Consider the following 214814-nt stretch of genomic DNA (forward strand, 5'->3'; position numbering starts at 1 on the left):
GATATTTGTATTCCTGTAGCTCCCAGATACTTGCAGAAGCATTTTGCCCCCTTCATGCTACTGCCCCAAAAGTGACCGTGGAAGGCCGTAGCCGTGCCAGCCACGTGTGGGTGGATGGGGCAGGGTTTTAGCTTTCGTAGGCCATACAAGGCAGCTCCTGTGAGCACAGAAAAGGGGGAGCAGCTTGCAGAGAGTCTACAAAAATGGATGTTGGCACAAGCGGAACATCGTATAGAACAATAGTGATTTTGTACTGCATCTCCAAAAGCACTCGATCACATCAGCCCCTGGCCCCGTTGCTACAGGCTCTGAACGCTACACCAGCTTTGTCTTCCGCCCAGCACGGCGCTGGAGCCTCACCCCACTCCTGTCTGCTCTTGGGAGCTAGAGGGAGAAACCCCTGCCAGGGCAGCATCTCCAGGAGGAATTAATCCCACCACCGGTGGGAAACCTGGTTCCTCAGGGAGTCCTCTCACCATCCAAACCCCCATCCACCCTCAGAGGGATTACAGCCAACCAGGAAGGTCCCTTCCCTGTGTTAAAAAACACACAAAAGCTAAATCAGGTGGTGAAAGACTGTAGGGAACCACATTTTTCTTGTTGTTCTTTTCCCCTCTTAGAGTGACCTTTGAAGATGAGACCACCTTAAACTCAAAGTGGTGGCAGCGCTTGGACGTCATCTGGCTCGCAGCGTTTCGGGTGGCAGGGCTGACCTCTTGCCGTGGAATTTCACCTAGTAATTTCTGCGGCAGGAAGAAATCCTCCGAGTGGGCTGTCTGGCTTCAGAAGTAAATTTAAGTGCCTGTGGCTTGACAAATAAACATTCTGAAAGCGCTTAATGACTCACAACCTTGCCTAAGAATAGCTGAACTTTGTAAGACTGAAATACATCGCGGAGAACGCTGCCTCTGACACTGCCTGAGCGTGGAGCTGGAGGACGCGGTGGGAGAAGGAGGGAGAGGCTGTGGCTGCACCCTGGCTGCATTCCTGCCGTCCCCTCCCGGCTCCTGGCAAGCCACATCTCGGAGGCTTTTCCAACCATCGTGTGCAACAGCCACCTCGGAGCTCTCCTCCACAAATTCACCTCGTCTGTTTTTAAACAAGTTACCGTGTTTCATTTATACATGCGGCAAAGTACTCCTCGTTTATCCTGTTTGTTTGAAAGCTCTGTTATTCTCTTGGATTAAAGAGGGGGGTCACGGAAGTTTTATGCATATACGTGTTACACTTCTCAGCACCTAACATTTCATAGAAGAGGGATTGTCTTCAAGTTATCAAGCGAGTAAAACCTCAGTCACTAAAAAACGGAATTGACTTTGATTCTGTTTGCTCAAAAGGTTTTTTTTTTGTAGTTGTTGCTTGCTTTTCTGGGGCACACTTGCAGAAGTGTGTGCTGTGAACTGCCACCGCTTCACTTCTTACCCCCCCCCGCACACTTTTTAGCGCTTTAATCTAACATCAGGGAACACAGACCAAAACACAAGTTCAGCTGAATGTCTGCAACCGCAAGAGCTTCCTGTAGGTGCCTAAAGTTTCGGTTGCAAAAGCCTCGTGGTTCTCATGAAGGTTCAGGGATTGTCATGGCTTTGGGGATGAGCCTACGGGACGGGTAATGGTTTAGCTGCGCCGTTCTAGGAGCAGCAGGAGAGGTGCCGTGCCTCGAAGGCCACGACTGCACAACAAAGGAGGTTTGTTGTTCAGGAACGGGAGAAGAAAATAACAGAGGTCATCTCCCGCCTCCGTCAGCCAGTGAAGCCAGAAAGAAAATCTTTCTGATATCATGGTCTCTCTTTTTTGGGCCCTGCCAAAATAACCTGAGCAGCAGGGGCAGGGGTTGTCCTCGTGGCATGAAGCCCAAAGGCTCCCCTAAGACTCACGCTTTTCCCTCAATTCCTTGAACCGTTGTTAAAATCGTCAGGAAATGCCTTCCTCTCGTTCAGCGCCCGAGCCCCTCACGCGGGAGCGAGGGCAGATGACCTTGTCTGTGCAGAGCCCCAGTCTCTCCTGAGCTGGATAACGGCAGATTTTATCCCTCCCGGTTTTACCAGGAGCCTGCGCACTGGGGAGGAGGACTTCGATCTGCCTGGCCCCACAGCCTCGAAAGGAACTGTCAGTACAGCAACTTGCTGCAACTGGGTAGGTGACGAGCACGTAAATCACATGGGGTAAGGCAGGCACACGACGAGGCTGAAAACTTAAAAACCTCAGATCGCATTTTCTTTATGTTTTCCACGCAGTCACATTGAGGTATGGGGGACCGATGTAAACCGGACTGCGCTGGACGGCTGAGCCGGAGAACTGCTGGCGTAAATACAAGTTCTGCAGCCACGGCCCGTCCCTGCTGATTTCCCCTTCCCGCCGCTTTTGATCTGCATCTGTGCAAACAGGACGAGCTAGAAAAGTACACATAAAGCATGAAAAAGATGGACCCGGCACAATACTGCAGTCATAAGAAAAAATTTAAAAAAAACACCCCAAAAAAAGTGGATTTCTGGCCTCCCACGGCAGCCGCTCCTTCTTGGCTCCCGCTGCCCCCCTCCCCGCCGCAGCCCATCCCCGCTGCCCCGGGCCCCCGCCCGGCCCCGCCCCGGGCACCGCCCCCGGGCACCGCCCGCCGGAGGCAACGGGGCCGCCGGCACCGCCGCGCTGAGCCCGCCGCCCTCCGCCGCTCCCAGGTACGGCCGCGCCGCGCAGGGCGGGGGGGGCGGCCGGGGCCGGGGCCGGGGGCAGCCCGGGAGGGGGCCGGCCCGCCGCGGGGGGCAGCGGATCCCGGCAGCCGGAGGGAGGAGGGGGACGGGACGGGACCGGGGATCGGCCGCCCCTCCCCCGTCCCCCTCCGCCGGGGGTTGCTCCGGAGAGACGCTGGGGGAATGCTCGCGGGATGCTCCGGGGGTACTGGGAGAGTGCGCCGGGGGATGCTCGGGGGTGCTTCGGAAGTGTTCGGAGGTGCTTGCGGGTGCTCCGGGGCTGCGCTGGAAGATGCTCTCGGGGGTGCCTCAAAGGGTGCTCCGGGGGTGCGCTGGAGGGTGCTCAGGGGGATGCTTTAGCAGTGCCCAGGGATGCTCCAGAGGGTGCTCCGGGGGGATACCTGGGAGTACTCTGAGGGGTGCTCTGGGGGTGCTCCGTAGCGTGCTCTGGGGGTGCTTAGAGGTGCCCGACCCCTCGGGTGGCTGCCTGGGGGCAGCACAGCCCTGACCGCCCCCGGGACGGGAGCATTTCCAGCGCACCTCGGTGTGGGACGGAGGCAGAGCCTGGCTGGGGAGCGGGGAGAGGGCAGGAAGGCTCCGAGCCCTGACAGGACCCCCGGGTGTCACCGTGTGAGGGCTGGGAAGGGCCCCCAGGCAATGTGGCGGAAGTCTCCAGGATCCCAGAGCAGCTAGAGCTGCATTTAGCCTCAAAGCCCAGCTGTAAAACCCTCCCCAGCCGCAAAGATGTGGTTCAGACAAACCCCAAGCCCAGCCTCCGTGGCCAAGCATAGTCACCAGTGCCTGCCTCCAGCCTTTCCCCATTTCCTTGCCGGCTTTCCAGCCGTCCGGACACAGAAAATTTGGCACCGTAACTCATTTCTGTCTCTAGCGAGGTTCATGCGCTGGTTCCCTGAGCCACATGTCCCGTGGGGCTTGGCCGTAGGTCTGGCCTGGCTACAGAGTGGGGCCAGGCTGAGCTCCGGGTTTCTGCATCCTCGGGGAGGCCAAGAGAGGCTCTGCTCCAGCAGCACGCTTGGCAGCGAGCGGAGGGACAGGCAGTGCCTCTCCCTCACAGGCAGCATCGCCTTTCCGTGGCAGCACCCGCTGCCAGGGCATTTCTGAGCAGCCCAACTCTGATGGGACCAGGAGTGCCCTGTACAAGCACTTTCGTCAGCTCCCGGTGTTCGGCTTGTGATTTCTCGCAGGCCTGAGGCAAAGACAGGCTCTGACTCCTCTCCAGGAGAAATCAGAGTGTGAACAGGGAGCTGCCACACCGGGGTGGACCATCGCCTGAGATCTGTGTAGAAGAGGCTGGATAGTCCGTGAGAAGATCGGTGGTGGCAGAAAGTGGGTTAAATAATCTCAAAGACGAGTCCAAGTAAGTTCAGGATGGAGGCAGTTGTGGCCTGGATGCTCTGGGTATGATGTTCACCATCCAGAGATGGAAGCGGGACTGGACTGTACAAGGTTATCTCATTTTCCTGACAGCTATGGGATGCCGGGAAGGGTTTCCTTTGTCCAGAGGCTAAACCAGAAATTGTTTTAGCTGCTTGGCCCAAATGACGGCAGTGAGCATCCGAAAACATTGCACATGCAGAGCGAGGATAGCGACCGCAGCAAAGGGCAGAGAGAAGGGTAAAAAATAACCAGCATTCACTTCATACCTGTTTTGCAGTCTTCCCAGTGTTTTGTGTTTGATTTGGGATGGCCATAATGGAAAAAGCTGATCTCTTAAGTGATTCCTGAAACGGGAAATCAGAGGAGGGAGCCCATACCTTTGGGTTTATGATTGATTATTTGTTGCTTTGACTGTAATATTTCAAAAATAAATATATGTGCCGAAATGACAGCCAGCCTGATGAACAGCGACCTGGCCGGGGAATCTGTGGTTGAGGAGGGATCAGTTAATGGATTTGTTAAAGTTATCCTGCAACTGGAAGATGAGATGGGGCAGAGCCTGTTGCTGCTGTGGGTGCTGTCGGTCTCCCGGTGCAGTTTCCAAACCACTTGTGAACAGGAAAACCAGGGCCACGTTCGGGTCCTTTCTGGAAAGTCTGGTTGTGGGGAAGGTTTTGTGCAGAAATCATCCCCCTTGTGCAGCGCTGGGGCTGTCCCGTTCCCGCAGGAGTGTCGCAAAGTCTCCCTTCCTCCTCAGCTAGCTGAAATAACCCCCCCCCCCATTTCTTTGCCGCCGAGCAGGAGTGCGACGTTGCTTCCTGTCAAACAGCCTCCACGTCCCTCGGCGTGGGCGCGTTTCGGGAGGGAGAGGTTTGGTCTCAAAACATCCTTCGCATCAGGAGCAGTTCTGGGATTCTGCGAGAGGACCGGTGTTAGAGGAATACAAGCTCATTCACACGCTCGTTGCCGATTCAGGTCCCTCCCCCTGCGGTTTTACAGCCGCCAAATATTCTGAAAATCACGTTTTTATCACCGACTGCTACGCATCGAATCTTGGGTCTTTTCAAGGAAGCTTTGGGAGCAGCACCAGGGATGAACGTGGCCTCATTTGTTAGATAAAAAAATAAATATTGTAAGTTATTGTATTTTCCATTCGGTGCCCCGTACGAGGGGGTTACGTGACTCTGCCTTGCTCAAGAGCACGCTGCTGGTGCTGGGGGAGAGCGCTGGGGAGGAACCGGCTGCAGAGTGCTCCTTCTTCAGCCGTATTTATTTTAGACCTCGGTGGAATTCACGTTTCCGGCGCTGTGCCTCTGGAAACCTCGAGTCCTGCACATCCCAGGGTTCAAACAGCACATGAAAAAGCAGTTATTGTCATTATTATGATAATATACTGCCAAAGCGGACAATTTGGTGGAGTGAGAAATGTGAAATACGCTGAAAACCCCCCCCACACACAGTGGTTCCTTCTTCCAAATGGGGTTATCTTCAATTCACCAGTGCAGCCAGTTCCTTTGTCCATCAGGGATGAACGCGAGTCTTGGCAGAAACGAGAAAGCCGAAAACACATCAGCAACGTGCAGCCTGAGCTTGGGCAAAAAACTGGAGGAAAGCCCCCATTTCCTAAACCTTCCCCATAACCCAGGTGCACGGGTGGGAAATGCGGCCACCGGCTGCAACACTCCCGGCGTCCAAGTGAAAATCACTGGCAGAGGAGGAAGGCGGCACGTCCATCCCCTCTGTGGTCCCGATCAACGTGAAAAGTGGTTTCAGGTGGCCTGAAAAATAAATATTTCTGTTTGAAGAGGTTTTCAAACCTGTCATGAGCGCGATCAGTTTGAGTCTTGTTGGCTCAGGCCAGAAATCGATATAAAATGGCCCCGTGTCTCCATGGGGGCTCCAGTGCTTGCCCAGGGAAGAGGTGAAAAATAGGCATGGAGAGAGCAGGGCTTTCCCAAAGACACCTGGAAGTCCCACTTTCAGTGAGAGAGGACCTGTGCTGATGATGGGACCTTTGCTGGGGTGAGACAGGACAGACACCGGCTCGCCAGTCGACTTTCACAACCACAAATGCACTTTTGGGAGATTTCTCAGGCTGGTGGGTTTAGGAGGCCCTGTTGGTGTGTGGGGATGGGCTTCTCCAGTTCCACAAACTCCGTTGTTTCATCCCTCGGTAAGCACCAAGGGGATCGGATGCGGCACAACACCCTTCCTTCCCTGCGCTGCCCCGTCCATCTCATGTCTCGGCAAGCAGCCAAGTAAGAGCAAGGTGGAAGAGCCTTTCCCAGTGAGCAGGAGCACCTTGGTTTGAGGGTTCCTCTCCACACCCAGCTTCCAAAAACACCCAAAGGATCCTGGTTTTCCTTAGGAAATGGAGATGTTTCCAGCCCAGCTTGGACTAAAGTTCAGGCTCTTGAGTGGGATGAATGCAGGAGCCCCAAGGATGCACCAAGCCCTGGCCAAGCCAAGGACAACCCCCTTGTCATAAGGTTGCTACCGGCTTCTTTGAGCGCATGGAAGTTACTCAGTGTCATGGCAGCAAAGCTTGAGATGGAAAACAGCATCTTGGAAGAGACCGGAAGCCAAAGGAGGGCTTCACTGGTCGTCCCCCCACCCAGACTTGTGGGATTGAGGCAAAAAGAGTACACATTAGAAATGAGGCACTTCGGATTTTTATCTGCCTTCTGACAGTGGAGCACTTCGGATTCATGGCTTCAGGTGGTTTTTCTGATCGCCTGGCTCTGGGAAAGGAGATTTTTAGGGAAAACACCGCAGTTCTCAAGACACGGGATAAACTAATGAGAACGAACCAAAGCTTTTATAAGACTGTGGCTGGAATGAGCTGAAGGTCAGTTGGAAAAGAGGTTATCGGAGGAGGGGATGAGTGTGATCGTTTTCCCTTCCCGGTGAGCCATAAAATGGAGAGAGTTTGGATATCTGATACCTCCAGGTCTCGTCCTGACCCGTCTCTAATGGAAATGCTGGCAGGAAGCTCACGACATCTATTAAACAGCAATAAGCAGCTTTAATAAAATCAGTATCCGCACAACTTTATTACTGCCATTTGAAAAGATGCCTGAAATGGCTGTTTAAGTACCGCCGGCTGCCGAGGGTTGCACACTTACACTGAAAGCAATCATCTCCTTTATTAAGTGGCACTGGGTTAATTATTCGGATTTCTCGCGAGCCCGCCGCTCTCTCAAACCCGGTGCGGCTCCGCATGCCTCCAGGATGTTTTCCATGCGAGCAGCCCCCGGCTCCAGCCCCATCCAGGCCCCTCCGCTGCTTTGTGTACAGAATTTTGCGGAGAGGATGATGGCTGGCGGAGGGTGGGAGGCCAGCCTGAACCTCTCCATCAGTGCGACCACAAGCTGATGGGTTGCAGAGGGAGCTCGTCCCTCTCGAGCACTTGCAAACTGCAGGCAGCAGCCGAAGGAGCTTCAGCTTGGGGTACGATAAAATGCTGGGGCCAGCGACACAGGGTACGCGTTGCCGTAAGCCATGTGCCAAAGACATTTGCTGGCCCTGGGATGGAGGGTGAATTTTAAGCAGGTATCTGGACTACGCGGCGTTTCACTTTCAGAGGGGTTTAAAGATTTATGTCCCTTTTCTCATCGTACCTTTTTACCTGCCGCCTCCACCGCCTCTGCTCTTACCATACAGCGACTGGTTTTGCATCCCCAAATCTAGTCCCGCTGCACTTCAGCACATGCAGTCGGGTAAGGCCAGCGCCGAGGGCAGCCCGCCCGGCAGGCACAGCACCGAGCCGTGCGTGGCTGCAGGGTGCGTGCCGGGCTGGGACGGATCCGGCTTGCCAGCTCCCCTTTCTGGATGCTGATGGGTTTATAGCAGCGGCTTTCTGGGGCTCAGGTATCAACAGGGCTCCTCCTCATTTTAATTTTGGGTCTGCTGCCTTCTGCCCCCCGCAACAGGCAGCCCAGCCCAGCCCAGCCCAGCATGTTCCCACACCCGCTCTGGTCCGAGCTGCCGTTTCCGAGGGATGCCGTGGGGCGCAGGGCTGCACCCAGGAGGGCAGCTGACGGGTTCCCGGGATGCAGATCTCCTACAGCAGAAACCCTGTTTGCTCTCACTTTGGGAAAAACCTCATGACAACTTTTTGCAGTGCAAACCAGGACTTTAAACTGCTTTTATTTTACTTATTTATTTAATCCCACCAAGTTTTCAAACTTCTTTTTTTCCTCCTGGAAGGAAACTCCTTCCCGTGCCTGTGCCAGCCGGCAGCCGATCACAGCCCACCGCCGCACGACGGAGATCCCACCCGTGTGGATGTCCCCAGCAGACTGGAAACGGGTTATTTTTGTTCCTTTGCAGTGAGAACAGAATTGAAAAATCTGTACAACAGCTATTCCCTGAGAGGCTATATTTATTCCTGGTATGTCCACTTGCAATAACAGCTCGGCTGGTTGTTGTGCAATCGAGCAGACCGCCTGGATGGAGCAGGTTCGGGTGTAACCCTTCGGGTACCGAGGGCGAGCTCCATCCGTGGGTCCGTGCGGGTCCGTGCGGCGGGGGCGAAGCCCAGACCTGCCCTCCTGCAGCGGTTCTGCTTGGGGAGAGGAGGGAAGGCAGCAGCTTTGCCCATCGGCCCTGCGAGCGTCCGAGAAGGCAGCGGCGGCCATGGCGGGGACGGGCAGGGACCGACGGGATGGCTTTTGAGCTGTTTCGTGGCCGTCTGTTTCCCATCACCCGCGGGAGCAGCCTGCAGAGCAGAACCCCCCTCCCCGACAGCTGCAGCGCGTAATGTAACGCAGCAGCAGTTGTAGGCCATGACGTCAGTCCTCGCGCTGGCGGGACGATCTCGGGCCGTGCCCAGGTGAAAGCCTTCCCCGTTTCCCACCCTGCCCTGTTGGGCAAAGCTATCGGAAGCCAGTCGTAGCTTCGTCAAGCACTGGCCCATAATTAATTAATTCACGTGTTTTGACTCCGTCTAATCACAGTTCCTAATTAAAAGCTTATTTAGCGGGACACAGACCTGAAGGCCTTCCTCAGGCGCACAGGGATGACATCTGGGAAAAACTGTAGGTCTTATGCGTGTAATTACAATAAGGAAATGCTCCAAACAAAAACTTCCTGCTGGATCTTTCCAGTGGCAAAACGAAACAATTTTTTTAGGCTGACTTTAAAATCAGCGCCATATAGAAATACGTATATTTTTCCATCGTGCTGCTTTGTATAGAGAACACGAGCAACAAACCCCTACAAACACGCGCAACTAAACCAGAAGAATGCGACAGAAAATATTTGGAGTAAACATTGAATAAGCCAACGTGCTCTTAAGTTCGTTTTGAACCCCCGAGCACAGTAATTGCTTGTGAAAGCAGAAAGCCGTCAACATGGAGTCACGGCCCTGCGTGGTGTGGGATGGGATGCGGAGCCGTGTGGGAAAGGTGGCATTTGCGGCATTTAACCGGCTGCTGAAACGAGGGGGTTATTTTTCATTCCTTGGGTCAGAAGTTAACCCGTCCGTGCCTTGGACAAACTGCTGCCGTTTCTGTACGCGTCCAGGCTATTTCACTTCCTGCAAAGGCAAAACTTTTCTGCTTTTCTTCAAACTTCGTCTGTTAAAGTTACGTTTAGTAGTTGCACGAGCGCGGTGGAGCCTGCGGGAGTGCCAGCAGCTCTGTTCTGCGGAGAGGAACGAAATGGGGTTTTTCCTGCTAACACGAGCATTTTGGTTGCGCTGGTTGTTAAAAGCGATGGGAAAGGTGCTGGTGCCACTCCACGATGCGAGTCCCTGGTGAAAGCCCCCGGGTCCCGGTGGGATGCCTCCGCTTCCCAGGATTTTCTTTCCCAGCCCCGGAAGAGGTTCAGATCCCGGCTGCGGGGAGCCGGGCAGCATCCGAACCCCTCTGCCTTGCAGAAGTTGTTGCCAGTTCAGCGCAGAGACTGGGGGGGTTTGTCGTGCCTGCCGCCAGCCGGGGGGGTGCAGCAATCCAGGGTGCCCCAAGGAACGCCAGCGCAGGGGCTCGGCACGGGCACGAATGCCCTGCCCAAAATCACACCGTGCCCGCGCAGCGAGCTGTGCCCTGCCTCGCCTGCCTGCAGTTTGAGGTTTGCGTTGATAACCCCGCTGCAAAGGGCTGGGGCGTTTTCTGGGGAGAGTCCCAGAGGCACCCGCAGGAGCGTGGGGTGGGGGTGGGGGGGCTGCCTGTCCCTTCTCGTGGTGTCCGGGGACACGGCACGGCACTGAGGGTCAGGCGGCCTCCGCCTTCGCCGCGGTTACGCACAGCCGCGTTCCCACCGTCCCCCCCGTCCTGTTCAGCATCTCCCGGGGACGGCGGATGGATGGACGCGACGTGAGGGGCCGGAGCGGCGGGGAGAAGGGTGAAGGGCCGAGGGGCTGTTTCTGCCCTGCGCGTGGGAACGGGACGTCGGCAGGATTAACGACGGACGTTGAGACCTTCTGCGGCTTCTACTAAAGATGCTGCTTTTGAATCGCGGCAGCCGCTTGCGTTTCCGTGGGAGAGGCGCTCAGCAGAATAACTAATGCGTTCCGCCTGGGAGGTGCAGCATGCGGAGGGCGAGCTCCGGCTGCAGCCTGCAGCATCAGGTACAATGAGAACCGTATCGTTAATAATTGACTGTCTTTTCAATAATCTTTCCTGATAAGGGAGGCAGCCCGGTGACAGCCCAAGCAGCACTTTTAGCGTTTTGTGTTTTATGGAGAAGATAGCTGTGCTGGGAGAAGTAACTCATTTTATACAGCGGGCTTGAACTGTCCGCAGAAAGGTCGTACGAGAGCGGTGGGCTGCTTTATTAGAAAATCAATCCCTCTTTTCTGCTTCTTGTTTTAAACTTGTATTTGCTTTCCGAGCAAGGTCACCGCTCAGCTGACCAACTTTTTAACAACTGGAAAAGGCATGTTTGCTGCTCCGAACCCTTCGCTGCCGGCTCTCGGCACGGGAAAAGATGCTTTTGAGGAAGGCAAGCGCTTCTGCTCCCCGATGGGCTTGTGGGTGGGAGCATGAGAAGGTAACACGACGAGATGCTTTTCTAACGATAGTTTTTCCTTTCCCCGTGAGGTGCTAAAGCCATTGCTGCAGTGCAGGAGAACATGACAGGCAGAGCTCAAAACCCGTTGTGTTACAGCTAATGAGACTGTGCTAACGCGCTGCTCAGCAGGGATGAATTATCTTCTTATTCATAGGCGCAGGGTTAAATGTTTCCAATTTAAAATTACTAGCAGGATGCTCTTGGAGAATGAAATTCATACATATTTGTCTTCGTGGTTGAGTGAATTTGTTCTTTGAATGCTGCTCTCCTTTCTGCTGGCTGGGGTGGATGGGGGAGCGGGCAGGCGCTTGCGTTGCCTGGCAAGTGGGACAGAGTAGAAGAGGGGTTAAATGGGACTGAAAAGAGTCAGTGTTTGAGACAGGGCTAGTTAAAAAGACAGTACATTGTCCCTGCAAATGGGAATAAAACCACTTCACTCCGTACTGTTGCCTTCTCGCATATTTGGCTTCTTAATTTCCATTTCTGTATATATTTATTCCTGCCTTGAGAAAAGCAACGTAATTCAAATCCGGATTAATCCTCCCCGCCGCCTTTCTGAGTAGTAAAGGTAAAAATCAACGGTGCTGTGCACGTGGTGATGTCGCCTGCCTGGAGAGGAAAATAAGTGTTCTTCAATTTTATTCAACAGCGGAAAACTCAGCAAATATAGAACCTGACAGAGGGTCAGCGTAACAGGTATGAGCAGGATGGAGACCCACCTAAAAGTACTGCCCTGCCCCAAATTGTGGGCCGGACCCATGGCATACGGGTACGCTGCTTCTAGCAGATTATTTCATTTTTTAATCTCATTTTTATTAGGGACAGGCACGGGGAACCCCCGTGGGGTCCAAGGAGCCACGGTTTTGGCTCAAAGCCATCCGCCCCATGCCCGAGCAGTCCGGGGGGAACATCAGCAAGCTGGTGGGGTACATTCAGCGTCCTTTTACGAGGCAATTTTGAAGTAGATTGATCAAAAGAGAAAAGTTGTAGTATCAATTTGGGCTACAGAGTTGGGTCATAAATGAACTGATTAGATGTAATTATCTAGATATTAAAAAGCTTCTTATTCACTGGCTTTCCCCCCACCCCTCTAAATAAATGACCTAGAAGAGTGAAATGGAGCTGGTTGGACTGTAGCTGGGATCCGTAATTGACTGTAATCAGAAAATTAAAAAAAAAAAAAAGCATTTGAGAAAGAGGTTAGCATTTGTTTTGGCACATGCTGTTTATTGGCAGGAGGAGGCAGAAGAAATCGCCCTTTATAGAAGAAGGGCAGTTAACCGGAGAGCACGTCAGGAGGCTGCTGGTCAAGGTGTCTCAGAAGCTCACGTGGCGTTGGGGGGGCATCAGCGTTGGCGTCCGGCAGCATGAGCATCCAGGAGGTACCAACCCTGGAGGCGCTTTTGAGAGTTTTGATGTTCTCCTTGGGTTGGGATCCTCCAGACTTCCCATCAGGGCTCTAAACTGACAATAAACTTGTCTACCTGAATGACGGAACTAATTGTTCCTTTAAAAGGTTTTGATCTTTCAGAGTATCTATCCTACGGTAACAATACAGCAGGATTTGGCTTTGTTTTCCTGTTGGTCTTGTAGTTAAACCACATCATTTCAGTGCTGCTAGAAGAAAATAAGAACAGCACCTCTATAGTCTATATATTCCTATCCATACCGCATATCCAGTTATCTTGTCATTGCCACGAGAAGAAAGATTAGTTACACAATGCAAAAAGAATTCCATGAGAAAAAGCGAATTTAGAAGCTGCAGAGTGGAGAAGACCAACAAGACGGAGCTTCTCCTGAGACTGTGAATGACGGTCTCGAGAACCAGTTCTGCTGGTGGATGCTGCAGAAGAGAAAATAGAAAGATGAAAACACCGGTGCTGGATAAGTACAGCGTCAGGTGAAGCGAGGGGTCAGGGTTGGCTGGAGCCCAGTCTTAGGGAGCTCTGGAAGTGTGGTCAAGTGCTAAAATCCTCACTTAGGTAAGATACTATAAGCAGAACAGGAGTTCAGACTCTGACGGTTTGATCGATGAGATGAATGTGAGCTGGATTCTGGAATAAACGGTCCTGGCCGTGTCCCCAGCTGCCTGGGGCTGGCTCGACGTAGGCTTTGTGCTCCTTGGTCCTACCCCTGAAAGTCTTGCATAGCTCAGGGATGTGCTGGAGAAGCAGGGATGGACTTCCAAGCTGGACCAAGAACCAGATTAGATACTTGAAGGAAAATCCTAAACAAATAACATACTTTCCAAGAAATCCCCACTTTTTCCCCCGGAGCAGGAATTAAAAGCCAGACCTTCTCACTCTGAGCAGTGTTGCCCTTCTCATGCAGGTCAGGAAGCCTCCTTCAGTCATGTCCAACTGCCTCAACCTCCTTCGCCCTTGCCAGCCTGTTCCCTGTGTTTTTCTAAAGGGCATGGAGGAGAGAAGCTTCACCCAGGAACTTGGTTGTTCCCAGCCTTAATCTCCTCTCACGCTCCAGGAAAGTCTCACCCATGTCCACAGGAGTGGAAAGAGCTGGAGGGCAATACAGACCAGGCTGGATGTCAAGTTCAAGATGTAGGCTGGGGTAGATCTCCAGCTGAAGATCCTGCCTGATATGAAAGCAATTTGTCTGTATCTTAGTGCAATTTGGGGAAGGTTCTTTATAACAGTATGGACGTGCTCTGAAATAATGGGTTTCATTTGAATAAGATTTAGCATAAATTTTGAATCTTTGGTTATTATGCATTAAAAAAAAAAAGTAACAAACCATTCATTTCTGTGTACAGTTTACATCCCTTGCTGTTTTCAGAGCTGTTATATTATGTTGGATATATCCAGCTTACAGGAGTCGATGAGGAGTCCTTGTGCCATCTATCTGAAGCCCAACAGAAATTATCCTAAGTATCTGTCTGTCCTCATTTGCAGGCAAACCCGTCTGTAATGCAGGGGATGTTTTATAAGACCCGACTACCTGGGACGTGCCTACGAAGTTGTTGCCGCTGGAAAAGGAGCTATTGATTTAAGCAGCTTGAAAGTGCCCGGCAGACCCCGTCGGGCTGCAGAGTATGGGAAGGAAGAGGGGGGTGGCCTGTGAAGGGGTGTAAGGCTTCAAGGAGAGATTAAGTTCAGATCATCGAGCTTTTTTTTTTATTTTTTAAAAGTATCTGTTTCTTTTTTTCAAGGGTGAAGTGACTCATCTGCCCTAGCTTGTCAGAGGATGTTTAACTGACAGCCCGATTAGACGGCACCATGGAGAAGACAGATGGTACGGAGGCTACGGGATGGTTGTTTGCTCATTTGTTTCTTGGGAAAAAACCAACCCCAACCAACCCCTGAAGTAATTTCCCTGCCAGAAATACTGAAAATGACCTGTTTTCTATAGAAACACAGTAGGGCCAGGAGATGAAAAATGCATCATTCAGGTATTACACAGCCTTCCTAAACCTACAGCGAAAACATGGTCACAGCTCTCAGTTCAGGACATATTTGTCCTCCTGTCCTTCGCAGGCAGGACAGACCTCTGCTCCCACCGGCCGGGCTTTGCTCTTGTGCCGTACTACCCTACGTGATGTTTGCCCTCTGTCGTTCCTCTGACTTTCACGTGCTGCTTCCCATCACAAAGGCGGCCGCATCTCGGTGATGCTCCGTGACGAGCGGCACCGAAAGCCGTGCCAAATTCTCCCGGTCCCCGCGCAGCTGCTGCCCAAGGACGGAGACGGAGGGAGCAGCCGTGAAACCTGGTTTCTCCTGGTCGAGCTGCTCCTCCTCGTCCCCACAGAGCACAGCTTCTTTGCTCAGAGGTGCAAAGCAGGGACTTGCATAAAGAAAAACGAGCGATGAGGCAGGAGTTTAACTATTTAGACCCTCGAGGCCGAAATCTGGGGGCTGTGAATTTTTGCAGGCTGGATCTGACTGTATGAAGTTGTATTAAACCAGGAGCATCGGGCTGCGCTGCTGGTGCCGCCCCGTTCGCCCGCGACGGCAGGGTGGGCAGAGTCGCACATTTCGTGGCGACGTTCCTCAATTAAAAGCCGTGCTCGGTGCCGCGCAGCCGGTCACCTTGGCAGGCACGTGTTTCGCATGGATGCGGCTGTGTGAAGCAGCTCCGGCTGGCGCTGTCCGGGTCCGGCCTCTGCCCGCTGCTGGATTCATCATTTTCAAGGAATAATTTGTTGACCTGGTGTTTGCAGATGAAACGATGCAGTGATTTTTCCTGCTTCGCATGCACGGCACTACTCACGCCACTGAGATGTTAAAACCGACCCAAAAGCCTTGACAAATGTAACTGTCGCAGATTGGTTCCACCTTCTGTTTTTGAGCTGGATTTATTGTACATCAGGCAGCTTTTTGTACTTACGCAGACGTGTAGCTCTGCCTGCAAAACCTGCTGTTTGCTTAATTGCCAATTAGAGCCATGATTTCAGCAAATTTTCGGCTTCCTCAGTGCAACAGTTACCCGATTCACCTCCGGAAAACCAGATCGGACCTTTGCTCGTGTTGCTGCGTCTCTGCGCAGCTTCGCCACAAGCCTCCACGATGCCAAACTGCAGCCCCCACCTGTCTGAAGCTGAGATGAAAAAAGCAGTAACATTTTTCCCCTGCTCTAAACATATTTTTTGTTTATTTTTTTATGTTGCCTTTGAAACTCAATCATCTTCTTTTTGTTTTCTCTTGGGTTGTTTCAGCAAACGGCCAACCACCCAAACCCGACGGGGAGAGGGAGCAGCCCCGCAGCCTCCCCTACTCTGTGGAGACGCCATACGGCTTTCACTTGGACCTGGATTTCCTGAAGTACGTGGATGACATCGAGAAAGGGAACACCATCAGACGGGTTCACATCCACCGGAAAGCCAAGCAGCCGAAATTCAGCACCCTGCCCCGAAACTTCAGCCTGCCTGAGAACGGCTCCCGTGGATGCACATCCGCTCCCAGCAAGAGCTGGACGGCGACCTGCTCCTTCCCCCAGCGAAAGGCGTCGCTGGGGGTGGAGGAGACCCCCCATCCCCTCCTGCCCAACGAGGCATTCTCGCCCACGGCCGACGAGCCGAGTTACCGGAGAAAAGCCCTTTTGGCGGAGACACGGCGGCAGGCGGAGCTGGGATGGCAGGAGGGTGAGCTCCGGGGGCGGCCGCAGCTACTGCGAGCCTCCAGCATGCCGGCCACGCTGCCGCCCAGCCAGCCCCCGCCAGGAGATGGACGGGTGTCCTCGCCCCTCCGGCCGCGTCCCCACCACTGCCACGACCAGAGCGGGTCCGAAAGCACGTTTCGCCCCATGCCACGTTCACCTGGCTCCGATGGTGTCATGTTAAATCTCCCCCGGGAGATGAGCGTGGAGCAAGGTGTCTCGTCGGGGCAGAAGGAGCATCCCGGCGGAGGCAGCCCGGGGCTGGTGCAGATGCAGCCCCCGTGGCAGAGCCAGCATCCAGCGGCGCCGCAGCTGCAGGTGGTGATGGAGAGCGGAGGCGAGGAGGGCGATGCCACCGATGCCAGCGGTCGCTCCACCTTGGTGGAGGGTGAGCCGGCATCACCGGCTGCCCTTCAGATCGCAGAGGAGAACACAAACCCTGGGGGAAGGGAGTTAAGTGTGAGTGAAATTGCTCCGAACGTGCTGAAGAAAGCTGAGGAGGGGAGTGGCCAGGCTGGAGAGAACAAAGAGAGCTGTGGTCCTCAGCCTCGGGATGCTGGAGAGCCCGGCGGGGTTGCCGCGCTGAGGCAGCAGATTGCCGCTCTGGAGGAGCAGCTGAGCAAGAAGAAAGCAGAGCTGGAGCAGATCAGGGCAGTGCTGGAGCAGCAGGATCATGAGATCAAGGAGAAGGAGAAAAGCATTAAGTTACTGGCCAGCTCCAAAGCTCAGCTGGAAGAGAAGCTGTGCCGGCAAAACACCACGGAGGCCAAGGTGCCGTCCAGGCAGAGCAGTGGGGCTCTGCAGTGCTACGACGCTGCGGTGAACACCGACGTCTCGCAGGTAACCGGGGCCAAGCAAGCCCATGATAAAGGCATCAACGTAAATATCCCGGTCTCCACCAAGTCCATAGGATGCAGCGTCCACAGAGCAGACAACGTGAACGTGCAGGCGATGGAGCTGGGCGCTCGGAGCGATCAGGGACTGGCAGACACTTGCACCGGACCCGGACGTTTTGGTGAAGCCGACAGTGAGGCTGGCCTTCATGCACCGTGCTTCACCCAGCTGAAGATTGATGAGCACCTCAGCGACGACAACCAAAATCACAGGAATAACTACGATACCCAGAGCCTCGCTGCTCACGCGGTGACTGCAGAAAGCTATCGAGGAACAAGAATTGGCTCAAGCACGGGAGGAAACAAGGCAGGCTTTGGCGAAGATAAACCTCGAGATGGGCTGGAAGAGGAAAGTCCCCCTGACCATGAGGATCTCCCTGCTGTTGACCCCATCGGCCAATACGTAAAAAAAATCCAGGAGCTTTTGCAGGAGCAGTGGCTGTGTTTGGAGCACGGCTACCCTGAGTTAGCGAGTGCTATTAAGCAGCCGGCCTCCAAGCTCAGCTCCATTCAGAACCAATTAGTTAATTCCTTAAACTCGTTGCTGTCTGCCTACTCTACGCACGGGCCCGCGGATAAGGAGAATTCGAACACGCACTATCAACAGTTGGGTAAATAATATTGCCATAGGCTTCAACATGTCCGGGCCAAATCTCTTCCCATTTATTCAAGTGTTGGGCAGGGGTGATGCAGCAGAGCTCGGTGGTATAATTAGTATCAGTCAGATCAGAAATAGCCCCTCCTAAACATGTACGAGAAAGGCGAAGCTCTGCACATCATAAGCTACGGGATCTTAAATTAAAACAGCAAGTAAAACCATGTAGGGGCTGATAAAGCTGTGCCTCAGTTATAGGCAGGATCAGCTTCCAAAAGTGGCCGTACTTGTGGCTATTCCATTAAATAACCACTTTTCTTAATCGGATTGGACAGTCTCAATTTGCAAGGACATGGGACTCATGCTTATCTGGGGTAAATCAGCATGAAGTTCACCAGAACCAAAACCAATTCAAGCTAACTGAGCAACTAGGCTGGGAAAAGACCTATCCCCACTCACAGCCATTCATCTAAATAATTTTAGCTTATATGAAGATAAGAATCCAAAACTGAAGGCTGCTTAGTCTCTGTTGGGGGGGGGGGCTTGCAAATAGATAAGTGATTTATTACTTATGAGCAATACGTGTGAGACTATTCAAACTCCGATGGACTCATCCATTTAGCATTATAGGAGATTTATATAGGAGATTTCCAATACATTAGTATTGAAAAAAATAAAAAAACATTATTATGAAAGTAAAACCTACTTGTATTCATAGGACACGTATATAATTCCCTTCTCTTTATATTCCCAGTCACTCAGAGATGTTTGAGACCCATATTTTAAAGGCAGCAGGGCAGGTTTGGGTTGCGGCCAGGTGCATCAAGAGTTTTGCGAGACATAAAAAGCATCTACTAAGATGAACTAAGATGCTTACGGTTATGATTTGTAGTTTGTTGCTAGAGGTTGGGAATAATCATTGATAATTATGGCACATCTGCTTAATTAATCTGTTGTTTTGTATTTTGCTAGAAATCTCTCCATCCACAAGTCTTAAATCTATCATGAAAAAGAAAGGTTATGGTTTCCATGCAGGAGGCAATGGGACCAAAAAGAATCTTCAGTTTGTTGGGGTAAATGGTGGGTAAGCATCCATTCAGAAGATAAAACTGCCTTTTAACATGTGATGTCCTCTGTATCGCTGAAGAAGTCATTCTTTTTTTCCCCCTCTTCTCCCCTCCAAACCTCTTGATTAAAAGGCCATTTGAAATGGAGCCTCTTTTCTCCCTTCTTTAATCCAGCACTGATAATCTGTAAGTAACCCTGTAGTAACGATGTTGGTGTTTTCAACGCAGCGAGGGATGCCCTGGGGATTGACACTCTCTGCACACCCATCTTTTGGGGCTTCATCCAAAACCCAGCTGGGTCCATGGGAAGATTCCCACTAACTTTGGTGGGTTTTGGAGGAGGTCAGCATTACCTGGGTGGGCACGCTGTCACTAACCTGCCTCCACGCTCCAGCAACAGCCAACAAAAGTTGGTTCAGGGACTGAGAAAAGACTATTTCAGTAAATAAGGAATTACCTGGGGGTGAAGGAGACCTGTGTTTTAGGTTGTGCTCCAACGCCCGGTTCCCTGTGTATCCAATATCTAGCAGTCTTTGGCCTTTGAGCTAACTAGATACAACAATGTGTACTGTAGGTGCGTCGCTAAGAGCAGCACTGGCACATCTTCTACCGATGAGTATGTGTGCTGTGCAGCTTTGTGTGCAAGTTTGGATGCTGGTTTCTGTCGACTTAATGCTTCTCTGACTTTCCAGCTGCATGGCTACTGCTGTTGGGTTCATCAGGTGTTACTTACTCTAGGTGTGTAGATCTTCTTCTACCAACAGTCGCTGAAATGGGTACAACTTGTAGTGAATAGGGGAATCTCGACTAGTTCGAGAAAAGTTTTGGGGTCCCTCAGAGTGAAACATTCTGTCTCAGGTGGAAGACGTTATTGTTATTAATACTATTGGACAACCAGAAGAGAGGTCTCTCTAGCAGAGCCGCTCTAATGGTGGACTCAGGTCTGGGCTGGAGCTGCAAACACAGTTTTTGTCTGGTGGTCTTCAAGGTTGCCAATGTGCTGCCTGTCCCACCTTGCCACAGGGTCTGTGTTTCTCACGGCTCCCCATCAGCGTGCCGGCAGCTCCCAGCAGGGAGGTGGCACGCAGCCCTTGCCTGGCCACGCCGGGACTTGTGTGATGGACATCCTTCCAAAAGAACCGAGTAGTCCCTGAAGTAACCTTGCCTGCTGCTAATTAACTGCTTCTATCACGCTCCTGCTGGCTTAAGAAGCAGAAAAAAAAAGACTAACCCCAAATTTGGCTGTGGCTTTATCCTTTTAACTTGCGTATCACTCCGGGCTTCATCCAAGGCCCACTGGAGTCAGCGGGTGTCTTCAATGAGTCTTAGGCCCTGTGGTTGCGGATGGGGAAGGAGTGAATAACATGTGGTGTCCTCAAATAGCTATGAAACGACTTCAAGTGAAGACACAAGTTGCGAAGACAGCCCATCAGACGGGGACACGGAGAGCGAGACGGAGAGAAGAGATGATGATTTGGAGCCCAAGCAGGCAAAAGAGGGAGGTGAAAGCGAGGGGGCTTCATCGGGGACCTCCTTGCAGGAGAGATGTGAAGATGATGACCTGCAGGAGCCATCAGCAGAAGCAGCACCTTGCACTCAGCACAAGGCTGACAGGTAACCAGAAAACCAGACACTGATCGTGCTTTCCATCACATTTCTGCAGCCTCGGGACGCACGGCACTGCATTCAGTGGCTCCCACAGAGCTGGGGTCGGAGCTTCATCTCCTCAGTGGAAACGCAGCCACTGACCTCTGCAGCCATGGGAAAAGGCTTTAAAGAGCTAAATATTTGTTGAGTTACTACAGAACCTAGTGGGGATTGATTCAGGCCCTATGTTTGACTGTGGAAAAGGCGGAGTGAGTCATGTTTGGTTAGAATTAGCTCATTTCTCCCCTCGCAAGTAAAGTTTCTAAGTGAAGTTCTTTGCAGATTCAGGAATAAGATTTCCCCACACACACTTTAAGGCTTCTTGTAACAGATGAAGTTGACCATACAGATGTGGGACTCTGGACTTAAACACCTATTTAAGTGCTTAACTTTGCACCTAAAATCTGGGTTGAATGGAACAACTTGTGCCCATAAAGTTAAGCACTTGAATAAGTGTTGAACGTATTCCAACCCAAGCTGCGTGATCTTCCTGCTTCGATACCTCCTGCAAGTTCTGTCTCATGATGGATTTACAAAAGTATTTTCCCTTTAGATGTAAACCGTCTGAAGATTTCCTTGCCAACTGCCAGCTACTCAGCAAGCACCTCTCAGAAATCAGGACCACAAGCAACAAGCATCTGGTACAGATAATTTTCAATGCCAGTCCAGACGCGGTTCCCACCCTTGGTTACGTTCGATGGATAAGATTATCCTGATGGCACGTTGCACGGTGTGCCTTACCACGCCACGGACGGCTTTGGGAGGAGAGGGGGACGAGATGACCTCTGAGTCAGTTTTAGAATAGCCAAAAAGAAAGGAAAAGGGGAAAAAAAAAAAGAAGATGAAGGCTTTCTCTGCTTACTCATTCAAGTTACCACAGGAAATTCCTTTCCCCCGTAAGTTATAGCAGTAATCCCAAACCCACACACTAAATATCAGCTGGGTGATGCCAGAACGCAGGACGAAGTGGTGCAGGGCGAGGAGTTGAGGCAGCGACCGGTTAGCAGGATGACTACCCCAGGAGTAACAGCGAGACCTTGCTGTTTGCAGCGGCACGTCCTGAGCACCGTCTGCCAGGAGTGGTTCCAGGTGTCGAGCCACAAGTCTTCCAACCCGGAGGTGGTTGCAGCATATCTCAAGGCGCTGGGGACCATCCAGCCCCAGCTCCTAGCAATGGTGGTGAACCTGGCCGACAGGAACGGCAACACGGCTCTTCACTACAGCATTTCCCACTCCAACTTCCCGATTGCAAAGCTTCTGCTGGACACAGGTAGGAACAGCCACTCTGCTCAGCCATGGCTTTTGGCGGGTATGGGTGTGGAAGTTACTTTATGTCGCTCTTGCCAACGGGGCATGGTCCCATAGGGAATGACCGCGGCAGGCAGAGCCAGGTAATGGAGATCCATCAACATTCCCAGACATGGCAAACAGTGAATGAGGTCCAGGGTCCTCCCAGGGAGTTCAGTCAGGAGCAAAAGGAGATGGGACAGACGTGGGTCTGGGGACCAACTACAGCCTACATGCAAGGGAGCCATCCAGACAAGCATGGGGCCAAGGTCCATCCAGAAGACAAGCCTGGGGTGAAGGTCCATCCAAGAGACAACTATAGGGCTAAAGTCCATCCACGAGACAAGTACAGGGCCAAGGTCCATCCAAGATAAAAGTGAGGAGGCCAATGTCCACCCAGGAGGCATGGTTGACCTGAAGACCAGCAGCCTTCCCCATAGCTCAGCTCCGGTCCCATGGGTGTGGGTGGAGGTTCCAGCTGAGGCTCATCAGGGACATTAAGGCTCATTAGTGCCCTCAGGGCCCTGACACATCTTGAGGGCTTTGCAATCTGATTTTGGAGAGGGCTCAGGATCCCTGTGGCCAAGGGATGCCTCTCACGGCCCCAGTCCAGGTGGGATGGGGTGGCTCCCCCAGCTTCTTGTAGCAGCAAATGCCACATCATGGCTCAGAGCTGGAGGATCAGCCCCCTGAGAACATAACAAACCCCACAGTGCTGCAGAAAAAACCCATTTTAAACTATTGAACTTTCAGCTCGCATTGCAAAGAAAGAAAAGTCTCCGCTGAGCTTGTACAGGGGAAAAATGCATGCGCGCTCAGCAAGAATAAAGGCACTTTGGCCTTTTCTCATGGGCCAGACAATCTGTTAAATGTTAGGGAAATGGCAGATTATCATACGCATCTATAACCCGATTGTTGCCGCAGGCAGGCAGGGAGCCGCGGCGGTTTGATCCCTCCTGCCGCTGAGTGCCCGAGGTGGCCGGGTCCCCGGGGCAAGGCTGGACCCGAGCCCTTGACCGTTGGACTCAGCTCGTTCCTTGTGGTGGAGCTGGAAATGGGCTCTTTGAGGTGAAAAGTGAGTGAAACGGGGCCAGCGTGGATTTACACCGCCAGTTGGGTGACGGTCGTCTTTTGCTGCAGGAGTTGTAGCAAACAGCCCACACACAGCTCCGCAACTGGCGTGTGCCCAAAGCTTTCATTATCCCCCGGCTTTTTTTTTGTTTTGTTACGGTCTTCAAAGTTAATTGAGTTGACCTCAGCAGTTGTAATTAACTGTAGCAATGCGTAGAACCAAATAGCCTTTAATGCTGCGCTCACAAGACTAGATATTTAACGCAGCTAAATCTCAATCCTGTACAATTATGGAAGCTCCTGTTTCTGGGCGTACAAGATGCTGCGTGTTTTATAATTCCCTCTTTGCTTTCCCGTTTGCTCGTCTCTCTCCGTCTGATCCATCACGGGGCTGAATCCCCGCACGGTGCGTGGCCCGCCAGGCGTCTGCCGCCTGGACCTGCAGAACCGCGCCGGCTACACGGCGGTGATGCTCACCCCGCTGGCGGCCGCCGAGACAGGCGAGGACATGGACGTGGTGATGAAGCTGCTGAAGGAGGGGGACGTCAACCTGCGAGCCGCCCAGGTATGTCCCCGTAGTTCTGCTGTTTCTTTGAAAAGCGAGCGTGGGGTCATGGCACGGCTGTGGGTGGAGGGCGGCCGGCCTGCAGTGGGTACTTATTTGTCAAAGGCATCTGAAAAGTGACTCCTGCTGAGCTCCTAGCCTCCTGTTTACGGCCATCGCCGTGTGATGTCAGTTTGGGCTGCAACATCGTCACGTCCCCATAGAGAGCTCGGGTTGGGGAGCGGGGATTTAATTCACAGTCCTCACGCTGCGTGTGCAGCACCAGGCTGAGACTCGGCAGCAGACGTTGGGTTGGAGCTGCTGTTTCCCAAGAGTTACGAAAGCAACCTCAGCTGAACTGCAGCGTGGCCGCCCACCAGCTCCCTGCGAAGGGACGTGAGACCTGGCTCAAATGAAGGGACAAAAGGAAGGCCAAAAATTTTGCAAAATAATTTGTGTTAGCTAAAAGAAGTTAAAGCCTGAAGAAGTGCTCGCAGGGAGGAGCGGTGCAGGGTGGACGCTGGGGTGCAGGATCTGGGTCAGGTTTGCCGGTGAGCAGTCGTTCATCAGAGACACACATTTTGGTCTCAGCGATGGCAGTGCCCTCACCCAGCTCTTCTTCCAAACAGTTGTAAAAGTTAGTCTGGACCTAAGTTAAACTGCCGAGGAGGGTTAGGGGGATCCGCCTTCGGGGGCAGCTAGGAGCGGGGCAGTTTGGCCACGGTGCTGCAAAGACCCTCCGCGTGGCTGTGGTGCAAGCGAGCAGGTATCTCCTGCAGTACCTGCTGAAGAGCCCCAGTGTCATTTAATGATAATATGAATTATTGTGATATATGTACTATGCGATAATAATACGCAATCTTATGCTATACGTGCAACGATACCATTCGTTATTACTGTTACATGTAACAGTCCGAATGAGCAGGGCGGTGGGCAAGGGGTGCTCAGCCTTTCCCTGTGCGGTTGCAGGGAGGTCAGACCGCCCTGATGCTGGGCGTCAGCCACGAGCGGGACGACATGGTGCGAGCCCTCCTCTCCTGCCAGGCCGATGTCAACCTGCAGGACGAGGAGGGGACGACGGCCCTGATGGTGGCCTGCCGGCAGGGCAACGCCGACATCGTCAGGCTCCTCTTGGCCCAGCCCGGCTGCCAGGTCGCGCTGACGGACAAGGTGAGGCGCCGGCGTCGCGCGCGGTCCTGCGCGCAACTTCACGTGCGCCGGGCGGGGAAAGCTCATGCGGGGTCATGCGTTAGAGGCAGCAGTCCCTGAGTGGTGGGTTTTAAGTGAAGAAGGACATAACATAAGCTCAACATGGCCCAGCAGCGTGCGCTTGCAGCCCAGAAAGCCACGTGTGTCCTGGGCTGCGTGTCCAGCAGTGTGACCAGCAGGTTGAGGGAGGGGAGTCTGCCCCTCTGCTCCCCTCTGGTGAGACCCCCCTGCAGTGCTGCGTCCAGCTCGGGGGTCCCCAGGACAGGAAGGACATGGAGCTGTTGGAGCGAGTCCAGAGGAGGCCGCGGAGATGATCCGAGGGCTGGAGCACCTCTGCTATGGAGCCAGGCTGAGAGAGTTGGGCTTGTTCAGCCTGGAGAAGAGAAGGCTGCGGGGAGACCTTAGAGCCCCTTCCAGTCCCTGCAGGGGCTCCAGGAAAGCTGGAGAGGGGCTGGTGACAAGGGCAGGGAGTGACAGGCCAAGGGGAATGGCCTGAAGCTGCAGGAGGGGAGATGGAGATGGGATGGGAGGCAGAAATCCTTCCCTGTGAGGGTGCTGAGGCCCTGGCACAGGGTGCCCCGAGAAGCTGTGGCTGCCCCTGGCTCCCTGGCAGTGTTGAAGGGTAGGTTGGATGGGGCTTTGGGCAACCTGGGCTAGTGGAGGGTGTCCCTGCCCATGGCAGGGGTGGCACTGGGTGGGCGGTGGGCTGTGAGGTCCCTTCCAACCCAAACCAGTCTGGGATTCTATAAGTACAATTTTGGTCTGCTTCCTAACCAGAGGACCACTTTTAGGAGAGTAGCCCTGGTTTCGGTGCTTGCTGCGCAGTGGATGGGGTGGCTGCAGCAGCATCCTGCATCGCAGCTGTAGCCTGGGCAGGAGCACCAACCTGGTGTAAACCTAAAGAAAAAGATGAATTCCTGGACCTGTGGAATCAGCAGAGCTTCGGCTCCAAGAAATTAACAGCAATTAACTCTCCCCTGAGAACGGATGCCTCTGGAAGGGGGGGCACGGGACAAGGCTGGGAGCAGCACGGCCGATTGATGGACACCTCCCACGTGGGCTCATGACGACGGGCCACGTGGCTGTGTTTATAGTTACGCAACTATTTTCTAATTAATTGAACCACAACTTGCCGTAGTCCCACGTGACTAAGACACGTGGGACTGCACCGGGACCAAGGGAAAGTACAGCCAGGATGTGTTTTGCGCGGTTGAGGTTAAGCCCCAAAACACCGTGGGGAGGTTCATGGGATGGTGACTCATTTTAAACGAGGGACGAGCTGCAGGGAAGGAGGTTTTGGGGGTCAATAGCCGGGTGCAAAGCTGCCCAGGCCAACTGCTCGCTGGAGAGCGGAGGAGAACTCCTCGCGGGCAGGTTGACAGCAGCCTCCCTTGGCGGTGGTGGGGCCAAGAAGCGGAGGCGGTTGAGGATGGAGCTGGGCTCATTACGGGGGAGGCCGGGGCGCGATGCAGGGCTTCGGGCGGTAACGTCTTCGCCTGCTCGCTCCCCGCAGGGCGGTAACTCGGCCCTGTCGCTGGCCCAGCGCGCTGCCCACGGGGACATCGCAGCGCTCCTGCGAGCCCACGCCGAGCAGAGCCCGTCCCTCTCTGCGTGACCGAGCGGGGAGAAGACACCAGGACGGGGAGCGGGGAACAAACAGCTCCTTCTTGTAACCGCGTGCCTCGGCAGCCAGAGCCACTATCGTGGCTTTCCATACACAGCGGGGGATGAACCCCGTCAGCTATCTGCGTACGTTCCCCGTGTCTAATTCTCCTCGTTAAGCCTGCTTACAGCCCCCTAATCCATGCACATAGCCACAAATGACTCCACGCTCTCCTATACGCTCCTCCTGGTATAGATTTGGCAGGTGTGACTGAAACGAAGGAGAAAAGCACATTAGAAAAGCAATACTTAGTCTTTTGTAACCTTAGATTACCGTTGTCCTTTTAATCGACTAAACTGTATCTCATTTAACTTGTAAGTTTGTGTCCTAATATTTATTATTAGCTCTTCTGTACGTAGTGGCAGGCAGTGATTATTCAGTATATGTAACAACAAACACAAGCTGGATGGATTATGTAAAGTATAAAATCCTATTTATATTTGCTTATGCGGGTCTGATGTAAGAATTAAAAATTAATGCTCTAGAAAAATATTTGAGTATACCAGACCCAAACACACAGACATTGTTTTGCCTGTATTTGGAATTACCATATGGCTCTTATTTTTTCTAATTAAGTTTGAGCTAACGGGGCAGCATAGCCCATTGACATGCACCGTGCATCAGCACACGCGATGCTCAGGCGCAGCAGGGCGGATCAGGTTATCCCAAGCACGGCACGAGAGGATCACAACAGATTCCCATCCCGGGATGCGTTAATGTTGTCCAAGATGTTTTATGGAGCGACTCTGCTGACAGATGTCTTTTGTGCAAACATCTGCTCTCCGCTTTCCCTCGTGCTCAACTTTCAGATGCCCAAACTATTCCCGTGTAAAGCCGTGCCGTGATTTAGCTGCCGGAGTCGGCCAGCGCCGGGGCCTCCCGCACCACGGGGTCTGTCCAGCATCACCTCAAATCATACATATGGCAGGGTTTTTCCCTGAAATCCCTGCACTGCTGACAAAGAGGGAGGAAAGGCTCAGGCCCCACTTTTCCAAACATCTTTATACCATCATTAAGTTGCTACGTACTGGGAAACGCTGTTTCATGAGGCAGTGCTGCATCAGGACCTGATGGATGCTCTCCATAGGCTGTGGTGGACCTGGATGCCATCACCAGTCGAGGGGGTGAGTAGGACAGCATCAGAAACCCAGATCTACTTGCCATCACTAAAAGCAAATCTCCCTAGTTAGCTAATGACTTTTTTTTTTTTTTGGTTTTTTTTTTTTTTTGTTATTAAGCAGAAGTTAATCCTGGACTGGTTTGGTTTCTTGTAAGTCAGTTCACATCACGATGAAGTCTCTCTTGAGCTCCTTTTTCCCTTCCCTCGTATTGCAGAGCCGCTGCCGAGAGCCCCTCTGCTCCCTGTGGAACACCTGATGCCTGGCAGCGAGGGGAGGACGAGCCCCTGCCCTCTGGTCGCCACTGAAATCTGCCCCTTTTCCTTTGCTTTCGTCACGTTTTCGGTCACAAGCATTTACCGTCTCAAATGTCTATCCACCTTTTTTTTTTTTTTTTTTAACTCTAGCCCAAAATGCAGTTACCTCCTTTTACGTATAAATAAACTCGAGTTAAACCTTTCCGTGCGGCGGCTCCTGTGCCTGTCCCCATGGCCGCGGTGCTCTCCCGGCGCGAGGCAGCAGGGCTGCTCTGATGGACAGACCGACCCCTGAAAGCAACCGGGTGGAGAGGGGGAGCCCGTGGTGCTGCACGTACGTACACATCATTAAATCCGTGGGTTCTGAGGTGTTTCTTCAGACCAGTGACCCCCCTCCCAGGAGGTCCTACGGCCCCGGATCACCACACAGATGTGATGGGGTGGGGTGGGGGTGGGGTGTTTTTTTTGCAGGAATCACCCCAGTTTGTGTTTCTGGGTGCTGAGCACTAGATGCTGAGCACCCACTGCGTCACCCCGGGCCCCAGCTGCAACCAAAAGAGCCGTAACGCCACTTGGTGACCGTTTTCACCCAGTTTTCTTCCCCGGCAGCTCTGGTGCCGCGCTTCTGGAGAGGAATTTCACTCTGACTCTCGCCGCTTCCCAGAGGGAGGTGAACTTTCCGGCTTCAACGTAATAAAAACGGGAGGTTGTCAGCTAAGGATCAGGCTGGCTTTGGGAAGCATCGGCCTCCTCCTGCCTGCGAGATCCCTCAGGATACGGAGCCCACCATAGTGCAGTTCAGGGACAGGGCACGTTATTTTGGGGACGTGCTGCAGCTCTGCGGCGAGGAAGGGCGGGCTTTGCTGCCTTCCCCTGCCTCCCTCCGCATCCCCCTTCTCCCTTGCGCAGCCCAGGCTGGTTAACTACGTCCCCAGAATGTTTATTTTCATTCCTTTGCCTCGTATTTCCTCTTTTCCCCTCAAACCATCTCTCCAGGGAGGAGCAACTCCCACGGGGTGACCCCCCCCACCCCCCGGTGCGGCCTCTCCTCTCTCGTGGACCCTGAGGGACCGTGGCCGGTTCGACGCTGCCCGCAGCATCTCCCAGTGCCCAGCATCCCGCTGTCGAAGCACCAGATCACACAAAACCAACAGAAAAATAATCTGCAGGCTCTCAGTGCCACGAAGCACCCGAGAGCCAGCCTTAATTTATACATTTTGATCTCACAGCAGAGATCAAACTAAATATAGGCGAGCAATAATACATCCCCAGTGCGAGCTCTATACAATACAAATGGAGACAATTAAGTCACAGCAAGGAAAGAAATTAATCTAACGATCTTTATGGGGTTACCATCTAGGAGCTGATTAGCTACGAAGGGAAAGAATGACGACAAACTCGGCTGAACGTGATTTTTCCACTCTCCTTATGGCCATTTCTAGCGTGTCCCTTTCTTTCGCTGCAAGGAGGGGAGCAGGGACTCCGACGGCCTCATCTGAAGCACCTCCATGGTCACGGGGAGCCACGTCGCTCTGCGTGGCCCTCAGCGTCTGTACTGGGACTGAAACCAAGGTGACCGCCAGGGATTCTCTGGTTTTCCCCTCCAATTTACTGATCACCTTCAGAGAAAGCCCTCCTCTGCCCGGACGTTGTCCCCCAACCCTCCCGCACGTGAGTCTGTCGGATGTCCCCAGGGATGCCGGGACTGCTGGTGGCAGAGCGGGGATGGGAAAGGGGGGACGGTGGTGCCAAAGGGGAGATGCCAGAGGAACAACAGCCAGCTCCACCCAAGGTCCATCCTGGGGAGAGGGGGACCCTGGATGCCTGGAAACATTCAAGGTCAGGTTGGACAGGGCTCTGAGCAACCTGGTGTAGCTGAAGATGTCCCTGCTCATCGCGGGGGTTGAACCACACGACCTCTAAAGTTCCCGTCCAACCCAAACCATGCTACGATTCCATGCCCCATGCCTGGAGACTTCATCCACGGCCAGCAGGCTCCAGCAACACTGATTTTGAAGCAACCGTACAAAAACACGGCGCGTGGCCGTGCAGGGGCCGTACTGGGGCACAGACCCCCGGGGGAGCGGAGCCCCCGGCCCCCCGGGGCTGTGCCTGTCCCTGCAGGGCATCGCTTTGCCCCCAGCCGTGCTCTGGCCAACCTCGCCGGCGCTGGACCCAGCCAGAGCCACGTGAGAGCCTCTCACCGCAGCCAGCTGCCTCCCCGCGCGGTTTGGGGTTGGGACCCACAGCAGCTACAACGCACAAGAGAAACAGCTGGCAACCCCCCCCCCCCCCAAATTGTTCCTCCCATCGCTTGCGAGCTGCCAAGGCACAGGAATGATGCCTCTCCGGGGGCACCGGGGTTGGAAGGCAATATCCAGAAATATTTTTTTTGGGGGGGGACACACATGGAGACATGGCCATGCTGTGCTGCCCCGGAGCAGGAGAGCCCCCACGGCCGCCCCCGTGCCGTCCTGACATCAGCCGTAAGATATGCGAGGAACGAAAACGCTCGGGCCGTGGCGAAATGTGCCGTCCCTGTGATCCGGCAGGCCCGGACAAAAGGCTGCCTTGTGCTCAGCGCCTGCGTCTGGGCGGGGGTGAAAACATCATGGGGCTCGTGCGAGGGGTGGTGGGCCCCCGGCCGGGAAAAGAAACGGCAGAGCAGGCTCCGTCCCTGCTGCAGGACGCAGATGGTTCCTCGGCATCGGCTTGAGACCGTATGAAGCAGAAAAGGGGATGAAATAATTACAGCGATTTGCTAACGATGTCCAGGCGAATGTTGTAGTTAGCGTTTGTTAAAGGTAAACTCATTTCTCGCCCTGTAAATACCACGTACCCTCAGCCCACGGCGCAGGGGAGGAACCTGCTCCCTCCGGCGGGGCTGGGAGCCCCGGGGGGACGTGGGCATGGGGAGAGCAGGGCAAGAAATGTCCATCGGCCTCTGACGTGGGGCCGCGGCCACGTTCAAAGCACAGGGAGAGAGCAGACCACCCCACACAGAGCCCCGTACGACTGGTGAGCACAACCTCCGTGGTTAATTAAATTAGCGGGCCATTCCCGGGCGGTGGGGACGTGCCTTGGCTCAGCTCCTTAGACATCTGCGGGCAGCTCCTGCCCGCTGCCTCCCCACGTGGGGTGAGGGCTGGGTGCTGGGACGAGCCTCCGGAGGCTGAACGCTGGGAGAGAAGCAAAGCCAATGACCGACAGCTTTCTCAGGTCCGAGTTGAAGCACGGGGTACAAAACACAATAAATTCTGCTTTCTCTTTCCTCCCCCGGTCTCGCCCGTGCAGGTGGCAGAGAAAATCAGCACCTCTCGGTTTATCACCCAGAAACCGCCCCATCAGCGGCTCTGATGGTGTCAGCTCAGTGACTAGCAGCAGAATTTAATATTCTCAGAAGAGACGGACATCTCGGCAGCAAAGGCAGATTTATTCGCTGCAGGGGAATGAGCTGCTGCGGGGGCAGCGTCGGGCACACCAACACCATCTCCGCTTCGGGGTCTGCGGGGCCGAGCTGGCCCCAGGCACCCCGTCCTGTCCCCAGGGCTTGGTGTGGAGGGGCCACCCAGCCCTGCTTTGGCCGGGGAGGGGGGTGGTTATCAGCAGGGGCGAGATGGGCCCGGATTTCATTTCCCGGAAATCTCCCGGCGTGGTACCCTTTTTGCAGGGGAGAAAGCCAGCTCAGGGGTTTGGGAGTTTGTCTTTCCCCCTTGGGGCTGAGCGGATGGAGCATCCTCAGATCGTCCCTGGGGCCAGCCCCTCCGGCAGGGCCACCAGGCCCGCTCTGAAGGAAGCAGAAATACAATATTTTGTCAATTGCTCCATCTAGTGCCATTTCAGCAGAAAAAGCAGCTGGAGCACACCACTTGGAGCCGGTGCAGCCGCCGCGGCTGGGACCCGCGCAGCTTTTCCTGGGTGGTGGCTGCAGCCGTTTGGTGAGGATGTGCCAGGTCCCCGTCCTGGTCCGGCACTGGTGACATCCATCAGCCGATGGCAGCCGCGTGCAAGGGGCTCGGGAAGGCTCTGCCTCCCCCATACGCTGCCAGCTGGGATGAAAAGGAGGGTAATAAAAGTACCAAGTGATTTCTTAATAGGTGAAAATACTCACAGGGAATATTATGTTTTCAAGGGCAGCCGTTTCCATGTAAGGGTTTATAGTCTCATTTTAAGAAAGATGAGAGAAATACGATAAATGAAGCAAAGGCTCTAGGTCGGCAAGGTAAGAGCGGGTTTCAGAAGTCTGGCAGGGGGGCTCCAGCCACCGAGGAGGTGAGGACCAGCTGCCAACAAATCACCGAAACCCTGGGGTCACCCAAAGACCCAGCACCACGCACCCCCAGCACGTGCGACCTGCGCGGTGGGATTGAAGAACACGCGGCCAGCACCAGCTCACGCTTTACCCTGCGCAGGGTAACACCACCACAGACAGCAACCGTCCCCCTTTGCTGCCCCGCTCCCCGATTTAACTAACAGCAATACTATAAAATGCTTGCCCACATAATAATAATTGGTCCAGTTTTAGCTGCTTCCCCCAGTGCAGGTTTTGGGGAGCATCAGGAGTCCTGCACCAAGTCCGGCTTCTCTGCCAGGAGCAGCAACACCCCAGCCAAGAAATAAACCTGTCCCCGACGGGCACGATCCCCCCGCGCTTTCCACTGGCTAAAGGTGTTTTCCAGGGAGCAGCGGCAGACACCGGGCCACTATTATCCTCGAGTAGAAATCCTGCAGAGAAACCGGGGCGGGAACTGCTGGGAACGCCAGCACGGGGGTCACCCGTAACCGGGGCTGCTTCAAGCCCGAGCACAGCTTGGAGCAAACAACATCGCTGCTGAGAAGTGATTTTTGGCACGTCCGTGCTGCAAAACACCATCTCCCATTGCACAAATCCTCCCCGTCTCATAACGGCGAGCACTAACGAAGGCTTCTGCTGAGCAGCGTCGCTGCCGGGGGATGCGTGAGCCCCCCAAACCCCGTGACGGGGCGTCCGCAGTGAGATTTGTGCTGAGTTTGCATTTTAGGAGCACCGCGGCACACAAGCGTCTAGAATGCCCTTTTTTTTCCTTGAATGGAAACAAGTCTGTAAAAAAGCGCACATGGCAGAGAGGGGAAAGGCGGGAAGGAGAGCGTTTTGCTGTTTAGGGGAATTTATTTGCAGCTCCTTTTCTGCTGCGCAGATAAACCAGAACCTGCAGCAAACAAGCTCCCAGAGCGCCAGGAGAAACCCGTCTTCTACACTTACGTGTATTTTCAACAGACGTCGCATCATACCTGCACATCAAAGTGTTAAAAAAGGAGGGGGGAAAGCTAAGAAAGGGCTTTATGAGACAGAAGAGGCTGTTCCCATTCAAAGCGCAAACAAGCAACCCTCCCAAAAAGTACATTTTCTGCAGGAAAAATGAGACCTTCGAGGACCTCCTCTCTTTTTTTGGGTTACCTCCTCCTTGTGGCAGCTCGCCGGTGAGTTTGTAAAAGCGACGGCAGCGTCGCGCCATTTCTGGAGAGAAAACCTGTTTCCTGGGACTGACGGAAAGGAAAAGCCGAGCTCAGCAGGTCTGCATCCTGCCCAGGGCATCCCAGATGGGAAGCGCAGCAGAATAACCCCATGTCAATGCGGGTTTAATTGGTACAATTACTTTGATTAGGATGTGATTTTTAATTTTAACCGACCAGTTACAGAGGCTCAGGACCTATAACAGGGGCTGCACTATCTGGAATAAAGAGGTTTTTTTATGCTGCCACTGTGAATTTTCCTTTTTGTGCAGGAATGGAGAATAAATTCAACAATTCAACACCCACCCCGCCCCAGACTTGCTCAAGCAGCAGAGACCTCGGAGCCCCCCGGACAAGGCTGGAGGCAAAGTCAAGGTGATCCTCGCTCCTTTTCTGTTTGGGATGCCGCAGAACACAGATCTCCGATTTGTCGCCATCCTAAAAGGCCCAGCTATCGCTGGATTGCGTGCGTTAGAGAACAAAATGTCCATCGCTGCTAAGAGGAAAAACAATGACCGTGACAGTGTTTAACCAGAATGTAAATACAGCTAAATTATAGATGTAGAAGTGTGAAACCGTGGAGAAAGATGATAATGGAATTATATATCAATGCTCGGCACAACTGTAAAAACTAATGTTTTATACATGTGTAACATTAAATTAATTCATTCCAGTTCTTTCAGGTGAAGGTACATTAACTGCTCCATCTCGACATAATCATATTACCTCAATAGCCTCTCTCTATGTCATACTTCCAGGGTGGTAATTGCCATTTGATTAATTACCGGGAATTTAGAGGCATTTTGATGCTTCCTGATGCAGCAGCGCAGTGCAAGAGCCCCCCCATCCCTCCCGGCTGACCCGCTGCCTGACCAGCCCACCCTCCACGGTGGCTGGACCCGGCGGGCGGTTCTGAAGCTCAGTGCCCGGCAGCGGGGGTCGTGCCCGGGCAGACTTTGTCCCCTGTCGTCCCCACGGCGGGGACAACATGCCTCACAGCACCTCAGTCCCAGCCTGTGGAAGAAACATTGGCGTAACTGGCCCTTTTCCTTGCAGAGTTAGCCAAGAAATGCAAACAGCCCCTGGTGATGCCAAGGGTGTCCTTGATGGTGTCACTGCAAACTGCAGGTTATTCCAGGTCTCCGCAGGTGACAAAGCTGATGGGGGGACAGTGAACAGCACATGGCCCCTCAAAAAGAAAAGGCTCTGACAGCTGAGTCCCCAAACCGAGCCAGGAGAACCCTTCCCACCGGTACATAGGCGTGAAACGGTGGCGGGTGGCGCCTCTGAAGGGTTGCAAGATGCCTACAGCACAGATGCTCCTCCTGCAAGCACGCTTCGTGTTGACTTTGATTACTCCTGGTACAACACTGGTCGCTCGGTGCCCTTCATCTTCATCCCTTTCTTCCTCTCCCCCGGCTTTGCTGCCTGTACCCCAGATCCTTGGTTTCTCAACAGAGCTGCTTTTGTTGGTGTTCCCCTGATTAAAAACTACTGACCAGGCCAGGGCCATCTAGGCGGGCGGCTGCAGCTTTTTGGCAGAGGACAGACGTGCAGGGGATGGCTCCCGTGACTGTCGCGCTCGGCAGCAATCCTGCTACCTGGATGCAGAGTCTCGGCCGGCTGTCGCCACAGTCGGCTGTCGCCGCAGCCTTCCATCACCCCTACAGCAACCACCGCTCCTGCTCCCCGAGAGGGGCAACCGTCAGCCCTACTTGGAACAGCAAACAGACATCTCATGGAATAGATTTTAACAGTGATTTAAATTAAAAAAAAAAAATTAAAAAAATGCACAACTACTTATGTAACTGAGCTTTATTTAGAATCTTTGAAGTCATAAAATGTCTCATTTTACTGATATACGTAAACATACAATCAGGAGGTTTAATTGCTTTTTCCCTTGCACAGAAATAAAGTTTTAAACAAACCAGAACACCTCAACCCAGACAAGCGTAATGCAAATTTAATTATCTAACTTGGTCCTGTACATACAGCACACGCTTCTCCGCATGGTCACTGGTTTATCAATTAGTTGCAATATAATTTTTGGCAGTAATACATTCAACACACAAAGTGCAAATTACAAGAAGCAGAAAATGTTCTCTCTCATTCTGAGCAATGAGAAGTGCAAAATATCTCAGCCCATAAATTCTATTCTTTATGTATATGAACAGTATGTGCATAATAGGCTAATAAATAGCCGCGTAAAACTTCATAGATTAAATGTGGCAACACCTTAAAGTAGGAACGCAATGGCTATAATAAAAACAGAATCAGACAGAGGAATTGTTACATTTTGTCCATAAATTCCATCCACGATTTCTGAGGGTACCTCTTCACATTTCACCTACCTGCCTTTAACTTCTGCATACCTTGGATACTTTTGCAACCAAAGGCAGTTTGTTAAAAATTCTCCAATTCGCTCCATCTGGACGTATTTCTGTGCGTCTGCAATCAAGGTTCCACTAACACTTCACTTGGCAAATCAAACGGTACAGCGGGAATCCACTGAAAACGTGAAGTCTCTTCCAGGCACTACGAACGGAACACCCACTAATGGTTCCAGCAGGCTAAACGCACTTTGTGATTACCTGAAGTTAAAGAAAACTTTGCAATGAAATAAGGAGAACCGTTTCGGTGAGAGCGAGTCACGGCTGGCTTCTTTCAGCGAGGTCACCTCGCTGCTGTACCTGCTCTTTTATGTCAACCGGGGGAACACCCGCTCCAGCTACACCACACTGAACAACAGCACCTCTACCACAAACCTTGTCCTACTCGGTTGTTGTACTACAGATTGTGAATCTTCTTTCCATTTAAGGCCAGGGATTTTTCACATAAAATGAGCGGCCAATTTTGACCCCCACCCCCTTTAATTTCTCCCAGCTACATCATCATTATAAATTATACCAAATAGTCCAAATCAGACTAGGCTGCTTCCTCTAAAACCCGACTGCTCCTCTGGATAGGAAGATTAAACCACGATGACTCGCATTGCCGTTAATCTGCCTGCCAAATTCATTTGCTAAATCGCTACGGCCGTGGTCACATAATCACTGCAGGAACGGCTGCGACACGTAACGAAGTTGCTAACTTTTGGCTTAACATTCCTGCATCCCACCTCCACCACGCAGAGCGGGACAGGCCTTGGGAACGCTCCTCGAGGGCTTCAGCACACACTCGCCTGGCTTAGCTTAAACCAAAAAAATAGACGGTTGCTTCAACTGAGCCGTCTGACTTGCCGGAGGAGGCTGAGGAACCCCCTTCTGCGTGCTCTGCCCTGGGGAGGACATCATCTTAAACTGCCGCAGCAGTCTTCTGCAGCGATCATCTCACCGCTGCCTGGTATTATTCGGTGTTATCCAAAATGGAACTCCAGCATCCCCCAGAGAGAAGCATCCTCTGTGATCCGTGAAAGCCTCTTCCTGCAGTATCTGATCCTGGGGAGAGCCTTGGAAACGTAAAACGGTTTCCTGGCTTGGATTAACTTCATCCAGCCTTAAAGACGGCGTGCAGAGGGACTGCTCGCCATCATTACTAGAATTACAGGATCACATTGCTGAAGCAAACTTTGTCTTCGTTAAAGTTTCAGGATGAACAATTATGCTGCAACTTGGCACAACAACAACTGCCTTTGTATGCAACATGCCTGGCGTATATCAGCACATTTCTTCTTCTTTAAAAATATAATTAGAATAGAATGAGATAGGTTGTTGTTGTTCATGCTGCCTAAATATCTGAAAAGGCTCAAACATTTTAAAAGCCTAAAAAAAAAAAAAAAAAATCAATTTCCCTCTCCCCTAGTTTATTTTTCATGCTAAAGGCTGCAAATTGACACATCACAGTAATTACCTCTGACTAACTTCCATAGACCTACCCAAAGAGATAAACATGAGAAGTTCACATTTGACTAGCAGACTTACTGTGCCGAGCACAAATAATTTCCCAGAGGAGAATTTGATATTTCATCATTTGGAACAGTGGTAATTTAATTACATTGCTAATGTTTTCTGGCATACTTGAAAGGACAATTAGCATAAGTAAATCATGAGTGAGATGACAAGTCACTCTGCATTTATTTCTGCTCATCAGATGAGATCAGTTGATGATCTAAATTCTCTTTTGTGTGTGAACTGATTGCAGGTTCAGCAGTTGTAACCAGGGTTCAGACTAGTGGGGATAAACTGATGTATTAAGTAAAATGGATATTGTTCTTTGAAGTTTCTTAATTAAACTTGTCCAGAGAAACCTCAAAAGCCACCAGGAGTAGGGGAGGGTGGGGAGAAGGGCTGATAAATGGGGACGGCTAAACGAAGCTCGAGATGCACGCTACCCTTCCCGGCAATGGGGTGAATACTGATTCGTTTTTGCCAGGGTTTGCTTTACAACCTGCTCAGGGCCGAGCAGTATTATTATAGCTCTACTGATGTTCTAAAATAATTGTATTTATCTCCGCAAGCGAAACGACATTCATGATAACACTGTTAATGTTACAGTTCCTTTCTGGCGCTTCAGAATAGCTACAGCTTGCTCGTGAGTGACACCGTCCAAAGCTTCCCCATTAACCGCTAAAATCTGATCGCCTCGCTTCAGTCTGCCGTCGTCCGCAGCTGCTCCCTGCAAACGGCAAAGGGATTCGTTAGCGGCTGGTAGCACGGAGCCCTCCCGTCTCTCCTAATGCTGATGGATGAAATGAGGAGGGATGCAGCACTGGAAAATCCCACCGTCACTGGGTGGGGAAATGGGGAACGACAGGGCTGAAGTCTCCCGGAGTGCTTCGACCATTGCCCGTCGCTCAGCCCCGCTTACCCAAACCCGTGAGGGCTGGGGCAGTGGGGGTGGGCCACACACCCCTGGGAAGAGAAGCGGCTCATCCCTGAAAAAACTGCAGTGTAAAGACTGGTTCTGGCTTTTAGGATTACGGAGAGGTTTGTTAAAGAAGCATTTAAACGTACTCTGCACCCAGTGCTGAGAAATGGGTTAAAATTCGGGAGGGAGAGGGACGCAGAGTTCACACAGCAGAACAGCCTGGGCACTGCCCCAAGCCCTGGATGGAGCTGGGCCCCACTGAAGGTCCCGAGAAGCTTCCACAGAGCTTTAGAAATGGCTGTTCTCCTCCAGAGGCCTCAGTGCAGCTCTTTTGTCTAAATGCTCAGCCCTGCCCTGCCCAGAGGTGTGCTCACGGTGTCCATTTCTCCTCCGTGGCCCCACCAGTGACTGCAGCATATTCCAGCTTCAATTTAGGGTTTCTCAGCCGTGCTTACATCTAGAAACTTGTAAATCTACGCATCAGTTTAAAGATACAATATCTTCCCATGTTAATAATTGAAAATTGTAAAAAGACCAGATATTTGTGGTCTAACCCCTGGAATTGCAGAAGCAGAGGAGACACGACTTCTACTCTACCTTCAGATGAAGTTTTCTTAATTATGTCATCTACCCTGCCAGAAGCGCTGACACGAGTGACAGCAAGTAGGCACAGGACAAAAAACTGTGTGTGACTGACTTCAAGGTTACTTTACATAAAATATTCCTAATTCCCACTGTTTTTCTTCCCCCCATTTCCAGAATTCCCTTTGCGTGGCCATGCCGAGCACATTGCCAGCGGGAGGATGGGTGCACCACGTTTCTTCCTCGGCCTCGGTGGAGAACGGAGAGGCATGAGAGAGAAGCTGGAAGCAAGGGAGAACAACTACAGCCAGGACCGATGTGTAAGCCAATTCATCATCAAGCCACAAGGTATGGAGTTTTCATCTTTTGGGATTTTTTCTGATTGAGGTGACTTTTTTCTCACAGGAGCTTATTGCTGGTTTTGCTGCTGAAGCTCAGTGACAAAGATACAGCACCTCTGCAACTGTCTCCTGTACAGTGGGAAAAGCGATGCCTCCATACCTCTTGGAGAGCTCTTTGAGATTTACAGATATAAAACTGCCTTATAAATATTTTAATGTATAAAAACAAGTTTCCCAAGTACACAGAGCAATTTTGCTGAGATAAAGCATCTTGTTTCAGCCATCAGTAATATGAAATATAAACTGAGAAGCCAGCTTAGGTCCACTTACTCACATCAGTGTACTTAGTACATTTTGCTTTCTACTACATAATAGATTATCCAAAGCAAAGCTTGGGTTTATTTTTAAAGATAATACAGAAAAAGGGAGAAAACAAAACAAAACCAAAAGATACCTTGGCAAATATAGTCTTGACATATATAGGCAGGTCTCCATGGGGACTTCCATACCCCCCTACAATACTAAATCCCAGTCCATCAGAGCCTTTCTCCAAAGTAATAATCTTAGGATGAGGTGCTCTGAAAACACAACAAATATCACTTAGAATAGCAATGTCTGTCTCTGGGGAATTTATGCAGAAGGAAGACTTACAGAGATATTTGTCTATCAAGAAGTTTTTCATACAGTCACAAACCACGACTCTTGCCCTTGCACTGAAACACACTCCTGCGCAGCCCGGAGTTCAAACGCTGTTCTGTGTACTTCAGCTCCTCACTTTGAAAATACTTGTTTTTAATAAGAACTCAACAAGAGCACTTATCTCTGATGCAGAAGCGAGACTCCCCTCATCTGCACTCGCTGCACGTACGGAAAGGAGAGTTTGCTTTCTTACCGGCCAAGCTGTCGTCTGTAGTCTGCTTAAGTGGCAACTGCAACAATTTCCTTACAGCATAATTTTATTTTATGACTTCAGAGGAACGAGTCTAATAGACAGGGTGCAGCCAGGAACACTTGTGTTTATAGTCTCAGCTTTAATGCAGACTCTTTGGACTGTTTTCTTTTTTTTTTTTTCCCTACATCCCTGTGCCTCGTTACCCCAGAGGCTGACTCCCGAGAGCCCCTCGCTGCCTGCATCACTTAGACCCTGAACTGCTCTTCAGGGGCTTTTACTGTCTACGTCGAGCAGAGGAAGATTTTTGGTGGAATTTAGACCACTCATAGCTATGTATCCATCTCAAATTTGAAAAAGTCATTCTACATATTTAGAAAGAATTATTGAGGACAAAAAGCTGTTTGGCATCTTCCACCTATGTAAAGGTGCAGCCTATGATGACTAATATCTCACCATTTATTTAGGACAGAACAAATGCATACGCCTACCTAATTCTGCTTCATATTTTCCACATCCAAATTTCCTTACTATTTTAATATGAAAAGAGAATACAAATCCTTTTGTGAAGTAAGCAATTCTCCTTTGAGAGCAGCAATAAAAACAGTATCTCACATTGTAAAACTAGAGAATGCAGCATAAATAGCTTAACTTTTATACCCAAAAACCCCTGAGGTAGGGCAGCAACTTGCATCTCAGCTTCTTAAAATAAATATAATGAAACAAAGAATGAAAATGAAGAGCATAACGAAGCTAATGAACCAAAATGAAGATCAAATGAATTTCAAAATGATAACTGGAATGCTATAAGCTGCCCTAAAAAGCACACAATGGAGAATGATGCATGGCCATGGGAGGGCTAGATCTCTACCTTCCATCACCATACAGAAGTGCTGCAAGTAGAAAATTTTTTTAATCAGACTTTTTCGAATTGTAAACTAAAAAGATTCAAAAGACAAAGAAAGTTCTGGGACATGTTTTGAAACACTTGTCTCTGCTATCAGGCTTTTTAACACCTCTTACTTTAGTCTGCCAACGACAAATTATTTCAAATTGCTACAATCCTAACTCCTTTCAGTCACGGAAGCCAGCAGACAAGGGCAGAACTATCATGTCAGCATAACATTAGGAAAGAAAGGAGAGATTTTTGTTTTTTTAAATGTCCAGAACTAGTGCTTGGAAACATTTTGTGCTTATTTACTCAAGCAATTTCTGTCACCAGGTAAAGACGGACATGAGTTTGTGTTCAGCCTAGAAAAGCTCATAGTTAACATTTTAAAGGTGATGGAAAGTTAGAGAGAAAAGCAGAGAGACCTCCTTCGTCAGCCTAGGCTTTTCCCTTGCATGGGGCATAGAAATCTACCTGAGTTCTGCAGACTAAGTACAAACTTACTCGGGATCTTCAGAAGGATGCTCGGAAGAAGAGTTAAGGTTGCATCCCACAGACATGCTCTCCAGCTGGGTAGCAATGGCACTGATGTTGGTATCAGCCACAACCTAAACAGAAGGATGCAATGAAGTACAATGTGTGTTCGCTTAATACCAAAGACATCTTGGCTAATTATGTACAAAAATAGCCAATATGTTAGGAAAAGAATCAGTCATTGATGTTTTTTTTCAAACAAATTTCAAATACAAGTCCTACTTTCTTAAATTTCCTACTAATTCAACACTTTCAAATAGTAGAAGTTACTAAAAGCCACCTTTCTGGAGGTTACATGCAAACTTTGCCCTGTAGCTTGCTCTTACCTTTACACAACTATCACTCAGATGCTGAGCAGAGGGGAACAGTCTTTCTGGATAATGCAGGTTACCTTGTCAAGGAAAAAGGTACGTCTCGGAGTCAACACAAGGCATCCAGGATTGGGCTTGAAAGTAAAGGTCTCCCAGGGAGAGCACCTTAGCAAAATATTGAGATCCAAGGGAATATTGGGCAAAGGCCCTGACACCTCAGATTGGTTGGTTTGCTGCATGGGCAGAAATCAATCCTTGGTTTCAACTTTTCTGCCATTTCCAGCACGTCCACTAAGGGCAACAAATGGGATTGTTAAACTTCCCAGTTCTGGCTCCTGTATAATTCTGAAACCATTGTGAATTACCACCACGCAGTAATTAATTGAGTTAGTGATATTTTGACAGGTTGTGGAGCAGGAAACTTGCTCTGGCTTTTTAAAGCAACCCTATCGATGTCGTATCGCTTAGTTACAAAGTCGACTATGGCCGCATTGAGAAAACAGCTACTCGCACGCCGAGGTCTGGGGTTTGCTGTTCACAGGGGTTTAGCCTCACAAGGATAAAAGCTTGCAGCTTGCAGGCCCAGTGGGATTTATTAAACACAAAGTGGCGATGCCCATTCTAGCTTTTTTTTTAACCTTTCGTTGCATGCTAGTTTTCTATTCTTTGCTTTTTTCCTGGAAAAAAAACCGAGGAAAGCACTCGTTTTGGATTTTGGGTTTTAAGTATTCACCGCTGAAAGGACATCAATTTCCTAACAACTACATGCCATGGTTATCCCCTAGCTCCATCTCCTTCGACGAGATATTCTTCTCTGCTTGACGTCTACTGTACAGCGCAGGAGTTCGGCTCAGAGACAGTCAGAAATACCCAGTACGTATATTTTCAATATTTCCTCTAGCTATCTATGGCCTTAGTTTATCAAAATTGACAGGTACTTTTTCCACTCCTTGCTGTGAACATGGCTTAAGAGAAACGTACCTTTTCAAAATAAAAAAAATCCATTATATAAATCCCCCATTTTAAATGAATGCTCACAATTCTTCCATAACAGTATTTCCCTCTTTCTAATCACTTGGAGCCAAGAGGGTGGCAGCATTTCCTAGGAAGGAAGATTAGTTCTCATGCAGATTTTGCATCCCAGGACTCAGGTTCTCTGGTGCCCTAAATGAAGGGGTCCGGCAGAGAAGATAGCAGCACCTGGCTCGGCCAGCAAAGACACCGTTAAGTTTTCCTCCCTGTTGCAGTAAGGGAAAGAGTGCCAGCCAGTATTTGTCATATTTGTTGTTAAATAAAATGAGGGCAAAATAAATCTATATTCAAAAATCTTCAGTTGGCAGTAAGAACGTATCAGAGTTCAACAACCTTGTAAAAAAGCTTCCCCTTATCTCATTACTACACCTGCAGAAAAGAAATTAAATTAAACCAAAGCATCAAAACAGCCGAAAGGGATGATTGTTCCCCCGAGACCCTAATCTCCCATTTGCAAACAGCATTTGCAAACTCCTTTACCATCCTTCCCAGGACATACTGATAATAAGCCTTTCCACACCACTGAATGCAATTATCTGACCTTTCAAAGCAGTTTGCCATGAAGTGGCCTAACCTGATAATAAATAGAATTACTTAATGACACATCAGTCATGATTATCACAGCGATAGGATTATTCCATTTAGATTGTTTTAATAATAATAATAATAATAAACCCCAGCAATCTGGTGATTGAGAAGTAGCTGTGATTAGCACCCAAGGTAACCGTATCGCCACGTTTATGGCAGAGGTTCTACGCTACTCCCTGCCGGTATTAAAATACAACATCCCACCTTCTCATAACAGATTTTTAATAGAGGAAAATAGACTCTATTCCATCAGAACAAACCTGTATCATCTGTAAAAAGTATTAGGTGCATTTTAAGCTAGACAGCAAAAATGTGGAAGAAAACCCGTCAACTGACAAACCCAAAGACATTTCTTGAAGAACTTCTTTGTTTATGTGAGCGACCAACTGACAGTGTGCTTCATCAGGAATATTTTTAAATACGTGCTGAGGTGGAAGACGCTGTATTACAGCTTTCAAGATTAGCAATTTTGGGTTCTGCAGCAAGCTTTCATTTTCTATTCAGGGAATACTGTTGACATGAAAAGTGAAATTACTCAACGTTAGTAACCATATGATAACTATAATTTAACAGAAAATCCTCAGCTGGTGTGTATCTGTGTATTTCCTTTGACTCCAATGGAACTACACAAATATACCATCTGCTCTGGAAGCGGCTCATCACTTACCAGGTCTGCAGTTCATGGACACACAAAACAAAGAATAAGCAAGTCTAAAACTAAGTTTATTATAATTTCATTTCCTTTTTTTTTTCCCCCTTCTTTTTTCCCTCCATTTTTTATAGTCACATTTGTGTTGTAACGCAAGCAAGAAGCTTGCAAAAATCTCTCAAGATGCGTTCCAATCCAATATGCTGTGATGATAAAGAAAATTAGAGTAGTTTTTAGTGGTACGTCTTAAGCTTGTTTTCCAATTGTTACAATAATTCTGCAAATGAGCAGTATTTTGAATTCTCTCTGGCAAGTATTTTTCCCATTTCTTTGTGTAAACATAAAAATAAACTAAAGATGAATATACTGGCAAGCAGCAATTAGAACCAAAGTGGCAGAACACGTCTTCCTTTTAGCTAGCATATAAACACGGCAGTGATAACACTGTTTTCTCTCTTGAGTGTTATTATTCATTACCTGTAGAATAATCAATTCTAGGCAGCACTGTCTTAATGATGATGCTATCATTTTTACTAAATGCTGTTAGTGTTTTTTTTCTTCTCCGCCTTTCAAGAACAAGGAAATTAACACTGTGGGCAGTTTGGTCACACTCTGGTTACGTGCATGTGCACATACACTTAATTTCTTGTTCCTAGTTAACTTCAAATTAAAAAAAAACCAGAAACAAAACTTGGAAGCTTGTTGATTTATCATGTGTAGCAACAAGTTATTTTGTTCTCTTTGTTACGCTTTTATATAATCATGCTCACAGCCTGTATGAGTGGCAATAAAGAATTTTTGAATGAAAATTATTTTGCGCTTTCATTCTGTGTAATTCCCATCAGCAAGCACCCTGCAATTCTGTGATGCCTTGTGCCAGTGATGCTTAGGGGATTTTTTTTTTCCTGAATGCCATTTATCTACCCTCATGCAGCTGCATGTTCAATTTATCACCATACCTGCAGGATAATGCTCCCATAAGCATTCTTTAGTAGATTAACCGCATCTGCATGAGACAGCCCATCCAAAGGTTGTCCATTAATACTGACAATCCGATCTCCAACCTAAAAGTACAACGGTAATGGAAAATTACTAGCATTAGGGAAAATTAAAATTAAGAATGCTTAAAATTCCTCGTGAACTTGGCACTGCACAGTCATGCTTCTCTTTTGCAGGATCTCTTTTGTGAGAATTCTGCATTGCTAGTGATCATTTACCATTCTTCAGAGCAAGTACAATAAGGATTTTTTTAAAAATAACAATGTGATCAGAGAAACAAAGACAGCTTGTATTTTACTATTTCCATTTGCAAGCAGAGAGAGTCAGATTTTCACTGCTGTCCTCCCATCCAGAAAGGATTCGTGTCCACACGTGCAGACAAGTTCATATTCTTACAGACTATGCACGCACGTGCTGAATGCAGTATAGGAAAGCAGGCACTTCTGATAATAATCTAATTAACCTAGATGATTTCTTCTTCTTACACATAAAAATGATCTTGACCCTGGCACTTAGGGCTATTGTGTAAATCTATTAGAGACACGGCATGAATGTAGAAGCGCATACTAACGAATCTCATGGGCCAAAGTGACCCTGTGTATCGACATAGTAAGTTCTTTTCAATACTAATGATTCCTTGAAACTCTCTCCAAAACTGGAGGCGTTCACCATGGTCAGTCCTGGAAACCCAGATATCCTGTTGGTCTGATATAAGGGCCTTACTTTGGCATTTCTTTGTAAGGGCCTTAAGATCAACCAACTAACTTCTGATCTGGTTTCTACCTCGTTTGAGCTCTAAATGATGCCCAGTCCACAGTCCCCGCAATGCCTGTGGTTTCCAGAGGGCCTGCTGCTGCCCTCCCTGGGTCTGGATGAACACACACATTCAAAGACCACCGCAAATGCATTTATGTTCTTTCTCTTAACGTCGCTTTTCCAATGTGGGCAACAATTGCCATTATCCCAAGATACATATCATTAAAAAGGGAAAAGAAGGGCAGGTTTAGGGTCTTTTGTTTTGCTTTTATATAAAAAGAAGCAGAGTAGTCTACGAGACATTAGCAGAGTGATGGCACGTACAGAAGTGCTTGAAGTTCCTTCTCTGTGGGACACATGGCAGAGGAAATAGGAAATATTGAGAGGACCCCTCTACTCACTCTAAGTCTTTGGGTACGTGCAGCCACCCCACTGGCTTGAATCATAGCAATGAAGATGGGGATATCTCCTAATGGACTTCCCTTCCCTCCTGCTATACTGATACCAAGTGCATCATTCGGTCCCTAAAACAAAGCAAAACAAAACAAAATTTGCAATTGGAGCAACTTGTAGGGCAATAACCGAGTCATTTGACTTATGCAACAGGGAGAAAATAGATAGGTTTGACAGACACGTGCATCCTCACACACGCAGGTCCCATTATACAGGCACACATCCCACAACCTATCGCAAACATAAATAATGCAATTTTACTTCTGAGAAACACTACAAAAATCAACAACTTCAGTTAAAGGTGTCAGCTTTTTGAATTGATAGAAAATAACTCACTGACCCTTGTTATCTCCACAGTCCTTGGGCCCATATCTGCTCCTACTAATAAAGAAACAAACAATTAGCTTCTGTAATTAAGAGATAATATAATTAAGAGATAACACTGTCAGGTGACAATGGTCCCTCGCTGCCTAGTCAGAGTTATCACCAAGCAGAAGCGGAGTCTTCCTGTGCCAAACCAGGCAGTGCTGCTCCCAAGAGGAGGATGGGATTTCTGTTTCACCCAGAGATGAATACGGATGTAATCACTCCAGCTGACGGATGCCACCGTGACGCCCGTTGTAGCATGGCCGCTGCTCACCAAAATTTATTGAATAGAAGCACTCTACCGGCCTGAAGAAAAGCCCTATTGTGCATTTCACTCAATTAAAGATTGGCTTATTATTCATAAATCACAGTGTCCCTAGCACAAAGGGTAGGGCACACGGCTGGTCTGAGACTGTTGAGGTTCCATTGATTTTCTCTTCTAATTTGTGCTGTATTAGTAAATAATAGACAGACAGGAAGTCTGGCTGGCATATATCTAGTCATAGGAGATTTAAAAGTACTCAAAACAGTTAAAAAAAAAAAAAAAAAAAGACGACCAAAAAAAGGACACTTCAAAGGAATCATTTGAACTGGGACTAAACAGCCTAAAAGCTGATGGTGTACTCAGGGCCTGGGCTCTGCTATGCCAACCCCTAATTCTATTGGCTTTAATTAAACTATTTGAAGAACCTTTTAGAAGGCAGGCAGAATTAGTCTCTTTCAAGAGTTAACGATTCTTAATAACACCTATCAGTATTTCTCACCGCCACGCGCGTGTGCTTGTGCAGATATCTGCAGTGAGTAGAGAAGGCAGGATCGCCAGGGTGCAGTGAGGTCCACAGGAGCGGGAAGCCCAGCTCCAGGGATGCCAAATCGGGGTACACAGACATGCATTCTCTGTGCTGCAGGGCCCTTCAAAACGGCACGAGGAAGGCTGTCCAAAAAGCCACACACCTCCTCCAGCGCACGCAATTGGCAGAAGAAACATCTTCTGCTTCTGCCCACGCTCAGACATGAGCAAAGGTTACCGACTTCTGACATGGGCCAACGCGCAGGCTCTCCGCAAGCTACTGCAGGTTGTAGATTTAGCAATTGCTAAATCTGAAAATTGCAAAGTGAGCATTGTGACTTTCTCATTACAAAATACTCCTTTATACACCAAAGAGCAACAAAGATATAAATGAAGTGGTGGCAGCTTTATTCCTTGAGAAAACTGTTTCTAATGTGAGAACCTTGCCTGTGCTAAGCCTCCGACAAGGGCGTCAGGGAATAGCGGGGCGCAGGAATTCTGCACTTAAAATAGAGGAGCCGCTACTCCACTGGTAGACATAAAAATAATGTCATCTGCTGGAAAGTGTTCGGGTTTTAAAATATCAGTCTTCTGGGAGCCTGAGTGGGAAAACCAGGTTCAAGTATTCAGCTTTGCTTTTAAACCAGCACAAATATAAAGCAAGTAACATGCAGCTACTCCGCCCAGATTATACCTGAGTTTCTCTGAGACGCATCTGCTGAAGATCTTTTTGCGCTGACAAAATTCTGTAAGGTAGAGAGGACTGGAGCAAGCGCAGGGTGGAAGTGGCTATGGACACTCTGTTGGCTTGCCTGAAGATAAAAATAAATCAAAACTCGTGAGTCAAACCCAAACGTTAACTTTAAACCAGTTCCTGCAACATACAGGCACAGCTGTGCTCTGTACCAACCAGACTGGAAATACCACATCGGCCACGCAAGTGCAACCCCCTCCAACTTCATTTCCAAAGGGGGAAGAACCTACCCGACCCCGTCCCCGAGCCGTAGGCACACCCGTAGCACTGCTCACAGTACCACACAACTGCACTTCTCTCCATGCACACCTAATGTGTAGGTTGTTCGGATCTGCTCTAGGGAGCATAAGGAAGCAGGATTAATCCCCTCCTTTGCTTATTCCCACTGTGTCTCTGAACCAGAGGAGAAGGGGAGATGATGGTTGCTGCTGAAGCTTGTGGGCATCTTCCCCATGAGGGAGCCAGCAGGACAGGTCTCAGCTCCTCTCCCGCAAGGTGGGGATAACAATCACACTCATCTTGCTACGCAGCAGTAACCTACAGGCTGTGTTATTTTAGCTGGATATATTGTCTGACTACAAGGTCCTGTAATTGTCCCTGCTCCTTTCATTTCACCAAGAACCTACTCTTATTTCCAGACTAACATGCCAGGTGACAAAAGGGAAAGCCTCCAAAGACAGCCGCTCGTGCACATTCCCAATCCTTGGCCGTCCCTTTCCAGCCCTCCTTTTCCCTGTCTCATATCTAGCTTTATCTTCTTCAGACTCTGCCCCTCGAGGAAACATCATTATCAATTTAGGAAATGTGTCTGAACAACAGGTTTCACCAAGGCCAGACCTTTTCAACTAAGCTGCCTTATACAAAACAAAGATCTGGTCTGTACTTCTCCATCCACAGCAGAGCTTTCTCCCGCTAAACGCATTAGGCGGTGAATCAAAAGCTCTGGCAGCATTTATCCTAACTGACCAGTGTGCAGCTGTCAGCGACGAACAACAGGCAGAGCACAATTTCCACCTCTAGTTGCCAGTTCATGGGTCAGTTAACATGATTTGCAATGCGCGTGAAAGAAATCACTGTCCTGCACCACGAGGCTTATATTTCTACTGTTAAAGGTATGCAGCGGACCAAGAAAAAAGCCAAGTGAGGACAAAAGTTCTGGATGCTCTTGGCCAGCAGCTTCTAAAACATCGCTCGCAGTTGTGCAAATCATTCAAGCTGATTTGCTGTATTAGCTGCCAATATTTTTATAGCTCTTGGAATGATTTTGCCGGGAAATATTTATTCAGTTTTCAAAATCACCAAGTCACTCAGGAGCAGCGAGATGAAGGCCCTCAAATGGCTCTGCATTAAGAACAGCAATTACAATTTCTTGTATTAAAAGAAATACAGAAATTACTAGGTGCCTGCAAAAGCCTCTTATGCTACAAAGAAAGGGAGATGACGTCGTTTGATCTGATTTTCTACCTAGAATCGTGTTAGATACTATGGTGTTTCGCTTCCCTTTCAGCTATGAGTTTTACACAGTAAAACTGGGTGGATAATTTTTAACCGCCACTTTTTGATTACATTGCTCTTGCTTAGGCTAGCTGTTGATACAACAACCAAAAGAAAGTAATAGTCAAGACTGCTGTCTTTACTTAATGCAATCAGGATCGTTTTCCTCTGGTCTTTCATTTTTCCTTGCCCACTGCATGCAGTGCAGATGTTTCTCCAATGGTTTTTAGTCATTATTTTTAAAGCTGCGCTTAGCCCAGCTGTTCTGCATGGCTATGGGCTCCTTAGCCCTTCCTGACACCGCACCCGCACAGACAGCAGGCTGGATCACTGCTGGCCTTTAGAAGTTAAGAAATCACACCACGTGACTATGATTTTGGCACCCTTTTCGGGTTGTTCATGCACAACATCAAGGACAAGCCTCCCCTCTTACCGACCTCCTTAAAAGCATTCCTGCTTTAACTTACATCCCCCCCCTAAGCCTCCTATGGCTCCTCCTCTCCATTTCCAAACCCGAGACCTTCTTTTAGCATTTGCGACGGCTGGATCCCACCGGTGTGCAGCCTTCCCTGCCCGCTTGCACATCAGCGTGCGAGGGAGGCGCGTGGGCGATGTCCCCGGGCTCCCAGACAGCTGCCCCTGGGCGGAGAGGGGGCAAAATACTCCAAAGCAATAGCACCACAGCTTGTCTCTCTCGGGGACACTGGCAACTTAAATATCATGGCAAAGCAGTCAGTCTTTGGAAGGAAAAATCCATTAAAAAAAAGTTTTCGAAGTCATCTTACCTGGCTTTTCTCCCTTGCAGTACTCAGACTTTAATACTAATGGTATCAGTGTCTGAGCTGATTCGGGGGCGCAGGGAGAGGGGAAAAGCCCTGCACTGATTGAAAAATGAATTGTTGTCCTCGCTTCAGGTAAAAAGCAAGTGAAGCAGGAAATTGCTCTGTGTTTTCTTTGAGAGCAAAGCAGCTCTCATGTGGTTCTGCCATAAGATAGGCAAAGATACAGTTCAGTTTCATTAACTCATTTTGATTGACAAAACAGCTGCGGAAAATACATTCAGCATTTTTTGCAGGTCTAAAAAATTTCTGGGCATCATCATTTGAGAAAGCTATTACATATTTTTGGTGTGTCTCAGGAAGACAAATACATTAACTAGCTCTTCTACTTAATCAGCATGAGACTTACTTTGCAGTTCAGCACAGAAAATTATTGCGATAAATTAGTTTGTTCCACACTCTCAGCAGTAAGCGTAAGCAGTAAGTATCTATGGAACGAGTGAGCTTCATACGCACGCCCTGTGCGCTGTTGCCCTGCCCTGCTCTTCACAGCTCCATTATATACGTATGAATTTGTCACTAACCTGACTGTTTGGGGATGTTTTCCGTGATAACCATGATCCAGCTCGCAGTCTTCCAAGTTCAAGATGCACTAGGCCTTGGGCACACTTGGAAACAAAAAACAAAAATGCAATGTACAGCATTTAAGTAGACATATAATATTTCATGCTCTCCTGGAAAGAATTATGTTTATATTCAGCACCACAACTCCGTGAAGAAAACCACAAGGACTGCTCAAAACATTAACATTTGTATTTAGACAATACAGAAAGTACCCGTCCCTGGATTTAGGTTTATCCCGAAGGTCCATCCCGGTTGCCGAGGTCAGTATGAATCTTCCTACTGGCAGACTGTAGATGGCCAATTACTCAGTACAAACAACAAAATCCCCCAACTCTTTAACAGACATTTGCCACAAACAATATTCCTGAAAAACACTTCAGAGAAAAAATGCTGCAGAAAAGGGTGAATTTAACACACGTGGATTCAACTTAATAATATACCCTCATACCACCGATTTCCAATTCTTAAATAGGTAAACTTTTGGCCAGGTACCAACCCTGAATGGAAAAAGCAAGGAAATAATTAGCCTTTCCCTTCAAGAATGGAAGGAATCACGCGCAGAAACACTAGTGGCGATAGCAGGGAAAAAGCCCTCGTCTCCAGATGCAGTTTGGAACAGAAATGGGTCTGCAGCATCACTCCCACCCGTCCTTTCCGGGCTGCCAGAGCTGGGAGCTGCACGGAGGGCTAACATCAGGCCATCCCTGCCCGCTCCTCCAACTCAAGAAGCCACGTGCTTTTTAGTGGAAAAAGGCGACTTCTCCCAGACTGTCCAACTTCAGAGTATAAAATCACTCCTGTAAGATGGAAAACTGCGCAGAAACAGATTTAAGCTGCTATTTTATAGGTGCAGGTTAGTGCACCAAAGCCAAAGGCATTTTATTTCAGTTCTGATTTGTATGACTCTCAGGTTTCAGAATATTTTTCTCATGTATGAAATACACTGTTGCATTTTCAAATAAGTGTCTTTGTTTTCCCACTTCATATCATCCCACTTCTAAACAGACCCGGAGAAGTGATTTTAAATCAATCTCCCAAAGTTATTTCAGAAGAAATTCCTGTCTCAGTATTCAGTTTGAGCTGTCCTGCGTATGTGCAAACAGCACTTCAGGATAATTACTTTGCACAGTGTCGGTAACTGCAATTCTAGGTCTTAAAATGTATTATGTACTCACCTTAAGTATAGTGGCAACAGTCTCTTGTGAGGCATTTCTCATATCCTCTCCATTTACAGACAAAATCTGATCTCCTTGAATTAATCTTCCATCTAGGTCTGCAGCTCCTCCTTTAACAATGTCAGAGATAAACACTCCACTTCCATTTCTAACAATGCAAGAAGCATATGGCTAATTACACAATCCAATATTCTTTGGGAGACCAATTTAGATTACTTGCATTTAAGAGACATTAAAAGAAACCTGTGAGCAGAGGAAGAACTAGTTTTACACTCAAATGGTTGAACGGGGTGTAAAAAACCTATGAGTTTTAAAACCAAGGCATGTTTTGCTATATTTAATGCTGTCTTTCCCCTTGAACCATTAGTTCTGACTGTATGATCCATAAAGATTCACGAAAAATACCACTTGTATGAATAAAAAGCCAAGGATCGGTCTAAGATGGACTTAAACTATCTCCTGATGTGCCTGACATGAATTATGCAGCCTCAGATATTTCTTTTTCTATATTCCCCCTAAAGGTTCAGCTCAGTTGCTTTTCTAGAAGCCTTGAGGCCCCCAAGAGAAATCTGCAGAAAGGACTTTTACAGTTTGCACATGAGTTATGTGGAAAAAAAATCCAGCTTTGTGGCTGCGAGAGCGGCAAGCCACGCAGACGAGGGGAACGTATTTATTTATCAGCTCCAGCCTCCCTCGCAGGGAAGGGACACGACACTTCACAACCTGAATTATATCTGGGTATCACTGACTTGACTTCTGAAATCGGGCTGCCTCCAAGGTGGAAATCCCCACAAGCAAAGCAGTTAGCAATAGTACAGAAAGTTTTGCACAGAAGCAAACGCGGGAAGGCTGGAGACTGCGATTACCATCTGTAGGGTAATTTACATAAGCTAAATTAATTACCCAACCCGCAATCTGCTCACAACACCTGGGTTAAACATCACCACTCTTATAAAAAAAACTGCTGTGGAAACTTTACTGACCATACGCAGTAAGGATAAGGACATGATGATTTGTAATTGAGCAAATAAATTTTTTGGGGGCAATACAGAAGAGCAACCATATGACTCTTACGCACCAACACTGAACGAGTGCTCGCCACTGTCATGCCGTAAATCTCTTCTAGTAATGAAAGATTAAATCTATTGGTGCTCTGGTTCGAATGATCTAATAGCAATGGTTTAGCAATACATCAGTAAAAAGTCACTTTTTATTAAGCAGCTGTTACCTACCCCTGTACCTCAGATTCTGCTCTGTACTCCCAGAACCGCTGTCTGTAGCATTGTGAGTCACTCTGATATCGTTCAGGATTTGGGTCTAACTCAGCCTCTTACCTTCCACTGACACTGGTCCCTTTGAACCCGAGTAGGAGCTAGATCTAACTGACAAATCCATTTTCAAAAGCATATCCTGGTATTTGGAAATAAGAAGGCTTCTCTCCCTGTTTTGAAAGCAGAAAAGTTGTGGCTAGGGCTTCCAAGCCCCGAGACGCGGCTGCGCTGAAGCCAGCGGAACAGCGAGCTCCCGGTTCTGCGTGCGCCCACTCGGCCACGCTCGCTCCGAGTGGGACACGGCTCCATGCTGGGAGCCCTCCTGGGCAGCAGCAGCCTTTGCTGCACAGCCGCGTCGCCCTTCTGCTAGAGGAGCCAGGACCACCGCCCCACGGCATCCTTGAAGGTATTTGGATACAAAATTCCGCTCCTTACTGAGCTTTTCCTTTATTTCATATTCCATTTAATGGCTACAGTTGTTCCTATGGCAAAAAGCAAAATATTTCTCGTTTGAAGTGCAGTCGGATCAGAGAGACACTCTTACCGTTTTCCAGCTATGCTGAGCCCTAGTCCTCGGCCTGTTTTCTTTTGTATATCTACATAGAAAATCTCTAAGTTTTCTTCATCTTTGTAGTGTGCTTCATCTCTATAAACAACCAACTGCACCTTCTGGGGCGTCTGTCTCAGCGCAGTGATAGCTTCTTCGTGGCTGGCATTCCGCAGATCGATCCCGTTCACCTGAAATAATCAGTGTTTTCTTTCCAAATGACATGTATAAATGATCTTTTCATCACGCCCTACCCTTGTGCGAGAGGACAAATTTGTCAAATTGACACCCCTTGGCACTCTAATTTAGTGCTCCCGTTTCCAGGGGGCCGAGCTCCTGGATCTCCTACTGAGCACGAGTTCGGCACTTTGTGCCACTGCCTGGAGTAAATCACGATCATCAAAATATTTTGGCTTGTAAGTTCTGCGGGTGTTCTTCCCTTCTTTTTAAATGCTGGAACCTCAAACAACGCTGCTTGCTTACAACTAGACACAGCGGGACGTGCTTCTTGGAGCTTCCCCTATCTCTTACTGCCCAGGTTCCTTCTCCCTCGGTTTTGCAACACCGCCCAGCCGAAGACGGAAGGAATCGGAGCCGTTAGGAAACGGCAATGGCAAAGCCCAGGCAGGCCGTATTAAATGGTTATTTTGCTTTGCTCCAATAGATGGCACACAAGACCGCTCCTGGAGCGCTCAATTACATTTCTCTTACGATAACCTGAAAATGTTTTAGTGTTTTAGTAATATCAGATAGAACAAGAAGTTCTGATTGAATGCTCAAGTATTAAAAAAACCTCTGTTGCAACTTGAAAGTTAATCTCCTAATTTTGCCAAGCCTGATCCACAGAAACCCTTTAAGGTGTTTGCCAATGTTCTGTTGACAAAATCATCTTTTATTTCTTAATACCAAAAAATACCAATGCTTAAATATTTTTGAAGTCTCTTTAGGAAGCAGCATGAACTGTAACTGAATAACAATAGAATGATAATCCACTTACATAACATAATGACTTTTAAGGCAATGAAAATATTTCTCAGTGTTTCTAGATATGCAAAGTTACAATCATACTTAATTTTACATTAAGATAATTAAGCCTAATCGATAGTAATTATATTCTTTTGTACTAACTCTGCACACATTTATTTATATACTGCATCGGTATTCTTTTCTCAACACAGGCATCTATGTGTGCTTTATCCTACTGATCTGAAACTCACTCAGAGTCATCTTTTTGATTCATTAGTACAGCTTTTAAAAGCTGAAACAACAACAATATTAGGGCACACAAACATTAGCACTTTCCTGTTTGGCTAGAGAAGAATTAATAAACCTTCCCCATTTTTATCCCCTAATTATTGTGCTCTGTTAATACACAGTTATTTATAAAATGAAAACAACATTCAGCTTTAACGCTAAAAAAAATATTTTCAATGCAAGAGCTGTAAAGACAACTCCCCAAGTACCCCTCGCTATTTTTCTAACCCTACACACCAAAGCCTTAATGGCCATGCTGGGAATTTGTCCTGATCTGACAGCGAGACGCTGCAAGCAGCTGCGCTGAACCCCTGCCTGACGCAAGTTTCATTTGCAGACCAACACTTCGTCCTTAACCCTTTCCCTCCTCCGTTTCCATGCTTGTCCACAGGGGGAAAAACCCAACCACTACATTTATTCACAGAAATAATTCTGGTTTTATGAACCGTGGCCTGAAGGAGCCGGCAGCTCTGCCAGCCACGCCGCCGGCGGGCACCGGGAGTTTTTCAGCAGGGATGCTCGCAGCGATGCTGCGGCCACCCTCGCCCTCTCGCCCCACGTTTGCCCAGCTCAGCACTTTGTTCGCAGGCAGAGATATCCAGAGATACCGGAGTGGCGGCGGTAGTGCAGGCCTCCGAATGAAAGATTAAACAGATGAATAATACTGAGCTATTGGACATGACAGCTGAACTATGTAATTCGAGAACTGCCTTGCTCAATTAAATTTAATATATTCTCAATTTGTACCTTCAGTTTACATGAATATATAAGGATATATGAATTTGTCAGGATGTTCTTAGTGACAGAAAAGAAGCTTCAAGTCCAGATCCTACTAATTGATCTCTCTTTCCCCTACAAGAACCCTACGCTGCATCAAATACAAGTACACACCACAAAGGTACAAGCAGATACACCGAGAGACTCGTTTACCTCCAGAATCTGATCGCCGGCCCAGAGCCTGCCATCCCGGGCTGCTGCCCCTTCTTCGTAAACTTCATGGATCACTATGGCATCCTGCGGGAAAGAAAGGGGTGCGTGAATCCTCCCTCCCAAACACCCCGCACGCCGGCAGCCACGACCCACACAGCCCACCGCTCCGCAGTGAAAAGACACAGCGCTCCAGGTCAGGATAAGCAAGACTGTAACACAGATTTATTTATTTTTGTTAATATTTTGAGATAAGAAAATTACTGCCGTAATTAAAATACAGACAGCCAGTAAAAAGGTAAAAAGGATTTTGTTCACCACTTTCAGGGTAGTCTTGTCTAGAGCTTCTTGGGCTTCCATCATTTTTATACATTGGCATCAGCAGTACGTGAACTCAGTGTGAACCGCTGTATTAATATCGTCTACTTTTTATGATATTATTTAAAACCAGATTCTTTGGAGCTATGAATATTTTTAGGGACTTGGCATAGGTCTCAGCTTTAAGCAAGAACTGAATGCCTTGTGGTAAATAGCGCTGGTTAAATCTGTAAGAAATGAAATCCAGAAGAAACGAACAATGGCAAATGTTAGTTTATTACTGAGGTTGGAAAATGTAGGCAGTGGCAGATGTAGCTTCAGGGAAGGTTTCAGTGATTTAATCTTATTGCCAGCAATAGATGTCCCCAAAGAAAAAGCATTACAAAGAACATACTGTTCTCTTGCTGGTGCTTTCCCTTTGCATTGTTCTGGTCTGTTTCCTTTTTTTTTTTTTTTTTTTTTCCTTTTTCTTTTTCCCCCTGAAACAAATAGGTGAACATCCTGCTGCAGCGCTTCAGCTGCGGTCCTGACGACTAGCAGGATGGGATGTGCTCCTGTCTCCAACGTCCCCAGCAAACACCCAGCCTCGGAACAGAACCGGCTTCACTACGAACTCCAAAATGGCTCTGGATAAATACCGGTGATTTTCAATTAGATACGTAGGTATCAGATAACCCGTTCTCAGGCAAATACACCCTCCAAAAATGCCACGGTTGTGACGTTCCTTCACCAGTTTGATGTACAAGTCAAAGAGGAGACTTTCCGCAGCGTTTGCAACAAAAGGCGGCGAGGTTAGCAGCGTGCGAGCCCCGCTGTGCACTGCCTTCCTGGAGCAGGAGCAGGAAATAGCTGCTGGGGTAGAACAAAGTACCATCGTGTTTTGAAAACACTGTTAGATACTACGTCTCTCATCACCAAGTTAACTCCCCCCGTGTTGCCTTGCCATCCTTTCCCAGCACGCATGGTGCACGTTGAACAGAAAGAAAACTCACATGCCCTTAAGCTAACGCTCTGATCAAGACAACATTGAGAGCATTATTCTCTTTCGTTCCCACTACACCTTATTTAATGACGTAGACTTGTATCTACAGCCGCTCCGCTGCTGCTGGAGCACAGCACCACTGTCACAAGCCTCCTCTTTGATACATACACACCAGTCACTGAAAAAACCCTGAAGGATTTTAATCACAAATGTATTACAGCTGATACAAGCGTCCCAGCTGGGGGAAAAAAAGATTTCAATCTGCATAAATGAAGGCAAAATACTATGAGCTGTGTACCAAGGTAATTAAGAAAATCAAAAGAATGGTTTGATTGAAGAAAAAAAAAAAAATATATATATATATACACACACACACACCACTGGCAACTGCAAGGTTTTCTTGAAATAACCGAAACAGCTATTACCAGCAGAACAGAGTCACACGTGCACGTCCACCTCGGCAGCACTGCCGAAATCCTCTGCTACCCGTCTTAGATCTTCTCTCAGTTGTGCGGTTTTGGTTGTTGTGGTTTTTTGTTTGGTTGGGTTTGCGGTGTTTTTGAGGGGGTTACCTTTGTTTTAAAAACGATCATGTAACTTTAAGTCAACACAGGAGACTTTTGCCTGGGTGAAAGCCAGGAGGGTGACAGTGAGGTATATTTTTTCACCTGAGGCTGATCACGGGTAACTTTGAGAAAAAGCTGAGTCTGTGGTTTAGAACTTCCATAGCACACTTCACTTTTACTTTTTTAAACACTTTACAAAGGAAGGCATTCAGAAGCGGCCAACGAGATAACACAAAATATTGGCCAGCTCGTTAAGACAGCATCATACAACTAGGATGCACCGGGGCAGGGGATGAACAGGGGGTTCAGTACCAAACCGGCAACGTGACCGCGTAACAGCAGACTGGGCACGTACACAAGATGGTCGAATCAAACTCTTTCAGACTGTAGTTAATCTGGTATTTCCTAACCTCTGAGCAAGGAGCTTTCAATCACATCTCTAAGTTTGTTTTCCATCTGCGGTTGCTTTAAAAATGGTCAACAAACTGGAGTTCCCAGTTTTTCCCAGTACTGCATTATTAAATGTAAAACTGCACATTCCTAAAGCTCAGATTCGGGAACCACCGAATGTTATCAGTTTGGATAATCTGCATCATCTATTTGAAAAGGCAACAATTCAGTATTACACTGGGGTTCCTGCATGTGTTAGAAGCCAGACCTAGAACTAAAAATACATATGGCATGAAAAGGTACATTCCTGGTCGGTCTGTGCCTACCCCGAAGAAGGAAACATCTCGCTGACCTGCCAAAGCACTGTTTTTCTTAACCAGATTTTTTGAGAGTAGTGTAGTTGAATCAGGCTTATCAAATCAATTAAAACTGGAATGAAGCAACGTGTCCACGATGTACTGCAAAGATTTTTTAAATAGTCCATAAGCATAAATACGAGAGTCTGACCTTCCTTAACTTATAAACTAGGACAGATATCTTTCCTCTGATACTTCTGGGATCAGCTCAAAGTACATTTAACCCAGAAATAATCTTTTTCCACTGCATCTAGCGGGATCTAGATAAGACACTGTTAGTTTTGATCATCCATGACAAATCACTAAAAACAAGCTACTGATGTTATTGAACATTTTTAATTGTATCAGTATTTTAAAAGACGGTCATGCAGTAATGAGATGTAACATCACACTCCAACCATCTAAGCAAGCCCTAGTGTGCAACGACTCTATCGACATGCTATGGATTTAAGCTGCAACACCCCTCTCAGTGCCTCAGGAGAAAAAAAACAAAAAAGGCCTTATAATGACTAAAACAATACAAAGCATTTATTTAAAGGATGGGTTTTGGTTACTGAATGTCTGCAGCTCCTGCTCACTAGCTTCAAATTCAGTTGCATGCCTGATATCTCTAGAAGTTAAGGCCTAACTTGTTCCAAATCAATCAATCAAGAGGGAGGAAGGGAAAGCAGGGTCAATACTCAGCTGGAGGTTGTGAATTCCTGGTGGCTCTGACAGATTTTCACTCCCATCCCTCCCCATCTCCTTTCACTACCGGTTTCATATAGACTATGGCACTCCATGATAGAGCTTGGCAGAGTCACAAAAACTGTTTGTGCAGAAGGGGGCAATAAAAACCACTCTCATATCAAGAACACGGTTGTTTAAAGAAAGATATCCAGCTGCTGAAAGCGCATACTTCATAAGGTTTACAAATCCATTCAACAAACTGGAGCTTTAATCTTTGTATATTTTGACAAAGAATATCTGGGACCATTATACAAATTGGGAATTAATGCAAAGTTGAACATTTCTTGTACAGGACGGAAGGATACAGAATACAAGCCAGGGCATATATAAACAGCATTTTTCTATGTTAAACAAAGTCCACGCTCGCAGGTGTAAAAACTTAGACTATCTGACCGTGCAAACACTGAAAGACAAAGTAGAAGGGAAGTTGTCTGCTACTGCTGAGATTGCCGTGCTGGGCTGAATAATGCTTGCACTGAAGGCTATTGAGGGGCCTGCAGCCCAGTGAAATGAAGGTGAATGCACTGATACTATCTATACTGCAGGGGGGGGGGGCGGGGGGGAATCATCTGCAGGCCAGAATAATTCCCAAACATGGCAAGAGCATACCTGGTTTGTATATGATGTGCACCAAATCTGTTAACAAGCAGTAACGCTTACCAAACCTGCCACGCAGTATATTAGATGGTGATTTGTACGGTTCAGATTCGAGCTGTGGGACAGCTACACCCCTCACTCTCGCTTTACCAGCGGAATACCACAGTCGTTGCACAGTCGTCTTGAGCAAAGGGAAGGCACACGAGTGACAGTTCTCACACTGACTCTACAAGACGTTTTGGCTGTGGAAGAAAAGGCAACGGCAGACAAGTAGAAGAGTTCATGGAGTTTATGGTCAACACCTTGATGAACAATGTTGGCGCAGAGTGAATGACTACTGAACAGCAAGGGCAAGACAACCTTGCAGAAGTTAGCACCCAATCTGAGAATCCACTTATGGAAAATACAACTTGTAAAACGTGCACAGCGTGATCTACATTGCATTGCCTTCTACCCAAGGGAGGGGGATAGCCCTGAACTCTCGGGGAATCGGACCTCAATTATCCCCCCAAGCTGTGGATATTTTTTCTGCTTGATTTATAACAACTCCAGAGACCCAGTAGGGGAAGAATATCAAACTCACCCATCAGCAGAGAGCACAAATAGAAATGTTAATGTTAAGACTTAAATTCGGAAGAATGACAGCTTAATCTTTGTATCTTAAATGTCAAGAACGGGTACGGCAGAGGCCCCAGGCAGTGACCGCATAGCACCGTCTTGATTGAGCCTTTGGGAGAAAGGTGGTAAAGTCAGCTTCCTATTCAGGAAAATCACTGACCAAGCGAACCTTAAAAGCCTACAGGACTATAAACAGTGGTGAGAAAGTCTCACAAGCTGTCTGGCTTTAGGCTTGGACTGCTCACACGTTTTCTGTAAGTTATTAGCTTCTGAGCAGCCTCTCTAGTGTTTCTTTTCTTCTCTGCAGCTGGTCTTCAGAAGGACAAGCAGCAGCTTTCAATGCAGGTGCCCCTTGCCACTGAAGATCAGATCCAGGCTGTTACTTGCAAATGCTGGGAGTAGTGGGCGAGAGAGTAAAAGGACACAAGACATGAAGGAGTCTCAAACATTAAGTGCTGTGGATATTTTGATGAAGTTCTATCATATGATAAAAGGTGGATCAGTATGCAGGAGGGGAGATTTCAAAAGAACCAGAGCAGAGAAATCCCCACATACCTGGTGTTGGCTGGATTTGACAAGGAAAAAGGTCTGAACTTTGGCGAAGAAACTTCTTGCATAGTACTAAATAGTCCTTATCTACTGCAGATAATTCACAGCAAGCTATTTCTTTAACTGAGCTAACATTAACTTTGTTTTTATAGAATTATAGAATCATTTATGTTGGAAAAGAACATTAAGATCATCAGGTCCAACTGTTAACCCAGCACTGCCAAGCCCGTCACCAAACCATGTCCCCAGGCACCACATCTCCATGGCTTTTAAATACCTCCAGGGATGGGGACTCCACCACTTCCCTGGGCAGCCTGTTCCAAGAATTGACAACCCTCTCAGTGAAGAAATTTTTCCTAATATCCAATCTAAACTTCCCTTGGCGCAACTTGAGGCCATTTCCTCTTGTCCTATCACTTGTTACTTGGGAGAAGAGACCGACCCCCACCTGGCTACAACCTCCTTTCAGGGAGTTGTAGAGAGCAATCAGATGTCCCCTCAGCCTCCTCTTCTCCAGGCTCAACATCTCCAGTTCCCTCAGTTGCTTCCCATCAGACTTGTTCTCCAGACCCTTCACCACTTTGTTGCCCCTCTCTGGACATGCTCCGGCACTGCAATGTCCTTCTTGTAGTGAGGGGCCCAAAACTGAACACAGAACTCGAGGTGCAGCCTCACCAGTGCCGAGTACAAGGGGACGGTCACTGCCCTGGTCCTGCTGGCCACACCATTTCTGGTATCAGCCAGGATGCTGTTGTTGGCCTTCTTGGCCACCTGGGCACACTGCTGGCTCATATTCAGCCAGCTGTTGACCAACACCACCAGGTCATTTTCTGCAGGACAGCTTTCCAGCCACTCCTCCCCAAGGCTGTAGCGGTGTGTGGGGCTGTTGTGACCCACGTGCAGGACCCAGGACTCAGCCGTGTTGAACCAACAGTCCATCTTTGCTGTTCTATTTCAGTCTGTGAGACCCTGCCATTATTTTGATAAGATCAAAGGCACTTCGCAGAAGTAAGGTGAACCACTACACATTGAAAACTGCAATAATAATTAGCACAGAATGACACTGGGTAAGGTATTTGGTCAGAAACGAGTTGTTTGAAAACCCCAGACCATGTTTTCCAAGATGTGCGTTTTAAGGTGGTAATCATTAAACAAAAAAATCCCCGAAACAGTCCTGAGAGAAGAAACCACATCCATAGTTCTGCCCTCCAGCTACAAGGCTCTCTACCATCAGAGCATTTGTTGCAGACCAAGGGAGCATTATATGAGGAAAAGGTACCTGTCCCCCAGAACAGGCACTTCTGAGCACACACGAGCAACGATGCTGAACGTCCACGCTAAAACACAGACACCAGATTGTTGGGAACCCACATGGCTGGGCTGGAAAGCAGGCAGGGCAAACTGTTGGAATTACATGAATTTTACATGCCTGTATCTCAGTCTGGTCTGTAGTTAGGGTGAATGAATCTTACCACTAACCATGATTATGTATCTGGTGTAGGAAATGAAGCTTTCTGCATGGATTAGAGTACTTTTCTGAGGAAGCAAAAAAGTACACAACATATAAAACAACACGCAGGAAAAGATGTTTTCTGATTCAGTTCACAAGCTGTGTTTTCCTAAGCTAATATCACAAATTTCCAACAAGTTTCCTAGATAGCTACAAATGTTATACTAAATTAGCATTTATTAAAAATAATAAAGCTACAAGGGTTTTTTTTGCTGACTGCAGGACTACAGACTTACCTCTTTCCCAGGGCAAGTAAAATATCATTAGTTATTTCCTTTTCAACTTTTATAATACTTTGTCCAGAGCAGTAAAATTGTCATTTCATTTTTACAGGCTGGTTCACAGATAAAGTAGAAATCAACTAGTTGCACAGTGTGTTTCGCTGAAGAATTAGCCCCATATAAGAACCTCTCAGTAGTTAAAATAAATCCAGCTGCTGGTTACTTGTAGGCAGAGGAAATTACAACAGTTATGATCTATGATCTTCCATTCGCAGATCTAAATGTAATCTAAAAGATAACGGTTCGGCAACAAAAGCTGAAGGTCAACTCCAAGCAAATCACTTGACTTCTTAACGGGGTTTATCTAATGCATCGTGCTGCATGTACCTCCTTCTAACACTCACATATTTCGCAATTGCTAGCATTCACAAACCATTAACAGGCCCCCAAAATCCTAAGCCAAACACTACTGTAATAAAACAGGCTATATAATGTAAAAATGTATTACCGTGTTAATGTAAAAATGCTTTACATTGCACGATACTGAAAAACTTCTCTACTCAGGGTCAAAACAAAAGGTCTGTTTCCCATTTAAGAACAAGCCCTTGCAAGAGATGGTGTTCACTTGCCAACTTTCATAAAAAAAGATTAATCCACAACATCAATATGAATATAATTTTTCATACTAAAATACAGATTTATTTTAAGGAAGTGGATAATATTTGTATTACATTTTATAGGCCCCTATAGTTACATCTGGTCCTTATTTATTTAAATTTTATTCAGCTTGCATAATATTTTTGCTTACAGTTATATTCTTTAAGATCAGAAAAGCTAAAACCTGAAAATTCAATAGCACTATTCATTAACATTCCTTCGGTCTGCAGTCATAGACATTTGCAAGCTCTCCTTTGATTCTGAAATAATAAAACTAAGGTAATAAGATGTTTAGTGTAAAAATATATGACTTAAGTCAGAATGATAGAAAGAGCTATGTTTCTATGAATCACATGCCAAAGCAAACCAGTTTTTCAAAAAGTATACATGCTCATTTTAGAGGGAATAATAAAACACAGAACTACATATTAAAATGTTAACTCTCTCACTCTCGTTATTTTATTAAATAAAAAAAAAATGAAAATTTACAGTGTACGGTGCATAACGCAGGTTATAAAGAATGCATGAGATCCCAAATGCAAGAGAGACAGGAAGCGAGAAGCCAGTGGTTACAGCTACCAGCAAGCAAGATACTCCCGAAGTCCATCCTGACGTGTCCTACTGCTCTTGTAGATTGTTAGCTTAAATTTTATGGTTGATTTACACTCCTGGAAGACACCAACTTCTTCAAGCAAGGCACTGCTACTCGAGCTAGCCGTACAGTCAGCTAAACCCTTGCCAAAGATCTATCAAATACATGATTTGCAAAACTTACTACTCTAATTCCCATTTGTGATAACTCATGTACAAAGCAGTGTGGTTTTTTCATGCTGTTGTAAGCTAATGTCCTTTTGGAATTATGATGAATTCACCAACTTCATTTTAACATTATCCAACCAAGAGTCAAAGTAATTCCTCACAATTTCAAGTTAACTGCATTTACCACTCTGTCATTAAATTGCCTTCTGTTTTATAAATGTGGGTGATGGTTAAGAAGTGATTGCATTTCTTTCCCTCCCAACCACAAATTTTTCCTCTACAATACCCAAGCCACAATTAAAAACTTAGGACTTCTATTACCATTTTTCATTCTATTGTTCCATTAATTGTGTGATATACTCAACAGGAACAGTATCTATAGCCAATATATTGCTGAAACCCTCCTGAGGCCAATATCTTGCTTTTCATTTGTAGCTACAAGGTAAGCATATTCCACTAAAAGAATTTCAGTTTTAGCTGTACTTGATGACTGTCTACAAAGTCGCTTAGATCTCAGCTGTCTGTAGCTGATGAAGTTATTTTTGCTTGAATCTAAATATGAGGTGGGAGGGAGGGAAGGAAGCTCAACCAAGGGAGAACCTGTTTGTTTAGTAGCGCAGAAGTCACATCAGTCCTCACATTTAGGCAGGTCCCCACTGCTGACTACAGCATGGCACAAAACAGAGATATCAGACTTGGCTTTGGTATTAGTAACAGCCTGCTCTTGGCAGCGTGGAGATCCTAGCAGGGTAATTAGCCCTCACAGCTCCAGGGGCAAACATCGGGTCTTGAACAGCTGCAATTTAAAGTCACAGTTTTCTTGATTATTCCCTTGCCCGTCCTTAACAGATGGGGTTTATGCAAGGTATGACTCACCTGGACTGACAGAATGAATCTAAATATTCTTCTGTCAAACTGCATCCCCACCATCACGAAGCTCCCCCTGCTCCGCTGCGAGCCAGAAAGCCTTCTGGGCTAACCGAGGTGATTAGAAAAGCTTTCTCCTCTCCAGCTCTGGCGTTACCAGCTCTCACACCAACTAGTATTAGCTGAGAGCAGGCATATTCTGTTACTTTTTGGAGCATTGCTAAAGTGTTCCAGTTCCCTGGCTTTGTGGATCACTTTATTTGACAGATGGAGTACCTTAAAGTTTGTTAATTGCCTTAAAAATGCTTTTTATTAAAGTCAGCTGAAAGCAAAAGTAAAAAAAAAAAAAATTTACCAAATTTAAAGTAGACAACCCAGTATAAAAATTCTGCATATGAGGTTTGTTGCCATTTTCAATAAAAAAGACACAAGATAAAGTATGCTTCTTTCCTTCCTTTCCGTGTAAGGTTCAGATAATGACTGCCTCCTAGCTCCTCTACCTCCAAAGAGCCTCTGGGTTACCGCTCCTGCAATCTTTTTTTCTTTTATATCATAGGTGCCTCTTCAGTACTTAACTGTGATTTCAAGCCCCAGCTGAGCCTCTTCGCTCTCCTCCCCTCCCAGGGTTTTCTAACTCTGCCTGGAGGGAACATCCCTGTACCAGCCTCCACCGGCCTCGAAACTGCTGAATCCCCTCCGGCACGTCTGAGCGTCTTAATCACCCAGGCAGCAAATACAGTCAATAACTACGAGTAATCAACTCAACCATTACTAAATTATTCAGCTGGAAGCAAAACAGTGCTCCCACCTACTAGGAAAATGTTTGTATCTTAGAGCAATGCTCTTTGCGTGTACTGCCAAGAATAAAATCCCTGTGAACTGACAGTCCTGTTTTATAGAAAATGGCTCATTGCAAGTCGCTAACTGGACAAGACATTGCAGCATTCACTCGCTCTGGGGTGATAACGGGGTTCTAATAATTTAACCCCACATGCCATCTGGAGGAGTACCAGGACAGCTTTTTTAAAATAATTCCTTGATGCCCTGTACTTAAGATGATTTAAGAAGAAAACCTCATAGAAACTTTCTGACAAAACAGTTTTAGAGGAAAAAGCCCATTACTTGAAACTAAATTATTTGCCTTGAACCAACTTAAGCAGAATGCAGTGAATCAAAAGGAGAATAACTGATGATAACTATAAATTTCCTAAATTTATAGTGAACAACTGGACTATCCGGTGCTGCCAGTCCTGTATCCTGCAGGGCCAGTTATCCGTACCCACATGGTCCCAGCCTGCGCGGCCTCGGGCCGGCCGGCCATGCCAGCACTGGCTTGCCGCCCTCAACGCTGAAGTCTGAAAGCTGCACTCCACGTCTCACCAAGAGTCACGGCTCGTCCAGGCTCAGAGCTGCCAGCCCAAGCATGAGTGTCCTGCCCGGCGCGTCGGGATTTCCAGCGCCCGTGGCGCTCAGAGCTGCACCGCAGGCGTTGCCCAAACAGGTCTGCTGCGTTCACGAATCCCGGGCGTCCCGCAGCTGGAGTGGTTCAGGTGCCCTGGGAGCGCCGGCAGCTGCCGAGTGACAATGACACCCCTGTCAGGTTTATGGCTGCTGTTAGCAGTGGTGGAGCTGACAAGCATTTATATACCATTCAGCAACCGGGGGGATGACGGTGTCCTGCGGAGCAGAAATAGAGCCTCAAACCTCATTTTGGGATGTTTCTGAAAACACTTTTTTGGTTGTTTTTTTTTTTTTTTTTAATTCTCACTCTGAGGTTACTTTTACAAGTTTGATTGGACTACAACAACAACAACAAAAAATCTTCTCACAAATTGAAAGCCCTGTACTTCAGCCAGCTCCACTCTGCAGTTTAATTGCTTTAGAGCAGAGGCCATGTGTTGTGTTCTCTCAGGGGTACAGGGGAAAGTGAAATGAAAGGCAGTGAAGAAAAAAATAAAAATAAAAAACAACTCTTAGAATAAAATGAAATAGGAGTGCTTAAGGGCTAGAGTAGTTTAAAGATCAACAACATGAAGGGAACTCTCAAGGACAGTCCTTCCTTCCTCGTGCCATTTCTACAAGCATGCCTTTCCAGCTGATGCTCTCCTGCTCCCCCAAGCACACAGCCACAGCCTGTGCTTATAATACATGCAACTTGAAAGGTTTTGCAAGTTTAACGGGATGGTCATCTTCTCAACAAAAAACATTTCACAGAGGTTAAGACATCACTTTCCAACCTCCTGAACAAATTAACCTCCCTGCTCACAGGCTGCATTTTTCAAGTTTCTACTTGGTGATTTCTGATGATAATCCTAAGGTTATGACTTGAAAGTTACACTCTATATTTCATTTTGAAGCAGTGTGTCCCTTTAGCAGTCTGCCAGATTTATTATTCCAAAAGCTGGGACTGCACATCATGTGTTTAAGAAAGATCCAAAATATTCTGCTGCACATCAGTGTTGCCTACCAGCACTCAGTTAAGCATTTTTAGATCAAGTGTGTTTTAATACGACGTAGATGAGGCCCTTACGCTCTTGTCATAGCCTCCTCACATTTGACAAGTTCTACTGAGGAGCAGCCTCTCCGTATCACCCGTGCTGATAAATTACTTCTGAGATCCTAGGAACTGGGGTTCATATCCTTCGTCGTTTCATGGGCACTTACACACCTGCGCAGGTACGAAATAAAGATACCTCAGTGGAAAAAGGAGGAAGAAACGGGTGTTCATGTCTTGCTTTCTCAGAGGACAAAACAGTAAATTAAAAAGTCTCTGGAGCTGTGCAGCACACAGACACTGGTCCCGCAGATTCACCCTATTCTGCCATGCCTTTCCCATCCCCAATGGAGCACGTTTCCGTGTTCCCGTCAGGGCATCTCATCTCTATCGTCTGTGCACGCCAGCTGAACTACCAGAGTACAAAAGACAGGATCCCTGTGTCATAACTGCAGAGACAGGCTACAATCAGTGCTACTCCCATTCTTTCTGACTTTGATCTGACAATTCCCATTTCAAAAACAGCTAAAAAACCAAACCCAAACTGCCGAAGCCTATTATAGCTTCATTTTAATTTCTCTACACTGCAGAAAAGAGAGGGTCTTGGATACGCAATTTCTGCTGCACAATGAGACCTTCAGAACTGATGAACTTCTACAGCTCATAAGCATCAGACATACATAACCAGTAAAGCCGTAAGTAAATTTATTTTGCCTTTTTTAAAAATACAAAAGATGTCCACCTATATAACTGAGTTAAAAACAAATGACAGAGAGCAAGATAAGATACATCACCCAGCTCCATGTACCTATTTTGTTACATTTCCTCTCTAGTCCACCAAACTCCAAGACAGAAACTTTCCTACAGTGTTGGGTACTATTTTCTTTTACTCCTCATTATGTTATGTGAGCTTCATTTCAACTCTTTAACAGAAGGTTTTCTGACTTCACAGCAAAAAAAGGAAGGCATCAAAATAATTTGGGGGAGATCAGTAGTACAAAGTAGTCAGAGCTATGACCATCTCACCAGCTAAAGACCCAACTCTGAGTTCCTGCTCTGAAGAGAAGGGTTTGTACACACCGTTTTGGATAAGCAAGTTATGGAGAATCCCGGAGAGGGTCTTGGCACATGGTAAGGGATCAGATTAGACTGTGGTCTCACAAAAGTGGCTTGTTTCCTATGAAACAACATGGCTTGCTACTGAATGAGCAGGTTCAGAAATAGGAAAAGAAAGAGGGAGTCATTTTTGTAGGTATTGTAATGCAGGGCTCAGAAATGTGGGAAGGTCAGAGCTCCCTCCCTTCATGAACTTCAATTACTCAATCACGTGCATAGATCTTTTAAAATAAATTCCTAGGAGGACACTTTAATGAATAAACTAATGAAAGTATAATACTTAACCAAAACCATTTACTCAAAGAATAAAATCCTTTGCATTTTTCTCATATGTTCTGTAAAACAGATATTTATAATTTTCATTTATTTATATTAAAATCTCATGAAAGACATGTACCAGATTGCGTCTGACAGTGCCATGTATTATTTCCAAATTCCTGTTAAATGAAAAAGCAGAGAGATGTCTAACGCTGAATTTCTTATTTGAATTTACTCGACACTGAGGAGCTTGACAAGAAAGGGACTGGGTAGAAAACCGCATGTGGCTAGACAGAGTGAAAACCATATAGGTTTGAGCCTTCAGCATAACTCAGACCTATCTCCATGCGAAACAGAGCAATTCATCCAAACTCTACAAAATCAGAAACTTGCATAAATGGGGCCAAAAGCTGAACCTTTTCCAATTTCAGCTTTAATACTGTAAAAGATACAGCCTTATTTTGCAAAACAAAACTTTCTTTTGTCCTCTCAACTTCCTTGGAGTTTTTTTTCCTTCTATTTTCCTGGTCTGGAACAGGATTACTACATTGCAACTGTCTGTAGCTGCTGACACAGCACTTCATTGCTTAATGATGCACCACCATGACATTTTTGGGAACAACTGCACATCACAGAGCAGCTCTATTGCCTTGAGTGTCTCTGCGGCAGGGGATTCACAAGAACCCAGTAAAGATACCTCTGCAACAGATCTGTGGACCGAAAGAACTGAATTTGACATTTAAAAAAACCAAACTGACATTCTGTTATACTGTAACATAGCATCACTTAAATGGAAAGTGGAGTGGACACAGCAATAGCAGAGGCAGGGAAGGGTTTAGCATAACTAACTTGCTGAGTTTGCACTTGCACTGATACATTTTAATTTAGCTGAAGATCATTTTTTAAAAAACAGCATAGCTGAGAGCAAGATTAAGCAAAAAGACACAGAAAGCAATAAGAGATTACCTTTGGTTTACCACTGTTCAGCAAGGGCTTTTGCTGCCAGGGAGATAAATCACAGTTTGTTTAAACAGCTACTAAGCATTTATGCTCTCAAGACAGAGGTGTTAACCTTGCTGAACTAGCTCTATTTCTGTGACATTAATTTCTAGTCCAATCATTCTGGTAACTTACCTGCTTGAAACTCTTGATTCACAATAGTTAAAAAAGAATACGTATTTGTAAACTCTGACCATAGCAGAAAGCACTACTGAAACGCAAATCTTTCAATTTAAACAGGAACAGAAAACAAGGGATCTGATAAAAGGCAAAATTATCAATTTGTTATTGGAGATTGAAGTCGCTGGTTTCTCCTTCCTGTACTCAACAATTCATTAAAGCAATTACAGATTAACGGCATCATTAGTTTCTATGTTTTCTTTCTTTGTCTCCCATTCTTTAACAGACACAGTAAATATGAGTTTAACAGAAACTCACCAGTGGAGTGTCTTTCCCCCCGACGATGCTGAGTCCTAGGCCTGACCGACCCTTAGATATCTCTATAGTCATCTCCTGGCCCGGAACTATAGGACATGTTGCTGGATCCACAGGCAATGACGGTGGAAAGACACCTAAGAACATGAAAAGGTAAAGAAATAAGTCACAGTATTCAATGAGAAAACAAAACCCATCAAAGGAATCGTACGAGAGCAACTAATTAAGCTTTGTGTTTTGCTCTTCACCGTTACCAAACTAAATCAAACTAGAAGAGTAGTCTGAGTCACTTCTGACGTCTCCAAATCAGAATGACTCTAGAGTTCTGGGAGTGAATGTTCAGCATAAATGTCCGGGAGGACATCTAATTCAGTTATAACCCAATCAATTCAGATCACGATGGCAAGGTGTACTCCATTCAGGACAGGTAAGGCCATGTTCCAGGACCATGGAATGGGCAGAATGTCCCCGAATGCCTTTCATTCTGTTTTAATTAAAAAGGGGAATGATGCCTTTGTATGTAAGAGTCAAGAAAAAATGAGCAAAGACACCTTCAAGCTCTAAAAAATTGTAAAATGAGACAAAAATACACTTCATAAAATAACTTAAAATAGGTTATTGGATTTTCAAAGAAAAAAATTTTGGCAAAAGTTAACTGGAAAAAAAAAAAAGAAGAATATCCATCCTGGGTTAGGGTATTAAATATACACCATATTAGTGGAAAAAATAACTGGTTCATACTATGGCTAGTGACTTCTGCCTCTGGAGAAAGATAAGTAGGGGCTGGCACCAGGGGTATCTCCTGTAAATTGACTGGTACTTTTGTGGAAGATTTGGATTGTTTGATCTGGTTGAGGACCTAAAAGCAAAGCAGAAGAAAAAGAGATCAGTTATCAATCACAGAAAGGCATGTTATGGGGACATAATCATTAGTTGTTGATTATTGTACCTTACTAAATCCACTGAGTCAACAGTAGGGAAACAAGCAATAAGCACAGATGAACTGAAAACATTCTCTTCATAAATAAGTGGAAAATCAGGATGACTGGATAAGTGTGCTTCCAGAAATGCTCACGAAGGAAGCAGGGACAGGACTTCACCTTTCTCAGCTGTGCCTCTCACACCAAATAACATGGGGATGTTGTTGTGCATTTGGATGTTATTTGGATTTTTTTTACTTTTAAACAGCAAAGTACATCCTTGACATTAGCCTGTGTGACTATTTCCGTATACTTAAAGAGAAGCAAGTAATTTTTTAAGTTTCCACCAAGAAAAGGATTTTAATGTCTCCCCAATTAACTCCTTCCCACTCAATCTTCAACTAGATCAAGCCCCAGAACTGTCCCCCCTTATTGGTTAACATACACACACATACATTTTCTGGGAGCTGCTCCTCCGTTTCCTGCTGATCTGCCACCACTGGTTTGTCAGCTTTACATTTCACATCCTAAAAAGTCAAAAAAAAAAAAAAAAGCAAGGTGTATTGAAAATGTCTCATTAGCTTAAATAAAATATCCTCCAAAACTCAACGTGATGGTTCTAGGCAAACACAGTGATATTTCTTCGTGTAAGTACATTCGTATCACAACACAAAGCTGAAGCCCAGAACTTGAAAGAGGAAAAGCTAGTATGAATACAGGGAATATCAAGAATTATTGAAACCACACCCAACGGCTTTGAAGGCATGCAATGTAAGGAAGGAATTTTTTGGGAGCAGATTATCATACGTGGTCTATATTGTTCCTGAGCGATATGAAGCTCTAAAGAAGGGAGTGCGTGCTCTGGGGCGAGCGGGACAGCAATTCCCCTCTGCGTGGAAACGCGCAGGTACCCTTGTGCCGAGGCTCTAGCACACAGGGAGCTGTAAGACCCTTTGGTGCCTACAGCAGGAAGGGGTTCAAAGTAGTCTGTGCTCTCCTTCCCCCTCCCTTTTTGGTAGCCCTCAGCAGCACTGAGTATGCTGCCAGCACTTAAATAAAGGAACCGCTTAAAATGCGTCATCCAGCCTCATTATAAATATCTCAAACAATGGCACTGCACTCACAGGCTCCAGTTGTATCCTCATTTCTTTCCATATCCTTGCAGTACACTAAAAAATATTTTCTTTTTCCTATTTCTACAGCTGCTTCCAGACAGTTACAGTGTCCTCCCCTTGTTAGTTCTTAGCCAAGCTTGGGCCACTTTGATCACAGTATTAGTTAATTATCTTACCCCATGTTAAAAAAACCTGATAAACAGCCTAGTTTTCAGAAAAGCTGAGTACCAACTTCAAAAGACAACAGAGATATTCTGCATCTCAAAAGAATTTCTAATTAAGATGACAATTCATACATTTAAAAAGCATTACGTAAATCAAATTTTAGGTAACCAAGCTTGAAAACACTGGCCTTGTTTCCTGGAGTTTTATTATGGTAAATCATGTCAAGGCCCACAGACTTTTTTTCCCCTGCATTTTTTTCTAAGCTTGCTGTAACTATACAACTGTAACTCTTAGCCAAATGGATAAGAAGAAAAAAGATAAAGTGGTGATCTCATTGTATTATCAGAGGTGTCAGGGGAGAAATGGGAAGACTGCTTTGTCATTTTATGAGACTCTTTTAATGAGCGATGAAAAATCATTTCATACTTCCCTTTTTCATTCTGATATGTGACTAAAATCTGAAACCTCGTCTTCCACATCAAATAAGCACCAAGCATCACCTTTAAATCTCTGTAATTTTCTCTATTTAACTCAGACTATGCTGGAGGTATCTGAACAAAATAAAAAGATTTCCAGCCCCTCATGCACTGAATTGTACACTCAGCATTTGTCATAAGCCTGTGACCCGACTGCTTTAATCTATTTCAATTCCCTCAAATGCACCCAAAGGTGTTTTTACAAAGCCCCTCCTCTTCGCCAATGTTTCAAGGACACGGTTTCTGTTTGTGGTAAAGACAGATTATTGTTCCAAGTTAAAATCTTTTAAGGAAAATGAATCCATTCTCACATACCAAGCATCAGTTTAATTATCCCAGTGGAGGACACTGAATTATGTACACACTCTGCCAGGACACCAATGATGCAAGATGCTTCAGAGCGCACACAATGACTGCTCGAGCCATTTTCACCTTTGTGAAGTTAAAAGTTTTGAGAACACCTCAAGGTCCTATATATCAATTCTTTTCCAATGACACCTTATGGGAAGCAAGATAGCTAGAGTCCTCAGCAAAGCGCGACTTTCTATCAGGCCACCTCAAACCTCAGCTAATAAGCATGCAGACTTTGCCTAACACTTCCATTGGCTCCAGTTCAGAAATAAAGTTTTCTTTCCCTCCCTCCCATCATCCAATTCTACAATGATGTCCATTATATAACTTTATACTTTTTTAAAGTGATGAAGTGACAACAAAAAGTATCTTGGGAGACACTGACAAATTTATCAGCAACGAATGAATAGAGGATGATGTGAATTTTTTATTACAGCTGTCACTTGGTGAGACATCCTGATCCTGCCCGTGCTTTCAGCTGTACATACTTGTGGAAGATCTCTGCTGATAAGCACATACTTTTTATTTACTCAGTGAACTTGATCTTACTTGTTGACTTTCACATTCCTGATTTCTCCTGACATAGGACTGAGAAATTCAATAACAACGGTGAAGTAGCATTAGGCTCTAGTAGCAACCATTGTGCTATGAAAAAACAAGGCACTGTTTTCTTTTGCCTCAATAGTCACTAACAGACTGCAGAGAAGTCTCTTTTCTTCAAAATAACGAGGTGTCTTGTGCTGTGCTGCAGTGTGAAATCTTAATGTCAATATGACTACAAACCCATTTCCTTCTGCTGAGAAGGGACTGATCACAACCATGAGTATCTACAAAAATAAGATACACTTAGAAATATTTGCCACGTAGTTTAAAATCCCGATTGAAAGAAAACTCTGACTTTATGAAACTGGCTTTTGCTGCTATTTTTCATCCATTTATGCCTCTAACCCAAGGGTTGGCGCAACTAGAGGCATTATGGAATGAGCAGTTGGATCTATAGGCATTCAAATAGTTTTCTAAACCCATCTCCTTACCCTTAACTTTTCAGTATCTATATTAATCTAATGGAAAAATCAGTGAGTCACCTCTAAGTAAATATCCCTTGAACCAAGGCAGGGCTACACAGCAGCCAGAGGAGTGACACGCTCGCTGCCTCGTGGTCTCACCAGTGACCCAGGCAGGTCGCTTCCCCTCTGTGCTGCAGTGGGGATAATAATACTGGCCTGCTGGATAAAGCATTTTGAATTCCAAAGATAAAAAGTAAATTGTAGCAGCCAGTTACATGAACAATTTAAGTGGAAAGATGAACGTGAACAATTTAAGTGGAAAGATGAGATAACTCAGTATGGAAGCGGGAAGGAAAAACTAAGTACTATACTGATGTTCTCCTCACCTAGAGACTCTCAACAAATCCATGCCTTTGTCTTCTCTTACCTTTCTGCCATTGTCCTGTTCCAGACAACTCCTACACCAACACTATCTTTTTCTTTTTTTTTTTTTTTCCACCTTTCGGTCTAAAATACTGTAACTTCTACCCTTTGGCTCCGCAGTTCCCTTCTTTCTTGCTTCAAGTTTGAAAAGAACTTGCCAATATATTCTGGGTTCCCTGTTGTTCCAGCAGCATCTTCCCTCGACACCTATCTTGGATTGCTGCAATTTTTTTTTTTCCCCATTAAATTCGCGCTTCCTCTAATATCTTTCAAAAAGCTGCACAGCACAATAGCCTACACCAAGAGTTCATTTTTGTACAATACATTTTATATATTTTTATCCACTTCAGCCTTTGAGCAATTTTTCACATTACCTTGTAATCCCTCAAAAGCTTCTTGCCACATTGAGCAAGAACAGCAAAAAACCAGGTGAATTACACCTGTAAATAAATACAATAAAACTCTGATTCATTTATATTCCAGCACATCAAAGGAGGATTCTGCACAAGGCTACCAAATACAAATAATCCAACGTTTTTGTAATCCATTAGGAACACAACCAATCCATATAACATGGGTGGTTAATTCTGATGCTTGAACTGCACATAACACTTCCCAACTCTTGGAGTTAATAGACTCATTAAATACTTACTAGCTATAGAACATTATGTATATTCAATTCATATTTTTTAAAAACCAGGACGTTCTTTGCAAAAGACACGATGGAGCAGAAAGAAGACATCTAAGAAAAAAATACCCAGAAACGTCAGGTTTCCTTAGCTGAGGACAGCACGCACAAACTGTGCACAGACTGTAAGCCTCAGCTGACGTGCTCCCTGAAAAAGGAGTAGGCTGTTGGACAAAAAGACTGTCTCAGCAAATTTTATGTACCTCAAGTTAGTCACTCTTCAGCATGGTTAGTAGTTTTCCATTAAACTTTTACATACAGTCCAAAAAAAGAGATTAGAGCTGCACCCTGAAGGACTTTCAGATTTCTGATAAAGCACAATCCCGACATATTAAACAACAAAAAACTCCATCTGTACCAATGAGAAGTTCAGTATTTATTACAGTGCACACTGACAGTACCACATTAAACCAGAAGTTATGGGCTTGATGTAGAAATTACTGAGAGTAACTCTATAGCTATGTTATTCAGGATGCAAGACTATATTATGATAATAGACATTTTGGCCTTAGAATTTATGAAGCTATGAATATAAATAAGAATATGATTTACAGACCACTTTTTTTTCTGAAGTTTGTCACACATGGATGGCAAGAGTGGAAACTCAAACCTCTCACTGAGAAAGAACTCGAGAGGGCCAAAATGCTACATAAAAACTCTTATCTCAAGATTTTAACAAATTATACTGAGTACTTAGTTCATTAAAACAGTCTATGACTGTAAAGCTAAGAGCTTGATTCTGCTCTTACACATACTGCATATTATTTGACAAATGTGTGCTGTAATACTCCAACACAAAGGCAGAGAGAAAACAAATTAAGCCAATGAGCCTCCATTTTCTAAGCTCTAATCATCATTAAATACCACTTTAAGTCACTTACAGCTTTGTTGGATTCCTCATCAGTCAAGCTTTTCATGACAACTTCCAAACTCGGATCTTCTTCACTGCTTGCAGGTTCAGTGCCACCATGATCCTGGCAGAAAGGAATGATAACACTTTTTAAACAGAGCTATGATCCGCCATAATAGCTAAAGAAAAAAAAAAATCAGGCAATTTTACCTTTTCTTTTGTTTTTCTAAACAAGTAGCAGCATGAAAAAGTAAAAAAATCCACAATTAACGCATCCTAATGCCAGGACACAAATAAGCGATACAAGTTTTGAAAGACAGACCTTGGTCTCCACTTGGCCAACCCAAAGTACCACAAGATAGTCCAATACTAGGACTTAGGTGCTTGGTCAGCTTCCAAGGCCAGACTAATTCCTATCAACTGTGAAAACTTTGAGTTTGTATTAAGAGGCCTTCTCCAGACTTCTGTCGGGACGGAGAGTCTCATGCGTGCTCAGGGCGTGAAAGGAAACCCAATTTCCTTCATACAGTCTGAACAGGTTGGTAAAAGCACGACTGAGTGCTGCACCCTGGAGGAACCTAAAGCTGAAGCTCTTCTGGTTAAAGCACATGGCCACCAAGCCCAGCAGGCTTAAGCCAACACTGGAGCACAATCCTCAACTTCAACTGCAAACAAAGCCTCAGGATTCAGGTACTTCTGCACGTCACTGTGAGAATACTGCAAATGACATTCAGTGACTGAGAGAACCAGCAGATGAAGGTAATGGCCCTAAAGACCTAAGTATTTTCACCAACATGTGCTCCAGAACTTTCTCCTGCATGAAGTTTTTCTCTTTCCATATAGGATTCCCAACAAAAATGGCCCTTGAAGCATAAAATAGCACTATACTAAGTAGAAAAGCTTGTCTGATCAGGATTTTCTGGTATTTTCTCTAGATAACAGGTAGCGTGTATTTAAGAAGCATATGCCTGCAAGAAGAATTATTTCTTTTCCACACCGACAATTAAACTTAAGATAGATAGGAAATGGCATCTTTTCAGAGAAAACGTTAAGTTAGAATTTAAAGGTTAGAGTATCACTAATTCCATTACTTGTAAAGTTTAACATGTTAATTCTCCTTCCTTTTTTTAAAGCAATCATGTCCTGAATCTGAAAAGATTTTTTATCTATTATTTTGATTACCTTTATTTTAAAATAGTTTTATTACACTTAAGCCTTTGATCCACATTTGGAATTGTTCCCTCTTGCAAAGCAAAATAGACTAGGTGCAACGAATCAAATTTCAAGATTTTCAGTCCTACAAGCCAAGTTATTTCAGAATTTCCATTAGACATTTTACATTTAAGTGCACAATGAGAATTATGCAAATGTCTCAACAGAAACTTGAGCATGTGAAGTACCTCTGCATTCGTACAGGGGCTCACTCTGTTCAGTACTGCAACGAAATAATCTCATTTAGCGGCTTTCTGATGAAACTTTTTAAAACAGATATTTTACAGTAATTAATTTTTAAAATATTTTGCTTCTGGTAGCTTGCCCACAGTATTACACCACAACATAGTCTCATCCTGTCCTGCAACTCCATGCAATGATGCAAGACCCTGGTTTAAGGCATATTTGCTGTTCATCACTATCCATATTAAAATACCTTAATGAAGATAAAGGGATAAGATGAAGAAATTAACACAACAGTACATGCTAACTATGACACCCCGATATTCTGTTACACTAGCCAGGCTACTGAATGGCATCTGACAAGTTTCAGGTACAGTGTAACACACAATGTTAAATATTTATTTGGTATTTCAAAGATATTTGAAAATATAACTTCAAGATATGATGCACAGTCAGTTTTATTTTGCTTTATTTAAAAGACAGGAACCACTGACAAAGGACAGCAATGTAAATTTCTATACAACAACACTATCATTTGGTTACATTTATTTTATAATAATAAAAAGATACTAGCTACAAGTAAAAATCTGCATTTACTTATAAAACAGACATAATGTAAATAGTAAAAGCTTGCCACTAATGCATGAAACTCAATCCACAAGCATCTACCTCTAAGGGCAAACATCACACATGATGCTGAGCGCTTTGGTTTCCACATGCTGGTAGAGTCTAATTACAGTCATTTGACCACAGCACAGAGTGTGCCTAAACAAGGCTTCGTGCTCCATCCTGAAGACACAGATATTAAACAAATACAGGTATTAAAGAGTCAACAAAAGCAAAAAGAATGTGGGTTCTGTAAATTGTAATGTGCAATCCACCAGCTGCACCTGGGGCATGCTGCTTTTATGGAGGAGAGAAGGAAAAACCAAAGCACTGTCCAAAATCGACTCAGATCCAAACAAAAACCGAGCAGCTCCTGCACTGTACAGCACTATGCCTGTATGGAAGTAGCCATCAGTGGTAATATAATCTGGAAAGCAATAGCAAGCATGCAAACAGGAGATTCATCCAGCGTTACCTAGCGTGGACCACTGCTGTGGGATCACAGTAATGCTTATTGAAATACCAGGAGTTCAACGCACATGAATTTATCAATTCAAGGCAAGATCAAACCCCAATTGAATTATAAAACATCTTTTGCTTTATTAGCTCAAATAGAAATAGAATTAAAAAGCAACAGCAAGGCTAACCATGTACTTTATCTAGAAAATTTAGTTACACCATATCAAGATGTCAAAATGATAACAGTGTGGTGACACTGCAGGGATTCACGGTGCACAAGAGAGCGAACAGTCTGCACTGGGGCTCAGATAGCAACTATAACAAAGGAAAACGTGGGTAACAGCACCAGACTAAGGAAGTTTTTGCATCGGAAGATTGTGCGTTACAACGCTGTGCACTAGAGCTCGCTGCTTAAACAGCCCTTGTCTGGTCTGACAGGGAGGAAATGAGCAGGAAGGAGAGAGCTCGATGCTGGGGCACGGGACAAAGTGGTGGACCAGGGTCTCAGTTAGTCTAGAGGGGCTCTTGGAATGCCAACCATGTAAACAGTGACCTCTATTACTGTAGCTAGTTGCTGGTGATCCCTTCTTCATTTTTAGATATGCTGATAAGAAAGTATTTGGGGGGAAAAGGAACTTAGAGGGTGAAGGGCTTTCCCCTGAAAAACACTCGTTTCTGTTCCATAGGAGGATATCCATGTTCCAGGTAAAGATCCTCACTGCAACTACTCTAACCAGCTGAAAAAGGTGCAGGATAGGAGATGGCAAGGTTTTCATTTGGAGACTTCTCTTCCTCCTGTGCAGCAATAATCTGTTTAATAGCTGTCCTTAATGCCATGCCAGCCCTTTCAGTAACGATGAGATCAATAAAGGAGACAGGGGAAAATATGCCTGTTAGGTCAAGTTCCGACCCAATGCATTTTATGATTCAGGGTTTAATTAGACAAGGTGCTCAAATTTATAATGTACTGCTAATTATGATTAATCTATCTAATTTAGCAATCCTTAATTAAAAAAAACAACCCATAAACCCTACCTCAATAGAAGAATGGGAGCTGGAAGGTAATGGAAAAGGAGTAACAGCCATCTGATTGACTGCATCTTCACTTCTGTAAAACAAACAAACAACAACATATTACACACTAAACCAAACTTTTACTTTTGAGTTGGTCTTGCCCATTAAGAAAACACTCTTACTAGCACAAAAAGTAACTGTTTCTTACCCCTACCAGAAGTTAGAGCTTAGAAAAGCACTTCATTTTTGCTTTTGTTCTTTGCTGGCAAACAGACTACATCCCTTCGTGGGACCACAGTAATTTCTTCTGAGACATACTGACATCACATTCTTTGGAAATCTAATTTTGTGTGGATTATCAGAGGATGCAGTTGGAGTTTAGGGTCCCTACACATCAGTAGATGTGCTAATACTTCGTTAGCCTCTTCTAATAGTGTCTACATTTGTAAACTGCTTGTTTATAGTTTAACATTCACATTACTGAAATATAATACCGGTTTTATTCAATAGATTGCTTTTTCTTTTTTGTTCATATTTGTGGTGGTCTTTTCTAAAAGATTCAATGTAAAAACTTGGCAGAATTTTTATAAAATGCAGGGAGAACAGATGAACATTGATTCCCCCTACATATAAAGTGCATTATTTTTCAAAGATGCTTATTATGTATGGCATCTTTTCTCTAGCCTCTTTAAAATGCAATCCTAAGTTGACATCTGATTACTTTAACTTTCAAAAGGCTTTTTTTTTAATTAAATAGCATTCTGCCTTGCTAATGTTTTTCCTCAACTGCCATTTAAAATTATTTGGCTTGCAGAATTAACTCTGCATTTTTTTGGCCTCTGTAAAACTGAACCAAGTAAAATACAACTTCAGTGATATTGTTTAAGGCAAATCTGAGGCAGATAAAAAAAAAAGACTCCAAATTTTGCTTCAAAAACCGTATTGATGCACCTCTTTATTTTTGGGGTGAACAACTCTGACAGAACACAGAAGCCAGGAACATGATGCAAACCCCATTTTGCTAAAGATTCAGTACTATCGCACAGCCTCTTCTCGCCAAAACGTGAGAGAGGAGGAGTCAGTAACACTGCTGCTTTGTGGACACGGATCTTGACGTGAAAGGATGTGACTGCTCATGCAGTGGGTCTTCTGGGCTTGATTTCTGGTCCTACGTACTACCTTCCAAGTTACTGTAACACAAGCAGAATTTTTTCCTCTTTAACTTCTGAAATAAAATATTAGACTAGTATGTGTTTAAAAAAATTTCGCAGAAGTGCCTGAAAGAAAAAAAGTCTCATTTTATCCCTCAAGAGTTAAACAAATGAAGCTAGCGTGTTCTGATCACGGAAAGACAACACTGGAAATCAACAGCTCTCAGCAGAGCTGCGTATGGGAAATTCAGTCACAGGCATTTGAAGTGATAAATCCTGCAGGCAAAGGTTGGTGAATTCATTTACTTATCTTCAACCAAACAGCCATCCAAGTCAAAGGAATTGGTTCTGTGCTGCTCATTTTTGTACTTGCTCCCAGCCTCTCCTCCTGGCCCTGCTCAAAGCCTTGCAAGAGTGAGAAGCCACGCTGAGATCAGAACCAGAGCGGCCCGTGATGCAGAAACACGCGTGCACAGGGCCAAGACAGGAATCCAAGGAATGCACAGAATCAAGCCCATGAATTTCAAAAGCGTTTCACAATTTCCAAGTGCATTTTACCTTGTAAGGTGCATTAGGCAAGGACATTTTTCCTCCTCTTATCTTCTTCTATCTAATTATGTTGCTTTTCTAACTTATAAGAATAAATCAGCAAACATAAGGTGTCTAAGAAACCTGGCAATTTTTACTTGACTGTAGAGATTTTTCGGACAATAGTTTATATGAAGCACAAACAGCATGAAAACTAACAACGCTTCTGTAGCGTACAATGCATGCTGCATACCTTGCAATTAGGAGCAAACGTGAAAATAACAAGGTTTGTATATTCTAAAAATTGCTAGGCAGAAGCTTCATGATCTGCATGACAAAGTGGAGTGTTATTAATTATACAAACTAGTTTCTACTTCATACATACACACAAAATGGGTTTTTTTTTCCCCTATCACTGGGCAAACATTTTTATGTAGGTTTAAATGGATGGCCATTTTTGTTCCAAGCAATAAAAAAACCCCACATACAGTAATTCCCTGGAAAAAAAATGCAAAAAATAAAAAACCAAGGTTACAAAGTGTCACAACTTGTAATCTCCCCCTGCTAGGACTCGTACATATTTAAATACTTTAATGCTGCTTCAAAGGAGAATGCTTCAAAGCAGAATCAAAGTGGGAACATATTTTAAAGTGACAGATCTAATAATAAATTGCTCTTTCTGCTCTCCACTTCCCTAAGTGTCCTCAACTAAAACATGAATTTATTTACAACTAAAAGGAGCAATCATTTTCTTTTGATGCCGGAGCAGACAGCTTAGAAGTCTGAACATCATATTCAAATTACAGTGACTGCAAATGAGCATTCAACATATTTGCCAATAGTTGCTACATAACCACCTCCGAGAAAGCTGTTCTCAGTTACCAGTGCTCAATATTGCTTGAGGTTAAGATGTCTAAACCCTTCACAGTCAAGACAGCTTCATACTCGCAGGGTCAATGCAACCTACAATGCAATTTATAGAGCAGGGAGGCTCAGATGCTCCCCCCTCCATTATCCGCAGAAATTATAAACATCCACCGCTCCGGTTCCAGCTCTCATACTGGTTTGGATAAGATGCTGGGATGGCAGCCCACCTCCTTGCTGAGCTCGTGCACCAGAGAGCTGTTTATATTTCATCAGTTACATATAAACTGAATAGGGAAGGAATTCAACACTCCTCCCACAAATACTTTTATTGCTTCTAACCTCTCAGGATAAGTTTCTGAGTGAAAATGGGAATTAGATCTGCTTGGAGGTTAGAGTGCCTATTGCTTGTATCAACATCTCTAACTATAGCTTGATACTGGAGAAACAAGAAGCTTCCCTCATCACAAAGGGTCACAGGAAGCAAGATCAAAACAATATGTAAGTGGCAAAGGCTCTTTAAACTTTAGAAAAGCTCATGCCCATTCAGATTTATTTGGTCAGATTGCCATACTTTACCACATTTTACTTGCTTTCTAGCCTAAATAGGACCCTTGGACATTCCCTGTCCTTTCTCACTGACCAAAGAGAAGAACTTCTGATGTTTTGCTCCATCTAAGAATTGCACCTCTGCTGAAGGGAGAGATGTGCAGCTTAAGCAAAGACAAATACAGCTATTATTGACTAATAATTAGCTACCATAAACACTTGGCACAAAAAAAGCCCTAAGAGAGCAATATGCAAATATAAATCTAAAGGGATTACTCATTCCAAGCTGCAGAAAGTAAGCCTAAAGGGAAGTCAAAGTTGTGTGCTGTAAGGCTTCAGCTAAGCTGCCCTGCAACACTGTGCTGCACTTATCAGAAAGCTGTCTCTGGCACTATGGAGAAATGTCACACACAGCTGGAATGGTGTATAAAGCATTCAGAAAGTTATCTTTCTAAAGACAATAACCAGAAGTCACAGCTTCAGCCAAATTCATGGGATTTTTTGCATTTGCTCATCAACCTCAGTCTTGTAATTCTTGAACTGAGATTCCCTACCTTCCTTTGAGGACATTTTCTGTTTTCCATTTCACTTACTCTTACATCTCTCAGGTTTGTGATGGTATAAGCTCACTGTCATGCCAAGAAAATCCTTGTTGAGCATGCTGAGTGAGATTCATCACCTGTCTAAAGCAGAGCATCTTGTCCAAGATAGCATCCAAACTTTGTCTATGATCAGTGCAAAATCAAGGCAAATCCAAACCAGATCCACTCAGAAGAGCAATTCATCCCAGCACCTAAATGACCTAATTTAGGATGGGATGAACTGAATTGTCTTTGGAGGTTCCTGACAACTGAGGTCCAGATGACCTCTAGATGTCTAAACTAAGGGAGATGAACCTCCTGCCAAACTATCTGCAACTACACACATCATCAACACTAAAAGATCATTTGACAACAGCTTTGTCAGGGTTTGTGGATGCTTTGAGGGAATACAAATTACATCAAGAATCAGGAGAAAAACCCAACAGCTTGTATGCAGTTGCATAGCATCTTAGTTGGAACAGATCTGGAGAGCAAGTGAATGAAGAACGTTTGCCCAGTAACCCCTTAGGACTCCCGCTGGTTGTGACACCAGGGCATAAAGTCCTGCAGATTATTGAAAACCTATGCTGCCCTCATCCTGTTTGTTTAAAAAAAAAAAAAAAAAAAAAAAAAGAAGAAGAAAAAAGAAAAAAAAGAAAAAAGAGAAAAAAAAGAAAAATTAGGTCAGGATCTCACATTTTCTCATCTTTGTTTTCCTCTAGATGTTCCTTTGGAATAGAAGAGCTGCAGGAAAGTTGCAGACTGAAAAGGCACACTGGATTTTTCCTTCAGCTGGGTCAAGGGAAGACATTTGTATTGTGCATCATCTTGAAAAATCTCTCCCATTAACAGCAAGAACAGTCTTGTTCTCCATTTCCGCTCCATCCACTCCTAACTATGTGAGAGCCAAATGCATACAGATATTTTAAATGAACAACTAATGTTCATATAAACTGCAGCTTAGGTCATCAAAGGTTTGAAAGAGCCCAAATTACTTAACTTCCTCAACCACGCACTTGTTCCCACATGTGTATGACAGCAAGGAGGAAACAGCTCTGAAGAAAACAGGAAAAAGTTCAAACTTGCACACACAGTGTCTGGCAAGAGCTTATTTTTAAAGCTTTCCCACATGAAAGAACCTAAGCAATCAAAGCAAGTAAAAACAGAGTTTATACTATTAAAATATGACCAATTATCTAAGTTAGAACAAACTTAAAGCAAAAATAATTTCTAAAGCATGACAGTATTTTAGACTCTGGCACACAACATACAGTGTTACTTATAGAGGCTCTAAAAGAAGAGCAAAGACCCAGTGATAACGTCACAGCAATGGAGAGCGTTAAACAGCACCGAGAACTGGCTGACCCAGCCACTGCCCGCAGACTATAAGGATCTCTCTCTCCTTTGCATGTCACCATAAATCGCAAGAGATTAGTCTTTACAATTACACCTAGAAATGGAAGGAGGGGTTAGGTGACAGAGATTTGTGGGCTTCACTGAGAAGCTACAATCCCATCACCAGAAAGCGATGATAACTGACTGAACAAATGACTGCAGTGTGGGAGGATGACCGGACAGCTAACAGATGGTATTTAAATAAGCAAAATCCCACCGCACTTTATTCTTAAAGCATTTCTCATGTTTCATCACAGCACAAGACAGTTTTCTTTTAAGGAATAAAGGTATACCAAAGAACAAATCACAGAACTGAACACAATGGGATGATGGTTTGAAATCAGTGGCATTCACTTTGATTCAAGCATTCAAACTATATTTGATCTGCTTATTATACCAACACTGAAGCACCGAAACAGATTAAAGGCAGTTAATTGAGCATGGAAAAAACAATGAATTTGCTGAATCATAAAATTCTCACTGTAAAAGAGCATTCCGATATAAACTGGATTTCCTACTACAGATGCAAAATCTAATTATATTGTTTTATTATGCACCTTAAAAGGATGGACTTACAATACATGAACAAAAACCACAGTGGATACAAAAACTGTTCTATTTTGGGAACTAGGGCACAGAGGCTCCTACAAGAAACAAGTCCCTTTCTCTGATTACTACCTGGCTAATTCCCGTTGTTGGAGACTCAGATCACGGATTTCAAAAGGCAACTAAGACCTTTACATACGCTATTGCCACTGACTTCCACTAGCGCTTCCTTCTACGCCTTGGAAAGCTGAAGTTAAATTTTTATTTATTTCTGATATTCAGAAATCAAAAAAGACAACTCGTATTTGCTGCGGTAGCTTGGAAGTTTCTGCAGCAGCTGTAAGACTTTGAGGTCAGATAAAACGCGACTGGATACTAATCAAAGGAAGCACTTGGACCAAGCCATTTCATCTCAGGAAAACCTTGCCGTGCTTGGGCAATTGGTTTGTTTGTTTGTTAAACCGGGTGAGCAGGTTAAATGCCTTCAAATTTGTTACTGTAGAAGGCTACAAAGCACAAGATGCACTGAATAATAATAAAAAAAAAGTAAAGTGACACTATAACTGCAAATCTTTTAGATGCTATTACAAGCTCATGTAATTAATGAGACCACTGGGAAACAGTGCTGTGTTAAGACCTAAATTTTGGAATCTGGCCAAAATCAACTGTTTTAAATAATCATCGTCAACTTAATTGAGGAAAGGATGCTTATAAATGAGAGTGAAAAGCCTTCAAATATAAGGGGATGTCTATGATTCTCACAACATTTACTGCACTATGTCTCATCAGCAAAAATTTCAGGAAAGGGTGGGAATGCAATTGTAACGCTACCTGGGTATAAAAAAAAAAAAAGTGTGAACAGATTTTTATAGCGCAGACAGTAAGTTAGGATTTTAGTAAAAAGTCAAAAAGGCTGAGAACACCTATTCTTTATTTTTTCTTTAAAAAAAAATATTGGTGCAACAAAATCTAAGTTCTTTAATGGTAGTTATTGCAGTTCTCACAGAAAGGCTTTTCTGTGCCCAGGAATTTCTGGGCTTCTTTCGTAACTGATTAAAGTTTATGGAAACATCCCCCTGCCCTGCACATGAACCAAAACACCAGAAATAGGAAAACCTTGATGCTGTTTCCTGCTTCAAAGTGAAAAGCAGCATGCTTATCGCTGAGCATCCTTCATCTGAGGAAAATAAGGCCTCAGGATATCAAAGAGGGCATTTTTTAGCCCAAGAGTCTCCCCAGTTTTGCTTTTCTGTCCTAGGTCAGCTCAGTCAGGCATGCAGGAACTTTTTAGGCTGCAGAATGACGCGTTTCTGGAAAATTATAACCTACTCGGGCCTTTCACTGGTGAAATTAGAATATTAATATCTCCATCCACATGAAGACCAAATCCATTTCTCTCATAACTCCTGCAGTACACGTTATTTTGTTACGGTGAGCTGTGGCCTCTTCTGACTGCGTGCTCCAGGATGTTTCGGCTACGTTATGCTATGAGCCTTCTATCTTTAAAAGAAGTTGCACAAGTAAGAGCGCTCAGGGGGAGAAAAGCAGCATTTCTGTTGCAACTGGCTCCTCCTCATTTTCAAAGCCTAACAAATGGAACGGTACCCTGCTCTTTCCACATCATTAGAGCCCAGAGGAACACATCTGAAATCAGCCAAGCAGCAAACCTACCAGGAGAGCAGAGTCTGCGACACTCAACGCTTTGTTCTCAGCTGGAAAGCTAGTGCACATGCATGTACGAGAGACGGATGGAGATTCAAGATGCCTGTTGCTGCTCTTGTTTACTACAGCTGGCACCACAATGCATTAAGTAGTGGCATTTCAATACCCTCATTTTATATTATGGTTTTAAAATAAGTTGAGAAAGCAAGAAAAAACTTTTTCTACCAAACTGCACCACGGACAAGACTCCTGGGACCAGCACAGTCTTTTGGTTTGTGTTTTCAGTCAATCACATCCATTGGTTTTGCAGTCTAAAGTGCAGGAATGGGAAGCACCAAGATAGAATGGGCTCATGGAACACAGTTTGCAAGAAAAAAGAAAGTTATTCTTGTTTCTCCTTAAAATTCACCTTTAAGAAAGACAGTCTAATTAGGCTTTGCTAAAATTTTGAAACACTTCTCTTCCTATGAGAAGTTGACCATACATCCAAAAAAAGGCAACATTAGTTTTCTCCTCGCGTTAGAGCCAGTAGTCTCGTTACTAACGACATTCTCTCAGTGGGAGAATTTCTTTTCATTGCTGTTTGAACGGCTGCTCGGGTCAAGCGAACAGACCCATCAGTTGTCAGTGTACTCTAACGCAAGGCCGAGAGCAGTGACAAGATGCGTGCTCTTGGGAAGGGTGAAGATAGAAGTTTACAACCTCAGAGGCAGCATTTAAAAATAGAAACTTTTTTTTTTTTAAACTTTAGAGACAGAAACAAGAATTATCTAATGGTATTTCCAATATCTATTGATTATCACCATTGAGACAACTTTTTGACTTGAAATCCACTTCTAGACAGACAATCTGAAAAGGGGAATTACGGTTAAGAACTTACGGGGCCTTTATGTCTTAAAGATGATACAAATTATGCACCCAGGGCAGCTGGAGCTAACACGCACCCTTCGTTGCAGCTCTGTGAAGTGCTCTGCAGCCAGCCGCAGTGCAGCAGGGCGGGTTGCAAGAACCCCACGCTCTCCGTGCTGCCTGCCGGCATTAAACCCAGCCCTGGGTTTTGGTTTCATAAGTTGTGGTTCTGCCTCTGGAGCTTCCAACCAGATACATTTTCCACATGCAATTAAGTAATAGTAAGTGAGTTGTTGTACATGACGTTTAATTTTCGATAGCTGGGGAAAGTAACACGGGAGCTGCAGGCAAGATCATTAATCTCCTCCAGATCCTCTGCGCTGCCAAGTATAGCAACTCATTCCTCACGGCGCTAATGCTGCTCTTCCATCATTTCTGTGTATGCTGTACCAGACAGAGCCATGCGAGTAAATGTACACATTTATATGCATTCACCCACAGATTATTACATTGTTCACAGGTAAGCTGCGTATGAGCAAAGAATATAAAACAATATCAAGTATGATGTATGTATTGGTGGGAAGACCGCATTCTAAAATGGCACGGGGATAAGTGCCCGATGAAAGTCAGAGCTGGAACAGATGCATTTATGAAATTCCAATATATTAAAGTGTGTATGAGTTCTGGGAAAGAGACAGCTTCTTTGCAGCCCTTCTGTCCAGGGTCGTAAGAGTAACACTTCCTGAACTACAAAGTGAATGCATGGAGGTGTCCTTAATTCACATACAAAGAGGAAACATTTTTGTGCTTGGAGTAAAAGAAAAGATGCCCACATGAAATTCTTTTCAGATGAAAGGTTGTTTTAGCATATTCCCTCCTGCAGAAGCCATTCCAGTGCTTCTTGTCAAAGTCAGGTTCCCCCTCTGTACAAATAAGCCCTAGCTCACTTTCTAAATCCTCTTTTGATGCCGTACAAAGCTATCCTTCACGCATCCACCCAGCCCATGCTCCACGTACTCCATCCACACTTGCCTGCTCCTCTCCGAGCAGCTCCCTCTCCAGCCCCAAGCCTCTGCACCATGTTCTCTCCCTCCTGGCAGTCTGGGTGAAGCAAGCTGCCCACCCCATCTGTGTGCTGGCAGAACCAACCTAAAGCACATTAAGTTGTGGGAGAAGCAGCTCTTATCAGGGTGCCCTTATCAGGTGTCCCAAGAGGGACAGCTCAGGTCTTCAGCAGACACCCCTAAAACAGGTATTCAATTGCATTAGATTTTTTTTTTTTAAACATCATTAAAGAGAACTCTTCAACTGTTCTGAGAAGAATATTCAAGGAAAAGGTTTAATTCACTTCAAAGAGGACTGAGCAAGTTCAGCATTTTCAAAACAGGTTAAATATGTAAACATGTAATGTAATAGGCTAAAGTACAAAGTGTTTTGATGAGAACTGTTCTTACCGTATGAAAACTAGCTTGACCTTTGATGGGGCAGTCTTAATGATTGCAGAAGCATTCTGATGACTTCTTCCATACAATATCTGATTGTTTATCTGTTAAAAGAAAATGAAGATTTTCATTTAAGTGGAGAAGTATGCATTGTTTTAATTTTTACCGCCAAGAGTTACAAATTCACTGTGGGATAGAGATAAGACTCAAAGAAAACGTGGTCCACAAAACATAAATGGCATAACTTTTGAGGTTTGAGAGACAGGAATACCAATGTTGCACATAGGAGACAGGCACTGCTCAGCTTGGCCTTGGACTGCCCCAGATTGTCATCCCTTCCTTCCCTCAGTCAACTACCAGAGGAGGATGGGGTGTAATCTGCAACTCAGCAGCAATAATTTAAACATTTCTCATTAGCTTTCTTATGATTCCTTCTGAAAGGATAAATCCTAATTTGACTTTAAGAACATCCTCCTCCTCATATTGATTCTATGATGGACCACAGAATTGCAGCCTAGGAATGGATTTTAAAATATTACATTTTCAACATCTTAGACTCCAATTTATCAAAGAAAAAATACTGTACTAATAGCAAAACATTCCAAGTTTTATTCTAGACCAATACAAAACAGAAACCAATGCAGAGCTAAATCAGTCTTATTAGTAAGCCACAAATGAGAGAAATCTTTTACACTTTTTCACAGATCCATAGAATGGATTTTAAGTATGTTCCCAGATTTTTGGAAAACAACTTGATCTGAGAAGAATCCTATAGACATGACAACAGCACAGATTGTGAGACAGACACTCCTATACCTTACCTACAGGCAACCAGCAGTTTAGGAAAACTTGCTGTGAAGATTGTGCTGACTCCCCAGTTTTGCCAAAGGAAACAGAACTGATAGCCATGGAGCCAAAGCACAATTTAAGGACATGCCACATCACTTCTGCTGGGACGGATCAAGCACTTAAGCACAGCAGCAGACACCAAGTACTTACTATGGACACTTTTGCTGCATGCAAGCAAGTGCTGCGGTTTTCAGAGGGCAATAGTTTGGCTTTAATACAGTATGTGCTTCAGGACTTGTCTTTCTGCAGGAACTAGAAGTCTTTTTCCCAGTTAGAGGAAATTGCCCTGAGTTTCTCAGGCTTCCCCTTTGTTAATGCCTCCTGCCTCAGAGGTATCCTAACAGGATGCTCACCTTTCAGCTCAGGCGTTGTACAAACTACAATCATGAAGATCACATGCAGAACATCAGGTAGGTAGGACTATCACAATAAATTTAAAGAAAGTAAAAGCAGAGCTGAGTATGATGGGGAAAAAACCCCACTAAGTCAAGAAGATTAACAAAACTCTTGAGCAGTTTCTTAGGTGTACCCTGATGATTTTCAGATTTAAAACTAAGCTGAAGCAAACACTCAGCAAGGTGGTGAAGGAAAGCATCCTCCCCTGCCAGTAGGGATCAGGACTACCAGACCTGCCTGCCTTCAACTTCGACAATTTAGACTGGAATAAGCGTCAAGACAACAAGGATCTGTGGAAGAACAATTATTTATCTACACCGGAATACCTCTAAACATAAACATGGAAACTAATTCAAAGGTACATTTAACATCTTGTATTTTGTCCAAAAATGAAGGCAAAACTTTAAAGATGAAGAAAAAAATAATAAATTGAAATTAATAGTATTTGGAGTCATGACGTTAGTTCAGGTTCACGGTTCGGCTCATCCTGTATCTTGCCATGTAAGCAAACATCAGAAGCTTCCAAGCGTGCAGAATAATCTGCTATTTAACCGTCAAAATTCTCACTCTAAGCACCCTGATTAATGTACCTCTCTGTAGATGGAGCGTTCATACACCCTTCCAAAGTGAGCAGCCAGCTTCATTTCAATACTGCAATTTTTTCTCCCACTCTTAATTTATAACATAGTATTTACATTCACATTTTGATATACCAATGCTGTTTAAAACAATAATGATAATGAAGCCCAGGAACAATTTACTAGTAATTATAGAAGAACTTTTTATTACTGAAAATGTTTGTATTGTATTTTGGTTTTGTGTTCTTAGAAGATTTTTCCATTCAAACAAGAAATAACTGGCCAAGTCTTACAGCCTTGTGTCATACAGAGTATTTGGCCATGCTGGCAACTTCACAATACTCCCATCTTCTTTTCAATGGGTCAAAACAATATGCAAGTTTATCAGTTAAATAAGGACAATGCAAGGAGAAGAATAAAACCCCTAACACTTGATTATTCATGAAGATTGAAGTGCAAACCATTTACCTACCAAGTTGCTTACTCTTCAAAGAGAAAGCCAAGAAACGTCTACGAGAGTCTGATACGATCAGCGCTGAGGAAATAGCATCACACCAACATTCACAGGGGTTTACTACGGTCCTGTCTGCAACCTGCATGGTTGCAAAGACAGGGCGAGAAGCAACATCCTAGGCCACGCTTTGTTAATCAAAGATATATCTAAAAATCTGGTTGCAAAAATGAATGCTCAGTTGCATTCTGGCTTCAAGCCGGACTTGAAACTTTCAACGAGTTTGTTGACTTAATTTCTCTAAGTTCAAAAATGAATTATTCACTGGAAATACTGCATGCTTTACAAATTGTTTGGATTTAGTTAAATTACCATCAATTTTTCTAAACAGCAGACTTAGATTAAAATTTATAGTCTTTACTCTGGCTAAATTAATCCTATTCACTAGATGTATCAAATAGTCCAAAATTTAATTAGCTGTGAGCTGGGTCTGTAAGTTATAATTATTTAATTACACCAAAATGAAAGGATAATCAAAGTAATATATCTCCACAAGGTTTTGGACTGTCCCATATAGTTATTACAGCCAGTATTAATTTTTCTTTTTTTTTCTTTTCTTTTTTTTTTAAAAAAAAGGTCACTTTCTTTTGCAATGTGAATTAATGTTCCGTTTGCTTCAGATACCACAGTGATGAGCAAAGCACTAAAGCCTACTCAAATAAAACAAAAAAGAGAACATCTAGGATTTCATAAGCAACACCATTTTAAATCTTTTCAAATTAAAGTAACACGTCAGATTAAACAAATAGTACTCTGGGAGTCAAAACCTATAAATCTGTGCTTTGCTTTTGTCATTAGAGATTAGAAAAGAAAAACAAAGCTTTGATTAAGCAAAAGAAATGAACTGATCGAAATCAACCTCAACTCTTCTTTAAATGTCTCTTCACGTAACTTCTTGGAATGAGAGGAGAGAAGAGAGAAAGATTAAAACATGCTACAGGTATGAGGTCAGGTCAGCACACAAGTTTAATCTTTAATATAACCCTACACTACTTTATGGCAGATTTTAATCACATATCCCAATTGTACTGTTGCCTCCACCTACAAAAGTTTTGTTTTACAGTTTCACACACTAAAGTAGCAGAAAGTACAAACTCACTGAAATCTGAACTCTTAATTTAAGAGAAAAGAATTTAAAGGATCCAAACTTTAATTTGCAGAAGAGAAACATTAGATATGGATATTAAAAAAAAAAAAAAAGTCTGTTTTTACTATGTGGCAGTAATGGAAATCCATAAAATTAGTATCATCTGATTTTTATGAAAAATAAAGTTAAATGATACCCCAAAGCTAGTAAAAGAACTGGCACAGCTTTCTATAATAATTATTTCTTTGTACCAATGCACTAGGTTCCTTCTAACCACAGGAATTGTAGCATTTTGAGATACAACCAGAGTCTCTGAAACAATGGGAAAAGTTTCACAAATTTTTGGATCAGTCAGATTATATAGACTGAAATCCCCAATACACCAAACCGCCAAATAATAAAGCAAGAGGAAAACACTGGAAAGGAAAATGGAATAATTAGAATGTGCATTATTCTTCCCTCACCAAAATTCTTTCCCAGCACACATTCAAACACAAAGTACATGAAAAAAGTATTTGTATCCTTCTATGAAAAGACCAAAAGGATGCTATCCCTCAACGTTACCTTCAGTAAATGAATCTGAGAACAAGAACAGAAACTCTGACTACTACGGTTAAATAGGAATTTAAATATATCACTACTGGAGTTATGACTCTTCTCATGTGAAAATCCCACTATCTCTCTACGTTCAAGTTACTGTCCCTTTTGAGGGATAGTGCCACTTGCCTAATCCAAAGTAACTGTTTTGAAACAGGAAAAACCAAAACAATCCCACCACAAATAAGCTGAGAATAAAACACCAGTCCCCTGCATTCTAAACCAGAAGTGGCATTGTGAATTCAGCTGGGTAGATCATTTACTTGGGCAAAATGCTGATGTATTTATTGTAGCATAACATATTTATCTAAGACACTTGAAATAAAATCACAATAAAAATACATTTAGCCCAAAAGCCCTCTGGCTTTGAGATATGACAGAAATGGCATTAAAAAAGGACAAAAAAAAAAGAAAAAATTGCTTCTCATGCGGCAGTCCAGAAGGGACAACAGGGAAACTTGTACACCGACTCTTTACTACGAAGACTAGCTTTTGCTCTTTCAAGAAGTGCTGTGGCCTCCTAGAGCAAAACATCCAAACGAGCCGTTTCCTTCCACCTCCTGCCCCATTTTCAGCAAGACAAGCAGGGACAGGAAGATGGCAGAAAATCCCAACATCAGTAATTTAGCATAACAGGGCTCCGTACAGCTTGGTTTATTAATAGAACGCAGTTGACTCTCTTACGGAGAGATGATAATAACAATAATAATAATAGGGTGGATTATTCAGCGTGAATAAAAGCTACCAAAAGGACAAACCCATGCAGAGCTCACGAGCAGCAGGGCTTAACAGCACAGGTACAGCACCACGTGAACGCGCTGCGGGCCATGCTGGGCACAATCAGCCGCAGGACTAAGCCCAAACTAATAAGATACGAAGCAGTGCAGACACCTGCACTAAAACAGCAAGAGTGCAAGGCAGGAGAACCACAGATGGTTTCTTTGCTTGGAACAAGAACAGAAAAGCAGAACTTGTGTTATGTAAAAATATATTCTTTTGTACAAGGACCAAATTGTGACCCAAGTAATTTTCCCCCATGCATGAAAGTAGGATGAAAGGACCTTCTCACTCAAAAAGCTGTTTTCTCCAGCAACACACTCATCCAAAATACATCTGATGATGTATTAAAAAAAATGATTACATGCAGGTTTATGTGACCTGCATTTCACTCAATGTATAGGCTGGATTGACTTTGAAAACGAGCCAGGATCGTGCCCCCAAAAGACTACTGTTGTTTAGAGAAGCTAAAAGTGAGATGATACGTCAGTAATTCAGTGACAGAAGATTTTAAGAATAAGGAGCTGAGGCAGTCTGGCAGCATCCCACATCCTTCAACGGAATCCAATCAAACTCCAGTTCAAAAGAAAAATGAAGAGGTAATATCTATCTATCTGTCCCCCCATCCCATTAACCTTATCCCCATCAGCAGCCACGGGGAATAGTCTGCACACACTGCAGCAGCATCCACTGTTTTAAAGGAGCCACACTGACCAACAGGATTCGCTGGGGCACCCCAGGACAGCGCAGAAATGCTAGAGGCTTCCTAAGATGTCAATCCCTTCTCCTACTGATACACTCTGGTATTCAAAACTGATGTGTAATCAAAGATGCAGATGCAAATATACTTAAAACATGCAGTTAGATGAGGGTTGAGGGTGGTCTATTTGCTGATGATCAGATGAGAATACTGGGGAAAATGACCTCAAATGTTTATGTGGTTGTTTTTCTACACAGTAACTAAATATTTGACCAGTGGGCAATGGCCAGCAGCTCAGTCTGCAGGTAGAGCAATTCAATACCTACACACAGTGAAGCACTACCCAAAGGAAGAGAAGTTAAGTTGCTACATCAGTAAAGACTGTCCATCCGGGTCTCTGAATGAGGGAAGGATACCATGGGAGAGATAAAACGCTTCTGTGATCGACAACCACGCTCACAGCCTTTAATTTTATGTCTTTAACTGGAGAAAACCAAACAATCTGGATTCTGTCATTTCTTCACTTCTGAACACTTGAGTTTGCCATTAATGCTCTTTTAATGTATTTTGTTGTAGAAGACACTGCAAGTAAAGCCAGTTGACCACCTTGCCCTCTGCATCACTGACATCAAAGTAGCATGAAGTCATATTGGAGATACTTGAAAGCTATCTGGACACAGTCCTGGGCAACTAGCTTGAGGTGGCCCTGCTTGGAGCAAGGGGGGGTTGACCAGATGACATCTGGAGCTCCCTTCCAGGCCCAACCATCCTGTGATATTCCTGCCACGGTGACCCGTATACTTCTTGGCTATAAGGATCCCTAATGGCTACTGAAAGAATTATTAAACCTAATGGTTATTGAAAAAAACCTGCCAGCGTAAATGCCCATTAGTTCCATTTCAATGCTATTCGCATAACACTGAAATGCTTTTAAAAGACAAAAAAACCCAGAGCTGTGAATAATTGACCACTGGTGTGAACATGAGACGTCCGTACATGACTAACGCACAACCCAATCCTTTGTAATACAGGATGTTTTGACACTGGATACATACTCACTGGGGACCAGAATGAGATCACCACATCCTTTCATATAAGTAATCGCACTTCTGCCCACTAGTGACACACCTTTAATTTGATTGCAAAGGTAAACAAGAGTGGTAGTTACTAAAGTCTCTTTGAACTTCAGTTTATTTGAAGTTTGGCATTTTTGAGATGTGAACATCACCTTCCTTCCACTGAAGAAAAAAAAAATCATTTTATCTCCAACTTGACAGGGAAAGGAAGTAGGGCAACACCACCACTACTTTGGAAAATGCTACTTGTAACACAGCTCATGCATGCAAATCCCAAGCCTTGAGATATACGTGATTAATCACAGATGGTGCATCTTACTACTAGCAACACTTAACATTAGATCAAACAAACACTGCAAGGAATAACTCACAAGGTATATTCAGTGGATCCTTCTTTAAGGGAAAGTATTGATACAAAAGGCTCTACCTTTCCTTTCCCAGGAGCCACCTGGTCTGTGATATACACAGAGGAAAACAGCACCCTAAGTCCTTTCAACTGGTATACACCCCAAATTCAACAATTTTATTTTTTTTACCATTAGAATTTGGCACCAGGGACAGAAAGAACATAAATTTGAAGGAGAAAGTAATTTTCCTACTCTACACCAGTACGGTATAGACCTTCATACCATTTATCACACTTAAAAAAAAAATAATAAACTTCAGATGGTGTTGCTATTATAGCAAAACAAGTCTTTCTTGTACTATGTGTATTGAAAACCCATAATTACAGAACTATTAGACAATGACAAATGCTTAGACAATTCTGAGTACTCCCAAGGTATCCCCAGGCAGTCAAATTGCTCTTTCTCAAGTCAAGAAACGTGAGAAAATAGGTGGTTCTCAGAGAGTTGCTGAAAGATCAAAAAATCACCACCCATGGAGAACAGTAGGTCAGCATATACCAGCTCTTCTTTCCAAAGGAAAGACCCTCAGGGATGCCTGATACTTTTAAACCACTAAAGCCATCATGACGTGGGGAACCACTGCAGGTACTGCAGTAAAGTGTCATTCTGAAACAGTTAAAAGTCAGATGAAGTGTAGGAAATCTGCATTTTCAATCTGAAGGTGAAACAAGGAGATGGGAGAAAAAGCAAAGACAAAATACTTCACTTGCTAACGAGCTCTCTTGCCTTGTGGGTGAACTTGTGCCAGACACAACTAAGGAAAATAAGTATTTTAAGTTACAACAGATCAAAACAGATTACAGCACAAAATTTATTTTCAGGATGCGGAATATCCCTGTCATCTGTAAAAACACATATGGTAGCTTTGAGGGGGGTTTGTTTTTTTTAATGTAAGGTGTGAATTTCCCTGTGAAACCACATATGCACTACAAGGATAGATTTACTGTCCCCTTCCTGCCTTTCAGCAGTCCCTCCCCAAGCATAGCTTGTGAACACGCTGAGAGCACAGACTTCACTGACAAGACATTAGTTTTCACAGGCCAATGATTTTTGTTTCACTGAAAACACATTTACCTGCCAAAGGCCAAGTTCTCAGTTGGCATAAATCAGTGCAGCTCCTTGCCTCAGCCACCTAATTCTATTTGCCGGCTTTATTTAAGGTTCAAACGATAGCTTCACATATGCCTCTCCCTCTCTCCATATGAACCCTGCTTAGTAGTTAAAGGAAACACTTACCTCCAGAAGTTCATCGCCAATATGCATCCTTCCATCTCGTCCCGCAGGTCCATCTGGATTGATACCAACTACAAAGATGCTCATACGAGAGCGGTCCTTGTTGCCAGCAAGACTCAGTCCGAGCCCATTTTTGTCTTTCTCAAGCTCAATAATGTGCAACTCTCCTGGTAGGTCTGCATATCTTTGCCTGATTTTTTCTAAAAAGATCAAACATAAAATGAGTTATAACATTAAATAACTTACATGCAGATGTTCAAGAACACATACAAATAAGCTAGAAATTGATGGCTTCTCAGCATTTACTCTTTGGTAACAGAGGTAACTCCAAAATACCATTTCGTGTGCCTGTATCATTCACACAGCAAAATGCAGCATCAGCTGCAAATACTATTCATGCTAAAACTGCACTCTTTTAATTATTTGTACAACAGCCTAGTTCTAAACCAAAAATTTTTTGAAAGGAGGGTAAACAAGGGAATTCCAGAGGCACCTCGATCTTACCGTACAAAAACTATCAATTTCAGGAAACTCTCATAAAGTTAGAACTCGTTAATTAACCACTGTGGGAAACTGAAATGCTTACGTTGCAAACATACCGTGAACTCACATCTCAAGGTAGAATCTTTTACTTTTGCTTCTTTCTGGTGACTCAGGAATATGCCTACCATGCTCTGCTTAACATAATGTGCTACTGTGCGGATGATTACTCAAAGCAGATGTCAGTGACAATGTATATGATTGATTACATTTTTAAATGCAGCCTCACTTGATATTAAGGTAGTTATTTGTCTTTCATCTACATTTCAACCCGTTCTGTGACAGAGTGCAATATACTTCCAAAGTTATTTGGAGCACATTGCACGTCTGTGGATGCTGACAGTTTAATCTGAATGTCTTTTCACCACTGGCATACAAACATCTATAACTACTGCTTGCAAGGGTCAATCACATCAAGGGTAATTTTTTTTTTCTGTCTGATTGTCCTTTGCAGATTTTAAAGCCAGCTTCATAACACCACCTGCATCCAACGCTTCAGCTGGGCCACACGTTAAAAAAAGCAAGTCAAAGTATTTTGCTGTGGCTGGATGTCACCTTTAGTACAGAGCCCAAGGTGAAAGAAACTGCTGCATTATGCATTAAGAAGAGAAATAAGAGATATTATATGTTCAACCATATCCCTGAGTCAGCAGCAGCAGCTAGATCAATATTAGCTACTACCATTCTACTGGGGAAGCATATTTTAATAGTACGATTTAACCACTGTAGTGAATGTTCCCATGACAACAAGGAAGAGGGGAAAGAGCTGGGGAAGGTGAGAGGGAAGCAACTAAAAGTGAATAAAAACTGCTGAGAAGACAGACAATGAAGTAGAGCTGTTCCTTCCACCGAAGGCTGCCAGGGTGATTCAGCCAAACTTGGGTCCACCCCGGCAGCTCTCCCTTTCCAAGGGTCCTTTCCGAGCAGTTTTTCCAGCTGCAGCAGCTCCTCATGCTTCAGCAGAGACCGCTGGGACAGGGGGAGCAGTCTCCTGTCTCCAACCCCAGATGCACCCAAAAAAATTACCTACACTCAGAGCAACACAGACAAGAACCAGCTCTCTCGTCACTGTATTTACAGGCTGGCATTTTCCTGCAGGGCTCAAAATCCCTGGTGGTCTGGAGCCTGAGCCTCAAATCCTGGGGCGTTTATTAAGGGTGAGATGTTATCCCTGGAAAGCTGTAAAGCCCTACAGAGGTCTGCACAAAATCAGAATATCATAAAAAATTAGAAACCTCACTTGTTACTATCAATTATATGCCAAAAATTCATATAACTGCATTAAATGGTAATCCATGTAGCTGCACAGTTCTTTAATACATTTCTTAACTAATGGGGTCAAAATGTAATTAGAGGTGTGATTTGCTACTTGAATTCAGAAAGTAGTATTTTTCTGCTTAGCATGCAGGATACCTCCTGCCGAAAAACTGCAAGTGAGGAAAGGTCTTGAAAACGGTGCTTCTGAAAGTACAGCAGATGCAAGCTGTAGATGCCCAAGCAGCCACACGTGTTTTGTTCACACCATCGAGGTTTAACATCCTTTTCCCATTAAGCAAAGTCCAGGCCTAAAGAGCACTAAAACATTTTCTGCCCACCACAATTAGACAAACAACTCATTACAGCGCAGCAAGTAGCTGCAGTGTATCCCAGCTGTAAGAATATTAAGAACAGGTCATCAGCAGAAAAGGGATTTCTTAGTGATTGCACTTTTGTGGATAAAGCAAAGAATCAGTGCTCTGGAGGGATGCTGACTGATCATTGCTCTGCCACAGTTCCTTCCATTGCTCATTTTACATGGACACCACGTCTCACTTTCAATCGCTAGGAGCAAAGCACACGTCTAAAGCACGTTTTTAGGAACTCGCAGTTGGACGCACAGAAAGAGGCAGAGGGGTGAGGAGAACACGCACGCACAGATGAAGCTGCACATCTTTGCAGACTGCTTCAAAACTCATTTCTCGCTTGTCAGTAAAACTACTTAAAATTCCCCAACACGGGCCTGATGCAGGAGCAGCTCTGCGACACTGTGCACATGGACACACAGCTCCAGCCTCTCTCTGCAGACAAGTACCTCTTGAGACTACCGGTGTCAGTAAGTCTGTAAACTTTGCAGTGCTTCCTCCTGCTTGGAGGAGCCCAAAATGAGTTTTCTCACATGGGAAAAATGTTAGCTGTGCAGAAGTACACTTATATTCCTGTTCCGTGCTGGGCTAAAATTAAAAGTTTTGGTTCTCCAAAAATTAGTAGTTAGGGCAATTGCCTGGGATGAGACAGAGCCCCACTGAAGTTTCTGGTCTACCTCTGTTGGGCCAGGACTGGAAACCTGGTGAGCTGATGCCTAGCTCAGCACTCCAGCTGTGTCAGTAATCCCCCACTGTGGGAACAATTCTTTGGGTAAAGAAAAATTTATCTGGGGAAAAAAACCAGAGACCAACTCCAGGGGTCATCAAGGTGCTTTAGTTGTTAAGAGGTGTTTGGGGGTTTTTTTGGTTTTGGTTCTGTTTTTTGGTTTGTGGTTGTTTTTTTTTTTAAAGGGTTTTCCCCACTGCATGTCTGTCTTTGAAAAAACCCATACTTGGAAGGAAAACTCTGTGTGGACTAAGCCCTGCACTGAATTATCACATTAATTTATGAAGCTACTATTTGAAATGGCTGAGGTGACCGGAGTGGTAAAATAGCAGAAGCCTACAGAGGAAACAACGAAGATGCTACGTGCTGAGCGCCACTTCCAGCCCGGCAGGAGGGCACCGTTATCGAGTGCAGCCAGAGAAGACGCGTGTGTACATGTTCACGCATGTAGAGACAAGCAGAGACACCCTTGCTTTTAAAATCAAGCCTCCCTTAGCAGGGCATGCTGTCTCCTTGCTGAACAACAGAAGGTTCTGGCTCTCGCAAGCCCCACCTCCTGCAATTAAACACGTCCAAGGGCTGTCCTCACCAGCCAGCCTTGCAGTGTAAATGATAACGCGCTATTCCCGGTGGTGTCCTTGCGTTACTCATCCGATCTGCATACAAATATCCTTTGGGCATCCAGCTGACTTCCTATAACGCTGTAATCATATTCTCAGTTTGCCTCTTAATAAGAATCTCATAAGATTATTTTAAACAAGTATTTACTGCTTAAACAAATGTGCATCTAAGGCATCTTCTTTTTAATGCCTTTTTCAGCTGTTTTTTCTCCCCTCCAGCTGGTATCACTTTTCAGTTCTCTGCCTAGCATTGGGGAGCCAGTTAGCATCTGCTTTTGCAAAGAATTCCATTATCTGCCTTCATTACCAGATACTTTACACAAGGCAATTGTAATTCTGTTGTTGCTGCATTACACATGGGACACAGCGTTTCTTGTTTTGGCACTACATGGAGTTGTTTCCACATTCGGTGACAATATGCCTATCACAACTTCTGCAAACATATCTCACCAACGATATCCAACTAGCTAAGGTTGCATCCAGTTTCTTTTAAAAATACTGTTCAGATGTGTCATGAACTAAAAGCACAAGTATACGCTTTAGTGATCACTCCTGTGATAATATTTCCCAGTTATATTAGCAGACAATTACATTTCAAAGGACACCCTGGAAATGCAAGACAACTGCTTTCAAACAATATACTATTATGCTGCTGCATATGTTTCCCTGCTTCAGCCGCTATTCCTATTATATTAAACAGAGAGATAAAAGAAATAAATGGGGCCAATATGGTCAGGATATTGGAGTTCACATGATCTAGCATTGCAACAAATATACAATTTATCTGCATGGAAAAAAAACAGACACCAGCTCTCAGGAAGGCAAAAGGGTCTTTAAATCACAAAGATATATAAAGCACTTGCAAAGGGCTGAGAAGCCTGTTTCCCAAAACTGCTGAAATCTCCTGTTAAATGAGCTGAAAAGGGAAGAGGTGTTTCTTTTGAAAATGGTGTCTCTGCATGATGCAAATTAGAGTCCATCTAGAAAGGTAAAAAGAGGAAAGAAAAAGCTCTGGATGACTCAGCTAGGTGGTTGGTTTTCATACCAAATGCTCAGTATTAAAACTGCCAAGGCAAAATACAGAGAAAAGAAAGGAGAAAAACCACCACAAAAGCAGATGACGGATGATATTTGTGTGTAGAAGGTGATACTGAGGATTTTACATCCCTCTTGCATTACCTCAGATAACTATTAGCAACATATGCTGGCTTTTGGAGACTTTGCTGTGGTCTCATTTATCAGCCTGCATTCATTTTTATGGTTTTAGCTACCATTTTTATCACGTAGCACATAACACGGTTCCAGTCTTAGCCTTTTCTGAGATTGCTCTGCTTGGACAGCAGTGCTGCAGCATCACAACTGCTGGTTTTCATTTAGTAATGATAGATATCAGAATGCAGCCAGCATCCACTACACAGAGCCAACCTTGCATATCAAACAACTAATTCCCTTCTTGATTTCACTATAAACATTAAAAAAAAATAATAATGTAGGAAGTCCCTTGAAAGCTAACCCTAGAGCTGTGAGGGCAGCACGTCTAATTTACTGATTACAATTTACAAGAACCTAAATAAGCATATTGAAGGGACCATAATTGAACAAATGGGGTTTAGAATTCTCCCACTTCTACTAATATAATAAGCTTATTGTTTTAATCTTCCCACTAGCTGTCTATTCAGCTCCAAGGAGGCAGATAGTTCTTCAAACCTTATCTCAAAAGTGATGCACTTGTCTGTTTTCATAAGCTTTAAACTGCTAAATAGAGAGAATTTCTGTAATGCTTTCTTAAATTCCATAAAATCATTCCTATTCTTCTCTCAGTGTTCAGCATGCATGAGAAAAATAGGGCAGTTGTATTCCAAACTGGCAAATCTAAATGGAAGAGCCAAAGATTGTCTTATGACCAGTCCCCGTCCTGCGGGTGGCGAGAGGAGAGGACCAAGTCTGCTGGGGCTCACATCCTTGTGAATGCTGTTATCTCCAAACCCGTGGGCAGGGAGTTATCCCTGCAGTGGGATGGGGCAGCTACGGGTTCCCCATCTGATCCAGATATTCAGCATCTCCTACAATCTCCCTTTGACAGCCACAGCGTCCCTTTGGTAACGCTTTGCTTCATGTACATCATTCGCAAGTCATTTCACAAAACTCAAGCAACGATTTTCAGAGAAAAACAAAACCCAACGTTTCTCATATTCTTTGGCACATCTCAACTAATGCTCCCACCTCAAGCCCAAGTCTGTCATATATAAGGAAGAAAAAACCAAAACCAAAACCTCCATGGCTGTATCTCTGTGAGATAAAGTATTATAACATTACTTTAAGAACATGAGGGAGAGAGCATGCACAAAGTGCCACACAGACAAAGCCTTCTCTAGATGAACAGCTGAAGCGTGGGCTTTCATCTTCTCACAAATACAACTCACCCAAGCCCAAGTGAAAAACAAGCATGCATTAAACTCTCATGAGACAATACTCTTACCCTAACTTGAAGACTGCCTCTTTTTTGTGCATGAAGGGTTCAGGCTATTATTTGGGATGTCAGCTGCTTCTCTTTAACTGCTCCCTTCAGCTCAGGCTCCCATTCTGTTTTGCTCCTCTCATGCCATGCACACGCTTGCAGCAGCTTCTCAGCTCACACAAGAAAACTTTCCTTCTCCAATGCTTTCCTTAATTCCACTTGTCCCTCATAGCACCCTTTCTACAGCAGAAGGTAAAAAATTCTGCTAGTGATTTTTAACTAACCCAGGAAGAAGGGTATAATGAGAGTCTCTACAATCCGCTTCAAGTACCATTTCATTTTGTTCCTGTGAGCAGATGACATTTAGAAACAGTTATCATTAATTTTTTCTTCCTATAATCAAGGAATCATCACACCCAAAGACAACACCAGAGAGAAAAGCGACATTTAGTCATGGCTAAAAACCAGGGTAACTGCAGTCCATAACATCAGGGAGCATCTCCAATGCTTGCACCATCTCACCTCAACATTTTGAACATTTTGAACAAATGGAGTTCTTGCCAATAATTTTTTCCTTATTTCAGTCCCAAAGCTTCGTTCTAAAGCTGCAGTTTATTACACAACATTTAAGTTCTCTGAGGAAGAGATATGTTTTTCTTTTATAATTAGATGACAAGGACATGATGAGGCTATTCATACCGACATTTATCTGAGATCTTTAACACTTTTAAACTGAGATTTAGTGAAAGTGTGGCAAGCAGAACGTCCTGATGCTAATAATTCCTGATTATAAGGGAATCTGCCCTCCCCTACAAACAATACTTCCGCTCATTTGCCTTTCAAATGATGCATTAACCTTCATCCCCTCATCAAAGCACTTGGGTTTCCTCAGAAGTGACCTCCTCTGGGTGCTGTGATCTCACAATCACTCACTCCGGTGGAGACTGATGCTGAGCTCAGAGCGCCTCCGCATCAGCGGATGCTCCTGCAGTCGTACGGGCTTTGGAGGAAAGGACCGGCAAAAGCTGCCCACGTCTTTCTTGCCTACTGCCCTGGACTGATAAACTGGTTGTTTCCTCTAGATAGGAGACACACCAAATGGGCGAGCTGTTAGAGCATCATACTGCCACTCGTTGATTAATTACAATCAAATAGCAACAAAGACATTTTTCTTTTGATAAAATCCCCTATGAGGATACAAATAGTTACGTGCAAAAATATATGACATCATGGTTGATGTCTGGGCCCACAAAAGGCCCAACCGAAGGCATTTTCAACTAATTACATCCTTAAAATGTGGGGTAGTCTCAAAAGACAGCTGCTGTAGACCTCAGTTTTAAGCCATTGAAAAGATAACTGAGGAAAATCCCATAAAAATACTCTCCTGTATAATATTGCAGTATATTACATTGTACCACACAGTTTAAGTCATCTAAGGCCAAAATACTGCAGTCTTCAGAGCTTCCCAGCCCACTTGCTGGTGATGGCACCGAGCAGCCGGAGAGAAGGCTCAGTTACCAGAGCTGCCAGGCTCCCGCACGCTGCACCTCCTGAGAGGAAAGCAGTCTTGCTCCTGCTCTGCTAAGACTCGCCTAACATAGTTCTCTGGGAAGCTAGGACATGTTAACAGCATTAGAAAATACTGATTTCCAGTGGCAAAGTCTCAAGGAAATTTGAAATAACTCTAAAGACACATTGCTTGCACTTCTGGCCTGCTGCATGGTGGCTATCACCTGGCATCAATGTGCCACAAGTGTCAGAGTGATCTGTAAGGATGCACGATGTGCACGCACAAAATCAGATTCCCAGATGCTATGACAGATGATGTTTTAATGACCCATTTTACAATGCAGTTTTGGAAAAACAAGTGTCATAACTGGGACAGAAATTTCTGTTCTAAGTTACTCTTTCTGATAGGAGCAGGTTTTGTGGTTTGCTCCTGCTCACATTTCTCTGCCAGGATCTAGAATCCATTGCCTATGTTTGTATTTGAAAGCTGCTCCTTCATTTGAGGGAAGAGCAAGGATGTCTAAGAATGAAGAAAGAATATTGGGGAACTCTAATCCATTGCTTTTCTGCTTGGTCTCAACACGAACAAATGAATATTGGGAACATTTAAATTCTTTCCCCCTTGACAGTAATACAGTGTAACTTGATCTGACAGTGTTTCATCTTTAAATAATGATATTCCCACAAAGCGACTGGCACAGCCATTATCTTGGAATCTTTCTGCACTGAGTCTAATTAAAGAGAATGGCATCAGACTATTGTCAAAAATGGAAAGTTTGTTACTTAACAAAGGCTTTTCCGGGCCCGAGCGCCAACTTTCCCAGTGATAAGTAATTGTGAAAGGCAGCACAGAAGACACCTCTCAGAAGCCAAGGTGAGGAGACATTTCTTGCGTAGTGATTCATTCTTAAGAACCTGTGATGAGAGCCTGAACCTCCTCCATCTAGAGGGAGATGGGATGAGAAAAGAGGGAGATCTTTGGTCTTAATAACAAAGACTTTTTGACCAGCAAACACAATCTGTACTGATGAGCCCAAAGATCTAAAGAAAAATCTTAAAGGAAGGTCTCCAGGGGAATTGCCACCATTTGTGAAAAGATGACAAAAAACTGTAAAGCTTCAAAAAAACCCCAAAAAACCAAACACAGTTGCACTAACAAGCCATAAAAATAAAAAAGACTAAGGACCTGGTTGTGAAAGAGGAGGCGAAGAGGAGGAAATGATACTGTGCAGGTGAGATAAGAGATGGTGGAGAGGAGACGGCAGGAAGGGTGTCCCAACCTACGGCGACTGCTCGCTCTGCCACGGCAGCGCAGCCTTGCAACGCAACACAGCTACGTAACATCGGTGTGACTTGACAAGGACTAAATTAAATTTCTGGATTAAAAAAAAAACCCACCACAGTAGTCTAAGTTTGTTTGTACTGCAATTTTTATATATGCTGTGACAATGATTAGTAAAGATTAAAGTTGGATGAGTCATCTGGGACTGTAAATATCCTCAGAGCTATGTTGGAAAATACAGAGCGAGTCTTAACAGCGAGAATAACCAGGGAAGATAGATCATGATCAGCTACTTTAGTTGTGATTTAATTCAACGGTGACCTTAATGATAAATTTTAATCCTGTTTGGTATTTTTAGGTTGTAGTTACTTTGCTAAAGGTGGATTGTAACTAGTTAGTTACTACAAAAATATGCCTAGCTGCGACAAAAGATTGTATTTACATTGTATGTTACTTCTTTAAGCCACCTATGGGGATAAAATGCTATGTAAGTATTTAAGGAAATATGAAATTTACTGTACATCTGTTGAAATGCTCAAGATTTATCACATATGTCAGATATTGTGAACAACATTTCTTCTACACTATATATTTTTCCTAACAATATATACTGTTTGTATTTGGACAGAAATTAGAATGCAATTAAAATATAAGCAACAGCTTCCTAATAAAAATATTGCATACGAAAATGCCAATTGTGATTAATATAAGAAAAATATTTTTATTAAAATGCTTTCATTTAAAACGGGAATATTAAACAAAAGCATTGTTATTCTCACAGTAGATAATGGAGGTTCTATGGTGATCAAAAACATTTTTAAACAGTCTAATTTCCACTTCGTCAAAGATTTCCTTTTGTCTGTCTTGGGGCCTTCACGAACACCTAGTTAACGATAAACGCTGTGCAGTGACCTCAGAGGAGGTTCTGCCATCACACCATGGCCACAAACACTTCCATAATTTTCCAACTGACAACTCTCAACTTCACACTCCTAGTTTTTATTCACAGACCAAAAAAGAAAAATATCCTTTTTCAGCTCTTAACAAGTTGTTCAAGTTTGATAAGCTATTTTCATTCCCACTGAATCAGTTGAATAAGCTGTAGAGAGAATAGGTCTTTGTTTCAGGCTGCTGAAGACAGTCAAAAGCTGGATTTTTACTACAGTCAGTTCTGGGTCCAGATTTCTTTCAATTCTCTGGGTGCACACATACTTCTCCTGAATAGTTTTTTCATTTAAATTATACTAATAGGTTAGAGCACGCTTAGATCTTTACATAGATTGCCATTTAAAATGTACAGTGCATGTTAAAGCAGAAATTGTTTGATTTAAATTAAGTGCAAATTCAATTTAAATAAAAAAGCAGCTTAATATTAGATGCATATCCAGCTTTTAGAGGACATAAGGTGATAGTGTGTAGTCCACTTACAGAACAGACCTGACCAGCCCCACAACACTGTTTACTATTATTTATCTCCTCTTATTTTATTTTTTTTTTTAATTTTAGGCAGCTATACAGAATCAGTACTTTGCTGCTAGGTTCACACTGCTTAGTCTTTCATTAAACTGATTACAGCTCCTCAAACACTTACAAACTATCTGATGACTTTCAGAATCCTCCGTGCTTTTGCACAGGATGCTGAAACCACGCCCTGTAATTCCCCAGAGCTGCCGAGAGGTCTGTCAGCTACCTGAAGACCATCCCCGCACTGCGTTTGGGGTGTTACAGATCTACCTCATCACTGCACACTTCTGGATATGAAGCCAAGAAGAAAAACATTAAATAAGAAGAACAGGGCCAGCCCACTTCACACCTCCCCCTATCATGCAAGGCTCCTACACAGCCAAGAAATTTCAAAAGAGTAAATTTGGGTTGGTTCTAGGTCCTGGGTTTTTGAGCTATCAAATTGCACTTGAGTAATTTTCAAGCTTTTTACAACATCAAGCAATGCTTAGAGGCTTTGTTTGTTTACGTATAAACCTGAGTTTCCCAATGTCATCACTCACCTTTGCTGAGGTAAAATGAAAAATGAAAATGAAAAATGACTGCAACACCTGGCAATGCTGCAGGCTTCCAATTTCTGTGCCTCAGAACAAAACAAATACATACCCATAATTTCATTTTAAAGCCTCTCCTATTAATAAAAAGCCAATAACAATTATTCTACTGTATTTTTCCATACCTTCAGCTAGGATGTGTATATTCCATTTATGATCTCTAATGTATTAATCATAGTACTACATGTAAAATAGGTACACAAGCTAACAGTACAGCCACCACTGGGCAACTGTTGGCTTCAAGTCCAAAAGAGACCTGCACCTTCATTACCGAGGTGGTGCCTTAGCTCAAGCTGTATTCGAAGTGAAAACCTTTTCCAGCCTTATGGAGGAGAGGATGAAAGAAAGGGACCCACAGCACAGCACTCTAGACCATGGGTTTAGCCCATGAGAAGTCCCATGTGAACCAGAGCTGAAGGTGAACGTCCTCCCTCCCTCCTCTGTTCAAGCCAGCTCGTGTGCTCCTCGGGCTCTTCTGTGAGCCTGTGCAGGTCACCAGCACACCCGAAAAACATGCCTCTTTAATGGTGGAGCAGTTTTCTGCTCAGTGAGTTGAACAGGCTGAGGAAGGGAAGAGCAACAAGCACCCAAGTGCCATAAACAACTTGAGGATGGTGGGAGCAGAGACAGGCAAACGGTGCTCCTCCTTTCAGCTCACAGTTAGAGGCTCTCATCTTGTGAAGCTTCAGCCTGAGAAATGACAGACTATTAGAGGAGGAAGACAAAGTAAACACTTCCCATATAGTTGAACAACTAAACCACAAACTTCCAGGCTGAAAACACACCAACTGATTAATGCTAATATCGCAAAACAGAAAGGCACCAACCAAATAAAGAATTGACTCAAATGTCTCTTCTTAAAATGAGAAAGCAAGGGTTTATTACTTGGAACCATTTTATATTGTCCTATATGATATAAAATGAAAATAAGTATGTACGCTGCGCTAATAAGAACACTGATTTTTCTGCCACTGAAAGTAACAGTCAGACAGCAATTCCTGCCTTTATACAGCCAACTGGCTTCTTCCTTTTCCATCAGGTGAGGCAGGGGGATCTGGACAGATGGATGGATAACAATTCCTCCCCACACAAAAATCCTCATTTAATATCACTGTGAAATCAGAAAACAGTTATATACTCTCCCTAGATAAGCCATACATCTTATTTAATCAGCTGTCTTGAGAGTCTATTCAAGGAGTTAATCAGGTTTATGCTGCACTTATGACATCATAAAACTTGATGGATTTGATTAAATAATATTTTGTATCAGAAATTCTATTCTGATTGGTTTTAGTCTCTCCAAAGGACAGAGTCTGGCAGATCTGTTTTCCACAAAGAGTAAAATAAAAGGATAAAGGGTCAGACACCTTTGCTTATACCACACTTCTAATACGAGGTGATGAGCAAGGCATTCATTTCTCTGCAGAAGGAAAATAAAATCACAAACAAGCGAACAGAGTATTTTAACTGATTTTTTTTTTAGCATCAAAATATGTTATTAGGTAAATAAATAGCTTCTCTTTTATGTATTTAATGAAATAAAGATATTAATGCATTAACCTTTGGGCATTTTTTAAATGAAGGCAATTATAATCAGGAAATTGATGATGTATGTGAACAGAGACTTGCAATATGTCAAGCACTCTCTCTTTTCCTTCTGGCAAAAGAAATCCATCTCCAAGGATTTATCCAAGAGGAAGAGCTAAACGGATAAACTCCACTATATTAAATACACTTATTTTTTCCACTCTGACTGGAGGAGGAAATCAACTAAGAGAAAGTTAAAAAACAAATGCTTGAGGGAAAAACAAGAGTGGGGTATGGTAGTTTTCACTGTAATTCTTTTGGGTTGATATTCAACTGATTTTTTTTCTCTTGTGGAATCTAGCCTTCAAAAGAGACGATTCAGATGCATGACTTGCTCCTCAGGAATAAACACTGTCTTTTAGGTAAGCTGGAACTCCATGGATCCTGCTTTTTATTTTATTTTTAAATTTAAATGGCCACCTAACCCCTAGAAACCGTGGCATGGTGCTCCAGAAGATTCAAGATGCTTTGTGTGTCTTACGACAGATGGCTAACCAAGACATCGGACAGACGATAACCAAGCCAGAAGAGACGCCAGGTCTTCCAAACTGCAGTCTGGGGGTTATGCTCCAGTGTTTATTAATTATATTTTAATCTCTTAATATAAATGAAGTTTAATTCTAATACAGTAAATAATTTTATTCTGTTTTCCTATAGGAACAAAGCTTAGGTAATCATACCCTGTGCAATCCAAGCTCCTGCCCCAAAACCTTTGAACTTGCTGGCCAATTTGAAGCAAATCTGATGGTAGACTAGGGGCCTCAAAGGTACTATAAAAGGTTCATGAAAATAGGCAGCCATGCAGAGGAGAGAAACCTGATAAATATCCTGACTGGGGGAAAAGCTTCGGTGTGAGATCACACTTTATTAAAGCGTTAAAGAATTCACATGAGAAAAAGCCCTTAGAAATGCTCCAGCCACAGGAAAAGCTTAAATCGGAGCTCACACCTTTCTTGACACCCAAGTCAGTCGAACGGGAGACACAAATCTGTAGGAATCCAACTTCATTAGCTGCAGTACTCACAGAAGTACTCGTTAAACTCTTCACAACTCTGCACTCAAGTCCCAGCTGGAGGCAGCACAGAGAGTACCCAACCGGTACCTCTGTCCTCCCCTCAAAACGTCTCTTCTGCATCTCCGAACAGAGTGCAGAAATCAGGCAAAAAGGAAAAGGGGAAGGTCTGCCAACACACGGCTATCAGGGGACGGGGAGGACGGGCCAGAGCAGATGTACCAACTGGCTGCTGTACAGACCCGTCCAGGGGCGCCGAAAGGGTTACCCCACTGGTTTGCTCCGATGCCAAGAGCCACCCGCTCGCGCCGCCAGCAGCTGCTGCGGGTCCTGCTCGTTCTGCCCTTCCGAGCCGGCGCTCTCCCTGACGCGTGTCACTGTGCAAGTCCTACTCATTTACAATGCCACAATATGCCTCCTGCACGCACAAAAGAATGACCACATCTTTCCATCCCCGAAAGGCTCCACTGAACTCCCCATTCCTCACAAAATCCCTTTCACCTCTTCCTTGGCCCTCACTCATAAGCTGCCTGTGCTCATCCTTGCATACAGCTCTACTTGCTCCCTCATCCATCACATCCCAGTCTCATCTCATTTTTTCCCCTTCCACTCTTTTCGCAGCCTTTCAGTGATATCTCACTACACACCACGCTGTCAGGCTGTTCACTTAATGGCTTTTTTCCCTTGAAAAACAGTATTTCAAAAATCACATCTTCCATACGTCTAACAACTCAATCCGGAAATGAGCTTTCGCTGTAAAATCACTGCACTGTCTATTTAAATACATTAATGACACACAACAAAATGATACTGTGTTAATACTCAAATAACCTGTCATATCCCTAAGAGAATAACAGGTTACAAAATGGAGGAAAGTGGAGCCAAACCTTATGGGGTTTAAGCCAGATTTTTTTTTTTTCCCCAAACACTTGAAAGAAATAAAGCTTCTGGTTCAGAAGACAGTTTGCATGAAGGTTTACAATTCAGTGCAGAAAAACGTCCAGATTTGAAGGTCTGAATTGCAGGTGAGCCTGGCGCGGGGAGCAGGAGGGTCCAGTGCCAAGGGAATCTTGTTCCTTCTCCTTCCCTGGGCATCCAGCCGCCCTGCCATGGCTGAGTGGCTCCCAGGACTGCGTTACAGAACATCATGGCTCTACCAGGGCAGACAATTTCAGGACCATTACACGCTGTAGTAGTACAGGCTACACTTTGCTTTAAGGTACAACAAATGCTGCTGCTTGCTGTTTATTCCCAGAGTACCTGGTGGGATGGAGACTTAGCAGCATAATATCTTTAAGAACCATTTGGATGGCATAATCCCTCTCTGCTCTCACAAGCACAACATAAAGAGCCATCACTTAGCTCCACATGCATGTGCACACACCCAAAAATGCCTTGTACCTACATAGTCTCTGGGATTTCCCTCTAAATTCCTCCCAGTTTAGGTATGTGGTTCAACTCTAAGTAACTGCACATTACAGATATGAGAACTTATATTCAATATCTTGTAATATTCCCAGGATCATCACACCATGGAAATGACAACTTCCCACATCACTTTATAGAGGACATGGTTGAGTATGCTACATAAGTTAAATATTCACAGGTCAAAAAATGCTCCTTAAGCTTATAGTTCTGGAATCACAGACAAAACATGTAATTATTCATGTATACATGATAGCTAATGCACTTGGTTTTCAGTTAAGGGATACGAAAAAACCCTCTGAAACTACCTAAAGCATTAAAAAAAAAAAATCCAAACCAACTGTTCAAAGCATTTGGCATCTACAGAACAATCACAGAACAGCATAACAAAGTCAAGGTTTACCCCTCCTGGCTTTGGACAACGTCCATAATCCACCTGTAGCTCTGTCACCTGACAGTAGTACACTCATCACCTGAGTAGGAATTCCCAAATTTAGCTTGCTCAGATACTGCTGTCGGGTCAGCAGTGGCTCCTGGCTCCGTGCTGGCCTGCCTGCATACATAAAGATATACCAAGACCAGGGTCCTCCTCCACACTGAAGCCTTGTCCTTCCCCCAGACCAAGACCCCAAACAGTCCCCTCACCTGTCCTATTCTCCTGTTGCACATTCTAACGCACAAACCCCATTACTCCACTTTGCTCCCCCTTCTCCCTTACCTTCTCAAAATGACTCCAGAAAACAATGCCAACATCAGCTGTGCTCCTGGATCTTGAATCACAGCTGGGGATCCTGACAGCGGCTGGTTCCCACACCACCAGTGGTGGGCAGGGGAAGGGCAGAGCTGGGAGCACCAAGATGCCACCGGTCAGTGGTTCCTGCCATGCCATCTGCCTGTTGAGAATGCTTTCCCATTCACCAAGGTAACCTGGATTAACAGTGTCTCGATGGAGGTGCTCACCCCTCGAGAGCACACGAGGGCCCGTGCAGAACGGCCACAATGGCTATGGGCTCTGCCCACGGACACAGCTCTCTGCAGAGAGGTACCAGCACAGCCCAGGGTCCTCACTTTTGGAGGGCTATGCTCCTCTGACCTCCTCTCCATCTCTACCCAGCACACGTGCACACACACGTGCACTTTTGACATTCGCAGCAGCAGAAATTTGCTGTTTCCTTCATGATCCTCAAAAGCTCAATGCTTTAATGTTTCCTCTAATAACTTTTTTGGGAAGCAGAGACAGGAAAGTACAAGCCGTGATCTCTAAGCACTGATAGAAGCAGACAGACATGCCCATCATTACATTAATAATAAAAGGCTCGTTATTACTTCTGGGGTAGCAGAACGAACTACCTGCCCTTTAGCCAGTCGCCACAACATCTCTTCTCATTTCAATATGGCAAAAATATTTTGAATTTGCTGACAAAACAGAGATGTTCATCTGATGCACACATCAGTCTTTTATACACACACACAAATATTTATGTATCTAGATCTCCTTCCTAATATCATTAGCTTTCAAGTAGTTTTCGATACGCATACAGTCACTACAAGGCATAAAGCAAATTTTTGTAGTCTGTCACAGTGTATTATAGTTGGCATGCCTACAGATAAGTATTCTGTATTGCTCTTTAAATGCCAGCTATCCTGATAACGAGCAATTACATACCTGCTCAAAGCAGAAGGTAAATTGATGACTAGCCCCTAAGCCACTACATTGAATAAGGGAGAATTGAGACTTAAGACTGAGGAGCAAAAAGAAAACTTCAACTTTCTCAAACAGTTAAAGAAGTTATTCTGGACAGCTGCCTCAATTACTGTAATACTGTGGAAAACTAGGTAACATCTGTAAAGAATAAAATTATTGTCATTTCACATTTTTACTTTCCCTTCTGTTAGAGGCTCACTTCCACGACATATTTGGAGCAGCTACTGTTTAAACCAAGCAGACCATTTTGGAACAGAGCTATTATGCAAATAATGTCTTCTGTATTCTAACTAAAAGCAATGCTGTGCTAGCCTGGACAAGACATGATGCACAGCAGAGTTTCTTTTAAATTTTTTTTTTTTTCTTTTTTTGTGCAGTGGAGCAACATCATTTACGATGGCAATGACAAAAGATAGCTTCCTATCTAAAAATCAGACGTTCAAGAATATAAGCACATAACCACCTTTTATGGGCTAGTGTTTGCCTTTCATTTATTTATTTAAATATTTACATCCCTTTTACATATTTCTAGATGCAAGTCATTGCAGTGATATTAAGCGCTCTTCAATGAGAGCAATATAAAGATCTACTCGTATTATCCTCCTTTGGCAAGTTTGTACAGTGATACCTGTGCATGCAGATTTATACCACAGACATTATCTTTTATCTGTAAGTTATATGAAATTACTTATCTGTAACACTTGAGTAAGATCAAAAGTCCCAAACAACATAAGCCACCTGCACCATGCCTTACACAATGTAATAACCTTAAAACATCGGATCACTCTATTTCATGCCTAGCATTTTAATGCTATTCTCTGGATACCTGGCTTGTGTTGGAAGAAAAGATCATACCTAAGAACAAATGCAATCTAAGGCAATATTTAAAGATTAGATTATCCTTCACTGCAAATAGCTCATTTGTTTACTATCACATTGCTTTATTCTTGTTTTGCCTCCTTATACCATGAAAATGCTGAATATTCAGTTTAGATTCCCAAGCAGCTTTTTATTTTAGTCTAAAAACATTTACCTAACACATTCTTAACAAGCAAAGTGAAGAGAAAATTCAGCCATCTGTCTCTACATTACAATAACAGTTATGGAAGAGTAGATTATTCTATATAGCAAGAAATTTAATGCAAGGAATTCTTATACTTTAAGCACTGCGAGCTCACGTCAGTTTTGTATATAAGAATGTTGAACAGCAACATACACAGAAACAATGATTTATAAGCAAACACAAGACAGAATATTTTAAAGATATTAAATGCATTCAATATTCCAATCATGCTGTATGTCCATGCTTCAAACTGAGAAAAAAAAAAAATTATCTGTGCTATTATTTTCCTATCTCCAGCACTTCACTAGTTCTAAATTATCACTAAAAATACTTAAAATGACTTGCTGGAAACAAACACAATATAGCAAGAGATCTGAATCCTTACCTGGGAAACCCCCTTGTACCATTGCTGTACCAGCATGTACTTCAAGATATCTGCATTCCTGACAAACATTCAATGCTGTAAGCAGCTCAAATCCTCATCATACACAGACTCAGTGCTTGTCTTTCTTCTGACGACCTTGGGCCTATTTTTCTGAGATTTTTCTCTCCTTAAGGGCAAACCGTCTGTCTGTTTCTATTATGAGATGCCATCAATTATATTAATTTCCAGCTACCCACAAGCTAACAGTTACATCTGCCAGCAGATGAAAGCTGCCTATGAAAGTATGCAGGGAGAAGCAGGTCCCTGGTTTCCCACATCTGACCCACTGATGCTCTACGGCTGCTGTTTGTGCACTGGCTTACTCTGCTAGCATTCGAATGACATCTCTATCCCCAAACACGAGTCACCTCAAACGGTTGTTTATATCGCCGTTAGCTGCAGGTACTATCGCGCTTAATGACCCACTGCATGGCAAAGTAGCAGTTAATCGATGTTATTTATCTAAGCTGCCTTTTCATGCAAGCTACAGGGGTTAAAAATTAATTTCTCTTAGTCAAATGGCTTCATTAAATGTGTTATTTTCCAATGCTGCAAATCTTGCAGTTTTCCCAACACTGATATGTGTTCATGGCATAGCGCTTGGTTGTGGGGTTTTTTTAATGTCAGAAAACAAAACCAATCTGTCATTATAAGCAGAGGAAAGATTCAAACTTCATCATAACTTGTATTTTGCTGAAACTCTAAACAAGCAGTTTTAGTTCTACTGCAATGAGTGCTGACTGAAACACTGAAAAGACTTAAAATCCCTCATTTAGTAATTAAAAAAAAAGCAAAGATAAAATCTCTCTCTAAATTTATAAACATACTTAGTTATTTTGGGAAGTCCCTACTCATTCTCTATTCCAAATGCTGCATTTAAAACAACTCAAAATACTCAGTTATTTTGTTAATACCATTAATTTATTCATTTTTAAAGTTCATTGTCCTTCCTTTAGAATATGTATCACAGCACACACAAAGCCATCTGTTCAGTGCATTATGTACAAGCACACAGTAAAAAGCACAAGAAGTCCCAGCTGCAATTTTACTATTAATTCATCAAAAATGTAATTTCCTTTTGCAATACTTCATCAGATGATGAGAACTGTGCATGGGATTCACAAATAGAGTGAAAAAACCCCAGCCTGATGGGATTTACAAATAGAGTGAAAAAAACCGAAAAACCAGCCCAATAACAAAAACCCAAACTAACCCACAACCGCAAACTACAATGACACCAACGTCGTAATCTATCCTCATGTGGCACAACAGCTTGCGAGTCTGCACAGCACGTACAGCCCTCCTGGATCTGATATTAGGGCTGGTTACAAAACTTACATATTTTAGCTAATTATGGGTCAAAATAAGAATGGGAGAAGATTAGCAGTACAGTCATATTAAATTGAGATTAACACAGCTAAAAATGAAAGTCAGTGCTCTATTCGTCTAATCCTAGCTCTTCCATGATCTTTGGAAATCCATCATACTAAATACACTTGTTACTATATTTAAGAAAATTAAACATTGCAATTATAATTTTTTCAAGATTTTATTTTCATAAAGCTTGAAGCGTTTTTCCAGGCTACATCTTATTCTTTGAACATCATCTCTATTTGCTGTTGATTGCAGTGACATCTATTGGAGAGGCAGTGTTTGGCTACACAAGCTGCCTCACCTGAAGATCAGTTTTTGAGTTCTACCACCCCCTCACACCCTCCCCCCCCCCCCAAATATTTAAATAAATTAAGACTTGCTTTTCCTTTGGTTTAGCACAGCTTCAGATAAAACAAACCCTAAACAGTCAGATTCTCAAGAAGTATATATTTATCAGTGGGTTTGTTTTTATTTAGTTATTGCTAATAATTCTGGCATTTTTCCAAAGTGACAATGATCATTCTCCCATCTTCACCCACAGCAGTACGCAGACACTTCCTGAGGTCATCATTTTGCACCTAAAGCACACCCCACGTACTTGACCATACCTTCTGCAAAGTCTCAACTGATGTCTCTTCCTTTTTTTTTCATCTTTTGTTTTTAATGAAAGCCACCATCCTCTCACAGGTGTGTACAGATATCATTGATCCAATGGAAGCAGCTAAGAACCGTAGGTGTGATGAGAGCACTCTGCTCGCATGCCCAACCGCTTTCTAACCCCAACCCAACCCTACCTAGACAACAGGTGTTGTCTGAACCAACCTACACACGTGTGCACTCACACACTCACCCCTCTTGCACCCTACACAGCCACAGATTTATCACAACGGGGAATGCAAAGTTGAAACACTAGAGAAGTTTTAAAACCTCTTGCTTTGGTAGAGAAACCACCATTCCTCAAAAAGCATTTTAGGAAGATAAATCATTATGCTTTCTTACAGCTTCATTGATTTCTACATTATCTAGAGAAAAAATAAAAGAAAGGGGGCATTATTATCCCCTTATTAGATACAGTTAAACATCCTTGCAGACAGGAAGTCTGAGCACAGCAGTATCTAGTCCATTATCTTAGCCACCTTTCACAAATTTTTTATTATTATCTATTTTTATCATTCTAAACTTATTTGAAACCAACCAGATCAATCTCAGTCAACTAACTAGACAAAAGATTTTACTAAAAAATAGTATATCAATTGAAATGAAAAATTCCAAATTCTTTCAACAGTTGTCTTTTTAGCTTTCTTCTAATGGTTTTTAAGGTCTTTCCTATCTAACTTATGATTGCTGCAACTCAGTCACAGAAGTATATCTAAATTGAACAGTTATGAATGCCCCAAGGAAAACCTTACAAAACATTTCATTACAAACTACTCTGCCCATCCATTTCCTCTGCTTCTTTTTACTACTAACCCCTCATTATAGCAATAAGCCACAACAGGGTGCACATTAGTCTATTAGCAGACTCTTAGCGCATACCTACAGCCATCCGCCACTAAAGGAAAACACACCAATGCCTATTGATGCAGTCTGTAGCACAGCTGCTTGCAAGTACAAATAGCCCCTTTGTATGCTCTCTCCTCCTTTTACTTGTTTTGATTAAAAAAAAAAAAAAATCCTATTCAAAACCTCATGGTTTTAAAGTTTGGGAAGCCTAAAAAAACCTCTTCTTGGAGACTGACCTCCTCTAAAATAACCTCTGCCATGGACAAGTGTTTCCAGTGTGGGGAGGAAAAAACTCCAAACTTGTGGCGTAACATTTTCAGGTCTGTAAGATGAAGCATTTGGAAGGCTCCTTTTGCAACAGGATGCACACGCTGCAAGTTTTACAAAACTATTTTAAAGCGTAAACTGAAAGCCTTAAAACAACGAAGTCAAAGCAAAGAGTAAACAAAAAACACATCCACAGGGTTAAAGTTGAATACTGATAAAGATTTGACAATATCACTAGAAGAAGAAATAAAACAAGAGGAAATACTAATTTCAACTTGCCTGCAAAGTCTAGCAAAAAACTCTCTAAGAACTTCAAAAAAAATATTGGAAGTAAATTAAACTGTAATATAAAGGAGAAGCAGATCTGAAATGAAGGGTCTTGGGTGCAAGACGACACATTTGGAAAAAAAAAAAAAAACACTTGGAACTTCCTTAAACTTCTTAAACCACAGGAACATGGAAGACAGCTGGAGTTTCTCTAAACCAAGAGCTACCTAGTAGTTCTATCCCCAATAAGGATTCACTCAATTTGGATTAAAAACAACCTTTGAAAAGAAAAGGCAAAACATCTACAAGAAATGAATGTTTGTTACCACAACTCAGCAATGAAAGCTACAGTTTCAGTGGTGGAAAAGCAGAAATAAAAGGGAGCATTGCCAAAAGGCAAGTGGATTTAGATCCCACAGGGGAAATTAAATCGATAGCAAAAGGTTATTCAGCCACTTTAAGGGGAAAACAGGCAAGCCATGGAGACGTAAGGCAGTATAGATGGGACAGAAAGGAAAGAAAAATTTTCGAAATATGGTAGGGAGACTAACAATGCTTTGCTTTAATTTTCAGTAGGGGGAATGACGAAGGACATGGAGACAAAAGATGGAAGCATGGGTCAAAAGAACTGACAAGCAAGGTGAAAAAATGTCAAGTGGAGCAAGTAAAGTACTTCTGGAGTATGAAAGAAATTGATGAGCAGGTTGGTGACACTGCAGTTGTATTAATAAGAATGCAATAAAATAAATCCTTAAGGAGCACAACCAGAGGACAGATTTAACAGCTGTCCCACCTCAAAATTCCCACTAAGGCCTTTCACGTTACTGGCCCAGATTAGAGAACTACAGGAAGCAAATGAAAGAAGGAGAGGCTTTGATGGGAATTTACCTGAGCTGACACCGCTTCTTCCTTTTAAGATACCTGATCTTCTAAATAAGGAAGACAATAAATCTAGTTCACCCATTCAGTAAGGCTCAGAAAATTATTAGTTAAGGTTACAAAAGCAGTAGAATTAGTAGGATAAGTGGGTAAGAGATCAATATGAAAATGCAAATGGACAGTGTTAGAAAGGCAAGTACGGGCCGGGACTGAGATTTCTGGGAAAGGTGCTGAAGAATCAGGACAGAAGTTACGAACATCAAGTAGTTCACAAAAACAATACTGTACTGGAATTTACAGAGAAAACATTGTTTGTCAAGTGATTACAGAAAAGACACTCTGTAAAAGCCCAGTCCACAGCTGCCAAGGTGCTTAATATCATTAAATACAGTTAGATCATTTCTAATGTGCTTTTTACTCCAAGGGTTGAGGTACAAACTTCGTTCAAGCTTCCTTAGTCTGGTTTTTATTTTAAGGAAACAGAATGAGGTGGGGAAGAATAAAATGGAAAATGCATATCTTGGTTTTCTAAGATTCATGGGAAAGATGGCTATTGCCAAACTTTCAACTTCAGTCAGTAAAAAGGGTCGAGATTCCTCTGAGTAGATCTGCCTGCTGCTGCCAAATCTGGTAGGACTGATGAATTTAATATCAGAAGTAGCTTTACCTTTTTAGCTATTAGACTCAGCTGGCAATATCATTAGGGATGGCAGAACAGCTAAAAATGACCAAGCCCATCAATAAGAAATTATTTCTGTGCAAAGTATTAACTTAGGGCCAGCAAGCACTCAGATTGAGGCATATTCTAATTAGATAACTCAGGTGTCAGGCTACTTATCAAATATATGCTTTAACTGGGAATTATAACTTTAAAAATGAGCTGTTTGCTACAACTGGAGGTTTACAGTGTTGGCTTGAAACCTCAAGATATATTCAATCCAACACCCACACAGTCTCCAGTCAAATCCTCCTTCTGACTACCACTCACCCCCCAAAAATACCGAAAAACCTTCTTGAGGTAACTATGTAGAATACTCCAAACTGATGAGATGACAAACTCAGCAAGGGAGAGTTCTGGAAAAATCTCGGCTGGTTCAAGAACTCGCAGCTTTCCCTTAAAGCCACAGAGGCAGAGCTGAGCACCCTGCTTCTGTGCCCCCATTACTGTATCCATGAGAACAACCTTCCAAAATCCTTCTTGTCTCCACCAAAACAGCCCTAAAAGTCACAAACCAACCAAACTCATTAATTATCTTGGTTTCAATGGCATGCCATTGCCAAGAAAATCAGCAAGAGCAGCTGGAAGAGCTTTCCCACCAGCAGGCCCCAATTTAGGAGCTTCCACTCTGAATGGGAGCCATGGTCACTTCAAGGTCAAAAGTTACAAAGGCATCTCTCTGCTTTGGCTTACCCATAACTAGGGCAAACAAAAAGCTCTCCAAGACAAAAGATGATGAGAAAAATTACTGTAGGGGAAAAAAAACCACCACAACCAAAACCCAACAAACCCAACCACCCCACAAAAACCCCACATGTATGCTGATTTGGCACAGGAGAGGGTAAAGAAAAAAATTAAAGGTAACTAATGCTAGAAAATAATTTAGGACTCCTTACTGCAATTTTAGTATTCCTAAATATTACTGGAAGACAAGCTATGGATAATAATATTCCATTTGACCAAAGTTGGAATTAACAAAACAGTGCGCTGGAATCTAAGTCACGCTGCTGGAAGCTCTCAAATTGCTCTGCATCCTACTCCATCTGTCTCTACTATTCTACAGAGTGTAAATCGTTATAATTCATTGCAAAACCCAGAACTGGACAATTGCAGAACATTTCCCATAAAAGGCGGTACAAAAAAAGGGGACTCTTGGTTTTTTTTTTTCAGTAGAGTACTGAAACAATGTCAGCAGATTTTTCTTTTTAAGGGAAAATATTTTGCTTTAACAGCATTGTCTGAATTCAGCTGCAGCTCTTCTGGACAAGGATTATGCACCAGTGGTTCTCAGCCTACGCCTGCTCAACTGCCACTGCAATTACAAGAGTAAAGCAGAACATCTGCCTTTCACTGCTGACATCACTGCCAAAGCAAGTCCTCTAGACATTGCTTAGACATTTTTAGACTGAAAATAAACAGAGCCCTTCCTACATCTCTTCAGAAGAGCTGAGCTACCGGAGCCTGGCTTGGGAGAGAAGATTCTCTAAGTTACAAATCAGGAGCCATTGGTAAGAACAAGTTTGATTAGATGCTACTGCCACATTGACCACTACTTCCCATAATGCAAGCAATAAACGGCAGATATGTTTATCACAATCTGATTGTGTTCCACAAATGTAATCTGATGTAATGATTGTGGCACTACTTACTCTCTGCACAAGCATCCTCATCCTCCTCTTCATCCACGTTAACTTCCTCTGCATGCAGTCTTTCAAGTGCTCTATAGGGAGGAGGCAATTTCATTGGAGGCGGAGCCCCATATTTTCTCTAGTGGATTCAAAGACAAATAGTTACATGTTTTGTAACCTCCATGCACAAGAAAAAAATAATCCTATTGTCTACTGCGCTGTATGCACATATACACAGCACTTAATTACAATGCTAAATTCTGTGGCATAGGCTTTGTATGCAAGAAATCAGAACAAGAAGTGACACCAAACATCAAAAAAAAAAAAGAAAATATAATTCTGTGTGCACATTTACTTGTTCACAAAATACTGGTGTATCATCATGAACATGAAAGTGTGAACATTAATCAAAGGTTAAAACTAAACATTAAATTACACCCCATTTCTCATTAGAGACTCAACAACAAAATTGTCTGGTACTGATAAAAGTCAAACTTTTAAATACAAAATAAGAACTAAATCTTCTTAGTGCATCTATGAATATTTAAACATATCAGTTCATCTATATTTTGGCTTAAATTTTAAAAAGATTTTGAATTATAACTTACAATAAAATTCTTTTACCTCACATAAATACAGGCAGCTCCTATAATGATGCATATAGCGGCGCATGGCAGGCATAAAGAATCGGCTCTGAATCTAATGAAAACAGGCGCTTGCTCGTCCGAGCAACTGTTTTTATAGCTTCAGGTAACTGGATTGTGCCTTAGTTTGCTACATGATTTCACTCAATTAGGTTCAACTGCATCCCCACTACTAATAGCAGGATGCACTTTAGAAAGGGAACGCTGAGTACAATATGCTATTAGAGCAACCAGAATGCCCGTAATTAATTTCTTCTATAGCTGGGAAATACGACTCAACACCCAAACATCAAACTCAGAATAAAATTTTTCACTGTGTACAATGAAAGCTGAACCTGCATATGGATTTCCAAAATCTTGAGCATAAATTTGGATAGAATAGTCTGATAGAATAAACTGCAATGCAAGCTACATAGAAAATTTCATGAGGTAAGATACACATCATCCCATCCATTTAAAAAACATTACAGCAAAGTGCTGCACTGAAGACAGCATAACAATAATAAATGAAATTAATTCAATCCAATAGTATTAAGAGTGCATAGTAAGAGAACTTGGAAACACGACAGCTGTTTCCCCAAGGTATACAATACACCAAATACGCCTCTCACTCTTCGCTTGACGCCAACACAGGTAGAACCATGCAAAATCCAGAAGATCCAGGAAGCATGAGAGGACTCATGTCCTACACTATCGAGCAGGTAAAGACAGAAAACTGCAGCCCCCTCCTTTCAGCTGCCTATGACAAATCAGTAGTATCACTATAATTTAGTAATAACTCATAGTCTAAATGTTGACCGTTTGGCTTTTTAAGACCTTAAACGCTTGTTAGAAAGTCTGTGTGAAACTACATGAGACACCTAAGCTCACCCAGCAGTTTGCTATGGCTCAGGACAAACTTCTCTTGTCCCTCCTGACCTGCTGAAAACCCAGGTGAGTAAATTGTGCCAGAATACTCCATTACACCCTGGTTTTGTATTAACACAGCTCTTTCCAGCACAGAGGCAAAACTGCAGTTTACATATTAACATTATTTTGCTGGTTGGCTGTCTGGCTTAGAATCATAAGATATCCTGAGTTGGAAGGGACCCATAAGGATCATTGAGTCCGACTCCAACTTCAGCTTGTCCACAAGAAGCTCAAATGTTTTAAGTGGTTTTATATAGATTACTTCAAGTGATCATTTTTTAAACAAATAGATCAATAGAGGAGGATAAACACCAACAAATCAGAGAAAACCTTCAGTATTGAAAAGATAATTCATCATACAGGAAAAGGCAGATTTTCCAGCTGAATGTGGCTGCTTTCAAACCAAACTCTTTTGTGACACTTTGAAGACTGGACTAGAAATATCATTGATTCCCCACAGGGACGCGGACTAGTAATCCACTAATAGCAACTCTTTCCAACTCAGAGATGCCCCTACCGTAGCACAGTATGACTGCTTTGTGAATCAATGTTCAAAGCTAAAAAGGAGCTACATATTTATGCACTGAAGCTCTTCTATATTCCACCCACCAGTTTACAGCACCAATAGATGAAAAAGGTTTGAAAAAAATTAGGCTCCCTCTTTAACCTCCGAACGCTATAGAATGCAACACGCTGGAGTCCTAGAGATTAAAGGCAGCAAGTTGCAAGAGGATGAGCGCTTTTGAGATTAGAAATACAGATAACGAAACCAAGAAAAGGAGATTGTAACTGCTTCATTATAAGTATTATCTGCGGGAATGAAAGCATGACTCCAACACCTTTCTTGTTTTTGGTTTTTTTTTTTTTTTTTAAATAACTGAGCCTCGTAGCTTCGGTATCTGACAGGATCTGAAAGGAATCTTACAAAAACTTCTGGAGGCAAGAGGGCCCTCTCAGTTATCCACCACACACCAGACTACTGAGCAGGATCAAATGAAAAGTTCATCATATTTGTAGTTGGCATGTTAAACTACACTGGGCAAAAGTTATTGTCTGCACTAATTCTGTCTCTGCTCCTCCAGTTCTGACACCCTCACAGTACCTGACCTACACTCAGTCAGCCAGCACAGTTCCCACAGGAAAATACCTAGGTCATTAGAGCAACGTGGCTAGGAATGAGAAATTAAATTTTTCCCTTATTGCAGTGATTAAAACAAATCCACTGGTTAAGACCAAACAGATTTTTTTTCTCTTTTAAATCTGCTGTGAAATTGCTTGAAAGTTAGTATGCAGTAATTGCTTCACAATTAGCTGGCCAGCTACAGATCACTCGGTCATTTCCTTGTTTTACACAGCAATGGGAAATGTAGGAGACTTAGCGGATTTAATTATTCTATAACATGATTTTACTGAATTTCAGCCAGCCTCACATTAAGGATATCATTTGTGTACATGTTATTATTTCTCTGTTTCTGCTGAACAGAAAGAATCAATTTGCCTCCACATGGAGCAAAGAAGGTACTTCCAGAGAGATGCCAGTGAAGAGCTGCAGTAAGTACAGGGTTTCAGCACCCAGGGGAGACCCACAGAACATTTATCAGAAACCTGCCTTGTGTTTGGCAGAAATTTGGCAAAAATTACTTGAATTAAAGATATTTCAACAAAACAATTCAAATTTCATTTCTTATCATAGAGCTATAATGCATGCTATTATACCCTTTCATTTCGTAAAACTTGGGTGTAGCATTGAATGAAATAAATACCTTTTCACTCTTATTTTCTTTGTCTGCATCCTGATCTTTGCTGACTTTGATTGCCTTAGGCTGTACGGCAGAAACCACCTGAAAAACAATGCATATATTACACACATTAGAAAGAGTGTTAGAGCCATAAAACAAACATCCAAAAGTTAGGTAATGTCAACAATAAAGCTACCCAGTGCACCCTTCATTTTGCCCCATGTAGAAGGGCATTGCAGCGCAGTCTTTAAATTACATTCTTTTACTGAATTTACAAAAGTTCTCTACTCTTTTTAGTGCTCACTGTTTGATGTCTAGCCCCATGTCTTCATTCAATTAAACTTTACTCTGGAGTCAACAATATGGATGTAGACCCTTGATACAGAGCTCAGTACGGACTCCCAAAGTGTCACTTCTTGGTTATTCACATAGAGACCAGTGTCCATGCACACAGACCCCTTATAAAAGGGGGCATAATATTCCTCCTTGCTGTTCTTTATTCTTTCAAGGGGAAATTTTCAGGGTATTTTGATTACAGCCGGTGGCAGGCACACAGTTGGAGCTCAAAGTAGGAAGTACTCAAAATGTGAGTAGGCAATGGGCCTTGTGTTGGGTCACATGATCAGGCCATATAAAAGGAAATGGCTACTCCTGGGCTCCTTTTCAGTCTCCTACTTGTCACAAAATGTAGTATATTTCCACTCCTCTGACAGTACCTTATTTTGGCGAATGGGAGTTGGCACTGCGCAGCAGTGCTGAAGGTCTGCGAATGTCCAGTTTCCTACAGCCTACAGTTCAAAGCAAAGTGACTCAAATGTCAAATCATCTGCCTTTCCCTGGATCTCTCTAGATTGACTAGGAAAGTAATTGTCAGAGATGCAGCTGGACAGCTGCTTGAATGCTCTGACAGGTTTTTTGGATCTTTTCTGTGAAAAAGCTGATAGAGAAAAGGAGCCGACTCAGTTACCATCGCTGCTTCAGCACCTTCCCAACATAGCTGGTGAAAGTCTTAATAGATTTTGAAAGACTCCCTGGAGCACTGGAAAAATAATGGACACAGTTGTGCCAGATTTGTCTACAGTTGTCAAAAAGTTCTCCACAGGTCTACTAATCCTCAAAAATTCCCAATTAACTTCTCAGATTATACCAAAAGTACATAGAACTCTTGGGGGTTTTGTGTGTACTTCAAGGCAGGCAGAACTGTATGCCTTTTCTTACTAAGGCATTATAAAGTTTCTTGCCTTGGCCGTGAAAATAAGGAGACACGTAAAATCTCTTGAAAATTAACCTGCTCCCAAATAACTACTTCAGGTCCTTTTGGTGACACATTTTACACAGAACTTCTAGTGTGAATCTGACTAATTTTAATTATACATTTGTTCATTTGGATAGCAGAGTATATTTTTAGATTAGGGAATATGAACAAATTAAAATATACAGGGCCAGACTCAATTACACAGGTGGGAGTACTGAATTAACACCTAGTCAACAGATTTACATCTACTCGATTTACATCGGAGAAGCAAGGTTTCAAATCAGGCCAGACAAGTAATCAATCAATCTTGTGGTCTATAAGAATGACCTCTGACAGAAAGGATGGACACAAGAATTGATGGAACTTGCTGAAAGGAATTGAGCCAAGTTTAAAAGAAGATGCATGTTACACACTTATTAAGTTTTGGAATAAAAATAGAAATAAACTTACTTTTGGTACGTTAGACAAACCCTGAACTACAAACACGACGGGATTTCCTGCGTTCTTGATAGCTTCTACTGCTTCTTCATGTGTGGCGTTTTGTAGGTCTATCCCAGAAACCTAACAAACAATGTTTATTTCTATTAGGTAGCTTGTCTTTGTCACAGAGTCATTATAAGAGATCACACACATTTGCAGAAGATTAGTGTACCTGAGGAAGGTACCAAAAGCAGTCAAGAGAAATGATTTGTAAAGTATGTTTTCATGACGCATTAAGGAAACGTATATTACTTAGTATTCTTAATTATAAGATGGCCATATGTTTCCCAAAGCAATTCTTCTAGAGAAAAACATAAGGAATAACATTGTCAGAGAGTGCTGGATATAATGGTAGGTATAGGACAACTCTTTCAGATTTTACCTATTTGTGTTTTTCAAAACATCACACACAACCCTAAAGCACATACAAGAATGGCGCTACCAGCTTGGGAACCCAGATTCAGAAGTAGTCATTTGGAGACAAATGAGTAAAAAAACCAAATCAACACAGAGCCAGAGATGAAAGCCAGGAATGGCATTCTCCCCCAAGGCACCTGCCCAAATCAGGGATTTACCCCAGACAGCAGTTAATCGGATGTTAACTACTCCAAATTCACACACACAGAATAACACCCCAAATTTCAGTATGAAGAGTCTATGTTCTTCTATCTATTATAACTTATGCTTCTATCTATTATAACTTAAAGGTATGCTATAACTTACTACTCATTTATATGGGAAGAGGGCACTTTTTTCACTTCCCCATCAGATACCAGGATCTATCTTTTCTTAAATATAGAGGAGAATGTTAAAAGAGCTCCATAGTCAGACCTTAAAAAAGAAAAGATGACACCAGGGGTTTCTTTTGGTTTTCAAAACACAGTGTCGTCAATACTTCATGGAGTGGTGGAAGTATTTCGTCCCTGTCTCCTCCCAAAGCTGTTTGAGTCAATCTTTGTTTCTTAGAATGAAAAGGTAGGTTTATCTGCATTTACCTCAAGTATTTTATCTCCAGTTTTTAAAGCCCTTGTTCTTCCTGCTGGGCTGTCTTCCAAAACTTGTTTGATAAAGATCCCTTTAAGTTCTTCTCCATTCTTCAGGCGCTTTATGACAGTGTGTCCACCAACAATACTGATTCCAAGAGACACATGAGGGTCTCTAAAGATCTCAACACTGAAAAAATACATGTGGTACTTTAACAGCTTGAAACAGTTTTTTTAAACTATAAATGCAAAGCCTTAGATAAATGTAAGCTTCTGATCTTTCAAGAAGATTTAATAGAGTAAAGGGATAAAGTCAGAAGCATAAGAATGCTCGCAACAGACTTGGCTTTTTACCCTGAGCAGACCTCACCCCACAAAAAGAACAAAACTCTGCTGCCAAGCCATGCCCACCAGGCATATGCTTTTATTTCAGCAAAAAATCAGGGTAAAACAGGCAGGTCTTCAAGTAAACACTCATCCTCTTTCAGTTTGAGCAAATTTTCTGGAAATGACAAACTCTAAGTGGCATGCTAGACAAATACTAAAACAAAGCATTTCATACAACTTTCTGAACACTGACTTCAGTGTATCAGATGCATTTGAATCAGCTTAAGCGGGAATTTTCTGATCATATTTTACTTAGAACCACAAAAACAATTCACCTAAAAATGTTAACAATACAACAAGGATGTGGCTAAAACTTGGCTTGGCAATTTGGAATCCTGCCATTACGTTTAGCAGAGAACCCATGGAAAAGGAGACAGCAGCACTATGTGCATTGTTCACACCTAATAGTTATTAAATGAGCAAGAACTTGTAGGTCATCCACAACGTAAACTTGCCAAGCTTTCCCGAGTCAGCTGTATAAATAGAAGGCATAATTCTGTTGAACATGTGTTAAAAATTCACTGTATCTGAGAAAGCCCAAGGTACACAAGTACCTTAAAGTTATTGGCAGAGGAGGGGAGGAAAAAAAAACAACCATGGGAACTAATCGGGCTCACAGAAGAAAAGACATAAGGTAAATGGGAAGAAATAATGCAATCATATGAACATACGTCCGTGGTGGTCCCCAGTGGCTGAAGTTTGGAGTTTCTTCTCCTTCTCCTTCTTCTCTCTCAGGTAATTCACTAATTGGGGGCAGAGGGAGGGGAGGAATAAAAAAAATTAAAAAGGCATCACCCATGCCAGGTCACAATTCTTTGCATATTTTATACCTGGCAGTGAGACAGCGACGCCTTCTCACACTGTCCAGTTTAAACCAAATGTGCAGAGTCAACAGACTAGACAGGAATTTTTGTATTTAGGTTTGAATGTACTTAAGGAATGCTCCAGAAATAAACATGATGGCCAGACCAAATTTATAAGCTGCTCTGTGATATACAAATCTGCACTGCATTTACTCGTTTGAAATGACTATTTAAGCAATTAACATTTACTTTCTGATAAATATGCTGTGATTCTTATAGCAGGATATAAACACGATAAAACCAGCCTAGCTGACCAGAAACCAGATCATGCTGCAACTGGGAGAACAGATCCTGTGTGTTCCATTAAACACTCCAGAACACAGTGTTAATTAAATTTTTATACTATATATGACTCACCTATTCACAGAATAGGAACAGAAGTATGGAACTGCAGGCACCCACAGAAAGGTTGAAACAATACTTCCTTGCACACATTTTCTGTAGATCCTGAGAGCTGTAAATGCTACTCTTAAAATGCAAAAAGGAAGTAGGATGTTGTGCTGGAGAAATAATCCCCTCACCTTATTGTTGAGCTGCTTTCCCTCTGGGGGAATATTACAGAGGAATTAGGGAAGTACTGAGTATTTGAATCAACAGGCCCCAAAAGCAGATCCACTACCCACTCACTGAAAACTGGTGGGGAAAGAATGGGACTCGTGACAGACGTGGCAAATACCTATGACCAGCACCAGCTCAAGCTTTCTCAGCACCGCTGGTAAGACTAAAATCTCCTGCAGAGCCCTGAGAGCCATGGCTGAACTGCTCTTCCCAAAGGTAAGAGAAAACTGGGAGGACAGATCTATGATAAAGACCAAAGGGGAGAGCTCCTTAAGCAGTAATGACCCATACTGCCAGTAAAGGCTACATCCCTCTCCTCCAGGCCACATCCATACTCCCCTCGCTGTGGAGTAAGCGAAGCAGGCAGCAGAGCCATTCGCACTTATCTGTCCCAGTACTCAGGGGAGGAAATGTGGGAAGTAAAGATTCAATAAGGTTGTACAGCAAAATTCAGGTCCTTGGGCAAAAGTCATAGAACCAGCCATCTATGTACGTCTTGCTGTTTCACACAGCTTTTAATGATTAGTCAGCTAAGTAAAGCAAGAAGACAATTAAGATCATTAATTGGAAATCTTCCAAAACCTGAAATCTTTCTCCATACCTGCATGATGCTGTTCTGGGCTGAGCTAAGGTGGTTACTCTCCTAGATTCTGGGTTCTTGGAAAAAACACAGTCTTCCCCTTTTAGTTCTTCCTTTTCAATAGCTTCCAGATCAACAGCAAGCCCAGGTCCTTTAGAGTCAATCCGAAGCTTTGTACCTGAAGAAGAAAAGGTGTAGATGTGAATTTTTGCTTCCTCGGTCCCTGCATCTACCAGTCATCACCCTTGGAAATAAACCCCTTAGCTCACCATGTTCCAAATGTGAATGTTGTGTGATGATCAAGAGACTTAGAGATACACAAAACTTAGTTTTGAAGGAAATTTAAACCACACTAAACACTTTCTTATAGCCCAGTCTTTGTGGAACTGAGACATGCTTAGGTACAACCGACATGACAGATGCTCCTCACAAAAACACATGATTAGAAATAAGGAATCCACCCTTTATGCAGGGAGAGTGGTGCAAAGCCCTGCTCCAGCATGGAACCCCATCACGCTGGGGAACACTGATGTCATTTTGGTGACATAAGTACCAACGTTAATTGAACCACCAGAGCCATCAGTCTGCCGCTGTAGCTTACGCAGCGTCTGCTGGACAAGATGCAGGTGACACAGAAAGGAAACAATGGAACCTCCTTTCTCCCAACCAGTGAGCGCTATCTCGGGCAGGTTGATAAGTTTATTTCCCTGATGACCTACCAAATTCTAACCATCCATCTCTGGCCATCTGACAAGGAGAAACTTTGCCCCTGAGCACTGATTACTAAGCCAAGACATGAGGCAATTAGCTACCATAGACTTCACTTGCAAATTTTGGTTGTGGTAAAGTTACCTCCAGAGCCTGTCACTATTTATTATTTTTTTTAAAAGTGCAAAACTTTATAAAATCAGCAAAAGCAACCGAGCCCAATTCCTGACAGAAGTTACAGGCGTGAGCTATTTTACTTATGCATGGAGTCCTACTGGGGACACAGCAGACAGTGATTCTCCACAGGCAGGACAAAGCTACAGCCACTTTCGATATCACTTGTGACAACTGTAGGTAGTTTTGGAGGAGGAAGCAAGATCATGAAGCTGAAACCTATTTATAGCCAGACTGCCTTGAGCCTGCAGAATTCTTTACTTGTATATTTTATCACTAGACAGAATTTGTGTTTTCATATAAAATATAAATTTGTAAATATGAAATTATAAGATAAAGAAAAACCTTCTCACAAACCTAAATCCATCTTGGTTTTTGCTCCTGAGAGGGCAGTTTCAGTATCAAATATATCTTTTTGGTAGCCACTGTGTGCTGTGGTTCCAGAAAACAGTAAACTTACACCAGCATTTTCTTCATACTTCGCAGAGGAGAAAAAAAGTAATTAGAGTTAGAAAGCAATGGTGTCAACTTATACAGGGGTATTTGACATGAACATTGATTTTTTACAGCAAACATTCACGTTTTCTCAACTACATTCATATTTATTCAGATAACTATGAAATACTAACTGCACTATATTAAGAGGAGGCATGAAAAATGTTATGTGCAATTGCAATATAAAGCAACTGTATCTTTCTACTTGCCTGTAATCCAGACAAGAAGTTCTTTGCTCTTGCTCATTTGTTGTTTTTAAGTAACAAATGTATAAATCTAATATTGTGCACTCTAGTATAAAACTGTCACTAGATGCTGCATTTTAGCCTGTTTATGTACACAGTGCACAAGGGGACAAGCCAAACAAAACCTGGTATTCTCTGTGGCTGTGATATTAAATCCTTTTCCACTTCAGTTTTTTCATATAAAAGCATACATCTTGGAAGCTGGTATGTGGAAGGCTGGTATTACCACTGTTTTGTTTGGCAAGTGAACACAGAAAAACTCAGAAGGAAAAAACAACTGTCAGAATCCTTGAGGAGGACATATAAATAAGAGTTTCGCAATTTACCTGAAGCTCTGTCTCCTCCTACTCCTTCACCCACCAGTATGCTTGTTACAATTGCTTTCACCATATCATTTTTCGCTCAGCTGCACTATCATCTGGCTCAAGGAATTCATTTGGATTAAAAATAATGAGGAAAGGAGGGAGCTCCTTTCACTGATATTGCTGCTGAAGCCTTTGGACTATTAAAACCAGGAACTGACATTCTGCTATTACTGACATGCACCATATTAGTACAACTTGCTAAAAGAACTGAGCCCACGAGTCAGAGATGGGAAAGACGACACTAGTACAGGATGCCTGTAAAATACACCAACCATAGCATGTATCTTGTTCGAGCAGTTAAATATACAGACACAGTAACCAAAAGAACCTTCCAAAATGTACAAAAGGATAGATGGTGTCTGTTAGAGGTACCCAGATCTCATCAAGTAATTAAAATACTAGAAAGACTCATTACAGAGCTTCAGTTTGGAATTTGCCTTGAGGTATGGGTCCCATGGTGAAGGTACAGCATTCCTCACCATTTGATCTTTATCGAATGGATATTCCAGTGACTGTTTTGGACTTCGGTTAACATTGGATCTTAAGTGTTGTATTTCCGTAGTCTCAAGTTGCTTTGCCCATCTTTCTGTATCGAGGTTCCTCTCTGAAGTTGCCTTCTGTCCACATGATCCATTGTATTTCAGGAAGTCTGAATTTTCTTCATCCTCCTCATCCACCAACATTTCCCGTTCTTCATCCATTTCTTCTGTTCTGGGTTTCAGAAATTCATGCATCTCCCAGGATTCCTTCTCATACTCATTATCATTTTGAGCCAGCTGAAATGACCTTCCCAAGTCCAAAATTGGTTCATCAACAAGTTCTTCCTTAAAAGGTGTTTCATCTCTGAAACCCTGCATAAAACGTTACAGGAATATAGATTTTACATTATGTTTCTTGCTAACTCTTTTAAAACTATGTTTTATGTTAGGCCCATATTAAAGGTACATCCTGATTTTTAAAGTGAAAATCTTCTACCTTTTGCATTTTTCTGAAGGAAAATGCACACTCTGACTTATGATTTCAACACCAAAAGCAGACATTGCAATCTTTTTTTAAAATATAAAGACATTGAAGTTGCACAGCTTAGATATTGCTGAATATCTATCCATTCAGAATAACCAATCTGGACTGAAGTTAGGGAATGGGAATTATTTAATAACACTAAAACACCTACAGGAAAAAGTATATATAAATCCAGTTGAAGTATCTCTGTGCTCCAGACTTATCTGCTATTGCTCCATGTGTGCATGTACATTTCTTACAACACCAACATCAGTTAAATAAAAAAAAAAAAACAGCCTGAAAGTTTGATTATGCAATTAAAAAAAACACCACAAAACCAAAGTCACGCTCATTTGTCCTTCCCTGACAATATTTTAACCTGGGGGATGACCCATATCCTCAAAAAAAAAAAAAGAGAAAAAAAGACATAACGGCCTGCTCATTATCTAATAGCCTTGCTGTTTTAAAGAGAAGAGTGCTCAACTTTCTACTGAATTCAAACCACAGAGCAAAACAAAAAAAAATCCCCAAACAACAAAACCAAAAGAAAAGGTATTAAAACCCTTTCAAAGATCATGCTCAGCAGTTCTTTTTCTGGGATTTGTCATGTATCTCCCCAATTTCTAGTGCTCCATGTTTCTCCCACACCAAAGGGGTGCCATTCATTGGCTTATGGAGTGAGTCTGCACGGGCGTCTCTGAAATTTTACGCCTCGCACCGCTACCAGAAAGCTTGCCACACGCAGAAAGCTCTTCCTCTCTTTTCTTTAGGCCACCAAATACGTGTGCCCGAACCCAACCATCAAGGCACCGACACCCCAAACACTGAAACCAATCTGCAGATTCAGGGATCCTCGATCAAAGTGTTTTGCCTTTTGCTTCCTGCCCCTTCCCAGACTCCCCAAGGTACTTCACCATTTCTGACCTTTAGTGTCAGAATCCTTTTTTATTAGGTTTGCACAAATGCAGAAGAAAAAATACTCAGACGCTGCCAAAATGTTCGCATAGTTGAAATGAGAGGCAGGAGAGAAAAGTAGAAACAGGCAAGAGAGTAACGAAACAATGCAATAATACTAGCTGGCATGAAAGCAGAACATTAGCAATCCAGAAATTAGCACATTTTTCATAAGCATTAAATGTTCCTTTAATGTATTTGACCTGTGTACCTCAATCTCAAAAAATACCCAGTCTGAAGAGATTCTAATTCTCTTCATCTTTACTTCATTTCATTCCACTTCACTTCTGCAGCATCATTCTCCAAACACTTCCGTAAGAGGCACCAACTTCACCGTTGTGTAAAACGGTTGACTTAGCTCAGAACCACACGACAATTTGTATCGCCACCTCCCGATAAGCACTTAGGTATGTATCATCACAGACTGCTGCACTGCAGCAGCAGGCGCTACCAATGGAGTAGGGAATACTGCAAACATGACAGTAAAGTCTACTGTTGTAGCATATAAAATCTTCAAGGTCGTGTCCCCCACCCTTTTTTTTTTTTTTTAAGTCAGTTTTGTCAGCGCTGTGCTAGTGCATAAGAGTGGAAACCATCACGACACACCACTCTTGGCTCTTGTACGAGCAGGTAAGATAATAAATACATGGAAATGTTATACTACTGCTCTAAGCTACTATCAACGCTGTCATACATAAGGTAAAACAAAATACGAGCAAATATCTCTGTGTGTATTTTGTACAAATTGATCATTCCAGTTTCTGTAGTCAGCAGGACTTTTAGATAAAATACTTTTTAAAAAAATAATGTTATTTTTATTTAGGAAGCAGAGAAACAACCTGAGCTGGCAGAGGACAGGAACCCTTCCTATGCACCCAGAAAACAACAAACTCCATTTTACATCATGAAAATCAGGAAACGTCATGTCCAAGCCAATTTCTACATAGTATACTTAAATCTACCCCATAATATTGCTCATTTTGGTGGTTCTAATATACAATTTTGGCATTAAAGATATATTTGTGTCCAGTGACAGGTAGACATGTTTAGCAATAGGAAAATCTAGAATTTATTTTTATTGCTGTGTTGCAGTTCTGGATGATCTTTTATGTCTTGTCTTTTCTGGTGTCAAGAGAACGCATTTACCAATGTGAATTAATACAAATTTGCAAAGCACTTGAGAACAGATGAAAATTTAAAAATATCCACATTTCTCTCACTCTACACAGGTCAATATTGCAATATTATTGCCTATTACTCTGGTATCCGAGTTTCTCACTAACTTTAGTGCTTCATCCTCCCACAATAAACAGAATTATTTCTCAGAAAATAAGAAAGAGGAGAATGGAGGAAGAAAGTAAAGAAATCACCCAAGACCACATAGGAAGTCCATGAAGAAGAACAGATGTCAAGCTTGCCTTATACACTGGACTACTTTTTTGTTTTGCTTCATTATAATAAAAAGTGTTCTGCTTCCATTCCTTATTTTCTTCACAAAGCTGAACCAACTACTTACAACTATAAATAACATAGCATTCCTATTTCATATCCAAGGTAACCTCAGATATTTTAATGACATGGTAAATTTGATAAAGCAGCCTGGGAACTGCACTGGTGAGTGCTATGCATATGCTTAGTGTTCACAATACAATTAGTATACAGTTAGCTGTTAGAGTCTCTTTCAGAGGCTGATACTTATCTGAAGGGCAAACTATTTTTTTTTTTCCTTTAAACATAATTTCCTTTTCATATAATCTTAAGGTGAACCAAAAGAGTAACCAAATACCTGTGGTGCTTCAAGTATTATTGAGAAATTTATATTATCTATTGGTTCTGGAGATCCAGGGCTGGTTTTAATGTTGCTGGAATCCACATAGTGCATGTTCTCCTCCTCTTTGCTTTCTCCCTAAGAAAGGCAATCAAAATGATGAGTCAGGAAAACAAAAACACCCCCACAGTTTTCAATAAACTAAAACGGAGAGGGAGAACCAGCCATTAGAGAAGAAATGGGAAAAAGTGACAGAATTATAAAAAAGGGAAGTCATAAATGGAAAGGATGAAGACAACAGCTTTTATTCTTTTAAGATGTTAGTACAGATACAGTAAAAAATAGAGAGATGTGTAAGAAAGACAAATACAAGGATATGAACAATGGAACATCACTTTTTAGAAAAGGAAAGAATGTATTTAACAGCCTTTCTACATTCCTATTTCACCACTCCTCTACCAGTTTGAATTACAAGCGCTTTCTATTAGATAGAGCTTTACTTTAATTAATTTTGCCTGGGTGCCCTTGATGAACAATACCGCAGTGTTCTCAAGTAAACTACTGTCTGTTCCAAAGCCCTGATTCTAGAAAAAGGAAATTCTACTTGAATTTACAGTCTTGACTTCAAACAGATTAAGTTTCTTTGATGTCAGTGGAGCTCAAGCAAGCACTTAGCAGTGTCTTAGAGGGAAATGGACTTCAGCATGTATTTAACTGATTTGCTGAGTTGCTTGAACCACGTTACACCTATGCATAGGGCCAGTGCGCGTAGCTTTGCCCAGACACATCTTCCGGTTCCATGTGGATGTTCTTTCAGGAGGCACTTGAGAATACTGGTTTTCCAGCCAGACCTCTCACACATTGAGCTGCCCATCCACCAACTATCCAGCATTTCTGGACATGTCAAGGTGTATGCAGAGCAACTTAGTTGCTTTCCACATGCATACATACTTCTACCCTGAATTTCCCACACACGCCCCAAAACCAGCAACCCAGTCTACACATGTCATAGAATCAAATAGAAAAAAGTTAAAATCAGTCCTTACCACCAAAGGCTTGCAGATTCCAAGAGAAACTGTACCTGGGGGCACCGATTTCAACACTTCCACTGCCTCTGCTAAAGTGGAGCTGTCCAAACATTTCTCATTTACAAACACCAAGCGGTCACCTGGTAAAAGCTCGCCCCCACGTTCAGCTACTCCACCTGCCACCAAAGAGCTGATCACAATGGCTGTTCTTGTTGGATCCAAGGGATCCTGGGGAAAAAAAAAAAAAGAAAAAAAAAGTCAACCCCCCCAGAAAGACGACATTTATTTTGAGTAGGTAAAGAGCACTTAAGCACATTCATCATCTAATGCTACAGAACTGAAGCTTGCCGAGATATTCAAAAGGACTGTCTGCTAATACTGCCAAGGCTTACAGTTTAGAAAAAGAAAGGTTTGCAGTAGGAAGATATTCCATCACTTGCCTAATCCATTAAGAAATCTGAAGATCTGAAAGCTAACTGATACCCTGCCTGCCCTCTTCTTACATACAGAGAAACAAATGGCCAGACCAACCTGCAAATAGAACAAGAAGGCTGGCACTTTTCCACAGGCCTCCATCCAGCCTGTTACGTGCTAATGTTACATAAAATAACCATTCTGCACGCCTTTTGAGAGCTTCATAGCAGTAAAACTGATGTTAAAAGAAATCATTGCAACATTAGAAATTTAATTAAAAATATTACTAAATTAAAATTAAAAACCAAACCCAAAACATTCAAGAAATACCAGTATAATTTGCTATAATACTGCAGGTGTTCCTGCTTTCTCAAATCTGCATGACGACTTCTAAAAGACATTTTCTCCACCCCTGAAGCTTCCTTAACAGAGAATACAGGGGACAGCAACAGAAGAGTAACTGAGGTTATTGCTGAAGACAAGGAACACTGTAGTGGTGTATACAGGGGAAGGTAAAGTAAAAAATATTATAGACATTGGATAGGCTGTAAACCAATGCAAAAATATTCACTTATTTTTTTTCTTAGTACTAGCCTTTGTGTTGTGTCATGTACCATTTCTATCATGCATTCAGCCATTTAAAAATTCATCCTCAATCCAACAAAAGGATCATAAGTTATTATATAGTGGCAGAAAGATACACAAACCAAATATATTGTGGGCTTGTTTGTTTGTTTCCTTGTTTGGTTTGTGGGTTGTTGGGGTTTTTTGTTTTTGTTTTAAGATTAGAATTAGCCTTTCTCTCCCTTGCAAAGGGCTCATAAGGCTCAGAAATGCTCCTTGTATGTACTGAGGCTTCAAATGCATAATCATGTACTATTTTTCCCTCAGGACTTGCATCTTATTCAGGGCACGGGAGAGATTAAAAAAAAAAGAGGGGGGGCAAAATTCAAATCACAAAGACCACCACAAATTCAGCACCTGAGTGTTAATTTGAAAACAGGAATGCTTTTTTAACTCTTTATTTTTATAGAGCTATACATTACTTTCCAAGTGAACATGTTTTTTAAGGTATGTGCAAACATATGAGGCAATGAATGTAATATCTGTAAAGGGCTGCAATTTGAGAACTGAAATTAGAGTTCAGCAGGAAGAGCCATGCTGAATTCCAGTAAACACATACTGCTAATAATTCTCTCCTGTTCTACTGCCTAATCCTGCCATTTTATAATCTTCCCAAACACTAGCTATCCGTATTGTACAGAAGAGGCTTTCTTTCAAGCATCACGTCTTGATAATCAAGCCCAGCAACCTCGCTCTGCTGTGCAATGGTGTTCTGCCTACTGAACCCGTGCCAGCGTGCTTGGGCTGTCCGGCTGCTTCTGCTCAAACCTGCCTCGCACAATGCCGAGGGGAAAGGCTTTCATTTGTTTCAAACAGCAAGCTATCCACGTTCTGAATATACTTTGGAAATTTTTAGAAACAAAATAAACCCAAAGGAAGTCCAAGAGAAGAATCCAAAGGATTCCAAGAGGTTAAAAAAAAAAGAGAGAGAAAAAAAAAAAAGAGGTTTTGCTTTAAGAAAGCGTTGAATTTTGAAAATGTAAAGTTATTGCTGCCCTTTGTGTAGAGTCAGCTTTGCCTGCCCTTGCCGACAAAACCACGTGCCTCACCATCCTGATGACAGCTGACCACAGAACAAACGCTCTGTTTGACACAGACTCCTGAAATGTTTTTAATTTGGGGGGTTTGCTCCAATGCAAAATAAAAATAACCTTTTGGACTTCTTTGCAAAACCAGGATCGTGTTGAGACAGCCATTTTTGAGCAAGTAAGGCACTGTTTCACATTAGGAAGGGCTTTGCTAATAGTACTAAACCAGCAAGTTTTCCTATCATGGGCTCATCTTGCCATGGCAAGCAAGGTTTATGCTGGTTCCCTAAATGGGTGAACGCTCTCTCAGCAGAACTACACCTCTGCTGACACAACAGCTTTTCTAATATGACTTTTGCTGGCTTAGCTATATTGATAAAAAAATGAACAAAACAAAACCGGCACTCATCCTTACTGATGCAGATAAGCTGACAAAAATTTGCGAGTGAATGACTGGCCCAGTAATTATGGCGCTGGCTGAGAATGTGGGAGAACCAGGTTCAAATCCCTGCTCTGTCTGATCCGAAGCTGCTCTTTTTTGGGTTCCAGATCAGAACCACTTAAGCAGGACATGGGAATCTCACCACTAGCTGCTCCTATGCAGATATTCAAGGTCAGTGGCCTAGTTACCACATTTCTGATGAGAAACAGTCCTGTTTCAACTTAAGTTTTCACCGAAATAAAACCATTTTGGCTACAATACCTCATCATGTTTTGGTAAAAGATAATTTACCTGAAAAAGTGTTCCAACAAGCTTTAATCCTCATGCTAAAAATGAAGATAGAGTTCCTGCAAACACAGGCAGTTCCTACACAGCAAAGTTTCAAGAACAGCATTGTTACCTTCGCTTCTTCGCAACATGCACGAGCATAAGCCACGTACTGGAACTGCTTCATGGAAATGTTAAAAAAGGGGCCCATATTAAAAACCGTTGATCGGGCAAACACAAAACAGGGGTTATAATTACACTGCTGTTTTCAAGCAGAGGGAGCTATTGTACAGGAAGAGAAGAGCAATATAAAGTACAGAGTGGCAGGGCTGAGGCAGTAACGGAGCAGTGCTGTAAAACCCTGAGTGGCTGTGAATCGCAATGCGATTGCCAGGAGGAATGCAACAAAAGCCGCACGTGAAGACACGAACCCGCTGAATTTCAAGGTGTAATCATTAATATGTATTCTCTATAATTTAATGTGAGGGTAATTGTAACTGTGGATTGCACCATGCTTTTCTTATCAAAACAAAAGGAATAATGTTTTTTTGAAACCTTGCCTTACGATTTACACTCAAAGCCAAATGCACCCGAAAGAACGACACTTGCTAAAACAAGGCAGCAAACACTGAATTCACATTCACATCTTGTAAACAGTGAGTGCAACTGGACCGCATGGGTTGTTGCCTTGTTTTAAAAAGAAAGCAGCGCTAGCACAGCAGGCTAAAAACCAGATTCCTACCTTCTATACTAACTGCAAAAGGCAACTTGACTCCCGCAGTGCCCTGATGGGCTTCGGGGCCACCTCCATGTTAACAGACCAGCCAGGGCTATTCAAGGTTACGGATCAGCACTAACTGCTACCGCACACCTACCTAAGGCTCTTGATTCATTTAACTTGGCTCACGTTAGGCCAGAGAATAGCGATTTTTAGTCACTAGCAGTCAGGACCAGATTTCAGCCTCTGCTTTAAAGTGAAAGGTTAATTTACTTGGATGAAGTTTACAGGCTGGGAAGCAACTCCCTCCCCAAACCCAGAGCTAAGATGTTGCTGTAACAACTCGTCCAGATTACAGAAGTGACTCAACCTCACCAGTTCAAAGAAATTATTACATGACTTTGCATTACAGCAGAGAGAGTGTGCACAGGACAGCCCCATGCAATTTGGTCATCTTAAAATGGGCATGAACCAGGCTCGGTACATTTAAAGAGGCACTTTTAACTTCGGTTTACTGAAGGATTCCTTTTCACAAATGAATCATTTATGAACAACAAGGAAATGAATCGGATTTCAAAGTAAGTCTATCAGGAGACAAACACCCTTCACTCACAAGTACTGACACAAATTATTTTTAAAAAAAGAATTACGTGTAAAAAGGTTTGCTGCTTGTATAAATGATGAAAGCTGCCCACTGCCGTGCACCAGCAGCTGCCCAGGATGCTGGCCTCCAGGTAACCCTTTGAGGAACTTGTACGTTGTAGCTGTTGTCTTTTCCTTTTCCTTTGTGCTCGAGCCAGCCATAAAGTATATGAACTTGTTTAAAATAGTCACAATTTATTCATACTTAGCACACCATATATTTAACTACATTGAACCATAGATTTTTTCCCTTCCCCCTACTGCTCCTCATCAAAATCCACAAATGTTTCCTGGAGTCCAGGTGTCAAATTTTTCTTCTTATTTTCAGAGCCTCATTTGTTCTGGATTCATTTAGCAGTGCAAAGAGTCAAGCAGGGGCCACTGCAGTTGCTGCCTCTGGGATCCCTGGATTCAGAGTGGTATGAAGTCTCTTAAAAACCTGAGCTCTGCTAAAACGTTAAGAGTCCCAGGAGCACTAAGTTAACAGAGTCCTACATGCAATGCTGCTGGAGCGTGTAACTGCATTGTGGCTTCAGGTGAGGGATTCAATCTTGCCACAAGCACCAAAGATTCACGCTCAGCTATCAGAGGTCCTTAGGAAGCAAAATCGGGAAGTATAACCAATACAGCTCACCTCTGGAAAATTGAAATGGGAACAACCGACTGACTCTTTCCCCATCCTGGCCAAAACGTGAGGTTTCTGCAGCAGCCAAGAGAGGGCACTCCAGGCCAGCCCAGCCATACAGGAGACGTTTCACGTCCAAGTCCGTCCCCATCTGTCCAGCCCAGAGCCTTCGCTACACGCAGAGGATGAGGAGCAGTCCCTCTCCGAGGCAGCAGGCTGTAGCTATGGCTCGATTGGATGTAAGGAGCTACCACGTTTTCTGGGGTTTTGTTTGTGTTTTTCTTTTTAAAAGCCTCATATGAAAACGTAAGACAAAGCTGCGGGTGACTGACATTTACTGTGCAAAGTCACTCTCGCTTAGTTAAAGGCTATATTAGTTTTGGCATTGCCTAAGATCTAAATTCAGCTAGCCTGACTTCCTAGAATATTTTAGCTTTCTTCAAGCAACAAACTGCCTGCTGCCGCAAAAGCACTCCTCTGAAAACACACATCAAAAATAGCATGGCAAAGGATCCCAAAAGAAACAGTTTGCAACTTTTTTCCTGTACCAATTTTGATTTATCTGAACAATTTTACAAGTGCCAATTTGTATACTGCAGGGTTTTGCGAGAGAGCCAAAACAAACACATGTTAGAGCTCAGAGGTCAGAGCAACCCAGCTTCATTACATTTTGCATGGGACCACTTCCAGGTCTAACATACAGATCCATATTTAAAACTCTCCAGTTTGCAAGTAAGATACCAGACTGAAAGACTCAAACACAATGCTGCAGCATACTGTACAAGGAACATACACTCATCAACAATGAAAAGGAGCAAATGCATTTTGTGTTCGTCATACTATTACGCAGAACAAAGGCAGAACTGAGCATGAAGTAGTTTACCTGTATGCTCAGTGTTGTGAAATTACTCAAAATACTCATCCATGCTCTCATTTCGTGAAGTGCCACTCGTTTCCTTTGCAGAGCCACCCTCCACATACACCAACAATGCCAAGGGGATGCAAGAGTCAAGAAGGATAAACAGCCTGCAGCCTTTTCAAAGGCACCAAGTACTTCCGAAGAGAGGAAGAGCCAGCTGTGAGTGAGGTCCAGCTCCCTCCTTAAGGTGGCCTCAATTTAGGATTGAGACTCAAGGTCCAAACCTTCTGTTCATTCACTCCAACATACTTACAGGAGTTGGCTAGAGGACCTGCCAAAGGTACTCTAAAGCCTGAATAAACATCCTTGCGAAAGCGCTCGACTAGTTTTTGTTAGATCCGCTGCATGGGCAATCAGATTGAAATTCAAAGCGTTTAAGATGCATTTCTGCATCTTCCACTCGTATTAGATTGCAGTCAGCAGGACTACTTGGGAAGAAGACTACCACCACACAGCCTCTGGCTGTACCAAAGAAATAAACTACAGGCTGATGTGTTGAAGTAATACAAACTTAAATACAGAATGGTATTCAAGGAGGAACGCTGAACTTTTCTGTGATGTAAGGCAAAGCACTGGAAATAAAACATAAGTATTTATTGATCTGCAGTGAGGGAATAAAGCAATGAATTTCAGAAGCTCTAGTGTGCAGCCAGCATTAATCAAAACTTCTGTTGTGGGAAATGTCAGCAAAGAAACAGGAATTCACAGAGAAAAAAAAAATCATAAACAAAACCTACAGAGCCACACCCAAAGGAGGAGCGAGAATGGCAAAATAAGAGTAGGTGGCACAATGGGTTTCCCACACTGGGCTTTCATCATCTGCGATCTGAAATCATATCAGTCTTCTACAGCAAGAATGAACACGGTGGCCAGCAATTACTCAAACCTGCGTAGGTCTGGCAGAGCTGGCAAGCAGCAGGCAGTCAGTGTTCATCTGCTGCGGAAGTGGGATATGCAGCAGATAGTTGGGACAAAAGTGCCTCCAGGGAATGATCAAAAGAAAAAGATCTTACACGCTCCTGCTATTCTCAAATAAAAAGATCAAAGATGGGCACTGACTATGGTAGTTTTGAAAGTGTCACTGTGCAGTGGACTCAGGTGCATGTCACTATCTTTTAATTTATCAAACTTCTCAATCAACCTAAGGTTTCATCCGCCTTTCATATTTGCCCTCAACAGAGCTAAAGTCACAGGGATTACATTCATTACTCTCTTAATATCTTACACTTTCAGACCTACTAGCTACAGAAAAAACACACTGAGTGCTGACTACAGGGAAAAGCCAGAGAGATAAGAAAAAAAAACCCACCCCTGAACTCATAAGGAAATGGAGGAAAGCCACTGTGTGATGAGATAAAGATGGGATAGAGATGTGTGGGAATAAAGGAAAAAAATACCAACGAGTCAAGGGAAAAGTTATAAATGGTATCACCTACATAACCTACAGTCAGTGGTCTTAATGCACATTCTGAACCTGCAGACAGTGACTTGGCCCAAAGAAGACTTCCAACAGTATGGATGGTGGAGAAGACAAAGGGGTAGGCAAAAATGTCGCAGGTAATTTTAAGGCCACTGCAAAATGCAGTGAGACCAGAGAGAAAAATTCCAAGTGCCACAGTACTATTGGGACTTGGGGAGCAGCATCTTCCAGAAGGGTGAGGTTTTAAGAAAACATAATACCTCATAACTTCCACGAGTTTTCAGAATTCTTCATGCTTATCCATCAGCACCTCAAATCTCATCGGTTCAGAACAACAGATTGGGAGCTGTCTGGGTTGAGCTTCTACACGCCCATGGCTCCACCATCTCCACATGCTCACTGAAAGACTAATGCAGCTTTCAGATAAGCAGTACTCATTTGTACAGTTTCCTTTAGTCTCGCCTACATTATCTTACCCTTGCTGAGATTTGCCAAGTGTTCAACAGAAAATCTAGCTACAGTTTTGTCCCTTTAAATTCTCGCCTTCGCTTGGAGGCAGAAGACATCTGTGGAATAATAATGAATTTCTTTGGTTTGGGGTTTTTTGTTTTTATTAAAAGCTATTCTTCCTAGCAGGAAATGAAAAAGAACAACCAGATTGGTAGAATTTGGGGGAATAGGGAAAATATTTCTAAAGGTTAATAATAATACTGCTTAGTATTTATTTCAAGGATATGTGACAAACCAAAGAAAAACAGATGTTCTCAGTAATGCTCCAGTTTCTCTGCAAACTCAGGTATTGTCTGAGCACTGGCTGTTGCAGCTCACAGAAACAGGAGGGCTGCTCCTAGAATACGCCACTCCACTCCGTACACGAGATTCCTTCCTAACTTCTCACTTAAAGACTCAGACTGATGACCCCCCCACGCCCAGCGTCGGGGCAGACCAAAGCCCTAACGTGCCTTTCTGCATCCAAGTTCTCCAGCTCCTCTACCTCAGCAAGCTCTTCCTGTGTATCTGTCTGTATCTCATGCTGAGATATACAGTCTCTTTGATTTCTTATTAAAGTGATTTCTGGTCACCCAATGCTTTTAGTACTGCTGCACTGAGGTTTTGGGAACCACTAATCATGAACACCCTCGAAACTTTACCAGGAATGTGCTCAGTTGCATTCAGCAGCTCTTCAGTCCTGAAAAGTAGTATTTATGCTGAACTCCAAGAGAATTTTTCAAAAAGCTACACTGAATTCAATTCATGACACACTATTAAGAATTATTTCACAAATGAAGCAGCTTAATATGATTTAAAGGATGCAGAACTTTCCCATAGGGGGAGAGAAGCAAATCCTCCGTGAGATGAGTACCAACACAGTTGGTACTGAGGCTACAGAACTTTGATGTTAATGAATGTGGATGGGTTGTAGAGATGGGAGAAAAGCTGCCTTTATCAGTTTTTCCAGTACCAAGCTGATAGCCATTGTAAAACTGCTTTTTAATACAGCTGTGCAGCTTTTGCCAGTACGCCACAGGTTTCCATCACATGATCAGGTGAAAATGTGCTTAACAAGGATGTGAATATGCTGCTTTGCTCATAACAAACTTATCAGAAGACAGACAAAGCTCAAATTATCACAAGAGGGCAAACGTTCAGCCGGCAACATGTCAAAGCATTCCGGCCTGCATCTCACTGTTGAACAGTCCAAGAAAGAAAAAAATATGATCTAGTTGAATGCCACCTTCTACAAATAAGAAGTCAGTTTGCTTTTTTGTAACTACATCTGGAGCCTGTTTGTTTGGGGCATAAAGAAAAGAGGAAAGATACTTGGAGACACTTAAATTGCTTCACTTCCTGCTGTGAATGACTATGCAGTGATTTTGTTATAAAAAAGAAAACAATTGTTTCCCATGCTCCCTGGGAGGACAAAACATAACCTGCTAAATGTGCAGCAAAAGAGACTTCAGTTCACCACTACGAAAAAAACCTGCTAATCATAGTAAAGATCAGCCCAGGAATAAGGTGGCTGGGGAGTCCCTATTCCTAGACTAAAGGGTAAGAACCCCTTAGGCACTGACCCAGGCTGACAAAGGCAGGCCCACTCATGCTGTTTCAGGTCTGCGTAACATGAAGCTCCTAATAGTGCTGAAATGCTGCTTCCACGGATGGGTAGATGCTTACACCCACGATGGCATGGACCACCTGGATGGAACAGGTGAGCCCATGAGCTCCTACAGCCCCACAGGTCTACAGGGTAGCAAAAGCAGCCGGGCACTGGGGACTTATCCTTCAGGCACAGACAGAGAGAAACAGCATCTCGCAGGCATTCCCAAGAGCTATCTAAAATGTCAACTCTCTCTATTCCAACCCTTGCCCTCTCCAGTTTCATGCACTTTAAAACAACTGCTTTAAAATACTCTGACTTCAAAGCTCCACAGTAAATTAAGCTCCACATAAAGTCCATTCAGCTTTTTGTTTAATTTGATAAAAGCTCATCAGACCATCCAAGTTACCTTCTGGTCAATATTGCCTCAAGAAATCTGCAATTCAGCTACCTGTGGTTTTTCCAATATTTCTGTAAAACATTACTGACAGAATCTGTTGGCTTGCATGCATCAGGTCTTTGGTAAACACTGTTTCAGGACCAAAGTACCTTTTACACTATTGTGATCTCTTCTTTTCCTCTAGAAGTCTTCATCTGGTGTGGGTTTTTGTTTTTCTTCTTGCTCTAACACTCTGGGATCACTGTCATTTTTATACAGCATTTCTCCCCTATTTTAACCTAATGACATACTATGCCCTCTTTTTAATGTCTAAGAAAAAGGATTGGTATCAATAACAATGGCTTAGCTCTTGACTTGCTGGCTAGGAGGTTTAGCTTCAGGCTAGACACAGTTACTGTTAAGCTGGATACTTTCACGTCTCTATTGACATAGAACAATAAATATGCTTACCACAGCCCCTTGCATCACAGATGATCCCAAAGCACTCTACAAACAGTGTACTGGGTCCCTCATTCACCATCAAAACATACTTGCCGCTAACTGTGCCAGCAACACTACATAAAAGTTAGCTAAGAAGTGAAAAAGAGAGCAACTTGTCCAAGTGAAATTACAAGGAAATTAAGGGAGGTAGAGTATATTACTTCATGGAGAAGTTGGCCAGAAGACCGAACAGCACACCTTTTTAATGGCCAAAAGGGCGGCAGGGTCCCTGTTCAAGACAGAATCGCCAGCAATGCACCACTGCTCCTCAGGTCTCTGCTGAGCAGGAAGCGTTATCAGCTGAAGAAAGCACACCACACGCAGAGCCGGTCAGCATGGCTGCTGCCGCCTCTCCGCTGCAGGCTTTTCATCTAAGCATTATCAAGAAAAAGCAATGCCTACCCTAAGAGCTTTGACAAGATCCCAACACAGTGGTGACAATAGAAAAATACACAAAAGATTTCAAGACCTCTTCAATGCTTCTTATTTAAATAAGCCATCAAACTGGAGGAAAAAAAAAATCCAGCAAAACCGATCGTTTCAAGACTACACAGGATCAGCCTCCCCATCCACCTCCCCTCTCGCCAAGCATTGACCTTGCTAGCAGAGCAGCAGTCTCAAAGATTTTACATTTCCTACCACATTATTACAAATTAGGACATTCAGCAAAGGGGAAAGTTTTTTTTTTATACATAGTGATCACAGGAAGCTGAACAGTATCCTATATAAATACAGTTCTGTTACAGCAAAGAGGGGAAGTCTACTCTATTTCTCTAATGGGATCCCAAAGTTTTAGGACCATGTGTACAGCCCTTCTAAGAGGACCCCATTAAAAACAGAAGGCGGCTCTGTTTTAAGCATTTAAATCTCTACAGACAGACAAAAGAAAACACAGGAGAAAGCAGAAATACTATTGATTATGCATAATTGGTATAATTAATTTGTAATTAGTTCATTAAAATATATAGGCATTGGAATTATGCTTGTACATTTCTGGGAATATCCTGCAAGTCACTTGGGATATGCTTATCATTTATTTGATAGATGAAACATTATTAGAAAGACAGCCCATTAAAAATTAATATACCAGAGTAATAATTTCTGGATCTCAGCATTCAGTTTTCTATGTACTCAGATTCCTATTCTACCTCACAAAGAGTTTTTATTAATACTGTTTTCAGAGCGTGACTTGGGAAGCACAGCATTTTAGACAACCAAGGCACAATATCCTTTACGCCAATTGTGCAATCAGTTGTGAGAAAACAAAATGACAAATACTATAAATTATATGCCACGAGAATATTCAGCACCACATCTAATTCTATAATCAAAATTAAGATGGAAAGGTAAAAAGCCTCGTGCTTCAAAACAAACACCAAACATGAATGGAAAGCAGTAGGAAGAAACTTCTACAGCCCCATAAGCAGCCCGGTCTCTAATTGCTTAGCATTCTTCCACTTCTGCAGCGCGTCTGGCATCGCTCACTGTCATAAATGAACATGTCTGTATGAGCAGGATTTCAGGGCTTCTTAACTACTGCAGATAACAGCCACCAGTCTCTCACAAGAAGTGACTGAAACGGGCTGGTATACACTGGTACTGCAGGAGCATTTCAAAGATGTTATCACAGCTTGATGCGTGGGGAACGTAAGAGGGAATAATAGTGCATCACCGTTTTTTTCCTGTAATGTTACTTCACTATTCCTACCGATCTTTCTGCAGTCCTACCAATACTTCTGAAGTGCCATTTCAACCAACTGCTACAGAAATAATTTGATCTTAAAAACCCAGAATACAGTCACATCACTTCCAAGTAACACCAAAGTTTCCTTAAACTTCTGTAACAGATAGAGTGAGTCAGTCCTTATGTGTGTAATTATGAGCACCATGAATAGGCCTTCTGCTCAGAATCACCTCCTTAAAAGTATTTTCCCGCCCACCCTACCTCCATCAACACTAATGGGGGCCTAGAAAGGTTGGTCTCTCACTGAGGCACCGATCCATGAAGCTGGGCCATGTGAATACCCATCTTCATTGGGGAAAAAAAAAAAAAAAAGTTAAAAATAATCATATGATTACTCAAAAAGAGCAACATCAACAGTGGTTACACAGTGCAGGTAGTGTCATTTGCCATTATAAGGCTTGAATCTTTCCTGTAAAGCATGTGCCTAAAAAAAACCCAAAAACCACCTTCCATTTTCTAAAGAAGGGTAAAATTGCAAAAAAGAAACATAGAAAACAGAGTTAGGTCTCCAGGTCCTTTAAGCCACAATTAAACACTTCACTGTAATTTTTGTGCATTTAAATTCTTAAATCTGCTTTAAGAATTTTGAACAGTCTCCCAGGAGCCACATACTTTCTTTTTTTTTCCCCCGCCTCCAATCTAGCATGGACAATTATTTATTTTCTTCACCCTGCACTCAAGAATGTGATGGATGTATTTACATAAACACACACAGTGTCACAGATATCTCTATATAAAAATTAATCTGCAGATGATGAAAAGTGTAAAAGATCTAAGAGGCAAATCCCAAACAAAAGAGCATACTTTATACATAAATATCTTGAAATTATAAAGATCTGAGATTAAGTGGTTTACTACTCATTTAGAATTGATTAGAATGTATTTAAATTTAGCTGAAAGTACCACAACATTGCTCATGTATTTGCATCTGCGAATAAGTAAATAAAAAGCCTGTTATTAAAGCCTTCATTAATTCTGATTATATGAGAACTTAAAAGCAAATCTGTGTATTACTGCTCTGTAAAGACTCCTAGCAACTCTACAGTAAAGCTGGCACTGCAACACAACATGTGTCAGCGAAAATGACTAACAGGATCTATTTTCAGTAATCTTAAATCACACTGGTAAAATATAGAATTAATGGTTTTGCATAATACTTCAAATATTTTTTTATTCTAATTCATTCCCAATTCACGCCTTATTGTATCAAAAATTGAATTTCATATCACTTGACATTTATGCACAACAGTTGAACACATTTTATTAAACCACAATGTTTAGGCAGTATTCAGATGTGATGTGTATATTATTATGAAAAGTGATCCAGCTATTTTATTTCCTTATAAATATGATGGATAGAGTTTTAAAAATATATCACATTGACTAGAAACATTAAGAACATTTCATTCTGACTACAGATTTTTAGAGTTACTATATATTTAATTGAAGCCAATATTTTTGAAAGAAGGATTAATTCATTTTAGTAGAATTTTCCCCCATTTTAAGACTTGTCTGTCAATTTCTAAGGAATTTAACAATTAAGTATATACTCTACCCCAAAATGGTTCTTCTTGGAGAAATCAAGTTTTAAACTATCAATGACTGGTGAAAGTCAACTTCCCCCCTGCCCTCCCTCTCCCCCTCCACCCCAAAAATTCTACCCGTATCTCTGGCACGGTTTAATAGTTTAAGCAGAGAAGCATAACTGGGAAAAAAAAATTAATTAGTTTCTTCAATCTCTATTCTTATACTAATAAATTAAATAAATGTATTAAAGCCAATTTGTGTTTACAGAAACCTGAGTTTGCGACACCGATTCTCCTGTCAGCCCTGACGTTCCCTTTTGACTGTGAAGGACTGTCCTGGTAAAGTTACCTCTGCAAACTCTACTGCTTATGGCTCAATACAAAGCTTGAGTGAATCTTTCCATGACTTGAGTGGCACCACAGATGGCAGACCAGCACCGGTGTATAGTTATAAATGCAAAGTGATTTGGGGCAGTGAAAGACTCACTAAATATGGCACATAGAAAATGAGGTTGCAATACCTAAGAAAGTTTGCTTGCTGCTCTCGCAGTTCAAAAGTCATTGCAAGTTAAAACAAAATAAAACAAAAACCAACCTCCCCCCAACATTTAGCCATTAAACTCAGAGTTATGAGGTGGAGTTTGATTAAAGATTTTGTACTTTATCACGTCTGATAATCAGACTGGTTTAGAACAAGCTCTACACTTTATAGAGTTGGCCTCAAAATAAATTACTTTTCCCTACACAGTTTCTAGGCCCAAGTGCCAAGTTGATTACCCAGTAATCGACATCACAAAACATTTTAAGGCACCGTAGAAGACAAAGGATCAAAGGAATTTTTAGTATTTAGTTATACAGAAAAGTATACCTGATAGTCTAAAATGCTGAATCCTAAACCATTTTTGTCTTTCTCCAGTTCAATAACCTTCACATCAGGAGACCATAACGCTAATTCCCCTTCTTCCTCCTCAAGATTAACATCTTCCTCGGGTTTCACCTGAAAAATAAAAGCTCTAGTTCACACACTTTTCTTTCAGTTCTTTACAAACATTATTCCTTCAATATTTTGATTATTAATGGCTCGTACAAGCCCTAAAATATGACCTTTTATGGAATTACAACTTCACTGAACATTACGCGTGCAGTTTTCTCCAGCTTGCTGCCTTGGATACTCCCCTGGAACTATGCCTACATGTTTTGAGAATCAGAGCCCAACCTGGCACATAAATACCCATGTATTAGCCAAATTAGTTGTTATATTACTAACCTGTTACATGTTGATGAACTTCAGCTGTCCCGTTAGATGCATAAAGGAAAAATAAATATCTTATCATAAAAGATTGAACCACAGACAGCTAATAGAAAGACCAGATCAGGCACATCTGATACTTGTGGTATTAAATATGCGAACAAAAAATTCTTATATTGCAATTATACAAATAGCATCTAATTGAAAAAGCAGTTTCTTTCACAATTTTTGTGCTAAGTATGAAAGAAAGAGGTATAGTTACCCAATTTTGTTGGGTAAGGACAGCTTCGTAAATACATCTTCCAAAAAGGCATCTTTTGTTGTCTAACTTAAAATGGTGTGTTTTAACATTACTGCTATTTTATTAATACAATCTTTATAAAGTATCAATGTATGATGTTCAAATCTTGTACCATTAACTTCACACTGATTTAATTTTATTTCTTTGGACAAATAGGCCTGTTACACTGAGCACTGTCATGAGGCAAAAGGAAGAAATTTGTCTTCCATGTGCTCTTTCTTGATACTTTTGAGAAAAGAAAGCAGAAACATTGTGAGATTGCGCTAAGGAGAAGGCAACCTTTGTTCCCTCAGTATCACCTTATGGCAAAGATGGGTAGCTGGCAGGATGCATATGGAAAATTTTCAGTAAAATGCAATGTCAAAAAAACCCACAGTGGAACAAGTTCTATTGCAACAGAAAGGGCCTTTTACAAAAAACATCCATGTTTCTTGTTTAATTCTCCACCTTAGAGGAAATTAGATCAGAAAATATCAGAAAAGTTGAGAAGTCAAGGTGTAAATACTTTTTATAAACAGGAACAACCATAACAAGTATCAAGGTTTAGTCTTTTAGTTTTCTGCAACAGAAAGAAACATTAAGTTTCATTTTTTTCCACTTCTATAAAAACCTACTCGGAACATGGAAGTAATCAGCTAATGGTGGCAAGGATGTGATTTAGTATAATTCAGAGCTCTCACTCACCTATTAAATGTAAGAATGACGAATGGGATGTACACAGTCAGCACGCTAGCTCGGTGATTTACCTATCTTGTATTTATAGTACAATGAAGTTTCTCATGACCAACCTGTATAAACTGTAGTAAAAGTAGCAGTGTTGCAAACATGAACTATCTCTCACTGAAACACCAGCTGTCCCTTACGAGCCCAAAGTGAATGGCAAAGGCAGCTTTATAAGACAATTTAATACAAAACTGTCTCATATAACTATATATTCTAGGAAATGTTATTTAAGACTGAAAAGTGGTCTGGATCAAACAGCAAAAGGAAAATAGTAACACTTGTTTTTAGAAAACTAAATCACTTTCTCAGAAATATATGCACTTTTTCAAAAAGTTATTGTCTTTTACACAACTGAACAACATAAGTAGTCCACCTTTTGTTCTGGAGGGGAAACTCCCACAGTGGGTTCATCCACAAGAGACTCACTGCCATCATCAAAAAGTCGCCGACAGCAAACCAATGTAAACGGGGGTGGCACTTCCTTTAGAAAAGTGATTGCCTCACGGCGTGATTTTCCGTATAGCTGAACTCCATTTACCTACACAGAAGGCGAAACATACGTCCACATGAAGATAATTAAAAGGATATCAACTAGATTCTTTCAGTAATTTTTTTTGCATACGTGTCTTTCTCCAGTTGAATGTGAAAGTCTAATTTTACTTAGGGATTCTGGCAAAGCTTGCATAGTTTTGTTAACATATGCTTCTGAAGTATACATGCAACACTGTAAGACTTAAGCTTCATCTGCAAGATCTTGTGACTACTGGCTGCTACATCATGTCTCCACTCACTTCAGCTTCCTCTAACTTTTTTCCTACTCACTGCTTTTCCTAGCCTAAATCTTTCCCAGGCCTGTTATTTCATTCTCACCTGTTTGTTTGTTGGGTTTTGTTGGGGTTTTTTTAGCATTAGGCTTACATGTTTGAATTGAAAAACATAAAAATTTAATTTTCAAAAATATTTTAAGAAAACACAGATTTTGAGCCCTAAGAAAAAAACTTGAAGTTAAAACTAGCACAACTTCGTCAGTTGTTTAAAGTGTAACAAAGCAGTTGAAACTAAAATAGATCCTACAGAAAACATGCAAGAATGTTTATACATTAAAAAAGAAACCAATTAGAGTAAACAATTAATCAGAAAACCCTGACAAGGGTCAAAGCTTACTATCCCATGAGCTTTAGATCCTGAGTGACAACAGAAGACCGTAAGGCCATTGTTAATGGATGTTTTAAACCACAGACTTAAAGAAAAAAACGTAGATAGATAATAATGCTGCCCTAAAAATGGGATACTGCAGTTGTACTTCCTCAGAAAAATAAAACTACAGTGATTCATCCTCTTTATGTATCTTATAACCTGCAACATCATGAGGGTACATCTATTTGCACCATAGTGGTATCCTGAAATATGAGGAAAGCAGAACTTCAGTAGGTGTCATAGATGCGAACAAACATCCAAAGTCACTGGAGCACAGGCACTGGTTTAGGAATCATAGAATGACAGACTGGTTTGGGTGGGAAGGGACCTCCCAGCCCATCCACTTCCAACCCCTGCCATGGGCAGGGACACCCTCCACTAGCCCAGGTTGCCCAAAGCCCCATCCAACCTGCCCTTCAACACTGCCAGGGAGCCAGGGGCAGCCACAGCTTCTCGGGGCACCCTGTGCCAGGGCCTCAGCACCCTCACAGGGAAGGATTTCTGCCTCACATCTCATCTCTATCTCCCCTCCTGCAGCTTCAGGCCATTCCCCTTGGCCTGTCACTCCCTGCCCTTGTCACCAGTCCCTCTCCAGCTTTCCTGGAGCCCCTGCAGGGACTGGAAGGGGCTCTAAGGTCTCCCCACAGCCTTCTCTTCTCCAGGCTGAACAAGCCCAACTCTCTCAGCCTGTCCTCATCGGAGAGGTGCTCCAGCCCTCAGATCATCTTTGTGGCCTCCTCTGGACTGAACTCAGAATCCAGTACACATCATTCACCCCACAACATGAGCCCAAGCACAGTAAGTGGGGATAATTGAAGATTCTCTTCAGTACTTCATACCCAAACTGCAATGCTAATGTAGATGAACCCACATTTGATCCTAGAAAATACAGTACGTGAATATACAAAATACACGTACACACCTCTGTACGTGTGTACTTGAGGCAAAGTCTCGCCATATACTTCTGAGATCTCCTTGTTCTTTAGGGGGACTCAATCTTGTGCAAAAGTACACAGCAATCTCACTTTAGCCACCATTTTCTTCCTGATCATCTCTAATTTTTGCCACGTTTGCCTTTGTGCTTTTTACAGTGTAAATATAGTTTATAGTGCTGGGAAACACGGAGTTCCTCTCACAGTATAACCCAGCCAAGGATAAAAATTCAGTGGTGTAACTGGCCTCCAACATGGTAAGATGAACTGCTATGGGTTTTTTCTGTAAGAATTACAGCAACTGCTGAGCTATCAGGCTAATCCATTAGTTAATTATTTAAGCAGAAGTATCTACGCGTAAGGATTTTTTAATGCATTGAGAGCGGCAGCGTGGTGGAAAGTTACCAGCACTTCTCAGCGTAATGTGATTGATGGAGAAGAGCTATTGCGCGCTCCCAAGCAGATTTGGGGACTTCCATTTTTCCTTTTGCAGCTGCCAGAAATCAGCGTCTAAACACACAAGGTGCCCGACACCCCATTCATTCCCCACAGCACTCTAGTTAGTTGCACCATCAAATAGAAGCGAGAAAAAAATTTTAACAAAACTAGGACACAAGGAAGCAATTTACTCCTAAAAAAGAACACAATGAAATAAGCTAAAATTGGGGGGGGGGGGGGGGGGCAGGAAGAATATACCATGCTTTCTATCATAATTCAAACACATCATTAAAAATAATCAACATTCAACCTCGCTATATATTAAAAAAAAAAAATTCCTTGCTGATTACTTTTTAATCCCAACTGTATCAGGCCCAGGTAGAGCTGCTTGTTTGGGGAATGGGGCTGTCACTTTTTCCATTGCAAACCCCTACTTAAGGGGATTTATAACTTGGCTGCGAAAACATACTCTGGGCTAAACTTGGCATATATAGCTTTAGCCCCGGAGCACATTTTTATTTTGTTGGGGTCTTTTTCCAGCCATAGAGTAGAAAAAAATTTATGCTCACTAGGTCTGGACATATCTGTGAACTTAATTGTAAGTACACAGTAATAAGTAAAACTGTTAAATACATACAATTAAAGTTTCCTAAGTCACTCTACAGCACTGCATTATTGCTTTTTGTATACAATTTTTTGTTTAGTGGCCAAGGAATTTAAACAACACTTCCAGCATTCCATTAATCCCTTCCTTTAGGAATCAAGATTTCCTCCATTAAGCAATAACTGAAGAAAATGTTCTAGGTCTTAGTGATATCAGTATGAATTTTTGATGCTAAGGGGTGAACAACAGGTAAAAGCAAGAGAGCTGTACGCCTAACAAATTAATCTTTCAGAAGGCCTAATTCTGTTCCGTTGATATCAATTAAATGTTCTTTGCATCCACTAAAAAAAAAGGTTGAAATCCAAAGTATTCCACAAAGAGCAGATATTCAATAGGAAATTAATGTCTTTTCACTTGCAGGCTGAGATACTGATAGATATACATACATACAGAAAACAGGTATTATTTCAATACTATCAAATAAATATTTTTCCTGACCAAATAGGTCTGGTGTGATTCTGATAACTTCAAAGCTGCCCCAATACCTCTTTATACATATTTAAACAAACTAATGTACTAGCTCATACACACAAATGTCTTTCCACATTCAACAAGCAAATTATAATACGTAACAGGAACCACTATTCCTGAGACTCTTGTAAATTTTTTAGGAGTGACAAATATTAAGAAAGATTATCCACCATAAATGCTAACACCAAATTGCTCAAAAGACTGAGCTAAAGGACTACATATACAAATAAATTCAACACAAATATTATCTCTGCCCTTACAACTCTTAATACTCATGTTAAAACATTTCAGAAAAAAACTCCATGAAGTCACTAAGAAGTCACAAGAATTTGACATTTTGTCCATAAAGGAGGAATGAAACAGTGAAGAAAATGAATGTGACTTCCAAAGCACCACTCTGCTTCCACAACCAACTCTTGAATACTACTATTGCGCACACTGAACACTACTATTGCATACACGGCAGCCAAACTAGAATTTAACGCAAGCATCTTTAAGGCAGCCAAGCAAACAGGAAATATATCCGTTCTATTTCAGGGGGTGGTGGTGTTGGTGTTTTCTTTTTTACCTCCAGAAGTTCATCCTCCAGTTGCAGAAGACCAAGTGTTGCAGCTGGACCATCTGAAGCAATTGATGATATATAATGATGTCCATCAAATGTGTCAAGCTCAACTCCTAATCTCAAAGTGTGGATGGGTAATAGCTGTCAAAAGATAAAGATATATACATTCTCAGCAATACTTACCTACCACAATATAAACACAGTTAGGATTCAGTAGCTCACCAAATTAAACTAAGCACATAGTAAGATGATTAAGTCTTCATACTGACATCATCTGCATTACAGCACAAGTCTCCATAATTTCTCTATACAAACTGTTTGTACCAATGAAAACAACCAATTTGCCCTTTGGGGGAAAAGGCAATTTGAACTGTGTTCTTAAATAAGGTTACCATATTGGAAAAAATGCCGAGAAAAGTACTACCTAAAGTCTATCCTACCTAAAAGGATAGGATAGACAACAAAACTTTCAACAAAACTGAAAGAAATTTCATAATCGCCATAAAAACTCATCACAAGATCAGCTGGCTAACTCCTTTAGGAGCTATGCTACTTTGAGGTAGGAAAAATATCCATGAAGCGTCCTCTGCAAATAGCTCATAATACCGACATCCATATTTCTGGAAGGTGAAATCACTGTTTTTCTGTTAGACTTTTCCCAGCAGGCCTCCTTATTTTGGATTTTTTCTCTAGGGAGCCTCCAACGATTAGTGTCTTAGGTCTGCTAATATTAGGAAGACTAGCATAAAACTGTTAACACTATTCAGACAAGACAGTAGAAATCATGGCAACTTGGGAAGGAGAGATGATCAGCAGTATCTGGTCCTTCAGTTTGGCCATCTTCTGACTTTTTATTACTTAAGTTGAAACACTGACTGTCCTTCTGGTTCCCAATCAATTATGGATATTCAAGTAAAAGGAGCAATCCATTGATCCTCAACGTTCCCTCACGCCCATGTCTGATTCTGAGTTTAAAGCCTTTCCTTGTGAGACATCCTCACAAGTACATAAATGCTTCACGTCCACAAACCTCTTTTGCACAATATTAACATACATATCTTGAAAATCTCTCAAAAGTCTCAGAAGACTGAAATTAATTTCAGCTCTGACCATTTCAATTAAACAGACCTCCCTCTCCCTGAGTCAGGATCACTATGACAAATTCCTCTGCAGGACAATGACATCGTTCAGCAGAGTTTCAAGCTTCGTTCCATTCCGTAGTGGCTTTCGACAACTGAATTTCAATGCAATTAAGTACCACAAAATTTGAAGCTTATATGCATGGTTTGAGTGTTGGGGGGTTTTTTGTTTGGGGGGTGTGTGTGGGTGTGTGTTAAAAGGTTCATTTGCCCGTGTTACAAACAGACACTGGACCAGTCCAGAAGATAAGCAGAATATTGGCAGCCTTTTTTGGGGGAAAAATCAGATAGAGCCACAAAGCCACTAAATTTCTGAAACACGTAAATCTGTAATTGTGTCATGCCCTCCTGGGATTACTCTGCCAACATATACCATGATGGAAACCATCATGTCAGTCATACCTTTGAGTACTTCTGGAGCTCTGAATCATCTGTAATGGGCATATCCACATTCACAACCTAAAAATTATACATCAAAACATTTTTCAATAGCAGGACAATAAAGACTTTACTGGAATGATGAATTCTGGCAAAAAAAATGATGAGCAAAATAAACTGTACTTAAACAAAGTCACACTGATGCAAAATAATTTTAAACAAATGTTAGAAAAATCTTTCAGACACGGAACATTTACAACTAGGAATGCGGTGATTATGCACTATTAGCAGACTCCAATATTATCCTATTCCTGAAGCCTGAGTGCCAATTTTAGTCAAGTTCAGTAATCCTGTATAAGCACAAAATGCCATTATGTCTGACACAAATACCCAAACTGACTTGCCAATCAGAATTTGAAAAGTACGCTAGCTTAAGTTATTACTTCAGGCCATAGTACAGCCATCTAACATCTAGACTAAATCATCATCTTCTGCAGCGTGTTTCTAACATGGCTTCAAATACATGAGTGTAATTATCAAATTTGAATGCAAAGTGGATTATTTAAGAAAAAATGGCAAGAAATCCCATTTTTTTATGTTAATAACTATGTTCACTACCAGTTTTCTTGTGATGTTCTTCCTTAACACTGTTCATTTGTAACCTTAGAAGGTTATTTACTCCAATTTTAAATGTAATAAGATGACATCTGTGGTGATCTATGGTCCAGGGATGGAACTTGGGACGCTGAAGTTGAATATGTTTGGGAGGATTTGGAAAATATATAGCCTTGCAAAAAATCAGGTAACTACAGGCTCCTCTGGAAATTTCTAGTTTAACAAAGTATCTACAAAACAATACTAAGCCTCGGCTTTTTCTTTTGCCTTAATTTTAAATACGGCTTCCAGCATCTTGTTTTCCAGTACGTAGGCTATTTTTCCCGATAGACAGAATCCATTTCATGTCCATTCAGTTGTAACTAAATGAATCTATGACTGATAACTCCTCAGCTTGACTGCTCACGCTTAGGTACCTGGCAACAAATCCCACACAGTCATACATCCCTGTACGGACTTCCAGGGTCTCTGTTTCAGCAGGATCTCAGCTCCTTCCATTGGTACCACAAAGGATCAGCAACACAAAAGCCATGAGTGACACCAAATCCTCTCTTCAAACAGCTATTTCCTCTGAAGAGAAATATTTCTGAGGGAATACTCAAACCTGTAGGCACCTTTAGGGTGAATTTCTGGGAGTGGAGTGTAGGAATGAGGATAGGGTGAAACAAGGACTGCGCTATCAGGCTGCAATCGAACTAAATGTTGTTATTGAACGCAGCCAAGCAGGACTAGAGGTAGGTACAGATGACAAGATCTGGAAGAACCGAAAAATTACTTTCAAAATGGGATGCCACAACAGTTTCCTTCTATTATTTAAAAGGACCAATCGTTAACATTTTCACTCCTGACATTTTACTGGCGGCAGCTAAAGAATAATTAGAAATGGACGGTTTCACAAACTAAGCAGGTTTTCGTCCTCTGTGGGAAGTGTGATAGTGCTAAGGGAAGTAATATCAGACTCTTGAAATGTAAGGATGGGAATACCAAGCAACTGAAGTGGGCAGCCAAACAGATTTATTGCATCATGTACATAATCTTACACGAACTTCAGATCTTAAAGGAGTGCTAATGGAAAGAAGAGAAGTGAGTTTCTCAAGGCAATTCTTAAAGCTACTTTAAATCTTCCAGCGAGTGACTGGAACGATGGCTACTCCAAGTAGTAAAAATAAGTGTCTCTAAATCAACTGGACAAGCATTGCAAAGACAAACAGGGCATTTTCTTGGTGGTGGTGAGAATTTTTTAAGTCTTCGGAAAGAACACTGGCTGGAGTCTTTTATCTGTACTCACTGGCTAACGCAGCCCTGAAAAGCAGTAGTGAATTACAATTTCAGTCAACTCCTTATGATGATTCATCAAAACAATCTTTTGCTTGGCAATTATTTAATATGAAGTGAAGAAATATCTAATAGACACTGGCACCACAAAGTTACACTACCGTAAATTACTTCCTATTTACCCAGCACGTTTGAAAATCATTCTTTCATTCCTCTAACAAAATTGGAAGATTCTTCGTGAAACACAGGAGCCTTATCCTGAGCTTATTTTTTCCCAGTGCACAATAAACCAAATAGATCATAAATGAAATCATAAAAATGCCACATATTTTAAGTGGCTGCTATGATGTAGATTTAAAAGGACAGTTGATTTTCTTAAATCATTGTTCCTGTCTAGTATCTGTATAACAATAGCATCTATATAAACAGAAGGAAAAAAAAAAAAAACCAAAACACCCAACAACTCATTACAACACTCCTGTATTTCAGCCTTGACATTACGGGAAACAAAATTTCATGTTACTGATCTGTTCCAAACACTAAAGTGTTCTATAAACAGACTGTAAAGCTAAGCTCACAGATCTGTAATTTAAAGAAATAACATACATGAATGTAGTTTATTGAAAGATAACATACCATAACTTCATATTCAGGTCCCAGCAGGTTTTCCCACTTGGATTTCAGCTCGTGCGCTGAAGGGAGCGGGACTCTTCCTAAATATGAAAGCGAATACTAAATTTACAAGCGTATTGTCCATTCAGAAGTATGTTTACTTCCAAATACTTCCATAAAAATTCAGTGTAAATAAAAGATTAGAGGGAATAATTCTAAAAAGGAAAGTGCATTAAGCTGAGTCTATCAAACAGTGCAAATCAAAAATGTCTTTCTTAGGAAAACAATGCAAAATGTCAGCTACTGCTAATGTGTGATTTATTCAACTGAGAAGCAGAAGAGGTGATGCTTGCATTGATGAGATGCGAGTTCTGTACTGTATAGTGCTGTAAATAAATCATTCTCCCAGGCTGCAAAACAAATTTCACATGACTTCATAATTTGTTGTTATAAAAATGCTTGCCACTCCAGGGAAGCATCATCTCCCACCAAAATGAACCCCCTTAAGAAGTAAAACACCTGACAAGATATTGCTGTTAGTGAGGGGCTGCGTCAGCACAATGCAGTCACAGACTTTATTTATACATTTGGCAGGTATAAAGGCTTGTCTAGTTTAATTAGGCCAGTAAGTAACATGAGCTTTAATATAAGCTCCAGTTCTAAACCAGTCTTCCGTGGGAACTTGGCTATCTTGACATTTATATCTTTTCAGCTTTCTTACTTATGCAACCAAGGCAGCATTACATTCATGTAAGACAATTTGACAGAGCTAGACAGCATAAAATGACTGGCTGCCCTGTATTTGACCTCATCCAGAAGCTCAGCGCACATATAAAGTTCCAAACTGAAGCAATGTTTAACTGGTAAGAATCAAGCTCTAAAGCAAATTCCATCTAGCAGCTACAGCAGCAAGCAGCAACTGGGGCCTGAATTACCAAAAACTGGTTTTTTTCTCCCTGAACGACTGTAATAGTTTGTCAGATGTCTAGACGAGGCACAGACCACTTAGTATTGCTGATGCGTCACACTGAAATTTAGAATGGCAATCACAACCTCACATTTTGCACACAAACTAGCGAGTAAAATACCTCGAGGGGGAAATTTTGAAGACACCAAGAGCAGCTCAGAGCCTACCTACTAGCAAAAGCCAACACAAACGGGATGTCAAGCTGCCTCTGCTTTCAACACCTTTGTAGACTGCAAAGATAAAACATGAGCTTTGCAATACAATCCTCATTACATCATTTTATAACTTTGAAGTTTCCACTCATTAAAAACAAAGATTTATGTTAACTTATACAATAACATAACCCATCACTGTATCTCTTTTGCTCACTTTCTGTCTGATCTGCACTGAAAACCCACATTCCTCAGAGCCTAACAACTGAGATTTCACTTGGAAATGTCCAGAGCATCTTTAACCTATAGGCTCAAGGAGCTACAGGTATTCAAGGATTCCAGCAATTCAGATTTTCTGTCACTAAAAGAAACTTGAGTTTGCAAATACAGCCCACAGCTCTCTCTGAAATAAATTATCTCCTTAAAAAAAAGGGAAGACAAATTGTCCTGACATTCTCAGCCATAAGTTAAGGGGTTCTTCCTCCACTGAAATTTCATTGAAGTTTCTAAGGAGAAGTTGTCTTCGTGAGCCTCCTTCTCAAGCACAGGATGAACATTATCTTTACTTCCCAACTGTAGCAAAACCAGAACACCCGTGCATTTTTCCATGCCTCCTATTTGCAGAAATACATAAAGACAGAAATTCTTTAGTCTCTTTTTCTGTTATTACAAAGTTACAGCAGGAACACACAGGACCTAAGCACCTGCAATCCCCTGGGCACCAAATACAGATTTTAAGGTTCACCAGGAGTAATGAATCTTTAAGGTCAAGCTCAAAGTTCAGTTCAGTAACTGTAAGCTGTGTTCGGTTGGCTGAATACAGATTTTTTTGCCGCTTCCAAAACACATTACCAAAATCTATGAGTTGTTCAGAGCAAGGTGCTGATGCATGTCTCCATTTGAAGTTTCCCCCTTTCTTTCTTTCAAACATGCTTTGAAGTCTTTGCTTGTAACTTCCTCAGAACTGTGGAAATGTTGGCTGGAGGGATTTGGATTAAATATATTCAATTCCAGTGGTATCACCCAATTCACTTAAAATGCTCCTTTTTCCCCAAACAGCTTTTTCCACATGGCAGCTAACAGGAAGTTTCTTTCTAGTCTCTCATCCAGCTGGATTTCTTTCTCATGACCTGAGATACATACTACCACATCTTCTATAATGCGCAAGGCCTCAGAAATGAAAATGTTTCCCAGGGACAGCTTTCATTAGCAACAGCTTTCAACATATTTAGTTTGTCCTTCTGCCTGCACTTCCACACAGTTTTTCATTTCCAATTAGCAAGCAGCAAGAATAAATCACAAGTGTATTGTAAAAATCATCTTTCCTGCTCAAAATTGCCGGCATCTTCAAAATTGGCATCTTTTCTTCTTGCAATTTCCTCCTAGTTTCACAAACTTACTATACAAGGATGTGTATTGTGCTCTAGCACACTTCATTAACGTACTACCTTTATCTGCCCTACTGTTGGATGTTTTTCCCCAGTCATCTTTAAGCGCCTGACTAGCATCATCATATCTTCAGGTTTTGAGTACTGCTGCAAGGCAAAAGAAAGCAGTTCTGCCCAGTCTGCAGTCTTGCAGATGCAGCTGTTAAGTTAATTGCCTCTAGCCTGCTAGCAGAAAGTTTCAGACCTCGTGCACATTGCATCCTAAACCATGTTGCCTTTGTAACAGAACAGCTTAAGCATGGTTTTGCCTGGCCAAAATTACTATTTAATACCTCTCCAGGAAACACAATTTAGTAAGAATTTCACACAACTAGGCTTAAAGGGAAGTCATACATATTTTATAAAACATACCTTTTGCATTAAACTTCTAAAAGCATTTCCAGAGTTTAGTCAGAGCCTTAAATTAGCAGTATTTATTTTAGCACCATTATAATGAAGTGCCCATCACCATGTCCAAAATAAGCACCTATCTTTGGAATTTAAACTTGGCTGTTAAATTCTATACCAAGGTGAAATTTTATACATCGTATTTCAGTATGAGTAAAATTTGCAACTAAGTATTTCAACTTTTTAACAAGACACACACACACACATTTTATAGTTGCATAAAGCTTTTGCAGAACCTTGTAACTTAAAGTGGTTTTTCACTACGAAAAAACCTCAGTTTAATCAAGCAATGATACTTGCTTACCACTGCATTAAATACTCCTGATTCATTAACAGTTTCAAAGCTGTGCCCATTGCATTATCCTGCTGGCCCAAGGACAGCACTGCTAAATGTTATCAAGGGCACTATCCAACTGCAAAGAAAGAGTTATCTTCAGTGTTTAAATTTTGGTATCCCAAGACACATTGTGCATACATCATCCTGGATTCTCCAGGGCAAGGGGAGCTTGGATACATAGGAGAATAGAAAAATCTTGTTGTACACTTGCTACCTGATACACTGGGGAATGCAGTGCAGATACACCACCCTGTCCCTGCAAGGAATCAGCATGGGTCCAACCAGCAGCTATGGATTCCAGGCAATGGATGCAAAGTCCTTGCCAGACCCAGGTGTATCTGCACCATACTCTACAGAGCTCCAAAGAAGGGGATTACGAGATTTGCACAATGCTAGCATTGAAGTGGAGCCGCTCATATACATACAACTTGGTTACAAAGTCCTTTTGAAACTAAGGGCTTTGGAGGGTTTACGGAGAGGCAGTGGATCCACATCAAAGCAGTTTGGGTCTGCTGTGAAAAGGGCTCAAAAATACAGTTTGATCCAAGCTGATTATCAGAACAGGGATCACTACGGCATATCTAGATAACACATCTTGAGACTAACAGAGTTTGTTAACCTCAAGCCAAGTAAAAGCAATTTTATTTCCCAGCATAAACTGATCCTGGCATTGATATACCATATTTGCACAGCACTAGGTATTAAGTAACAAATTCCTCAGTTCTCTTTGCATCAGGGCAGACATCTGCAGCCTGTGACACAAGATAACCCAATCACGAGTAGTCAGGAACTGACTACAGAGATACTGTTTGCTTCAGTAGAAAAAGAAAATACTTTATGAATAGGAAGTTCCACAGTAAAAGTGACACAGGACAGCATGTGTTGCTGTTTTCTAGCCTCTGTCATAGCGAGTGTAAGTCCTCCTGGTTCTTCTGCCCCTGAATACATCCTACTGCTAAATCCTTAAGTTATTCAGCCATTGTAACTACAAATCAATATATGCTTTTCCATTCATATAGCTAAAACAATGCTTTGATAACCTCACATCTCAGCTACTCAACTGGCTTCCTATTTCTGGGAACATGCAAAAGTCACAACAAAGCATGTCTGATTACAAGGCTTGGACAGAAAAGTAAAACAGAACAGAACATAGGAACTGCTACATTTCTCTCGTTTCCAGGTTGTCTTTAATACTGACAGATCTTCCACAATCATAGCAAAATTGTTATTCATTGACAGCCATAATTTAGAATCCTCTATTACATCTACATATCTTCGAAACTACAAGGCATAAGGATAATTTATGCTGACTTTAACACAAGCTGTAGAAATTCACCCAGAAGTTCCTGTAGAAGAGCCCAGAAATCCATAGGGGAATTGAAGCACTCCTTCTGGAAAGGCCTCCAACCTTGATTCAGAAGTCAGCTAAAAAACAAAGCAATCTGCGCCTTTGTGATCCGCCCCTATGTCCAATTGCCTTTGCTGTTAAAAACTCATCCCTGATTTGAACTCCTGTCCAGCTTCCGATTCCAGCTATCAGGTCTTCATGCCTATTACGCCTTTGCCAGGCCAGAGATTCTCCTCTACCTGCATAGGTGTGCAGTCAACAACTTCCAGTTCAGCTAGTAAGCTCAGGACAAGCAAGCCAGAAACTGCATGTCTAGAGGCTGAACTCTAGTTTCCAACAGTAGCACAGGAGGAAGCAGTATGCAGCAGTATTACTACCACAAGGTAAACGATTTGGGTCTGGGAACCAGCAGGCGGCAAGGAGAGGTTCATTGCCAAGTGGGGCATCTCACAGGAGGTGGACATAACTTGTGCTAGGCTTCCTACTTCTCTGGCACTCCAGGAAGTGTCAGTGATCAGGAGCACTATAAGCAGGACAAGTAAACAGGAGCGAGGCAGGTGGCAAATCAGGAACAGTTAATAGAGATTTCATAGAATCCCAGACTGGTCTGGGTTGGAAGGGATCTTAAAGCCCACCCAGTTCCAACCCCCTGCCATGGGCAGGGACACCCTCCACTAGCCCAGGTTGCCCAAAGCCCCATCCAACCTGGCCTTGAACACTGCCAGGGAGCCAGGGGCAGCCACAACTTCTCTGGGCAACCTGTGCCAGGGCCTCGCCACCCTCACACAAAGAATTTCTTCCTCAGATCTCATCTAAATCTGCCCTCCTTCAATTTAAAGTCACTACCCCTCATCCTATCACATCACGCCCTTGTAAAAAGTCCCTCTCCAGCTTTCCTGTAGCCCCTTTAGGTACTGGAAGGTGCTCTAAGGTCTCCCCAGAGCCTTCTCTTCTCCAGTTACTTGCCAAATAACTGACCAATCTGACTGCCAAAATAGCTATGTGGATGAAAGGTGTAATACAATTCAACTTTACCAAAGCTTTTGACACCTTTTACACGTGCATCCTTGTTTGGAAACTGAGGAAGCATGGGTTTGATGACTGCTAAATAGGCTGAAAACTAGATGAACCACTGGGATCAAAGACAGCATTAGCCAATGGCTTGACAGCCAGTTATGAGAGAAGGTCAATAGCTGCAGGGGCTAATATTATGCAGTATCTTCATCAGCAACCTCCGTGATGACACAGAATGTACTCTCAGCAAATCTGTGGACAGTGCGACATTTTGGGGATAGGGTGGGGTGGAAGAGTTGATCCAACAGGTAGAGCTTTACTTCAGAGGGACCTGAAGAAAAAGCATTACAGAGCAAAAGCTAAAGACGGAGTAAGCAACGACAGCCTACCAGTATTGAAAATGGATTAAAGACAATTCCAAAGACTCAGAAGAGACACTGCAAGATATTCTATCCACCTGTTTTATGTAGGCTCTGCTTCCTTTCATTTTGAAGATTATTTTTCTGTTCTTGGTTAGTGTCCACACCAGTTTCAGTCCCTACAGCTCCAGGGGACACAAAGGTTGGGACAGTTGGCTGCACTGTGAAAACAGATGAAAAAAAATAAAAAAATCTCTGTTTCTTTCCATTCCTCCTTAAATATCTCATTTTCTACAATGTGCCCTTACAAAAATCTAGGATTGTGTGGTATCTAGTCCTAATTGTTAAATTAGATAACTGTACATTGAGTGAAAAATAAAATTAGTTGCTAAAAAAGGATTACCTCTATCTGAAGGTCTTTCTGAAGAAATTGTAGAGGAAGGTTTCCTTCTAAGTAAGGTAAGGCGTACAGTCTGTCCTGTGTTACGCAACGCCTCTACCACTTCTTGGTTGGTATAATCCTGTATATTAACTCCATCAACCTAAACCAAGAAAATCGTATCATATAATAGTAATCACATTACATTCTTAGGCTGTACCATACTGTAAGCAACATCCACATTATTTTGTGCAGAAATTATAGGGTTATTCACCCAAGACAGTAGTATTTGCAAAACAATCTCATTAAATCAGTTACATTTCACTAACTAGATAATATTTTCAAAATGCATTTTAAAAGGAAACTCAACAGTAATTTCTTCTGTCTTCGTGGGGCAATCACAAAACAGAATTTACTAATCTGATATAGGGATGCACTGATTTCCTCCTACAATTTTTTTGTTTACAAGAGACAGCTTCAGGAGTATTGTGGATGAAGCTTCCCAGCAAGAGTATTCAACTTACAACTTGGCTCAGTTCATTATCACTGTTGGTTTTCTCATGGATTTCTAATGTGCCCCACACAAGCCTATACACATCACCATTTGTATAATCCACTCTGAACAGCCCAATTCTTACATTAATTCAGATGTTTTAATTTACACACAAAATACTCTGTTCACCTTACTGTTAGCTCATGCATCAATAGGGGCTTCTCCTGCAAAACTGCAGATAAAAGCACAAGGTTCTATCAATTTTTGCTCTCACAAAGGAGAAGCTGACTTTGGAAGGTCTGGCATAGCACACATTTTAAAAGTAATTTAAAATCATATCTCTATAAATATTATCTCTTAAAACAAAAAGACTGTGTAATTCATTCCTGCTTGTACTTTGAATGCAAAATTGGCTATTATTCAATTCACTGTTATTCAATGGGGTTTAATTTTTCTACACATAAAGCTTTGAGTTTTTAAACCTAAATTGTGACTATTAACATTTGATTGTATCCACACTGTGCTACACAGTCATTAAGGACCATAAACAGTGTGCCACATCTTGCAAAATCTTAACCATCCTCAAATCCCATTCAATTCAAATAGAAGCTAATGCTGCTCATCTTTACTTTGGGCCAAAAGCCAAGATTCTCCACTCTGAAACATTTTAATCCAAAAGCTTGCCTCTTTCATAGTTAACTACTATTTACTACTACTTTGCATATAAAATAATATTTTAACCACAGCAAGTTAAAACTAATTTCTGTTACAAATCTACCTAAACAAATACAAACCATCAAATTGTTTCCTCTGCAAAGCAGAGATTTAATTAATTTTAGAAAGTCTTTACTACATTTTTCTTTTAATGCTGAGATCTATAATAAAGTATTATTTCTACAACAGTATATAAGCAGACTATTTTACTTACAGCAACAATTTTGTCATGAACGTGAATTTGGCCATTATGGTCAGCAGCACTACCAGGTATTACATTTTTCACGAAAATCCCTGAAGGTTCTGTTGGCAGGGGGAGGGGAAGAAGAGAAACAAATCATTCTGCTAATCTAATTTGTTTCTTATTTAATTACAGCCTTTTTCACACACTACTACTGTCCACAAAGTTATAATTCTGTAAGCCACCATTTGCACGTTACCACTCACACAGCCTGATGTAGAACGACTGAGGATCTCTGATGGAAAAAACAGCCCCGACACAACCACCTGTACACTGACCTCAAAATTTTTTCTTTAAAATGGCTCACAAAAGGCCACTTCCTCCACGGATTCATCCTTGTGCTTACCCAGGCTTTAAACCACAATCACTTAAATCCACGCTGCATTTGATTTCAATAGGACTACCTAAGCTAAAAGTAAAGTATGTGCTTAAGTACTTTGATCAGGACTTCAATCATCTTCTTACAGCTAAAGAATTTAGTACTTTAAATCTTAATGAAAAATGACTTTTTTTTTAAGAAAAAAAAATGGAAACATGGAAATCAGAAAAGCTGTCCTTTGTCACGTTTGACATTTGATTACTAATTCTAACTTCTAATTAGAACAAGGAAATAAAAACAAAACAAAAAACAGTAAAAAACCAATCTTCAGCTGAAACAGTAACTCTTCCCTTCCACAAACTCCCGCAAAATATGAGATGCTGATCTTGAATTCTAGTGAATCTTGACACTTCATCGATCCTTTTCTGAACACTAACTTTCCTCAGACACCTGCCCAACATAGTTTGGCCGTGCTCAGCAAAACCCCTTTACCGGTGCTTCAGACCCACCTTTTCCCATTGCCTGGCACGTGCTCCTCCCCAGCCCAGTTCCCAGTGCGCGCTGCACGGACCGGCAACACGAGAGGATGTCCTGGGAATGAAGGGGGCCGGAGAGCACCCCCAGCTCCACCACATTCCCAGAATGCTTTCTTGAGTCCCACAAGCAAGGGGAGGGGATAAAAAGCACTACCCCTTTGTGTAAAACCAGATATTCAGTTGAGTCAATTTCTAAAGATTTGTAGAACCAATACTTGAAAGACGAGTTAACAGCTCTAATTTAAAGAGGATTGATTCCATGTCCCCATATCCTAGCACAGATATTTTAATCTGCTCCCAGAGTTTAGACACTGAAACAGGCATCTGCCGAAGACAAGTACATCGTCTTCAGAAGGTGGCATAGACATCACACACAGCTGAGATCCTCTGCACCTCTGGCCTGGCAGAGGGATACACTAGTTAATCTGACTGATCATCTCCACTCTCACACCTACAAGTCATTCAATAAACCAAAGCTGCACGTTGAGCTATTTTGTACATACCAAAGATGCCATTCAAAAGTTAATGCAAACTGAGGACATTCGATAGTCTGGTTTTGAAATTCTTCTTAAAATGTGCTAAATGAATTGTGTCATATATGTAATGCAGGGGTAAAATAAGGAACAGTGCAGACAAGAACCTGACTGTATTAGTCTGTATATGCAGGAACTGTCTGTTACAGTCTAACGTCTGCACAGTAACAACATAAGCATGTAAAATTCACAGTCCAGCAGTCAAGTTGGAATTCCTTTTTTAAGGTAATTACAACTCTTTAAACTTTTTTGTGGTTGAATTTCACTCTGCAGCAAGTTCTCCAAATATCTTCTTCAGAGATATTGTAGGCTACACTGTTTCAAAGAAGTGCTATCCTTCTTCCTCATAGTAAATAAGGGGTATTTGAGAAGTCCCTGTCCTAGACTTTACTAAATCCTGTAGAACTCACCTATATCACACGTGCCAGCATATCCAACAATTGTTATCCCCAGGCTTTGCCCATTATTTTTTATAAGTTCAACATCGTAAGTCTCAAAAAGGTTGGTATTATCCTATAAATAAAGCAAAAGACAGTAAAAAAATCTCATAGTTTCCCAGTACCATTACAATATTGCAGGTGATGATCTTCAGAAGTGAGCAGTGATTTTGATTTTCCTATTTTAGGAGGGATTACTTTTGCAAAAGAGATATACCCAAGATTTGCTGAAAATAAGATGCCACTCATCTTATTTTAGGGAATTCTTTCCTAATACTTTCTCCACATACTTGTCAGAAGTATAATATTTATATTTTATGGAAAACAAAGGTTTTCATTAGACTGCACGGGGGCCATTTCCCTTTGGATTCCACTGACGCTTGGTAACAACAAAGTTCCCAGTCGATCCCACAAGACAACAGGAACCCTGAATGCCCTCAGAATTTCTTCTCTCCCTTTCATACGTCGGTCCTGATAGACAGTGTCATGAACTCACTGGCCTGAGCTCTTTCTACTGGCCAGTTAAGAAGCAAAAAAGCCTGGTATAAATACAGAGTGTTATTACATCACACATTTCTGTCAGAAAAAGCGATGCTTATTTCTCTTTGTTATCCACCTACTGAGGAAGCGAGGGGCAGCAGGAAAGGGATCTCAAAACAAAAAGTTTCAATGCCCTGAAAGAAACCACATGTACACATAGGAGGCACATCAAAGCAGTTGCCTACTAAATGCAAATATGGGACACTAGGTGGGTGTTTGAGCTTATTGTTTCTTTTTATGCTAGATCCCAAACCACAAAACCATCCCAAAAGTTAATCTTATACACATCAGCTTAAGTTTCATACGCTCCTGTTCAGATTTGAATGCCACTAAACCACAAAGAGCACTGGAAGCCTCCAAGTTGTCTAAGGCAATGGGAAGCAAAAGACTCATTAGTTCACATTCAATGAGAATTACTTCTAAGACTTAACAGAGGAAGGGACAGTATTAATTTGTAAATGCTTTATTGTTTAACAATAAGACATCTTCTCATAACAAATAATACTTGAAAAACAGAAGTACATAACATGACCTGTTCTCTAAACCCTCCACTTTCTACAATCACAAAAAAACCCACAAAAGCCACTAGCTAAGATGACAATATGATCTGATCTTACACTGGAGAAGTGTATGGAAAAAAGTGCCCACAAAGCTGGCCTCAGTATGTCCCACTGTGCAACCACTCTACTCTGACAAGCAAAAATTAAAACTGCGAGACTGAATTCAAACAGGACACCCTAAAGATATTGGTGCTTCCAAGGAGAAAAACAATTAAGTGCATAGATCTGGGATTGCAAGGGATAAATTAAAATACATAAAGCTGTTTGTTTTCAGTAATCACATATGGCCCAGTGAGATGATCAGAGTAAAGTCCGTTAGTGATGAAATTAAGAGGGGTAGTGTCATTACCAACAGCAAAAAATGGATTGGGAACTTGGAAAATATTTCTTAAGAGAGTGAACAAAAGAGAAGTTTAATCATATGCTTGCCAAATATCAGCTTTGGAAAGACCTATATCAAAAGCAGGCCAAAGTTACAGCTGTACCTACTTCACTTTTCACTGAAACAGAAATCAACAGACAGCTCTCTCCTTTCTTATCACACACACCTCCCTCCACTAATCAACTCATTAAGCTCATTAAATGCCTTCCAACTCTCTTGCTCTGGAAGACACTGATGGAGATGAAGATAAGTTTTGATGCTCTGTCACTTATCTTCAGGAGAATGAATCAAAACAGTAAACAAGGCTAGAGCAACATCTGAAATGGAGCTGTGGCCTTGAAAGTCCTGTGACTTTGACAATCAAAAGCCCTTCATTGTCAGTGCTCTGGCTCTACAGAAATTTTCTCTAAGTAATGTTACCAGTAGAGTGCAAACCATCAGAAGTGGAGTCTGAAAGAATCAAAGTACAGAGTCCTAAATACAGTCAGCACAAGTAGGTTGCTAACATTGCTGTCACTATCTTGGAGAGTACAGATAATACGGCTGTTTTCTTGTGCCCATGCACAGATATAAGTAGTTTCAGTTATTCTCTACTGCAGAAAGTTTAAAGGAAATCAAATATTAATATAAAACTTAAAAAAACCACTAACCATATATTAAAAACGCCTTTCTGCTGGTTTGCCAAAAAGAAAAGGAAAATAATTTCTATTCCAAAGCTCACAGCTAGTGAAAATAATCAGAAACCAGAGAGAAATTAGATTATAGGAAAAAGTTCTGTTGTAAATGACACACAAACAGGAAGGTAGACCATTAAAATCATCATTAAATTAATAAATACATTCAAAAGTAGCCACTATTCTTGACTTCAGCAAATCTCTCAACATCAGAAAGAGAGGTTTCTTCAAATCTAAATATGAAGGCATTATTCAGTTAAGAAAACAATAGATGACATTCAGAAATAAATAGAAGAAACTGCAACATGATTGTTTTCCCCTCTAAACTACATAGCAGGAATAAGGACGACACTGGAAAGACATCCAGAAGGAGTAACATTGTAGAAAGGCTGCAGCATCTACAATGCTCAGGGTTGATTAGTGACAAACAGGCCCACCTTTGAGGTGGGGAAGAGAAAAAAAAATAATCTTACTTTGTAGAGGAAACAAAACTAGGACCATTGCATTTTTTCCTAATACGGGTCTTGGAAAATATGATACAGCCAGAAAAGAAGTGCTTCATAACAACGCTGATTCTCTAGGAAAGTCTTTTTGCAGAGCATTTGCAGACAAGCCCACTTTAGAAGACTCCAACCTTACGTACATAGATTACCCCCTCCCAGGTCTCTGCCACTCACGTTTCCTACTACACCAATCCCTCTTCTGAGATGAGCTTGAGAAGGACCCAAAATACTTTACTGACAGCTTCAGCCACAGTAACCTTCCAGAGAGATGCAAGACACAAAGCTAATGGCTGCCTTTGCAGTGACTATGCCCGGTGAGCGAAGAGGTGAGTTTGTAACAATACGACTGCTAGTCCAAACTTTAAAAATGGTGCTTCAAAGAAAATAACTCTCTTCACTCATATTCAAGAAACTAAACAAGACAGAAAAGGCTACTCAGATTCTACACCTAAATCTAAGCAGCACAGTAGTACCAGATGGTACACAAGCACAGCTTTGTTTATGTTTCGAGACCTACTGTACACTTAGTGTAGCATTTGTTGATTTTAATTACTCAAAACTGAAAAGAATGACTTCAAAAACAAGAGACTTTGATATGACCATGATAAGATTTGCTAAAACAAGTTTCAAAATTTTTAGATATATTTCCTATCACAGACAGTAGCATAGACTATGAAAACATTACACTTATGTTTCATAAAAAGATGATTGTGCTGAATAATTCTGGTGTGGCCACGGCGCTCTGGATTTCAGACTAGGGAAATTCACACTCAAGTTTTAAATCCACTTACAAATGATTGATTAGCAGAAATGTAATGAGCTAAGAAGGAGAAATAAAAGTACCATTTATCGATAACGTTTATAGTCTTGGTAATTAAATTACCCACTGAAATAAATTCTGTAAAGCTGGTCATTCCGATCCCAAGATTGCAGGTATTAATAACATACAGGAAAAAATGAAAAATTATAGAAGGCAGGGCTATAATAATGACCACTTAAATATATGCATATGCTATCTGGAAACTCAAAGGAGAAGCACTTTAGGTCTCAAGAACACTCTGTTCTCCTCCTCCTTTCTGATCACAAGCCACAAACATACTTGAAAATGTCGTAAGTAAACACCAGATACTTACATTTCCATTTTGAAAGGAAGGTAACGTAGTGACTGGCCAGCTCACAGGAGCTGGTGGAGTCTCCACAATTTCACACTTTGGGTCTCTTGCAACGATCATCCTAACAGAATTCCCACAGTTTCTCAGCACTTGGGCAACTTGTTCACTGGTCATTCCTTGTACATTGGTCCCCCCAATTTGTAAGATGTGATCTCCTGTCTGAAGCCTCCCATCCTTCAAACATAAATAAAATTGCAAAAAATGTTTCCAGTCTACACATAAAATATCTTTTCCGTTACAAAACTGAAACTGTGTACAGGCATCTTCATGGCCATGAGAGCCAATGCAAGAAAATGCCGTGGTGGTCAATTTTATGGCAACATAGTAAATAATTCAAGGAAGCGTTTGCACAACCATGCACCATTTTTTCCACAGTAGTTAACAGTGGTAAATCAACCTTTCCAAAACTGAGTAAGATAAACAAGGTGAACAGCACCATTCTTAAAAGAGTAGTACCTTTTCTCATTTAGGAGAAAACAGACAACAACAATGTTTTATAATCTCACAGGTTGTTACGTATTGCTGTTTCATAGAATACTCATCAAATAGGGGTTAGAATAAAGAGCACAGCATTTTGATTTAGGACTTTTTAGAGTTTTTCCTAATACTTTTACATTAGCCTGGCAATTCTTTCCTCATATGACTAGCTCCAACTCGATTGAGTAAATCCACCGAAGGTAACAAGACTCCACACAAACCATTTTTTACATGATAATTATGATTCATGACCTACATCATCATTTCTTTTATAAGTAAGCATTCATAGGACCAAATTCTCAGCTGGTATTGATCAGCCCAGCTCTACCACCTTAGGTACATTGATTTATACAGCAATCACAGTGGAGTTATTCCCAGAACTAACTCAAACTCATTTACAAACTCATCCAATTTTAACATGTATATGTGCTCATTATTTCACATGTTCTTAATGATGTCTCATTCAGCAGAGAATGATGTGGTGAGTTCTTAACTTACATGCTTCATTTGTAGCCAAAACACTTTATTCCTTACAGCAAAACAGGTGTTACACAATAATTAAAAAATACTCATTTATACATGACAGGTTCAGAGGGAGGCAGTCAGGCAAAAGCCAACATTTTCCAGTAAACCTCTCCGAATCTCCAGTTTTTGTTTCCATCCTATACTAAAGGAAGTAACTAGCCTCTCTCTTTTGCCTAATACTAGATCTTGTCTGCATGGGTTCCAGACCTCAAATATTATAGCTTGTCATCACCAAATTCACATTAAAAAATCCAAATCTGTTTTGCTATTGCACGTGTTCTACTCCTGAAATGTAGCAACACTTAGGACTAGGTCTTTAAAGATCAGCAATCAAAGGTTGCAAACTGTACCTGTGCAACTTGAAAAGCTATCAGTAACTTCAAAAGGCTTCGCATCAATCCTAAGTGTCTCCTTAAACTGGTCGGACTGTGAGGCAGGGATCAAAACCTCTTTAAAATGAAACCCACTAAAAATAGGACATCTTCAATCTATAAACTGAATCTTGCAACGCAATTACTTCAATAGGGCAGCTTCTCTTGCCTGACAATTCACTTGAAGAGTTTGTCCCTATAGGTGTTGCCAAATCTGCCAAATTCTACAGAGGATGTGCAAATCCATTAAGAGTATTTGTCCTACCTCAGTCTGACCAAAGGCTGGAAATATCAAAAGTATTGAAGATCTTAGAAGGTTACACAACTTTTTAGAATTTCTGCATGTTCAACAATGTTATAAAAGCCAAAGCACGCCTGAGAAACAAATTAATTCATATCAGGTGCTGACTTTTGCCTCAATCATACCTTCAACATATTTATTTATAAAGTATATGTTGGCATTCAGACTTTGATGCTATCAGCTTCCTTTTGTTTAAGTATATTAGTTTATTTTAAGACTGTCAAAACCAGTTAATTACTCTTTACAATCAAACAAGAAGTGACATAATATAACAAATTACCCGATCTGCTAATCCCCCAGGAACAATTGTTCTTACAACTACTCCACTCGACTTTCCTCCTACAATTCCAAACCCTAATCCCGAACCGTCGTTAATCAGCTCAACGTCTTCAATGTGGCCCCAGTGAATCTGCAATTAATAAAAACAGGAGATTTTCATTTCAGTCAATCTTTAATGTTTCTCACTTTCACATGTACCAGGAATTACGAGAATTAATCAAAGCAATTTTCTCCCTCTACCCCACATATTGCCGATCTGTTGGATTTTGTTCAGTCAGCTTCATTTCCTTATAAATACGCAGTGGGATTTCTCATCTGTTTTTAAACATACATTTTGTCCTTCACTTTCAGGATAACAGGATACTAGGAAAAAGCTTGACTAAGAAAAAACAATTTTAAGATTTTCTTGCCAAAAAGGAAAACTGCCTTTTTAGGTTCTCATAAATGAAGATCACTGCAAACAACAGAGAAAAACAGAGGGAAGGAGCTTGCACTGGCCTAGTTTTCACTTAGCATTGCCCAAATTCTTATTTCTGTTATTTCACTTACACACTCTAAACACCACCAGTATGCACTGAATTAATAGTGCAGTACAATATTCTGCCACACTGAATTGGAAGCATGTTTCTAAGCTATGCTGTACTGTGACCTTATGTTCTACAAGACAATCTGAAAATAACAAAGCTGTTAAGCAACCCAAACTCAGCCAATGTTTCTGTCAGATTAATATCTCATAGAAACAAAAATGGAGCAAAGTAGGCAGATTTAAGTCTTCTATGACTAAAGGATTTATTAGCATACTGAAAATCTTTGCCAAAGCCAGTTAAATATCATAAAAGAAGTTTAAAGACCCCCTGTAGAGATATATATTTGTATTTTATTTTGTTAGTCTGTTCAGTGCAGATCTTTCAATGAAAAAGCAGTTAAAATTTAATTCTTTAAAATTTTCAGTGCAATAAACAATATTGATTATCCACTAAAACCTTCAGATTTCACTAGCTCTGTAATAATCATGAGGGAAATAATTACTGAGAACAAGGCAAAGCACTTCTCTTAACCAGATTTTCATCAAAACCTACTACCATAATAAATTAAGATTCCAATATTGCAAACCCTGGATTTAGGTGTGCACTTCGACCAATTCAGTGAAGCCACCTGGACCATATAGTTTGAACACAGAGGGAAGTTCAGCCCTAGCTTGTTACATGTCCCGGTGACAATCTTCCCTTGTTCAAGACAACAAAAGGGTTCACCATCTATGAAATTTGCAGATTAAAAAAAACACATGATAAATAAACAGGGACTGAGAGGTTCTTTAACAGATACTTTTTGTTTGTTTTTAAAACAAAGACAAGGCTTTTTGTTTTGAGCAGTTTAAGTTTAAACTGGTTGGGATATTTCAAGCAGTGCTCATGATAGGTTATGTTTACAATCTTTTAAGATGTAATCAGAGCATCTTTAATTGCTAAGCACAAGTAGGTTTCAGCTGGGTATACTCGTAAAATGCTTTACCCAGCCTATGCTGAACGGACCCTGCTGCTAAGAATATGTTGATCTACTAAAGCTTCTAGCCCATAAAAACCCAGGATCTATTTTATAACAACTTCATGCAGCTTTGCAATGGAAGCCTTATACTTACTGCACGATCAGTCTAAATGAAATGCCATCACATATAAAATCTGATTAAAGAAGAAAATCCCTATATGTAAGTTTGCTAACACAAACACTTACAACCACAAAAAAATATCCAGCATAGTTCAAAAATCTGATTTTGACAGTATTACAACAACTCACAGTCTCAGGTGGATTTATATCACTTAATAAGACAGCCGAAGTTCTGCTGTTTCCTTGAACTGGCTCCCTAGCAACAACCAGATGTAGAGATCCTGTGGATTGCTGGAGGAGGGCAATAGCGTGCTGATGGGAAATGTTCTGATCCAATGGGGTGCAATTAATGGCCAGTATGTGGTCATTTTCCTTTAGTCTTTGATCCCTTAACAAAACATTAAAAGAAATTTTAAAATGCAGGATAGTGACTTCACAACAGGCTTGTGTAATTTAAATATGAACATGCAAAATACAGAGTTATGCAAGGTTAAATATTTTTATATATAAAAAAGTCTGCTTAGTAGACTGTCTTCACCAACATACAAACTACGTGCAATCCGCACTGTACTGAACTGCCCTGCCATATTTTCTTCCAATTTTATCACGGTACAGAAATTGGCTCAATATTTTCCCTTTGCTTCTGTTCAAAATTCAGTGAAATTCCTTCATCCTTTCTTGATGATATTGAATTACAGGGCAGAAAAAAATGATTTTTGTAGTTACACAATGAACTAGGAACTATTCTTCATTATGTTTAGCACTACATGATACTATTTCTAAGTACGCACAACTCAGGCTATGATCTTGTTTTGTATCATTATTTAATCTAAAGATGGATGAGCTGCATATTTATATTTTACTCAAAATTTACAGTATCAAACTTCAGACATCAAACTTTCTTCAAGCAATACACAGTTCAACTTATACCTTAAGATAATATAAATTTCACAGTTAATTCACCCCAGTGATGGATTTAGACTTATGACAAGAGAGAAACCATCACTCATCTCCTTTGTTCAATATTCATTCTGAGCACGAGACCAAACTGTTACACAGACAGACACTGCCTTCAAAGCTCTATAGGAATCCAAAAAGTCTCCAGGAGATCTTGTCTCAGAAGCAAAACGGGAAGCATGCTGGGGAAAATTTATAAACTCCGAAACAATGTAACTGCACATCTTAACTAACGCATTTTAAACTTCCTTTTTATCATGCGATGTTTAAGATGTTTCCCAGAAATCACTTTCTTCAAGCACTAACCATATTTTAGATTCTCTCATCAAAGAAAGTGAGCAGCAGGTCATCAAATCCTAAAGTGAGATATTCACCCTCCTTTGACATCCGGATCAGTCCATCTGTCTCCACTTTGAAAGAGCCTAATATGCTTTTCTTTAAGTGTTCTCTGGTGTGTTCTCTGTGGGCCCATAGCCATTATCATTCCAACCTCTCTCCACTCTTTTTGTCATCCTGTGTTGGCACTTCCTGACATGTGTTATTTAAAAAGTGACACCAATGACTTGAAATCTAGACACATTTTCTTGAACATAATTCCAAGCACTGCATTTGTCTCATGCCAACTCTTGTGGTTTTACAATCACATTTTATTTTTAAAGGATTGCTCTGTCTTTTGTTGTTGGGTGAAAACCCACAGACAATACGGGAAGAAACTGCCTGAAGCCTTGGTTCTATGATGACATCTGTGCAGGGATCTGTCAGGAGGACTGGATCTAAATTTACACAGAAAACAAACAGTAAAAACCCACTATAAATAGGGCATTGTCATAGGCACATAAATAAAGAAACAAGGGGGAAAAAAAAAATCTTTCAGGGACACAATGCATAAAAATTCAAACAGAGGCTAATTTTTATTTTCCTTGTACTCTTTTCTGAGTTTTCTTTTGTTTTTTAATCAGTACTCAAGATTCTCTTCAGTGAGTCACGATTTCTGGAAATTCCATTTATGAATGGCTCAGATATTTAAAACTCATCTAAAAATCTGATCCTCAAAACATGAGTCCATTTAATTGAAAAGCCAGAATTCAAGATACCACCACCAAAACATCCCACCAGATAACCTAGACAAACATGTTAGTCTGATAGAGTTTTCAATGTGAAAGTCATGATCTTTCCCTTCATGGAAATACTGCAATTTTCCAATACAATTATAAAGATCTCACCTGTCAGCTATGCTTCCTGGCTGGACTTCCTTGACAAAGATACCAACTTCTCCCAAGCTGTGATTTTTAAGGGCAACCACACTAAATCCAAGACCTCCAACAGAAGGCTTTTCAATCTTTATTGATTCTATTTGTCTCCCCTAATAACATAGAAAAAATTGATTTACTAATTTTTAATGCAATAGAATGAGCTAGTTTAAAAATTTATAAACACCAGGAGAATTATTCTCCTCCTAAGACTAAACAAAGGCAAAATACTGAATATGTTATTTCTATAAAAGCTCCTCCATTTATTATTTTTAATATAGCAGAGTATTGGATATGCAAGCACTCCAAGGTTCTGAAACCTCAGGGAATTTAAGAGCTGCTTTCACACTTCATTCACATTATGAGATGAATTCCAAACTGGATGAAAACTATGAACGAAGTGCTGTCTAGAGCAATATATTTGGGATTTCTGGAAATGCTGCATAGCTAAACTAAATTACTTGTCTTTTGGCTCCCCTTGCTTTTAATGCTGATTTTTAGGTGCATGTTCAAAAGATTGCAAGCTTTTAAATAAAGAAATTAATTTCCTTCCCCTCCCTGCAACTTCACACTTAATGCTAAAAAACTTTGCTTTTGTGACTGCCTGCTTTTCAGTTCTAATACAAAATTTCTGGGGTTGTTTACTGGGAATATTACTTAGAGAATACACTGCTATCACAGCTGTTTTATTCAAAATAATGTGCACTCTTTACTGCTAAATCTTTTATCTGATGAGTTAATGACACACTAATGAGAAGAGTTATGCTCAAAATATTACAGCTACATTAAGGTAGTCAATTAGCAACAGTTACTTAATACAGAAAGGCATGACTAACCAATTAAATTAATGGTTCAAAGTAACACAGAACAATACATTTGTGGTATAAATGCCAATCCCACATGGGTGGATGTCTGCACCTGTACAACTTGCATAAGCATCTGGTACATGCTACATCACATGTTAATGAAATCAGCATCTGTCTGGCAAAGTTAAGATATACTAAATGAAGAGTTAAATAAAATACTACATGCCAGTTCTTTTAATCATTTGCACTGTTCATATATTAACAAAGTTGGTACATCTCCAATTTTAAATGTACTTGCTAAAAAAAGTCTCTCCATCAAAACATGTTTCTGCAGAAAACGTCCATTTTCGATTAAGTGTCATCAAATACCAAAAAAGTTTTCTGGCAACTGAAATTTCTTTTCTACATTGCTGTGTTTAGTAGAAAGTAAGACAAAAAAATGGGAAAACAAACAACCAAAACCAAACACCCCCCCCACCCCCCCAACCACTTTCCATTGCTGACATTATCTTTCACGGGGAAAAGTTATCCTCGGCACTTCTACTCTCTTGCTGGCTAGGAGGCACCACACTCCCAGATACACAACAAAAGAGTACATTTGAAAATGTACTCCAAAAGCATGCCAGAAAAAGTTTGACATTAAAGGAAAATAAGTGTGGTTCACTAAACCTGTGAGCTTTACCTTTGCCATCTGTTGGATGATTGCGTTAAATTCAGTAACTCCCAGGTTTGGAGTGAAGGTAGGTGCTTTGGGTTCAGGTGAACTGCAAGGTGTATACACGCTCCCAGCAGCAACTGATTTGTCAGCAAACACTAGCAGCCCTCTCTTAGTAAAGTCAAAATCTACTGAACGGTCAGGAGGCATGTAATTGAGCTGTTGAACAAAGACGTAGAAAAACAATTAAAACAAGAGAGATTTCCACATATATCATCTTGTGTGAAGACTGCCAAAGAAGCAAGCATACATACGTTCATATATGCCTATTCACACGGATATACTCGCCTGTTTAAATTAGGCAATGTTAATATATAAGCTATAACCAAGCTACCATATCAAGTTGAAATTGTTTTTCAGAAGAAAAAGTTCCCTGAATGTTTTAGCTGTATTTCTACTCCATTCATTTTCTCCATTTCTTTCACGCTTCTTCCCTGCCCGTGCCCATTATTCTCTTTTTCACCCTGATATTCCAGAAACAGCACATGCAAAAGCACCAAACATTAAAGAGGCACTCAAGCACTGTTGCAACTGTCAGGCAAACCTAGACAATTTTGGCACAAGAATCCAAATTTTTAAGAGTCACTTAGCCACTTAGGAGCCAAAGGCCTGGTCTGTATTATCTCCTCCCCAGAGAGTGCCTAGGGTACAAATTCACTACCACTGAACATGCCACCACTGCTAGAACTTACAGTTCAATTTCTAGGCCTGACAGATAATGAAGAAATGCAGAAATATTCCCAGCACAACATAGTAAACTGAAAAACCTCATCCTGAATCAAACTGCTCATGAGGAACATGCTTAAGAAGAATTTCAAGAAAACCAAAATTTTTTAGACCTGAATTCTGACCATTCTGCATATAAAATCCATTATGCTGCAGTCACAAAGCATGATCTTAGATATACTTGCATTTTCATACATTTTTAACAGTTGCAGACATGCATCCAAGCTTTGGAAGGGAGGAACAGGAGCAGATAAGCACCTTTGTGAACATGGGAAGAAGGGAAAATGAACGACATAATCACTACCATGCCAGCCAGGCAGGAACACGTGTAATACATTTGGCAATGACAGTAAGGTGGCCTCATCCCCCCGACACCCACCCTCTGTATCTGCAGATGGGCAGGTGCAGTAACGGCAAAGACAGGGATCGCTGCTGCTTGGGATATGCCAAGTTAGTTCCTGGTTTTAAGTTTGCATGTCTGACTCTGCTAACTGCACGGTGAGACCTGTTCCTGCAGATGTGTCACTGATGCCTACGTCCACAAGATCTCAGTGTCGGTGTTATAAACCAATCCATGCAAGTTCCTTCCACTGCTGGAGCCAAGTCATTTTAAAGCTAGTTTGGGTATGTCTGCATCAGAGCTTGGCAAATCTTCAGGGGTGGGTTTCTAGATTCTGTTTCCCAAAACAGGTTAACTATTCTTGTAAAAGTCAGCAGGAACTAAGTGATGATGTCTTTTAAGGAGAAAAGATGCTGCCAGTTAGCTGATAAACAGTATTTAGCTTCTGTGAAAAACAAAGGATCCCAGCTCCAGCTGTGTTCAGAACTCAAAGTACTAGAGCTGATGTCTTTTGCAGATGCTTTTTTCCAATTGATGTGGTTCTCAATGCCTGCCCCTTCCGCATCCCTTTCAAAGCACGCTGCCCCGTGACCTGTTTGTTGCAATACCACTTCTCATTTCAGTAGTGACCGTGTAGATACTAGCTTGACCAAAAAAAAAAAAAAGGGACAATATCCACTCATACCAAGCTACAGCTTATTAATGAGAGCACCCTCATTAACACGTGCCTACGGACCCTGCTTTGAGTTACAAGTTCACTGTAATTATCATCACACCAACAACCGTAACTTTACACTCACTTGTTCCTTCAGTTGCTTGATGGATTGCTGGAGGGTCAGGATCTGGTTAAACAAAGGGCTCCTGAGTGTGTTACGCAAAGCAGTCAAGTTTTCATTATGTTGGGAATCCCTTTTCTCACGCAGTTTTGCTTGCAGACGATCAAGGATCTGCAGCACCTGCTGTTTATCTGCACCACAAAATAGTACATGTTAGGAACGGAGCTTCATTTCTCACTGCTTAACAAAAGTAATCACTTTCAGACTACATACCTGCAGCAGGATTTTCAGGCATGTTGAAGGGTATTTTTGGAATTACTCAGAATAATCTAGATGAGGTTTAAAAAAAATAAAAATCAAATTAATAAATTATATAACCAAGCAGAATGCTAACAGATTCACAGTCAATAAATGCAATAATAAAATACTAAGTTAACTATAACAAATTAAATAAAAAAATACTACTACCCCCTGTTGTTTACCCAAAGTATTCAACAAAGCTCTCAATATGGCTAGTTGCACTGCAACCTCAGCACATCCAAAAATCCTTCCTTGTTCTGTGTGCTTTTTCTTCACACACAGGAAGGAATATGAACAACTCTTTCAAATATGAGGAAAAATGCAGCTTATAAAAACAAACATTGGCCAAGGAAACTGAGACAGATACGTTCAATCAAAATATTTTTAATATGGACATTAAAATTGTGATCTTTTCATATATGCATAGAGTTAAAATCTTCCTATTATTTAGAAAATACTTTCTACCCAATTAATTACTTGTAGACAGTATTCTTATCACGATAGCTCAGCCTTGCTGCATGGCAATGTAGGTGAAACATCTCCCTGTAAAACAAAGAAGCTCCCTCCACTCACAAGACAGCATAGCATTATGGCCCAAAATTGGCCAAATCAATCCCTGTTCCAACACGTTCCTAAGGGAGGTCAGTTCTAATCACAGCCCTGGTGCTGAACAGGTGAAAGAAGCCCGTTCTTTTCTATGTGAGCTTGCTTTTCGCTTTTTGATGTACATGACAAGCTTTTAAGAAGCAGAATATCCTTTATCACGCTCCTCTACAATGCCACATAGAACAGGTCTCCAACTGGGGCTGAGGCCTAGATGGCAGCATAAAAACAGCAGACTTGCAATTAGCAGCGATGATAAATTTGTACCCTTACTTGCATGTTATTATGCTGATGTGGAGCCTGTCATTCTGAAATCTGTCAAGGCAGTTACACCAAAACATACACAAGAAACAAGATTTCTTCACTTAGCACAAGCTCCTCTGAAAGAAGTCAGCCATTTAATAGCACAATTTACATAATTTTAACTCTACACAGTATATAATCGTGTTATTTCAGAATAATATATTTGGAATTATTTTGGAACAGAAATAGCCATATCTTTCTATCTATATATTAAAAAAAGCTCTGTATTTACTTTTTTAATATTTCAATTCGAGAGTAGAAAGGGTCATATGCATCTGAATGTAATAGCAGGGTAAGCACATCCCAGGGCTCTCTCCCAGCAGGACCTCTGATCCTTTCAGCTCTGCCTCTGACACTGTCTATGCTCACACTGACAGTATCTTGAGTTCTGGAAGGACTGTTCTATTTAACGAAATAGTAACTATGCAGGTGAATAGCTTCTCTTCTGAGGAGTCACATTAAGTTGACTTACCTAATGAAAAAAAAAAGTGGAGGTGCGGCACAAACCACAATTTCAGATTTATGCACCCTTTACTGTATCTGAGCAGTTTTGGCTCCTGGAGGAATTCCTGCAGAACTCAGTGGGTTTGCGTGGTTTCCACCCAGTGCCAAGCAAAATGAGTCTTTTGCAACACTATTAACAGATTTAGGAGGTCATTTTAAATCATACTCATAGCAAGAGTTGAAGCAGCACACCCATACAACCCCTGAAAGATTTTCAGGAATGCATCTGAACTTTTGTAAGGGCTGCAGCTTTATTTTATTTTCCATTTGAAATAAAACACTTCTAAGAGCACGGCAGCCTTTGATTCTCTGCTGAGATCTGATTCTGAAGAACAGATCAAAATACAATTTCCTTATACATTCCTGAGTCTTCACCTAAACCAAAAAGACAAAACTTAACCTCCTTGACTAAAAATATTGCATGAATATTAACAAAACAGGACAAAGAATATGGAAATTTGTTCTTTCTTTCCAATTTAACTTCCCTCCTCTGTTTTTCTACTTCACATCAACAGTTCAAAGAGAAAAAAGTAACAAACTTAGAGCAAGCAAAGCAACATCAGAAAGGGATGCAAAATAACTCCTATGAGGAAAAGTGGTTTGAAACACCTTCAGACCAGCAGTAGGGTGAGGAAAAGATTAAACCCCAGAAAGAAATCCAGCATGGCAGGGAATAACGTCAACTTGACAACACCATGCCCATCTAATAGCTGAAGCCAAGAGGCTGGTCCAGCTCTCCAGCCCTCTTTCAGGCATTTTTTTCTTCCCTTTCCATCTGCGCTTGCACTCATTCATCTGATCCCACAGTGAGCTGGAGCAGAGAGCTAAACACACAGAAAAAACCTTCACATTTTGGTAGGGTGAGCTTTTTGCCCAGTTAGCTCTCAAGTGCCAGCACTGGCACGCACGAGGAGGATGAGACGTGCCAGGGAAGCAGGACCACACCTTGCAGCAGCAGCAAGCGGTTGCAGCAGCTCAGCTGCACTGGCAAAGTGCACCATGAGAAATAGCCTGCATCATTCAAAACCAGCCTCAAAGTGCCGCGCTGACAGTCCTCAAGATTAATCTTTTTTCCATTACAGCGGGCGTAACAATAGCAATTACGATGATGAGTACAGATCCAAGAAAGAAAAATTTACACAGAAAAATGTAGGTGAGAGAACTAGGCTCCATCTAGGCAGAAGTCTCCTGGAGAAGGAGGGGGGAAAAAAAACTAGAGAAAGTTTCAGCTTTCTGCTCGAGCTGCTCCAAAGCGTTGTTGCTAAGAGCCATTGCAGACCTCTCTGTGCCGGTGGACGCCGAAGTGGACCTCAGGTACAGTTCATATAACAGTTCAAGTTTACACAGCACTTTGGGATTCCTCGTGATCAAAGCTGGCCTCCAGCCAGCTTGCAATGGTTTTAATGATGTTGGGTTTTTTTTTTTTTGGTACAATATGTTAAAACCACCCTCAATGTTTCTTTGTTCTCCTTTCTTTCATAAAAAGAGTGGGGGGAAAGTGTGTTATATTTTAAAGTAAACAGCTCCTTCTGGTGTGAGGGGGTCCCTGAAAATATAAACTAATTTAAAAGTTTTCAAGTAACGTATAATTTAACTCCACGGACTATTGAGCTGTTTACATTTAGGGGTCCAAACAGCTTATCCTTAAACAATTTCCAAACACCAATGGTAAGTCCAAGCAGGGTGTCAACAGACAGTTGCTAAATTAGGAGACCCATTCCTAGGCAATAATTTTGAAGACTAATCCAAAACACTCTGGTTTGTCTTGTTAAAATCAGTTCACCCACTCTGCATTCAACTTCCTTAGCTCCATTCTCCGATTTCTACAGCCACTCCTTTACCTTACTGGTAGACAAAACTGGAAACCTCAGTTCAAAAAATGTATGTTACAACTCCCAATATAACTGTAAAATTATTGAGAAAAAAATGAATTTCAGAAAGTTTAGCCTTCTGGTTTTCTAACACCAGAAAAAAACCCCACACTCCAGCACAGCATGCATCTGGGTTTTTACTGTCTTCACTTTTGAGAGCTGAACTTAACGCATCATAGGGAGCGGGAAAGTTTCATAAGGTTTTGTACGAAATCCTAAGACTTGGATCTTCTTCAAAAGCGGACTAAGAAAAAAGGAATTCCCCCATGCTGATGCCAGCAGAGGTCATCAGAAGAGCTGAAAGGTTTAAGTCTTCCACTGCCATCAGCCCCCCACCAGACACCTGCCACTTGCACAGAGACACCGGGTGCTCAACCCTGGCACGTCCCAGAGCCAGACGGGAACAGGACCCCCCTGGCAGTGGCCTTGACAGACACCTGCCCTCCGCAAAGGGCTGCTGAACGACAAAAACAAGGGTTTTCCTGCTGGGGTCTGGAGGAGGACGTGGTTTAGCCAGCAGAGATTCTTCTGCCCATTTCTCCCCACCCACCTAACAACTACAACCGCTTCTGCCCTATGTCCTTCAACTTGGCCTCCAACAAGCTCTGTCCTTCCAGGAGACATGCCTGCAGGGAAAGTCCTGCCTCATGGGAGGCTCTCCCTGCTCAGCATGGGAGTTATCTTTTGGGACATATTAAACGCCACGAGTCCTTAATGCACAAATACTAACTCCTGCTATTTTTCAAAGGCTTCTAACATGGCCAAACTGAGCAGCCTGCCAGGGGAACAGCCAAAGGTACATCCCAATCCAAAGTCACCTTTCCGCACTAATGCGATTGTAATTTTTCCTGGCCCTGTTATCAGGAGTGACTGATATGGCGCGTATCGTCTTCCTCATCAGGGAGATCTCTGACTTGGAAAATTTCAGCCCAAAGAATTTAAAATTTGATAAAGACAAAAGAAAGGGAACACAGGATTTGTTAGTGTGATCTTAATCCTAAATTTTCATAATACAGCATCACCTGTAACTTCAGATATTAAAAATTATAATATTTACGTGCCATCAAATGACTATGTACTGTGAAAAAACACCACTATTCTAAAACATATTTTGCTGTCCTACATGTTATGCTCAGTTTTCCATCCTGGTAACGTACAGAAGAATTCAGTCTGACCACGCTTAGCGTGCACACACCTTTCAGATGAAACCACCAATATTGTAATGCTGCAATATTCATAAAAAGTGCTACAGAGCACGTGCTGACTGCTCCGGGCACTCAAAAGAAGAAAACTACCAAACAGTGCTGCGAGTACCTAAAGACCACGCATCTCCAGGGTAAAGCAGGTCAAAGCTAAATATTGTTAAACATTAAAAAAAACCTACTCCATGGGCAAACTGAGTGTGTCCAGTTGTTACATATGATTAGTGACCGCAAGATGAGGAAAGCAAAAAAAAACCAAACCAAAACAACTCAGCATCTGTGATTACCGGTCTTCATGCAGATCAAGAGGAGACTTACTCACTCTCAAGGCATGCTAACTTTTAACAAGCAGAACCTGAATTCCTGTGGACTTCAGCCTCTAGGGAAGTGCCAGTGTGGGTTCTCTGATGTCTAATAGAAGGGTGACCTCACGCTGAAGCTATTCTCTGCAGAGCAGTAACATGGTCTCAGAAACCTCACAAAGCTTGAGGAAAACTTGTTTCTGAAATCTAAATATTGTCATATTCTACTGAAATTAGCCAATAAACCCTAGAATTGCTATGATGACAATGTACATGATTAACAAATCACTTCATGGGGGATGAGAGTTGTTAGACCTGGAACCATACTGAATTTCTAAGCTTCAAAAATTTACAAGGAACGCAGAAGAACTGTTTTCTTATTAATCAACCCCTAAATAAAGAAAAAAACCTGCTTTGTTAAGAATCTCCAAATTGACAGGCACTGACAGAAAGAGTGGCAAACGGCGTGTTACCTCCCTAGCACCTCCTCTCCTCCTCACGACACAGCCTCTCGAAGCAATGGAAACTCTTTGCACAACAACATGGCACTAAGAGGACTCCTTCGCCCACCATCAGGAGCCATGCAGCTCTCCCTAGCCTTCACCGGGGGCATCTGGGAGCCGCCAAGGCCCCCGGTGCCTGAAACTTAAAGGGCTGTGAGGTGGGAGTCCCTGGCCAGCTCCAGGCTGGTATCCTGACCATGGAGGTGTTCACATCAAGATACAGGCCAGGCGCTGAAGAAGGGAGATGATAGGAAACCCTTCTCCCGAGGATTTACACCGCAGCCAAGAGCTAGCGCCGGGCAGAAGGTCGGTGTCTGAAGAAGGAATTTAAGTGCCCCAGAAGAGCCCTCACAACGAGCTGGCATACCTGCAGCGAGTCGCCCCCTCCCTAAAACCACACCCGCCGGCTACCGGGGCGTCGAGGCCGCCCCTCAGGGGCATGCCGGCCGGCGGAGAGCCGCCCCTCCGCCCTTCCCCAGCCCCACCGCCTTCGCTACCGACAGTCCGGCCCACGCCAGTGCTAGGGGCCCGGGACCGAGCCAGGCAGGGAGGAGGGGGGCAGCGGCGGACTCCCCTCAGCGCTGAGGGCGCTGCTGAGGCGAAGGGCCGCACGGCCGGGCCGCGGGCAGCCGCCGGGGTGGCGGGCGGCGCTCAGGGCAGCCGCCGTGGCGGGGCCGGGGGAAGGGGCCGGGGCGGGCGCGGGGCTCCCCGCCGCACGGTACCTGCGGGCGGGAGGCGGCGGCAGTCGGAGCGGCGCGATGGCCGCCGGCTCTCACCTGGGCGGAAGCGGGAAGCAGGGGCGAGCACGGCTCACCTGGAGCGCAGGAAGCCGGGGCGGCGCGGCTGGAGAGCCGCCTCCCGGGGGACGGCCGGGTCGTATCCCTGCGGCGGGGGCGGGAGCGGCCCGCAGACCGCGTCCAGGCAGGCACGTAGCGCCGGTACCCCTGGGCCGGGCCGGCAGGAGAAGCACCGCTCCCAGCAAGCACCCATTCCCGGCTCGGGGAAGGCCTGCACCTCCGGCTGAGCGGTGCATAGGAGCAGGGGTGAGCGCTCAGGCGTTAGGGAGAGAAGCGCAGGAGTGACCCGAGCGCGACTGGTAGCCCGAGAAGGGCAGGACCTGGCCCTCCCGTGAAGATGAGGCACCGGGGACGGAGCACAGGGGGCTGCAGGCAAAGGTCCGGGGCTGAAGCTTGTGAACGGGACGTTCAGTCTGGCCACAGGAACTAGCAAAGCTGCTCTGTGAAATGCTGAGCTTAAAAGCCAAGTCAGTTTTCAGATGATCCTGATCTACCAGTGTATTTAAAAATCGTAGGCCTAAAAGATGTAATATTGATATGGCCACCAAACGCCCCAGTGAGGGCAAAATGTAGGTGTAAACTTTGTAGAAAAGCTTTATTTGTACTCATTTGCAGTAAGCTGGTGTCCAAACAGGAATTCAGAGCCCTTCTGAACTCAAATTCCAGCCCCTACCACTTCCATGAAGGGAACAGCAAAAGCTGTAGGAGACTTGGATGGAGTTAAGGGATTGTAACTTCCCCCACAGAGCACCGAATCAGTGATGCACAACCAGCAACACGGAACCAGCACAGCTGCCGAAACACATCACGTTACCTGCAGCTTCCGAGAGATGTGGCACATTGCCTGGAATGGCTTGTGTGTGGGAGCTGTAGCTTCAGCCCCTGCAGGGGCATCTCAAGAGTACGGAATAAAAGCAAAGTTTTCAACAGGCACCATTGTAGTGGAAGTTAATTGTGGGATCTGTGGGTACTTTCTACCTCTGAAACTCATATGGTAGTCTGCTTTCAGAATTATTTTTATGATATATGGGTACACACACACAAAATGTCAGGTGAAACTCAAAAAAAATAATTTTTATTCTGCTACACTGTTTCACTAGCTCATTTACAACAGATCTTACACAACCCTGTTAATTACATAGGATAAGGACTATAAAAGGTTTGGAAATGAATTTCAGCTCATAACTTTGGATTGATTTCCCCTCTTCCTAGTGCCTGTTTTGTTTTACAAAGCAACAGCAGTTGCACTATGCAACATGCAAAGAACATACTATTTCATCCTCCTTTTTAAAAAAAAAAATCAGATTCCAAATGCCTAACTTCCCAGTGCTTACTCTCAATTTTAATTAATGTAGCGCTCGTGAGAAGTGACAATTTTCTTGACAGTGATGAACAGCAAGTCATGTATTTATCCATCCGAGAGATGCACTGCAGACAAAAAAGCCAAGCACTTTTCTCATCAGTGCACCTCAGTCTTGATCTCGGAGGGCTGAGTTCATTACGGAGCAGGTGCACTCTGGCCCCGGCCTTTCTCTTCCAGTTGCTGAAAGGAGTATCAATTTTCATTTGCATACTTTGCCTGCTGAACTCCACGCTGCCAATTTAGTTTACACAAATCTCCCAAAAAGCTGTTAGATGGCAATATTTCACATCACTGGCTGAGAGCAATTTGTCAGCCATCCACACATTTTAAATCCACGTTTTCACCAATTCTTTGAACATCAGGGACTGTGACAAACCTTTTATTGGTACTGACACTCGTATATAAGTCACCATTCATTCACCACAATAATGTCCAATAAACCCGAAGGACTTCCAGAAGGGCTGGGTAATAACATTCTTTTAAATACTATCTTGCAGCTGCTTTCAGCCTTTTTTGGTTTCTACATCCCTACTTGTTTTTCAGGATGTGCTTCTAGAGCAGATGTAAGCTTCAGACAGTAGTGCTGCCTTTCCTGGATATGTTTACCCAAACAGCCTCTCCAGCTCCTACAAACAGTCCAGGATCCCCAGCAGTTACTGACACCTTCAAAACCCAACATGAGAAAAAACATGAAATAACCCTCAAAGAATTGAGAAAAAGAAAAGGTTGGTCATCGCCACAAAATACCTTACAAAGAGCATATGCTGATGAAGATAAAAGTTACCTGCTCAGGCATTTAGTATGCACTTAAAAATTAAAAAGCATTTTTAACAATACAATCATAATTTTATGTGAAAACATAATAACAATTTCAAACTATTGCTTTAATCAGACTGCTGCGCCAGCAGACCAGGCCTGGCAGCCGGGGCCCTGCTCCAGCCCAGGTTTACACCATGGCTCAGGGGGCCACTGACAGGTGCAAGGGCCGCGGGGTGGCACAGACCACCCCTCTCACCTCTCCTGGGCTTTTTAAATTTCTTTTTAAAGTAGCCAGCAAACTCCAGACACCACTAGGGATATCCACACAGGTACCAACACCCAGATTTCACCGGTTTGGACAAAGTTATCACTTCGCTATTTGGAAGAGCAGGGAGGGCTCACCTTCCTCCACTCACCCGGCCTAGCCTGCTACCGCCCCCGGCATACCCCCGCCCGTTGCTCGGTTCAAGGCGCCGGGTAAGTCGCCTCCCCACAGTGCCAGTAGCCCCAGCTCCCCTCTGCTGCCGCCGCCCAGGAAGGCCGGTTAACACCTGCCCCACACCACCCGAGCGCCGAAACCGAGACAGAGCTCTTCGTAACCGACATCTTAAGTAAGGGCAGGTGGGCGCTGTCCCGCCAGGTGCTGGTGGCGGGTGCGGCCATCTTTACTCAGGGCACGAGCCCGCCACGGCTCTATGAACGCCATCTTGAGTAGGGGCACACTCTGCTCTCAGCGCTGCCCGTCAGCTGCCTCAGGAGCCATATTTGGTGAGGTCAACCCCACCACCACCACCCAAAACAAAAACCTCACACCAGCTCCCTCAGCAGCCTACGCACAACCCGCAGGGCTCCTACCCCGCCTCTCCCTGCAGGCAGGGCGGCCTCCCCCCGCAGCGGGGGCCGCTCCTCCCCGCGGCGCCACCGGGGTCGGCGAATCAGCTGACGGCGGCGGCGGCGGTTTCCATCATGGCCGCCCGGCCGGGGCGGCTGCCGGCGGGGCCGGGGCGGCGGAGAGGCGCGGCGGAGGCCCGGATCCTGCTTCTCCTCTGGTTCGCGGGTGCAGCTGTGGAGGGAGCGGCGGGCACGGAGCCGCCGCTCAAGTGCGACGAGCTGAGACTGGGGCAATATCCTGAGAACGGCCGGGGCCGTCGGCGGGCGGCGGGTGCTCGGTTGCTATGGCGATGGGGCCCGGGAGGGCGGAGGGGCCGGCGGCGCCTCGCCCCGGGCCCGGTTTGCTGAGGAGGGGGGCCGCTTGCCCAGCCGCCTCGGGTGGAGGGGAAGGGGGAGGCGGAGGGTGTGAGGTGCCTGACGCGGGGGGGGGGGAACCCCGAGGGTGTCTCCGGTGGAAGGAGCAGGAGAGGGAACGTCTGCAGCAGCGTAGGGTTATTTTGGGGGTGGTACAGCCTGTGCTTGTCTGCAGGTTTGGGGTGTCTCTGATTTTTAAAGAGAAAATCCCATGGGGTGACAGACCCCTCTCCTCCACCCCTCCACCTTCTTATTTGTTACAGGACACTCGAGTGAGACGCGGTGGCTTTGCGAAATGTTGAGTCTTCCTCCCCAGTCCGAAGGAGCAGGGCGCAGGTGTTACAGACTCTAGCTGCGAGGCTCCTGACTCTCCAAAGGCGTGCCAGGCCTTCCCCAGAAAATGTTTGTTGATGGTAGCTGGCAGTTATTGATGTAGCTGCAGATCAAAAGTGTCAGGAAAGCAAAGCTTGGAAAAGTTATCTTCATCTCCTGCTTTACTTGGCTGTGGGAGTTCAGACCTCTGGAAATAAGTTCCTGCTCAGGTTTTTTTCTATTCCAAATTTCTGGTGTTTTGGATGTTCATTTTTAGGTGTTCTTTAAATTTTCTATGTTCCTGTAGATTTACTCTTCTCAAACGTCTCAATTTGAAAGTAGCCTGATATTGAAATAAGGGAAGAAGACTAGATTAGGCGTGCTACCTTGTTGCCTTCAAATACAGAGGCCGTGACTGACAAATATTGTAGTTCCTTTAGGTATTGCTGACTGCAGCACTAATTAAACGTGGAGCTTATGCGATATATTGGTGTATTAAATTGGATTAGCAGATTTGCTGTATGGTAATGTGCTGCTCTTATTTTCAGGCATGGGTAGGAAGGAGAACTAACATCAAGGTGCATCTTAAATCCTCAGGGTTTAAAGAGAGTGGAATAAATTACTGTTAAACCTGTTGTAGTGTTCCATATGAAAAATGTTTTCCTCAATTACCTGAACATATATGTGCGATGAGCCTAAAATAGACAATAGTACACAAGAACCAATGAATTGTACAAATCACACAGCATATGGTAAGGATTTCTAACTTACAGCATATATTGACAGTAACTACATTTTCCAAAGAAGTGTTCAGTTTATGCATTTCTGTATCTGCTACATGAGCTTTATAAAACACTGGATTAGTAATATCATTAGTATGAAAGCCTAAACACTTGTGTGGATTGGATGCTTTAGTAAAAATGAATAAATACATTGTCTCTGATTGGTATATTTGTAAGTGAGGTTTCTGGTAAATCTCTTCAATGTATGTTATATCCTCTAGGCTCTGTCCTGCACTACTGTGATTAAAACAAACCATTCCTGTCATACTGATTTTGCATATACTCATTAGAAGAATTGACACGTGACAGAACAGCCTTCAAAATTTTCTATTGTTTTAAATTTCTTTTAAGGAAACATGGTGCCATCCATCCATCAGGAGTTTTTGGTGGCATGAGGCTCTGTTTTGAAAGCACTTAGATTTATTTTGAAGTTAAGTTCTGATGTACTTTGGAGTACAAGAGAAAAATGCTTAAATTGATCACTTGGTTTACTACATTTGTTTTCTGATGTTCTCAGGCATTGAAATAAATAGTCTCTGTGTTAGCTAATAGCACAACAGTTTTGCTTTATGTGCATACATGTTTAAAATATATCTGCATGCTTGTTGTCTTTCATATTTTGCTTAAATGCTTTCATATTTTGCATAAATGCTGAATAATTTTCTTCACTGGGATACTCAGGGATAGTGAAGGTGTTCCAAATCCTTTTAGAGACTGGATGAAAATATATCCAAAATGGATCCTTTTTTAAGTTACTCAGTCCTTTATGTCATCTTTGACATTGTGTCCCTGATTATTGTAATAATTGTCTCCACAGTATTTAAGTCACTTCCTTTTTCAGTATTATCTAAGTAATCAAAAGTTAATCTTCTGGATCGTGCTTGAAGCACTACTGTTTCTGAACAGCTTTCTGTGATCCATCACCCAAACAAACAGTTTAAGGCAAAGCGTCCAAGTAGTCTCATTGAGCAGCAGGTTTGGAGTCTTACTGGCACGACCTTGATGAGAAAATTGTGGCCTTTCCTATATCGGTATATTTTAACTGCTGTGGATTCCCTCTAAATAAAAAAAAAAAAAAAAGCATTGCTTTCTTTGCTTAATTATTTTTACAAGAATTGTCACAGATTAGGCACATTGATCAGCAGTATTCATGTAGGACTTTATAGCAGTTAAGTCCAGACATAACTCATATTTTTTGGCTGTTACTGATACTGACTGGCTGAAATGAATTAACTTCTTTTTTTTGTCCTTATGCAATATGGATAGATATTAAAAAAAAAATCAAAATCCTAGTCCTCTTGCCTGTGTGTATTATTGGAAAATCTGGAAAGAAATAATGAACCTGGCTTGCAGTTTTGTTGGAATGAGCCAACAGTACGCACAAGTACAGAAAACTGATAGAAAGTGGGTGAAGGACTGGGATTTTTCCCTTTAAAATAACAGACTTCATCATTGGAGAGTAATATTTTGGTAATATATTGCAAACTTTTAGCAGATGTCACTTTCTGCTGTGATTTCTGCTTTGGTTCTCTTCAGAGTCAAGCCTTAGCTTAGAATAATAGAATAATTTGAGTTGAAAGAGACCTCAGCAAGACATGTACTCCAGCCTCCTGCTCAAAGCAGCATTGGCACTGAATTCAGACCAGGTTGCTCAGGGCTTTGTGCAGTCAGATCTTGAAAACCTCCAAGGATGGTGATGGTACCACCTCTCTGGGCAACTTGTTCCAATATTTGACTGTTTTCATGATGAAAATGTTTTCTGTGTGTCAAGTTCAGATCTCCCATTGACTCATAATGGAGCCAGAATGGAAATGACAACAGAATTATGGCAGCAATTACCTTTATATATTTTGCTTAATGTGTGTCATGCAAAAAGACAAGTTAGTTGTAGGACTGGCTTAAAAATTTATTTTTTTTAAGAAGGTAATATGTGTGTGTGTACTGTGCTGTGTATCAAGACTGTTGAACAGTATAACTTCACTTGTGTCTTGTCAGAAAAACTCTACAGTACCTAATCAGTTACTACTTAATTTAAAATAATTATTTTTGTTCTCAGTTCAATGTCTGCCAGCACCAAATATTACTTGCAAAGACCACCTTGGCATAGAAAAAGTCTTTACGGGACATGAGGTTGGATTTTACAAGCCTATTGCATGTCGCAATGTGTAAGTACACTATTGGTTTTTGTAATAATTTGTCTTTGTTTTGACATTGAAGTTTTTCTAAAATAGTATGACATGTTGACAGAAGGAAAAAGGAAGGCAGAACCGTACATATGTTAGCCAGTACTTAATCCTCTATTAAACACTATGAGTAGTATAAAGATACCACATGCATGTTTATCAGTAAATCTGTCTCAGCCATGGATATGTTTTTCTTTGTTTAGTTATGTTTCTGTCTTTGCTTTACCTTAGTATTTTACCTTTGCTTTACTTAGTACTTTACCGTGGCAAAACTTTGCCCCAAATGCTAAGGCTGCATTTCACATAGGCTTAAAATCAACACAGCTGCTGAAAGGAGCTGTCTGGGGACACCCCTCCATCCCTTCCCCTGACATACCCTGCTGGGTACTGAATCAGGGAACTGATCTGGGTTTGAACTAACTTGGATCAGTTCCTCAATCTGAGTCACAGTACAGTCGCTTCAAGTGCTTGTGCCAGCACTAGGATGAGGGCAGCTCAAGGGTAAGAGAGAGTGGAGGAAGGAGGGCTGGACTGGGCTGCTCTGTTCAGTGGCCGTACTGGTTCATGTCAGGCTAAAGTGTGCCTGCAGCTTCATCTTAAGTTGTGGTATGTGTGAATGTTGGGGGAGTTTAAGTCTCTCTCCAGTTCCCCAGAAAATCTTGTTTAGAGGAACTGTTCTCTATTTTTAAAGAACCTTTGTATTTAATCAAGTCCTCTGTGTCTTTTAAGAGCCTGTTTCTGAAACATGTAAGTGATGGACCTAGTTTTTCTGAATCACATTGTGAGCAATGGAGAGCTCTGGATACCAATAAATGTTCCAACTGGCCAATGCTAATGATCAGCGAACACCTGTCAGTACCATTTGTTTCTCCTTTTTGTGGGATTCACGCAGGAGCCTTTTTCTTTTGTCCTGCTGGAATCTTTGGAAATTACAACTCTACTAATATTCACTGGGTATTCCTTATCACCCTAGTGGGCATATAACTCTGATGTGATACTTACTGCTCAATAATTTGCCTAACTTAGAAGTACAGCTCTGCCTCTTAGTTTCATAAATATTTTCTCTGTCTTCTCAACAGTCAAAGCTCAGCAAATTGAAGAAAACATATTATTACATCTAATCAAATTTAAATGCTAGCAAACTAGACTTCAGTCACATTTTTGTCCAGAAACAATTGCGTTCCAGTCCCATCTGTGATGGGGACCGAGAATAAGACGAGCTATACTAGTTTAATAAAATTGCTTCCTCTTTGAAGTAGAAAGTAATTCTTACATTTGGAGATTTTAAAAAAATATGTATATTTTTTGTTTAATATATTTTCTAGAACCTTTTTTAAAATGTAGAGTTTTCTATACATTTATTAATTAAAAACCTAAATCTACGTAGACAGAAAAGCGTTGTCCTTATTATGATGTATATTACTTGATGGTGACTATTATTTATGATGAAATTATCAATGGTTACACTACCAAAAGAACTTGCTCTAGCTTTTCCTGTCCCATGCCTGCTAGTATGGCAGAAGGGGAAGAGGACCCTATGTGGGCATGCTGAAAACTCCAGTAAAATCCAACTGTGAATGTAGGAAGAGTTACACAAGCATGCCCTTGATAATGCCCCAAAGCCAGTTAAAAATGGCAGCCAGAATAATATTGCCATCCTTCATATGTATGCTTATAAAAAGTGGTCTTATCACTGTTGATTATATCAGCCTTTTATAAGGCATTTTTAATGTTACCTAAGTGTTAGAAACATTACTTTAAACAGGAATATCCAGCTTGATATTGCAACGATAGGCCTGCCCTTTCTACTGCTTTTTTGGAGATTTTCCAGCATCTTATCTGAGTTTTGATGGAAACCGTAACTGTCTTCTGGCAGAAATAACTGCACATCGTTTAACCAGAAAATTGGTTCAAGAAGGCATCTTCCCATAGCAGGATTGTTCTAGCATGGGGACAGCAGGTTAGTCTCTATCCCTGGGTTTTGGAAGGGACAAATCAGCAAGTCCTTAGCCAAAACTGTAATTTAGCAACAGTCCAGATAACAGTTCTGGGATCCAGTTACTTTAGAGCAAGACCAGGAGATGTGGTATGTTTGTATAAGTGGATGTGTTCAAGTTCAGTTCCTCCTAGTACTTAGTCAAGGGAAATTTGTAAGTGCTAATAAGGTTGCTCCAGCAAAGAAGTACTGGGAGTCAAGATTGCTCTGGTTTGGTTTTAATTTGATGTTTTGGAGGTAGATTTTTTTGGTTTGGGTTTTTTTTTTGCCAAATTCTAGAATTCCCCACATTGGCACTCTGTCATATATTTTGCTTAATATGTGCAGGCCCTGATGCTGCAGACTTGAAATGTCCATTGTTCAAGTATTGCCATTCCAGGCAAGGAGTCCAGAAAATGATAGTCTGTGAAATTCATGAAGTTCAGTGTGGACAGGTCTTTGAGCAGTACTAAGAGACACTGAAAGAGCACAGAAGCCACTATGACCTACAGCAGTGCCTGCGTAGTACCAACTGGTGTGGCAGAGCAGGAAGAAGAAGTTTTTACTGTGGCAGCTAGAAGAAATGTATGCAGAAAAAAATAAAGATTGGATGAGGCTGAGAAGCAAGAGAAGATCAGAAGAGCAACTGAAAAGAAATTGCATCTTTTACCCAATTGTAGAAATTCCTATAGGTGCCTGGGATGTGTTATTTTCCTAGTTGTTGGTTTAGTCTTCAGTGCATATATTTATCTGTAAGAGTGAGTAAGGTAAAGTAAGGTAAAGGAAATACAAGAGTGGGTGCAGCCTTGTTACAGTGTGAACATGCTTCCACTTGATACTAGATTTCTTCTGCCCTTCAATTTGATGTTGACGAGGCTGCAGACTGTTCTACTTTTAAAAGCATCTCAAAGCAAGTGCTCAGTTTATTGCTAGTTTTGATCAGGAGCATTTAAAATTAAACTGTGTTCCCACCTTTTATGTAAGAGCTCTTTTTATGCTTTTTTGTCCTTGGAGGGTTGTTGACACTTTGTAGTTGATAAACAATTTCCAACAGCTTATCTCAACTTTTAAATAAAACCATTAGTGTTCTTTACAGTGGAAACAAGACAGTTCTAAAGATGATAATTTATGTTACATTAGGTTCCAGGAATGCCCAGTATGTTCTGTGTTGCTAATAAGCGCTAAGTAACAAATATTGAGGTAAGAGTCATGATTTAATCACTTAATGTTGCCATTAAGTTTTAAAGTCAGTAAATCTAGATAATAAGCAAAAAGGTGGATCTTTATTTGGCATTGAAAGTGCTTAATAAAGGTGCTTGGACCTTTCTTAGCTACTGTCTTTTTGAAACTCTATGTTTTATTCAACTGTCAACCAAGAGTTTAATTTGGGCTTATTAAGTAATTGCTGGCACATAGTGGTACACATATCAAAACAGTGAATTATTGAATATTTTTTAAGTTCTAATTACATTTGGGTTTGCTTTTCTTTTCAGAAGCTAGCTGTTTGCCAATGCAGCAAAGGATGCAGCAAGTTCTAGTATTGATAGCTATCAGTTTGTATTTAGCTTATTAGTGTAAAGTTCACACCAGCAGTGACTGAAAGTTACAGGTAGTTAGGTGGCCACATCACTCCAGCTGTTGGCAAGATGGTGCCAGTTAGTATAAATCTCAGAAAGTCTGTTGTATCTGTGTATTTAGTGTGGCTAACCATGGGATGCTTAACTTTAGAGTACCTCTCTACCACTGTGCATCTTTGTACAGTTCTTTTCGTTTGTGAGTTTGTGCCATTTACCACCTTTAGAGTGTAGGAAATACATACACAGCTTACCCATTTTCTTGAATCCTTCCTGCGGCTTCTTCAGCCAGTGGCCATGGTTCATTTCTCCTTCAGATCTCATTGCAGTTACTGTCTCTGCTGACATCTCACCTGTCTATCCTGTTCCTCTTGATTTGGCTGCATGTGAGACTAATGCCTACAGACAGTATGCATACACCTCTTAGCTTTCTAGTGTTGTCTCAGTAGGGCTGAACTGTTAGGAAGTGCTCTGTAAAAATGGGAATGTGTCAGCAACTGATTTTTGTGTCTCTTGACAAGAAATCATGATTTAGTTTCAGAATAATCTGTATTCTGCAAGAGTATACTTGAGTTGCAACAGCTGAGGTTGCTTTATGGAGGATGCCTACCCAGTTTGAAAGCTTAACATTATCAATTCCGTGTCCATTAATTGAAGATAAATAACAAGTCTGTTGTGGTTTGTTTTTTTTTTAAACTGAAGCAGCAGGCAAATGACTCACTACTTTAATTTTCAAAAGTGAGAGTGAATCTATTTTGCAGTCATTGTCTACATTACTTGTTTCTTTTGGCAGAAATGGATACTCCTACAAAGTGGCAGTGGCTCTGTCCTTATTTCTTGGATGGTTGGGAGCAGATAGATTTTATCTAGGCTATCCTGCATTAGGTAAGTTTATTTCTTATTTTTAATTTGAGGTAAAGCTTATTGTTTTGACTGAGTTGTATGTGTATACTTACGTTTTGAGTAATGAAGGCTGACAGTCATAGTTTTAATATTTACAACTAGAATCCTTACTTTATTGTCAAATAAGATAAAATCCTGCATTATCCTCAGCCTGCTGTTCTGTTGGAGTGAGTGGTGACAACTGGGTATATAGTTGTCCAACAGATAAAACCCTAATAAGCAAACATAATTATTGCTATTCATAGTTTTGCTTTATGTTTGCTTTGCATTGATGTTTACCACAGCATTCTTTGTGACAGAAGTGGGCTTGGTTGATGTCTCTGCTACTGAAATGATGCTTGATTTTACCAGCAAAATAGTGGACAAACTTTACAGTAAACCTAGTGGTTTGGGATATGGAATTTATTCTGGCAAATGCATACCTTCAAAATAGCTCATAATATTAATAACATTTCTGCAGAAGCTGGGACCTTTAGTAAGACTTACCTCTGGTTAGTGTTTTCAGGACCTGATTCCCAGGGTGATGGTGCCACTGGTTTCTATATAATGGAAGTACCTTAGTGTGTTAGAACTACTTTCACTGGCTAGGATTTTCTTTGTTTCTGAGCTGGACAAATGGAGTAAATGTAAATCTAGATAGCATGGAGCAATGAATTGGAAAAAGCTATACATGGTAGTATCACTTCAGCTAAGAATTTTGAGTTTCTGCCCATTAAGTGCAAACCCTTGGTTTATTAATAGTATTGTCTGTCCTTCTCTGTAATCTTGTGTTAACATCTGCATCTTTTTTTCCCTGAGATTCTGTCATTAGCACTTACTTTGTCCATCTGTTTCACAAAAAGATGTATTTTTGGAAGCGGTCAATAAGGTGCACCTTTTTGTTACACCATTGGATTTGGTATAATAATTTGCAGTAATTATTTTGCAATATATTATAGTAATGTCGATGTATAAATCCTCTATTCTTACATAGAAGTTCTTTATGGCTCATGCTTGTTAACCCCAGAGGAATATACTGTAGCCAGTAACCAAAGTTAAAAAATTTGAAATTAAATTCTTCCACAGTCAAGTTTTCAAGCTTTTGAAAGGTAAAAAAGACAAAAGTAAATAGATAAGAGTAGAAAAGGAAAAAAAAAAATCCATAAATTGGATTTCTTGACAGTGTTTGATTGAGGGCTGGGGTTTTTTAGGTCATCCGTGCCTTGGTAAAAATGGTTAAGAAAGGTAATAGCATTGAAATATTTTTTTCAAGCCTAATGAAGACTGTAAATGCTCTTTGGATTATTTTTTTCCTTCTCTTTTGCTTAAAGAGAGCACAAACAGAAACAAGCTATTGCATATGAAGAAATCAGGAAGGCAACCTCTTCCTCTCCCACACACTGTGAACTAAACCATAAGTTATGACTGTGTAAGAGCACTATTTTTCCCTCTGTGTTTTAGAACAGTTTATTTTCTCAGTGTGATCTGCTTGTGGGGAGGGAAGTGGAGGAAGGAAAAATATCAACTTTACCCTGCACTCCAGAAACATATGCCAGGTTCAGAAACAGTTCTACATCCAGTAACAGAATGGAGCAGCCAGTTCCTCAAGGAAACTGGAGCTGCTGCTGGAACCAGCAATCATAAGAGAACTGGTGGGTTCCTAAAATGCCAACTGGCAGTGAGGTTCAGGACCAGAGCTTGAGAGGAAATGGTACAAGGAATGTCACAAGTAAATATCTGAAATGGGTACAGCACTTGATGCAGAAAATAACAAAGTAAACTGTTCACCAGAGTTTGACATTATTTCATCATCCTAACCATCGTTTCCTAAGGCTAGAATTTATTTCGCTGGCTGATTCCCCTGTGTTGCGTTACGCTACTGCCAGTACTGAAACCCAGGCTAACTGTGCCTGGCTGCTGCAGGCCTTGCGCATCAACCACTGGGAACAAGTTGTTTCAAACAATTATATACTTTGTTATTTGCACGTTTAAGTGGCACCACTTTAGTTGTAATATGCACACAGACTTTTCTTCTGATCAGCTGAAAGTCCGTCCTGCTGCTACTCTTTCAGCTTTGTGGTCATTAGGTGTAGTTTCCCTGTTCTCTCTGACTACTGAGGTGTTCCATGGAGAGATTATAAACTGTCTCCCTGGAGTTTATAAATCAGGCTAGTTTCATCTTGTCAGCTGTGGGAGCTATATCCAGACAGTGGGACGCTCTTCCTGCAGCATGCATGCACTTACTCCCCCACTCTCCTCCATATGCAGCCTCATAAACGGGGCACGGGGGAGAGGAGGTGGTATGCGGGACAGATTGCCAATTCTGAGAGAGGGGCTGTGCAAAGGAGGAGACAGAGCTCGGGAGACCTTCAGGTGTTTGACTGAGAGCAGTCTCGTTCTTTGGTTTTACTAGCAGGTATTATGCAGCACAGCACAACTTGTGGCTTGGGGAAGAGGTGCTCTGGCATGCCACGCTGGCTGGTGTTATCAACATGCTTGTCTCTTGTGTCAGAATTGGCGTTTTAGCAGGGAACTGTGTTTTCTCTGTACAGCATAGCCTACAACTGACTTAAATGCAGCACACAGGCATTCCTCTTCATACTGCGTATGCCTGGCTAAAGAGAAAAATGTCTTCACAATGAGTATCTCATTATCAAAATAACCTAGATGTTTGCCTAACTCAGCTGAAGTGTTACTTACAATACATATACTACTCATTGTATTATATTCATTGTATAAGAAACTACTTATATTAAAAAAAAAAAAATTCAAGACAGCCTCCTTCTTCTGAAGGTATTTTGCAAATGAAGTCTGCCTTGCATGGCAACTTTGAATGAAACATTTATCTGTTAGTTGCTATTCCCATATATTTTCTATTAATCTTTCATTTATTTATACAAAAAATACCATTTCTGAATACTTGTTAAAAAGAAGTGCTTATATATATGGGTGTATATATATTCAAAATAAATTACTATTTCAGCAAAAATATAAAAATTATACAAAGGGATTATCCTCCAAAGTAGTGTGTTTTGAAAATCAAATCAGCATGTGCTGCAACTCATGATATGGTAGAAAGTCTCTTCATAAGTAAATTTTGCAGCTCAAGTTGGGATTTTTTTCTGTCTGTGCCTCAGTCAAAGAGAGGAAAGTTTCCAGTAACTTGGTTAGCAACTTTTGCTTTTTCTTGTTTAAGAATATTTATCTGTTAAAAAAAAAAAATTAATGTTTAAAATCTTTAAGGTGTATTCAGTATGTGGAAATATGAATATGCAGTTTGTTTTTTGCCCTGATAGTTAAAGATCTTGGACTTTAGTTCTGCTTCTGGGGGGTGCGTGTGTGTGTGTGTGTATATATATGTGTGTGTGTGTATGTTTTGCAGGTTGGGGAGACAGTTGGGATGTGATTGCCACCAGAAACCTATGAACTTCATAGTGACTGGCTTAAAGCTACAGTTCAATTTTTTTTTCCTTTTTTAGGTTTGTTAAAGTTCTGCACTGTAGGATTTTGTGGAATTGGTAGCCTAATTGATTTCATACTTATTTCAATGCAGGTAAGTCAGGGCTTTCAAAACAAGATACAGATCTCTTGTTTGTTAAAGCTTTGATTTGATTGCTAATTCTTTGTTAGTATTTTAGCATTAAGAACTTCCGTGTACTGAAAAACAAAGGCATTTATTTTAGCTCTGTTTGTAGAGTGATGTTATAGAATATGGATATGAAATACCAATATACTTGTTGTTTGAATTAAAAATTAGATTAGCTATCTATAAATGCTTGTAATGAATAGCTTGGAAGCTATAACACCATAAATTCACTTTGTCAGAACCTGTGAGCTCTTCATGTGACACAGAGTGTTGGACATTTCATGACATCTCCTGCTGTTCCCAGAATCCTGAAGTTCTGCATGGCTTTGTACTGATGGAGCCCATCATCTGGGGTGCCCAGGCAGCATGGGCATCTTCTGCCTCTCCTCCAAATACAAGTCCCATATCACTTGAGAGCTGTGACTGTAGGATTCACGATGGTTAAATCCCTAGCTAAGTTGACATCCTGTGACGTCATGAAACTGCCAAATTATTCTTATTCTACAGTACAATTACAAATTGCCTACAATGAACTTAAAATGCGTTGTGGATATAGAAATTGTTTATATAGGTTTATAGAAAAATATTTTAAAAGCATACATCTTTGTATATATGTCTTTTAAAGTATACGCATTCTCAAATTCCTTTCTATGCTATTGCAGTGATCTTGCCTCAGATCACTTACAGATACAGTTGAGAGTATCTTTCATCTCTCCTTTTTCATCTCCCTGGTGACCCCACATCAATTTAGCATTTCTAGAACAAAAAAGCCATGATCTTCTCTCCATTCCTTACCTGTGCAGTATTTCAAAGATACTTGTCATCAACCTAATTCTCTCCTGCCTGCCCTCCTTTGTTCCAGAAAAGTGGTTTGGAGCCCACTCATTTGTTAGCCTGATTTTGTGGCTCAAATCCTTGTCGGCTTAACCTAGTACCAGCGCCTGGCTTGTAATTTCGTTGATTAGAAGCCCTAGGGAAATGTTCCTTCCGAGACAGTGCTTGCTAAAATAGTTAAACTACAGCGTAACTTCAAAATAAATCTAGTTTCTGTTTGACTAATTAAGCATGACTAATTTTATGATGGGAAAATTAGCAGTAATTGAGACATTAGCACAAAGTGTATATTTCACTTCATATTCAAAAGTCTTGGTTCTTTTTCTCTTGTAGATTGTTGGACCTTCCGATGGCTCTAGTTACATTATAGATTACTATGGAGCAAGGCTTACACGGCTCACTATTACCAATGCAACATTCAGGAAAATGCAGACCTATCCTTAACCCTGGCAGTAAGTGTTACAAATGCATAGGTGCATTTTATTTTTACAGATGGATCCAGTCTTCCACTGCAATTGCTGATGACTTATTAATTGCACTTGATCAGAACTGAATATTAAATGTACATTCAACAAAAATTATAAAATATGAAAATTCCTCAAGTGAATGAGTTTACCTCAAAGGCGCCAAGTTTCTTTGTGACTGCTCTATTTCTGTGAGCACGTGGTTTGTTGCAAAGTTGTACCACTTGTGAAATGTGCAGACTTTTGCAATTTGCACTGATGTTCTGTGTCTGTAAGTGTAATTTAGAGTGGTATAGAGAGGTGGAGAAAGAGTTGTTCAGAACAACTGTGCTGATCTTTAGTCCATTGATGAGTTTTAGCATGGATGGGCCAGGATTACACTTGGGGTCTGTTTTCCTAACTGTGTGTGGCAGTTTGTAAATGAACTTCAATAGCCCAAACAACAGAAACTGCCCTTCTATCCTGTTAGTTAAAATCCAGATGGCCTTAAATCTTGTGCTGGTGTACTATATGAAATTCTATTAATCGAAAGAAGTATTTCTGTAAAGGTTAAAGACAAATTTTGAACAACTTGCAAAATTTGGTCAGTGCAGATCAGCAGTAGAAATATGCATGCATAAAAAATAGAACTGTAGATGACACATCACAAAAAAGGAGGGGGGGGATCTTGGGGTGCCCTCCGCTTAGAACAGGAAATAATCATTCTGCTTATTTTGATTTTTTTTTCTTCCCTTGAAACCATCCATAGTGAAATACATACCTTCTTTTTCTGAAAATAAATTGGTGCATGTGTTTTACAGCTACAGAATGTCAAAAAAAGTGAATTCTTTGTACTAATCAAGCCCTTAAAAGGTTCTTGTTTTAAATCAGTTGTGTTTCAGTGAAATAAAGTCTGTGTCTTTGAAGTTGTCTGACCAAAGTGTTTAGGACAACCAAGATTTACCTAGATGTTCCTTTAAAGAAAAGTATATGCACACAGAGACAGAAAACACATCAACAGAATCTTCATGTTATTTGACCAACTTTAAACATTCCCTTGACCTTTTGATGAACGCTGGCAGGAGCTGAGAAATCCACGTGACAGAAACTTTAGTGTAGATTTTTTTCAAAACTTGGGCCATTCTTTTGTTTTTCAAAAGGTTATTAATGTGCCCACAAATGGTATTTTAAGGGAATTACAAAAGAGATTCCTAAATTGATTTTTAAAAGTGCAATTTGTGGTTTTTAGTCTCTTTTAAACCTACATTAAGACTGGTGCACAGAAAGCTTTGTAAAGAAATCCTGTTTTTTTCCAAATTCAGTGTAACCTGACGTGCCATATAATGATAATAAATCACAAGGAAAACTTTGTGCTTAATAGTAATTCTTCACGCAAGAAAGATGTAGTTTTGGAGTACTTGCTAACATGCGTTTTACATGTGGGCTCAAAGAGAGCAGAACACTTTGTTAGCTTTGTTCACTTGCCTGGTATTTGTTGCATCTTCCTTTTGCCCCTCTTTCACTGAATGCTCTTTGTGCATGTCAGTTTTGTTTCATGAAATACTTTCAAAAACAGACAGGAAGTAGACAGAAAATAAATGTCTGAATCAAATAAAATCTCATGGCTAAGATCATCCCATGACTTGTCTGCTTTTTGTTTTTTAACGCTGAAGCTGATAATGTAGCTGTGAAAATAGGAAAATACCATGGATATTATTATAAAAAAATAGCCTTGGGCAACTGATGACACAAGATTTCATTCTAAAATGTATCTCCATGTGTACAAGTAGCAGAGGGCTTGACTTAATGATTTCAGCAGTCCATCTTGTACTTCATTATCCGTAAAAGAATACAGGAGCTATTTTGTGTGAATCAGATGAAAATAGGAGTAGGTTTGAGGTCCATCAGATAGTTTGTTAATCCCAGAAACCAAGTAGCCAGCGCAGGGAAAGATTTGCTATTCCACGTTACAGTGTTTCTGTAGAAACAGAAGCTGTGTGTCAACCCATCCTGGAAATAAAAACTGCTATGGGATTCTTTCATCCTGGTGCCCTCTGGTTTGCGATACCCACGCATGCTCTTGTCAGGACTGCACTGCTTTGCCATAGCAGTCAGAATGAAGCCACGGGTGACCAGGCAGAGCAATATTTCGAGCCTTAGCAAAATTTTATTTCTCTTCCCTTCAAATGGTATTCCACTTGATCCTCTATCTTGTACTAACAACTTTCCACTTCTTTTGCAACCCACTCCTGTCTGTAAAGCCTTTTAGAAATTAGTGCCACAGATGGTATAACCTTTGGAACTTGTATTGGATGCAGTTGGAATTATGTTCCATATCTGAACACGCGTATCTGCGTTTCTATATGCTTGTTTAGTTGTCTAGCTGAAGTTTAGCGAGGGTTAACTGAGTAAGCAGATAGTACTGCAGGGCCAGTAGAGAGTTAGTGAGGTCTTTGTTTTCATCTTGTAATTGTCAGATATGGCATGTTTACCATAAGGGCTGTGAAAAGTGTGATGCAAGATGTAAAGCTGTCCCACTGTGTTAATAATAAATTGGCTACAGTAATATTTATCAAAATGTCTGTCCTATGATGATTTTCTGTGTTGCTGCCTGCTTTAGCTTTCTCCTGTCAATCAAGTTGTCCATCCTGGTGTTTGCGTAGTTCTGATTGCTCTGACTGCACTGGAATAATCTTCTCTCTGGGTTGTTTTCCCAAAAACAGTTGCAAAGCAATAAAAATAATTAGACAACGTACTATATCATCCTCCTGCTTTATTCCCAGACAAAATGATATCTCTTGGCATTGCAGATATTCAGGAATCCTTTCAACATTCCGACGAGACAGAGAAGCTTTATTCTGTATCTGTAAAAATAAAGAACATAAAAAGTAAGGACCAGAGATGACAAAAAGAATTTGAAGTGCCTAGCCTTTAAAAACCTGTATAAAGCTATTCACTGAAGATGCTACAGATCCATGCCAGGAGTTAAATCCAAATCTTCCCTAAGTACCAATGCAGTTCAGTCATTGCAAAAATGACTTTATAAACCTGTCCTTTTTTTCCTTTTTTTTTTTTTTTTTTAATGTCCATTTTAGGATTTTCTGCAATGTGCTTAGCCATGAACTGAAAGAGCAGTAGCTGGTAGAAATGTTCAGCTTTGGGCACTTTGCATTTTCACTCGCACAGTGCAGAAGTGGTTGTACTTAGGTGTACTTACTGGATTAATAAATTACTCTGGATTGTATTTGTTCAGTTAGGTCAACCTCTGCATCTTTCACTTGTGCTTAGAGCTCATTTTCCAAAAGAGCGGATTTAGGGATATTTTAGAACAAACTCTCTGACTAGTTATTCCTCCTGTAATTTAAATAACAACTATGCTACGGCAACTTCCTGTGACTGTATATTGTTATCCTAACAGTTTCCCTCTCCACAACCACCCGCCACTCATTACCTGAAGATATCACTTCTGCTTTCAGGACCTGATAACACCTTAAATGTTATGTTTTATTATGTTTCCAAAGATGTATTACTGTACATCTGCCAGTAAAACTTCTCAGCTCCACAGGAAGGTCTTTGTGTTTCAAATGCTCCATTAGAATTTTTTTGGAGAACATCTGTTGTCACCCCATCAAGAATTGTTTCCTTTGTTCCTCAAGAGTATATTCAGTTATATTTGCTTACACAGCTATGTCTATTCAGTCTTCTCACATCTCTTCTCAGTGTTTTTTTTATTTTATTTTTAGATTCATTAGGTGTTTAGTCCATTTCTGCACTGAGAGCCATTCCTGTTGCTTCCTCTGCCGTTTTCAAACCTTCTTCCTCCAGAAAATGATGCTGACAAAAATAAGATTGGGTGCTTAAGCATCCAGTTGGGGAAACGCCAAAGGCAAGATTTTGCAAGCAACTGTATGTTTCCGTTGTCTCGTAGGACTGTCACTAATTGTGTGATTGCCGATAATTTCACTAATATGTCATACAGTCTTTCAAGCTCGGTGTAGTCTCATTCCTAACTACTTTGCCGTTTTTATTATTATTAATGGTCACTATATGGCTTCTCTAAGAAATGCCTCATTTTAATTCATTTAAAACATGCTTTTTAACCAGCTACTATGTTCTGGGTTCAGCTGACGTCGGAGTCTGCCAAGAGGTGAAATACAAGAGGTTATTCTGTTTGCATCTTCTGCCTGGATCCAAGGAGAAAAAATAGTTTAACTTTAAGCATGTGCTTAAGTGTTTTGCTAGACCGAAATTTGATCAAGACTCTTCCCACTTTCTTCCTCTCAATCCATCTGTGTTACCCAGAGAGCCTTTCTAATCTCTGTGAATTATAGGAAAATTGCATTTTATATGGAAACCTTAGCACTGACAGTGTAAATGGCTGATAATATTTGATACAGCTCTATGATATCCTATATGTTGCCACTTCCTTTTTTCACCTCAAAGCTACTTCTCATTTATCAGCTCATTTCTCATGTATCAGCTCTGCCTGTCCATGTATCGGCTACCTTTGGACATTCTGCCACAAGTTCTCAAGTACCTCTAGGAGGGGTTGGACTCTGCAGAGCTGAATCAAGTATGTAGAAATGTCATGGTGTCAGATCAGGGACTCTTTTATGGGTAGGAAGCAAAGACACATTGGGGAGCAGTAGATGTCAGTAGGAGGAGGTTGTAGGTTTCAGTTTCTGCAGAAAGTATGTCTGAAACTTAAACCCGTGTTGTCTCTTTGCCTTCTGCTTCCTGAAGGTGGAGCCAAACCCCCTATCAGATCTCCACATCTTCTGAAGTTGTTCTTTATCATACAGCAAAGACTTGGCACCCCGGTATTTTTCCTTGCACGACAGAGAAAACTGGAAAGTGGATGTGAGGATTCTGTCTGGCCAAGGTGCATTTCTCACTGCGCTCACTCTGTAGACCTAAGAATGTAAGAAAGGAAAAGGAAGGAAATATAAGAATAAGAAGGGCAGCCTCAATACTGTTTGCACTGTGTGTGATGAAGAGCTAGTTCCATAAACTCCCAACAAAAGAAAGTGTTTTAAAAATACTGCTTGTCTCAAATAGAAACACCTTGCTTTTCCTGGGATTTCTGATTTATACTCTTTGTGCTTCATTATAGTCTCAAACATACCCATGCTCCGATAAGTCTCCATTATACATTTGAATGGCTGCTTTCAAGACTGCAGTGCTCTCTCCGAGAAGCACAGTTCTCAGGCTCTGCAGATGCATATGACACAGCAGAATTTTAGGCAGTATAAAAATTGTAAAGATCAGTTTCCATTACTGTAATTACTATATAAATCCTATCTTTAAGAGGCTTAGAACAGGCCTATTTAACCTTGGTTTGAGCTGAGGTTTGGTCCAAGTCTGATAAGTTGAACAACAATATCTTTTTCTTTCTTTTCTTTTTCTTTCTTTTTTTTTTTCTTTTTTTTTTTTTTTTTTTCTTTTCTCTGCAGCATCATAACTTAGTGGGGACTGGGGTGGGGAGGCAGATGGATCCAGCGCATCCTCTGCACTCTGTCTCTGACAGGGTGGTGGCTGTAATCAGGCAAAATACCTGTCCCCAAACAACAGCAAGACTAAATGAGATAGATACACATTTTATTACATCTGAAAAGCACCGTTTCTCCCCTTGGAACCCATGGCTGCTTCTCTTACACAGCTGTACTCCAGAACAGGTGTGTGAGACGGCTCGGAGGCAGGCGATCCACAGAGTGCAACTAGAAGCACTTGAGTAAACCGTCAGATCCTGCACTCTTTGGAGGGCTATAGCAGTAATTCCCATCTTTTATGCCATTTGCATCACCTTGATGAAAGCAAAGGTGTTGGCTGCCCTGGTGCTTCCCTTTCGGGTAGCTGAGATGCCTGGAGCTGCCTCCAGCTGCCTTTCAGGTCAAAGCATTCAAAGCTGAGAAAGAAGTTGGCAGCACCGTATGCAGAGGTTGGTGATATCCTGCTCCATTGCTTAAGCATGCCAGACTCTTAGCTGTAGGCCAGGGATATGGATAGCCATTACTGGCTCAAAAGAAAGTCTGGCACAGCATTTTCCATGTCATGAACCTGTTCTGCGGTGTATGCTTTGCCCCCTAGTCAGTAGAGCCGTAGGAATGAATTTATTTATGTATTCTGTTTCCTTTACACAGACTCTTCTTCAAAGTTCTTTGGATTTACCGTGGGGAAAACATGGCAAGAACATGTAAGAGGAGATCACTGCCTGCGAAGAACTGACTGTGTTCACCTTGAGCCTGATGAGGCTGCCCACCATATGGATTGTGTTGGCAGAGGCAGAAGCCTGGGGAATGCAGAGGTGGGGGGTAATTTTTAGGGCTTTCATTCCACGGTCCCATTGATTATAACCCTATTAAGAGGATGATGCATGCGACTTTTAAGTTATTTTGTTAACTAAGTGTAAGCAATGGATGTGTCATGCTAACAAACATAATTGCTGGTGTGTCTAATACAGTATGAAAGTACAGTATAGTGAATTTAAAAGGTTGTGGTAATCTAAGAATGTTAAAAGGGAAATGTGTGCCTGGGGGGTGTGGGGGTTGGGGAGAAAAACGACTTACTTGACATTCACTGTCTTCCTCCCAGCTCCTTTGCTAAAGTAGGAACAGAATCGGAACAAAAAAATGTTTGTTTTACAGCTGTACCAAGTTACGGCGTGGACTCGTGCTCCCCCCCTCCTCTCCCACTTGCATCAAGTACATCCTGTACTTTTGGCAACATGTTGACTGGATATTTAAAAGCTGTGAACTGTTCTGAAAGTTTCACATACTGGGTTATGGGCCATGTGTGTTTGATCAAAATTCAATTACTGCACTGTACCATGCTTGGAAACCTATCATCCCAAGTTATGAAGTATGACGAAATAGGCTAATCTAATTGGTTCAGTATGGGAGCAGTATCAACCAAGCTTGTTATGATAAATAGCTTCCTGTGTTAAAGGTTCTCTAGAGCTTAAGTATCTTGGCTCACCTCCCTCTACAAAATAAGAATAGTGTTCCCTGGGAACAGTTACATCACTGTCCCTCTCCTACATTCACAATTAAAGGTTTGTGGATTTTTTTTTCATCTTGCTTTTCCTTGAATAGATAAACCCTAGCCATCTCCCCCATTCTCCACTTCTATCTCCTTCCCCTTCCCTCAGGTTAGCTCGTGTCGTGCTTACCGTGAGTCTGCCTGTTCTGTTTCAGGGCTAGGTAAGGGAAGCTTGACCAGGATGCCAAAACCCACCCTGGGCCGGAAGCTGGGGTTTGTGTGGTGGTGTGTCAGTGTGTATGACATGTCTGTTTGTATAAAGGTTTGGAATTTTTGATGCTAAGTTAAACGTGGAAGCACTTTAATCTTTCTAAACATCTAATAAAAGAACTTTTGTATAGTGAATTTCATACCTCTGGATGTGCTATTATCTTCCTGAAACTGAAATTTTAGTTCATCAGTAGTTAAATGCAAATCCAGTGTGCAAGTGCTGGATTAAGTCTAAGGAAGGACTATGTTCTAAGCCTGGATTTGTAGTCGCTAAATTTGTCACTAAGACAGTGAGCTGTCTCCCGTGAGATGATACTGGCTTCGTGATTTTATCTCGTCCATCTTCGGCAAGAAGTACTTAGCTGGGATTTTGATGTCACAGTAATGGACAGTGTCAAGGGAAAAAAAAAACATGGAAAAGTGCCTCCTTATGTTCTGGTGATTAATTTTTTTCCTTTTTTGAACCACACCCCCACGTGCCTCCTAACTCAAGAAATCCCCTTCAGGCAAAATAATTGTGTGATGATCATTTTACAAAGATATAATGTACGCCTGATATTGCAAAGGCCTTTAACATTGATGAAATTTTTCCCAAGAATAAAGTTGTTCACTTACTTAAGGATTGGTAGAACGAGTCCTTATGTAAGTGAGTCTTCGTATTAGCCCCAAGACTGCCTAATACCTGGATTAAGCCTGTATGGTGATTAATGCCTATTTACTATATCTGTTATCCTACTGCATTTTGCTCTTCAGCCTTGATTAAGCCCTTTGCTTTACCATTTAAAATGTCCTGCTTAACCTTCTGCTTACAAACGTACACAGTGCTGAGGTCTGCATTTTTAACTAGAACAAGTTCTACCATAAATAATAGCATTTAATTTTAAAGTGCAACAGCTACAGTCACCACTTGATTAAATGACAAAGAACAGCAATAGCAACCTGGGGAACATAGAGTTTTTCACAACAAATGTCTGCATTCACGTAAGAGAAAAAAATACACCTTCCTGCTGCTGATTAGCATTTTCTCTGCAGTTCTTTATTTTACATGTTTATAGAAAATTATTACCAAAAGAGCCTGAACAGTGACTCTCTGCGATTTCCCCAAATATCTTTTGAAGGAGATAAACTAGATTAATCTCTCTTTATAAAGTTCCCACAAGAAAGCTCACAGACACAGTAGCTTTACCTTCAAAAATAGAATGTGACTGTAGGCACTTATGCTAATCTCTTTTTTGGCAAATCAGCTTTTTTGTATTGAATCTTGCTTGATTGAATAGCACTGGAGCTGCCAGAGTAAATGCTATTATCAATGTACAGTAATTAAGGAAATAGTCCTTGTCACTCCAACAGTGTCCAGGCAGTGCCTTCTGTAATAAAGTTAAA

The 214814-nt window shown here is 42.3% G+C and overlaps 3 protein-coding genes across 14 annotated transcripts; 2 read left to right on the forward strand and 1 right to left on the reverse strand.

Annotated features, from left to right (window-relative positions):
* The first annotated feature begins 2565 nt into the window (after positions 1 to 2565).
* On the forward strand, positions 2566 to 148992 carry KANK4 (KN motif and ankyrin repeat domains 4). Of its 2 annotated transcripts, XR_012836478.1 has the most exons (11): positions 2566 to 2675; positions 14266 to 14348; positions 15769 to 17712; positions 18669 to 18780; positions 20147 to 20377; positions 20964 to 21051; positions 21461 to 21680; positions 23191 to 23333; positions 24282 to 24482; positions 26035 to 26390; positions 148979 to 148992. XR_012836478.1 is itself a non-coding variant. In XM_075759217.1 (10 exons), exons 2-10 carry the CDS (start codon positions 14333 to 14335, stop codon positions 26134 to 26136), a joined length of 3057 nt encoding a protein of 1018 aa, XP_075615332.1. In that variant the 5' UTR covers positions 2566 to 2675; positions 14266 to 14332; the 3' UTR covers positions 26137 to 27762. The 2 variants fall into 2 exon arrangements, 1 of the variants encoding a protein (XP_075615332.1); XM_075759217.1 differs by lacking the exon at positions 148979 to 148992 and having other exon boundaries at positions 26035 to 27762.
* Positions 34853 to 190379, reverse strand: PATJ (PATJ crumbs cell polarity complex component). 11 transcript variants are annotated; one of them, XM_075759208.1, is made up of 45 exons: positions 190263 to 190379; positions 184134 to 184189; positions 183885 to 184051; positions 181986 to 182177; positions 180471 to 180610; positions 178480 to 178678; positions 176687 to 176815; positions 174694 to 174906; positions 170875 to 170977; positions 169050 to 169138; positions 167653 to 167791; positions 167348 to 167470; positions 161262 to 161338; positions 158760 to 158816; positions 157225 to 157359; positions 153328 to 153492; positions 151550 to 151678; positions 137353 to 137562; positions 136325 to 136444; positions 133062 to 133433; positions 131835 to 131955; positions 130617 to 130773; positions 129266 to 129337; positions 128220 to 128397; positions 127195 to 127305; positions 125514 to 125591; positions 122219 to 122336; positions 97534 to 97730; positions 89332 to 89423; positions 79774 to 79846; positions 76310 to 76402; positions 71659 to 71730; positions 71025 to 71142; positions 70287 to 70420; positions 55866 to 55949; positions 53679 to 53872; positions 51864 to 52011; positions 50649 to 50732; positions 47732 to 47849; positions 46222 to 46262; positions 45830 to 45952; positions 44633 to 44737; positions 41064 to 41167; positions 39236 to 39359; positions 34853 to 37666 (listed from the first exon to the last, which is right to left on the reverse strand). In XM_075759208.1, the coding sequence occupies exons 2-45, from the start codon at positions 184153 to 184155 to the stop codon at positions 37520 to 37522; spliced, it is 5667 nt and encodes a 1888-aa protein (XP_075615323.1). In that variant the 5' UTR covers positions 184156 to 184189; positions 190263 to 190379; the 3' UTR covers positions 34853 to 37519. The 11 variants fall into 11 exon arrangements, 10 of the variants coding, with proteins under 10 accessions (XP_075615323.1, XP_075615322.1, XP_075615329.1 ...); XM_075759207.1 differs by having other exon boundaries at positions 190225 to 190320; XM_075759214.1 differs by having other exon boundaries at positions 46222 to 46259; positions 137356 to 137562; positions 190171 to 190281.
* A 2911-nt stretch (positions 190380 to 193290) lies between these two features.
* On the forward strand, positions 193291 to 213566 carry TM2D1 (TM2 domain containing 1). Its single transcript, XM_075759245.1, has 7 exons — positions 193291 to 193491; positions 194603 to 194676; positions 196763 to 196871; positions 201232 to 201323; positions 204800 to 204873; positions 206074 to 206192; positions 212324 to 213566. The coding sequence occupies exons 1-6, from the start codon at positions 193334 to 193336 to the stop codon at positions 206182 to 206184; spliced, it is 618 nt and encodes a 205-aa protein (XP_075615360.1). The 5' UTR covers positions 193291 to 193333; the 3' UTR covers positions 206185 to 206192; positions 212324 to 213566.
* Positions 213567 to 214814: the final 1248 nt, after the last annotated feature.

Source organism: Balearica regulorum, chromosome 8 (genome assembly GCF_011004875.1).
Source record: "Balearica regulorum gibbericeps isolate bBalReg1 chromosome 8, bBalReg1.pri, whole genome shotgun sequence".
NCBI lineage: Eukaryota > Metazoa > Chordata > Aves > Gruiformes > Gruidae > Balearica > Balearica regulorum.

Bases quoted from the DNA above. Each gene is read 5' to 3' on its own strand.
- PATJ (XM_075759208.1), bottom strand. From the start codon at position 184,155: ATGCCTGAAAATCCTGCTGCAG. The intron at 180,611-181,985 runs GTAAAGCTCACA...CTATGTTATTAG, and splicing joins TCATCCAACAGATGGCAAAG to GGGAGACAAATAGAATCAAT. The intron at 129,338-130,616 runs GTATGGAGAAAG...GCCCCCAATTAG, and splicing joins CCCAGAACAGCATCATGCAG to TGAATTACCTGAGAGAGAAG.
- KANK4 (XM_075759217.1), top strand. The intron at 18,781-20,146 runs GTAAGCATCCAT...GTCCTCAAATAG, and splicing joins TTTGTTGGGGTAAATGGTGG to CTATGAAACGACTTCAAGTG. The intron at 21,052-21,460 runs GTACAGATAATT...TGCTGTTTGCAG, and splicing joins CCACAAGCAACAAGCATCTG to CGGCACGTCCTGAGCACCGT.
- TM2D1 (XM_075759245.1), top strand. From the start codon at position 193,334: ATGGCCGCCCGGCCGGGGCGGCTGCCGGCGGGGCCGGGGCGGCGGAGA. The intron at 193,492-194,602 runs ATATCCTGAGAA...AATTACCTGAAC, and splicing joins GACGAGCTGAGACTGGGGCA to ATATATGTGCGATGAGCCTA. The intron at 201,324-204,799 runs GTAAGTTTATTT...TTCCTTTTTTAG, and splicing joins TCTAGGCTATCCTGCATTAG to GTTTGTTAAAGTTCTGCACT.